Source organism: Synchiropus splendidus, chromosome 1 (genome assembly GCF_027744825.2).
Source record: "Synchiropus splendidus isolate RoL2022-P1 chromosome 1, RoL_Sspl_1.0, whole genome shotgun sequence".
NCBI lineage: Eukaryota > Metazoa > Chordata > Actinopteri > Syngnathiformes > Callionymidae > Synchiropus > Synchiropus splendidus.
In genome coordinates this window covers 44,937,663-45,171,182 of record NC_071334.1, presented here as the reverse complement: position 1 = coordinate 45,171,182, position 233,520 = coordinate 44,937,663, and the positions used below count along the sequence as shown (strand labels likewise).

General features: G+C 42.9%; 25 protein-coding genes across 33 annotated transcripts; 5 read left to right on the top strand and 20 right to left on the bottom strand.

Annotated features, from left to right (window-relative positions):
* Nucleotides 1-8,214: 8,214 nt before the first annotated feature.
* stard7 (StAR-related lipid transfer (START) domain containing 7) lies at nucleotides 8,215-30,404 on the bottom strand. Of its 3 annotated transcripts, XM_053854953.1 has the most exons (20): nucleotides 30,310-30,404; nucleotides 30,155-30,208; nucleotides 30,066-30,092; nucleotides 29,906-29,956; nucleotides 29,809-29,844; nucleotides 29,713-29,733; nucleotides 29,120-29,155; nucleotides 29,015-29,047; nucleotides 28,898-28,924; nucleotides 28,813-28,827; nucleotides 28,353-28,385; nucleotides 28,251-28,283; nucleotides 11,951-12,146; nucleotides 11,190-11,353; nucleotides 11,056-11,105; nucleotides 10,649-10,759; nucleotides 10,471-10,553; nucleotides 10,287-10,386; nucleotides 10,130-10,214; nucleotides 8,215-9,716 (listed from the first exon to the last, which is right to left on the bottom strand). In XM_053854953.1, the coding sequence occupies exons 1-20, from the start codon at nucleotides 30,362-30,364 to the stop codon at nucleotides 9,538-9,540; spliced, it is 1,389 nt and encodes a 462-aa protein (XP_053710928.1). In that variant the 5' UTR covers nucleotides 30,365-30,404; the 3' UTR covers nucleotides 8,215-9,537. The 3 variants fall into 3 exon arrangements, with proteins under 3 accessions (XP_053710928.1, XP_053710936.1, XP_053710944.1); XM_053854961.1 differs by lacking the exon at nucleotides 28,813-28,827; XM_053854969.1 differs by lacking the exons at nucleotides 28,813-28,827; nucleotides 28,898-28,924.
* On the top strand, nucleotides 15,221-25,273 carry slc20a1b (solute carrier family 20 member 1b). Its single transcript, XM_053854941.1, has 11 exons — nucleotides 15,221-15,492; nucleotides 16,554-17,272; nucleotides 17,393-17,533; nucleotides 18,262-18,347; nucleotides 18,523-18,619; nucleotides 21,266-21,385; nucleotides 21,934-22,209; nucleotides 22,518-23,136; nucleotides 23,211-23,396; nucleotides 23,471-23,555; nucleotides 23,918-25,273. The coding sequence occupies exons 2-11, from the start codon at nucleotides 16,912-16,914 to the stop codon at nucleotides 24,074-24,076; spliced, it is 2,130 nt and encodes a 709-aa protein (XP_053710916.1). The 5' UTR covers nucleotides 15,221-15,492; nucleotides 16,554-16,911; the 3' UTR covers nucleotides 24,077-25,273.
* Nucleotides 30,405-32,735: 2,331 nt separating the features above from the next.
* On the bottom strand, nucleotides 32,736-39,005 carry pcyox1 (prenylcysteine oxidase 1). Its single transcript, XM_053845014.1, has 7 exons — nucleotides 38,776-39,005; nucleotides 37,789-37,927; nucleotides 37,171-37,377; nucleotides 36,930-37,104; nucleotides 35,556-35,767; nucleotides 35,338-35,490; nucleotides 32,736-33,827 (listed from the first exon to the last, which is right to left on the bottom strand). Exons 2-7 carry the CDS (start codon nucleotides 37,886-37,888, stop codon nucleotides 33,157-33,159), a joined length of 1,518 nt encoding a protein of 505 aa, XP_053700989.1. The 5' UTR covers nucleotides 37,889-37,927; nucleotides 38,776-39,005; the 3' UTR covers nucleotides 32,736-33,156.
* On the top strand, nucleotides 38,796-40,123 carry fam136a (family with sequence similarity 136 member A). Its single transcript, XM_053845059.1, has 3 exons — nucleotides 38,796-39,035; nucleotides 39,445-39,585; nucleotides 39,665-40,123. Exons 1-3 carry the CDS (start codon nucleotides 38,949-38,951, stop codon nucleotides 39,851-39,853), a joined length of 417 nt encoding a protein of 138 aa, XP_053701034.1. The 5' UTR covers nucleotides 38,796-38,948; the 3' UTR covers nucleotides 39,854-40,123.
* Nucleotides 40,124-41,007: 884 nt separating this feature from the next.
* On the bottom strand, nucleotides 41,008-49,679 carry gmcl1 (germ cell-less, spermatogenesis associated). 3 transcript variants are annotated; one of them, XM_053845037.1, is made up of 16 exons: nucleotides 49,577-49,679; nucleotides 48,440-48,563; nucleotides 47,406-47,588; nucleotides 47,208-47,331; nucleotides 47,041-47,137; nucleotides 46,883-46,980; nucleotides 46,702-46,814; nucleotides 45,295-45,360; nucleotides 44,308-44,392; nucleotides 43,710-43,800; nucleotides 43,505-43,645; nucleotides 43,292-43,361; nucleotides 43,139-43,214; nucleotides 42,925-43,070; nucleotides 42,478-42,565; nucleotides 41,008-41,472 (listed from the first exon to the last, which is right to left on the bottom strand). In XM_053845037.1, exons 3-16 carry the CDS (start codon nucleotides 47,579-47,581, stop codon nucleotides 41,335-41,337), a joined length of 1,509 nt encoding a protein of 502 aa, XP_053701012.1. In that variant the 5' UTR covers nucleotides 47,582-47,588; nucleotides 48,440-48,563; nucleotides 49,577-49,679; the 3' UTR covers nucleotides 41,008-41,334. The 3 variants fall into 3 exon arrangements, with proteins under 3 accessions (XP_053701012.1, XP_053701003.1, XP_053701021.1); XM_053845028.1 differs by having other exon boundaries at nucleotides 49,599-49,673; XM_053845046.1 differs by lacking the exons at nucleotides 42,925-43,070; nucleotides 49,577-49,679 and having other exon boundaries at nucleotides 48,440-49,570.
* A 167-nt stretch (nucleotides 49,680-49,846) lies between these two features.
* Nucleotides 49,847-56,110, top strand: ggcx (gamma-glutamyl carboxylase). The gene is made up of 15 exons (XM_053848397.1): nucleotides 49,847-50,045; nucleotides 50,154-50,357; nucleotides 50,434-50,592; nucleotides 50,918-51,083; nucleotides 51,146-51,224; nucleotides 51,292-51,398; nucleotides 51,482-51,645; nucleotides 51,725-52,020; nucleotides 52,272-52,403; nucleotides 52,725-52,876; nucleotides 54,140-54,309; nucleotides 54,650-54,780; nucleotides 54,848-54,995; nucleotides 55,378-55,576; nucleotides 55,652-56,110. Exons 1-15 carry the CDS (start codon nucleotides 50,021-50,023, stop codon nucleotides 55,809-55,811), a joined length of 2,292 nt encoding a protein of 763 aa, XP_053704372.1. The 5' UTR covers nucleotides 49,847-50,020; the 3' UTR covers nucleotides 55,812-56,110.
* On the bottom strand, nucleotides 55,036-60,636 carry snx24 (sorting nexin 24). The gene is made up of 7 exons (XM_053848411.1): nucleotides 60,442-60,636; nucleotides 59,577-59,660; nucleotides 58,714-58,818; nucleotides 58,488-58,582; nucleotides 58,332-58,361; nucleotides 58,199-58,263; nucleotides 55,036-57,757 (listed from the first exon to the last, which is right to left on the bottom strand). Exons 1-7 carry the CDS (start codon nucleotides 60,508-60,510, stop codon nucleotides 57,687-57,689), a joined length of 519 nt encoding a protein of 172 aa, XP_053704386.1. The 5' UTR covers nucleotides 60,511-60,636; the 3' UTR covers nucleotides 55,036-57,686.
* Nucleotides 60,637-61,132: 496 nt separating this feature from the next.
* loxa (lysyl oxidase a) lies at nucleotides 61,133-68,600 on the bottom strand. The gene is made up of 7 exons (XM_053882408.1): nucleotides 67,945-68,600; nucleotides 65,817-65,925; nucleotides 65,386-65,523; nucleotides 63,862-64,018; nucleotides 61,895-61,990; nucleotides 61,709-61,824; nucleotides 61,133-61,634 (listed from the first exon to the last, which is right to left on the bottom strand). Exons 1-7 carry the CDS (start codon nucleotides 68,522-68,524, stop codon nucleotides 61,628-61,630), a joined length of 1,203 nt encoding a protein of 400 aa, XP_053738383.1. The 5' UTR covers nucleotides 68,525-68,600; the 3' UTR covers nucleotides 61,133-61,627.
* Nucleotides 68,601-74,595: 5,995 nt separating this feature from the next.
* On the bottom strand, nucleotides 74,596-81,496 carry LOC128762320 (eosinophil peroxidase-like). Its single transcript, XM_053870501.1, has 16 exons — nucleotides 81,407-81,496; nucleotides 81,264-81,326; nucleotides 80,918-81,002; nucleotides 80,683-80,858; nucleotides 80,487-80,619; nucleotides 80,013-80,142; nucleotides 79,742-79,948; nucleotides 79,263-79,626; nucleotides 78,923-79,083; nucleotides 77,275-77,533; nucleotides 76,951-77,121; nucleotides 76,541-76,778; nucleotides 75,565-75,773; nucleotides 75,457-75,485; nucleotides 75,283-75,342; nucleotides 74,596-75,179 (listed from the first exon to the last, which is right to left on the bottom strand). The coding sequence occupies exons 2-16, from the start codon at nucleotides 81,322-81,324 to the stop codon at nucleotides 75,171-75,173; spliced, it is 2,292 nt and encodes a 763-aa protein (XP_053726476.1). The 5' UTR covers nucleotides 81,325-81,326; nucleotides 81,407-81,496; the 3' UTR covers nucleotides 74,596-75,170.
* Nucleotides 81,497-86,255: 4,759 nt separating this feature from the next.
* Nucleotides 86,256-93,151, bottom strand: LOC128752631 (eosinophil peroxidase-like). Its single transcript, XM_053854040.1, has 16 exons — nucleotides 93,062-93,151; nucleotides 92,919-92,981; nucleotides 92,578-92,662; nucleotides 92,343-92,518; nucleotides 92,147-92,279; nucleotides 91,673-91,802; nucleotides 91,402-91,608; nucleotides 90,923-91,286; nucleotides 90,583-90,743; nucleotides 88,938-89,196; nucleotides 88,617-88,787; nucleotides 88,208-88,445; nucleotides 87,211-87,419; nucleotides 87,103-87,131; nucleotides 86,929-86,988; nucleotides 86,256-86,825 (listed from the first exon to the last, which is right to left on the bottom strand). Exons 2-16 carry the CDS (start codon nucleotides 92,977-92,979, stop codon nucleotides 86,817-86,819), a joined length of 2,292 nt encoding a protein of 763 aa, XP_053710015.1. The 5' UTR covers nucleotides 92,980-92,981; nucleotides 93,062-93,151; the 3' UTR covers nucleotides 86,256-86,816.
* Nucleotides 93,152-97,881: 4,730 nt separating this feature from the next.
* Nucleotides 97,882-104,680, bottom strand: LOC128752473 (eosinophil peroxidase-like). The gene is made up of 16 exons (XM_053853721.1): nucleotides 104,622-104,680; nucleotides 104,479-104,541; nucleotides 104,138-104,222; nucleotides 103,903-104,078; nucleotides 103,707-103,839; nucleotides 103,229-103,358; nucleotides 102,958-103,164; nucleotides 102,473-102,836; nucleotides 102,133-102,293; nucleotides 100,607-100,865; nucleotides 100,289-100,459; nucleotides 99,878-100,115; nucleotides 98,893-99,101; nucleotides 98,785-98,813; nucleotides 98,611-98,670; nucleotides 97,882-98,507 (listed from the first exon to the last, which is right to left on the bottom strand). The coding sequence occupies exons 2-16, from the start codon at nucleotides 104,537-104,539 to the stop codon at nucleotides 98,499-98,501; spliced, it is 2,292 nt and encodes a 763-aa protein (XP_053709696.1). The 5' UTR covers nucleotides 104,540-104,541; nucleotides 104,622-104,680; the 3' UTR covers nucleotides 97,882-98,498.
* Nucleotides 104,681-108,575: 3,895 nt separating this feature from the next.
* Nucleotides 108,576-113,586, top strand: LOC128769574 (prosaposin-like). Its single transcript, XM_053883402.1, has 9 exons — nucleotides 108,576-108,634; nucleotides 108,704-108,753; nucleotides 109,578-109,652; nucleotides 111,082-111,210; nucleotides 111,277-111,381; nucleotides 111,458-111,538; nucleotides 111,637-111,820; nucleotides 112,054-112,112; nucleotides 112,183-113,586. Exons 1-9 carry the CDS (start codon nucleotides 108,592-108,594, stop codon nucleotides 112,237-112,239), a joined length of 783 nt encoding a protein of 260 aa, XP_053739377.1. The 5' UTR covers nucleotides 108,576-108,591; the 3' UTR covers nucleotides 112,240-113,586.
* Nucleotides 112,795-119,955, bottom strand: mat2aa (methionine adenosyltransferase II, alpha a). Its single transcript, XM_053883389.1, has 8 exons — nucleotides 119,552-119,955; nucleotides 118,133-118,210; nucleotides 117,609-117,731; nucleotides 116,466-116,722; nucleotides 116,138-116,356; nucleotides 115,744-115,926; nucleotides 114,489-114,622; nucleotides 112,795-114,412 (listed from the first exon to the last, which is right to left on the bottom strand). The coding sequence occupies exons 1-8, from the start codon at nucleotides 119,643-119,645 to the stop codon at nucleotides 114,310-114,312; spliced, it is 1,191 nt and encodes a 396-aa protein (XP_053739364.1). The 5' UTR covers nucleotides 119,646-119,955; the 3' UTR covers nucleotides 112,795-114,309.
* A 1,259-nt stretch (nucleotides 119,956-121,214) lies between these two features.
* Nucleotides 121,215-127,792, bottom strand: LOC128752628 (phosphatidylinositol 4,5-bisphosphate 5-phosphatase A). Its single transcript, XM_053854033.1, has 12 exons — nucleotides 127,390-127,792; nucleotides 126,180-126,287; nucleotides 125,977-126,085; nucleotides 125,797-125,913; nucleotides 125,180-125,355; nucleotides 124,960-125,071; nucleotides 123,949-124,058; nucleotides 123,670-123,880; nucleotides 123,447-123,584; nucleotides 123,309-123,374; nucleotides 123,138-123,242; nucleotides 121,215-122,340 (listed from the first exon to the last, which is right to left on the bottom strand). The coding sequence occupies exons 1-12, from the start codon at nucleotides 127,767-127,769 to the stop codon at nucleotides 121,897-121,899; spliced, it is 2,076 nt and encodes a 691-aa protein (XP_053710008.1). The 5' UTR covers nucleotides 127,770-127,792; the 3' UTR covers nucleotides 121,215-121,896.
* On the bottom strand, nucleotides 127,792-136,388 carry smtna (smoothelin a). Its single transcript, XM_053854034.1, has 10 exons — nucleotides 136,262-136,388; nucleotides 135,513-135,622; nucleotides 135,219-135,294; nucleotides 135,023-135,148; nucleotides 134,922-134,952; nucleotides 134,144-134,258; nucleotides 133,910-134,061; nucleotides 131,930-132,000; nucleotides 129,579-129,872; nucleotides 127,792-127,965 (listed from the first exon to the last, which is right to left on the bottom strand). Exons 1-10 carry the CDS (start codon nucleotides 136,332-136,334, stop codon nucleotides 127,805-127,807), a joined length of 1,209 nt encoding a protein of 402 aa, XP_053710009.1. The 5' UTR covers nucleotides 136,335-136,388; the 3' UTR covers nucleotides 127,792-127,804.
* A 933-nt stretch (nucleotides 136,389-137,321) lies between these two features.
* Nucleotides 137,322-145,038, bottom strand: slc35e4 (solute carrier family 35 member E4). Of its 2 annotated transcripts, none has more exons than XM_053854444.1 (3): nucleotides 144,901-145,038; nucleotides 142,458-143,068; nucleotides 137,322-140,768 (listed from the first exon to the last, which is right to left on the bottom strand). In XM_053854444.1, the coding sequence occupies exons 2-3, from the start codon at nucleotides 143,047-143,049 to the stop codon at nucleotides 140,254-140,256; spliced, it is 1,107 nt and encodes a 368-aa protein (XP_053710419.1). In that variant the 5' UTR covers nucleotides 143,050-143,068; nucleotides 144,901-145,038; the 3' UTR covers nucleotides 137,322-140,253. The 2 variants fall into 2 exon arrangements, with proteins under 2 accessions (XP_053710419.1, XP_053710418.1); XM_053854443.1 differs by lacking the exon at nucleotides 144,901-145,038 and adding an exon at nucleotides 144,651-144,858.
* Nucleotides 145,039-145,623: 585 nt separating this feature from the next.
* LOC128752831 (oxysterol-binding protein 1) lies at nucleotides 145,624-154,347 on the bottom strand. 2 transcript variants are annotated; one of them, XM_053854491.1, is made up of 5 exons: nucleotides 154,295-154,347; nucleotides 153,738-153,904; nucleotides 152,904-153,109; nucleotides 147,188-147,438; nucleotides 145,624-147,118 (listed from the first exon to the last, which is right to left on the bottom strand). In XM_053854491.1, exons 2-5 carry the CDS (start codon nucleotides 153,896-153,898, stop codon nucleotides 146,873-146,875), a joined length of 864 nt encoding a protein of 287 aa, XP_053710466.1. In that variant the 5' UTR covers nucleotides 153,899-153,904; nucleotides 154,295-154,347; the 3' UTR covers nucleotides 145,624-146,872. The 2 variants fall into 2 exon arrangements, with proteins under 2 accessions (XP_053710466.1, XP_053710465.1); XM_053854490.1 differs by lacking the exon at nucleotides 154,295-154,347 and adding an exon at nucleotides 154,119-154,200.
* A 504-nt stretch (nucleotides 154,348-154,851) lies between these two features.
* Nucleotides 154,852-165,991, bottom strand: atp6v0a2a (ATPase H+ transporting V0 subunit a2a). 2 transcript variants are annotated; one of them, XM_053884824.1, is made up of 21 exons: nucleotides 165,765-165,991; nucleotides 165,422-165,569; nucleotides 164,291-164,369; nucleotides 163,968-164,065; nucleotides 162,836-162,973; nucleotides 162,359-162,456; nucleotides 162,150-162,276; nucleotides 161,120-161,202; nucleotides 160,956-161,049; nucleotides 160,677-160,889; nucleotides 159,528-159,678; nucleotides 159,321-159,460; nucleotides 159,089-159,246; nucleotides 158,925-159,015; nucleotides 158,733-158,851; nucleotides 157,865-158,075; nucleotides 157,687-157,806; nucleotides 157,491-157,607; nucleotides 156,307-156,424; nucleotides 155,986-156,157; nucleotides 154,852-155,702 (listed from the first exon to the last, which is right to left on the bottom strand). In XM_053884824.1, exons 2-21 carry the CDS (start codon nucleotides 165,530-165,532, stop codon nucleotides 155,600-155,602), a joined length of 2,541 nt encoding a protein of 846 aa, XP_053740799.1. In that variant the 5' UTR covers nucleotides 165,533-165,569; nucleotides 165,765-165,991; the 3' UTR covers nucleotides 154,852-155,599. The 2 variants fall into 2 exon arrangements, with proteins under 2 accessions (XP_053740799.1, XP_053740809.1); XM_053884834.1 differs by having other exon boundaries at nucleotides 162,359-162,435.
* Nucleotides 165,992-166,766: 775 nt separating this feature from the next.
* nfkbil1 (nuclear factor of kappa light polypeptide gene enhancer in B-cells inhibitor-like 1) lies at nucleotides 166,767-168,812 on the bottom strand. Its single transcript, XM_053884845.1, has 4 exons — nucleotides 168,457-168,812; nucleotides 168,260-168,372; nucleotides 167,528-167,639; nucleotides 166,767-167,467 (listed from the first exon to the last, which is right to left on the bottom strand). The coding sequence occupies exons 1-4, from the start codon at nucleotides 168,728-168,730 to the stop codon at nucleotides 166,878-166,880; spliced, it is 1,089 nt and encodes a 362-aa protein (XP_053740820.1). The 5' UTR covers nucleotides 168,731-168,812; the 3' UTR covers nucleotides 166,767-166,877.
* Nucleotides 168,813-174,123: 5,311 nt separating this feature from the next.
* On the bottom strand, nucleotides 174,124-175,630 carry aplnrb (apelin receptor b). The gene has a single exon (XM_053884135.1). It carries the CDS (start codon nucleotides 175,569-175,571, stop codon nucleotides 174,501-174,503), a length of 1,071 nt encoding a protein of 356 aa, XP_053740110.1. The 5' UTR covers nucleotides 175,572-175,630; the 3' UTR covers nucleotides 174,124-174,500.
* Nucleotides 175,631-188,498: 12,868 nt separating this feature from the next.
* LOC128762750 (TBC1 domain family member 10A-like) lies at nucleotides 188,499-196,711 on the bottom strand. Its single transcript, XM_053871221.1, has 9 exons — nucleotides 196,233-196,711; nucleotides 194,669-194,768; nucleotides 194,433-194,540; nucleotides 193,775-193,881; nucleotides 193,526-193,640; nucleotides 192,694-192,759; nucleotides 191,848-192,037; nucleotides 191,307-191,461; nucleotides 188,499-190,317 (listed from the first exon to the last, which is right to left on the bottom strand). The coding sequence occupies exons 1-9, from the start codon at nucleotides 196,400-196,402 to the stop codon at nucleotides 189,928-189,930; spliced, it is 1,401 nt and encodes a 466-aa protein (XP_053727196.1). The 5' UTR covers nucleotides 196,403-196,711; the 3' UTR covers nucleotides 188,499-189,927.
* A 605-nt stretch (nucleotides 196,712-197,316) lies between these two features.
* On the bottom strand, nucleotides 197,317-203,937 carry LOC128756984 (protein phosphatase PTC7 homolog). Its single transcript, XM_053861916.1, has 6 exons — nucleotides 203,448-203,937; nucleotides 202,239-202,418; nucleotides 200,810-201,008; nucleotides 200,289-200,412; nucleotides 200,082-200,211; nucleotides 197,317-199,326 (listed from the first exon to the last, which is right to left on the bottom strand). The coding sequence occupies exons 1-6, from the start codon at nucleotides 203,647-203,649 to the stop codon at nucleotides 199,268-199,270; spliced, it is 894 nt and encodes a 297-aa protein (XP_053717891.1). The 5' UTR covers nucleotides 203,650-203,937; the 3' UTR covers nucleotides 197,317-199,267.
* A 253-nt stretch (nucleotides 203,938-204,190) lies between these two features.
* prnpb (prion protein b) lies at nucleotides 204,191-208,116 on the top strand. The gene is made up of 3 exons (XM_053861904.1): nucleotides 204,191-204,260; nucleotides 204,678-204,825; nucleotides 205,179-208,116. Exons 1-3 carry the CDS (start codon nucleotides 204,206-204,208, stop codon nucleotides 206,545-206,547), a joined length of 1,572 nt encoding a protein of 523 aa, XP_053717879.1. The 5' UTR covers nucleotides 204,191-204,205; the 3' UTR covers nucleotides 206,548-208,116.
* A 338-nt stretch (nucleotides 208,117-208,454) lies between these two features.
* sprn2 (shadow of prion protein 2) lies at nucleotides 208,455-209,615 on the bottom strand. Its single transcript, XM_053861952.1, has 2 exons — nucleotides 209,459-209,615; nucleotides 208,455-208,942 (listed from the first exon to the last, which is right to left on the bottom strand). Exon 2 carries the CDS (start codon nucleotides 208,929-208,931, stop codon nucleotides 208,509-208,511), a length of 423 nt encoding a protein of 140 aa, XP_053717927.1. The 5' UTR covers nucleotides 208,932-208,942; nucleotides 209,459-209,615; the 3' UTR covers nucleotides 208,455-208,508.
* A 247-nt stretch (nucleotides 209,616-209,862) lies between these two features.
* On the bottom strand, nucleotides 209,863-233,197 carry LOC128756992 (calsenilin-like). Of its 2 annotated transcripts, XM_053861931.1 has the most exons (9): nucleotides 233,078-233,197; nucleotides 228,889-229,066; nucleotides 215,359-215,483; nucleotides 214,435-214,504; nucleotides 214,291-214,361; nucleotides 213,078-213,185; nucleotides 212,903-213,007; nucleotides 211,929-211,991; nucleotides 209,863-211,844 (listed from the first exon to the last, which is right to left on the bottom strand). In XM_053861931.1, exons 1-9 carry the CDS (start codon nucleotides 233,081-233,083, stop codon nucleotides 211,797-211,799), a joined length of 774 nt encoding a protein of 257 aa, XP_053717906.1. In that variant the 5' UTR covers nucleotides 233,084-233,197; the 3' UTR covers nucleotides 209,863-211,796. The 2 variants fall into 2 exon arrangements, with proteins under 2 accessions (XP_053717906.1, XP_053717915.1); XM_053861940.1 differs by lacking the exons at nucleotides 228,889-229,066; nucleotides 233,078-233,197 and adding an exon at nucleotides 218,765-222,065.
* Nucleotides 233,198-233,520: the final 323 nt, after the last annotated feature.

Here is a 233,520-nt window from a genome sequence, read left to right as displayed (position 1 = left end):
GCTTTAGTTATGTTTTCATATAAATCACAAAATGATCCTTAAAATTACAAAAAAATCATATTTTTGAAATTGCGAAATACAGAGAAAGAAAATTAGCAATTACCAATCAATAGATACATGAATGAGTGAAATGAAAAACATTTTAAATTTTGTTTATGATTGCATGTGTAAGAAGTTATGAAAAATCCATATGTACATATCGATAGTATGAAATATACAGAAAGGTATTTAAAACATAAATAGGCAACAAGTTAACAATTGTAATTTCTTAAAATCAAATGGTATTCTGTACATCTGGAAAAATGTAAGAAAAAAATGAAAAAGTTAAAAGGGAAGGGGGAAAAAAAGGGAAAAAGGTTCTAGCTATGAAAAATCTAAGAATATCAAAACGAATGGAAAACATTTCAAAATGCAAAATAGACAAAGCTCCAGTAAAAATGAGATAAACCTGCTGTCGTCATTGTGCAGCATAAACGCCTCTCAATGTCTTTCTGTGCAGTGTGTTTCATGTCTAACTGGGGTACGACGGACTGCTTCATTCAAATGTTACATTGAAGAGTCAATGCAAAACGCACACTTCTGTGATAGCTGTGTCTGAGGTGGCGCAGTGGCAGAACGCTTCCACGCCTTCCATCAATGCAGCATCACAGCAAGATGGTGGTCATGCTCTGCAACAGCAGGATCATTCCGGCTCATGGGCGCGGGGTGTGGGGAGGCGCTGAGGGTAAGAAAAAGCTGCGTCCCGCTAAGTGATTTATGTTGCATTGATGATGGCGGCAGTTATTCAGGCCGGTGGTTGCAGCCCCTCCCTCTGTGGCTGGGACGACCACTCAGGTTAATCAGTTCATTCACTCAGACACAGTTTGGGGACGTCGCACAACAGCTGTTCACAACTAACAAGACTCCAGTGGCTCTGGAAAAGCATTTCATCAGTGCGCAGAGCGCTGCCAAAATCTCTGTCGATATGCCGCTCGCAGGAGCCATTTTGTGAGCCAGCGGCCTGATCCTGCTGGGATTAGTCACGACGCCTGACCTACGCTCACGCGCTCAAACGTTTTGGAGTAAACTGACCTTTTTAGGGTGAAGGCACAAACAGCAAGGGTTCTACAGTGACTGCTTTGATTCTCACACAACCAGTGTCCCGCAAAAGCTACATAGAAGACACTCAACGTATTCCATCATCAAAACCACACAGCAAAACAGGCAAAAAATGAAATAACTCACCATAATCATTCCATATCTGCCCCTCTCTGCGTCACCAGTAAGATTCTGGTCGTGGACGGGGCACAGCTTTGTCAGGGTGTCCATCACAGACGACGTCGACAGAAGAAACAAAAATGTTCCTGTCAAAACAAGAAACAAGTCATGTAGGTCTATTTTTTTCATGTTATTACATGGTTACCAAACTGGACAGAGAGCCAGATCATCACGGCGCTAGTTTAAATAACTAAATAATGTCTGCCAACATCAGACTTGAAGATCCTTTTTTTTGTTTGAACCTGAAAGGCCAGGTCAGCGACTGAGGAACTGCATTATAGAGGACTTGAGCCACCAGTGGGAGAAGGTGGGATAGGTAACGATGGTAGAGAGGGGGCACGCGGGAGTGGCAACAGACAGGCTGATGCGGTGCACACACAGGGTTCTGAGGTTTTACACGTTTGGGATGGGAGCCCGGCCTAAGCAGTGAGAATACATGAATCAGCTGCTGCACTGTGGACACGCTGCAGAGCTTTGATGAAACAGAAAGGAGGGAGTCGTAGTAGCCGAGGAAGTAAAACAAGACGGAGCCGCCTTCTGGATAAGGACGTGTCCCCCAGATTTTTGGCAGAACTTGCTTTCCCTTTTTAATTCCTCATTCCAAACTGAAGGTGGCATCACCAACTTCTGCTTTTCTGAGCTCCTTTCACACAGTGGATTTCAAAGTCCGCCAAGAAAACAAGAGCGGATTGGATGACTTTCTCTGCTGTCTCTCTTTTCAGTCGCTTGTGACAACCTTATGGCTGCCACACCCACATACTGCAAACCACCTGATCCTCCCAGCCTTATGCCTTTGTATGTTAACTTTGACCCAGCAGCCACATGTAGGAACACTACCTGCACCGCCTTGCCGTGATACGACAACATTATGTCACATTATTAAATCAGAGAAAACAAGATGGCAGGAAAGGTTCAACAGCGGCTGTCAGACAAAAATGTACAAAAGCCAAATCAATCATTTGCAAATATCCACCCACGGAACCAGTCTGTAAAGGCAATAAAGTCTCTGACTTCTTATAGTAACACATCAATATTTGACACGCATTCATAAGAAGTAAAAAGAATAACAACGTGACCATTTTAGAAACATTCATCTTTCTCTCTTCTTGTTTTGAAATTCTTTTTTTTTTAAATATCATTTAGGTTCCTCCTAATTCAGACAGCACAGGGGAAATAAAGTACAGAGACAATACAGAACAAAGCTCAGGCCACAGACACAGAGTGGGTGGTGTATATTAACACGCTTGACTTTGTGTGTGTGTGTTGGCTGAACTGACTACAGCGGCACTGAAGTGGAATTTGTTTTCTTTTTGCTACCTTTATTTCTGCCTCCGCTATTATATTTCATCTTTTACCAGAATAAAATCCTTATATCTATGTAATGTCTTCCAGTTATTTAGATAAAATATGACATTTAGCGCTTTCTGCCTTTCATTCAGTCTGTTTTTCATCATGACACATGGGGTTTTCTCAGTCCTCTTCTCACTGCCTTGTTTTTCTCTCATCACCCCCACAACCACCTGGTACCATCCCATCATCAGTTGCGCGCCTTCATTGTCATATTTAGGATGGTATCAAATCGTTAGGACACCAACCTGATCTAACTTCCCACCTCACTAATACTGTGACGAAACATCTTTTTTTCTGAAAGTACCCACCCCTTGTTTTTTGCTTAAATATTTTTTTGACTATTAAAATTGGCGTCTGTCCTTCTACAGCTATATATTTGAGGGGACCTTTTGCTTTGTGGGGACATTTTTGCCGTGCCCCGCGAGGTTATGCCTCAATTTGAGGATGAAAACTTCAAAATATTGGGGTCATTATAATATGGTTTAAGTTTGGTTCAGAGTCATGGTTGAGGTGAGCCATTTAGTTTGGATGGTTAGGTTTAGGATGAGAGGCTGGAGTAAAGCATTACGGCAATGAGAGGTCCTCACGATGATAAGACAAGTGTGTGTGTGTGTGTGTGTGTGTGTGTGTGTGTGTGTGTGTGTGTGTGTGTGTGTGTGTGTGTGTGTGTGTGTGTCTTAATCGTTGGTGTTCAAGGTTAAAAATTGCTGTCTCTCAGTTTCCCTTTTTTAGTCTTCAATGAAGGTATTAAGGCCTCTTTAAATATGTGTTCTATTTTCCATTTGTTAGATGAGAGTTTGGTTTGAATCATCACCTACCTTTTATTTATCTTGCTCCCCAAAATGATCTGAGCTCCTAAGCAGTAGTTCCTCATGTAACCGCACTGTTCTTCCTAAAATGTAGAAACATTTTTTAGCTTCTTCAGTTAAAACAATTACTGAATTTTCATGTTTTTTTGCGATCAATTGTTGTATGATTGTTTTTTTTTACAGCCATGTCTTTTAAACATTATTGTTTTCCCATTTCCCAAACATATACTCATTTTGTTTGAGCTATCATGGCAGTTAGAAACCGAAAAAAAAGCATTTCCAGTGAAAGGATGCGCAACAGTCAAGAGTTAAAACTGCAGTCCTTTGAAAAACATGACTCTCTGATACAAAAGTAGAGATTTTAGGAAAAGCTGCAGTGGTTGAGGGTCTGGCCTGCCTGTCAAGCAGCAGGAGCCGATGTCCCCCACCCGCCCCGCCGCCTCAGACACCGCCTGATCCCCTCCCCCTTTTACCCTGTAAATTATAGCAGCACTTTAGCTAATGAAAGAGTTGAAGACTGGCCACTAATAAAAGCCATTAAGTGAATAAAGCACTTCCCCCTCTAACAAAATTAAAGAATCTACCCATTTAGAGAGGGAGGACTCTGTATTAATATTTATGAAATGCGGAATAGGACCCCCCAACCCAAAAAGGGAAAAAAAAGCCTCCGCCACTAGCGTCCAATCCCAGCCTGACCAAGTCCTGGTTGCCTGTGCACCTATCCCAGGAGAACATGGCCCACCCCTCTGAGCTGGAAGGAGGGGCAGGAGACGTGGACTTGAAGGGTGCTGAGGACGCAGTCAGGACAGTCTGTCTCCAGTAGAGCAGGCTGGAAGACCCTCAAGACTCAGCTCCAACTCTCTTCGTCGCCGAACCGTCGATGGAAAGGTGGGTTTTCGTAAGACCAGCGGTGTAGAAGTTGAGTAGTTAAATATAAGTTGTTGATGGTTCTGTGCAAGTTTAAACTCCTGACTGTTGTGCTTCAAGTCATTTCTGCGAAAAAAAAAAATGGACGCCAGAAAAAGGTAAGAGTCTATCACCGTGTGTCATAATCACCGTCTGTGCCTACAAGCCATTCTTCATACCTGTCCAACACGTTCATTTGCGCATCTATTCCACCAAACATCGCAACCCAAATCTTTGCCATTTTTCTCACCAGTCGGGGCAGTTTGGTCAAAGGCTCCCTTCAACTACCATTCTGGCATAATTTCATCACACAAAGTGGTTCAGTTGCCGTAGCCGTAAGTCGATTATGTCGCAGCGTGTCCTCTAAGTTTCAGTCATTCGTCCCAAGAGAGAAGCTAACAAGATTGTAAAGCCTTTACGAGAGTCGGTTGTCTTAGTCTGATGACATCATGACCGTTAACCATGTTAGCGTCAAAATGTCCAGAGTGGTTGAGTGGTAAGATAAAGTGAATGTCGTCCAATGGACTGCTGGAGTTACGGTCCGAGCGGTCAGAGTGGTCTGTGGTCACGTTTTCAGCGAAATGTTTGTCCATATAGAACTTCACAAATGTCAGTCTAGCTGAAGAAATTTTCATGTTTCATTTCTAGAAAAAGTAAAATTCAGAAAGTTAAAATGTTGAAAAGAATGGCTTAAATCATCATTTGCTAAGACAATACACTTGACCTTAGACCACGACCACAAGCGTCAAAGTTTTACTCACGTTTCTTTAACCCAGCTGCCCACACAGGATCGTTCAAATGTTTTTCTTGGATTTCATATTTAAATTTCAATGACTCAACATTTTGCGTCTCAACAAACTGACCGCATTCGCCAGGGTGGGGTTTGTCGCAGTTTGTCGCAGGGAGGGTGTAGCCCATTTTTTCCGCAGTGGCGGTGACCTGTGACTTTTTTTAAACTGTTCTTTTTTTCCCATCTCTAAAATTTTTCATTTACTATGATGAAACAAAAACAATTTATTGATAGAATTTCATTTTTTGGACTTCCAGAAGCAAATACTTGGTTTGTGTTAACACTTAAGTATTGTCTGTCCAAAACTTTTTTTTTAGCAAATATTTTATTCTATTCTATTCTATTCTATTTTTTTATTTAGACACATATTTTTGACACAAATAATAACAAATGGTTACATCATAATCACAGTAAATAGAATAGAACGTTGACTCAAGATTCTTTATAAAACAATTTAAAAAGCTACAAAAAAAGAAACAAATGGTAGAGAAAATACTGGTCACTTTTTCTTGGAACAATGTTGACATTTAAGGGAAAATATGTAAAAGATCATATAAAAGATGGTCATGATTCCACAACAAATGAGGACAAAACGAATGAATCCAAGAATTTTTTTTTTTATCTGTGGACTAATTTGGACTAACCAAATTGAAATGCGATGACAGAAAAGCAAAGGTATTACCTGAAAAAAAAACATTATACAATCTCTCCATTTAGAAATATTTTTCTCATCTCATTTCCTAATCTGTAAAAACACTCTCCTTTCTTATCTTATGGCGTATGAGAACTCCTTCCCTCTCACCATCTGGATCATATCTTCGACTCAAGACTTCTGAAAAAAAACAAAACCCAGGCATTGGTTCTTATTATTCCGATTTCAGTTTTAGCTATTTTGAAGCAGACAACTTAATGCTAGAAGCCGGTCAGTAGATGATGGAGTGGTCTCTGTTGCCTTTGTGTCATTGCCCAGGACCCCATTGTGCTTGATCTAACCATGCAGTGGATCTTCTGTCCATGGTTGTGCCAAGCACCTTGGAGGCCTGTGAGCACTAGCTGCCTTTTTTTTGTTGTAAAACTAACAAACTGGTGCTGTAAAACACGCAAACACATTCAAGTTTCTTTCTTTGAATCACTGCACATGTCTTGCGAAATAAAACACAATTAAACATGGTTTTAAAAATCTTGTGTCCCGTGATTGTACAACCCATAAGAATATGCCACAGTCATCTCCTACAAGACGGACAGTAAAGATTGCTGGACATAATCAATTACAGTAAGTGCCGGCGCCCTCTAACTGAGGCTAATAACTGCAGCTCCTGGCGGTCGTTTGTTAAAAGAAGGTGCACTCTCTTTCGACTGTAAATCAAATCAGGAGACATAACGTAATGTCACAGTCTCAGAGGATGATGTGTTTGTGGATGGGGGGGTGGTGGCACTTGTTCAGGTGGGTCTGTGTCTGAGAGGAGACTTTTATTAAAGGATGTCTTTTTGTGCCAATGTGTGCAATAGATGCATCACCAAGATCCAGAGTGTGGTGTCCTAATTGTTTCCTTGCATTTATTAAACCCTCACAAAGATATAAGTCAATCTGACATACTGACACGGTCACGAAATTCAATATGTAAACCTAAATATGTAAAGTAAAAACCCTCTTGGTGCAAAAACGCAATAAATGCTCATGAGGTTGCGAGGAAAAGCAGAAAACAGTGGTCATTTGCATAGTTAAAATAACACAGAGTCGGACACGAGAGGCATAAATAAGACAAGCAAGAGACTGTAACCTTCCCTTGTAGATCACCCACAGCAACCTTTCACCAATTATTGATCATATATCTATTAATGTTGACCAGCCCATCTTGCTATGAGGTCCCAGTACTGACTACCGTACTGTACCGTACATGCCGTACCATTTTAGATCTAAGCCATAAAGAAAATAAGAAATGTGTTCATTCAAAGTGATCAGAGAATTGATACTATGTAAAACTCCAAAGTTGTGCTTGAATTTTATTTATTTTTCTGTGTAGTCACGATCTTCACCGCTGCCCCTCTGGCATACTCCAGTTTTATAGAAGATCTAGAATCAAATACAATGTGACGTGTCAGTCATATTTGTACTGACAATTTTTACAACATCTGTACTATAACATCTCCTTTGTGCTTGTGTCTCAACAACAAAAACCTCTGTTCATGTCCTTGCTAATTAATGTAATGTTGGTTTTGTGTAATGTCAGCATTAAAAGTCCCATTTGTGTTTGTAGTCTTATTTAGCTTCGACTAAATTGCCTGCTACAACAAGGTGTCCAATTGAATATTCCTATTAGAAATAACTCCAATAATGTCGAATATAAATTATATTTGGCCATAAGAGCCTGCATCTTTTCGAACATCTTTAGAAAAACATGTATAACATGAGCTTCAAACTGGGGCTAATCTAGCCATAAGATAGTGTGTGGAAACCACATACAGATTTTTATTTTTTTTACCTCAGTCAGCATCGGAAGTGGAACTAAAACAGAAGTATGGCACTACCGAGTGCTCTTGCATGTACACACTGGATGCTAGCAAAATAAAAGCATGCGCGACTAGAGGCGATACAACTTCTGGAAAGCTGGTGCTGCAGCCCGTCACGAATGTTAAACGTTACAGAAAATATTAAAATATTTCTCTGTCCTCTATTCCATCTCATGTTAAATGTTCAAGAAAATGATTGATATTGATCGAGAAAAACGTGACAGGGACACATTTTAACAGTCGACATAACACAACCTATCATCTAATGATGAGCACTTTTATTTACATATAGAACAAATCAGATCTGAATTAAAATATATGATGATGTCTACAAATTGTGAAAGTGCTTTCATGACACATTTCTTAAATATTTGATCCGATCATTCCGGTCTCTCGTGAAATATCTTACACATTACACTATAATCAAATAAAAGGCCATAGCCATCGTTCCACTGTAGTAAACAGGACTAGACACCAAACCACTTCATTCAAGTTGTGTTGCTTTTTTCCATAGGGAAACATTATGGACACATTTAGTTTGACAAACCCCCTAGACTTCTAACATTTTCTGATTCAGATCGGACAGACCCAGACTTCATTCATGTGAAGATCACTTTATTCTTTCATTAGTTCACACAGCTACACGCGCATCATCTCATATCGTCACACCATGATCATCACCCCAAGGTTATTTCTGAAGGAGTGAACATCCTTGAGATACTGCGCACACAGAAACCCGAGCAGTACATTCGCAGGTGACACATAGGAAACATTAGCTATGTTTACACAGTATGAACATCTTCAGTCTCAGTTTCATCCAACAATGAGATGAAAGGATCGAATGTTTGTTCCTTCTCATGTTAGATCACTTGATGTGTCTTATGGTATCAAGCTGGTTTGCAATATTTTTAGGCTGTAAATGGTATCTTGTACATGTAGGCAAATGTATCCGAAACGCCATCTGAACACACTTGACAATGGAAGAACAGAAACAACGGGGGGGAGATTTGAGATCACACTGATGTGCAGCTTCATGTAGATGATCGATAAGCGTGCAGAGACAGTCCAGGCATGTGTTGAGACTGAGGCTAATTCAGAGCAAACCATATAAAAAAATGTACAGAAATTAATGTGAAATGTTATCGTTTCATTTTCTATTTCAAGTGCAAATAGGGAGGAGCAGATTATCATGAGCATTCTTTTGAGCCAGGATTAGAACGTGGAACCAACATAAACAGAAGTGCATTAGTATCTGAGGGTTTGTGTGGTTGTTTTTAAGACACTTTGCCCCTGATGTTGAAGGACTGGTTTATCTGCTGAAGGCTGTTTTGTCAACACTGAACAGACGATGAGACCTGCACTGTACTGGACAAAACATGTGTAACATTTCAAACATTAGCTTTCTTTTAATGATGAACATTTCAGTCCCATTCGGTATATTTCAGGCAGCAAAGAGGTGAGTCGCTTTGAAATTGAACCAGCGTTCTCATTTCGGCAAGTGCCAAAAAACTCCTCCTTTTGTTGAAACTTGTTGAAATCAGATTGATCCAACAGCGACCCTACAGAAAAATCATTTTAGTTGAGCCTTGGCAAAGAATGGAAGCCCTGTACACAGTGCTTTGGCAGAAACTTCTGTCGGGAATTCGGGCTTTAACACCTGTTGTATAACAAAGCTAACAGAAGACGTCAAAAAGTCATTGTATGGCATTAGCTGGCTACGTATAAAAGTGCTAACTGAGCAGTCAAAAAAAGACTCTGGTGGCAGCAGTGAACTGACTGAGAAAAAGACTGCTGCTTCTTGAGACAACTGATCGACGACACACTAAAAAAAAAATTGGGTTTGGAGGGTTCAATTCTGGATCAAGTGCAAATGAAAAATGCACCAACATGACTCAGACTATATAAACGCAATGTTCAAGCGTAGATCTGGCCAGGTCCACCTGTGTGGGTGTTCTCTCCAGGGTGACGCTCCTGGTTCACCTGCCGGTTCATGTCGCTTGACTTAATAACGCTAACATAGTCCTGGATGCCGACTTCCAGGTTTTTGGCTCTCAAGGCAGCTGTGTGCAGCTTTTCCAGAAAATCAGGCATTCCTGAAAGCATGCAGCAAAGAAAGCACATTAGAGTCAAGCAGCAGAAATGAAAGTACTGACTAGTATTGAATATACAACACTAGAGAGTCAAGTGATTCACTGGACACTGTGACTCCTTCATGCCTCTCCGTAGAAGGCAGACAATAGACAGCTCGAATAATGCGGCTCAGAAACACCAACAGAGACACTCAACACACTCAACCATAAAAATCTGCTAACTTGCACCACGAACTGTCAAAAACTGAGTGAGGAGTCTTTATTTTGATGTATTGTTCTGTGATGACATTTCATTTTTGAGAATCCATTTTAAATGTCTTTCACCGTTTGCAAATAAATATCTTTCACAGCATTTGTTCAAAGATCTAACTCACAAACTCTTACTTATCGAGCCTCAAACTGTCAGCTAAACTCACCACTAGACACCATCCAGCTCACACAGTACCGAGGAAAGACTGTCTGAGGGTCGTCGCTGTATGTCAGCAGGTAGTCGAATCCATTCTAGAAAAGAAAGCAAGTTTAAGTATTGACCTTGATGCTTCATCTGTGCAAAGGGAGCAAAGTTGAACAAACCTCGTCGAAGGACTTGTGGGGACGAATGACCATCTTTGACTGGTATGAATGAACTCGGACAAAATCCTGCGTCTCGGGAACTCGTGGATGCTGCACGGCTCTGAAGTGCAAAGATTGAAATTAGAGCTATTACATTCAGGGTCAGTGAGAAAAGGTATTTCAGGAATGCCTTATAAAATCCCACCTTGACACCAGGATCATCAGATTGTTATCAATATCAACATCATAGCGACGCACGTACACATAGTCCCTGGAGTACATGGGATACTGCGAGAGATAAAATGGAAAGATCAATCAATTCTAAAAACAAAATAATAATAATCTGGATTATCCATGTCCTCTCTTGGAGACACAGGTCTTACAGGAAAGTGGGTGGCCCAGTGCACCACCTCGGACCCTGTGTTCACATCTCTGTCCACCACATCCAGCTTGATGACCAGAGAATCCCACTTCTTCCTGTACTCGGTATCCAACTAGGGGAAAGGTAAAACCTGAGTGAAGGGCAAGCTTAATATAGCGCACAGGGTGTTTTAAATGCTTTTGTCCTGAGCTGTCGAAACACAAGGACACCAAGGGAACAAACATTGCACAAGAACTTGACCAAAATATGAACCTTGCATTCACTACATTTGTCCTCAAGATTAGCTTGGTTCTTTTGTTCCATTCACTTTTTTTGTTTGAAGCACAACGATGGCTTAATCCACCCTTGTAATCCATGTTCCTCTTATTATTGCTCTAATTTAAAGACTTCAGCCACATGTATGAGTACCTGCACGTTGAAGAACTGTCTCGGAGTAACATCATTGTAGGATCCCAAAACTGGAACGAAACAAACAAATTCAGGTAAACCTTTCAACTGAACAGCAAAAAAATGCAGGTTCTTCCACATGCACATTGTCATACCTCTGTATTCATAAAGGTGACTGTTAGCAATCGGGCGCTTCCAAACTTTAAAGTCCTTTTTCTCAATCACAACTTCCCAGTCAGAGTCTAGCTGCCCAGCTGCTGGACGAGACGGCGAATTTGTGTTTTTTGCAGCTTCCAAAGCCTCAAGCTCGAGTCCACATCTGCAGAGACAAAATAGGTTTGCAACAATTATTCACAGTTGTTTTTTTTTTTTAGATCATATTATCACATAGTTGGATTTTTACTTGAAAGGCTTTTGAAAGTCAGAGATGAAGCATGACTTCAGGACTGATGTGCGCACTTGACAGTAAAGAAATGATTGTCATTCCACATGATTCACCTTACAAAGTATTCATTACATAAAACTGCAGTTATCTGTAAGACGGTTCCTCTTATGGAGTTGAATGATTTGCCTCTTCATACATCATAGTTTATACTTGTGTTGGTGCACACGTCCCACAGTGATCAGTGTTCTGTCATTCTCTCACTATCCAGTGATCATGCAGAATTGAATTAAGAACTCAGTTGTTTCTGAACTTTTTCTCTCACTCTTGCTTTGACTTGTTCCCAACTTCTGCCACATACGACTTTAACATGAAGGACCGAGCCCGGAACTTGCACAAAACAGAGGTTTAACAAACTTGCCGTTGAGTATTGCGGTACGGCGTGCAAACCAAGACCCCCAGGCTGGTGTCTGGTAACAAGATGCAAAGCTCGATAGAAACAAAACACACTAGAGCTGACAGAAATGTGCAAACCTGTGTATTTCCTCGTCTTTGATCTTCTCGTTGTCCCACATGAAGACGCCGGCCAGGGCCGCGATCAGTCGGCCGGTCGGGGCGTGCTTGCTCTGCAATCGGCGCCATATGCTGCCCACCAGGGTCCACTTGGTCCGGTCCGAGTACAGGTTCGAGTATAGTTCCCCAATCTGACAGGCACGCCGTATGCGCTGGCCTGTTACAAAGCCACAGTGGTCCATGAAAATCGACAACAAATCTTTCTTCTTGCGTCCCGCTCCTTTAGCCTCGCTGGTGCAAAGATTAGCTCTCTGCAACCATGACAGCCAGAGGCCCGGACCCTTGCCCAGCTTCCATAGAAGCCCGCCGCCGTCCTCCACAGTCCGCCTGAACGACATGGACTGAATTCTCATGGCAGTAACACCGACCTCACAGATCGGACGTCGTGGGACGGAGTTGAACATGACCGTGTGTTCGAGCCTGCTGGACAGTTGACTGTCTAGAATAACATGTGCCCAAGGAGATATACCATCTGCCAACGGTCTGACAAGCTATCTACAAACGTCTTGACATCATAAACTGTGATGTAATAATATTCCACCTGAAAAGCGCAGCCCACGTTTTCAAACTGTAGCACAGCGCATATGACCTCGTCCTCTTCCTAGCTTCTCCCGCACGCCCACACGGAAGTCCCGCCCGACCAGGGTTCAGGTCTGACGTTCATTGGCCATACGTCATACTTTGGCGCTTTTGATAGGCAACTTCCCAAGTCATTCAGGATTGGATCAGCAGACAGCATGTGTGTCTGTACTGATGTCAAGTGGTGGTGAGCTCTTTCATTGAACACCTGTCTGCAGAATTTGCCTTTCATCTGTCCACGTCTTCGTCCAAAACACAAGAATCCCGTGTTTGGCCACAATCAACCCGGGTTATGACCCGGGACCAACTTCTCAAACAAGCAGTGAAAGAGATTAATGACTAAGATATGACATGGAAACACACATTTGCATCACAACACGAGTTTTTAATGACAACGCTTCTTCTTCATGTCCTTTTTACTTTGTTTTTTTCTACACCCACGATATTTCTTCAACGTAAACCGTAAGAGACAAGGACAAATGGCCTCAAGATCGTGTTGTGATGTAACACTACATCCAACCGATGGCGCTGTTTAGCTACGAAGCGGCCTGTCCGTATTTAACCTTGAAGAGACTCACTGTGCTTGTTCAAGCATTACACGTGGAACCGGTGGAAACTAGAACGTTAATATTACTGAGAAGTTTCTTCATAGATCATGACATTCTCATATTATCTTGTGACTGGGTTACAGTCAGTAAGGAGTAGCATATGATATAGCACATATATTTTGAGATGTAACGGATAGAGAAAACTTGTGGTCATATTAATAGAAACGTACTGCAATATACTGACAGTTCACAACTGTAAAGCAAGTTATCTCTGACATCACTGAAACCTGTTGTCATGTGATGGACTCACAAGGTCCAGGAATCTGTTGAAATCACAACACTCGCTTCTGTGTCGAAGGGAAGCAAATGTTTTCAAGCAGTATTTTACTGATTTCTCTGCATTGGCATTACATTCATACATAGAAATAAGATACAGCATATATACATCCTCCCAGGGGTTTAAATCACTTAGGATGTGCAGAACATTGGTTAAACAAAATATGCTTGTTAATATGTGAGATGAGGTATTTTGATTTTTATTTCTACATTTAGTTTAAGAAAAAGATGATGGATTTCCGTTAAGGAGGTTTCTCATATACAATTGTTACTACATGACACGATCGTAATTCAGACCCTAATTTAAGGGTCAAACATTTGCACTACTATTGGCGAAATTTAACACTGACCTATACGTCTGCAGTAAATTTAAACATTCCTTTCACCAAGCATGAGCTCCATGGCACCGTATCATATTACTTTGAAAATGTACACAGAGTATTGGTCGGTACTTGTGTAAACTGAATCCCTACACAAAGCTTCTGACAGGACGCCACCTAAAAAGTGTCCCAAAATGTGTCTCACTCCTAACTCACACTTACATAAGAACTCCAGTGGAATGCATTTCAATTGCTGCAGAACAAAAGAGCGAGTAGAAATGAAAACAGCTATTATGTTTGTTTGAGTGTGAGCGTTAAGTCTAATTATTGTTTAGGCTGTTTTGGGTTCAACAAGTTTTGAAGCATAATTTATATTTGACTGATTCCTTCACGTTGATCTTAACAGACAACAAGCCACATATTCTTTTTCACCATACTGTGCATGGACCACAGTTGAGCACAATTAATGGGGAAAAAGCTGGCTAAGCAATTTATTTTTTAACACTATCGGGCAAGTTAGATGTATATGTGCTATTTATTCAAAATATAATCCATATCTCAAAGACAAATCATGGTGAGCAGTTGCAGGCACAGTAGTTAGATGTCGTTTATGTCACAACTTTGATTTTTTTAAATATGAATATGTTTTCACCACCAATATTGAGTATAGTCTTTGTGAAGTCAAATCTTAAGAGAAAGCAGAGGAGGGTCTCAACAACACTCAAATGACAAAAAAACATCATCCCAGTCAACACAATTCAGGAGTGACCCAACTTTACTTTTTCTTGTCATTGCATGTCATAATAATTGGTACATTTGAAATACATACTAATGCAGCTCCTTGTTCACCTTCATCAACTTTCTATGAAGTAGTCACTTAGTGGTTCTTTCCCATTACATATACGAAGGATTAAGGACTGGGAAGCAACACTGTTGCAGCTCTTGCTCTTTCTTCTTCTTTGTCTTTCGATATTTCCCATCAGGTGTTGCCACAGCAAGTCAACTTCCTCCACCATAAACTCTTGCTCACCAGCCATTGTCACACCAATACTCTTCATGGCTCCATTTCCCACATTCACCAAACCCATTCATTTGATCCGTTTTCTTTAATGGTGATGTCTACTGCGGTAGGATAAATAAATGGTTGTGTTTGACCAGACATCTGTTTTATAAATATCCGGTATATATCTTAAACTGTAACCTTGTGGTATTGTGAAATGTTTCGCACAAGATATTGACCCACATTACGGAATTCAAATTCTAAATTCTACAAGGTGCTTCGCCAAGGGACATTATTTTAGTACGTCGCGTAGACCTCAGCAACGAATGAAGCGCAAACAGATCGAGTGCAGCGGGAGACAGAGTGTCGCGGGCGGAGGTGGGGCCTCGTAGAGGGCGTCGCTTGACAATAAAGAAAACGCTCCTCCCCCCCGCCGTCCATTCACCGCCGGCTCCAGTGGCTTCCACACGCGGGGCTGACACCCATTCATCCGGCCAGAGCTTTCTGGGGCTGTTTTACCTCATATCAGGAGCGATTGAGGCGAAGCTTAACCGGAGACTCTGTTTCTAACCAGAGTCGCGCTCTTTGACGGTAGAACTCGGTTCAGGATCTATTTTTCATTATCCCGCGCGCGCTCTCGTAACGGTGAGCGCGCCCGCGCTAATTAGCTTACTAGCTTGTAGATGCTATTCTTCACCGGACTGACAAGCTCAACGTGTGGTAAGTAAACCTTCAACTCTCACTTGGTTAACGAGTGTCATGCGCGTTTGTGTCTGAGCGCTGTGGTCGGCGGTGTGGGCTCCGTGATGTAAGGCTAGCGTTAGCAACGCAGGATGCAAATGCGTGCTCACATGAGCCGAGTGACTCGTCCTCACCGACGCCGGTGGAACCAGTAATGTGAAGTATGGAGTAACTGATGTCGACTGCTGGGCCCCATTTATAATCTGCTGCAAGTTCTCTTTGCTGAAATGTTTGATGTAGTGAGGATTGAGATGTTGCATTTTATGTTGTGCTCAACCTTGGCTTTCTTAATGTGTCGTGAACGTTTGTCATTGAGCCCACAGCAGCAGAGACGGCTCACACTGCCAGTTGCCGCATCCGCACATGAGCTCCCTACGTTTAGTCACATCCGGTTGCGTATGCTTTTACCGAAAAAAAACGACGTCAAGAGAACAGAATCCTGCGGTGAATACGAACAGAAAGGTTTATGGGTACTATGGCGACAACGTAGAGTTCTATTACAGACGAAAATATTCTAAAGCGTGTCGTTTGATCGCCTCGTGAGGAGAAGGCGCTTGGTGTGTTCCTTGAATGGATGACGACACGTGCCACGGAGAAAACTACCGTAATGCCTGAGCCAGACACGCATCGTTTAATAATCTTGTAATACGCCATTACATATTGCTACCAACATTTTCTTTCCAATAAGAAAGTAACCGTGCTGGTATTATTTTTAAAAGGCGGAAGTACCATTCAGCATTTATAGAAACTTCCTATTAAAAACTTTATAATGTTTCAAGGCATTGCTTGACAAACGGTATACAGTCAAGTACTACTAGAAATAACAAACCATATCATTATAATCTAACACATGGTGTATTTTTTTTTCTTCTGGTTTTCTGTTCAGCCATGTTGTCAATGTATGCCTCTCAAAAAACTGGAGAGATTAGAGTTTGTCACTAATAAGTCTTAATCCGTGGCATAATTTACAACAGTATAGTACTGTAATCTCGAATAATCTTTGTGCAACAGCAAATTAACCTATTTTCTCTCTTCCCCAGGATGTATACCTGCCCTTCTGCAGTTACATTGACACAATGGCCCGCTGCTCATTCTGTGTGATTGCTCAGCAACAGAGAAACATCAACAATTGCAGTACAATTACAGGATAGCAATAAGCCCCCTTGCTACCTCTCTTTACCTTGTACATCCTGTCTTGTACATCCCATATCTTTTTAATTTGCACTGTTAAATCCTGTTTTGAACAGGTGGATCACAAGACACATTATTTATTTTTTTAACTCATACCTCTATAGTTTTCTAACTTCTATTTAGATCAAAAACATAGTTTAGTCACCCCTTTGACAGGCATTCATACCCTTTAAGATTGTGAAAGAAGTTGCTTGATACTTGCAAAAAATGGTTTCTATCGCAACCGCACGTTCGGTGATACTAGCCACCACGCTGGCTACCACCACTGTAGCAGCCCCTTCTGCTCTGACAGACTACATGTGGCTATTGATTGTTGGCTTTATCATTGCCTTCATCTTGGCCTTTTCTGTTGGAGCCAATGATGTTGCCAACTCATTTGGCACAGCCGTTGGTTCCGGGGTGGTCACCTTACGGCAAGCTTGTGTACTGGCCACAATTTTTGAAACGCTGGGCTCTGTACTTCTTGGGGCCAAAGTGAGCGAAACCATCCGGAAGGGTATCATTGATGTAGGCATGTACAACGGCTCGGAGCATGTGTTGATGGCTGGATCCGTCAGTGCGATGGTTGGTGAGTATGATGAACACCTACAGATCCACTAGCATCAGGTTTCATCGTACAAAGACATTTAAAATGTTTTTTGTAACCTGGAGACTGCACTGCTGTTTGTAATGAAATGATTTACCATAGGCTCGGCTGTGTGGCAGCTGGCAGCCTCCTTCCTTAAGCTGCCCATCTCTGGAACACACTGTATTGTTGGTGCTACTATTGGCTTCTCTCTGGTTGCTAGAGGACAACAGGGAGTCAGGTGGTTGGAACTTCTCCGTATTGGTGAGTCCAGTGTTCCCAATGTTCTCATTGTTTGGCTTAATCTGCTCGTTCATTATGATGATGAAATTATTTGAAAGACTGCAGTCATTTGGAGCGCTACAACAGTCAGGTCTGCAATCTAGGTTAACTGACTCATTATACTTTATTGATGTCAGACAGTTTATGCTTTTGTCTAAATATATTGGTACATGGAGTCCTTTGATTTCAAGGTTAACGTTGCCTTTGTCTTTGCTTGTGGTCATCATGTGCATGAATGTTCAACTTAAACAACACTGTTTAAAAACAAACATATAAAGGAAACAGACAGTAAAGTAAGCAAACATCATATGACTCACCGATCCAGCTTAGCACCTGCCTTGTTTTTTGGCAGGCAGCACAACTGTCAGATATTTTTAAAGCGATTAAACTCATTGTGATTTTTTTTTTTTAAAGCAATTTTCTCTTTTCAGACTTTGATAAATGTTGATCAGAAGCTCACTTGCAACTTTCTTTTCTTCAATAGGGTTGGTTTATTGATAGTTGAAACCTGTCTAGCAAACAACGTCATGTTAAGTTATAATAACTGAGTGTCATGTTTTATGGTTCTCTCACGTCCTGCTATAACCACGAACGGGTATTGCCACCATAAAACTGAATCTGGTTTTTTTTTTGTGTCAGGCTTCTTTTTAGAATGTGTTTTTAATACCCTCAGTGTTATTAGTGAAGCACTTTCTCATTTTCTTTCACAGTTGCGTCCTGGTTCCTCAGTCCTCTTCTGTCTGGCATAATGTCTGCCATTGTGTTCTACTTTGTCCGCATGTTCATTTTGCATAAGGTAAGCCATTTTGAAGCCATTGCTGTTATTATTTAGGTTATTATAAATCATGTGACGTGTGTCAATGTTCTAAATATTATGGTGGAATATTTGTCGGAGCTTCTTTAGTACAGTTCTTTGTTCAATTCTTTGTTTACACAATTGGTTTCCTGATCATCACGCCTCTTTCCTGCAGAAAGATCCGGTACCAAATGGACTGAAGGCCTTGCCTGTCTTCTATGCCATAACCATGGGAATCAACCTGTTTTCCATCATGTTCACTGGGGCTTCAAGTGAGTGTCTTTGTTATAGTTCACTTGGATGTGCGAGCTTGGCCACAACCACAAGCCTAAAATAAACCGCTCCCTCAGACAGCCCACATTGCCCATTCCAGGCCTAAACAGACTGTTTACTCTCAGCAGATGTGTTTATTTTAACATGTTTTGGGGCACTTTTGCCTGTGGTTCGATGTGGGTCATGGCTGAAATGTAATTTGGTTTGGAGGAGCACAACAGTATGGAATGGAAATAGGATTGCACTTAACCCCTTGAATGTCTGTGGCCGACACAGGAGACAAACAAAAGAGAAGTAAAGTGTTTTTCCTCTCCTGCACAGTGGTTGTTATTTTAAGGCTTTAACAAGTTGCACTCAAATGTTTTGAATATTTGGTGTCGTTTAAAGTACAAGCAACACTTATTAAATGAGCAACCTTCGCTCCTTTTTGTTTTCTTCTCTCTACAGGGCCTAACTGTTCAAGATGTTAGCTGGCCTGGGCCGTAAAAAGGCGGCTACAGGCCAGAGTATACCCAGATATGGTGCAATGATGTGTGCAAGCACATCAACACACTCAAAGAGGAGATCGCTTGCTGTTCCAGCATAGTCCTGTTAAATCAGGCACATTCTGTACAGTGGTGTGAAGTCTCGCACAGCCAATCGTACTGTACATGGGGACCTGTACTTGGGTGCCTCATTATTTCCCAAGGTGCTGTTACATTTTAAACAAAATTTTAAACACTTTAGAGAACACTTTTAACACTTACACTTAACACTTACAAATGGATGCAGTAGGGAGATATAGTTTGCGCCCGGCATTTTAAACTGTCTTGACTTAAATGAGTTAACCTGAGTGAGCTAACCCGAGGGTTTTCAAAAGGCTTTCCTGCCACACGATTTCAATCTTTGCAGATGGCAGAGCTACTCTTGGATATAGGGAGGGCTGGACATTTTTCTTCCATTGTCTGTTAGAACTCAATCCCGAATGTGGAGACTGTGTTGCAGCAGTGCGACTGGACACCGGGTATACAACAGCACATTCTTGAACCCCGTAAATATATCTATGTGCCAAAGACCTCAGGGTCAGCAAGTGTAAAATGAATACAGTTCAAACCAAAGATACCGGGGATCAGCTGTTGGTCCTCTGAGGAGAAGGAGCTTGGTGTCACTTGGGTTATTCACACCTTGTAAATCTGTCCACTGCTGTTCCTTTACTGCTTGTGAATTAATCCTTGAGTAAATGTGGCAGTAAAATTAAATATCAGTTTACCTTAAGATATTTTTTTCATTTGTCACTGTCAAACAGGGATATTTTTAACGTAGGGATGCTTTAGAATTGTGTGTGTCTACATTTTTAAGAACATTTTAACTCTTCACTAGTGATACATTTTTTACCTCGGTGCTGAACTTGCATCTTGTTTCTGTCGTCATTTTTCATGGGTGTGGGTGGAGCAGCATTACAGCACATGTAATGTTGTAATACACGCACACACACCAGACTGGAATTTCAGGGAATGGGTGACACATGTACAGTGAAATTCCATTTCCTCTCCATTCATACTCATTACTCATTTGAACCCTCACTCCGCCCCCTTGTGTGGGAGTACTGTGGTTACCAGTAGACCACTGACTTGTTGGAACCACACCTGTTTCAGGATGTCTCACCAAGTTTGTGCTGGTATATTCCAGTGAAGGACACAAGCCTCAGCTGTTAGTGACCTTGTGGTTTTCCTCCTCTGCATTTCCTGTGCTGGAGAGACCATGTTTCTATTATGTAACTAAATAAACAGCAGTTAGGTGCGCCGCAGTCTCTTGCTACATCATGAATCTGTCTGGCTCGAGAGGGTAGACTGTGCCCTGCAACTGATCGTGCTGGCTGGGAAGGACTAAGGGCCTAACCTTGGCCCTTTTTTTTCTTTTATCTATCAAGCCATTCAAGGCCATAGCTGCTTGAGCAAAGATAGAGCTGGAATTTTGTTTTGTTTTCTACACTCCTCTGCTGACTTCTGGTCTCTCTCTCTCTCTCCCTCTGTGACAAAGATGACTGCTCTCTCAGGGGGAACATAAAGGGTTTGCCTTCTGCCAGCATGCGGCACACTGTGACTTTCTTTGCTGCAGAAGCTTTACTGCAGTCTTGGCGTACACTTCCCCTTACTGCTTCTGATAACTGCTTTGTTTCCTCCTCCTTGCTTCTCCCTTAAACTCACTTTTCCTTTTATGGGACTCATTGTTGGTGTGCAGTTGTTAGAGGTCATAGTAACACTTGTGTAACAACTTGCAGGGGTACGAACACCTTTTGAGTTTTATACCGGAAGAGGAATGACTTTAACCACTACATTTATGTGATACAATTTTTAATTGAAATACATAACATTCATTTACTTTAATGTAACTTAGGTGTTGGTGAATCATTGTTGACCCTTGGTGATATTTTATCACTGCTCAAAACATGCTAACTGAGGTAATGCCACAGAATTTCTTTAAAAAAGTCCCCTCATTAGACATTGGTGTGATCTAAATCTTTATATCTCCTGATGCCTTAATTCATTCATAACTGGTTTGTCAGTGTGCCAGCTGTTTTCTGGGTGGCACCCGCTGCCTTGTTTATTAAATCTGCCTCTCTATTTGCTTTTGTGTATCTGTCTGTGTGGCCCTGGTTCCATCAGTGCTGGGATTCGACAAGATCCCGTGGTGGGGAACCCTGCTCATCTCACTGGGTTGCTCTCTCGTCACTGCCATAATCGTCTGGTTTGTCGTCTGTCCTCGACTCAAGAAAAAGATAGAAAGTAAGTGTTCACCTTCTCTGATTCTTGCTTCAGGTGTTGAATGTGCGTATGCCTGACAGGATCTGACAAGCAACAGACATGCACACAGAATTGGGTCATGGTGATCCACTAATTGGTCCTTAACTCATGCTGCTAAATTAACCCTCAGCTGACTCGTAGCCTGACACAGCGCTTCACATGAGTGAGCCAGAGCAGGCACCAGGGTGACTGACTGCTGTATGTCTGGTCATGACCGGTTACGGTCATCTGGTGAGAAAACATTGGCGTTAGTTAAATAGATTGTGAAAGAGGCAGGCGTTGCTCTGAGTCGTCCAGGTTTGGTTTCATTGCTTCCTAACTTGAGCCATCAAGTTTAGTATCAATGTTTTGTTTGTAAGGGTAAAACTATTATCTGATCCTGAGAACATACTGTCTGTTTCTCTTTACACTGTGGTTGCATAATCTGTACGACTCCCGACTGCTTTAGATGAGACACATGTCATGTGCTGGTGTTTGTCTGGGTGGAACGAAGCAATTTCTCATTCTAATACCCCCCACCCCCTTAATAGGAGATATCAAGTCCTCCAGCCCTTCTGAGAGCCCCCTGATGGAGCAGAAGACGCTGAAAGAGGCTCACTGTCCAATCCTGAAGCAGACTGCTAAGGAGGTGTTGATGCCTGCGCCGGCTGCTGTTGGTCAGAACTCCTCGGGCCAGCCCCAGGAAGCCCCTGAGCAGCGCCGGGTGGCGTTTGACATCGGAGACTGTGATGATGCCGAGAATGTGAAAGAGCGAAAGGTGGCATTTGACATTGGAGATTCTGACGATGCAGATGACAGCGACACAAGTAGGTTTTTTGTTTTTTTTGGGGGGGGGGGGGCATGAACATGGCGTTCTTGTCAAAGTGAATCAGTGGAGTACATAGTGCCCAAGCTATAAACGTTTTGTTAGTGCCAGTTATCATGAAGGTTTTGGACTGAAAAGTTAATACCAGGGGTCACCAAACTGTTCCAGAAAGGGCCGCAGTGGGTGCAGGTGTGTGCTCGATTGGCTGGAACAATAGCCCGCACCCACTCTTCCTGGAACAGTGTGGTGACCCCTGGTTAATACGGTGGTCGGGAAGCTGTTCTAACAAGCTTCTGTCTCCCTCCACAGTACCCAAGTTACCACAGTTAAACACTCAAGTCCAGGAAAACAACCAGCACAGCAACGGCTCTGCCAACCAAGTCGCATCGAAACACCAGGATCAGTTCAACAACAGGCCCGCGCAAATGCCAAGTAACGGCTACAGCCAATACCACACAGTCCACAAGGACTCGGGTCTTTACAAGGACCTGCTGCACAAGCTCCACCTGGCTAAAGTCGGTGACTGCATGGGCGAGGCAGGAGACCGACCAATCAGAAGAAACAACAGTTACACCTCATACACCATGGCCATCATCGGCATGCATGCAGACTTCAAACAGAAGGATGGTGGGCTGCGTTCAAACGAGGATGGAGAGAAGGTCCCGGGACCTGGCCAGGACAGGAAGCGCGTGCGTATGGACAGTTACACCAGCTACTGCAACGCGCTGGCAGAGCAGACAACTCCCGATGCCTTGGGCGACTGCGACACGAGTCTGGACATGGGCGACGACAACCCTGGAAGCAGCCGAAGTTCACTGGATGAAGACGGACTCGAGGAGGACAAGCCGGAAGTGTCGACTCTCTTCCAGTTCCTCCAAATTCTCACCGCCTGTTTCGGATCGTTTGCCCACGGAGGAAATGACGTGAGGTATGTCACCGTCCTCCACTGCGACCGCCGCCTTTGTCGAGGTGAGGTATTGATGTATATGTTTCACTGTGCAGCAACGCCATTGGACCCCTGGTTGCCCTGTGGCTCATCTACACAACCAGCAGTGTAATGTCTAATGCAGACACGCCCATTTGGCTGCTGTTGTACGGTGGAGTGGGAATATGTGCTGGACTGTGGGTGTGGGGCCGCAGAGTCATCCAGACGATGGGCAAAGACCTCACTCCCATCACCCCCTCCAGGTAACTCTGCCAGACAAGTGACAACATGGTGAAATACCCACATCCGTGCTCACACTCTGACTCTCTCTCTGCAGTGGTTTCAGCATTGAACTGGCGTCTGCCCTCACTGTGGTGGTTGCTTCTAACATTGGTCTGCCTGTCTCCACCACCCACTGCAAGGTAAGCGCCTCACACACTGGTTTGGGGATTTGACGCAGACATGGGAGGGGACCTTGTCGTCTGGAGGTGTAAACAGGATGTCTGGAGGTTTGGGGCTGGCAAATCCTGAAAATAAAGAGCAGCTGACACTAATGCCCTTTTTTGTTTGGTTTGTTACCAACTTTGCATTTTGGCCATTTTTTTTTTTTTTAGTGAGAATAAAATTCTGTTGAGCTTGTTTGCATTCTTAATTTGATCTTGAAACTGGATGTTGGTTAAACGCCCTGGGGTCTCGTTGAAAACATGTAAACGTGAGTCAGTGAGTTGCCTTTCTCCGCTTCGTTTTGAGTTTGTGATGACTAAATATAAACAAATATTTGTAGGTTGGTTCCGTGGTGGCCGTCGGGTGGCTGCGCTCCAGGAAGGCGGTGGACTGGCGTCTGTTCAGGAACATCTTCGTGGCCTGGTTTGTGACTGTGCCCATTTCCGGGCTGATCAGTGCAGCCATCATGGCAATCTTCATCCATGGCATCTTTGGATGAACAAGAAAAAGGAGGTGTCCCCCAGGAGAGGTCAGGTGAGAGATGCTGCTTCGATGTGCACCACAAGAGGAGAAAAGACTGGGTCCAAAATCTTGTCTTGCATCGCGCCAACGCTGCGAGGAGTAGAAAACGATTGACGGAGCATGCGAGACTGGCTTGCTGTTCTTGACTGACTCGCTCACCAACCAGAATCTTCCGTTTCCTCTGTTTTGGGCCTCACAACTTTAAGAAGTTATATCTTTGCGCTGGATTGTTTTTCACATGACAACTGTTTAGTTTGTACACCACCGACTTTTTTTCTTTTACTCTTTTTTTTTTTTTTTTTTTTTTTTTTTTTTACTTTGCAACTATGTAATATTAATCATTACAGTTTTGATTTCGTGTAACAATAAAATGCAGTATTAGTCTTATGCTAATGTATCCTGCAGAAGGTGCAGATGCAGAGTTTTTTTTTTTTTTTTTTATAGGTGCCACACATTTCAACAGGAGTGTGTGTATTGTTCTATTAACATTTTTCTTTTAATATCATTTTTTTTTTTTTACCCAATCGTGATGGTTTGCTTTCATTGATGTCCGGGGATGTTTGAGAAAACGTTCCTGTCATAGTTAACATTTGATATCAACATTATCAAAGTTGTTGAACCATGCTATCAACACTACTTGTACAGACTGAATATTGAAGTGAAATACTGCATTGCAGAGAACCTGAGTTCACGTATCATCTCAGTCTCTGCATTTTAGAAGAGTGCAGAGCCGGAAATAAATGACTTGAATTTCAGTAGTCTAAAAGAATGTCCGTTCTGGTGGGAAAATACTTGTTCATGACCTTAAAGTTCCTGTTCAAACTTGATTGCATCATTTTGATGGTCAGATGCATTGGGATACTTCAGCCTTCGCTTTTTCAGTCACCTCCAATGATCCATGTTCCAAAATCTTGTGTCTGTCTTTTTTTAAATTGCTTTAAAAAAACTCTTTGGAGATTTGGTTTTGAGATGACCTATGTTGTGTTCCACCTGCGTGTGGTTATTTTTGGCTGCAGTCCTTAAATGCATTTCTGAACCGTAGATGCTGTAGTTGCCTTAATTGATTTGTTTTCCCTTTAGGTACCAAAGATTTTTTTTTTTATGCACAACAGAATTAGGATGATGGGGGCGACGGGTTAAAAAAAAACAAAATGAAAATAAAAATGGGAAAATATTTGTGTTGCTTTCTTGATTTGCATGTTGCTCTGTATTGTTCTATGCTTCTTTGGAGATGACCCACAGACATGAGCAAAAGTGTCAGTCACAATTTGAAAATAGTTCTGAGCATATTTAAGCTTTATTCATATTGTCAATTAAATTTCAGTATTTTCATATTTCCTCCTGTTGACAAAAAATGAGTGGTGTAAATATTTACAGCAGAGGTGAGCAATTCAATTTCCTAAGGGGCCAGATTATATATTGTGACGGTGGAGAGGGGCCGTCAAACCCAAAGAAAGGAGGGTAAGAGAAAATTGAAAAAGGAAAAAAAAGTGTTGACATCATGTGTGACTATGAAATTACACTTTAAAAATGCACAGAAATTGTTGGTTTGTTGTGTTTAATTTAAACCACATTCCATTTAAAGATTCTCAATGTGTCTCATACATTTCAAAATCTACCTTCAATTCTGATGTATTTTAAGGGACAAGAAATACTCCTAAAATAGTCAACGTGGTCGTATCAAATACTTGCTGCCGACAGCCTTAAGTCAGAGGACATTTAATAACTATTGTATATCTAGCTTTGCTGTTAGCTAGTTGCTAAATGGGTCAACCTTTGCTAGTTGGTGCTCTGCTACCATAATATCACAGTAATTCATACACTCCAAGGTCGTTCAGTTTAACCATTTACTTTACTTCATTATATTGCAACTATATATATATATTTTATATTTTAAAAGTCACTTGCATGTGATACTGTATTCATAAAAAGCAATGGTTTTAATGCCTCTGTACAAATTCACAAGAGGGTGTTCAACGATTTTGCACTTTGGCCCAAAGATGGCAAGAGATGACTTTTATACGCTGCGGTTTGTTACAAGATGGATCATTACAAAAATATTCACCCGCTCGTAGATGGTGAGCAGTTAACTGTGAGCTCATCCTGTGGAGGTCGCGCCGATGTGGAGTCTTAAAGCTGTTGAGAGTGTGGTCTCCATTTTGTCCCCCGTCTATCATCTCCACTGCAGTCCTGTTTTCTCCTCCAATGAAAATGTTTGGTGATAAATTCCACCGGCAGCTCACCACTAGTTATTTGGTCTTACTAGCATTGAGTAGCTGGCAAGTCACTCCACTGCTCCTGTGTCCCACCTCATCACCAGCGACACCCATAATGGCAGAGTTGTTTTTCACACAGCTGGTATGTTGGACAACCATCTTAGGAGCTACCAACTGCTCGGGCAACTTAAGGAGGGCGCATGACCCAGAGGAGCCCTATCATTCAGGATACGACAAGAACAAGTCAAAGATCTCAGACAGACAGACGTCAGGTTCCTTTATTATTAACAGGAAGTTATGACGCTGAGTGACGGTGGATCAGTGGGATCTGCAAACCGCTGACTGCTCTCACTCCAGCTCATCTGCGGTGGACAACGGACAGATGACAGATTCTTTTACGCTAGCTTTACAACACAAACACCTCAATTCAGTACTTTTCCAGAGCTCCATGAACCTACAGATGAATCACAACATGACTGCCGTGACACGTGTGACTCACTGTCATGCATGAACTTCCTCATATGACAAGAACCCACAATGGAACACAAAAGATGGATTGTCAGAATGTTCTGTCGGGTTTTTACAAGTCAAAATGCCAGGAAGTAAGCAGAGAACAATGCTCCAGGAAAAACAACCATCCCTTCAGTCTTCTGATTTTAAACATCTGTAAATAAACCTGACAAAGATATAGAGATCAACAACTGCTATACTCTATTAAATATTAAATAACAAATTATATTAAAAAAAGAAATGAAATACAATTAGAACAAAATCTTTGTAATTTATTTTTAATTTTACATGTAATCGTTTTTATGTTTTAGTCATTAATGTTTCAAATATATTTGGGTTGATGTGAGGATTTGACTTTCCACTTTCACATCCTTATTTAAAACAAATAATAGAAAATATTTTAGAATTGATTTGATGGTATTGTCATTTGAATAGTGATTTTTTTTTTCAGTCCTGTAGATATACAGATTATTCAATCAGGTTTCAGGTTTGCTGGAGGGGTTTGGGCAGAAATAAGAATCATTAAAGTGAGAATTTTGATTAATTATCACTGTGTCCGAAACCCAGTTTCATCTTCAAAGATGTTTTTAAAATGTGGAAATGCAACTAATGGAGGAAGGAATCAACCGGTGCCTGAGGGTTGTAGCTTTTTTTTTTTTTTTTTTTTTTTTTTGTGCAGGCCCTTACACCCTCAACTTACATCCACACATCCTGCCCAGCAACAATCCAACGATTGAGCTAGTTTGTCCAGTCAGAGGTGGCGCACCAAGCGATTGCAGCGTATCAATAATGGTTCAGAATTTGACTTTGGTGTCGTGTTTAAATAAGAGTCGGTCAAACAGGTTCTTCTTTGAAGCAGGGAGATTTGAGAGAGGAACAAGCAAAAGATTCAGTAAAAATGACTCGTCACTTCGTGGCCCCTTTATAATAACCATCCGTCTCAGCGTATTTTTAGATGAGAGCCATCTTAAAAATAACCAGAATCAGATGATAGGTGCAGGAAATCAATCTCAATAAGCACCAGGGGACAGACATTCCTACATGCCCTGGATTTTTGTCCTGGATTTGTCTGCACACACGAGGCAAACAGAGCTTCCGTTAACAAACCAGGCACTCTATTTCTGCCTAGTGAAGTGAGATTGTGTCGCGTCTGTGGTCGCCACCATCTTGTTTGGGCTGTATAAATAAATCCTCCATCCCCAGCCGTAAATGCGTAATTGCATTCGTGGTATTTAGATGTTGTGTTTGCGTTTTAAGCGTAAAGTCAGGCCGTCTCTGCGGGTGTTTGGCGGCCTGAGATTCAACTGTGCATTGTCAAGTGCTGACCTCCCAGGTCTCTGACGTCAGACCTCCCTGTTATGTATCACTGCAGTAGGAAAATGCTGCGGTTTTCCAGCAAGTGTCACGTGAACAGTTCTGGCTCACCTTCGACACTGACTGTGTCCTCGCGCACCTCCACTGTGGAGACAAAAACACTCAGAGGCGGAGTACTTAGAAAGTAAATGTTATGCAAGCCAGTGAGTTTACCCAAACTGATCACCGTGACATCCTCGTGGTGCTCTGTAAAAAAAAAAAAAAAAAAAGAGTCATGTGATTGAAGCACTCATTGAAAGTCAAGTCCAAGTCTGTCTGAACTAGAGGATAGTGCTCCATGTGTACCATACAACAGCCTCAAGTCTGGTTCTGTGGTTCAAAACAAAAGTTAATTCACGTCTAAAACAGACTTGAATAGAATATTTATTTAGAAATGAGAAGGTCGTCATTTTTGTGTTTATTAAAAAAGATGCTAAAAATGGTTTCTGACACCACAATGATGTCAGTTTGCTGCCTGTCTGTCTGAGTCACAGAGAGACGGGTCTGTTTTTTTTTTATGTCAGAAGAGGAAAAAAAACACAAGGACAAAATTAGCAAATGCCCTGATTCATGCTGTTGAACTGCTCTTCTGTTGTGTGGTTGCTCGAACACTTGTGTTGGTGAAGTCACTTACCACGTCTCTGTCTCCCTGAAAAAAACGGAAGTTTTCAAAACTTGTACTTTGTACACATTTGGGTGGGTAGTTAGTGAGAGCTCACCGTCTGCTTCTTCTGACGACTCTGACTCTGAGGACGAAGAGACGAGCTCGTGTCTTCGCTTGAGACTTGAAAACTGTCTCGCTACTGCCCCCTACAGGCTCAAACCGCCCCACTCACCATGTGACGTGACGTCAGCCGCCGCGCCTCCCACTGCAGGAGGAGACCACGTTATATAACGTCGCCAGAGGTCGCGGAAGGGTGACGCGCCTGTCTGTCACTCACCTGTGGTCGTCACCTCCACTGCAGCGCGCTCCTCCACTGCAGAGTTCAAGAAGAACCCCGAGTTAGTTTTTTGTTTCAAGCGGTTTTGCCTGCTTTCTCTGTGAATTTATCAAAATGGAATCTCAAGCAATAATAATTACAACGCTAATGAATGTTTAAACTTTGTAGTTCTAAATTTAAACTGTAAAGAAAGATTATATCATAACAGGTCGCGGCTAATCTGGATTAGCGTCAGAGGGCACTCAGCATAATCTCACAGCTGTAGGAAGCAATACAACTTTATTTATTAAACCCAAAAGGTACACAAAATAATCTAATAGAAAATAAAGCAAATCTGTTTTAGCGGAATCCCCAAAACAGCCATTTACAAAATAATACATGTAAAACTATTTACCAATAAATGTAAAACAAATAAATTTTATTTCAATGTAAAATCATCTGACTCACAAAAATGACTGTCATGACTTACCATAAAAAAGTTTTTGTCTACATTTACATACTGAGAATACTGCGTGATGAGGATGAAAGCAAAAAACTGCGCATGAGAATCTGTGTATCACAGTGGTGTGTGTGAGTCATATCAGATGACTGACCAGCGACGTCTCGATCCGCCTCTGTGAGATCCAGAGGAGAAAGTTTCATTAGAACCTTTGGTCACTTTCAGGGCGATGGACAGAACATCTTCTCACCCAGGTAGCGTCCGTCCTCCTGCTGCTCGCCGGTGACTGCAAAGACATGGAGTCATCACTGTCCAGTTTGTGATGGAAGACCTGGGCTGAAACTCACCATTCATCTGAGCAGCTTCAGCTCTCTGAGCTGCTTCAAACTCCATCTGATCTGTGGAGGAGGACATGAGAAGAAAACAGTAAAAGTTAACTATATATATATAAACAGTATATATATGAAGGAAAACTAATAACATGAGAAACAATAAAATGGACTTTACCTATTTTCAGCAGTTTAGTTAACCCATCTATGAAAAAGAAAGATGTCAGACCACTGTACTTCATGAGACACGTTTGCTCTTCTTCTCACCGTCTTTGTGGACTTTTTCCATCTTCTCATCTGATTCCAGAGATGCTGACAGAGCTGCAAGTCAATATTCAATGTCCACATGAAATTATTGATGTGAATTCACGTCAGATAGCCAAAATGTTGATCTCTTGACAGAGTAAACATGCTCCTCTTACCGCAGTGAACTGCTGCCAGAGCAAAGAGACCAAACATTGGGATGAGGTTTCTCATCTTGTCGCCAGTCTCCTTCCAGACTTGTTGTTGTTTTGAAGCCACTTCACGGCCTCTTATATCAGTTGGTGACATCACATGTTCCGGGTGCTCTGGTACCATTGTGTCTCACTACCTGAGAGAACAGCTGAACAGCACATCAGCACACAGACAAAGCTTTCTCTTCAATGCTTCAATGCTCGCCACTGTTCTATTGTCAACATAAGCTGTTGTTTGGGGCTGAATCTCTGGTTGTGTCCCATTAAAAATGCCTCTTTCTCCATTGAACATGTGGATGTCGTTAGCTGATCCTTACAACACTTTATTTTACAGTTAATTGATAATGAAAACAAAAAAGTACAATATTGTGCAGAGAAATTTTGCGCTATTTAATGTCAAAAATCACAAATATTAAACATTAAATTGAGAAAGGATTTTACAAGAATAAAAATATAAAAGAAAATAATACTGTGAAAAAGGGAATAGTAATGTGATTACTAGTAATCTAATGTTATTTTGGGGTACTTTAAAAAAATACAAGGAAGAAAAAGTAAATATGTGAAACAGATGGTTAAAATACTCAAAAAATTATGAACAAATGACCATCTACTAATAAAGAGGTAAACATTTATTTAAATTGTTACAAAGAGAACATTAAACAGAAACAAGTATCAGTAGATTGGCAACAATATAAAGCTGAAATCTCATATTATTTTTAAATTAAAACACTGACCCAATAGATAGGCAGTTGCCATTTTATTTTTTGCTCAGTGGACTCAGCAGCAAACATAGAGTTTATGCCTACAAAACTAAGATCAAATATTTGCATTCATAGTTTGTCATTCAATTTTTTGCAATTACCACACAGGCGTAATAATCATCCATTCATTTTCTTTGCATATTTTCAAGCCTGTCAAAAACAGAATAACATTCTAAATAATCCACAAACTTCTACCCATCCAAGTCACTGAGCAAACACAGTGTTGCACTTCTGTGGCGAGTGTCAGACTGCATCATTGTCCTCCTTCCCCAAAGACTTTCTCTCATTTCTCCATGAAGCACAAATAAACAGCTGCTCCACCACTGAATCCCCTTCCATCTGCATCAGCTTTACAGTGACGGGAAGTTTCCAGACTGTCACTTGTAATCTCTGCTTGAAAACAGTAGAACGGAACGCCGTCGACTTTGTGGTCTCACCATATCATGAACGACATGCAAGGTTTTGGTGCAATGAATTATGTACACAAAATTTTGAACCAAAAAATACCTGTCAAAAAGTTAAATTACGATGAAAATACTTGGAACTTCTCCCTGAGTTAGACAGGTCCCTGCTACTTATATAAACTGAAAATATAACAGGCTGCATGTTTAAGATTGATGGTGTTAATTTTTAAATGTAATTTGCAATAAAATAACTTTAATGTGATTGGAAACATTAACAAAAATTATTTAGACACAAATTAAAAACATCACTACCATGTTTTGTTCATTTTTATACAGGAGCATGATCTGTAAAAACGAGGGGAAAAATGTATTATCAAGAAAATTAAAATCGTCATTTGCAGGAGATGCTTCGGTTACATCACAATTTAACAAAACACAAAGCAAAAAGTCCAGTCATTTTCATGACATGGCAGGTGTTATTAATAAAAAAAAAATCAACATAGAAAACTGATAACTGATAACTTAACTGTTATTTTTCTTCTCCTGTTTTTTTGGGTCCGGGCCAACACTGACATCATTCTTTTGGGCTATTGTTCCAGAATTCTATTAGCAAATTTTTAATAACTTCTTGGCCTGTTTTGATGTTTACAGTGTTCATCAATGCCAGACAAGTTGTTTTTAAGCTATTTTTGGGGACATTTTTGGTAAGGGTGCGGCATCTATTTTCTCGTCGCCATTTTTACTAAATTCCCACCACAGTCTATGTTGCATTGCTCCACCTTAATATTTGACCCGGACATCTACGGGCCGACCCGACTGGCTAATGCTGAGTTTGCCGAGTATTTTACGCAACATTTAACACCTACATGCCTACAGTACTCTTAGGAATGGAATTCTTTAGGAATGTCTATAGACGATGAAAAAAATCACAACCTCTCTGAAAGTTGGCGAAAGCAAAAAAAGTGGTTTGTCCAGCCAAAATGATGTCCATTATTATGACAAAGGCGGAACAAAGAGGCACCTAAAACACCCGAGGCACCGGAAGATGGTCATTTTTTGATCTTGTCTGAAGGTACATGTAAATGTACATTGTGACCAGGCTTTTGGCTAGGAGGGCATCTGGGTGTCTGCAAAAACATGAAAAAATTGACCCCCGATTCTCAACCGTAGCTTGGCCGCCAGATTACGCCGTTATATGGCGGCATCTCGTGGCCAAGCTACGGTTGAGAATCGGGGGTCCATTTTTCATGTGTTGCAGGCGCCACCCTGGCGAAGCGCAGCACTGTCTGCCTTATTTATTCTGTGAAGGAATTTCATACTAGTGTCACAATAATGGAGGAGGGTGGGTGCGTTTCGGTTCCTCCCAGAGATGCGTCCTGGGTGTCTTTTGTAAATGGGGCCTGTGGACTCAATCACACCCAGAGTTTATCCGGACTTTGAGCATCAAGAGTTAATGTTTGCTTCATGTAATCTTATGTGAAACAGTAAATGTCAAGAATACTTTTCTAGATTTAGATTATACTTTCCGAACCTACTCCCACAGTGACTTCAGCTCAGCGCTCTCCCACGCTTCAGCCCTGACCTTGACAGGAGTTTCCACAGAATCCTCCTCCAAGTTGGAGCACAGAAGGCTGGAGTGAATGTCTCTCCTAGAGCTCCCCCCTGAGGCGGGTGTGGAGGTCTTCCTGGTCTATCTTGCCGACTTGCTGGTGCCACCTGTGATGTGCCAGCAGGGCAACGTTCCGGGCCGCGATGGCGCTCATCTCCATGGTGCTGGCTGCCCACTCCACCGCGTTGAGGTAGTACAGTCGATGGTGCAGAATGAAGGGAGGAGTTCTCCGGTGTGGCGGCCGATAAGCTGGGTAGGCCAGCCACTTTGTCTCCGACACTGAATCCCAGGAGAGGAACAGCTGTCGCAACCGTTCCTGAGTCAGCGGCTTCTGAGAGAGGACCTTCCAGACCTTGTTATGGCTGGCAGGAGGCCGATTGTAGTCAGAAGGAACATGCACGGGATCCAGAGAGACCAGACTGTGCAAGACGTCCTCCTTGGAATCGGTGGTCAGAACTTGAGAAACGGTGAAGTCCGAAGGTGGCGCCGTCACACCAAGAAAGGATGTGTTCAGTACACCGTGGACCAGAGTGGACACGGTGGGATGGTACCGTCCGGGGTAGTGGGAGGGGATTGAAGGAGAGACCCCTGGGAAGGTGATGTCAGACTTGCCTTGGTGTAGCGGCGTCGCTATGACGACGATGTCGTACAGGGAATGAGCGGAACCCAGTTCCCCGACGTAGCTGACCTCGTAGAAGCTTGTTGTGGTGCCTGAACAACACGGAGGAGAGTTGAATGATTAGAACGGCATTTGAGTTGAAGACTACGATGACAAAACTACTGCACTGAGAACATTTAACCCCTCACACACCTGTTTAACTACTCAACGTCCATGTTCTTTGCGAATCCCACTAGGCTTTACCCTCCAACCCAACTGTCTGCGGCTTCATGTTTGAGCAACAGCAGGATTTTCAGCGTTGTGCTCCATTATTATTGTTTATATAAATGGTTTGTGACCCGATTTACTTGACAATGGCAATTGTGTAGGGCCATGGTTGGGCCGCGAGCGCCCCCTAGAGGGCCGCTAAAAGTGTTTTGTTGTATACATTAGCCCAGTGTTTTTCAACCTTTTTACAAGCCATGACACCCTTGGTTCATTGAAAAAATCCCAACGCTCACCACCATAGGAACCTCGGTCAAAGAGCGCTGGTGCTTAAAGTCCTATAGAAAATCTGGGCAATATGTGGTGGGCAATATGTCAAAATATATCATGATTTATTTAGGTATTTACTTACTTTAAACACCTGTTTCGATTTTATCACTTCTCTTTTGCATGATTTTATTGTAGTTTTGAGTTTCCAGACAAACCCTTAGCATTCTTTGCCTGAACTTGCATCATAAAAACATTTTGCAGCACATTAATTTTGTTGTGCATTTAGTTTTTCGACAACTTTTAAACCACAAAGCAAACTTTGACAGTCCATGAGTATCAATAAAGTTTTGAAGTGAGACGTCACTCCCTCCATGGTTCTGTGGTGAAAGTGTGTGGTCAAGTTAGAGGAGCATCAGGTTTAAAAACAGCTGAAAGTTGCGCATGTGAGCGGCTTCTTGTCTGTGAGTGTGTGGGAAGAGGAGCGCCGCGCACCACAGCAGCGCTGCTTTGACTGACGGACAGATCAGCGCATCAACACACTGTAGCTCTACAGTAGAGCTATATATATATATATATATATTGACTTGACAGCTGCAAATTTGCGATAGTTACCAAGTATGGAGAAGTTTTGTAAAGAAAAAATGATAAAGAAAGTGATGCCACCCGAACAACAGTAAAAACTGCTCATGAAAGCAACTGAAAGCGTTTTTTTTTTTTTATGGTGATACTTTCATTTACACTTTACTTACATCTTCTTTTGAGTTCATTATGACGGTAAAATCTTATTTTGGGATTTTTCATATTGTTTTATCATAGAAATCTGATTCCGAAATTTATTGAAAACGTACAGTTTTGTAAATTAAAAATTTCTCAACAGTTTGCATCAAGTGTAAAAATCTCTAGTACATTTGATAAATATGACTGGTTGGACTTTTCCATGACAAATAAATATCTTTGATCACATGGTTTCATGTCATTTCATTTTGCTTTGTTTAGGTGTAAGTACATTAAATATGGTTATTGATCACAAATGAAATCAAGAGTCATGGATCAGTACTATTACTTGAATGGGCACATTGGTTCAGGGAAAGGTTAAGAAACCCTGAATTTGAAAGGAAGAGCATTCACCCGTCTTTGAGGGACGAACTTTGACAGAGACAGACGTCACTGTGGCAGTGATGAGGTCACTCTTGCTGTGGTAGAGAAGCCCCGAGCAGACCTTCTTGTTGCCTCCGTCCACAGCCCACATCCCAGACTCTTCCCCGGCCAGTGAAACCGCACCTTTGACAAAGAGACCTCGCTGTCAGGAAATGGAAACGCCTCACACGAGGCGAGGTGCCACGTACCCACTAAGCCGTGGATGCGCACACTTTGGCCGTAGTTGAGGCGACAGATGGGAACCACCACATCGTTTAAGAAGACTTGCGAGAAACCCTCAGCGATCATGGTCTCCTCCAGAGTCTGGTTCATCAGAGTGAGGAAGCTGTCGCCACCCATGGCATGGACCAGACGCTCCACGGTGGAGAAGGAGTAGCCGTACTGCTGGTATTGGTAGATCCTGTGGACTCACAGAGTGATTCTCACTCATTTCAGAGGATGGGAAATGGGAAATCTCGGCTCGCTGTTCTGAGTCAACCAGGAAGCATGCAGTAAAGTGAGGTCCATCATGGTTCCCACCACAACCACTGTTGTTGTGTTGTTGCTTCTCCTTACACACAAAGGATCCTTAACAGGAAAATAATGAACCAAGCAAGGAATTTTGGGGTGAGTTCTTTATTCTGCGGTGAGAGAATGACACTCTAGAACAGTGGTCCCCAACCTTTTTATCACCGCGGACCAGTCAATGCTTGACAATTGGAACGCGGCCCGGGGGTACAAAGTTGCCACTTTGACCCTTCATATAAGGCCTCTGCATGTTTGTGTGCACGCTAAGACTCACTAACTCTCCTCCTCTTGAACAGTGCCCTAACGCTCTCTGACTCTGGTTGCTATGGCAACGTTTAAACATGCCTTCAAAAGAGCACACAGTCACATCACAATACCGAACATGAAGTGCATGAAAATGTTAACTCATCATATTGTTTAATCAATGGTAGCCCTGAGCTTGTTTCTCTGCAACTAGACGGTCCCATCTGGGAGTGATGGTAGACGGCCGCGATAAATCTGTATTTCAAGTACGACTCCTGATATTGTTTGTAAAAAACCTTCTTCTTCTTGGAAGTCGTAGGCTCTACTTCTGTCTATTCACTGAGCCTTTTCCCCTTCACAAAGAAACGGCTGTTTCCTACTCATTTTGCGAGCTTGTGGGTTACATTTTAATCGAGAGAATCTGGTAATTTTTCAAAATAAAATCCTTCAGACTCAGATCATACACAAAACTGAAATAATTCATTATTTCTTGTGCGGCCCGGTACCAATTGATCCACGGACCGGTACCAGGGGTTGGGGACCACTGCTCTAGGGAACCCCCAAAACACCGGGAATGGATTTCATGATAACCTATTCAACTCTCCGGAGTGTATTTTGGGGATCTTTCTCCCAAACTATTTTACACAAACCCAACCAACCAAGACCATTGAACAGGTTTAACTCCTTGTTCCCCAAACCGAACCAAGATGTTGAAAGGTACATGTAAAAATATGGAAATATGGAAAAACATAACAACGGATGACGAAGCATGTCTCTTGACATTTTGAGGTTAATGAAAAAAAAAAAGTTACCTCATAAATTTGTCCAAGACGCTCTCCACCCACATCTGCATCCGAAGAAAGGTGAAGCCGTATCGCCACAGCCTCCTCAGGAAATTGATGATAAACCAGTCACTTTCTTCAAACGTGAGCTGCTTCCCATCAAAAACAGCCATTTTCTGTGCCACTTCTCGGCGTGTGGGAATTCCTGAGAGACACCTCACATTTACCGGTGCGGATCACAGCAACCAACTCCACCGTCGAGAGACTTTACCTATTTTGTCGACAAAGTGCTTCATGTGAAGGTTCAGGGGGTGAATCACAGACCCCCCAGTCTCATATTCATGATCCCCGATCTTCACTGTGGCCAGTCGTCCTCCGACTGCGCCTGGTTCAAACACGTCTATATTCACCGCAGGTCCAAACTCCTCTCTGAGGTAAAAAGCTGCAGCTGAGCCGCCGATGCCTGCACCTATCACAGCTGATGGAGAACAAGGAGACCAGTTCAGATGCATGTTCTCACAGACATGTTTTGATCAGAGACTTGTAAAGGGCTGCCAGTGATTGACTCATGTTTTGGGGGAGGTTTAACTTTTAAGAGAAGATCATTTCATTTTGAAATAGAAAAGCCATGACTTCTGAGCTACAGGACTGAAAAAACAAACAAACAAACGTTTCCCTTCTCCAGAACATACCACTGATGTGGTGATGAAATGCAGACAGAAGTTACAAATCTGGTGAGCTCAATGTGTTTGTGTTTTCTGTCGCTCCTTTGAACAAGGTCAGGATGATGAACACTGAGGTCTCACTTCTCAGAGGACTACCTAGCACTTGGCAGGTGAAATGTGCATCAGTATAATGGCCATGAGGACAGAGAGGTCGTCAGTCTCACCTATCTTTTTGGGCTGTTCTCGCAGCTCCGATGCCAGACTTCTTGTCCCGGTGTGACTCAGTCCCAGGAGCAGGAGAACTCTCAAGACTTTGATACTCATGGTGGACTTTGGAACTCTTCAGACTCGAACGCCTTCAACCTCAACGTGAGCGACAAACACACGACTTAAATCCGAATCCGATAAAAGACAAACATTTGCCGAAAAGTCATCGGTGCGAGGCTGTTGAACGAGCAACAGGGTGATTTCAAGTGACTCGATCAGCTGTAGCGTCAACAATGTCGCCAGCTTAATGAACAATGCTTCAGCATGGACTAACAACCCTATCACACACTTAAAACAAACTTCCCACAACGCTACAAACTTTGTGAATAACACTCAATTCGCGAAAACTTCCACCACTCGTTTGACAGTCGAATCACGTCCGAGTACGACGAGTCTGTGACATACTTCCTGGTGAGTGACGGTTAGATACTTCAAAATAAAAGCCTCTTATTGTTGTAATTGCTGCTTCCGTACATCCTAACAAGACATCGCGAAGACAGTAATTGATCCATAAAAAAAATAATTTTCCTTATTCTGTGTCCATTGTGAGCACTTCTACAGCCTGTAGATTTATATATATATATAATATAATATATAATATATATATATATAATATAATATATAATATAATTCCCCGACAGCTGCAACTGAATACCAAATGGTGATATATATAGATATATTTGTTTCTCAATGACGAAATATTTTTGGAGCGACCAGGGAGATGTAAGGACATAATTTGAATATCTACACAGAAAGTAGCTGTGCCCGAATTTAACAATAATAAAGAATGATATCATATATAATTATATAATTAATTCACAAGCGGAGTATTAAGTTTGATATAGTTTCTAATTATATTACTATTATTACTGTCATTATACATTGCATATTTATTCAATGTAAGTTTATTCTGCACATTAAGCTGAGACCGGAAGAACTCTTACTTTGCCAACACCGGTGAGGAAGTAATCCGGAAATGACGAGACGTCTCTCCTCTTGAAGCATGCTTGAATGGCGGTGACCTTAGTTCTCACACTGTAAGGCTGAAAAGTTTCAAACTGCGAACACCCTCGTCGGTCGGAGCCCTTTCTGAATCCCTCGGCCTGACGACGCGACCATGGCGGAGGCTCACCAGGCGAGAATCGGGGCTGCGGTGGAGGAAATGGTGCAGACCCTGGAGAGAGACCACATCAGAGTCATGCAGGTCTGTCATGCGCGTCATACCTGCTGGTCATGTCACAGATGCTTTTCATGGTCCGTCCTCATCCGTCAATAATAATTCATATTAAAATGAGTAACCTCCCACCAGTCAAAGTGCACCAAGATGCGTCTTTACAGTCCTGCAGCCGCTTTACTATGTAATGAAGGTCACGGAAGCAGAATGATGTTGAATTGAGGTTGTTTTGAATCCTCACGGCTTGAAAGTGGACACAAACATTCCGTGTTTTTTTTATTAAAAAAAAATGATAACTGTACTTGAATTAATGTAAACCTAACGATGGTCTAGCCTAGCCACTTCTGGTTGAACATTTCATCATTAAACGGCAAAGCCGTGTCACATCACACGGTTAAACTCGGCAGCATTCACACCTGCATGTGTCCACTTCCCGCAGGGTCGCATGTTCCGCTGCAGCGCCGACTGCTGCGACCGATCCTCAGACTCCATGTCTCAGGTGCACCAATGCATCGACAGGTGTCACACTCCTCTGGCCAAAGCCCAGGCGCTGGTTACCTCTGAGCTGGAGAAGTTTCAGGTGAGGAGTGGCTAATAACGTCACGGCTCTAAATCAACGTGACCCCTAACCTTCCCTCTCTCCTCTGCGGGCCTGTCAGGACCGTCTGACCAGATGCACCATGCACTGCAATGACAAAGCCAAGGACCTCTTTGACTCTGGCGCCAAGGAGCCGGCCGTCCGCTCCCTGATGGACCGCTGCGTGGGCACCTGTGTAGATGACCACATGAATCTGATCCCCAGCTTGACCCGGCGGATTAAAGACAACTTGGACTCTCTCCAGCAATGACAGCTTGAGCTTGTTACCACACAGGTGTAGGCTGCCAGACGAATGTGTGATTAAATGAAGGCTGACTTGCTGTTAATGTTGATAAATGTTTTTATGTTCACAGTATCATGACAAAAACAGTGAGTAGCTTTTATTTAATCACATGAAGTTTTCAGCTCTTAGGATTCTTTTTTTTTTTTTTTTTTTGGTGTTTGTAAGCGAATGTGTGTCCGAATTTAACTTACTGCAGTTTTTTTGTATGAATAAATGGTACATAAATATTCAAAGATTTCTTTCATCATTTGGTGTGAGACTTTTGCTGTGGGAAGACAAAATGTATGAGATCATTGAAAGGTCAAGGGAAAATGGCTCAACCAGATCAACGAAGCCACGACCATGTAGAAGAAAAACAAAGAAATTACAGCTGAAATAAGATTTCATTAGATGTAGGGTGAAGAGGAGGCGATAAGAAAAGACTGACGGGCAAAAGGAGATGAGTGATGACATGGAAAGATGAGATTTAAAAAAAAGGTGATAAGAATGAATGAAAAAGAAGAGTTGTGGAAGGATCGAGCCAATGACAGGAGGAGGTGTGCACGGATCGGCTGCCCCCGCGACCCAACCCCAGATGAAGCAGGAGAAAATGGATGGTAAAACTATAATCTAGATTAACACAAGAAAAAAAGTCGACAAAAATGACACTTCAAGGTTGTTGGATTAAGTGGTGAAAATGGAGAATGAAATGAGAATAAATGAAAGGAGACAAGGATAATGGCAGGAGAGACTGCTCAGAGTTCGAGATATAAAAAAAAAATGCAGAACGATATGTAATACTGAGGTAACGTGAGGTGAAAGAGACATGAGAGGAAGAGTAAGGACAAGAGCAGGGATGGGAAAATGATTAGAAAATAAATACATGCGAAAAAGATATGACAGATGCATAGAAAGAAAAGGATGATGGAACGGATGTTAAGATTGATGAAAAGACAGGAAAATAAATGGGGCAATGATCAGCTGAAGGCTTCAGGAGTAATAAACTAGGCTGGGAATTCTGGTTTGTAACAACAGAACACACATCTCTTACATAACCTGATTCTGTGTAGTGTTCAACCCAGCAACATCGTGTACCAGGTCCAGTGCTCCCTGACCCTCGACTGATAAAGAAGAGCGACAAATAAACGCAACTGTTTAATGATGCTGTAACGTCGAGATGAGAGCAACAGATTTCATTCTGAGTTGCTTTAAGAACCCAGACGCCGAAACCAAGTCCAGGCATGAGGTCTCAATGGAAAAACATCACGCAGATAACTTGTATTTACATTAAGTGAGAAGTTCTGAGGTTCAGAAGGTCCACGATAAAATAGCAGCTGCTCTGCGTAAACATGTTTACATCAACAAGAACAGAGATCAGGATGAGATCCACAAAGTTGATGATCAGTGATGTGAGGTCAGAGTGGAGACCAGCCGCCGTTGCCGTCCATCAACAGACGCCGCCGTCCCCATCACGACACGATGCGAGAGCTGCTCTCGTCTGGAGAGTCCGATCTTTGGTCCAAATGAGGGGACGTGTACAGGAAGTTGCAGCACACGTACAGCGGGAATGACAACAAACGGCTGTCCAGGTTCATCACCACGTATTCCTGACAGACAGACGGACGACAAAAGATAAATAAGCACATGTCCACCTTCGCTGCAAAGAGAACATCAGGGAGTGTTTATGCCAATAATTCCATCCCCATGGCCAATGCTACAAATGTTCCGGGGAGCCGACCACGCCACTTCCTCACTGTGGTGGCAAGAGTGAGAACTAAAGTGGAGTCCAGTCTTGAGCATTTTAGACTTAGTCTGAGTCATCCATAGCTAGTTCACTCTAGTTTTGGACAAACACAACTGTTGATTTTGTTTTTTTTAGGAATACATTTCTATTAACAACCCTGTATTATACTTGTAGGATACAAGTAAAACGTAAACATTTTAAATACATACTGCATATTACTGGTTACCAAAATAATAAATTTCAAGACACCAGGACAGATTGCGGTAGGGGGTGCATTTGATATGCTTGTACACACTAACAAGTGAGAATAAAATATAAAATACTTTCTAATTTTGTTTCATTATTCAACACGTTTTCGACAGTACGCATCATCAATGCGTACGTCTTGTGCTCAGAGTTTTAAAAGATAGACAGCTAAATATTCTGTGTCAAACCACACTTAAAGACCTTTAATAACAAAATAAATGGCAAGAAGACGCAAAGAAAGATGAACAACTGTCATTTGTCTGTTTAAGTGGTGGATCCTTGATGCATTTCCTGCGGAGCTATGCACCCCAGTGAAGGGACACCATACTCAGCAAGGACACATGGGCTATTGTCCCTTTCTCCATGTTGGGCAACAAAACTTTGGAGATTAAGACATTTCACCACAGGTTTTATTTTGGATATAATAATAATTTTAGTTGACAAAAGCAACACCAGCCTGTTGTTACTATTTTTGTCGGGAATGTGCCTTTCTACATCAGCAGTGTGGACAGAAATATGGAGATAAGACACAGCTCTAGTAACAAAATACTCCCAGAACTACAGAAAGCCAAGAGAGGCCCATAGCTGCTGTCATAGCAATGAGACAGTCACAGCAACTGACCTGGTCTTTTTCCAAGGTGAGGAGCTGGTAACCAGTGGAGCGACTGCAGACTAGTTTCCCTCGACTGTCGAATGAGGCCAGACGCAACCTGGACAGAAAGAAATACCACTTTCACTTCTTTTCTCAGAAAGTGTTTTCAGCATCCCAGATGTTCTAAATCTGGATCACCAGTGAGGCAACAAAACATTCCCCAATTTCTCCGGAGTTTGAATAGATCCAAACAGTTACAGAACTGCACACAGCCTGCATTTAACTCCAGACAGTTGAATTCTCTTTATTCAACATGAGATAAAATTAAAGTTGCCAAATCTGCTCACTGGAGTCGACAGAATAGTCTTCGTCTGCATCAGCACAGTTCGACCAAACATTTTGTCTGGAATGCTGAAGCTGAAAGTGTTTTTACTATTTTAGGGTAGGTATTTTGGTGAAGACCACTGTCCTACTGACCTGTATGCCAGATGCCTCCGAGGTTGCAGACTCACAGCGCCCCCGCATGGCTGACTGAGAGTGTTTCTTTTGAAGACTATAAAGCGGTTGGTGTAGGTCACCAGCAAGTCGAAACCAAAGTTAAAACCTGTCCACCTCCAGCAGTACTGCGAGGACACCAGCAATACTTCATGTTTAGTTTTCCAAAGATTGTTACGCTACAGTTCCTACTCACGTCTCCATCTTTGGTCAGTTTTCTGCCACATCTCATGCTGTTCAGCTCAAACTCATCCTTGTTTGCTTCCTGAGGACTGGAACATACAAGAAATACTGAGTGAAGTGAAGTGAGGTAGAAACATTTTCATCAAAAGTCTGCCCTTCTACGCACCCGTTATCGTTGTCAAATTCTGTCCGCAGCATTGCAAACCACTGACTTTTGTAGACCACAGTCAACCAGTCTGCAAGAAAGGAGCATCAACCACTGAAGCTACTGTAAGTTATGACTGGTCAACACAGCACGATCAGTGTTAATATAACTGAGATGAAGAAGCTGAATTCCAGCTGTGAGAACTAAAGCGTGTTGGCAAGGACTTGATCCTACCAGGCGGCAGAATGTTGTCTCTCTCCAGGATGCGTGCAGACGCCAGATCGTTGATGATGTACTGAAGGCGAACGTGTTTAAAGACTGAGCAGAAAGCTGCACCCTCCTCCGTGTTCAGGAACGGCTCTTTCTCACACTGGTCTGGAGAGGAATGAACAGGATGATGAAACAAATTTAAGTTTCACACAGAGCCTTTGTTCCGTACCAGATCTGCGCTTGCAGAACCAGGCATCAGCATCCACCAGAAGCTGCTTGATAGGTCCGTCCCACGTCGGATTGAGCTGCAGGAACATCCACTGCAAGAGAAATCAAATCCAGTTAAAAGCAATTTAAATGGGCGTGAGCCCATCTGGACCACATTTTAAACTTCCACCTCCACCAAAGACACACAGATTTGTCATTTTTGATCGATTATACAGGTCACAGGTCTAGTCAGAATGGCATAGTACTAGTGGAGAAAAAGAATCCATCTTACACAACATTGTAAATATCACTTCAACAGTTTTGCATAGTTCTGCACAGAAGTAAACAAGACATCACATATTTATGAATGTGCTATGTGAGAATGTGGGAGTACACCTACGGTACTAAATCGGATGAGGAGGAGAAGGATGAAGATGAGGATGACCATGTGATGTACCTTATATTCTGTCACGTGTACATATAAAATTCATTTAAAACTGTGTTGATATAAATATGGTACAGGTTCAATGAGTTCAAGAAAGCAGTGCTGTTTCAGGTGTCTTGGTTTGATCACAGGACACATGAGTCGATTCGGTCTAGTGATTGGTTGACGCTCTTACTTTTTTGAGCGCTGTGTAAACGTCCATTTCCACCTGCATGACAAACAGGTCTGATGAGTGGATAAGCTGTTCCATCAGTTCGGGCCTGCAGACAAACAGAAGATACTGCTGGTGCACAGAGAATCCAAACACCCAGAGCTGTGCTTACTCGCTGTCAAACATTATTAAATCGCAGAGGTTCACACAACACTTAAGTAATGTCACTGGAGTCACAGCCTTTAAAGGAAAACCACAGAGACTCTGCACTCATGCAAGGCGTCTTGTAAAAACAAACACATTGGTCACCGCAGTCACAAACACGGAGTGAGGCGTTTCAGTTTTCACTGTCACTCCTACAGAGTGGTTCCCAACACTTTCTCTGGATTGCACAGCAGTTTGACAATGGAACAAAAGCAGTTTGACTGTCCCCGCCCGAAATGAATTTGATCAACAAACAAGAGATCTGGCAATAATATGAGAAAAACAAAGCAGTCTCTCTGTGCTAAAGGCTGTTCCGTTCGACAGTGGACTAAAAAACTTTTAAAAGACACATTTAGATCCCTGTCCTTTCATTCCATGATGTTCCATCACTTGTCCCCGTGACAGTGGCTGGAGTCTTATCAGATTTAAAAATATGTCTACACTGTATGCATGCAAGAGTGTGAGCTCAAGTGTCCCTGACAGCAGTGTGTACGACAGTGACTGGGCGAGTGCAAGTGTCTTCATGAGAAGCATGTGATCGTGTCTCCACAAGAGTGCACTTGTCCAGAGATAACGTATCACACTATGTCTGCTACAGGAAGAGAAAGAGATAGTGTTTCAGTTTACATTTCCATAAGCTCTTTATGCAGTTCCACAACTTTGTTAGACGGCGGACCATTAATACTGTCAACAAAGGGTTTTATACAAAGCTGTTATCAGACAGCCGTTCACCTCGCTAACTAGCTATGGCAACCCAGAAGGGAAAAGAAGAGTGGGACACTGAATCATCATAAAGAGACCAAATACCCCAGTTCTTTCATCAAGTCAATGTTTTGGTGAGTCATCAAGTTGTTGAGAAGCCACTCGAGGCACCTGTAGATGGAGAGACAAGGACATTGACAGTCAGAATGTTTGACAGTAAACACACATCACTTTCATTCACCTTATTCTTAACAACCGCCACTGATCCCCAGTTGATTGACAGCCTTGTGCTGACACTGGATTGGTTAACCTACATGTGTTTGCAGGGTTGGAACACACCTGCTATTTCTGTTCAAATTCTCAAAACCGTTTAACCCATTTTAAGCAGCTAAATTCTTCGAATTGACTGAATTTGCAGGACCTTTCAGCAGAGCGGCAGTTGTTCACAAGAGTTGTAAACACTCCAACAACATTTTTAAGGCAGTATTTTGGATTTGGCGGTCATACGAGGGAGACAATCATTCCGCAAAGATAGGGATGTTCAGATCGATAGGTCACCGATCGTGACCGTCATTGTCGATCACAACAACATCCGCTCCTCCCTACTTGCTGCTCACTCAGCAGCAACCGTGAAGCAGCAGTCTGCCTTGAAGATTCTTTCAATCTGTCATGTAAAGTTTGCATCCTGCAGCACGGAGAAATGTTGAGCACGGAAGCGCTTCAAATTAAACACTCCATTTAAAGCTCCAGCACTTGACGGAGCACGGAGTTTTCCGAGCTCATGAAAGTGAGACCGCTGGTTCAACAGCAGCAGGCTGTGCGCGCGGGGGGCTGTTAGCGCAGCTGACGCAACAACCACCGGCCCGAGGGTGACATTCGGAACACTAGGCTAGTTGCTAATTTCACCAAGCTAGATGAGCAGCCATTCTCAGGAGTTGTTTATGCCTCGCCGTTTTGGAGTCAGGTGCAGCGTTCGTCAGTCATCTAAATCTGAAACGTTTTAAACCATCCGGAGTGGAAACTTTCATAAATGCAGTGCTCTCTGTCTCAAGAGTCCCGCCACAAGCGGCCAGTATGTCAATATTTCACGGACAAAGCAAAGTCTCAAGAGACCCACCAAACTGCGACGTCTCACATCAAATTAAATATTTTTCAGCTGTTCTTTTGACAGAATAGTTGCTGCATTCAGCAAGTTTTTTTTTTCTAATTTTTGCCTTCTTGAAGAGGTATATAAAACGTGTCTGAATTAACATGATTTCAAGTTTACGTTTTCATATCATGTACAGAGAAGGTATCATCATTTTGATTACAAACTCATTGTCAAATCCATTGGATCGGTATCGGTGATCAGCAGCAAAAACCCTGATCAGAGCATCCCTGCACAAAACCCTTGCCCAAGGAGTCAAAAGAGACTTCGCTACCCAGAAGAAGAAGGGAAATTGACCAAACAGACAAACGTACCCATCATGACGCATGCATGGAAAAAGTTTGACAGTACAAGCAGAAGCTTACTTTTTCAACACGGAGTCCAAGCCGTACATATAAGCGCAGGCGTAGTAGCCACAAACAGTTTTCACACCAATGTTCTCCTTCATGGTCTCGCCGCACTGCTGGATCAAGCCGTCCTGTCATGACACCAGCTTGGTGAGAAAAGAGCGACAGGGAAACATGCTGGAACCCTCACTATACTGACCAACTGTAGCATACAGGCTGCAGCCAGAATACTGACAACCCTGCTGGGCTTGATCAGAACATCGTCACGGTACAAGGATCCAAACACCACCTGCAAGGCTGCACAGATGAGCAGAATCAATGAAGAATTCACGTCGCTTTTCTTGGCAGACGCCGAACCTTCAGTGTCAATATTCTGGTCGGGGATTTCTAAGTTGATCTCCATCATGTTGGATTCCTTCCAGGATCCGCTGAACATGCTGGAGAAATATCCAGACTGCAAAAACAATAGCAATGGGTAGAATTAACTAAATGAAACTTAATCTAACATGCGTCTTCATGATTACCTGGCAGAGATAGACTTTATGAAGATTCCACTCTTGTCCCAGCGCACAGATACGAATGTCACTGTTTTCTCCGTTTAGGAATAAAGTTTGATAAATGTATTTTGAAGTGCTTTTTAACTTTTTCCTATTGAAGTCAAAAACACAGTTAGAATCTTAATAAGAAGTGTTTTCTTAAAGACCATTCTGGCGCCGACTTGCCTGCGTGGTGTGTCCAGAATTGCATCGTCTTCTTCTTGTTCGCTCTCGCAGTCACACTGTGCATTTCGTTTCCTCTTCCTACACTCACACGCATGTCTGCGGCTGGTACTTGTGCCTTCTTCTGCCTCTTCCAGTCCACGAGTGGACGACTGTAACCTGCTGCCAAGACTTCCCATCCTTTGCCTTAAACACACACAAAAAGTGACAAAAAGTCAAAAGTACATGGCAAATATTGCAAATTCCTTAAGTGTCACCATCAGCTGAAGGGTAAAAACATTGCATACTGTGAATAATTAAGCATTAAATAATAACAAAACCAACCCCATCTCAGGAATGTATTCATTCAAAGAACATGCAGTTGCAGGCTTTTCAACTCAGGGAGAGGCCCTTGGTTGAGAGGCAAACACAAATCATGAGCACGAGGGACCTTCAGCTTATTTGTTAAGACATTAAAAACATGGAATGGAAACTTGAGCTACCAAACGTTGAATCTTGCAGCCAGTTTAAACCGGAAATATGAAAATAATCTGGTTCGTTTCTGGATGCTCCATATTGACCAAGCTCCTTCAATTGGTTACATTATACCTGAATAGTGGAGGTCAAGTGCGACCAGCATCCACTAACTTCCGACTGCTTGGTTGAACAAAATGCAGAGATTTAGATTTAGAAGTTTGTTAAAACGTTATTTATGGAGCCGGTGACATGCCTACTGGAATTACAGCCTTGAAATGACTGTTTGACATGACGGAATGGCGTCTTTCTACAGACACAGTGTAAGGCATTGGTTCACGGTGAAACCGAGAAGCCCACATGCCCCCACCTCTCAGGAAGACTGGCCAAACGTGTGCACTAGCACTGGTAAGATCAGTGACTAAAGCGTCATCATTTTCTTCCCCAGTCAAGCCGAAAGAATCAATCAGTTCACGTATTTGCTTGTTTGGATCACGCTCACGAGCAAAATGGTTTGTTCGTGTAACTCGCACACCCGTCAACATACACAAGTGATTTAAACATGAATAAATAACCAAACTTACCTTCGAGTGAGAGCCTGGAATCGTGTACACCAAGTGTGGACAGGAAACAAGCGATGCTGATCTCAGGTCAGACAGTGTGTGGATGTTGAGCAGCCGAGTGCAGAGAAGCTGCAAACTAGCTTACCTACCAATACCACACAAACATACCACATTCAGACAAAAGCGACAACGGTGTATTAGACAAACACTTCCCCGCGCAGCTAACGGGACGTAAGCATCGCCGTTCCCTTTTTAAACATGATTTCTGCTTCACAGAAACGTCAACAGACAATCGGAGTGGAACTCCGCTGTCTTCTTTGTCGGTCTTCTTCGCTGGATAAAAGTTTGCTCAGCAGCGTCTCGACGTGGCAGATTAGAAAATGACATCTTCTGCTGAAAACGTGATTCAATCTGGCTTTTCTTTGAACGATCCCAGTTTTTGCCCATTGCATTCTTTCACATTATGCGTATAAGACTACGCCCGATCCTCTCCATAGCAGATCTTTATGACAAAAACATTGAGCGGTATGCTTTCTGATTGCATTTTTTGTTGCATGACGATTCGACTTTTCAGAATTTGCACAAGTATTCGGTCATTATTTTCAGTCTGTCTACTGTCTGTATGGTAATAGCACATAGGTGACGTTTAAAAAAAAAATTGAATAAAGTTCTAATAAATTATGCAGTGCATAAAACTGAGCCCACATTCATTCGTTTTATTTGTTAATGTTGTTATCAGTTATAAAAAAAAGTCGATATAAATATCACATTTGTGATAAATACGGGCCAGAACAATGTATGCCGATATACAGTACGTGCCTTTTACACACTGATATGTGTACAGATTACAAATTTAAGAATTTTTACACTTTTTTTGACATTTTGTTTGAATCGTGAATATAAAATTGTTTATAAAATATATTTTTTAATTTAAGTGACAATGTGAAGTAAATTAAAATGAGGTGACATGTTAATTTTACTGTTCTTAATTTGACGTGTTTAATATTGATTTATACTAAATAATTTTGACAGACGCAGTTAAGTGTGACTGTGAAGTTAATATTCAATATGGGCGATAATTTGGTGTGGTTCAAACGAATTATTGACGTTATGCATAATGCATAATGAAATAAGTGAAAAAATGTGGTTGGCCGATACCGATAAAAGATGGAACACATACACCTGCAGGGTTAACAAATTCCTCAGTGAGGACCCTATTAAGGGGAAAAATAAATGAAAAAGAAATTAAAGAAATAACGCTAGTTTGATTTTAATTTCCCTTCCTGTATGCTGTATATTAAATTGGGTTGTGAGTTAATAAAAGCCCATTTGTAAACATAATAAAGGAAAAAAAGTCTAACCGGAAATGACGCCAACTGGACTGCGGCGGTGACATTAGGCAGCCAATCAGAGACCAGCGCTCCTTCACAGCCTTCCTGTCCTCTCCACCTCTTCCCGTCGGACCCCTGCGCCCAGTGGACGTCTGTGGGCGCTGTGACACGTAACTCTTTTGACGGGAGCAGACGGGACACCTCCACCTGGGCTGAGGCAGCAGACGGCCCCGGTGCCTGGTTTTATCTTTGTCCATAAAAACAGGTCGGAATGGAGGCGAGAGACGCAACTGCAGGTGAAGGCGAAGTCGCACGAGTAGTTACGTTGTTGGCTTCAATAAGATAGTGCTAATTTGTTTTCTGAGGTTCCTGTAAACATAAAAATGGAATGTATATATTTCCAGGGGCTCACGTCGGCAGTGACAAGGGAAAAAAAGGTGCGAAGAAAGAAAATGCTGCCCCAAAGAAAAACAAACAAGAAACTAAAACCAAGATGGAGCAAATATTTGGGTTCAGAAAAGAAGACTTGACCTCTTGGCACAGCCTCGTGTGTCTTTTGAACCGCCCCACCGATCCAGCGTCCCTCGGCATCTTCCGCTGTCTGTTTGGTGAGTCTCTCTATGTGAAGCTTCCGTCATGAATGGGCTTTTTATGTTTCTTCTTTTACGCACACGTCACATGCAGGTTTGCTGATGGTCATTGACATCACACAGGAGCGAGGACTCAGTCATCTGGACTACAAGTACTTGGATGGTGCACCAATCTGCAGATTCCCACTCTTCAACTTCCTGGAGCCTCTCCCCTTGGATTGGATGTACTTGGTGTATGTGGTGATGTTCCTTGGTGAGTGAAGTGGTGTTGCAGCACTGTCTCTGCAGGGAGCCTGTCTGGGCCGAAGATGAAAGGGCCCAACCAGACCTGCAATTTCCCCTTTTTTCTCCCCTTAGGCAAAATAGCTTGTACAGGAGACCAAAGTAGGTTGGTACCGAGGCACATAAATACCAGATCATCTGTGTAATATAGTTAGTTGTAATATAGTTTCGTTATTGTCAAAATGCTCCTGTTCCCCAAAAACAGACAAAAATAAAGTTTATAAATAATAAAGTGTGACTTTACGGTGCAATGAGGAGGAGCTGGCTGGATGTGACCCTGCTAATTCTCCCCGCAGGAGCTTCAGGCATCATGTTGGGCTGCTTCTACCGGCTGTCCTGCCTCATGTTCATCTCCACGTACTGGTACATCTTCTTCCTGGACAAAACTGCCTGGAACAATCACTCGTATCTCTACGGCTTGATCGGCTTCCAGCTCACCCTCATGGATGGCAACAGATACTGGTCAGTCACAGTTTGTCCTGCATGTTCTTGTTTGTCGTTTTAACACGGTCATCTGTTTGAAGGTCGCTTGATGGCCTGCGGAGACCTTCAATTAGAAACGCTCACGTTCCTCTGTGGAACTACACTTTGTTGAGGACGCAGGTTTGTTTTAGCTCGGAGTGTTTTTGTCATGCGGGCCTGATTTAATAAGACGTATACATTCTGATAGATATTTATAGTTTACTTCATCGCTGGAATTAAGAAGCTGGATGCGGACTGGGTGGAGGGCTACTCCATGTCTTACCTGGCTCATCATTGGCTCTTTGATCCATTCAAGTGTGTATGCTTTTCATTTTTCATTTTCTGTTGGTTTCAACATCAACAGCGTGAAGCCTGAATCTCTCTGGGCATGTTTTCAGAGTGATTCTTCCAGTGGAGCTAGTGAGCTTGCTGGTGGTTCATGGAGGCGGCCTGATGCTGGATCTATCTGCTGGATACCTTCTGTTTTTTGACGTCACCCGTCCATATGCAATTTTCTTTGTCTCCTACTTCCACTGTATGAACTCGCAGCTCTTCAGCATTGGTGAGTTGGGTATCTATCGAGCAAATGTTTTGACAGACATTTTTAAAATTTGCTTTTTAACTTCAAAAACATTGGGCAGGGATGTTTCCGTACGCCATGCTCGCCACCACTCCCCTCTTTTGCTACTCCGACTGGCCTAGAAGGTTCTTCGCTGGATTCCCAGTGCTCCTCAAGTCTGTCCTGCCCCTCACCACATCAGATATCCAACCCAGCACCTCCTGTGTTTACCCGGAGACTCACAGCACTGGACGCCAAAACACCACAACAGCTCCCAAAACTTCCAAGATGGGATTGAAGCACAAGCTTGCCGCCATTTTTACTATTGTTTACATTGCTGAACAGCTCTTCCTTCCATACTCGCACTTCATTACTCAGGTAAGTGTCGTTGAATCAGGTTTGTTGTCAGCAGTTGCAACTATAGTCCATAATAATTCTGAGGAAGTGTTGAACTACACATTTCCTATCCGTGTTAGGCCTGTAGAAACTCTCAAGTTGAAGAAGTATGAACTTTGCTTTTGACTAAATTCTTGTCTTTCCTCTTGGGAAAGCAGATCCAGAACAATGACCTCAAATAAAGAATGAACAGTTTGAGTTTTACTCAAGTATGATGTGTACTTCTACTCCAGGGCTACAACAACTGGACCAATGGTCTGTACGGCTACTCCTGGGACATGATGGTTCACTCCAGAAGCCACCAACACGTTAAGATTACGTACAGAGATGGGAAAACAGGGGATGTTGGATATTTGAACCCAGGGGTAGGTTACAACACATTCCTATTGATCCATTTGGAAAGGTCTCAGCCACTTGGCTCACATGGGAGGTCACTCGGTTACTCGACTATGGAGTTTAGTCTGAATATGTGAATGTGCGATCAGACGGAGCAATGGTGAAAAACTATTCAAAAATATTTGTTGACTTGTTGCAGATAACTCACAACCTTACCTTCGATGGTTAAAAAATGGTGACCTACATTATCCCATACTTTAGTCAAATCCACCTTCTACTTCTCTTCTCTAAATGTAAGAGATATTGGCGTAGGAATTGTGGAATGAATATATTCTAAATGTCTCCTCAAGGTGTTCACGCACAGCCGTCGCTGGAAAGACCATGGTGATATGCTGAAGCAGTATGCCTCCTGCCTGAGTCACATGCTGCCCCGGTATAACATCACTGATCCTGAGATCTACTTTGACATCTGGGTGTCCATCAACGACCGCTTCCAGCAGAGGTACCTAACTCAGGAGCGTATTTATGCATAACAAGCAGTACACACATGTGATTCTCTGAAAGGAGGTGCCCTTGAGTATAACAGTCACATGTGAGTCTGTGTTGGGGCTTCCCATTGTGCCGATCAAAGAGGTGAACAGTCTATCATCCACCCTCAGTATCACATTTGTTTCTGGGACAAAACAAACACTAGTGGAACTACCCCACTCTCTGACCTGTGTTGCACAGCTCCTCACCTTCTGCACGAGGATCAACAAGTCACATGATAAAATGGGACAGCTCACGCAATGGTCCAAACAACGCTCAAGTAAAATCTTTTTTAACTTGATAGCTGTTCCAATGGTCTTATAGTATAGACTCAGAGATAGCTTTTTCCCGAAAGCTATCTCAGTATTGAACAAAAACGCCAAAACCAGATAAAACAGTCTACAAAATTCATTATTACTGACCACATTGATCACAGTGCAATAAAGAAATAAGTATGCAATAACAAATCACTCAAGTTTACATCCGGACAAGTGCCACTTTCTGTCATTACGCTCTTTTACTGCTGCTACTTGTGTACATATTATTTATTAGTACCTACTGGTTGTTCTCTGCATGCTTGATTGTTTTTGATATATTCTTTTTTTTACATTGTTTGCACCACGGGAGTAGCGCTCAAATTTCGTTGTACACTGTACAAGGACAATAAAGGCTATTCTATTCTATTCTATTCTATATGCAAAACATGGCTGGAAAAAAACGAAACCGAACTAATGTGAGGAACATTTGAAAGATCAGTGGGAGGAGCAACTGAGCATACTTGTCACTACACAAACTTCAGATCAAATGGAACTACATTTAGGTGAAAAGTGTCACTGAAAATGATATAACCATCAATTATAAATGAAGAAAAGTAAACTGTTCTTCACTGTGCTTGTGTCTTGTAAATACAAGTGTACACCTCAGTCATTTTGTGTATGAATGTGTTGGAAATGGAGTGGAATAAATCAGAAAAAGTTCCTTAAAGTTGAGCCAGGGAATTTTATGAAAGATGGGAAAGCAGATGACAGAAGAAAACCATGATGTTGTGAGGGGGTGGTCAAGGAGGACTACCTTTGTGTGTTTAGGCTACCGAGGATCCAGTTTAAACCACTGTTTATGATCAAACGATGCCATTTGCAAAAGTTTTGCTGCTGGCATGATCCGGTTAGACGCCCTTGGAGTGCTGGTTAGCTCCCAACTGTATGTACTAGCCGTGGATTCTGTGGTCTTCTTCTAGAATCTTTGACCCTCGCGTGGACATAGTGAAGGCCGACTGGTCGCCTTTCCGACCCAACCCCTGGCTGATGCCTCTGCTGGTCGACTTGTCGCCATGGAGGACCAAGTTTGCGGAGATAGAAGGAAGTTTGGACAACCAGACAGAGATCGTCTTCATAGCTGATTTCCCAGGTGAACCATTTGTTTCCTGTATTCTCTCAAGCGCATACTGACCCAATAGCAGATGATGGTCCGGTGTCACCAAGCATCTAAACCAGGCTCTAAACTGGTATTTTTGTTTGGTTAGTTGGTTAAAATCTATCATCTTTTGTGTCCCAAATGATTTAAGAGAACCTGTGGGAAGAAAGATATTATATATTGAACAAGAAAAATTAAGGAAGTGCACAACAGGTCAGATTTTTTGTGGCTAGCCTGGTTCTGCTTCCCCTCCACCAGACCACAGTTCTCATCTTTAGTTTTTGTCGTCTTTGTGCAGTATATCTGACTGTGACTGATGCGCTTGTTCTGGCAGGACTTCATTTAGAAAACTTTGTGAGTGAAGACCTGGGCAACACCAGCATCCACGTGCTGCAGGGCAAAGTGAATGTGGAGCTTGTGGAGGAGAAGAAGAACATCACCCTGCAGCCTGGCGAGCAGACAAGAGTACTGCAACACAACTTCACTAGACGTGAGACACTTAGACTTGCTGACCGTTGTTGTGCACTTGTAGGTTCCAGCTGGACAGTATCACAAAGTATACACGGTGTCGGAGGAGCCATCCAGCTACATGTACATCTACGTCAACACCACAGAGGCGGCACTGCTGCAGAACTTCACCAAGCTGGAGGAGCTGCAGGAGCGCATCCGCAACGGAACAGGTGAAAACACAGCCCAGTTAGCTGCAGCCTTCTGAGCGCCTACATTATTTTCCCCACACCCAGGACAGCTGTTTGTAAGGGTCAGTTTGCATTTGGTCAACTGTCAATAACAAGAGAGCTGAGACTTCAATAACCACTTGATAATGTGACTGTGGTTTAATAGAAAATAATAATAATAACTGACTCAGGGAATCATAACTTGGGTTTCACTGAGCGGTAACTCTGCATCTTAAATATATTTGCTGAATATTTAAATACAAAACTCAGAAAAGAAACCCTGATCATAGTTTAACCAAGATTGTTTTCTGGCCACTAGATGGTGCTGCAAAAGTACATACCCATTGCACTTTCCAAACACTCGCTTTCAATATTTATTCCACAGAAACCGAGCCGCTTCCTCCAGAGCTACTCCCCCTAGCGGAGGCAGAGGATGGAGCAGAGGTCAACGCAACTGACCCGGTTGTTCGTCTCTTCCTGAAGCGGCAGCGGCGCATGAATGAGGTGAAGAAGCGTCGGGAGGCCGGTCTGCTTGAGCGGCTCGAGCGCTTCACTGTGAAGAAGTACTACACAATACGACGAGCGTGAGTCGTCTGTGTGTTCACTTTAATGAAAGTGCCAAGGATATTCAGTTGACATAATGCGTCGCCGTGTTCCAGGTTTTTAATGACCGCTATTGCGATGCGGAACCTGGCGGTGGGACTTCCTCCGGTGGAGCAGCTCACACGCGAAGTTGCCTTTGCCAACATGAAAGGACCACAGGCAGAGCAAAACATGGACGACGGACTCAAAGATGAAGTCGGTCACGGAGAGCTTTAGATGTTTTTACGACTTGGACTGTTACTGAAACGGGGAATCCGAACAGAAATGTGTGTATATTTTTTTTAATTTGTTAAAGGCGTTTACTTTTAAACAACAGGTCAGTACTTCACTGCTGTGCAACATTTCCCATTTGATTCTTAAAAGAATTTTCAAATCGCATTTTTGAACAAATAATTTGAGAGGTTCATAAAGAATGATTTCAATGGTGTAATTCCACACGTGATGTCGAAAAGTTGAGCAAAATGGTTTTGTAATAATAAAGCCTTTTTATTTAATAAAAAACAACGTACCAGCAATTATTAATGCAAATTGATTTTATTGGTGTTAGCATCAATGCTAAGGTGCTGGGTGATCACTGGAGTTATGGCACTCTGCTACACATAAATAATTTCCATCATGATTATGAGGTGTAACTGCCCATTCGCACAATTAAAAACAGAGGTCAAAATCATCACATGCAACATTAGAACAGCACCCAAGAGTATGTGCAGGTGTTGAATCACAGATGGAGTAACCACCATTACTATTGCTCAACATGGTACTGCTTTTTTTTTTAGTAATGGTCAAGTCCCTTTGAAACCAAATCCAATATAACGCGGATCACTTCTGTCATTAGTGTTAGGAACTGGCCTGTTGGTGGACAGTCACCGCAGCTAGCTGTCCGAACCCTTCATGTGCAGGCTAAACTGAGGAGGCAGACCTTCACATTCCCCTTGAAGAAGTCAGTCAGTTTCATGATTGGTTAGGAAACACAAACATACAGCTGGTCTTCACTTGACTTTTGCATATACAGAGTGAACTGAGACTTTTCCAAGTTGTCACAGCACTGAATAAATTATTTAAAATATTATATCCCTTGTACTGTATATCACACACACACACACACACAATTCCAATTGATCCCCCAACATACGACAGTGTTTTTACATTCAAACAGTACAAATTGTTTCGACTGGTTGAGTGGAGGAGGCTGAACGAAGCAATTTAGAAAATCCTGAATGCTGCTCAGCCGTGCAGCATTCAGGGTCACTGGAAATCTCAAACAAATGGAACGCTTCCTGCTCAGCAGCGCTCAAATGGTGCCCAGGCTACTGGGTCGATTGAGACGATATGTTTTTCTGATGGATTGAACAACTGTTTCTCAATAATTTTTTGTATTTTGAAGCAATGATCAATGCAGCATGTTTCAGTATCACCTTGAAATGCAGTTAAATCCAGTATAAAGAAACGTGACAAATGCTGCACTGGTCGAGCATCAATTGAACCTGACTACAGCATTTTTTAATAAACTTTTTTTTTCTATACATTTCCTTTCAGTTGCTTGTTTATTCCTTCTATTTGCAAATTCTGTGTTTCATGTACATCATTTTTAAAGTCTTGTCAGTGCTCATAATAACAAACAATAATAATAATACAACACCTGCCCATTAACTTACTGACATCAAACTCTAAATTTAGCAGCATCATAGTGTCCCTTCTTCTTTTTTTTTTTTTTTTACAGATCATCAAAAAGTTCAATTATTACTTACGTCATAATACAAGTACAAAAACATCATACTACTTCGCTATAAAGGTAAATACATAGGTGTTTTAGTGAGTCGGGTGTCATCAATTGTAGCTGTTTTCTAAAATAAACACACTTGAAAGTGAGCTTCATGCCTCCGTCAGAGTTTCCACGTCGCTGAAGCCAAGAAAAGTCTCAAACACACACACACACACACACACACACACAAACAAACCGCTGATACTTCCTCTGACTAACACCAGAGTACCTGGAGGAGGAGGTTTCCTTCCACAGTACACAAGATGAGGTTGAGGGTTTTCTGAGTCTTGCATCGGCAGTAACAGTCTTTCTGGTTGGACGCTGTGTCTCTACCTGGGCTGCACGTCTGGGTAGAAGACGCCGTGAATGACCCCCTCAATCACCACGTTTGAAAATGAGTCTGCAAGGAAGACAGAGTGATGCTAGAGAGACAGTATTTGATGTTTGATCAGTGAACGATTGAGTCATAATCCGTAAATCCATACATCTCAGAGGAAAATTCACACGTCTGCAGAGCGGAGTCTGCACTTTAATCCCATGAAAACCTGCCAAAACGTAGCACCAACGGTAGCTCTTGTTTTCATTGACAATTATCGCTAGTGCTAAAATTGGTGCTCAATAATTTGAATAGCGGCCTGGATCTTCACACGCTGTGTCCAGAGGAGCGCTGGCGTCTTCACAGAGGGTAGCACAAACAACCTTCCTGGCCGAGGCCAGGATGGCTGAAGTCTAGTCCAAACATAACCCCAAACAGCCCTTGACCTCTCTCCTGTCTCTGCTGAGGGAGGACTGTTTGTCTTCTCTGAACACAGTGTCCACACAGACGTGGTCGGTGACTCACCGTGAGCCGAAGGCAGCAGGTAGGGGTCTCTCAGATAGAGCAGGACAGGCTGGTGTGAAAGTTTACTGACAAGGAAACACAAACAAACATGAATAAACAGTCGGCGAACATTACAAGAAGCAAAGGTCATCACCTGGACTCCAGCGACTCCGTATCAAAGGAGCTGAAAGATTTAGAGCAGAGGTTAGCCACGCCATCGCCCTGTGCACTGGGAACTCCCTCGACCACAAACAAACGGCTGCCAAAACAATTCACCACCGCTCTGTATTTTGCTGCAGTTTGAACTCACCCACAGCTTTCAGTCTTTGGCACTGAGGGAAAGTGTCGGATATTCAAGAAATCCAGGAATATCTTGGGAAGAGCCTCATTTTCCATAATTATAGTCTGAAGAAACACAAACAGAAGAGCAAATTGCACAGCTAGCATTTGAATTACAGCTTAACGTTTTCTCTGGTTTCAGCGAGCGCAGTGCGTAATAATGTCCAGCAGGGGGCGGCGGTGGCGCGATCGTGTACCTGCAGGTAGAGCTCCAAGCCCAGCCGCCTCTGCTCCAGGACCTTTGGTACCCAGTTTCTGACGTGTTTAGAAGGAATCTCAGGCGGCTTTATGCTCTTTTTCAGCTGAAAGAAATCCGAAATATTACTGGAGAGTCGTTGTTGGAAGCTGCGGCCACTATTTGTCAAAACTTCGACCACTTCCTCTTTTGTTGAGAAAATGATTCTCCACGTGCAAAAGCAAAAATGTCAGGAATAAATCGTTAAAATAAGTTGACATAAAAAAACCGATTGTGCAATTAATCATAATAATAATGATATCTTAAATGTCCTCTCTTTTAAATACAAGTAATAAGTATAAATTATATTTTTTCAACCGTTTTGAGCGCATTCATTTATTTTCAATATTTAAATGATTCCACAAATGGCTCCACGTCACTCCTATATCACATGAGCCGACTTCATCTCAATACATTTAAAAGATTCATACAATTACATTTTTCTTTTTTTTTTTAGACCATCCCCTTCTTATTATTTTCTAATGTTTCCTTTTATCCTAATAAATTCATTTTCCTCAAAATCTTGGATTTATTTAAATACAATTCACAAAAGACAAGGACTTTTTATAAAAAATAGTCTTGCAATGAGGTTGTGTTCCTTCAGTATGTATGTATTTAGGCTAATCTGAACAATGCTGACATAAACTTGGACTTTCGATCCATGCAGATAAACATCTCTATAAAACTTGGATGGCCACAAGTAACCTCCCAAAGCCATGTAAACGAAAGGTCAAGTTATAAGACAACAAGGGTTCAGGAAAGGAACCGGCGAACGTCATTTGAACGCAGCTCTCCCATCTATAATGCAGTGAAGGGGCTTCTCACCATCTTGTGCAAAGCGTGGAACTCACTGTAGCGTTTCTCGACAGAGTGCAGTCTTCCATTCATCAACACATCGATTCTAAAAACCTGAAACCAAATTGATGAGTCAATAAAAGGTCAAATGACTCCTCCATCCACAGTCTCCTTTCTGTCACTATTACTGCTGAAGTCAGCGATAATGACAGGAAACATCTGTCAGGCCAATGGAGCATGAAGAGGAAGTGGCGGGCAGAAGAAGGCGAAGGGAACAATCAAAATGACATATAATTTCTGTCACAATATTTGCGGTTTGCTGGAAGCAAATAAAGGCGAACCCATGCTGAGAAGGACTTGATGGTATTGGGATGTTAGCAAACCAGTTCAGACTGTCACTATCCCCAGGCCTGTTCGGAGCGAGCCTCATTTGAAGACAACCAATAGCTTTTGGAACTAATTCACTCACTTTCCTAACAGTATCGGTGCTTTGATTTTTATACTTCTAATACACACTGCAGACAGACTTTCTGGTCGTGAACCTTCCAAAACATGGACCTTCATCAGGCCGCCGCCACCAGCAGCATGTGCTGCCTTAAGTTTCTCATTGACAAGGTCCATAAGAAGAAAGTCCATCTCAGACAGGCGATCATCCGCCGTGTAAGGTGCGTGTAGTGACCTCGAGAGGTCCAGTGAAGTGACGTCAAAACATCACTCAAGATCGTCCTTGAGACTTGTATCACAGTACTTTCCCATAGAAAACACACTGGAAACTAAGCAGATCCGCTGAACCAATCATCCCAGACGTCACTCTTTATCTCTGACTGAACAAATGGTGCAGTTATTGAAGAAACGTCCACAGAGAAATGGGTGCGTGAGCGACGGGTCGACCTACCGTGTATCCTCTCTCCACCGCCGTGTTTTCCGAGCGGAACGAAGGGATCGACACGCTGACTTGATGCATCGTCTCTCAAACTGCGATTAGCAACGCTGTCAAAACATTTTAAATCATTCACACAAGCACGAAAACACGCACTCTCACTCGCACTGCTGGTAGTTTGCTCCGGTTTCTCCTGGAGCCAGCGACGCAAACAAGTCCAGGAGCAAAGCAAGTCTGTTGTCACACTGGCACCATCTGCCGGCCAGGAGGTCACACGCGTCTAGTCACTTAATCGATCTACGAATGACAACCACTGTGTATGTTTGATTTAATGTCACCAATAACGTGTCGCAATTCATCCCTTTACTATTCAAGGAAATTGTTAATACCAATTTTAAAAATTATCACGATTAATTAATTATTTATGTATTTCTTATTTTATTTATTTATTTATTTTTAAACAAAAACAACGATATGTTGACAAACATTACGGTCAAATATTAACAAACACACTAGTGGCAAAATGTTTTCCTTTGTTTTAACTTGCTTTTAACTTTTAGTTTTCAAAAGTTTTTTGAAATGTTAGTTCTGATGAAGTAGCCAAATGTTGCATCATAGGCCATCCACACCAACACTTCTTTACTCTTCAACATATTACAAAAAAGAACACTTTTATTCAAGTAAAACTGAATTGTCCATATGGAGTCATGTGGAGCGTCTTTGAGTTGAACAAAACAGATCCATTTCAGTCCACGAGTCATATTAAAAGAGCCAAGTCGTCCTCTCCATTACTGTGATTGGGAAAAAAAAAAAAAAAATTTCCGCCTCTGAAGTATGAAAAACAAAGGCGCAGGTTCAAATGTAAATACAAATAAGCACCTGTCGACTGAAAATACAAATGTATATCCTGCCTTAGAACACCTTAAAACCCCTCTTCTGTGACTAATTAGTGCACTGAATTTGAGAGGAAACAAAAAAAAACATGGACCGAAGACAAATGCAACATCCACATCCAAGAAAAATGATACAAAGACAATCCAATATTGAAGAAACATAGTGCACAATACATGCAATCACATAAAATCATTTCTGTTTTTATTGAAAGTATTTTAAATATTTTATGCCTTTTTATGTCCTTTTTATGTGCATTCCTTTCCACCACTCTTGCAATACTTGGATTTATGCAGATGTCTGCGGCGCTTTAGTACCTGCAGCAGAAGAGATGCATCAATTGATTTGAAAGTATCAGGGAAACACTCGCAGATAAGAAGCAGACACCTACGTTGACATGTGACACCCTGACACGTAAGCGTAGTTGCCAGTGTAGCGAACGTCACAACGCACATTGTTGTTGCTGTAGTCGGATTCTGGCACCTGATAGTAGGGGTTTACGCTGATCTGTAACGACAGCGTTCATGACCCTCCACTCTGACAAAGGGATAAATAAGACGAGAGGATTCGTTTAAACCTTGAGGATGTAGTTTCCAGGCTTCACGTCTGTGATGTCGATCCACTGGCAGTCAATGTCAGCGTTGTAGGTATCATAGCATCCTGGACTGAGACCCTGTCGATGGAGAGACAACGTCACTTCAGCTACTGAAAGACGTGATGCAGTGAACAAATCGCATTTGAGAGGCTTTTTCCTGAGGCGGTTGTAGTAATACTGAAAAAACAAATCAATAAACAAAGTGGAGCACAACATTCTCTTTTCTGGTATAAAAAAAACCCACCCTAGACCAGTGAGAAAATATTGCAAGAATGAAAGTGCTGCTTGAGAAGTGGCTTAGACTCTTTTTAAAGTCTGGTCCTGCAGGGAATTAAAAAAAAAAAGCCCAAAACATTTCCTGCTTCTCCACAGTCGCTCCAGACAGAACCTCATTCCAACTTCCACTTAATGATTTAGCCTGTAAATGCACAGACTCACAAATTATCACCTTGTAAACTGTTTGTCTTGTTCTCTGAAAACATTAGACTCTGAACAACTTCATTCTGACTTGATGTCTCATGAAAACTGCAGACAAAGGTGTCGAAAATGTAAACAAATCTTCTATTTACAAGATACATTTATTGTCCTGGTGAATGGTCAAACACTGCACTCACAGTCAAGTTTTTATACCTTCTCTTTTGCGTCTTCGCTAAAAAAAAACAAAAAAACAAGGACATCAGTCATTCACACTTTAAAACCTTTTCTGCATTTTATAAACACTACTCATCTGATTCACCTGACTGAATTTGTATGTAGTAAACTGAGCGTTGGAAAACTGTCAGGAAACGTTGCCCATTTATCGCGACAATTTAAGCTGATACTGACATACTTCATGTACTTGTATAAAGAGCGACACGTGCACGGTTTGGCCAGGAGACCATTTGCAGCCTTCGTCCAGCTGTGTGTCGCCAGCAGAGCTCTGTTATTGAACTCTATTATTTGTGGCTATGTAATGGATTATTGTAAAAAAAAAAAAAAAAAGAAAAAAGAATAAAATAAAAAAGTCATGTGTACATTCTGAAAAGTGAATGTTCACTTGCAAGAAAGAATTTATTTTTCCTTCTAGTGAAGTTTTCTAGTGGCCACAAAATGAACTTCATGTTTTGGACATTGTATCATGTGTTAGTGGATTTAATAACTTGTGTTGTATAAATAGCAGAGAGCTTGACACTAAATGACCCTGCTATGTCAAAGGCAGAGACACTTCCACAAATACTCAATGTAATTGCGCAGTAGTAGTTCATAGTTGAAGTACATTGTGATTTTAAAAAAGAATCAGAATCAGCTTTATTGCCATGGGCAGAAGGAATCCCACCAACTAAGACAGAGCTTTGGAATAACGTGCAGTCCATAAAATAAAATAAAATAAAATAAAATAAAATAAAATAAAATAAAATAAAATAAAATAAAATAAAATAAAATAATCAGATGTAATTTTTTTATCGTTATTGTTGCCCTAAAATTATTTCATTTTGATAATTCAACATCATTTGAAGTATCATTGGGACAGCAGGTGGCAGTAGGAGTGAAGAAGAATGTGCTGCAGCGCCATCTGCACCACAGAGAGCGAGAGATGACTGCTCAAATGACTCGTGTGTCCTGCCGGTGTTTTGGAACACGACCAAACTAAATTAGCTGTCCATGATCACATACCCTGCTTGATGGAGGCTAAACTGAAGCATGTGTTTCTCTGCCTGCATGCTTTGAGCACCAAATCTTACCAAGCTTGTTAAGCTTAACTTCAGTCACAATATCTCATCCCAAAGCCATACAATCTGAAATATGTTGGGTTTTTTTTACTTGTTCTATTGGCTTCTTTTATCTTTTTCAACGTACCTTGACCATGAGACATTTTTTTTTACTGAAAATAAGACTTGACAAACTGTACATGACAGAACGTGAGAGCATATGTAAATGAGTTGGACCATGATGTAAATATCGTGAGAGACCTGTGTGTGTGAGGTGCAGGCGTAGCGTCGACGGTAGCCGTAGTCACACGACGTGTCCTCCAGGCAGAAACTGGCTTTGTGGCCTTCAGCCACAGAGTGGTGGGTGGATGCGTCCAGCAGGTCATAGTGGCTGAACTCGTCCATGCTGTGGAAGTGCCTGTGGATCAGAAGCAGATCATCAGAATTCCTCCCAGGACTTGGGTTTATTTAAGAGCTCGAAGCCTTCACATGCTCGCCAAGAATCACAGGTCCCGCTGATGTTGCTGTGATTACCATTTGTAAAGTATTACCCAGAGGAATGTGGCTGCAACAACACACTCACGTTTGCTTTTCTTATCGCGCTCACACACTCCGACTCTGCTTGGCCCGTATTTAAACTGCTCTTAAATGAAAGAGCACCAGACCGAGGGCTGACATCATTAGCCTGTGAAAACACCATGAAAAAAATCTACACTTTCGGGGTCTCGGCCAGCTCCATTTTGGGTAAGCAGCAGCACAGTGGTCTGATTGTTGGAGGACATAACTGAAGACTGAGGTCGCCCCTGATTCATCACAGTCTCTTTCCAACACACTTATTTCGGGGGAAATCAAATACTGACAGTTTTCCTTTTTGGCTGGTTAACCTCCGCACACCAACATTTTTATGATGTCTGGAGTAGCAGGCACAAAACTTAAGGTCAAGCCAGGTCCAGTCATTCCATTCAAATGTACAATTTCCAAAAGATGGCAACAATTACTTGATCAGATAAACAATCCCACTGGATAAAAAAACTGAAAATGACTTTTCCAAACACTTCAGTGAATCACATCTGTCAATGCCCACATGGTTTTATGTGGAGGAGGAACAGCTTGTATTGACTCAACGCATGGCGCAGACTAATATCATAAGATAGACAAACCATCTGGATGAGGTCGATGAATTACTTCATCTGAAAGGAACACACTTCGCTTCAGATAATAGATGGGGTTCATTCATTTATTTCCTGTCGTGGCCTGGATGGCGCACATCCAGGCTACAACAGGTGACGGGCTCATCCTCCCCTGGACTGGGATTACTTCAAGTTCATATGTATATATATATATATATATATATATATATATATATATATATATATATATATATAGGAAATAAATGAATGAACCCCATCTATGTTAGATTTTGTTGTTATTGGATTGTACACTGCATTTTATAAAGTCAGCTTTTCCACTGAGAGTGAATGACAGTTCCTTCCAAACCATCTTATTAACTCCAGGTCACCAACAAAAGCTGTCTGAGTAATTTTGCCAACTGTCAGATGGATAACTGATGACAAAGACATTCTTAACAGATGGTCGGAGCTTTTCGAGAGATGTGTCCGATGGCGGAGCCCGCAACACCTCTCTGTCCTCCTAACCTCATGTCATATCTGAGGTTCAGTATAACCTCATGCCAAACAGGAAACAGGAGCAGGTCATCTAGGTGAGCCCACATCACAGCAGCACAGAAGCTAAGCCAGGCGCTGACTGCGGCCTGGGTCTACTCACTGGTGACAGCTGTGCCACTCCCAGGAGTAGCGAGGTCTGCTGGGCAGGAAGTCAGCAGTGCCCTGGTTCTTGACCCTCTGTGGGAAGCGCAGCAGCATTCGGGTGTCGTAGTCTCTGACAGAAGCTCGATGAGCTGAACTGAAAAAAAGAAAAAACGTGAGCAAAGTGGTTGAAACTATTTCTGTAACTGCCAGTTTGAAGGGAAAACACTAAATGTTGGGTGGAAAAAAAGGCTGGTTCCCGATAATGTGTTTACCAGTCTTGCTCTTTGCAGCAAACTATGATTAGACTCTCCCGACATCGAGGACTCCACCCCGCATCCACTAGGATTGGTGAATTTCGCTTCATCTCCTGGTTCCATGGTGCCCTCCCCCTCCCCCTCCACAGACACTACTTGGCACGTTTTTCCTCTCAGGAGTGTGTCCCGCTACCTCGATAGACAGTTTTCCTCCGCAGCACATCTCAGGTTGTACATGGGAACTCTCTGGGCGTAGGCAGAGGCTTGGATGTAATACGGGTCGGGCACAAGATCAGGCAGACCTGGACAGAACAAAGAACTGGTCAAGGATGTGCAAGCAGAGATAAAAAGGATTCCACCATTTCAATTCAGTGGTTTCAGACAGCAAGGCACTGCTACCGTTATCACCAACATCTTTCTCAACAAAGAAGACTGCTATTTTCTGTGCGTCGCATACTTGACTATAAGATATTCCTGTCCAGAGAGAACATTCCGGATCAGGAACTGAAGTTCAAGGGGCTTGTAAATTCCATGGAGCAGAGCGATTCACCTTATGTTTGACACATCCATCTACTGGGGTTGCGGCGGCAGCAGCTAAAAGAAAGATGCCCAGGCTTCCTTCTCCCTAAAATCCACAGCCCTTCATCTGGGATTCCTGAAGCATTCCCAGACAACCATGAAACATAATGCCCAGTGAAAAAAAATGAACAGCTGAATTGTTTGTTTATGAAGTGGTAGGGATACAACCACTGCCACAAGTGCAAATCCAGAGTTGACTGCAGAGGGTTGAGCATAAACCGAGCGACGCTCTTCAGCTTGTGAGGAACAGAGGAAGCAGGGAATCAGCTGTTCCGAGTGCTGGATCACTTAATTGCACCCCGACAACTCGACTGCTACGGATCTTATGTGTGATTTGATCATGGTGTGGTGACTGTGATGAGAAGACCTGTTCATCATCAAGTCAAGCGATTTTCACAACATGGAAGTCAGTGAGAAGAAGATGTTATTTTGTTCTCCAACTGACAATCTTATAGGGAGCTACATTCCTGTCAAAAGTTCACTCAGAAAGTGAAAATAAAAAAATCCCCAACAGTGGGTCATACTGTGGGAGAAACAAAATATTGTCAGGGGCAAACAGAGAAAGTAAATTTGCCTACAACTTGGGGGTTCAAGCCATCTGTGCAACAGTCACAGGGTTTCACTTTAAAAAGTGGTTTGGTTTATTATAGACTGAGTGTGTCTGTAAATAGATGTAAATAAAGACATTTACGTAAATGACAGCCATACAATACATTTGTTTCAAGCATTATATTTCATCAGTTCCATACATTTGCAGAAGCACAGACTAAATTTCAAGTTGAAATAGCACTTTAAATAGCATTTTATTGCAACAAGATTTAAAAATAAAAAATAAAAAGGCACTCACTGACAAGTGATTACACTGTGACGTAAATAGAAACAGTAATCAGTTACTGTGAGGCATCCTTTTTTTCACATCTCAAAATAGCTCAGTCAAACAGCAGGGGGCAGCAACATGCTGGAACACGCACAGTAGGACATGAAGAAGAAAGTGTCCACGCTGGAAATATTTCTTTGCAGAGCTACTGATCCACTATAAGGTTTGTTTATCCACATTGTAGTCCGGATCAAAACACGTTTTGAAATATCATCATCTCTTACTTGTCCCACCATCAACACTGCCTGAAAAATTCATCTGATCTTCTGTTTGTGAGTTATTTGGCAGACAGACATCGACTCGCTACCTGCTACACCAGCAAGAATGAAAGCAGCCAGAAATTTCACATGATGACACAAGCTAATTTCTGAATTTCTTTTAAATGAAAAAAGTCCCTGGAAGAAACATACTAACAAAAGTCAAGGGACATATGAGGGAATAGACAGGCAGAGGACGGCAACTGACTGGAGAGAGACTCTGAACTCAAAAACTCCTTGGTAAAGGAGGAGAAATATTACTACCATACGTGTGACCTTAAGTGCACAGTATTTTTGGAGTTTGGAATGACGGCAGCACTTCTGTAAAAGCTTTTGCAAAATCAAACTCAATACCTTCTCCATGTCAGTTGAGATGGAGTAACAAATGGTACAGTATTAACATGTATGTCCAGTGTGACATGATAGATCAACTCCGGTTTCTTGGCGGCCACCATGGGGCAACACTGCCCTGGTCCCCAGCTGACAGAAGTGCAGCCCTGCACAGCCCACTTGTTGCTCCAAATTCGTGCATTAATGCATCTGAGCAAACGTGCCGACAAACCGGACCACAGTAATATACACCGTGGCTTTCCGTGACTCGCGCTTACCGTACTGGTGGTAACTTGTGCCATATCCAGCTCTGGGTCTGGACCTCGAGCGGGGTCTTTCATAGGCGTCATAATAGTTGTAATATGGATTGTCGTGGTCGATGGACTTGTACGGGTCGTAAGGATCGTCGCCCACCATCATGTCCTCGATTCGACGTCGAGGTGGACTGACGCTGAGCCGTCCCTGAGTTTCGTTGACTTTGGGGTCCCGCTGGGTCTCAGTGCGCTCCACAGGGGGACGGTGGTGATGCTGCCGGTGCTCGGGACCCCTGACCAGTCTCTGGACGGGCTGCTGCTGCTGCTGCTGGCTCGGCGCGTCCGGCTGTCCAGCGTCTCCATCACGGATGATGGTGACCGGCTTCGGCTGCACTTGCTCCTGCGCGGCGCCCCTGCGTCTGGCCGGCTGATACTCCGAGCCCTGACTCAAAATGCTAAAGACCTTTCCATTGTGCGACCACTGCAGGGTCTGCCGGAGAGCCGCTCTGTTTGGGGGACTCCTCTGAGGCTGCGCGACCGCCAGGGCCAAGACAAATAAATAGAGAAGCGCACAAAGGTGCGGTGCAAATGCGCGCAATGCCATGGTGAGTTGTTTTTCCTTCACAGCTCAAATATAGTCCATCTCTCCGTGAGGTTTAAAAGTAAGAGCGGATGAGCTCAGTGAAGATGAAGAGGAGGAGGAGGAGGAGTATGTGGAGATTCTGTTCAAGTAGTCAGCTCATATAACCGCCGCATGTCTGCTGAGCTTCAGCCAGGAAGTTTTGATAACTTCTCTGTCTGGCACTTTTCAAATGCGCTGACAGAGATTTCGATTATTTCTTTCCTCGGAACAGCTGCGTGGGAGTGAATCGAGAACGAATTTGGTGTCAACCCATTGGCTTGAATCCCAGATCTTCTACCTCATTTAAGCTATGCACAATTCCCAGGTATCAGGGATCCTCTTCTCAGAGAAGTTAAATATAATCTGCGGCTTCTTCACGTCCACTGTCACAGCCCTGTTTAAACAGAGGATCATGAGATGTTCCCCAGCACTGAGTGGAGATGACGTATCTTCACTGCATCCCTGGTGTTCATACACACTAAAGCCTTTGGACCTTTGAAGCCAATTCCTGTGTGTGGGATTCTACTTTACGTTAACCCTGTCGTGCCTGATGAATTAAAAAAAGATGACATTTCATTGGAACTGGAGCCGTTGTTGGTCCTTCTGAACAAATATGAATGAATGAAATGAGCAGTGTATTTCCAGAAGTGGATCACCGACATGGCTGTGCAACTCTACATCATATATCGACGACAAAGCTGGTTCTGTTGAATGCTACGTGTAAAACTGAACTCAAATTCAGCTCAATGCTGCATGAAGCGAGAACCAAAAACGTGCCTCGATGACATCGCAGGAGTAAGATACTGTCCACACATCCACTATGTTAGACCTGGACAAAGTGCAGCCCCGGGGCTGCATTTCTGGGGCACTTTAGATGTCATACTAAAACTGCCGTAATATAGTGTAATGCTATTCTTTCTTTCTCTTTTAGTCACCACCACCACTTCAGCAGTCAATATAGCATGCTCTTGTTTGAAGATGATAATTCTCTTCTTTTCATTGGCCATTTTTGTGTGTTTTTATTGTCCCTCAAAATACATTGAAGGAATATTGAGAATATATTTTGAAATAAATTGCCTTTTCATCTTGAATGTCTGCTCCATTGTTATGTTGATTTATATTCAAATTAAGTGCATATAAAATGAAATATTTCATTGGTTTCATGTTATATTTATACTTCTTAATATCCTTAATTGCATTTCATCTTCTTTGGTTCATTTTGTTCTTCTTACTTAAGTATACATTTTGCATATTTTTCCGTCATGTTTTTTAGTCATCTGTGTCTTTCTTTTGATGGTGGCCCTCACAACTGTTACAGTTTCTAATGTGGCCCTTTAGGAAATTTCATTGCCCAAAAAGATGTGGAGCATCTTAAGAGATGTTGCAGTTAGCTTAAAGAATGAGGGAGTGGAAACCACTGTCGTCGTCAGTACACAGCAGCGATGGTTTCACTGAATGACACGCAGCTCATCTTTATTTTATATGTGACCATTCACTGTTCTGGAGCCAACCAATGTCCGACTCAAACTAAGTCCTTCATCCTCTCACAAGTGCGGACCATCTAAACCCAAAATTGTGTGGAATTTGTTTAAGTATACACTGTATGAAAACACCGTACTTCCTCTTTCTAAGTATGTCTTGGCTACTTGATGGTATGGTATAGTTCCTTTATCAAACTACAGGGAAATGCAACATTGCAAATGTATCTAACATGTAATTTTGTTGTTATTCAGTTGAAGTTGACTGAAAAAATCCCTTGGATATACTCGTGTGAATGCACATGTCAATTCCTGTTGGTGTCCGAATATTAACAGCCGTGTAATAGACAATTAATTAACTTTATTAATATTGAATTCTATCATGTCCAGGGTATGGCTGCAGGCCTCATGTTTGTCATGTCGGCCCATTGAATCTGGGCTTAATCGTATTAATTTTATTCATTAAACATGTTTTATCGCTTGAAAGATAGATGCATAAAATTACTAAAATTGCCAGAGAAGTTGTATCTTTACCATCTAAGAAGTCAGAAGTCTTCAAGTTGGAGGGCGGAAAACAACTCTGTTTTCTCTTTTCTCATTGACAGAGAAAAGAGAAAACAAACAGCATCATTGAATGGGGGGGCACTGCCTTCTCTGACCAGCATCAGAAACTCCCCTGCCCAGGCTGAAGACTCTGGTGGAGAAGAGTTTGGTGAGTCTTATCAGAAGCTTCATACTAAAGACTTTGCTGTCAAGAAGAGGCTCATGATAGATGTGCTTTTCCTTGACTCTTGGATGAACTCCCAGCTAAATTGCTCTACACCCCGCCTGAGGTCTGTTCGCTCGCTCACGTCCTCATCGGCCTCTCTCTCTCTCTCTCTCTCACTCCTTCTCTCTCTGTCGCTCCCAAACCTAGACAGGCCCTGCAACGCTTCTGCCCACTTCCACATCCCTTCACCCTCACTGGCGCCTCACTCTGTCCTTTTGAAAACGTGAGAGGTTCATCACATGCTGTTATCCCACACTGGGTCACAATCACACTACTCTGAGTAACAAACACAAAGGAAAGTGTCCAACCGCACTGACCAGTGTGTATAATAATGTCTGTAGTGACAAAAATACATTTGATTCACTCAACAACAGCCAAGAATGAGACAGATATTCTGTCTTGTGTCAAAGCGTGAGGTCTAATTCTCAATAACAGTGTACAATGCACTTTGAAACGTCCACATTTCAGCTCAGTTGAAATCATAGAAAAATCACAACTCATAACCCCAACAGACCTCTTCCTGGCTGCTCTGCTCTGATCTCACGTGCACCAAAAAAGTAGCTGCTTATATCTTCACCTATCCAACTGGGGGCAAGCCTCAGGGACGACACGCTGCAGAGATCATATCCCTCCGTAGACGCGGGAATGTCAAGAGAAGAAAGAAACAGCACCTCTTCATTTCAACTGCTTCACCCATGACCGGGGAACTTGACGGCTCTGCATTGCTGCATCATTTAGTTTGCAAAATAGAAATATAAAATGCATCTACCAACATGAAACTTTGGTGACAATAGAAACACATGTAGTTGATCTCTCTCTCTCCTTTTGTAAATTGTATTTTTGTTATATTAAATGAGTCCCCCATCTTGTTTTATCTACATTTCTTCACTTCAGAGAGAGGTTTTGGGTGTTGGACGGTAGCTTGTTGTTCTGGACTGAACCTGGACTCACGTCATCTTCATCATCATCATCATCATCATCAGCCTGGTCACGTGAGCTCCAGCTTGTGTAAGCTGCAGAACTGACTTGAGGCCAGTGAGATTTACATGCCAGACTCTCTGGACCTCACGACTGGTTGGACGCTTCCAACTTATAAATCACTTTCACATCTGTCACTTGAGTTGCAGAGAACCTGGAGAAGTCAGGACTCGCTATGTTCCCTTTCTCCCTGGATCACCAGACAAACAGTCAGACCCAGCTGTTGGTCACTGCTGTTTTTCTGCTCCAAATCCATTCAACCGTTGGTTCTCGCTCCAGAGCAGCAGAGCGTTCCCTCACATCTGTGTGGAATTAACCAAATTCTTTTCGCCACATTCTTGGGATTGAACTCACTTTCTGATTTCTCTGGAAGCCGAATAGAGAATCGAGATCAATCTTTTACGGTGATGAAACATTCTGGAGAAAAAGCTTCACCAGCAGAAGTACCAGCGACACCAGACAGACACCAAAAGAAAACACTTTATAAACTGTTGAAGAAGTTATTTCAGTGGTTCAAACAGCTGAGGAAAGGTTGCATGATGAATGAATGGGGGGAGGGATGGATGGATGGTGAGTGACTAATAAACGGGCACGGAACATGATGGATGGATGAATAGAGAGATGCTACATATTACTGCATGGATGATGGTTGGATGAATAGATTAGGTTGGAGGATGGATGGATGGATGGATGGATGGATGGACGGATGGATGGATGGATGGATGGACGGATGGATGGATGGGAGGATGGATGGAAGAATGGATGGTGACAAGATTAATAGATGGGGATGGACCATGATGGATGGATGAATAGAGAGATGCTACATATTACTGCATGGATGATGGTTGGATGAATAGATTAGGTTGGAGGATGGATGGATGGATGGATGGATGGACGGATGGATGGATGGATGGATGGACGGATGGATGGATGGGAGGATGGATGGAAGGATGGATGGTGACAAGATTAATAGATGGGATGGAGCATGATGGATGGATGAATAGAGAGATGCTACATATTACTGCATGGATGATGGTTGGATGAGTAGATTAGGTTGGTGGATGGATGGATGGATGAGAGGATGGCTGGATGGATGGCGGGATGGATGGCAGGATGGATGGTGACAAGATCAATAGATGGGGATGGAGCATGATGGATGGATGAATAGAGAGATGCTACATATTACTGCATAGATGATGGTTGGATGAATAGATTAGGTTGGTGGATGGATGGATGGATGGATGATGGATGATGGATGATGGATGGATGGATGGACGAATGGATGGTTGGATGGGTGAATGGAGGGACAGATGGATGAATGCTGAGAGATTAATAGATGAGGTGGAGCACAATGGATGGATGAATAGAGAGATGCTACATATTACTGCACGAATGATGGTTGGATGAATAGATTGGATGGATGGATGGGAGGATGGATGGTGACAAGATTAATAGATGGGAATGGAGCATGATGGATGGATGGAATATTTAATAATAATTTGGGTTGATACCTGAATGATGACAAAATGGTTTCTGTCCTTGTTTGGACTATGCCATGATGCGTCCCCCTGCCTCCCACACTAAACGAACCATTCAAAACACATGGCTAAACGAAACCAGGACTCTGAAACTGAATCATTATGACCAAGTTATTTTGGAGTTTGGAGTCACTATATTTAGGCTTAGACTTGTTAGAACTAGGGCAAATGTCCTCACAGGCAGGAGTGTTTCCAAGAATTGGTTCCTACAGGCATAACTATACCAGGACAAATACACACATAAGTAACTTAAGATCAAGCCTGTGAAAGTAAAAAAAAAACGCCTGCGCAAACAATAATCAGAATCGCCTGTGCTCACAGTCAAATCCACTACTGGAGCTGACAATCTAAACCATTCTCTTTCATAAATACCAGGTTTCCATGACTTCTGCAGCGCCAGGCCTGAGGGGACCCACACACACACACAGACCCAAACACGCACACACAGACGCGGTGGACTACGTGGCACTCTTCACATACACTGGACACATTGCTACCAGAAGGAGGAGTTCTCCCAAAACTCGTGGAGCTTTTCTCTCCGCCTACACTCTTAAAAGAAGACATGCGTCTCTTCCCCATCTCTCAGTCTCGCGTCCCATCCCCATGAATGTGGGGAAGTTCTTCCGTTTAATCTGGCTTTTAATCTGCTGCCTATCATTCAGGAGTCTGCTCCCCATCAAAAGTGTAGAAGCCTCAGCTGTCGCAGTGAAAATGAAATCAGGTGACCTGTGTAGTTCAGGGGAAAGTAAAAACCCAGGCGGGGTATTAGAGGGAGCTTTAGCAAAGCAGCCATTAGACGTAGAAAATGAGCGAGCGCCAGGATCCGTCTGTAATTCTTGTTTTAGTTTACCAGAGCGGTTCATCCTGTCATGTTTACCGTCTACGGCCCTTCACTCCACTGACAGCACCACAGGCACGTGCACGTCTCTCGGTTTAGGTGGCCACTGCAGGTGTGGCTGTGGATTTGGGAGGCATGTGCTCAGCGCACGGGGAATTTCTACATTTCCTGTTGGCTCAAAGTGAGGTTTTTGTTTCAGTAGTTGTGCTGAGTCCATTAACATTCCTGAATTGAGATGAGGACTTTTAAATGAACTCTTTCAAGATTTACTTGAAATTTAAAAAGGAATTTGAAACAAATGAAATGTCATCAATGCAGGGTTTTTTTTTAATTCTATTATAAGATCCAAGTACACTTGTTTTGGTTAAACAGAAGAATTTCCTGTTCCTTTAAAAAGAGAACACCAAACAATACTTTGCAGCTCATAATGTTTTATTTGAAAGCTAAACAATGAGCGAGGCAGAATTAAGCAGGTAAACAGTCAAAGTCAAAACATGACAGAAACAGGCTGCAAACTGTAGCAGTGATAAATCACTTGAACAAGCAGGTTAGGCACGAGGCACTGGCCACAACCTATTGCTTATCTGGCAGTCTGAGTCGCGTAAAAAAATACCACATTCATTTAACAAAGCACATAAAAATCTTCATGAGATCGGATGTAACAGGGTAAAGATGTTTTTAAATTCAAATGAACAAAGAGCGTTGAGAGAAGCTTGAATTATAGATTCGAAACTCTGTAAACTGAAGCAAAATAAATAGCTGTGCATAGAGTGAGTGGCAGCTGACTGGTCTCTCCGATGTTCCCTGAGCTGTCGAGACTGGCATTCGTGACTGTGAAAGTCTCATGAGGTCTTGTGATTTTACAGAAAAGTGATGTGCTTCCTGCAGCTGGAGTCACTGAAATGTAGGTACTTCCTCAGCCCCACCAGGCGGGGCTGCAGGCTCAGTGTTCTTCCTGTTGCTTCATGAGTTTGATAATGCTGGTAGAGAATTGGTTGTGGAGAGCATTGAACAAGAGCGTGGGGCTCTACGCCACCTGCGGGACAAAGAACACCACGTGTGTGTAAATCTCATGATGGTCAAATTGTGATGTTAAATCTTAATGATCCATCATGTCAAAAGTCCTGACAGTCACCAACCTTGTTGTGTGGAAGGCTGTTGGGTTCTGGTGTCAACAGGTTCTCCTCAGCTGTCACAATCTGCACGTGACAATAGATGACTCAATTTCCACATGCGGTTCAATCACTTTTATTATTTTTCATTTTTGTAGATTCAATTTTAATCCAGAAGAGCTAGTTAGAGTGAGAACTCACCTCGTCGATACTGTTCGGGCAGAGTCCACCTGAGGGATCAAAGGTCATAAATGAAGTCACCCGAGGGACTGAGCTCAGGGAGGGAGAGAAGATCTCCACCAGACTCACCTGAGCAGGACGTGTCTCTCCAGGGGTTCAGGTTCAGGCGGGGGATGTTACGACATTGCACCCGCGGGTTCCTCCTCGACACCGCGTTGAAAACATCTCGGGGGACAGACGTGATGCCAGTGTTGTCGCAGATGATCCTGGCGAGGTTGGCAGTCTTGAGAGCGTTTTGCTGACTCGGCGTGAAGACGCCCCGCCGATCATACCACAACCTGCGAGGCATGGATCAAACAGGACAGGTGTCAACAGACGCACTCTCCCAAGCACAATCCCAGCCAACAACAGCAGCTGTATCTTCTAACTCAATCCCACTTTTGACAGATTTTGTCACTCCTCACTAATGTCAACGGTATTTTTCAAAACTAGCAGAATTCGGCCTCTTGAATTATGTCGGCTGCAGAGGGCGAAAAGGGCGTGTATTGTGTACTTTGGCGCCCTCTAGTGTGAGAAGACGTCACATCATAATATTTTATTCTTTGATTTAGAATCAGAATCAACTTTATGGCCACGGTCAGCGAGGATCCCACCAACTAGGAAAGTGCTTTGGTACAATAATAATAATAATAATAATTTAATAATAATAAATATATAAAATGATAAATGAATACAAATGAATCAATAATAATAGACGAAACTCATCAATACATAAACCACAAAGAACAAAGTCTGTTCACGAATCGAGGGGAAAAAGCTGTGTCTGTGACGGGAGGTTCTGGTCTGGACTGACCGTAGCCTCCTGCCGGGGGGAAGAGGGACAAGCAGTCCATGAACAGGCTGAGGGGAAGTTCTATTCCATCGTGGTTCGAGTGAGCTCATCATTGCATTTAGAGTCGGAGTAAAGGTTTGTTGCCTGCACTCTAGTTCCGAGATTGAACTTCACAATCACATACTGTCAAGCAGCTGTCCGACCGAACATTTATTGATCCAGCAGCTCCGGACCTCTAACGTGGCCATCTGCTCACAACTCAGACGCACTCACCTGTCTCCTTGGCGTATTTTCTTGAACTGGTTTGCGATGAGGCAGGCGAACAGGGGCCCGACACGTCCTCCATCCACAAAGGGCTCGGCCACACCTCCGAGCCAGACGTCGATGTTGTCGGGGGTCCCATACAGGTCAAGAAGCCTGCGAGCCAAGTCGGAGTTGTTCAGGACCTGACCGAGATCCTCCTGATTCTTCGGCTGCGACAAGCCGCAGAACTTGCGCCAGGCATTGTAGCCTAAGAAACACATGCAGTTCAGTGTGACTATTGACAGATGACGTCAGTTTGGTTCAGAATATGCACATTCTTTCTTTGCATTGCTAATAGATGTTCCAGACTGCGACCTCTGTGCAAGAATGAATGTAAAACCGATTGAGATGGTGCGATGACGGACTGCAGGAGGACGCACCAGGCAAGCCGTGGTCTCTGCCTCTCTGCATGTTCAGGGACCCCAGATCCAGAGTGATGTGCTGCACGAACTGGAAGAGCCTGTTCCTGAGCGCTTCCACCAGCATGTGATCCTGAGTGTTGAGTTTAGCAGGACTGCCGATCAAACCTCTGAGCACCGGGTCCACACCACCTGGAAAAGAAGATCAACATGAGGATTGATTCAACTTTAGCAAACGAATCAGGGTCAGTCAGGATCCCACCAACTCGGAAAGTGCTTTGGAACAACGTGCAATAACGGTCGAAAATAACAACAACAACAACAACGATGATGCTCGTCTCTCACCTTCAAAGACGATGCGCCAGGGAGTGAAGAAGGCCATGAACAAGGGCACGTTGGAGAACTGGGGATGTTCATTGAAGTCTTGGTCCAAGCGAGACAGCATCGGTTGGATGGCCAAGTGGGCGAAGCGGTAAGCCGCGGTCGCGAACACGTTGGAAATGCTCGGGTTGACTGTCGGGTCATAGCCAGGATAACGACCAAGATGCCTCCTCATCGCAACGTTGCCCACGATGTGGGGCAGGTAGTCGCGGAACACAAACACCTGCGAAGGAGACGGGAGACTCGTCAAAATGGAGACGACGCGCAGGTCCAAAAATTCGTCTTCGACTCTTTGGCTGGCGTTGATGTTTCAGAGTTTAACACGCAGTCGTTAACATCCATTGTTTTACCTGATGTCACTGTATATAACTCACGCTAGTAGTATTCAAAGTGCAGTGAGCGCAAACGGACAGGAGGGGGCAGCAGCGGACAGAGGTCCGGAAACAGAAAGTTGCGAAGAAGAGGGCAGTTGGCAGAAACAAGATGGGAAAACCTTCAAAACATTGGGAAATATGTTTTTACTATAGTCATGTGACAGTTGATGTATTACAGCAGTTCAAAATGTTGCTGCCTTTTACAAAGTGACAAACGCAAAGGTTGAAGCTCTTGCAACTAAATGAACCTACAGAATCAGAAAAAAACTCAATTAATCCTGAGGAAAAATTCGGTCGTCGCTCAACATGCTCTGTAAACAACAGAAGTATAAATCTAAAATACAAAGTTCTCTTTTTAACAAACAGTGTAGGAAAGAGGAAAAGAAGGCTATGCACACAGTGCACATAAAGGGGGACATAGACGCTGGATATGTGAAAAAATAAAAACAGATAAAAAATATATATATGATAACAAAGTCTTTCACGGTTATTTTTACAGGGATGAATTGTACAGTTTTCTTGCCACTGGAAGAAAGGACCTCCTGTGGTGCTCAGTCTTTGAGATGGGTAGTCTCCATCTATTAGCCAACCAAAATCACATAAAGTTATTTCCAACTAACCCTGAACACTTTTTTGTACAATGTCCACCTCTCTTTTTTAGTCAAATACCAAAAACTTGTGCGATCAAACACCCACTAAAAGCAGGAGGACATAGAAGCAGGGACTACTCTTCAGAAAAAACAGACAAATCCATAACATCCAGTCATTTCCATCTAATAAATTGTGAATTTGTAGTATTTCTGAGTGGTTCCTGGCAAATCTTGAAGCTGTGTGAGCAGGACAAAAGTTGAGTGTGTCGGTGTTTACATGCACTTCCTCAAATGCTCAATTCTTTGTCATATATGACAATTCTTTACTAAGAGTGAATGTGCATTTAGATGACAGCGTGATTCATTTTCTTTAGCTCATGGAGATATTGATGCAAATATTTTGTACGGAAATAGCGGTCATCATTTGTTGAGGACTATCAGCATTAGAGTCAAATGTGTGGAGTATTTCATGACAGTCCTTTCCAAATAATTTTGCTTCTGTTGCCTATTGAAACATCATCCCACTCCCTTTGCCGTCATCCACCCGGGTTGTTGTAGGAACAGCTCGGTGCAAACAGACTGTAGTTTCTCAGATGATTGATCATAAAGGCGAGCAACGACTTAGGTGCACGTAGAAAAGCGTCCCACCTGTGTGTAAGCTCCCATGATCTTCCGGGTCTCCTGGTAGAGCGTCTCACTTTTCCAGTCTGGGTTCAACCTCTTGAGTTGACGTGCCAAGCGGTTATGCTCCCGCAAGAAGAGAGTGTGAATGGAGGTCAGAGCAAAGTTCTCGTCCACTCGTGAGTCACCTGTGAGAGAGGATGTTCATTCATTCATTGGTTCAGTTGTGATTCGTGATGGTTTTCATGTAAATATAAATGAATCTGGGAGTTTTTAATCCTTTTTCTGTGTGCCTAATTGAAATATGCTGAAAAGCAGCCTGTATGAAAGTACACTTGTCAGTGGAACATTGTCTGAGGAAACTGACCGGCGATGAAACAGGGGACCTCCCTGGCGTCGGTGTCTTTGGTGATTCTCCCTCGAGTGGCGCACATGTTGACCTGAAGTGGGTGGAAGGGCAGCAGCTCTCGTCCGTTGTCCCTGAACTCAGAGTTGACCAGCATCAGGCCGTCATCGCTAGAAAGGTTTCGGAGACTGAGGGCCAGCTTCTCCTCGGAGCCGTACACTTGGCTGAGATCCAGGAAGGAGGTCAGGGCGTTTATCTGCTCCCTCACTGCGGGTTCCCCGCCAAAGTTGTAGGCTGAGAATCCAGTCCCACACACTGGTGCGGATCTGAAGGCGGGGATGCAGTTGTCGGGGCCGGGAGGTCCGCGGGGGTCACCAGGTGGGATCTGTACACAGAGGACGAGCATTTTGTGACACCTGAGTGAGAACTGAACAGCAAACCTCACACTCAAATAGATGTTTGATTAAAAAAAAAAAAAACATCAAGTGTTGTTTATGGACCTCGATGGGGATGCAGGGCTCAGTGCGCTCGCAGCTCTCGTCGCAGTTCACCCCGTTGCTGAAGGAGCGGATGCTCGGTGAGAAGGGGGTGAAGGACAGGTCATGGTCATTCCACTGGCCAAAGAAAGTGACCATGTGACTGAATTCTTTGTCGCTTTCCACGCCCTGATCTGTTGTGCTCAGGATGTTGTTGGACACTTGGCGCACCTGAGAATGGATGTTGTTCAGCAAAATAGTTGCTTTGTTTGAATACTGTGACTGTCATAGGTACCAGGGGCAGCAGGAAGTTGTTGATCGGTTTGATTCTGGTGAACCCTTTGGGGATGGAGATGTTGTCGTCATACTCAGCAGGAAGCCAGCGGGCGAAGGGTGTGTTGGAGGCGCCGAGGCGAGGGTTCTGCCTGTTCACGGCGTTGAGAAACAATGTTGAGAAATGTCAGGGGTGAGCTAATCTCCGGTTTCTAAAGTGTTCTCTCTGAAACCTGACAGATTTGCAAGTGGTAAAAAAACACTTCAGTTTAAGAAAAAAAAACATATCGAACTGAACTGAATGACTGAATGCAACAATAACATGAGGAAAGCTTCAAGATGCAGAGATTTGTATCCCATTTTATCCAAAATACTTCATTGGTGAACAGTAATAATTGAAATCAAACTGCTTTTTTAATGTCATGTTCATTTCACCAGCACTTTAACGGCAACGCAAAATCCTCTCTGATCAAGATTCGATCACGTTGTCACTCACAGATTGTTGCAGACGCTGGTGATGGTGCGATACTTGTCGATGTTCTGTGTGGTGCGACACGGAGGATCTCTGATTCGAGCAGCACACCCGGTCAATTCGGCCAGCTTCAAGAGGTCTTCTGGGGTCATCAAGTCTGGAACATGAAATATGAAGAATTGAACTTTTGTTCGGCCACAGCTGAAGTGAATCATCTCACCTGTGGCATTGAGAGAGCGTTTGTTAATGCGGTGCAGTCTCTGCTGCAGCAGTCGCAGGGTGTGTTCCATGTAGTCTGCAGCTCTCACCGCCGAGCGAGTGTCTCCACGTGGCTGCTTCATGAATCGGAGGACGTCATGAGGTGCCACGACATTTTTGCGGACTCGTCTGAGACTCCTGCGCCGAAAAGTAAGGTTTGATTTTGTGATTTCTATCTGGATGTTGTTAAGACTCACTCAGCCCTGGAATATGTGTAAGCGTCATCCACCAGTTTCTTGGCCTCTTCGAAACAGCGTTGGACCAGAGACCTGCCATGATGCTCTGGAAAACAGTTGACATGATTTTTTTTTTTTTACGTCAATTGTCATCTATTCAAATAAATAATAAATAATCAAAAAATAGCTGTTTGAAATGAATGATTTTTGTTTTTTTTTCATCCTTCCAACCTCAAAAATTATTTTCATTTTGGGACATCTAAGACCTTCGCAATGAGATTTCAAGAACGTCTCAAAAACTAAATTTACAAGCAGCTCATGACAGTCACATTCATGTGGTGAACAGATAATAATAGTAGCACCGTACCTGTCGGACTGGCGTGAGCAGCAACCAGGCAAATGCCCAGTATCAGAACAGAAAGATGCATCTCTGAAACACATTAAAAGACAGTCAATCAAAAAAAACTCTTTCAGAGAAGGAATCATTAGAGGAAGAGCGATGGTTCGTACCCGTGTGTGAAGGCAGCCCAAGCAGATGAAGTGTGGAGGGATGAGGTTGTGTTGTTATATACGTGCAGCAGGAGGAAGCAGGAGCCTCGCCTTCACGCTGACCAGGTGATGCTGCTGTCAGGAAAGTTCAGTTCCTTGTTCCTCCTTCTGGCGACCTTTTCCTCCAATAAACTGACTTCAGGTATTTGTGTCATTTGATGATGCCACGTCTGCCCACCCCGAGTTCGGCTTCTCAAAGTGTCTTCTTCTTGGGCTTTATTGCACAAAAAGAACAGAAAAGAAACATATAAACCACACCACTATAATGTATGGTTAATGACAACGCAAACACAAATGTGAAATTATTGGCTGCAGGAAGGTCTATGCTCTGCAGTAACAGAGAATGTTCTTAAACCAGCGCACGTTTCCAGACAAACTTAGTATTATTAGCTTGTTTTTTGTTTCATTTTAGGTATGACTTGAGCTGTTTTTACTTTTCTATATTCTCGACTTCACTTGCTTCACACTTCACTGTTGCACACAGTTGGGAAGAAAAGAGGCTTTGATGATTTATCCACTTTCCTTCTATAAAACTGTGTGGTGATCCAAGCCTGAAAAAAGTGCTTGGGCTTGAGCCAAGAAGCAGAAGGTTAAAAGCATGGCTGTCATTTGCTTTTATATCATTAACTTCCGAGCAAACCAAAGTCGACAACAAGTCATGTTGAGCAATGAGGAAGGAAGTGAGAAAAGTCAAAGCGCAATTCTTATGTAAATTCATTCCTGGCATTTTGGGAAGGCCCAGTAGCGACAACAGAGCTGTCGCAGTAAGTGATGATGCGTAAAGGCGCTGCAAAGTGATCCATCGAGCGGTTGTTTCCAAACATACCTGCTCATTCCGTCAAAAGGGCCGAACATGAAAAGTAAATATTTTCCTTCTAGCACATTTCACAACTGCTCCTGAAAAAGGTAACAGGAAACAGTTTCCTCTCGCTACTGCAAAGTATATGGCAGGTGGACCTTGGACTAATGTACTTAAAGTTTTGTGGTCTTTTACCAAGTTACCAAGTTACCAAGCGGACGAGAACAGAATAATATTGTCAGTTCATGACGGTGAGCAGCCACCGGCCACTTTAACATTCACTAAACATTCTAAAACTTTAAACCCTACAAAGGGAGCAGAATATAGTCACGTCTTTTGAGAGTTCACTGTTAGTCAGAAAAACGTATTTTCACCATTAACTAACCTGACGGCAGTAAACCATTATATCACATCCAGCCTCATCTGACTGGTGTCAGTTAAGGACACACAGACAGACTCTGTTTCTGAGCATAAAGAAAACAATATGTGTATATTTTACAAATGTTTTTAATTGTCCTAAAATACTTGAAAGTGTTGATGGGATGGGAGTGAAAACAAAGTCTAACTAATCTGACACAAAGACGGAAAAACAAATAGAAATTGAATTTAAATAGTTTTTTGATTGAGGTGTGCCAGGTTTTTTTCTTCTTTGTAACTGTTCTGGTGCATAATGGTTACTGTTTGGCCTCTTCTCACTCATCATTTAATTTCCGTAAACACTTGCAAGTGAGGAGGGAGCAAGACTTAACATCATATCTGGTAGTAGAGCAGATTAAGGTCTTTAATAATAATATTAATTCTGCCCCTATTTCTACTGTTCCTGTTATTCCAAAGGAGCGAAGCGTTTGAAAACCAATTGATGAGCTGGGTCAGCGGCTGTGTGGCAGCACTTCCAAAGAGGCGGACGTGATGGATGTGGGCCTTCAAGATTTTCATTCAAGTGGATTGTGCCATGATTCTGCTTTTATTTTGGTCACGTGAGTCCTGTTTTCTTTCTCCCTCCTGTCTTCCTGTTCCAAACAACCTCTAATCTCCCCAGCTTAAGAACACCTGGACTCCAGCAACGTGTGCCAGATCGTTTGCTTCATTGGCTCCAACTGGTTATTTGCTCCGTTTGTTCCTCTCTACTCACGTACATTTATCCGTCATTTAAATTATCTTCTGTTTAGCTATTTCTATATCCTGGTGTTTCTATTTCACATGTGCTCCGCCCTCTAACGGCCTTCACGATTGGTTAATCCACATCGAAGCACTGGCCTCGGCCTGAGACTTCGATAGATTGGCTCTCCGCCCAGGAAGGCACCACCCACCACGTATAACTCTCCCCTGCTCCCGCTGCTCTGCTCCTTTCGGAACTCAGCCTGCTACTATAACCATCGGGTTTACATGGAGCGTTCCTGTTCGTCCTGTGCTGATTCTATAGGTGAGTCGGAGAAGCATGATGCCTGCTTTGTCTCCTTGGGCCCGGAGCACCTGAGACTGCTGGACACGTGTCCTGCCTGTGTGGCTCTTCCGCAGGCGGGCGGGCCTAGCACGCTGGAAGGGAGTTGACCAGGAGTCGGCCTCCCTTCCAGCGACTCAGCCTCCTCAACCCGCTACCAAACCAGCTCCAGCAAAGTTGGTTTGGGGGGACGTCACGGAGGAGGATGAGCGTCATTTCTACGAGGAGGAGGTCCACCTGAAAATTTTCCCGGACGACGACGACCTGGGAGCGGTGGACGAGGTCGAGAGTACTCCAGCGGGGTCTAACTCGAACTCCGGAGGGTCCAGGTGTCGACAGCGGCCCTCCAGAAGACGGCGCGCGCATGTGCGCTCTCGCCCAAATGGCGGCTCGCAACCTGCGGCTCGCCAAGATGAGACTGAAGGAGCGGGAGAAGCAGAACATCATCGGAGTTGGACAAAGGCCGAGCGGTGTCCACACGCAATGTCTTCGCGGCCGCCATCTCGGCGGGACACCAGGGCTGACCCGAATGATCGGGTCGGGTCTCTGATCGAGTCACCCGATCAGAGACCCGACCCGATCATTCTTGGTGCTCGGCGCATTAGGCCTCCGGCGAGGAGCCTAATTCCGCCCTGGAGTTTGCGGGTGGTTCTAGAAGGGCTCTGTAAGGCTCCGTTCGTACCGGTGGCGGCCGCTTCATTGGATATACTGTCCTTGAAGACGGCTCTTCTTCTGGCCTTAGCTTCGACTAAGAGAGTGAGCGATCTGACAGCCGTGTCGGTGAGCTCACGGTGCATGTCGTATGGTGAAAGTCAGACTTCTGTGACTCTTCCTCCAAACACGGCTTTCAGACCAAAGGTCATTACGACTTCTTATCGGTCTCAAGTCCTGATGTTGAGGGCTTTTTATTCCCCACCTCCGGTTGTGCCCGGTGCGGGCCCTTGCTTGCTATGTTGACAGGACAAAAGACTTTCGTCTCACTGATAGTCTGTTGGTCTGCTATGGAGGAAACCTGAAGGGCAAAGTTGTCACTTCGCAGCGCCTTGCCCACTGGGTTTGTATGGCCATTTCTGCTGCATACAAGGCTGAAGGCTCAGTGGCCCCGGAGGGCCTCAGGGCTCATTCAACTAGGGCCATTTCCTCATCTGCTTGGCTTTTTGGAGGTACTTCCATGGAAGACATCTGTCAAGCTGCTTCTTGGTCATCTGCTTCGACCTTTGCTCAGAATTATCTCAGAGACATGACGGACACTTTATTGGCTCACACTGTTTTGTCTGTTCAGGGATCTTTGACCATGGCTGGACCCTCTGGTCGTTGAAGTTTGTTCTTTCTTTGTTCTGTCAGGTCTTCTGTAAGGCCATGCTGGGAGTGAACTAATCCCTACGGCCTTCGCCGTGGTTTTCAACCAATAGCGAAGGCCGTTAGAGGGCGGAGCACATATGAAATAGAAATGATGGTTACTCTCGTAACCCAGGTTCTATGAATATGTGCGTCGCACTCTGACTGGCTGCCCAGCAGGCCTGTTTCCGCTGAGTTCCAAAAGGAGCAGAGCAGCGGGAGCAGGGGAGAGTTATACGTGGTGGGTGGTGCCTTCCTGGGCGGAGAGCCAATCAATCGAAGTCTCAGGCCGAGGCCAGTGCCTCGATGTGGATTAACCAATAGTCAAGGCCGTTAGAGGGCGGAGCACATATTCATACAACCTCATATTCTGACTGCCTTTGTTCTCCCTGCTCCACGTGGCTTCTTGGTTTTCTCTCTGTTCTCTATTACTCTCTACTCGTGCGTTGACGACCTCGATAGTTTACTTTGTTTTATTGCTCATTGTGTGTTTGCTCTCCTGTTACAGACTCTTCTTGGATTCTTTCTCCCGGTTCAGTGACGCTTTTTGTTTGGACTCATTCCCTTGTAGACTCTTCCCGCTTTTGGTGACGCTCCGGATTTGTTTTCTGTTTTCTACTCCCAGTGACGCCTTCTGTTATCAGTTTTGTATTTTGTCATTAAATTATTGTATTGACTCGCTCCTGCCTCCTGTGACTCTTTCAACAAAGCACTTGGGTCCGGCCCTGTGTCGAGAACCTTCACAAATTCAAGTTCATCCTGCCAGGCACAGATCATCGTGGAGAAAGTGACCGGTCCATCTGTCCTATCTGTACCTGCCATGTTTACCGTCTACGGCCCTTCACTCCACTGACAGCACCAGAGGCACGTGCACCTCTCTCAGTTTAGGTGGCCACTGCAGGTGTGTCTGTGGATTTGGGAGGCATGTGCTCAGCGCACGGGGAATTTCTACATTTCCTGTTTGCTCAAAGTGAGGTTTTTGTTTCGGTAGTTGTACTAACATTCCTGAATTGAGATGAGGACTTTTAACTGAACTCTTTCAAGATTTATTTGAAATTTAAAAAGGATGAAATGTCATCAATGCAGGGTTTTTTTTAAATTCTATTATAAGATCCAAGTACACTTGTTTTGGTTAAACAGAAGAATTTCCTGTTCCTTTAAAAAGAGAACACCAGACAATACTTTGCAGCTCATAATGTTTTATTTGAAAGCTAAACAATGAGCGAGACAGAATTAAGCAGGTAAACAGTCAAAGTCAAAACATGACAGAAACAGGCTGCAAACTGTAGCAGTGATAAATCACTTGAACAAGCAGGTTAGGCACGAGGCACTGGCCACAACCTATTGCTTATCCGGCAGTCTGAGTCGCGTAAAAAAATACCACATTCATTTAACAAAGCACATAAAAATCTTCATGAGATCGGATGTAACAGGGTAAAGATGTTTTTAAATTCAAATGAACAAAGAGCGTTGAGAGAAGCTTGAATTATAGATTCGAAACTCTGTAAACTGAAGCAAAATAAATAGCTGTGCAGATAGAGTGGCAGCTGACTGGTCTCTCCGATGTTCCCTGAGCTGTCGGGACTGGCATTCGTGACTGTGAAAGTCTCATGAGGTCTTGTGATTTTACAGAAAAATGATGTGCTTCCTGCAGCTGGAGTCACTGAAATGTAGGTACTTCCTCAGCCCCACCAGGCGGGGCTGCAGGCTCAGTGTTCTTCCTGCTGCTTCATGAGTTTGATAACGCTGGTAGAGAATTGGTTGTGGAGAGCATTGAACAAGAGCGTGGGGCTCTACGCCACCTGCGGGACAAAGAACACCACGTGTGTGTAAATCTCATGATGGTCAAATTGTGATGTTAAATCTTAATGATCCATCATGTCAAAAGTCCTGACAGTCACCAACCTTGTTGTGTGGAAGGCTGTTGGGTTCTGGTGTCAACAGGTTCTCCTCAGCTGTCACAATCTGCACGTGACAATAGATGACTCAATTTCCACATGCGGTTCAATCACTTTTATTATTTTTCATTTTTGTAGATTCAATTTTAATCCAGAAGAGCTAGTTAGAGTGAGAACTCACCTCGTCGATACTGTTCGGGCAGAGTCCACCTGCGAGATCAAAGGTCATAAATGAAGTCATCCGAGGGACTGAGCTCAGGGAGGGAGAGAAGATCTCCACCAGACTCACCTGAGCAGGACGTGTCTCTCCAGGGGTTCAGGTTCAGGCGGGGGATGTTACGACATTGCACCCGCGGGTTCCTCCTCGACACCGCGTTGAAAACATCTCGGGGGACAGACGTGATGCCAGTGTTGTCGCAGATGATCCTGGCGAGGTTGGCAGTCTTGAGAGCGTTTTGCTGACTCGGCGTGAAGACGCCCCGCCGATCATACCACAACCTGCGTGGCATGGATCAAACAGGACAGGTGTCAACAGACGCACTCTCCCAAGCACAATCCCGGCCAACAACAGCAGCTGTATCTTCTAACTCAATCCCACTTTTGACAGATTTTGTCACTCCTCACTAATGTCAACGGTATTTTTCAAAACTAGCAGAATTCGGCCTCTTGAATTATGTCGGCTGCAGATGGCGACAAGGGCGTGTATTGTGTATTTTGGCGCCCTCTAGTGTGAGAAGACGTCACATCATAATATTTTATTCTTTGATCTAGAATCAGAATCAACTTTATGGCCACGGTCAGCGAGGATCCCACCAACTAGGAAAGTGCTTTGGTACAATAAAAAAAAAAAAATAATAATAATAATAATAATAATTTAATAATAATAAATATATAAAATGATAAATGAATACAAATGAATCAATAATAATAGAAGAAACTCATCAATACATAAACCACAAAGAACAAAGTCTGTTCACGAATCGAGGGGAAAAAGCTGTGTCTGTGACGGGAGGTTCTGGTCTGGACTGACCGTAGCCTCCTGCCGGGGGGAAGAGGGACAAGCAGTCCATGAACAGGCTGAGGGGAAGTTCTATTCCATCGTGGTTCGAGTGAGCTCATCATTGCATTTAGAGTCGGAGTAAAGGTTTGTTGCCTGCACTCTAGTTCCGAGATTTCACAAACTTCACAATCACATACTGTCAAGCAGCTGTCCGACCGAACATTTATTGATCCAGCAGCTCCGGACCTCTAACGTGGCCATCTGCTCACCACTCAGACGCACTCACCTGTCTCCTTGACGTATTTTCTTGAACTGGTTTGCGATGAGGCAGGCGAACAGGGGCCCGACACGTCCTCCATCCACAAAGGGCTCGGCCACACCTCCGAGCCAGACGTCGATGTTGTCGGGGGTCCCATACAGGTCAAGAAGCCTGCGAGCCAAGTCGGAGTTGTTCAGGACCTGACCGAGCTCACGCTGATTCTTCGGCTGCGACAAGCCGCAGAACTTGCGCCAGGCATTGTAGCCTAAGAAACACATGAAGTTCAGTGTGACTATTGACAGATGACGGTCAGTTTGGTTCAGAATATGCACATTCTTTCTTTGCATTGCTAATAGATGTTCCAGACTGTTCTCTGTGCGAGAATGAATGTAAAACCGATTGAGATGGTGCAATGACGGACTGCAGGAGGACGCACCAGGCAAGCCGTGGTCTCTGCCTCTCTGCATGTTCAGGGACCCCAGATCCAGAGTGATGTGCTGCACGAACTGGAAGAGCCTGTTCCTGAGCGCTTCCACCAGCATGTGATCCTGAGTGTTGAGTTTAGCAGGACTGCCGATCAAACCTCTGAGCACCGGGTCCACACCACCTGGAAAAGAAGATCAACATGAGGATTGATTCAACTTTAGCAAACGAATCAGGGTCAGTCAGGATCCCACCAACTCGGAAAGTGCTTTGGAACAACGTGCAATAACGGTCGAAAATAACAACAACAACAACGATGATGCTCGTCTCTCACCTTCAAAGACGATGCGCCAGGGAGTGAAGAAGGCCATGAACAAGGGCACGTTGGAGAACTGGGGATGTTCATTGAAGTCTTGGTCCAAGCGAGACAGCATCGGTTGGATGGCCAAGTGGGCGAAGCGGTAAGCCGCGGTCGCGAACACGTTGGAAATGCTCGGGTTGACTGTCGGGTCATAGCCAGGATAACGACCAAGATGCCTCCTCATCGCAACGTTGCCCACGATGTGGGGCAGGTAGTCGCGGAACACAAACACCTGCGAAGGAGACGGGAGACTCGTCAAAATGGAGACGACGCGCAGGTCCAAAAATTCGTCTTCGACTCTTTGGCTGGCGTTGATGTTTCAGAGTTTAACACGCAGTCGTTAACATCCATTGTTTTACCTGATGTCACTGTATATAACTCACGCTAGTAGTATTCAAAGTGCAGTGAGCGCAAACGGACAGGAGGGGGCAGCAGCGGACAGAGGTCCGGAAACAGAAAGTTGCGAAGAAGAGGGCAGTTGGCAGAAACAAGATGGGAAAACCTTCAAAACATTGGGAAATATGTTTTTACTATAGTCATGTGACAGTTGATGTATTACAGCAGTTCAAAATGTTGCTGCCTTTTACAAAGTGACAAACGCAAAGGTTGAAGCTCTTGCAACTGAATGAACCTAAGAATCAGAAAAAAAGTCAATTAATCCTGAGGAAAAATTCGGTCGTCGCTCAACATGCTCTGTAAACAACAGAAGTATAAATCTAAAATACAAAATTCTCTTTTTAACAAACAGTGTAGGAAAGAGGAAAAGAAGGCTATGCACACAGTGCACATAAAGGGGGACATAGACGCTGGATATGTGAAAAAATAAAAACAGATAAAAAATATATATATGATAACAACGTCTTTCACGATTAATTTTACAGGGATGAATTGTACAGTTTTCATGCCACTGGAAGAAAGGACCTCCTGTGGTGCTCAGTCTTTGAGATGGGTAGTCTCCATCTATTAGCCAACCAAAATCACATAAAGTTATTTCCAACTAACCCTGAACACTTTTTTTGTACAATGTTCACCTCTCTTTTTTAGTCAAACACCAAAAACTGGCGCGATCAAACACCCACTAAAAGCAGTAGGACATAGAAGCAGGGACTACTCTTCAGAAAAAGACAAATCCATAACATCCAGTCATTTCCATCTAATAAATTGTGAATTTGTAGTATTTCTGAGTGGTTCCTGGCAAATCTTGAAGCTGTGTGAGCAGGACAAAAGTTGAGTGTGTCGGTGTTTACATGCACTTCCTCAAATGCTCAATTCTTTGTCATATATGACAATTCTTTACTAAGAGTGAATGTGCATTTAGATGACAGCGTGATTCATTTTCTTTAGCTCATGGAGATATTGATGCAAATATTTTGTATGGAAATAGCGGTCATCATTTGTTGAGGACTATCAGCATTAGAGTCAAATGTGTGGAGTATTTCATGACAGTCCTTTCCAAATAATTTTGCTTCAGTTGCCTATTGAAACATCATCCCACTCCCTTTGCCGTCATCCACCCGGGTTGTTGTAGGAACAGCTCGGTGCAAACAGACTGTAGTTTCTCAGATGATTGATCATAAAGGCGAGCAACGACTTAGGTGCACGTAGAAAAGCGTCCCACCTGTGTGTAAGCTCCCATGATCTTCCGGGTCTCCTGGTAGAGCGTCTCACTTTTCCAGTCTGGGTTCAACCTCTTGAGTTGACGTGCCAAGCGGTTATGCTCCCGCAAGAAGAGAGTGTGAATGGAGGTCAGAGCAAAGTTCTCGTCCACTCGTGAGTCACCTGTGAGAGAGGATGTTCATTCATTCATTGGTTCAGTTGTGATTCGTGATGGTTTTCATGTAAATATACATGAATCTGGGAGTTTTTAATCCTTTCTCTGTGTGCCTAATTGAAATATGCTGAAAAGCAGCCTGTATGAAAGTACACTTGTCAGTGGAACATTGTCTGAGGAAACTGACCGGCGATGAAACAGGGGACCTCCCTGGCGTCGGTGTCTTTGGTGATTCTCCCTCGAGTGGCGCACATGTTGACCTGAAGTGGGTGGAAGGGCAGCAGCTCTCGTCCGTTGTCCCTGAACTCAGAGTTGACCAGCATCAGGCCGTCATCGCTAGAAAGGTTTCGGAGACTGAGGGCCAGCTTCTCCTCGGAGCCGTACACTTGGCTGAGATCCAGGAAGGAGGTCAGGGCGTTTATCTGCTCCCTCACTGCGGGTTCCCCGCCAAAGTTGTAGGCTGAGAATCCAGTCCCACACACTGGTGCGGATCTGAAGGCGGGGATGCAGTTGTCGGGGCCGGGAGGTCCGCGGGGGTCACCAGGTGGGATCTGTACACAGAGGACGAGCATTTTGTGACACCTGAGTGAGAACTGAACAGCAAACCTCACACTCAAATAGATGTTTGATTAAAAAAAAAAAAAACATCAAGTGTTGTTTATGGACCTCGATGGGGATGCAGGGCTCAGTGCGCTCGCAGCTCTCGTCGCAGTTCACCCCGTTGCTGAAGGAGCGGATGCTCGGTGAGAAGGGGGTGAAGGACAGGTCATGGTCATTCCACTGGCCAAAGAAAGTGACCATGTGACTGAATTCTTTGTCGCTTTCCACGCCCTGATCTGTTGTGCTCAGGATGTTGTTGGACACTTGGCGCACCTGAGAATGGATGTTGTTCAGCAAAATAGTTGCTTTGTTTGAATACTGTGACTGTCATAGGTACCAGGGGCAGCAGGAAGTTGTTGATCGGTTTGATTCTGGTGAACCCTTTGGGGATGGAGATGTTGTCGTCATACTCAGCAGGAAGCCAGCGGGCGAAGGGTGTGTTGGAGGCGCCGAGGCGAGGGTTCTGCCTGTTCACGGCGTTGAGAAACAATGTTGAGAAATGTCAGGGGTGAGCTAATCTCCGGTTTCTAAAGTGTTCTCTCTGAAACCTGACAGATTTGCAAGTGGTAAAAAAACACTTCAGTTTAAGAAAAAAAAACATATCGAACTGAACTGAATGACTGAATGCAACAATAACATGAGGAAAGCTTCAAGATGCAGAGATTTGTATCCCATTTTTTCCAAAATACTTCATTGGTGAACAGTAATAATTGAAATCAAACTGCTTTTTTAATGTCATGTTCATTTCACCAGCACTTTAACGGCAACGCAAAATCCTCTCTGATCAAGATTCGATCACGTTGTCACTCACAGATTGTTGCAGACGCTGGTGATGGTGCGATACTTGTCGATGTTCTGTGTGGTGCGACACGGAGGATCTCTGATTCGAGCAGCACACCCGGTCAATTCGGCCAGCTTCAAGAGGTCTTCTGGGGTCATCAAGTCTGGAACATGAAATATGAAGAATTGAACTTTTGTTCGGCCACAGCTGAAGTGAATCATCTCACCTGTGGCATTGAGAGAGCGTTTGTTAATGCGGTGCAGTCTCTGCTGCAGCAGTCGCAGGGTGTGTTCCATGTAGTCTGCAGCTCTCACCGCCGAGCGAGTGTCTCCACGTGGCTGCTTCATGAATCGGAGGACGTCATGAGGTGCCACGACATTTTTGCGGACTCGTCTGAGACTCCTGCGCCGAAAAGTAAGGTTTGATTTTGTGATTTCTATCTGGATGTTGTTAAGACTCACTCAGCCCTGGAATATGTGTAAGCGTCATCCACCAGTTTCTTGGCCTCTTCGAAACAGCGTTGGACCAGAGACCTGCCATGATGCTCTGGAAAACAGTTGACATGATTTTTTTTAACGTCAATTGTCATCTATTCAAATAAATAATAAATAATCCAAAAATAGCTGTTTGAAATGAATGATTTTTGTTTTTTTTCATCCTTCCAACCTCAAAAATTATTTTCATTTTGGGACATCTAAGACCTTCGCAATGAGATTTCAAGAACGTCTCAAAAACTACATTTACAAGCAGCTCATGACAGTCACGTTCATGTGGTGAACAGATAATAATAGTAGCACCGTACCTGTCGGACTGGCGTGAGCAGCAACCAGGCAAATGCCCAGTATCAGAACAGAAAGATGCATCTCTGAAACACATTAAAAGACAGTCAATCAAAAAAAACTCTTTCAGAGAAGGAATCATTAGAGGAAGAGCGATGGTTCGTACCCGTGTGTGAAGGCAGCCCAAGCAGATGAAGTGTGGAGGGATGAGGTTGTGTTGTTATATACGTGCAGCAGGAGGAAGCAGGAGCCTCGCCTTCACGCTGACCAGGTGATGCTGCTGTCAGGAAAGTTCAGTTCCTTGTTCCTCCTTCTGGTGACCTTTTCCTCCAATAAACTGACTTCAGGTATTTGTGTCATTTGATGATGCCACGTCTGCCCGCCCCGAGTTCGGCTTCTCAAAGTGTCTTCTTCTTGGGCTTTATTGCACAAAAAGAACAGAAAAGAAACATATAAACCACACCACTATAATGTATGGTTAATGACAACGCAAACACAAATGTGAAATTATTGGCTGCAGGAAGGTCTATGCTCTGCAGTAACAGAGAATGTTCTTAAACCAGCGCACGTTTCCAGACAAACTTAGTATTATTAGCTTGTTTTTTGTTTCATTTTAGGTATGACTTGAGCTGTTTTTACTTTTCTATATTCTCGACTTCACTTGCTTCACACTTCACTGTTGCACACAGTTGGGAAGAAAAGAGGCTTTGATGATTTATCCACTTTCCTTCTATAAAACTGTGTGGTGATCCAAGCCTGAAAAAAGTGCTTGGGCTTGAGCCAAGAAGCAGAAGGTTAAAAGCATGGCTGTCATTTGCTTTTATATCATTAACTTCCGAGCAAACCAAAGTCGACAACAAGTCATGTTGAGCAATGAGGAAGGAAGTGAGAAAAGTCAAAGCGCAATTCTTATGTAAATTCATTGCTGGCGTTTTGGGAAGGCCCAGTAGCGACAACAGAGCTGTCGCAGTAAGTGATGATGCGTAAAGGCGCTGCAAAGTGATCCATCGAGCAGTTGTTTCCAAACATACCTGCTCATTCCGTCAAAAGGGACGAACATGAAAAGTAAATATTTTCCTTCTAGCACATTTCACAACTGCTTCAGACAAAGGTAACAGGAAACAGTTTCCTCTCGCTACTGCAAAGTATATGGCAGGTGGACCTTGGACTAATGTACTTAAAGTTTTGTGGTCTTTTACCAAGTTACCAAGTTACCAAGTTACCAAGCGGACGAGAACAGAATCATATTGTCAGTTCATGACGGTGAGCAGCCACCGGCCACTTTAACATTCACTAAACATTCTAAAACTTTAAACCCTACAAAGGGAGCAGAATATAGTCACGTCTTTTTCAAAGCTTGTGCAGCAGTGAATGAGTTCACTGTTAGTCAGAAAAACTTATTTTCACCATTAACTAACCTGACGGCAGAAACCATTATATCACATCCAGCCTCATCTGACTGGTGTCAGTTAAGGACACACAGACAGACTCTGTTTCTGAGCATAAAGAAAACAATATGTGTATATTTTACAAATGTTTTTAATTGTCCTAAAATACTTGAAAGTGTTGATGGGATGGGAGTGAAAACAAAGTCTAACTAATCTGACACAAAGACGGAAAAACAAATAGAAATAGAATTTAAATATTTTTTTGATTGAGGTGTGCCAGGTGTTTTTCTTCTTTGTAACTGTTCTGGTGCATAATGGTTACTGTTTGACCTCTTCTCACTCATCATTTAATTTCCGTAAACACTTACAAGTGAGGAGGGAGCAAGACTTAACATCATATCTGGTAGTAGAGCAAATTAAGGTCTTTAATAATAATATTAATTCTGCCCCTATTTCTACTGTTCCTGTTATTCCAAAGGAGCGAAGCGTTTGAAAACCAATTGATGAGCTGGGTCAGCGGCTGTGTGGCAGCACTTCCAAAGAGGCGGACGTGATGGATGTGGGCCTTCAAGATTTTCATTCAAGTGGATTGTGCCATGATTCTGCTTTTATTTTGGTCACGTGAGTCCTGTTTTCTTTCTCCCTCCTGTCTTCCTGTTCCAAACAACCTCTAATCTCCCCAGCTTAAGAACACCTGGACTCCATCAACGTGTGCCAGATCGTTTGCTTCATTGGCTCCAACTGGTTATTTGCTCCGTTTGTTCCTCTCTACTCACGTACATTTATCCGTCATTTAAATTATCTTCTGTTTAGCTATTTCTATATCCTGGTGTTTCTATTTCACATGTGCTCCGCCCTCTAACGGCCTTCACGATTGGTTAATCCACATCGAAGCACTGGCCTCGGCCTGAGACTTCGATAGATTGGCTCTCCGCCCAGGAAGGCACCACCCACCACGTATAACTCTCCCCTGCTCCCGCTGCTCTGCTCCTTTCAGAACTCAGCCTATAACCATCGGGTTTACATGGAGCGTTCCTGTTCGTCCTGTGCTGATTCTATAGGTGAGTCGGAGAAGCATGATGCCTGCTTTGTCTCCTTGGGCCCGGAGCACCTGAGACTGCTGGACACGTGTCCTGCCTGTGTGGCTCTTCCGCAGGCGGGCGGGCCTAGCACGCTGGAAGGGAGTTGACCAGGAGTCGGCCTCCCTTCCAGCGACTCAGCCTCCTCAACCCGCTACCAAACCAGCTCCAGCAAAGTTGGTTTGGGGGGACGTCACGGAGGAGGATGAGCGTCATTTCTACGAGGAGGAGGTCCACCTGAAAATGTTCCCGGACGACGACGACCTGGGAGCTGTGGACGAGGTCGAGAGTACTCCAGCGGGGTCTAACTCGAACTCCGGAGGGTCCAGGTGTCGACAGCGGCCCTCCAGAAGACGGCGCGCGCATGTGCGCTCTCGCCCAAATGGCGGCTCGCAACCTGCGGCTCGCCAAGATGAGACTGAAGGAGCGGGAGAAGCGGAACATCATCGGAGTTGGACAAAGGCCGAGCGGTGTCCACACGCAATGTCTTCGCGGCCGCCATCTTGGCGGGGCACCAGGGCTTTGGTCGGGTCTCTGTGAGGAGTCACCCGATCATTAAGAGGTTTCTTCTTGGTGCTCGGCGCATTAGGCCTCCGGCGAGGAGCCTAATTCCGCCCTGGAGTTTGCGGGTGATTCTAGAGGGGCTCTGTAAGGCTCCGTTCGAACCGGTGGCGGCCGCTTCATTGGATATACTGTCCTTGAAGACGGCTCTTCTTCTGGCCTTAGCTTCGACTAAGAGAGTGAGCGATTTGACAGCCGTGTCGGTGAGCTCACGGTGCATGTCGTATGGTGAAAGTCAGACTTCTGTGACTCTTCCTCCAAACACGGCTTTCAGACCAAAGGTCATTACGACTTCTTATCGGTCTCAAGTCCTGATGTTGAGGGCTTTTTATTCCCCACCTCCGGTTGTGCCCGGTGCGGGCCCTTGCTTGCTATGTTGACAGGACAAAAGACTTTCGTCTGACTGATAGTCTGTTGGTCTGCTATGGAGGAAACCTGAAGGGCCAAGTTGTCACTTCGCAGCGCCTTGCCCACTGGGTTTGTATGGCCATTTCTGCTGCATACAAGGCTGAAGGCTCAGTGGCCCCGGAGGGCCTCAGGGCTCATTCAACTAGGGCCATTTCCTCATCTGCTTGGCTTTTTGGAGGTACTTCCATGGAAGACATCTGTCAAGCTGCTTCTTGGTCATCTGCTTCGACCTTTGCTCAGAATTATCTCAGAGACATGACGGACACTTTATTGGCTCACACTGTTTTGTCTGTTCAGGGATCTTTGACCATGGCTGGACCCTCTGGTCGTTGAAGTTTGTTCTTTCTTTGTTCTGTCAGGTCTTCTGTAAGGCCATGCTGGGAGTGAACTAATCCCTACGGCCTTCGCCGTGGTTTTCAACCAATAGCGAAGGCCGTTAGTGGGCGGAGCACATATGAAATAGAAATGATGGTTACTCTCGTAACCCAGGTTCTATGAATATGTGCGTAGCCCTCTAACTGGCTGCCCAGCAGGCCTGTTTCCGCTGAGTTCCAAAAGGAGCAGAGCAGCGGGAGCAGGGGAGAGTTATACGTGGTGGGTGGTGCCTTCCTGGGCGGAGAGCCAATCAATCGAAGCCTCAGGCCGAGGCCAGTGCCTCGATGTGGATTAACCAATAGTCAAGGCCGTTAGAGGGCGGAGCACATATTCATACAACCTCATATTCTGACTGCCTTTGTTCTCCCTGCTCCGCGTGGCTTCTTGGTTTTCTCTCTGTTCTCTATTACTCTCTACTCGTGCGTTCGTGTTGACGACCTCGATAGTTTACTTTGTTTTATTGCTCATTGTGTGTTTGCTCTCCTGTTACAGACTCTTCTTGGATTCTTTCTCCCGGTTCAGTGACGCTTTTTGTTTGGACTCATTCCCTTGTAGACTCTTCCCGCTTTTGGTGACGCTCCGGATTTGTTTTCTGTTTTCTACTCCCGGTGACGCCTTCTGTTATCAGTTTTGTATTTTGTCATTAAATTATTGTATTGACTCGCTCCTGCCTCCTGTGACTCTTTCAACAAAGCACTTGGGTCCGGCCCTGCGTCTAGAACCTTCACAAATTCAAGTTCATCCTGCCAGGCACAGATCATCGTGGAGAAAGTGACCGGTCCATCTGTCCTATCTGTACCTGCCATGTTTACCGTCTACGGCCCTTCACTCCACTGACAGCACCAGAGGCACGTGCACGTCTCTCGGTTTAGGTGGCCACTGCAGGTGTGTCTGTGGATTTGGGAGGCATGTGCTCAGCGCACGGGGAATTTCTACATTTCCTGTTTGCTCAAAGTGAGGTTTTTGTTTCGGTAGTTGTACTAACATTCCTGAATTGAGATGAGGACTTTTAACTGAACTCTTTCAAGATTTACTTGAAATTTAAAAAGGAATTTAAAACAAATGAAATGTCATCAATGCAGGGTTTTTTTTAAATTCTATTATAAGATCCAAGTACACTTGTTTTGGTTAAACAGAAGAATTTCCTGTTCCTTTAAAAAGAGAACACCAAACAATACTTTGCAGCTCATAATGTTTTATTTGAAAGCTAAACAATGAGCGAGACAGAATTAAGCAGGTAAACAGTCAAAGTCAAAACATGACAGAAACAGGCTGCAAACTGTAGCAGTGATAAATCACTTGAACAAGCAGGTTAGGCATGAGGCACTGGCCACAACCTATTGCTTATCTGGCAGTCTGAGTCGCGTAAAAAAATACCACATTCATTTAACAAAGCACATAAAAATCTTCATGAGATCGGATGTAACAGGGTAAAGATGTTTTTAAATTCAAATGAACAAAGAGCGTGTGAGAGAAGCTTGAATTATAGATTCGAAACTCTGTAAACTGAAGCAAAATAAATAGCTGTGCATAGAGTGAGCGGCAGCTGACTGGTCTCTCCGATGTTCCCTGAGCTGTCGGGACTGGCATTCGTGACTGTGAAAGTCTCATGAGGTCTTGTGATTTTACAGAAAAGTGATGTGCTTCCTGCAGCTGGAGTCACTGAAATGTAGGTACTTCCTCAGCCCCACCAGACGGGGCTGCAGGCTCAGTGTTCTTCCTGCTGCTTCATGAGTTTGATAACGCTGGTAGAGAATTGGTTGTGGAGAGCATTGAACAAGAGCGTGGGGCTCTACGCCACCTGCGGGACAAAGAACACCACGTGTGTGTAAATCTCATGATGGTCAAATTGTGATGTTAAATCTTAATGATCCATCATGTCAAAGGTCCTGACAGTCACCAACCTTGTTGTGTGGAAGGCTGTTGGGTTCTGGTGTCAACAGGTTCTCCTCAGCTGTCACAATCTGCACGTGACAATAGATGACTCAATTTCCACATGCGGTTCAATCACTTTTATTATTTTTCATTTTTGTAGATTCAATTTTAATCCAGAAGAGCTAGTTAGAGTGAGAACCCACCTCGTCGATACTGTTCGGGCAGAGTCCACCTGCGAGATCAAAGGTCATAAATGAAGTCATCCGAGGGACTGAGTTCAGGGAGGGAGAGAAGATCTCCACCAGACTCACCTGAGCAGGACGTGTCTCTCCAGGGGTTCAGGTTCAGGCGGGGGATGTTACGACATTGCACCCGCGGGTTCCTCCTCGACACCGCGTTGAAAACATCTCGGGGGACAGACGTGATGCCAGTGTTGTCGCAGATGATCCTGGCGAGGTTGGCAGTCTTGAGAGCGTTTTGCTGACTCGGCGTGAAGACGCCCCGCCGATCGTACCACAACCTGCGAGGCATGGATCAAACAGGACAGGTGTCAACAGACGCACTCTCCCAAGCACAATCCCGGCCAACAACAGCAGCTGTATCTTCTAACTCAATCCCACTTTTGACAGATTTTGTCACTCCTCACTAATGTCAACGGTATTTTTCAAAACTAGCAGAATTCGGCCTCTTGAATTATGTCGGCTGCAGAGGGCGACGAGGGCGTGTATTGTGTACTTTGGCGCCCTCTAGTGTGAGAAGACGTCACATCATAATATTTTATTCTTTAATCTAGAATCAGAATCAACTTTATGGCCACGGTCAGCGAGGATCCCACCAACTAGGAAAGTGCTTTGGTACAATAATAATAATAATAATAATAATAATAATTTAATAATAATAAATATATAAAATGATAAATGAATACAAATGAATCAATAATAATAGAAGAAACTCATCAATACATAAACCACAAAGAACAAAGTCTGTTCACGAATCGAGGGGAAAAAGCTGTGTCTGTGACGGGAGGTTCTGGTCTGGACTGACCGTAGCCTCCTGCCGGGGGGAAGAGGGACAAGCAGTCCATGAACAGGCTGAGGGGAAGTTCTATTCCATCGTGGTTCGAGTGAGCTCATCATTGCATTTAGAGTCGGAGTAAAAGTTTGTTGCCTGCACTCTAGTTCCGAGATTTAACTTCACAATCACATACTGTCAAGCAGCTGTCCGACCGAACATTTATTGATCCAGCAGCTCCGGACCTCTAACGTGGCCATCTGCTCACCACTCAGACGCACTCACCTGTCTCCTTGACGTATTTTCTTGAACTGGTTTGCGATGAGGCAGGCGAACAGGGGCCCGACACGTCCTCCATCCACAAAGGGCTCGGCCACACCTCCGAGCCAGACGTCGATGTTGTCGGGGGTCCCATACAGGTCAAGAAGCCTGCGAGCCAAGTCGGAGTTGTTCAGGACCTGACCGAGCTGCTCCTGATTCTTCGGCTGCGACAAGCCGCAGAACTTGCGCCAGGCATTGTAGCCTAAGAAACACATGCAGTTCAGAGTGACTATTGACAGATGACGGTCAGTTTGGTTCAGAATATGCACATTCTTTCTTTGCATTGCTAATAGATGTTCCAGACTGCGACCTCTGTGCGAGAATGAATGTAAAACCGATTGAGATGGTGCAATGACGGACTGCAGGAGGACGCACCAGGCAAGCCGTGGTCTCTGCCTCTCTGCATGTTCAGGGACCCCAGATCCAGAGTGATGTGCTGCACGAACTGGAAGAGCCTGTTCCTGAGCGCTTCCACCAGCATGTGATCCTGAGTGTTGAGTTTAGCAGGACTGCCGATCAAACCTCTGAGCACCGGGTCCACACCACCTGGAAAAGAAGATCAACATGGGGATTGATTCAACTTTAGCAAACGAATTACAGTCAGTCAGGATCCCACCAACTCGGAAAGTGCTTTGGAACAACGTGCAATAACGGTCGAAAATAACAACAACAACGATGATGCTCGTCTCTCACCTTCAAAGACGATGCGCCAGGGAGTGAAGAAGGCCATGAACAAGGGCACGTTGGAGAACTGGGGATGTTCTTTGAAGTCTTGGTCCAAGCGAGACAGCATCGGTTGGATGGCCAAGTGGGCGAAGCGGTAAGCCGCGGTCGCGAACACGTTGGAAATGCTCGGGTTGACTGTCGGGTCATAGCCAGGATAACGACCAAGATGCCTCCTCATCGCAACGTTGCCCACGATGTGGGGCAGGTAGTCGCGGAACACAAACACCTGCGAAGGAGACGGGAGACTCGTCAAAATGGAGACGACGCGCAGGTCCAAAAATTCGTCTTCGACTCTTTGGCTGGCGTTGATGTTTCAGAGTTTAACACGCAGTCGTTAACATCCATTGTTTTACCTGATGTCACTGTATATAACTCACGCTAGTAGTATTCAAAGTGCAGTGAGCGCAAACGGACAGGAGGGGGCAGCAGCGGACAGAGGTCCGGAAACAGAAAGTTGCGAAGAAGAGGGCAGTTGGCAGAAACAAGATGGGAAAACCTTCAAAACACACAAAGTGACAAACGCAAAGGTTGAAGCTCTTGCAACTAAATGAACCTACAGAATCAGAAAAAAACTCAATTAATCCTGAGGAAAATTTCGTTCGTCGCTCAACATGCTCTGTAAACAACTTCTCTTTTTAACAAACAGAGTAGGAAAGAGGAAAAGAAGGCTATGCACACAGTGCACATAAAGGGGGACATAGACGCGGGATATGTGAAATAAAAACAGTTAAAAAATATATATATGATAAAAAAGTCTTTCACGGTTAATTTTACAGGGATGAATTGTACAGTTTTCTTGCCACTGGAAGAAAGGACCTCTTGTGGCGCTCAGTCTTTGAGATGGGTAGTCTCCATCTATTAGCCAACCAAAATCACATAAAGTTATTTCCAACTAACCCTGAACACTTTTTTTGTACAATGTTCACCTCTCTTTTTTAGTCAAACACCAAGAACTTGCGCGATCAAACACCCACTAAAAGCAGTAGGACATAGAAGCAGGGACTACACTTCAGAAAAAACAGACAAATCCATAACATCCAGTCATTTCCATCTAATAAATTGTGAATTTGTAGTATTTCTGAGTGGTTCCTGGCAAATCTTGAAGCTGTGTGAGCAGGACAAAAGTTGAGTGTGTCGGTGTTTACATGCACTTCCTCAAATGCTCAATTCTTCACTAAGAGTGAATGTGCATTTAGATGACATGATTCATTTTCTTTAGCTCATGGAGATATTGATGCAAATATTTTGTATGGAAATAGCGGTCATCATTTGTTGAGGACTATCAGCATTAGAGTCAAATGTGTGGAGTATTTCATGACAGTCCTTTCCAAATAATTTTGCTTCAGTTGCCTATTGAAACATCATCCCACTCCCTTTGCCGTCATCCACCCGGGTTGTTGTAGGAACAGATTGGTGCAAACAGACTGTAGTTTCTCAGATGATTGATCATAAAGGCGAGCAATGACTTAGGTGCGCGGTGAAAAGCGTCCCACCTGTGTGTAAGCTCCCATGATCTTCCGGGTCTCCTGGTAGAGCGTCTCACTTTCCCAGTCTGGGTTCAACCTCTTGAGTTGACGTGCCAAGCGGTTATGCTCCCGCAAGAAGAGAGTGTGAATGGAGGTCAGAGCAAAGTTCTCGTCCACTCGTGAGTCACCTGTGAGAGAGGATGTTCATTCATTCATTGCTTCAGTTGTGATTCATGATGGTTTTCATGTAAATATAAATGAATCTGGGACTTTTTAATCCTTTCTCTGTGTGCCTAATTGAAATATGCTGAAAAGCAGCCTGTATGAAAGTACACTTGTCAGTGGAACATTGTCTGAGGAAACTGACCGGCGATGAAACAGGGGACCTCCCTGGCGTCGGTGTCTTTGGTGATTCTCCCTCGAGTGGCGCACATGTTGACCTGAAGTGGGTGGAAGGGCAGCAGCTCTCGTCCGTTGTCCCTGAACTCAGAGTTGACCAGCATCAGGCCGCCATCGCTAGAAAGGTTTCGGAGACTGAGGGCCAGCTTCTCCTCGGAGCCGTACACTTGGCTGAGATCCAGGAAGGAGGTCAGGGCGTTTATCTGCTCCCTCACTGCGGGTTCCCCGCCAAAGTTGTAGGCTGAGAATCCAGTCCCACACACTGGTGCGGATCTGAAGGCGGGGATGCAGTTGTCGGGGCCGGGAGGTCCGCGGGGGTCACCAGGTGGGATCTGTGCACAGAGGACGAGCATTTTGTGACACCTCAGTGAGAAGTGAACAGCAAACCTCACACTCAAATAGATATTTGATAAAAAAAAAAAAAAAACATCAACACAAGTGTTGTTTATGGACCTCGATGGGGATGCAGGGCTCAGTGCGCTCGCAGCTCTCGTCGCAGTTCACCCCGTTGCTGAAGGAGCGGATGCTCGGTGAGAAGGGGGTGAAGGACAGGTCATGGTCATTCCACTGGCCAAAGAAAGTGACCATGTGACTGAATTCATTGTCGCTTTCCACGCCCTGATCTGTTGTGCTCAGGATGTTGTTGGACACTTGGCGCACCTGAGAATGGATGTTGTTCAGCAAAATAGTTGCTTTGTTTGAATACAGTGACTGTCATAGGTACCAGGGGCAGCAGGAAGTTGTTGATCGGTTTGATTCTGGTGAACCCTTTGGGGATGGAGATGTTGTCGTCATACTCAGCAGGAAGCCAGCGGGCGAAGGGTGTGTTGGAGGCGCCGAGGCGAGGGTTCTGCCTGTTCACGGCGTTGAGAAACAATGTTGAGAAATGTCAGGGGTGAGCTAATCTCCGGTTTCTAAAGTGTTCTCTCTGAAACCTGACAGATTTGCAAGTGGTAAAAAAACACTTTTACAGTTTAAGAAAAAAAAAACATATCGAATTGAACTGAATGACTGAATGCAACAATAACATGAGGAAAGCTTCAAGATGCAGAGATTTGTATCCCATTTTTTCCAAAATACTTCATTGGTGAACAGTAATAATTGAAATCAAACTGCTTTTTTAATGTCATGTTCATTTCACCAGCACTTTAACGGCAACGCAAAATCCTCTCTGATCAAGATTCGATCACGTTGTCACTCACAGATTGTTGCAGACGCTGGTGATGGTGCGATACTTGTCGATGTTCTGTGTGGCGCGACACGGAGGATCTCTGATTCGAGCAGCACACCCGGTCAATTTGGCCAGCCTCAAGAGGTCTTCTGGGGTCATCAAGTCTGGAACATGAAATATGAAGAATTGAACTTTTGTTCGCCCACAGCTGAAGTGAATCATCTCACCTGTGGTATTGAGAGAGCGTTTGTTAATGCGGTGCAGTCTCTGCTGCAGCAGTCGCAGGGTGTGTTCCATGTAGTCTGCAGCTCTCACCGCCGAGCGAGTGTCTCCACGTGGCTGCTTCATGAATCGGAGGACGTCATGAGGTGCCACGACATTTTTGCGGACTCGTCTGAGACTCCTGCGCCGAAAAGTAAGGTTTGATTTTGTGATTTCTATCTGGATGTTGTTAAGACTCACTCAGCCCTGGAATATGTGTAAGCGTCATCCACCAGTTTCTTGGCCTCTTCGAAACAGCGTTGGACCAGAGACCTGCCATGATGCTCTGGAAAACAGTTGACATGATTTTTTTTAACGTCAATTGTCATCTATTCAAATAAATAATAAATAATCAAAAAATAGCTGTTTGAAATGAATGATTTTTGTTTTTTTTCATCCTTCCAACCCCAAAAATTATTTTCATTTTGGGACATCTAAGACCTTCGCAATGAGATTTCAAGAACGTCTCAAAAACTACATTTACAAGCAGCTCATGACAGTCACGTTCATGTGGTGAACAGATAATAATAGTAGCACCGTACCTGTCGGACTGGCGTGAGCAGCAACCAGGCAAATGCCCAGTATCAGAACAGAAAGATGCATCTCTGAAACACATTAAAAGACAGTCAATCAAAAAAAACTCTTTCAGAGAAGGAATCATTAGAGGAAGAGCGATGGTTCGTACCCGTGTGTGAAGGCAGCCCAAGCAGATGAAGTGTGGAGGGATGAGGTTGTGTTGTTATATACGTGCAGGAGGAGGAAGCAGGAGCCTCGCCTTCACGCTGACCAGGTGATGCTGCTGTCAGGAAAGTTCAGTTCCTTGTTCCTCCTTCTGGTGACCTTTTCCTCCAATAAACTGACTTCAGGTATTTGTGTCATTTGATCCTTAAAATCAAGAGGATATATTAGTAAGCACATTTGTCACAGTCCAAAAATCCTTATCGAGAGCAGTAGCAAGGACAGTTTTCATTAAAAGAAGATAACACTCACATGAATTGCATAAAGTAACCAAAAAAAGGATGAAAATGGCAGCAGTCTAAAATGTCACAGTTAGTAACAGTTGATACACATTTGTCTTCTTAGATTTTATTATTATTAGAACTAAAAACAGGCAAATACATTTTCAGAATTTGGAATGGAATTTTACTATTCAAATTGAAACTGGAACACAGCTGCCCATACAACAACCACTCCAGTCACAGCTTTGATGACGGCTTCTTCGATATTTCCATTTATGAGATTTTAGCATAAATGGATGCAAATTGCATTTTAAAATCTCCTCACTTTTGCATGTTTTTTTCACGCCAATATTTGATTAAATTCTTATCTATTTGCTTGCACAGCACAGGTAGTACTCCAAGCCGGACTGCTTGATGCCACGTCTGCCCACCCCGAGTTCGGCTTCTCAAAGTGTCTTCTTCTTGGGCTTTATTGCACAAAAAGAACAGAAAAGAAACATATAAACCACACCACTATAATGTGTGGTTAATGACAACGCAAACACAAATGTGAAATTATTGGCTGCAGGAAGGTCTATGCTCTGCAGTAACAGAGAATGTTCTTAAACCAGCGCACGTTTCCAGACAAACTTAGTATTATTAGCTTGTTTTTTGTTTCATTTTAGGTATGAGAGATCCCTTTTCAGCTGCGGTGTTTTTGCTCACAATTGTTGGATTATTTTGGGCTTCAAACGTAAGGCTGGATCACTTCCTGTTGACAAGAGAGAGACGCTACTTTGGACTGAACATGAGTCACATAAACAAACAGTCACTGTTCGACTATTTGCTATTTAGTGTTCCAGGAAGATCGCTCCCATTTCTATTCAGTGATCCATTCCAATGAAAGTTTAAAGGCACAGCTCAGGGCTGGGCTGAATGGGTCCGACATGTGACCTGAACAGCCATTGTGGGTGTTGGAGGGAGCAGACTTCAGGTTGTTCCACATTCTTATCTGTGTTGGTCGCAAATTTACAAGAGCAGGTAGTTAATGTGTTGACATCAAAAGCCATCAGCCATTACCAAATGCCGTTCATGACGACAGTGGTGGTTTTATGTCACTTTTATGTGACTTTGTGATTCAACAGTCGTTTCATTTTTATTAATTGTCGTCCGCCAGAGACTCGGGGTAGGGCAGATGTTTTAGAGCCTTTTCTCAAACGTAGTAAAAGACTGGGATTGTTACAGGAACGGGAGCTTTTACTGTCACATGCATGGATTTTGTGTGCACCTGAGATAAGGCGGAAATGGTTGCTCAGGGGTCAGTGGGACCAGTTCTTATCTGTGTCTTTAAGGAGAAACCAAACATGATGGGAACAGATAAGAAAAATGATAACAGTGTCTCTGGGGAGAAATGTTGTTCAGATAGACAGAAAATTCAAGAGAAAATAAATACTTTGGCCTGATGATCACATTCTTCAGCATGTGTCTATCCACAGTCCACACATTTAGCTTGGATCTTTGTCAGTTGAAGCTCAAGCTCAAATTGTTATTGAAGATTGACTCCCGAGAAGTTGCTCCTTTTTTTGTTTTGATAGTGAAAATGAGCACCTGTTATTTGAGGTAAAATTATAGTGACATGAAATCAGGGTGCCAGTGTCAAATGAAGACAGACATTTATAAAACCTTCACTTGAGATTAACTGCAAAGAAACTGTTGAAGACTTTGATCCTTTTTTTTTATTTGCAATTAACTGCTAGTTAACTGCTTTAATGAGATAAAATGTAGCTTATTGACTGCCCCAATAAAAACACAAATACCATCACTTCAGAAATCATGTATTGTACGAACCAACACATTGGTACAATGTCAGTCCGTGATGTGATTCTCAACATGTAGCAAACTCAGCGTTTTTCAACCGAGGTGCCGTGTCGCGCACCAGTGTGCCGTGAGAGAGTGTCATGTGTGCCGTGAGAATATGATCCAGTTTCACCTGATGTGTCCGGAGATAGAGGTGGAGGATATGATGACATTAGATCATGACGATAAGAAGGTGTTGAGGAGCAACCAAGGTGAGGAGATCACATGGATTCACTGACATTCTTTCTCTCCGCTCTACTGTAGAGCTACAGTGTGTTGATGCGCTGATCTGTCCGTCAGTCAAAGCAGCGCTGCTGTGGTGCGCGGCGCTCCTCTTCCCACACACTCACAGCCAAGAAGCCGCTCACATGCGCAACTTCCTGCTGTTTTTAAACCTGATGCGCCTCTAACTTGACCACACACTTTCACCACAGAACCATGGAGGGAGGGATCCTTGTCGCACTCGCGACGCCAAAGACTGTCTGCACCACAGAGCTAACAGAGCTAATGTGACGTCTCACAAAGTTTGCTTTGTGGTTTTAAAGATCGCGAAAAACTAAATGCACAACAAAATAAATGCGCTCCAAAATGTAAAGAGAGAAAGAACAATTGTTTTTATGAAGCAAGTTCGGACAAAGAATGAAAGGGTTTGTCTGGAAACTCAAGTCTTCAATAAAATCAAGCAAAAGTAAAGAAACTAGAATAGAAGTGATAAATTCGAAACAGTTATTTAAAGTAAGTAAATAAATGAATAAATCATGATATAATTTGCCATATTGCCCACCCCTTTCTGGACACATTTGAAACAAATACATTTTCTGCTATTTGTTTCTGCAAATAGCCTGGCAAAATAACAACTGAGTGTCAGTAGCTACAGTTTTCCACAAATGAATAGGGATTTTCTATAGGACTGTAAGCACAAGTGTGCTTTGGCCGAGGTTCCTTTGGTGGTGTGACCCGGGATTTTTTTCAATGAACCAAGTGTGGTGTGGCTAGACAAAGGTTGAAAAACACTGGTTTAGCTTGTATTGTGTTGTGTCAAGACATGCAGGGAGATCAAAGGAGAGTGGACTGTTAGGCCTCTTATGTCAGGGTTGCCGAGAGCTGGATCAGCTTTAAATATAAAAGTGAAACATAATAAAATTAGCTGGAAATGGATACAGATCAAAAGAGGTGAGTGCAGTGTGTGAGATCTGTGGCAGAGTGAAAGTGAAGTGCTGCAGGACACTGGTGCAAGCTGCCATGATGTATTGATCAGAGTCAGTAGCTCTGAGGGAGAGGAGATGAGGGAGACAACCAACAGATATAATAGAAGAGAGCATGAGGAAGAGAGAAGTGACTAGGGAGGATGGTCGAAATGGGTTACAGTGAAGAAGACAGACTCAGGTCAAAAGAAGAAAATGGAGTTCATTTAAAAATAACCCAAAAGCAGGTGAAAATACTGACTGAAATGGTGCACCAAATGACCCTTAATTCATTTACATATTGCTTTAATGTTTGCTCCAATACATTTTCCATTTTCAAGCATACCTCATGACTCCGATAAAATAGTTGAGCGCTGAGTCTGGTGATGAAGCAGGATGAAAATGCAATCACTCGTGCTAAATCATGAAGGAATTGTACCTGGCGTCAGGTCAGTGTGAAATATCAGTCAACACCGCCGCAGCCACAAACGTGCAAATAAGGTACCAGAACGGAACAGAAAGTACACGTGACAGATACCACAGCTGAACAAAAAAATAGCTTATCGAAGGGGTCTGTTCTTTTTTTTTTGGGGGGGGGGGCAGCAGATGTCGGACAAATTCCTTCAGACGGAAAACACATTTGCTCCTGACTGAGGCTCGAGTGAGGACTGGGGACATGGCCGCTCTTAAATACGCATTTCTGGTTTTCATCAGCTCAGGTGCGAAATGAGAATCACTGAGATGTCCACTATGACTTGGATGTTAACCTGCTTTGATTTCACTGGCAGCTCTGGCTTTCAACACTGATGGCTTAAAAGAAGTTCCAGGTGAAGCGGCAGTAAGTGACTTCATTCATCACCTCAATAACTTAATCATATTCAGTTAATTTATTATCATTAATTAACTTTATTTGATATGAAAACTTGCACACGGAGACCAAGGGAGTAGCACACGAGCAGAGTAATTTAATACAGCATGAAATTTCTGTCTTTAATTGGAACGTTAAGCAACATGACTTTGGAGCAGTGCTTCTCAATTACTTTCTGTTGCGCCCCACCTCAAGAACGTTTTGTGCCCCCCAACTCTCCGTCTTATAGTATCATTTGTCTATAAAATTATCATAAGGACACATCTGCGTAACACTGTATTCTTGTTAAAATTAAAGAAAAGAAAAAAAGAAAGCAATATAGATCAACTTACAAAAAAGCATAACTTTAGTAAAGACAAAAAAAAAAAATCATGAGCAGATGTGCAGTAACACTTTATTCTAGTACACCAAGAAATGATGTTCCCCTAGGTCAAACTATTTGAGAAGGACTGTTTTCTAGTAACTTATGTTTAGTTTTTGTTGTCCTACAGTCAGTCATGGTACAGTAACATTTCTGCCTTCAAACTATCAAAATTAGAAGTACATTGTTGTGAATTTTTTTATTAGTAACCAACAAGTCAACTGTCAGAGGTGCTCTGCTCTACCAACAATGTTCCTGTTCTGAAAATCTGTTCAACGCGCTCAAATTAAAAATGTCTGCAGAGCTTTAGCTGAAAGATATGAACCATAATTCCCTTGTGACACAGCAGCTGCAGAGATCGACCTGACTCTTGCTAGGTTATCAGTTTTTTTAAAAACAAGCTTCACTCCGTGAACTCTGTTTTGGTCAACAGGCTGGAGATAACTGCCGTGACTGTGCCAAAATATTTGGCCTCCTTGTCGACATGCTTTCAAATGCAGAATTCCAGGTGGGTGGAACTGGATTTGTTCAATGATAACACTTTCTGGTTGCTGGCAAGGTGGCGTGTTGAATACAAAGGCAGGAATTTTGTTTGGTGCCTGCTTACCTTTGATTAAAATACTTGACAAGCCTTGACATTAAACCTGACCGTCCACGTCTGATTTTCAAAAAGAGGTCATCACTGTGAGTTGCCATCATGACACACATGGACGTCAGAATGGACATTTTACTTTTGCTTTTCTTTCCATCTGTTATCATTTGACTTGGTTCAAAGCGATAAAGGACTCTTCAGTCATTCGTAGCTGAGATTGTCTTCAGCTCCTGATGACCATAGACCAGGGGTGGGCAATTAAATTTCCTAAAGGGCCACATTACAAAATGTAACTGTTGTGAGGGGCCACCATCAAAAGAAAAACGTTGATGACTACAAAACATGAAGTAAAAATATCCAACATACATACTTAAGTGACAAGGACAAAATGAACCTAGGAAGATGAAATGTTATGAAGCATATTAAGAAGTGTAAATATGCAGTGAAACCTGTTGAAATATTCTTTTTATATGCTCTTAATTTGAATATAAATCAAATATGGACTAGACATTCGCAATTTATTTCAAAATGTATTTTCAGTGTTCCTTCAATGTGTTTTGAGGAACAACAAAAACACACAAAATGGCCAATAAAACGAAGAAAAATTTAGTCTTAAACAAACAAACAAGAACATGCTATATTTTCTGCTGAAGTGGTAGAGGTGACTAAAACTGCAAGAACAAAAAAAAAGCCTGAAAAATTACAACATATTTGTTTTTAGTTTTAATCTGACGTCAAACGGGCCACAAAAATACAGGCATCGGGCTGCATATGGCCCCTGGGCCGCACTTTGCCCAGGTCTGCCATAGCACAGCATCCGGAAGTAGTGGAATTTGGGTTCCACTCGTGAAGATGTGACTTCAACAGGCAGAATGCAAAACTATGAATCACATTCCAAGTGAGAAATTTGAACTGTTTCGTGACGCTACACTGCCACTAACTTTATATTTTGATGGAACGAAAGTGGAAATAACTATTGCCCCCATTAAGGAAGAATTGTTAGCCAACTATATATGTATACGGTGGTTGATAAAGACTTGTCTCCTGAGGCCTGTATGATATGCAACAAAGCTATTGGCAGTGAAATCGAGCTACCCATACAGGGTGTGTTACTCAAACACCTGCAACTATTCTTGCTCTAAGGCACAAAGGACAGTTTCCCTTTAATGCGTTGCAGCTTTAACACTTCCTTTTTTCTAGTCTAATATTGCCTGCAGTTGCAGTCTCTGGAATCAACTTGATGTGAGCCGGATATGGACGTATACGCTACAATAGTTTAAAAATAAAACACAAATTGTGTGTCAGCTTCCAAAACAGCAAAATAAAAACGTGTTTTTCTTTACAGAAGAAGCTGATAAACGGTGTGGAGGACCTGTGTGTGTACCTGCCTGGCCCTGACAGTGCACAGAAAGTCTGTAAGGAAGAGCTGGAGAAGATCCTGCCAGTGGCCATTCACATCATTGCTGCCGTCGTCGTACGCTGATTTGATTATTTCACCGCGCTGTGGTGGTGTTTCTTACTGTCTTTTCTCACACTTCAGAGACCCGAGGACGTCTGCAAGGTCATCGGTATTTGTGGCCCCGGTGACAGGCAGAAGGTGCTCGACAACTTTGTCAGCGCAGAGGTTTCCATGACTAATGAAAAGGTCTGCGGAGAGAGCAACAGCCGGCGTGTGTAAAGTGTAATGGAAAGTCATTGTGTAACGCTGCTGTTTGTGACAGGTTTCAGCCACACCGCTGTGCTCCTTCTGCATTTTTCTCATAAAGACCATCGAGAGCTTGCTGCCGAAAGAGAGGACTGAGGTGAGTCACTCGTCTACAATCTAGGTCATTTCTTGCTTGTCTTTCTAAACCCTCAAAACTCCAAATGTCACCTGTGCTATTGCTGGACCCACGGACAGGCTGCCGTGATCAAGGTGCTGGACGAGATCTGTTTCATTCTGCCCGCCTCCCTTCGTGATCAGTGTGAAGATGTCATCGGCAAATTTGGCAAGCCAGTGATGGACGCGCTCCTCAGCTATGCCACGCCTCAGTACATCTGCACCCTCATCCACCTCTGCAAGGGAGAGGAGGCAGCACATGTCGGTCAGTCTGAACCACACCGACGTGTTTTTCTTGTTTGGTTTTTAAACCCTTACTTGAGCATCTCCTTTTCCATTTAGCTTGGATTAAAAATGTATCAAATGTTTGAGATGGAGGCAAAAAGTAACCGCACAAAAGAATCCATTCCTCAAGTGCTTAATCTAACACGTCCTCTAAAATTCAGATATTTATTTTTTCCCTTCTGTAAACATGAAACGTGTTCTTGTTTCTCTCAGAGCCGTGCTCTCTGGACACATACAGGTGCAGAGACGTGCCAACCGCCCTCAAGTGTGGTGTAAGTCTCCAATGATGTTGCAATGCTTTTGCTTTACCTTTTCAATTGTACTTGTTTTCCTCCAAAACAGACCCTCTTCTACTGTCAGAGATTTTCCTGGAAGCCACTCCAGTATGGCACCCTCTGAAATGTTGAGGTCGATTAAAGAATCTGTCTCTATCGCGGCACATTTAATCAAATTGAGAGAACAAGGGTGATGTGTTCATCCACTGCTGCGCCTCTTCAACCGCATACAAGGACCTTATATTTTTTGCCTTTCAGCACAGTAATTTTTTTTTTGCTTTGAGCTACAACTGGCACCATCTTGTAGTATTACAGTATGTCAGCTACTAAACAAAATGTAAAATATCCATCCCCAATTTTGAGAAAAAAGCCTACGTATGAACAATAAGAAGGTCATTTCATAAAGCATCAAACACATTTCCGTCAGTAGCAATGACGATAATCCTTTTGTTTTTCTTTATTTTGTAGAAGGCTCTGTGGTTTTTTTTGTCAGTAAATTACTCTAATTACTCTAAATTAAACACACTCACATGCATGACAGTGTAAGTGGTCATTAGCCAGGTGTTAGGCTGAAATAATCTACCATCAGGTAGAACAGGTAGAACACAGGTGTTTATGGGTGTGACAAGGCGCTTCACACATTTAAAAAAATTAAGTCAAACAATTGTAGGAGCACCAGCAAAAGTGCAGTTTATTTTTGATGCTTTCCAAGAGACACTCAACATCAAATCAGTTTTCCAAAGAAGAAAGCATTTGAAAATGGCTGGAGTGTTTGGTAAGAAGGAAGCGTAAAGAAGAAGGCACTTTGGACACATTCCGCAACCACAAGGACAGTGGACGGGCTTCTAAATCTTAAAGGATAAAACAAAAAACACTGCGCTATCTTGACATCAACATCTGCACACGAGATTCTGTAAACAGGCTGGTTTCTCTGTACAACACCAACCAAAAAGCTGTCTCCTATGCAAATAGAAGATGCAAAGACGGCCGGATAAAGTCTTCGGAACGTGTTGTCTGCCTACAGTTTCTCCCACGTCATCGCGCCTCACCTGCGGTCACGCTGAGGGTCTCTGTAATTCACTCAATGAACCGCTAGAGGACGGCAGAGAACAAATAAAGACGAACTTCAGTCACCTCACGAGAGCTTCGTGCAACCTGGATACCACCTCGGCACGTTTTAAACTGTCTGGCTCAGACTGGAGCGCCTGCTGGAACACATTTGTGAAGCCTTGTTCAGCTTTCACCACATGGCAACCGCAGTTTAAAATGTGCCACGCATTTCCAGATGCCTTTATCATTCACGCTGACCTTTGTTCAATGTTGCCTCCGCTTGACATTTAAAATCACGCTAGTTACTCAGAGTTCCTGGATATTAAAAAGACATTCCAGTTCAAATAAAAACGAATCGTTTTTTTTGTGTGTGTGCAAATCTATGCATCTATTGGGAAAGAGCCGATGCAGACACACAGAAGTACGGAACTGAACTGGAACTGAACCTGAATCCATGAAATCATTTCAAGTAGGATTTTGCTGTGGAAGAAACTCCTCCACAAACAGGCTTCTCTGTAGGGACACAAAATGTCTTGTTACGACCTCATGCCGAGTGGAACCTCTGTCTGTCACTAGCATGTTGGCGTCATTTGGTACATTCACATTTGAACTCATATAAACTGAGTAAATCACTGTGCAGCCCAACAGAAGGTCACTAGCAGCTTCTGACTTCTCTGTAAAACGTCAGAGTTGAATGTGGCCTGAAGGGTCAGTCAAACATCGGTGCTCGTATTGCTCAATGGCACGTTGATAACTGCCCCACCATCGCTTTCAGCACTGGAATCATAAATGAACCCAGGATGAACACATCCCATCTCATTTCATCATGCACAAATCGAGGGAGCCCAGGGGAAGGATATAACGGTTGATCATGGACTATCCTAAAATGAAGTGGTCATTAAACATCTCCTCTTGATAACACAGCTGGCAGTGGATTGGTCCAAACCCAGAGATGCACTTGTGTGACTACGATCTTAAGCTACACTGACTCCAATAACTCTATGACAATAAATATAATAAATATAAGGCGCGCAATGTGGATCGAAACCTACAGGAATTGAAATGGTATTGCTGAGGAAGTAGGCGAGCGGAAGTGTAAAGAGAGAAGAAGAAAGAAAGAAAGAAAGAAAAAGCAAACAGGGCATTAAAATTTCAGCTTCTTGGGCACCTCCCATGGGAATATGTCACGACCGAAGTGGCCATACGCTGCCGTGGCCTGGTAGATGGCTTTCTTCAGACCGAGCTCCCTGCGATCAGCAAGAAAATATTTCCATCAACCACCAGTGGTGAACGGAAAAATGTCGGAAGATGACGTGCACACACCTCACGATGACTCCTGGACGGAGGTCGAAGTTCTTCCTCACGATGTCCAGCAGCTCCGCCTCGTTCTTCTGGGAGGTGCCGTAGTGGAAGATGGAGACAGAGAGTGGATGGGCCACGCCGATGGCATAGGCAACCTTAAACATGGACGTCACTTATTACACAAGTTACAAGACTTTGGATGCAAAGTGTGAGTCCAAGTGACTAGTTCAAAGCTATTTGCTATAAATAGTTCGCCAAATCTAAATTCTTTCACGACTTTACAAAACTATTGTGACGAGAAAAGATGACACACTCGCAACTGCAGCACTTTCTTTTTGCTCACAGTTGCATCTGCTAAAGGCAGACACAAACCAAAATTGCCACCATTTGTTCCAGGGAGGCAAAGAGCAAACACAAACACTTTTCTTATTCTTTCTTCAGCTGCGTTTACCTGTCACATGTTAAATGAACTGAAGGACTCAGTGTTGAGACTAATGCGTTATAGGACCTACATTATCTTTAGTAATAACGAGTGCCATAATGCATTCCTTTGCCAAAACGGGTTAATCATGACTGTGATTTAAACATGCACGTTACTTGTTACTTCACATTCACGGCTCTTTAATACGTTTAAAAAGCAGTGCCCATAATAAGCATTAAAAGCATCCGTGGTGGACGTGAAGCCCACATTAGTCACATGGCTCAGCCCCGCGCATGTGAAAAAAAAATGGCTGCAATCTATAGTGGTCCAACATTCTCATTATTTTTTTTTTTAGCTTTAAAAGGCCAGAGAAATATTGTAGTGGTGTGCACGCTGTGTGGAGGCTCGAAAACACCGCAATTCCAAGCTGGCAAAACATCTTCAGAAAGTGTACGTGTCGTCCAAGCTCGTGGAAAAAGAGCCCGAAGCAGACACTGCTAAGGTTCGCTGGTGTGACGCCACAGGAGAAGCCGCTATCTCAGAAGCAGTAGAACATACTAGTAGCAGCGAGGTGTGTTGTGGAAGACATGCTGCCTATCGCAGCTGTGGCGTTGTCAATGCAGTCCATGTTTCCAGTTGGTATAGTGACCAATGACCGTGACTGTTCTAATATGATTATGCTTGAGCTCTGCTGTGATGTGATTCCACAACAGTTTTAAAGTTACATTGGCTAGTAACTAGTTACTTTGAAAGTAACAAGTAACTTGAAGTAACAAAGTTAGTTTTGAACAGTAAGTAAGTTATTAACTTACAGTAACTTGCTCAACCCTGCTGAAGGTTCGCTGCCTCACTCACCTGCACCAGCACACGCCTGCACAGTCCAGCTTTCACCAGGGATTTGGCGACCCAGCGGGCAGCATAGGCGGCGGAGCGGTCTACCTTTGTGTAGTCCTTTCCAGAGAAAGCTCCACCACCGTGGGCGCCCCAACCTCCATAAGTGTCCACAATGATCTTACGGCCGGTGAGACCAGCATCACCCTGTCGAAGCATCACAGCGTGACTCATTGTGATGCAGATAAAACCTTCTTTTTTCTTTAACTGTTTGATTGTTACTCATGTGATGCATATAGTGAATGTGTGTATTTATTTTGTTGCTGATAACCAGAGAAAACTCATGACTGGATAATGTGAAACAGAATGATAAACAATGGTCTTGATAAAGTGGCATCTGTGAAGATTCTGGTCTCACCTGCGGTCCCCCGATGACAAACCGACCACTCGGCTGCAGGTGATAGACGGTCTCCTTATCCAGATATCCTTTAGGAACCACCGCTTTCACCACCTGCTCCTTCAGACACTGACGCATCTCGTCCAGACTGATGCCCTCGTCGTGCTGCACGGACACCACGATGGTATGGACGCGCAGCGGCACCATGGCGCCCCGATCCTGGCGGTACTGAACTGTGACCTGGAGAGAGAGAAAAAAAACACTTTAAGGTATTTTGTCTGTGATTTGTTATTCACTGACTGGTCAAACTCAAAATCAAAGAGAAGGCAAGGCTGGTTTATTTTCTTACCTGAGTTTTGGAATCAGGCCGGAGCCACGGCAGGGTCCCGTTTCTGCGCAGTTCAGCCATCTTGGCGTTGAGCTTGTGTGCCAGGACGATGGTGAGCGGCATACATTCCTCCGTTTCATCCGTGGCATATCCAAACATCAGCCCCTGGTCACCAGCTCCAATATCTTCTTCTTTGCGATCCAAGTGGACTCCCTGAGCGATATCTGGGGACTGCTGCTCCAAAGCTACCAGCACGTTGCAGGTTTTATAATCAAATCCTGTGGAAAAGAATGAACGTGGAAGTTGAGTTTTCACTAACTTGTGTTGTTGTTTGAATGTAAAGCAGAATTGTTGTTCACAGAGAGATTTTAGCTTCAGCTTGCACTGCGCTTGAAAGTTCAACAGCGCGATATAAAGATCTGAAGTCTAGGGAAAGGGGAGAGGTGGTACAAGATAGATTTTAAAAACCCATTATGAGGACTTCCATTTAGCCTCTTTCAAGTCAAGTATTTAAAATATTGCTGTTTTCATTTCAACATGAATCCCCAACCTTTTCATTAAAACTGTGACACAATTATCTCATAGTTAATTCATTATCATATGTCAAAACGTCTGCTGTTTGAATAAATACATTAAGGCTGTGTCCCATGCCTCCCCCTAACACTGGCACTGAACACTAGCACTTGGTTCTGAGTGCCCTCCACTATGAAGTGCCCACAGATGACCAAGTGAAGTGATTGACGTCCCTAAGAATTGGGACAACACTTCATGACGTCACGCGTAAAGACGGCGTGTCATTGGTATCCTGGAACTCTATCCACACTTCATATTCCCACATGGAGCTCCCTCTGTTTGAAGGGATCATTTCAAGTGGTGAACGGCGAGTGCCCTCGGTCTGAGGAGGATTGGGACACACTACACTGACACGTGAACGCACAAAACCCAGTGTTAGGGTCAAAAAGGAGTGTTAGGGTGACACAGCCTAACACTTGAAATGCATTCAGTGAAGTTGCATTGGTAGAGAATTAAAACTAAATAAATAAGTCATGATCACCATGGATGTGTAAATCCTACTACAGATTGTATTAAGTTAGCACAAAGTACAAGGTATTGTGATTTCATGGGATGAGGGATCACAAATCCTGTGTAATGGCATCACTGTACCTTTAGAAGAATCATCATATCCGATATGTTGAATGGCATCTCTGACAATCTTCTGGTAGTCCACATTGGCCCTGGAGGTGATCTCCCCCGCAAGCAGGATCATGCCAGTCTTAGCAGCAGTCTCTGAAAAACAGAAAGCGAGTTAGAGCTGGACCAAGTGAGATTAGACTTGCAGAAGAGGAGTGGAAATGCCATGTGTTTCTTGCTTTCTTTTTTTTCCAGGTGGAAAAGACTAGAAAAAGTCAGAAACAGGCAACTTGTGTTTCTGGGAAACAATGCAACTGGTACAGTCTAGCGACAGGATACGTATATAAACAGCAGGAAACATGATAAAATTGAATGTCATTAATAAATACAACCAAAGCAGCTGCTGTCACCTGAAAGCATAAATATGCGACCATTAAGAGTCTTCATTTTAGTTTGCTTGTAATTGTAATTGCAACATTGATCCACTACTCGTAATGAAAGGGGAATCATTCCATTAAATAAACGCAAATCTCCACTGTCGATCAGTGTTCACTCACCACATGCTACTTTGGCGTCCGGGTCTTCCCTGAGATGTGCGTCCAACACAGCATCACTGATCTGGTCGCAAATCTTGTCTGAAAAACACAAAGAGGTTGAGCTTCACTTATAAAATAGCTCATGTTTTACTTTATTACAGCCTCTTCAGTTCATGCTTGGGAATCTCACCCACATTTACCTTCAATAACTGCTATCATTACCAGTTTTTTTAAAATTTTATTTATGTCCTTAGGTACTTAGTAACTTTTCATTATAAGAACCTATTTACTGCCTCACTTCCCAGTGTGTATGGTTGTGTTGTCTGATGTTTACCCTGCAGTGATGTCTCTCCACGTGAAACGGACACTGATACTTTAACTGGTGCTGGCAACATCACCCAGCAGTTCTCACTTAATTTTTCCACTATTAAATCTGTTGAACTTCCACTTGACCTGGGGGCAATAGCGGCCTAATTTAGGTTTATTACTTATTCCATTGCTGCATTATGAGGTTAGATACATGGCAGTTCTACGCTTCTCCAGCAGGCCTGGGCGTAATAACCTCTCAGTGGACAACCGCTGCACAACTGACCCCACATTGGCTATATTTAGGTGGCTGCTGAGCCTATGATCTGAAGCAGGGGATGTATGCAGCAAAGTGACTCACATTACAATGAATCACTGTTTTCTTTTCTACTGAGGAAATATGAGATCAGAAGTGACAGTTGCACAAGGTTGTTGTGTACACCAGATTATACATGATAGAACAGCTACAAGTGTATAATGAGAGAGCGACCTGATAATGTACTGTATACACATACTGTATCTATCATTATTACCACGCAAAACAATTAGGATTAAAGAGCTTTTATAAACTCTTCCACAGTTATAAACCAAACAATAAAATAAAGACCCACAATCTAAATAAAAGTTATGTCTAAGCCATTGTGGATGAAAAATTGTAAAATAGGAAAATAGATATGTTTGATTACGTTTAATGCAAAACTACAACCGGTGAAACAATCAAAGACTACAGCAATAAGTAAATGAAATTAAAATAATAGTATTGTTGTGTTGTACTTAGGAAGGATTCGCAAAAATGAAAAATGGTTTCATTTTTTTGTGTCTAGATATTACGATTAATACTAAAGTAAAGTGTCTGAATGTTTGGTATCTTAAAACTCTCCACAATGCTTTCGACTGACAGGATGCGCGTTTAACAATCAAGACTGTGGTAAATGATCGTGTATGAAACCACATCTATGAATGGTCAGAGATCTGAAGTCAGAGAGTTCATAACAGGATCAAAGCGTATTTAGACTAAGAAAGTGCGCCGGCAGAGATGAACGGTCAAATGACGTCAACAAGATGCGCTATCGACAAGAGGCTGGGTGGTGGTCGCAAGTCAGTGGCTTCCTACTGCGCGGAGTGAGAACTCACCGGGATGCCCTTCTCCCACGGATTCCGACGTGAAGAGGAAGCAGTCCTCGTCGTTGATGGAGTTGTTATGGAAACCGTTTTGCTGACCGTTCATTTTGGCACGCTGTTAGCTGACGGGCTAGCTGAGCAGCTTGAAGGTGGCAGGTGGCAGTAGTAAAGCGGACTGTGATGGCTGCGCCGATGAGTCGAACTCAGACACCGCTGGAGAGTTGAGCTCAGCTCGTGGACTCTGGAGCGGCCGGTCAGCTGTTAATATAGGGCGGCACGGCTCACCTGGACCGGTCTGACTTGTCCTCCGCAGCCTATGGTGGTGGGAGGCAGGGACCATGTGATGCACTCGGGCCGCCTCTGGTAAACATAAGTCAATTAAACAAAATGACATCAACATTCAATTCATAAAGGATTTTAGCTCGCAGTGGAGCGCGAGAGGAAGAGAAATGTTACTGTACTGTTATCAACTATGAGTGACGTGATATTCTGTTGTGATATTTCTTCTTTTCCTGTGTCACTAGCGTTTGCATTTAGCGTCACATCGGTCCACATGATGTAAACAGGAAGCAAAATAAACATTATAATAAAGCTAAAGTGCAAAGAACTGGATTTAATATGCTGATACAGCAGGATCCTGTTGTCTTTGCATGTCATATTTACTTGTTTGACGCTTAAGTCTAAAGCCACAATCTAAAAGCCTTTAGAACCGGTGTGTATTGAGACCCATTAGCCATGGGCACCATGTAAATTAACCTTCAATTTTGAGTATTAGCGAGAGATTTGCAAAGATTTTATAGAGTCAAGAGAGTCACGATCCAAATTTATAACATGTCCAAAATAAATACTATGTTTTTCAATCAGTATCTTGCATTTAAATTGGTGAATTTGTAAGCTAAAATATGGCAAAAAAATATTACTGCTTACTGCTCAATATCTTTCCACTAGCATTATTATTTTTGTCACTGAGACACTGAATGACACAATCATGGCCAAAGGATGGAAACACTCTTCAGAAACAGCTACCAACCAATTGCAAAAGTAAATGAGAACAGGGAAAGTTCTCATTTAGGAAGGAAAATGGGTATCAAGGAAAATGATACCCACAAGTAGTATAACCTCATCCCACTCAAAACTTGATAGTTTCCATATATTTGTTGCAACAAAAACTCTTCCCTGCTATGTCACTGAAAGAGTCATGAAGCTTATCTCTAAATGGTAAATGACACCTTGCAAGCGGAAGATGATGGGTATTATTTACATGACGACACGTGTCGAGCTGAGAATGAATTCTTCGCTCAAGTATATTGTAACTCAGATCACCTCCAAATCATGCCAGTACTGTCTTATAGTGCTACACCCACTGGACAGGTTTTTCATGTGTGAATTTAAAATGGAAACAAGTGGAAAGCTTGCAGAAGGAAGGGAGTTGGATGTCAGACTGCTTCAAGATGCAGGTTGCCCCTTGGGTTGCGAGGTGAACAGCAGAGAAGGAAGTCTGACATAACATACTGTTTTGACTCTTGTTGAAGAGAATCAATGCAAACCCATGCAATTCCATTCATACATGAATGGATGATAAGTCTTCTCCATCCGTAGATTTTCTCATCCTCCCACAGGCTACATGTCAATGTACGGTGTCAGAGCTTGAACAAATTGAAACTCAAACCACACTTGAAACTTTATTTTGCACTTTCTTCCAATAGATCCCTCCACAAGACAGTTCTTGGAAACTTCTGACAGCAGATTAGGCAAAAACAAACAACGTAAGCCTAAGACAAAACAGGGATTCACTGAGCCGTAAAAGACTACTTACTTTAGGACACATCGCACACAGACTGTTGATCCAGGGTCTTAATGTATTGACAGAGATGATAAGTGTCCAGTCTTCATCACTCTTTTCAATGACAATATATAACAGCAGACTTCATTAAAACCACATCAATTTATGAGTAGAATTTAATACAATCCAGTGTGCCAACACATTATTTCAGATGGCCTGTTCAAGTCACTCGTTGAATTTGGTTTCACATTCCGTAAAAGGGTTCATGTCACATGAGAGAACGCGGTCCATTTACGTGATATAACCTGCGACACTGTGCTCTGGCTCTGGGTACAGCGGCGTGGTATTGCTTTGAAGTCCCATGGTTGACTTTGGTTTCACATTCAATACGCTTCTTCATTGATATCGCAGCTCACAGAAGCACTTGATCCAAGAAGTCTGTTTGCATCCGACTTCAAGACACACACAAGTTATTTAGAAGGTGATGTAGAATGTTTGCATTCTCCGTTATGAGTCAAGCGGTGTGCTTCTCCTTACAAGCACAGTGCAAGGTCAGACTCACTGCTGGCTTTTGCTATTTGATGAAATCAGCTTCTCCTCCTTTGGCTATCTGCTTGGCCCCTTTTGGGCTCACCTGAGGTGGTCTGTGGTCACCCAAAATGGCTGCCACCAGAGCTTCCGGTGCTGTGATGCCACTTCCCGGAGACACAGGGCTTCTGGGACTAAGTGGGCTGATGGAGGGAGATGAAGGTATGTCAGGTGAAACCAAGCGTTCTTTCTTGGCAGGTGAGCGGCTGTGTGACTGGGCTGGCGGGCAGAGACTGAGGCCCTGCAGGGCGGGGAGTGGGTTTGAGGACACAACTGGGCTGCGACTGCCACGGTGACGCCGGTGCTTGGTGGTTTTTGGGCTCGGGCTACGAGAGTTTGGAGCCAGCAGAACCAGGGTGCTGTCATCTTCTGAGCTGATATCTGAGCTGTCGGACCGATGTGCTGTTGGACTGTGGACAGGAATCTTGATCTGTGGAATATTAAAAAGAATGGGCCTGAATTATTGAAATATTACTTCTCCCCTTCACACAGAACTGTTACAGCCATCCCCACAGTGTTCACTTTGCCTTTCTAAATTCTCAAACAGAAACAGAACAACAAGAATGTGCCTTCATTTCAGCCCTTTCTGGAACAGACTCGTGAAATAAGTATGCAGATCATTGTTTTCCTGGCAAAAATGACTTTCACATACTTCTTTAAACAGGCAATGCTGGGCAAGGTATGCAAGTATCTAAATACAAAACTTGAGCGCCCATTAAAGTTGCACTTTTGAGGGTTTCTAGTTGACACATTGATTCTATATTGTCAACATGCTCTTTGCTGTGTGGGTGGTGAATTAACTTGGAGGAGATCATGAAGCTTTACAGCGTGCAAATATCAACCAGGTGTTTGAGAAAGAGCTAAAGATTCTGATGGTAAATGCACCAGCTTGAACTCTCATTGTACATCGCGGTTTTAAGAATGGCCTTATTCAAAGCCACCTTGTTTACTTCCTGGCATTAGTTAAGAGCTTTGAACATGTTAGTTCATATTATGTAATGTCACATCCACACCTTCATCCTCCTCATTTAATTTCCTTTTATCAGCAAACAGTGAGATGTAGAGTCAAATAAGGCATTGTGGAACTGTGATATTCTAAATCATATTTAGAAAATGTTTTATTGAAACTGAATGTTTTTAAGTTTACATATCTTAATATGTATAAAATTGTCTACATTTCAAAGAAATAAATGTATGAATGAAATTCTCTCTTTGGCAGACAGTCACCTGAAAAGGGGCAGACAATCCAACTATGCTGTTCAAATTGTTGCTGTAGTAACCAAGGATGTAGTCACAGTCATCTCTCGGCAGATCCTCCTCTGAGAACGTCACCTATAGTAGGAAGAGTGAGAGTGAATCCCCTGCAGAATCACACACTGGTAAATCCTGTCATCGCACATGTGTTGAGGTCTCGCCCTTGGCCCACACGTAAGCCTGGTAGTCCTTGTGATGTCTGAATCCGATCTGCAAACAGGCATTTTCTCCTTACATTTGGCATCAACCTTTGCAAACCCTTCCCAGGAGATGGCGCAATACCTTGTATATCGCTATCCAGTCCCAGGAACTCCGTTGGTAGTTTGTAGCAAAGGTGAACCTGGCTGTACTATCTGAAAGGTTCTGCCACTCTTTGTCAACATGCAGCTCCACCAGCGGTAAATCCACCTTAAATGGAAACTGGGAGTATAAAAGCAGAGAGTCAACCACACAGATGTCCAGAGACCAAGCATGTGAAGAGAGAATGTTGCTTGAGAAACCTCACATGCAGGGAGAACAGAGCGGAGACAGGTTTGTGATCACTGATGGTGAAGCTCATGTGACTCTGATAAACATGCTGGGTCACTTTGGTGGCACCCCCCAACCATGAGGTCAGGCCTCGCTGCAGCGCTGCATTGTGGGTAGGAACCGGGGAGCCAGTACGACGAAGACGCCAAAGGATGCGATCCGTCCATGCAGGCTTCCTCTTCTTAGCACTGAAAGAAGGAGGACACGTGAAGACGCTGAAAATCAGTGGGGCTCCGTGAAGGGGAGGATGACTAACCTTGTGTCATAAGTATGGCTGCCCACATCAAACTTATATGTGGGTGGGAATGTCAAGGGTCCCTCCAGGAAGCCCTCCAGGATGGACTCGGTGTTTTTAGCCATGTTGAGCTGAGAGATTAAAATAAAAGCAAATGAAATGACATGTTCAATTGCGCCCTCTGCTGGACGCTTTGCTGGAACCCACTCACCCATTCTGACGGTAAATTTACGCATTTACGCGATTCATCCCAGTCCGGGACAATGTCGATAGATAGTAAAATGTCGCAGATTTTACACATAAATTAATAATAAGGAAAATTTTGATCACTATGTCATTTAACACGGTTATTATTGGTGACTACATAATCATACATCACCATGCCTTCATTTCCCTCAATATTTAAATACATCAGGTGTCAAGGAGATAATCTAAATGGCTGTTTAATATTTTTAATAAGTTAACAGTGAAAATAAATGAACTAAACTGTTTCTCTGTAGAGACATCTTTGCAAAAACCGATGAAAATAATAAGCTTACACTCACAACAATGAACAAAACAATGAATAATATGATGATTTGTCTTGCAAGATTGGTCATTCCTGCATGGAGATAATAGCTCAAATAAATAGGTCTATGCAACTTTATTTGTGTTTTATCACAGCTTTATCCATGTCCTTACAATAATTAAGATGTTGAAATGTCATCTTTTGTATACAAGTAATTGAACATTGTCACAACTTCCAAAAGGTTACCAGCTTGTAATTATAATTTACAACGGTACTTATAATTGTACATAATAATTCAGTGGTATCACAAATCACAATGATAAATATTACCATAACCTATCATAATACTGGAATTATTGGATTTAAAAAGCACTTTAATTCATATACAAATGTATTTACTTGACGATTTGCGATGTCGACATTTTTTAGAGTTGCTTAATCCTCAGCATGAATGTTGTTTCTCCCTTGAAAATAACACTGTTTGCCACAACACAGTACTAACCTTCAGTCAGAAGACATTGTACCTGATCTCGCTCCCACAGCAGCGGCAGTTTATTACTGTCTATCGCACACTTCACCACATGGATGTCGTAGTCTTCAATACGGAAGTTTAAATCCCCAAACCAAAAGACAACGCTGAGGATGAAGACAATACAGCGTTACAATGAACTCCAATCAATGCAAAATCACTTTCCACCAGAACGGAGAGTGAAATGTTGACACACGAGGTTCACCGTCACCTACTCATGATCCAGCACTCCGGTGGCAGCTCCTCCCTCGAACTGTTGCTGCTGCAGGATGCTCTCGAAGTCCTCCATTCTCTGCTCCAGGTTCCTCATGTGAGCCGGCAGGTGACAGTTCAAGAAGCACACTGGGTGGCCGAACACCGTCATCCTGGCACTTACACCACCTTTATTACCCTTCAAACAAAAAGGATTGTTTTCATTCATAAAACGAATCATTCGTAACATATAGTGATAGTTCCCTCTGCAGTTGGTCACCAATTGAACTGTCTTTACATACAGTATATCCATAAACTTGTATCCTAGCAACACTTTTAGGAACCGATGTATATATTACTGGTTTCATACCTTAATTTCAATTTTGTTTTCTGGACATATACACATAGTGATGAGATGATTTTGTAGCGTGGGGCTCTGAGACAAGGTCAGGATAAGAGGACCAGTACTGAGGAGCCAGCTGCTGCACCGTCCTCACAGAGGTGACTGCGCCACCAGCAGAGGTGCTGCTGACGTCATCACACTCAGGAAGGTCACACACGTGCCCCATGATCAAAGGTCAAAGGCCTGAAATATCACACCGGTCCACCCACAAAACCGGTCACACCATAAACAACATACCCAGTATCCGCCAAGCCCCGTCCTCGTCCTCTCCGTCTGCACACCTCTGAGAAACGGAAGGTGGCAGAATTTAGAGAAAACCAGCAGCAGGACTCCCTGCATGCGCTGGGACGCCACCTACAGGGAGCAGAGCACACTTTAATAGCAGTTCCCTACGAAGTGAATGCAGGCCTAACGGACCAAAACATAGCCGAACGGACTGAGCGTGTCCATGCAGAGATCGCTCCACTGGTCGGAGAAAAGAGCATCTTTCAGCCGCTTGTTGATCATGGAGTTGACCTCCTGCAGGCTGGAGTGGGAGGAGAATGGAAGAGTGGTGTTAACAGATGACCAAGTGGGCACTCGCCGACTCGCTGCTGAGTCTGAGAGAAATAGTCGCTCACCCGATGATAAACATGTCCACGCTTCCATCTGAAACATTTGGGCCAAACAGAGCTGAGATATCATCTGGTGGGACGGCTGTTCCCACGTTCCATGTGACGATGTGAACCCTGCAGGCAGCAGAAAGAGTGAAAATCCTGCATCAAAACAAGAGCAACGTTGGCGAGATTTTCCATCGCATTTTTTCATGTTGTGCTCCGGGAAGGGTCCAGTTTCATAAAGTGCTACGGTCTCTCTGTTCCTACCCTCCAATTCTTTCAGCCTCTACCTGCTGAAGCTTTTGTCATGTCCATAAGTGTTGCAAAACATATGAACCTTAAACATCACTCAAACACAACATGAAACCACCTAAGACCAAGGTCAGACAAGTTTCAACCCTCTGACACGCTTGTATGAGAACATTACATTCTTCCCTTTCTGTGGCGCACTTTCTTTTTTAAACCAAAATATGAAGTGACATAATATCGCTCCCATTTCAATGAAAACAAGACGTCAACCATAGTCATCGATAGCAGCTACCAAACCGTATTTTAAAAAATCCATCTTTTTTTTATTATATTGATATGTTCATGTCACTGCGCTTGTTGCTTTTCCTTTTTTTTAATGCACAAGTCGAATTTTGGCGTTTTTTTTAAATTGGTCCTGAGACACAAGGCCTTTATTCAAAATGGCAAAAATGATTTTTATTTCAAAACTAAAAATAATACTCAGAAAAAAATGGTCTGGCAACCTTGGACAATGTCAACAGCAAAGAAAGTGAAGAAATTGATTAAAAATGCAGAAGTAGAATTTCGGTGATTAAAAAAAAAGGTCCTAAGACACAAGGACCTTATTGAAAATGGCAAAAAAATGTCTTATTTTTCAAAACTAAAAAAATACTTGTCTGACAACCTTGGACCATGTGAACGTCAAAGACAGCGAAGAAATTGAATTGAATTGAAAAAAATGCCTTTGTTCAAGTTGACTTAAGAGGTTGAGTGGTCAATTTGTCACACAACAGTCTGCTCATGCGCAGAGTAAACAACGCAAGTGTTTTCCATGGAGTTCTGCCAACTCACAGTGACAGTCATGGTCAGACTGGTACATAAAGCTTTTAGCGAAATGAGCAGCTGTGATTGATGTGCAGACTGCCTGAGGTGGGGCTGTATATTTGCAGCACTCATGTGGTGTGGCAGGGAACCACAGAAAGTCCATGGTGCATATGATCCTCACCTGAAGTCAGTGTTGTCTCCACTGCTCTGGCCTTGAGTCGGAGACGTCTTTCCAGGAGAAGGGATGACCTGTGGCTGAGGACTGAGGCTAGAGGGTGAGTTGTGTTGCTGTGAGGGCTGAGGTGAGGTGGGACTCAGGGAGGGCAGGGGGCTGTGGGGACTCTGAAGTCGGTGTGTCGCGTCAGTTGGAGAGTGTGTCGTGACGTTGGCAGCGTCCGGCCTTGGAATGGGAAGCGGCATCAAGTCTGGTTTCTTCAGAGAATCTCCTGATATTCTGGCCACCTTTGGAGCAGCTTTAGTCCCGAGCGCAGTCGGTCTTGGTCTGCTTATACTAGTCAGCGGTCCTGGAGGCGGCCCAGACTTTTGGGGTTCTCCAGTCATGAAGTTCGTTTCTACTCCAACACGAGTTGCTGGGTTCATTCCTGGCTGACTGATGCTTGTCTGCGATGAGAGAGTTGGGTCCTGGGTAACGGAAGGTGGCTCAGAAACTGGGCCGCGTCCACTGAGCAAGCATGACCTGGCTTGCAGTTGGAGACGTGGATGGTTGCTGGGTTTGCTCTGCATGTGATCCATTTACCTGTCCAGAAGAATCAAAACAGATCGTCTCAAATATGCACAAGAAAGTCATCACAGAATCCTTCTTCCTTTCTCTCTTCTCTCAGATCAAATGAGCTTTTGATCAGGTTTTGTCAGAGAACAATGATGCTAGATTCAAAGTTGGTGATCAACTGTCGTATCACAGTGAGATGACTGAAGCAACTTTAGGTTCAACAGAAATTCAAAATAGGTCCAAACAAAGGTAATCGTGATTAGTCGACTCACCGAAAATAGTCCTTAGTTGCAGCCCTAGTTGAAGTACACGTGCATTTTAAAGCCCTTGAAACATTTGGAGCCCTCCTCCTGAAGAAGCTGGTGAGTCATCCTCGCTGAACACGACTTCAGGTGCTTCTGCTGAGGAACTCTCTGTGGATCACTTCCTTGTGGCTGGAACAACACTAATTAGCCTCTGACACTGTGGCAGAGGAAAAATCCAATAATGGTTGGTTGCCGGGGAGTTTAATTGTGCTTAAACTGCTTCGCTTCTCGGCATCACTCTCAACTCATCGAATCTTTGATCGCTCAACACTTAACCCGACAAAGACGGCGTCAACTGAGTCCCTCCCTACACATGCTCCTGACTGCTGCTTTGGAGAAGCCAACACAACTGTTTTATATATTCACAACCATACTACATTTATACTTTAGGTCCTCATACTTCATTCCGTTTATCGACAAAATAAACCACATTAGCGGCATCACAGATGGCTTCATGTTGGATAACATGTTAAACCCTCACTTTAGCTGGGCTGTAAGATGTGTAAGTGACAAATTCTACATGTGTAATCCCGATCGTGCCACAGTTTTCACGCTAGTATACAGAATGACAAGGCATTCTGAAGGCATGACAGCAGGGGAGGGGCTACATTAGTGAAAGTGTGGGAGTCTCCAGATCTTCTCAGTCAAGTTGTGACTTCATTGGAAAGATTTTAGAAAAGTCCTTCCTGAGTGGCAGTTTGTCTCTGATCATGTGCCACCTCTACAGCCTCAGAGGTCATTTTAGAGGCAAATCTAGTTTTGACTAGTTTTAGCGCGAGTGACTTTATCAATATTGTTCCTGAGTCCAGCTTGTTTGGCGTCTTCTTTCTCGCCGCTGACCTCCCACCGGCTGACGGTTTTCTGGCGTCTTGTTATTAAATGAGAGGACAACAAAAATGAAGTAGAAAACTGCTTGTTACAGGGCAGCAAATTTGACTCACTTAGAAGAACGTGTGCTTGAGAGTCAGTGGAAAGCAGAATTAAAAATAAAACGTTTAATGAAGGCGAGGATAACAATAACATTAGAGGTCACTGAGCAAACTTCACCACAGGAGGGGACAGTGTGGCTTGTTATCACACAGTACCAGTTGAGCCCAACACAGACAGACAATATCACTGGACGAAGGAGAAAGCAGGTCACTAGGTAGAAGAAGAAAGAGACTCCCACCATTTTGTTGACCTGTCCTCCTGCATTATGCATGACTTGTAAATGAGGTCTGGGTTTTGGGTGACAGCTTGAGGGCGTCACACAGGTTACAGTGGACACAAATAATAATAAAAAAAAACAAATACAAATGAACATTCAGTGACGCATGTCAAACACATCGGTCCTACCTTTCACGCGGTTGCCATCATCAAGGTGAACTCTGAAGGTGATCCCGCTGACGAGGATCAAAACAAAGGCAGGACCGGAGTCAGACGCTAGAGAAGCACCAACCCATGAGCGGCAGCAGGAGCCAACTGGCGGCGAGGACAGCAGGTCAGGACAGAGGGAGGACGCGCCAGTTGACGCATGTCGCCGTATACGCTCCTCTCCGTCATGGTTCCGAACATCTAATGCGCAGAGCAGATGTGCGCTGGCACCACCGCACACTCCTCCTCCGTGGGTTTGGACCTCATGAGCGGCACCTGGGGGCGGTGCCGCAGAAGCCCACTCAGTGACATCAGCACCCACGACCCAGTCAGACAGAAATAATTGGACCACCAATGACACATCGATCTGTTATCTGGGTGTCAAGGCTGTTGAACTTAAACCCAGCGGCACGCACGCAAAATCTGACACGTGTTTCGGTTACACCTTTTTTTTTTAGTATCATTGGGGACTAGAAAATCCTCCCTCCGTTTACACAGGATCAAAGATACTTCTTGAATTTTAAAGGTGAGATCTCACTGCATGGTGCATTATACAAGCCAAACTGAACTTTGATTCCATGCGGAGGAACAATTAATTTATCTTTTGTCAGTAGATTTATTTCCATATAAATATATAACTCTGTTTATGTGGTTGTTTGATTTGTTTTGTGCTTAAATAAAGTGTTTGTCATGCAAAAAGCATCATTTGAATGATATATTTCTTTACTGAGTCAAATATGATTCAGAATAATAATAAAAAACAACATTGTCTTGTTGTATGTTTTTTTTCTGATGTCATGTCACATGCAAAAAAAAAATTACTAATAATCCCCCCCAAAAAGAAGCTTTTAGCTATGTATAATAAAAATATGGATCTGCTCTGCTTCCTTAAGACATGAATCACTCTCTCTCTGAAACTCTTTCACGCTGCAGTTTCATCATACTGTGATACTCGTGCTCAGTGGGTGTTTCACGCCGAAGGAATAAACAAGAGTAAACGTATTGCCACCATTGACCCTGATCACTGATGACTAGTTAATACATGAAAGAGAGGGCGAAATTCACAATGACCCCTGTACCCACTGATCTGGGGGCAGATCCAAGGGGTATCTGAAACTCTCCTTACTGCCAATCCAACCTTCACAACTGTGGCATGAATGACTAAATCATTCAAAACAGAAAAGGATCATCTAATACAAAGTCAAAATTCACTGACACTAGTAAACAGCTGATAACATTGAGTGGAACTTTGCTAAAATTGAGTGGATTCATGATTCGTAATTCTACTTTCTGACAAAACTAAGCAACAATTGATACTAACTACAGGTAATGTCTGATACTCAAGGCGCTATGTAGTTAAAGAGGAAGAAGAAGAACCAGGAGTGGTTGTAGTAACACTTCCTACAGCACAATTATGAGTTCCCTGACCGCAGGCGGCACTTAATACCAAGGAGGTCATGGTCACATTAAGGGTGACGTCACTTCCATTGACATTCATTTCAGTTCACTGTTGGATGGAAAGTTACAAGATAGTGGAACCACTTGTCTTTGAACACAAGACAGCTGTATTAATTGCGGGTGAATGAAAACGTTGCTGCACGACCACAATAACATCATCCTAGACTTCTATAGCTCCACATTTGTCTCCAAAGCTCTTTTCTTTGTTCTTCTGGGATCGCAGTGGTCAGTACCCTACATACAGCTGAGGAATCAAGGTCTCCAGCGCTAAAATCACCAGGTTATCCAAAATGTAGCCAGTGGGCCTAGAGCAACCCATAATTCAGCTGTTTTTGCGCGACATCAGCCATGAGAAGCTACAGACCAGCTTCAAAAGGAACAGAAGTGGATCAGAGATTTGGAGGTGCGAGGCCAACTAGTAGTTTTAGACGCAACACTGGTTTATAATCCGAAAATGTCTGTGAATGTTTTCCATTTTATCAACTCAATACAATCACAAAGTGGAGTCCCATGGTTTGTTTTGCACACTGAGCATTAATGTTATGACACAGGCTGCTTCCATGGCTCTGAGTGGGGTCACCACAGATGTGTAATCTGCGTGGAATGCTCTGATCCTAATCTCCAGCTGTTCGCTGACAGCGCCACTCTTGCAGATTTACAATCAAATGACAAATCGTTCGGCCTCATGGATGACTTAATCTCCTGCTGATAAATCCCCATACAGAAAATGTATAAATGTTTTGGAAATGTTAAGATATTGAAACAACAACCGAGGCGAGTCGCTGGTGTGTAAACTGTCTACGGTCGCTTTTTGGTTTTCACCAGGCCCTTTTCCACCAGGCAGCGGTAGAACTCCTGTATGTACGTGTACACACACTTCCAGTCTGGCTCCTTCATCCGGACCAAGTCATCAGCGTCCAGCAGTGGGGGACAGCCAGCCAACCTCCTGCAGACAGAGTTGTAGGCTTTACATGAGAGAAAACAGTATTTTACTGTAATTATGACACTTGAGTTTACACTGCATTGTATGTATTGACTTACACTTAGTATCTTGGGAGTACTTATGTACTTAGTGCTGCCTAGCAACTGTGTGTAACCAAGAGTTAATACTCCAGATGTTGATGCTTTTTTTGTTTACCTGGCTACGGATATTTGATTTACAGTGACAGTGACATTTTACTTGAGTACAGAAGTTACATTTGGATTTAAGAAAGTCTGATGTAATCCCCACTTCTTTGCATGGCTTCTATCTGCGGTAGCTCCAGCGCCCAGGTGCGTGATTACCAACAGAACAAAAACAAACATGGCAGTATACAGTAGAACACAGCATATGGTCACATCACAAAAAATGAACAACATTCACTTGACTGAAGTGACAAACGGGATCAGATTTCCGGGTACAGCACTGTTGTGTGTGTGTGTTTTCTTGTACTTCTATCTTTGTGAGAACCTGTATGAGTTTGAATCAATAAAGTGAGGACATTTTTGGCTGGTCCTCACATGTCTCATTGTCTCAAGTCTCATTCTGAGGGTTAAAACTACAAAAAAAACCTGGGTTATTATAATTGGCTTTTAGTTTGGTTCAGAGTAAAGGTGAAGTTTAGCCATTTGTTTTAGATGGTTAGGTTTAGGGGGAGAAGCTGGGGAAGCATTATATCAATGTATGTCAATGACGAGAAGATAGGAAGACAAACATGCATGTGTGTGTGTATAGCCATATGTGGGGCCAACTCTTGGAAACACAAGTGCTTGTCAGGACCTTATGCATTTTTGAGAACCTTTTGCTGGTCCCCCAATTTGAGCATTAAAAAAAATAAAAAGATTTTTTAAAATTACACAAAACATAAAAACATAGATTGTGTGTGTGTTTAAGAATAATGTATCCTAGTGAGGTCCAATTTGGGGGCAAACATCTCCTTGAGGGGCCCTTTTGCTGGACTGGAAATTGCTGCATTGTTTGGTGTATATATTATAAAGTCCTGTGAAATCAGCTTCCTGACAGAGGTTTGCAGAGTAGAGTGCTTCTCTCTCAAGCTCCATGAATGAAGTTTATAATCAGAAGCTGGCCTAGATCAGACCTTCCTCTCGCTGTTTCCCAGGGTCCATCCACTTTTCTGCCTTTTGTGCTCTCGTGTCTGTGTTTCTTATGACCCACACTAGCTCTTCCCTGAGAAACCTGGCTTGCTACAAAGTGTGCCCGGCTGAATCTGGGAGCACTGTGTGGATGAGCTTCATCTGCAGAAGACATAAAGCACATGAAAAGATACCTTTGCTAAGCTTATCAGTCAAGCCGCCATCCAACTCCATGTTTTTCAACTTGACTTTTCAAATATCTTTTGAAACAAAGAAATATTTTTGCCTCATATACTTCCACTGTGGCAGTGCATTGTGGGACTTGCCGGTGGTCATTTATTTGCTGGACATATATGGCAACACGGAGGGCCAGTGGTGGCCCCGTGACCATCAGTTTGACACCTCTCTGACTCATCAATTATTGTTTAATCATCAATGATATGATTGTTTTAAACAATGTGTCCTTGATTCATACTCCTGGTGTGAGTTAGTAAGCTAGTACAGCACTGACGGTTTACTAGTTTACCATAGTAACTACTGTAATGTGGCATAGTTACAGTTAGAGGCAATAACTTACTCACTGGTGTAGTTGAATTATAAGTCATTGTGACTGTTTTGCGTGGTATTTTGTGTCATGTTTAACTCATGTCTTGCTGTAAGTCCACCCCTTGATGTCGCACAGCAGCTTGAATCACTCAAACTAGGTCCTTATCTGCAGAGCCTGGTGAGACGTTCACCAGACAAAACACGGCATCATCTTCATATAAGGAGTCGGAGCTCACTCTGCGGTGCTGAACGCCAGCTGGAAGTTGTCCCTGGGCTTGTTGGGGTTCAGAGTGGAATACTCAAAGGCGTCTGGGAAGAAGCGGTGCACCAAGGCACAAAAGGCGATGCCATCCTTCCAGCTGGAGGAGAAATTCTGGATGTCTACTCCCTGAGAGAACAGCGGTGGCCGCAGAGTTATGTGCAGCTAAACAGAGTGTAAATCTACAGACAGGATGTCGGGACTGACTTACCTCATAAGGCTCTGTTTTGGCCCGGCACCAATCAAGAAGCATTTGTTTGACATTTTTAACATTGGCTGCTGCAGAGGGAGGACATTTCTGGGCCGGGGCTGCAGCTGTATTGACCCTTCGAAGGAGGGAGAGGCATGAAGAGCTTCATTAAAACCTTATTATTGGTTCTATCATGTATCAACAAGTTAGTAGTTTAGTGAGGAATCCCCTGAAAAAGTTCTCATCATCCTTCATATATTCATGAGGTTCAGTCTGCCTGTGATGGGAGGACCCCACAAATTCAGCATTAAAATCTGAAAACTAAATCCCTCTACATCCAAGTGAAGAGTAAAAGAAGTGTTTTTTAAATTGAGTGGCAAATGAATAAGTCCGTAGATGGTCTGTGGACAACATCTTTTTTATCACTGTCTTTTATAGGATGTTGTCACATTTAATACTACAAGAGCAATATACGAATGGAAAGAATGTTACATTTTTCTACCCTAAAGTAAAACAAAACATAATAACAAAATGAACCCCCTCCCAAAAAAAAAAAAAAAAAATAAAAAACAAGACAAAAGGAGACACATAAGAAAACTTAAACTACTAATAAACAAAAATATACCAGACCATAGTAATAACAAAATAAGGATAACTGGATATCTGTATCTGTTAACACTGCAGCAACTTTCATTTTAACTTTCATTCCAAAAACGAATGAAGAGAACTGCTTTTAATTCTTCCACTGCCTCACTTCTATCACACACTCTCTATCTCACTGTAGTGCGAATGTACTCACCCACCGACCGTGCGGCTGACGGGAGCGGCGGCTGCCCAAAGTGGAATAAAATCAATTATTAATAAATGAAACAAACAGGAATCTGGATGAATGTCACTCACAGCTTGCTTGCTGCTGCGGGCTGGCGTTGGCTCTCCCAACGATGACGCCGCCTGCTGGTCCGCCTCTGCTCAGAGCCTGCTGCTTCAAGTCCTGCTGCCTGGACCCTCGATCCTGCTCCCGTTTGTCTGAGGACAAATCTGGTGTAAACATTCATGTTGTTTGATTTCACAAATCATGACAGTAGATTGCCTCCACCTCTCTTTCGCTTCAGCAGGTCCCTCAGAGCTGCTCTGATCATTCTCCTCTGCTCAAAATCTTCTGCAGTGTCCAGCTGGCGAGACAATACAGAGGAAAGGCGGATATTTTGCAACCCAATAGATGGATTTTTGAAACTGGTAAATTACAAAGGTTCAGGTAGAAGCATAAAGCTTTTGGCCCTCACACTTTTTGGTATTTGTAACTTCATAAGGCTGACTGGTCACACAAATCCACCTTAGGTTGTTGTGGATGCAAGAACACTGCAACATGGTGTGTTCCAACATTTCTCACCATCTTGTTCAGAACTTCTTCGTCCTCGATGACAGCCAGTTCTGCAGCGGTCAGAGCTGGGTGACCGTCAGGCTTTCGGTCCATAACTGATGTAAAGTGGTCTGATAATCCTTGAAAACATGTTCAAACATTATTTCACTATTATTGAAATCACTATAAAGGAAGTCACATTCAGTTAGCTGGTTACCTCTGCTAACTCGGGTGGAGGATGACAAGGTCTGTGTCCAAAATAACTTGAATGAAACTTGGATGAAAATGTGATATGGGACAAGGGATACATTCAGTTTTGGGAGTCTGTTTTTTTTTTAATGGATTCTTTAACATTGGGAGTTTGTGATGGGGTGAAGCGAGCAGAGGTTTGAGCATTTTGAAAAGAGAAAACTGAAAAAAATATGAAAACAAGATAAAGTACTAAAAAAAATCATACTAAGTCGTAATAGAAAAAGCTGAGAATCAGACACTTAAGAGTGTAAAATAGAACTGGAAGTTAAGTAAAGTAGAAAGTCTATTGATGTCTCTCTCTTTCCATAAATTACACGCGCAGCTGTGGAAATAAAGTGTTTATTCCAGTTAAACTGACTTCCTGTATCATAGCAACCGAGCCTGAGCAGCACGGCGCAACACGAACAAATATAGTCATGTTGTGAAAGGCAGCGTGATGATCAGTGGGAAACTATGTACTCCATCAAGATCGGTGAAAACATGGTGGTTTTAATAAAAAGAAAAAGGAAGCTGCATGTGTGACTCACCTTTGTTGAGATTCAGAGCGGCTGGTGCAGTTCTGGTCGTCTTGTGAGTGTCCAGATGATTTGGTTGCCTCATAAGAAAGTCCTGATGTCCCACCCTGAAGCACCGGGAGGAGGGGGGTGGGACCCTACTGCTCCATCTGTCTCTGTCCTCTCGGCCTCAACATCTTTCAGAAAGAATTATAATTTTAACTAAACCATCAATATTCGGGAACATAATGGCGCAGTGGAACCACACGACTGTTTCCTTATTCAGGCAGAAACAGAGGAGCAGCCTGTTTACATGAGTGACTCAACTGAATCTTCAACAATAATGTCACATTTTTGGAAATCACTCTAAATCTGAGCCAATGGTTTTCATTCTGTAAAGGTGGAGCACTTTTGCAGAATGAAAACCATTGGCTCAGTATCTTGGGGTCACAAGTGTGAGAATGAATGGCAGATCACTGCAGCGTTCACAGGGTAGAAATAGAGCGATGAGGTTTTACCGCCGGAGGAAAACGGATGGATAAAGAAGACATTTTAACTCCAGTTGAGTCATATACGTGAACTTTTCTTTGTGGTTTGAGATGAAATTGCAGCATCTAGTGGTCAGTGATTGGAAATTCTTCAGACGAGTGACAAACGGCTGATGACAAATCTCAACAGTTATTCACTTATTTTCCATGAAACATTTTATGGTAATTGACAGCATTAAGTATTGAAAGTCAAACATGATATCTGGTACAGCAGCGCCACCGTCAGGGACAAGAGCAGACTGCAGCGCATTGTGCACTCTGCAGAGAAGGTGGTCGGTTGCAGCTCTTCATGACCTGCATGTCCGACCCTTCTCACCCTGGTCATGGACTGTTTGTCCCTCTTCCCTCTGGCAGGAGGCTGCGGTCCGTCCAGACCAGAAACCACACCAGACCACAGGAACAGCTTCTTCCCCTCGCTCATCAGATGGATGAATTTGTGATCAGTCCTTGTTGTTTGTGGGTTATTTATTTTATTTTATTTTGTTCATGACAGCACTTTATTCGACTTTCCTAGTTGGTGGGATGCCCACTGACCATGGCAATAAAGTTGATTCTGATATCATTAATGGCCCACCAAATTTATAAAAATATTGATTTACTTGAGGTTATAAACATAATATAAAAAAATAAACACAAAACCTTGCTTTTTGCCAATTTATTGACTTTTGTGTAAGTAAACAGTGTTCTTATGAATGATCTTTTTTCCACAGCAGCAGACGTCGGTATTTCAAACATATGATGTCATCAGGAGGAAGCCTCTCTTCTTCTATTGAACATCTCAGTAAGGCATCAGGCAAACATTGCATTCGTTATACCAGCCGTAAATGTCTTTGAATATATTAAAATAACTATTTACATCTGACTTCAGCCTTAAAATTAAACAGAATCTTGGATAACACCCGTCCTCATACAGTAGCAACACAAACATAAAACCAGGTAACAAGCAGAACTGATGGGCAAAAAAAGGAGTTGAAATGAGTAAGATGTCAGAGTTCCAATGCTAACTTTCAGATTGGTTTCAACAGCAGAACGTTATAGCAAGTTGTGCAGCTGTCATCAAGTCCTCAAATGAGAGTAACATTTTCACACCCGATGACAAAAAAGCAATGTAGCTTAGATTCAACTCTACAAGAATTGTCATCTGTCATTCAGAATTCAGAAAACGACTGTTATGTTTTGAGCAGTGATTCATATTTTTTTAATCTTGAATCAAGTCCTGTGATCCTCCAAACTAAGAGAATCATTAGGACACTTGAAGAAAAGTCAGCTTGGTGTCATACTAGTATGCCTGCAACTACAAAATAAATCGGGTCTGACACCCCAATAATGATCCAAATGCTATTAACACGCAGAACCTGATTTTACATTTACTGATGGCAAAAAATGTCATAAATATATGAGCTTCCTCTTTGCTCACCAAGGATTCACACTCCAAGGATGTAAACCTCATCAGTTGCTGTCTTTCATGGGTCAGATAATGTCGATGTAGAACATAAAACGAATGCTTTCTTCGGATCATGAGTCAAACACTTCCCCTAGAGATATTTGAAATGTATTCCTTCCTATTACATATCATTGTTACTCCTGTACTTGCAGCACACTACCATGTTTCATATATACTTTATTTTTTGTATATACTGCCTGCAGATCAAGCTGCTGATATTAAGAGTTAGGAATCTGGTGGTAGTATTCTAACAAGAATATGACTAAGGCCAAAAGGCTAGAAACCACTCATCTCTTCCAGGTGGAATGTGAAAGAGAGATCATCATGGCTGAGAATGAGATTACACTTGCTTTAGAATGTACAGGAATTCTCCAGTTAAAGAGTGACCCAAGGAGCTTTGATCTAATTGAAAGAGCTTTTTTTTTTCAGCACTAGCGATTTTTTTCCGTGTGACGCACACATTTTTGGAATTTTAAACAACAACTTTGTTCTGCTGCATTCCTATGTAAGAAGAGAGAGGTAGCACTAGTGTGTTGGTGCGCTGGAGCAGTGACGCAAGCTCCATGTCAAGTTAAGAATATGAGTGTTGTGATGGAAATCCACTCGTACAGGCAATAGCAAAATATGATATTGACGGATAGGTCAGAGGACTATCGCAATAGTCATCTGAATTTCTGTTTCAGACAGTGATCACCTGTCGGTGGTGGTGTTTATGGCAACAACAAGTGGAGATGGCGAAAACAGAAGTTATGGCTTTGTCAGTAGGCAAAGTGATGGAGGTCTGTCACAAAAAAAAAAAGTGCGCAAACAAGTAAACAAATACAAAATCAAACATCTTAGCATCTCGGCAGGAGCCAACTGAAGTCAACCAACTCAAAAATAAATTAACACATGAATATTAAATATGTAGCTGAAACATAAATAAGTCGCGTTACAACACCAACCAGCAGGCGTCCCTAGCTTTAAACTCGCTCCGAGGAAAAGGAAAGGCAACGACAGTCCGTTGAGGATGTGTGAACTCATTACTGCGCTCAGTTGTAGAACCTGGCTATAATTGGAGTAAATCCACAGAGACTCGTGTACAATCTAGTTTCTTGGCTGCAGGCCACGTTCACAACCACAGTACGAGTGGAGCAAGGAGAGAAGAAGCTCAAAAAAGGAGTGGATGGAACAACAACATCCTCAGTGCGAAATAAACCAGGAATAAAAGCTGCCATAGAAGCAGGCGCCCAGCTTCAGAGGCGCCAGTTTTAGCTCCGCCACGCCGTCCTCCAGGACCAGACCTGCAGGTGGAAGCCCCATGATTTGTTGTAAGAAAGCAATGCAGCTCCACCAAAACACACGGCCATGAACTCATACCTCTCTGTGAGATAACACGAAACACTTGTTCGGCCGAGAGTTTTGTCCCTAAACGTACAGAAAAATGCATCACTTGCTAGAGGGCCATTTCAAGCTAAATGCTACTGGCACCAAAAACAGGAGATTGTCCAAATAAAAGGCCCTTCTGACTGTCACCCTTGAAGTGATGTGGGACTGTTTCTACTTCAATAAATTCAGCAAGTTGAGTGAGCTTGAAAGGTAAGGTATGAGTTTCTTACTCCCTCCCCATCTGTCTGACCTCCAATTGAAATTAAAAGCCCAAATCAATCCACACACCAGTCCTGGACCCGGATTAATGGATTAAGTCCCACAGTGCGCTAGTTGAAGCTCCTGCAACAGTAAAAAGGGCAAAATGTTTACCTATATGACTACACTGCCAACTTTAAGCACATTTTAGGCTATAGGTTTCATTTCCAGAAAGTGAAGACCCAAAATGGCTCAGAAGGAGCTGGTGATGGACTGCAATGTAAAACCTGACAATCACATCGACTGCACTTGTACCAGCAGCGGTGTAAGGACCTCATGAGGTATTGACCTGTAGGCGAGGACTAAACCCTGAGAGCAGTGGGTTTGCTCTCTCGGGTAGCGAGCGATGACGTGGACGGCTTCGTGGCACATGCTATGAAGTGGTTCACCCTTCGACTTCAGTCGCGTCAGTCTGCCTTGTCATGATCTCTGTCGTCTGTCCTCTGGCAACATGCCGCTGAAGCTTTGTCCGAACCCTCAACTGGGGCAACGTGGTAGCGTTCTGCTGCTTTAGCGTTGGCCTTGCGTGCGTCCATGTAGCTGACGATGAACTCAGAGTTCTGATAGATGAGCATGCCGGACAGCGTCAGCACGGCGCCGACGCAGCTCAGGGTGGACAGCTCGGTGCCGAAGAGCAGCTGAGACAACAGCAGGTTTCCCACCACGTTCAGGTTGCCCAGGATGTGCAGGGTGACGGCCGAGGTGAGCGTGATGACGCAGCAGCTGGCCAGGTTGTACATGACCGAGCCCAGGCAGCTGAGCAGGATGAAGATCCACAGGTGGTGGTCGTAATGGAGCGGAGACTCCAGCAGGGCCCAGTTCTCCAGGGCCAGAGCGGCCACCGCCAGTATACAGAAGCTGGGAATGGACATCATGTAGAGCAGGAACACAGAGTTGATCTTCTCCTCCTGAAGTAGAATACCTGAGAACAGAAAGAAAAAGCTGTGGTCACCCATGACCTGATCATGTCAAACAACCGGTTCATTCATTTATTTTATGACTGTATATAATGTGGTGCCTTTAGATTTCACTTCCTGGCGTGTGGTAGCGGGAAATCAACTGCAGAACTGTACCAGACAACATTGTATTAAGCATTAAATATACCAATTTTAAACTATGAAGCTGCTCGCATACACAACAGGTTTCTTACTTTCAGCCTATATGTACACTTGTGTTGATTTTGAAGTCTTCTATTTCAGCTTTATTTGGACTTTTTATTGACTTTAATTCTCATATATTGCAGACGTAAAACTTTAATGGACCTGCAACACTGTTCACGAACACGTTATATCTACAGTGTCAGAGAAGGGTCATGTCCGACGGGAAGCATCCCATGTGGCAACTCCTACTGAGTGGTGAATATGCACCGCATATAGAACATTAAAAATAATAAGAGTGATGGACTTTGGCTACCATGTGACAGCGCTCTACTCATGACGACACTTTTCTATATTTCACAAAGCAGCTTTCCAAACACTGGTGGCCCCTAAGCACCTATATTTAGCAGCCATACGTGTTTGGGGATTGAACCGACGACCTTGTGGTCACAATCCTTTCTGTTATTTTCCCACGTGGCATGGAGAGTTGAAGAACTCAGGAAAAAAAATGCGATTAATGTTACGTAACAGAGAAAAGCCATCAGAAGAGTAAATATAGAAATAGTTTTTTGATGTCCGTGTTAATGTGGATAATGATATAACAGAGCTAATACACAGCTGGGGCCTTGTAGTCGAAAACGGGTCTCTACAGCTCTCTCTCTCTCTCTCTCGCTCTCCACAGCTTCCCACAGAACATTAGGCAATATTGGATAACCAAAGATCATGCGATCTACATCTGAGCATATGCTCCACCAGGTCTTTTTTCCCAGGACTCAAACCAAACAGCCAGGTTGACAGAACAACTTAGTAAACATGAGGACACACCCTACTGTACCTCTTTGTTTTGGTGTTTCATGGGCGCTGGTTTAGACAAGACACGAGTGAACAAATATAAAAATAACATGGAAAACTGTGCAAATATAACCAGCACGCATGAGGGACGTAGTTACCGAGCATGACCGCAGATGTTTACAGCAAAGTTTGCTTAGAAACCGTGGAAGTTGTGTCTGTAAAATTCCACTTAAAATGAGTCATTCAGACAGTTCACAGAACACACAGTGAATGTGCGACTCAGTCAAACAAGTCCAACTCCTCCTTATGAAATTGTTTGTCTGTCATATTATGACTGGATAACTTTTTAAAAGTGTAATTAAAATGGGATAAATTACAGTTCATGTCACCGCATGAGCTGAAATGTTGCCAAACAATACAGTTATTCACACTTCCTTTGTTGGTTCACGATGTAACAAAAAGCACCTCAAAGTCCTCCCTAGTCACGCCTCTATTATAATAACATTGTAACATGGTAATAGTTGGAAGTCCTTTTACTCAATTCCAGCAGTGTGTACAGTCAATAGTCTGGTAGCAGTCTTGGTGCAGTTCTTCACAGTACAATTCAAGGTTAGGTTAGGAAACACAACTGGCTGTTTGATAGGCCACAGGCTCTGTTCTTTGTCTAGCAACCCACTGAGAACTTTGCACACAACGAGAGAGCGCATGCAAATGTAACCTACTTTGTTGAATGGACTTGACCCCTCTCAGCATGGTGGCTGCGAAAACGAACAAGCAGCCGGTCTGGTCGTACTGGACCTCCCCCATGATGCTGAAGGACGCCCCTAGGCAGATGGGCATCATGGCTGTGTACTTCAGGACATGATGCTGCTTGCCCAGGATCAGCGTGGAGATGGCCAGCGTGAAGAGCGGCGTCGTCGTGTAAATCATTTGGGCGAACGACAGCTGCACATAGTTCAGTCCCATGTTCCCAAACGCAATGCTGGCGCAAAATGTCAAACTCAGCAAAAAGACTTTACATTTTGCGCCCACCGTCAAGTCCTGCTCTCCAGGGCCCCTGTGCCGCACCACCCGCAGTTTGATCAGGCCGTAGTCCACCACGATGGCCGTCAGCATGTGCAGTGCCGAGAGAAGGAGGGGATACCTGAAGTTGTAGACGGCAAAGATCCATTTGTTGAGGCTTGAGATGGTCGTGCCGGTCACCAGCCACACAATGACCGCCGACAGCAGGTGCAACATCTCAGCAGGGGGCCTCCTCCTGCCTCCGTGTTGCAGAGTCGCCTCGTACTTTGAGAAGCCATCTGGCTTGATCATGTTCTTGTCATTGTTCTCTCTGTAGGGAAGACACATGTTAAATAGTGTTTGTCGGACCCCGGTAGCAAGAACTATGAGCAAGTCGTGCCTTCCTCTACTCGAGTCTGAGACTGCTTATCCACTGAGCCAACTTTTCTTCCAGCCCCACCAAAGGTCACATGACTCTGTTTGGTATGACAGAACAATTATGTAACCCAGCCAGGAAACTACAAGCCCGGCATGCCTGAAAACTCCAGACAGACGACACGCCAGGGTGAGAGAAATGTTCCTCAGCAGGCTGTTCTAGAACACTTCAAGAACAAACCTGGAGTGACCGGACTCAACTTTCAAATGAGTGCGGAAAATCATGTCAAAAACGGTCACAGCGCTAAACAACATTATTCAATTTATGTAGCCTGAACTGCGTCAGGGAAGATGAGCGACAGTGAGCAAATGGTGTGAGCAAAAATGAAAACAAAACCCACCTGTTTACCCAAGTCAGACTGAGCAATCCTAGTCACTTGATGATTTAATATTGTGCACTCACTTACAACCATAAGCAGAGACAGAATGCAAACAAGCTCTTATACGAGCCAGAAGCATCAGGAACACTGTCATAAGATCTCTAACCTAGTTTCCCCAAATGTAGATAAGCAAATTATATTAAAATAGAAAAAACAGAGTGGAGTAATCCCTCACCAGATCATGGATTTTTTTTTTTTTTAGTTAACGTTTCAGATAGCATAACTGATAACATTTCACTGGGTCCCAGGATTCATTTACTATTAGATTTTAAATTATTTTTGTCAGATTTTTTTCACCAAAAATGATTAATACTAATAAAAGGAGGTTTTAGAGTGAAGACATTCAGAAGAGCAGTGCATACACTACTTACTACTCACTGTTCATTCATCATCATCTTAGTCAAATTTGAAATTAGGATGCCCATTTTCAGGTGTTGGTGAGTAAAGTGCAGAATGTTTTTGTTGGTTGGAATGTTTAAAGGAATGTACCTTGGATGTGTTTAAAAATGTGTGCAAGGTAAAAATCCATCCCAGTCTCCTGTTGTAACATGTATTATGTATGTTTTTCTTGTAAAACATGCTAGGATATGATTAAAAAGGTGTTAAACAATGTTTACAGAAGACTTGGAATATGTCTGACACGCATTCAACAGTGAGCACATGCTTTACTATGGGTGACGTCCATGATCCGTATCGGCCAAAAAAACTTCTGTTTTCAACAGAGCATCTTGTTGTACCACTACATTCATGTTGATATTTAGTTTGAAGCTTCTACATAGATGGTTAAATTGTTGCTTTAGTAATGCATTAACAGCATAACTGTAAACATAAATAACTGTAAATGTAACCAGTTATCGTTCTTGTTTCCTCCAAAACCCGTACGAAAAATGCTGTCGTCGAAAACACCATGCACTGAACGTGACCGTTATTCAATATTATACATATCGCTCGTGTTATCTCCCGTCTTTAAATAGCGCCTATTGCTTGAACAGTCGCGCACTTGGGAGGCACAGAAATCAGACACGTTCCGTGGAACATTGTTGTTGTACGCCACTGTATTCTGGTGATGACATGAGGATTACAACGCCAAGGACTTACGTGTTAAGGTCATACGTATGAGGACAGCATCGATGATAAATACACATCCAAAAGTCTTAGTTTATCGCTGAAACAGTGCAGACTTTAAAACCGTGTGTTGACGTCGCTCGGCAGGCTGACGTCACTCTGCGCTCCGCTGGTGTTGTCAAGCTAGCATGTAGCGCTGCTAACTAAATAGCACACAGGCTAACAACATGCGCCGTGTCCTGTGTTTCTATCGCCTCGACAAGCGGGCGTTTGGCTGCTTTACCTTGTTCGTCGCTGGGTTCATTGACAGCCCCGGAGTCCGGAGGCAGCATCCCCGCGTCTGTGGCTGCCGACGACACTGGGCTGCCAGGCGAGCCGAGGCGGACGCAGCGCGGAGCTGGTGGAGGATGTTTAAAGGGCGATGACAACATTTTATTGCGACACGGTGCGCAACTAAAATTACCGTTAAAAATAGAAACCACCCAACTAGTATAGATATATCAGATGACAATTCGTGTTTACTTGGTACTCGTTGTCAGTATTTTGATATTTTATAGTAAAATCCAGAAGTTGAAGGTTAAACAAATAAATAAATAATGAAAAAATTCTCCGTTTTTACCTTTCAATAAATTGTTGAATGTCATCCTGTTTGACTGATACTCACATAATTCTTCTCAAGCAGCTCGTTATTTCCCCCGGAGCCTCTATAATTCGCTTCAAATAGGGAGATATTGCTCCCCAAAAATCCAGCAGAAGGACAATCTCTCCACAGAGGGACATGAGTGATGAGGAAGAGCGAGTCAAGATAGTCAATGAAGAATTTGTTCAGGCACACGATGGCTCCGGTATTGGGAGATATTCGGCAAAGCTTCCAGGTACAAATGAAAGAAGATGAAGATGAATGTGTATTTGAATCATGCATGTCCTTCATAATTTACTCACTTTAATAACATACTAACTCCAGTTTAACCAAGTGAGAAAAAAAAATAGTGCAACAGTGGTTTCTGGGTTTTATTAAAAAACAGAAGATGTAAAATCTTTAAGGTCTTTGGGCACAAATGGTGAGTTGACACATCATGTTTCAGAGTCCGCACACTAGTAGCTACGTGAAGAGGATTCCTACTACATCATGCATAGCTATATGTTGCCAGAGACACCTTTTTAGTCATCACATGGAGTATAACCTGCAGTGTAACTTTGTGCTTCGTTTGGAATCATTGTTAATATAATACATTTATATTATTTTACATTTATCACCCTCAATTAATGATGACAATCACACTTATTTTCACAATTACAGGTTGAATAATATTCAAGTAATTCGCGTTTCTCCTCAGAGATAAAAAGGAGGTCATGGATCTATATCTACAATACTTAGCTTTATACAGGTTTCAAATGTGCCTAAAGCAATTTCAACTACAGTGAAATACAAAGTGGAAACGGCACAAGAGCATTAAAAGCCTTATTAATACTGTGGATAATGAGTGCCCAATTGTTTCTTTTTTATGTGGTCTTTCAAGCACGACTGTGAGGAAGAGTTGCCAATACAGTAATGTTTTTAGAGGTTAACATGTGAACACAGGGCAATCTAAGTCATTCATATTGAATGACTGTACCATGACAAGACGGCTGTAATTGAATCCGGTTTGTGAAAGCAGAGTGTCATGTATTAGCCAAGTCCCATAACACAGCGTGCTCTGTCTCATATTCAGCTAATCTTTTGATCAAAACTCATGTGTTGTTGTATGAAGTCCACGTGTGTAATCCAGTGTTGTGTTGTGATAAATCTAAATGAAATTGTCCTGGTCGATGCCAACCTATTTTTTTTTTCAAACTGGAACATGACCAGGCTTGGAACCAAACAGTCAGTGCAAATCAGTCTTCTGACGAAAGTTGCATGTATTTCCTGCCTCGTATATTGTCATGGTTTCATTGGGATGATGCTAGATGGAATACTTCAGCTCAACTATACGTTCTGCACTCTTCTTAAGTATGACACTACACTTCCAGCAAACTATGCACATATCTGCTAAAACACAGTGATGAGAACATGAATGTCTCTATTTGTTTTTACAATATGACGTATTAGCTTCCAGCCTACCGTGTTTATATACAGATTCCAGAGAACAGAGAGAAGTCAGTTTTCCTGATGTGATTCTTGTAAAAGTGTGTGCATCCATGACAAGCACAGATTCGGTAAATGTGCTGTTTCACTGGTAGTCCATACCATTCTGTTTTAGTTTGCATGCTGGTGTTCATCGATCAGCAGAGGTGGTTATTATCCATCTTTTATATTTCTGAATTGATCCGACTGAAGAGCAGAGTTCCAGCTGTGGGGAGACGTTCTCCCCATCTGTTGTTACATATTGAGGAGGTCTGACATTCTGTGCTAGACTGTGTGATCGTTCCTCTCTCTTCTGGCGCTGCTCTCGCTCATACTGCAAAGTCTTCTGCCACTTTCGGCTGTGAGATTCTGCTACATCCAGGAAGTCACGACAGGCCTGAGACGTGGAAAGAGTGGAAGGAATGGAATACTCGCTGAAGAAGTCAAACCTGTGACGTCAACTCACCTTGATCATAGCATTGGAGGTGATCCGGAAGAGAGTGGCTCGCTCATTAACCGCTTTCACTCGGTCCGTGCCGTCGGCGGATCCTCGGAATTCCTCGAGCTCGCTGAGGGAGCGCTGGAGGGCAGCGCCGTGTTTCCCTATCAGCTCATTACAGGTGCTCAGGTCATCCAACCTGCTGGCCAGAGTCTTCAGCACACCAGGGGTTAAAACCTGATCCTCCTGCTGCCCAGGGCCTTCATCTCCAGAGTCATCTTCTCCCACACACAAGAAAGAAGAAGTTGGGTTAGTATTTCCTTCTTATTCCACAACTTACTGTATATGTGCAGTTTATTAACTGGTAAGACAAAAGTATGAAACCACACGCACAAGGAAACAGCAAAGACAGAGTTAGTGGTGAGGGGAAATCATTCACACCCTCAGCCTCCACACAAACCCTCTCCAAGAATCAAAAGCTGTGAATGAACACTGTTGCCCTGGAAACGTGAGTCGGTGCAGTCGGGGCGGGGGGCTTGTCTATTTTTAGAAGAAGAGGGGAAAAAAACATGACGCATTACCCTTCTCTTGTCTTTCTTCCTCCATCTACCTTCATGTTGGGATGAGCAGCACCAGTCTCATCAGTCATGCTGATCCAAATTCAGTCTGAGACAACCATCGCTCAGGCTGAAGTTTAAATGGGTTCCCTGTTTTACAATAGCTCAGTGCTTAGCTGGGATTCTTAAAAATAAATCAATAAATAAAATAGTTTAATTAACATTTAGTACTTTAATATAAGGCTGCACATAAAAGCCCTGACATGGTTTTACCAATGAGTTCTTCTTCCTCTGTTCCTTCCAGCTTCTCCCTTCAGCGGATCATCTTCCTCTATCTCACCCTGTCCTCTGCTTCCTCTTCTCTCAAACCTACAAACCTCATGTCCTCCTTCACCACCTCCATCAATCTCCTCTTTGGCCTTCCTCTCCACCTTCTGCCTGGCAGTTCCAACCTCAACATCTAACCCCAACCTACCAATGTACTGGCTCTCTCTCCTCTGTACATGTCCAAACCATCTCCATCTAGCCTCTGACTTTGTCTCCTAAACACCTGAGCACATGTGCTGTCCCTCTGATCTACTGCTTCCTGATCCTATCCATCCTGCTCACTCCCAGAGAGAAGCTCAGCATCTTCATCTCTGCTACCTCCAGCTCTGCCTCCTGTCTTTTCCTCAGTGCCACTGTTTCCAAACCATACAACATTGCTGGCCTCACCACCCTTTTGGACACTTTCCCTTTCAACTTTGCCGACAGCCTTTTGTCACACATCACACCTGACACTTTTCTCCAATGAGTCCATCCTGCCTGCACCCGCTTCTTCACCTCTTTCTCACACTCTCCATGGCCCTGGACAGTTGAGCTTCAGTAGTTCAAATCCACCACCTTCTCTATCTCTGCATCCTGTAACTTCAGCTGTCCACTTGGCTCCCTCTCATTCACACACATGTATTCCGTCTTACTGTGGCTAACCTCCATTCTTGTCCTTTCTAAGGCAAACCTCCACCTCTCTCGCTTATCTTCAATGTCATCTGCAAACATCATTGAGGTTTTACCCATAAGTTAATATTTTTTAATAAGTAGTCATTATCTTTGGGGATTCTATCAAGTTATGTACTTATGGGTCAACACCATGCTAACGTTAAGCACGTCACAACTACCACTAATGGCAACATTGGGTTAGCAACATAATCTATGGGCTGTTTTGCATTATCTTCACAACTCAGCTTCATATTCCCATATTATACTGCAACAATTTAAGGTCCCAGATAATAAAATTGCATGTTTTAACCTCTCGTAGACCAAACTGGGTTGGAAGATAAAATAAACAAAATATTACTGTCTATATGTCATTGTATCAATAAACACAGAGATGAGAGAGAGAGAAAAATGCAGAGAAAAGGTGAGTGAATATAGGCCATGCCTGTGTCGCCTCAGACAATAGCAGGGACAACTCCCAGCGAGGGGGCAAAATACATTAAAATAATCAGGGCAAACCAGATTAACAAAGTCTCAGGAGAGCAGAAGATTAAAATAAAAGGCTGGAAAAAAGTGCTTAAGGCTTCTTCAACAGTTATATAACCTATATTAAAATGGAAGACAAATTCGCAGGAGTTTGGCTCACATCACATTTGGGTCATTCATGTCTGTTCGGATGCTAAAGGAGAGATTATGCTCATGGCAGAGAAGTGGGCCGACCCGATCCTGCGGGTTATTTTTAAGCAAGAGAGGAGACGTCACGTCGGAATCATGAAGGTAAACCACAGGTGATGGATGGAACTCCAGTCTAGACTGAGGTGGGATGTTAAGCCCCTCCACACATGGGATCCCATTCACTCTTCACTTCCAGCTTCAGTTCATTGCAATAGATGGAATTGTTTAATTGCATCTGTAATGAGAGCTATTATACCAAATATAATAAAGTGTTTGCTATTTAATTTTCACGGGCATGATTAAAAAAACAGATGTAATTACACGAAACAAACAAGGCCAGCGCGTAAGTCATGCACAAACCTGCACAAGGACACACATTGATCTTGATGACGGCCCTATCTGCAGCGACGTTAATAAAAGTGTAAAAAATAGGCTTCATTTGCATCATCTAAAGGTCCAGTCATTTCAGGCCATGATTCCTGCTGTGCTTAATGTTCACTACACCTGACCTTGGGTTGACATTTCAGCACAGCTGCTGATGTGCTCATTCCAATACACGTGATTTGTTTGCCAGAAGCTTGATGTGTTTACTCCTAATGTGGCTGTTTTTTCCTCTCTCCATTGAGGTGTTCATGTTATAGTTGATTCAGAACTCCGATTGCTGCTATACATGTCGTAACTTAACGCTAAACATGTCATGGGGGAGGGATGTGCAGAATGTGCACCCAGAATATGCTGATGAAAACCTTCTTTTGAACGAAGGTTTTCATCAGCATATGAATGATTTTGCAGACTTTTTTTTATTGAATGTTGCAGCCAAAAAATGGTTAATTTTGCTGCAGGTTGTGATGTGATCATTTGTGGTCATGGAACAACCAGACGGAGAATAAGGCAAATCAGCTTGTAAAAAAAAAAACTAGTGTCACTTTGAGCCCAAAACAAGGTCCAGGCTGCAAAGATTTTAACCAAATATGCTTTATTTCCACAAAGCATTGAGTATTTCAAGTACAAAGAAAACACATAAAACAAATGAATAAAACTACATGCTGAATAAAAAATATATATTCTAAGTTAATAATATTTTTTTATTATGATATTCCGTGAGTAATTTCAGGGCTGACAGCCCACTGTTTCAGAACACCTCAATAGAGCGGAGATTAACAGATGTATGGATGAGCGGTGGTAAAGGTGAGGAATGTTTATGGGTGGGTGACCGGTGTAGCTAAATCATTTTTGTCGGCTACTCAGATTTTCTTGAGGCAGAGCGACCAGGTATTTCCGTTTCCATCCAATCCATTTCCAATTCATTTCATTTTTTCCATTTACTGTCAAAAATGTGTGTGTGTATGTGAGAGACTTACAGCACACCGACTACACAGTTCTGAAGTTACGACTGACCATAACAAAAAAAACAAAACAAAGACATTTGTGCAGTTAACGAAGGTAGTTGCTTTGTCTGCCTGTAATTGAAAACATTTCCTCAGGCCTTTTAGAGCCTAAACTAAACTAAACAAACAATTACCTGCACATTCAGCAGCGCCACACAGTGGCAACGAGTGGGTCGACTTGGGATATGACAGTGCTGTACAGAGACTCATAAATGCAGCGTAAAAGGTAAAAGATAACTTGCTTATTTCTGGCAAATCATTGTTTATATGGCATATCATTATTTTTTTCCTTGCACAGTTTCCGGTTGGTGCAATTGTAGGAGTATTAGTGAGCTAAACTTTCATCTCTACTTCTTTTAAAAGCAACAAAATCCTAAGGGCATGACGGTGTTAAATGAGGAGAGGGAGTAAGTTGTGAGGTTGGCAGGTAAAAAAATTGAACTTAAAGGGTTCAAATTATTTAAAAAAAAAATCTTCGATAGTATTATTGAGGAAGCTCAAATATCTTCTTTTGAACAAAGGGGAAAATTGACCAGCAGAACGACTGTTAATGCAGAATTTAAAAGCAGCAGCTCCAGCAGAGTTTTCAGCACATTTGAATCAAGTGACACCCAGTAAGTAAAGTAAAGCCTTATAAAATCTTCTTAAAAGGCTCTGCTATTTAAATCCTGTTAATTATTTGGAGCTTTAATCGCTTCCCTTGCATGTGGACACTAAGTGCCTTTCCTGGGGCCAGTGGAAAGACGACAGCCACGTTTCCCAGAGACGGCAGTGTGTACTGTACTGAGATTTACAGTTAGAAATCGCAGTTTTACATATGGCTCAAGCAGCTCCTCTAAAACATGCAAGATAAAATATTTGACCGAGAATTGCTAAACGTACAGCAGGGATATTAATAGTCGCGTAAATGTGAGGAATAAACAACGACAGGCGTCTTCAACATAAACACATACGGATGATCCTTGTCACCACACTACCACACCAGAATACAAACAACACACGGCAATTCACAAACAGACATGCTGACAGCGTCTATTGGATAAATAAAAGAGAAGAGTATTTTTATGAATGAGATCAGATCAGCTACTTACAAAGCGAGGCTGTTGGAAATTGCTGTTATTGTCCACATGGAGAGAAATATTTTGAATGTAGAAGCATCACACTCTCCTGCCACCAGAACAGGAGGAGGAGTCCCAACGAAGGTCAATTCATTCAGCTCTTGCTGTCGTCATAGTCAGGGAGAAGTGGAGGGAGGGGGAGCCAGCGAGGGCGGGTGGAGGATGCTGTTTGTGTCTGTGAGCGAGTCAGTGCGTCTGAAAATGTTTGTGTAACAGAGACAAACGGAGCCACACAGACAGCCCCCTCAAAAACCAACCCTTGTGATGCTACCATACTTTTGTATCTATGCCCTTTAAAACATAGTTTAGCCCTTGGGACGAAACCAGCGATTTTCATTACGCCATCGATACAATACCGCCATCTAGAGGGCATTTTTTAAAAGTCGGTTATGAGGAATCTTTGCGGGAACGTGAGAGACAATACTACTTGTTATAAATAAACTAGTCTCGGATCATTGCTCCTCAGGCTTGACTTGCAGTTTGAATTTCAATTCCAACAATCCTTGTGCCTCTTTTCAGTTCTGCTTTCAAATTGTCTTACCAAGGGCAGATGACATTGATATAAACCAACGACAGGGTAAAGGCCAGAGAGCAGGACAGAGTTAAAAAAACAACTAAAGACAACCTCAAAATAACACAAAAACAATTGGTTGAGTAATGTTCAAAGAGAATAAATGAAGTGTGTTGCTATTTTGTGAAATCTATTCATGTTTAGAAATAAAATTTGTCACTCAACAGGCTGCGAGATTCTGAACTAGAATGGCTGAACATGTAAACTTCACAAATATGTTAACCATTCGTATTGCCACTTTAGATTGACAACAAGAGTAATCGTTTCAAAGTTGCTGGGTAATCAGGGCCCAGGGAATCTAAAATAGCCAGGGAAAAAAAAGACCACACGCTCGCATCTGTCCATCTTGGTGTGGGCAGACCATCTGTCGCAGCTTGTTGCCGTACACTTCCTGGCTCAATCAGCCCCAGCTTCAAAATCAACCCTCGCATGTTATCCTGTCAAAAGTGTCTTTCTTACCGGAGTGATGCATCAGCGGCGCAGCGTTGGCCCTCGCCTGCTGCAAGGCTGAAACCCAACGCTGACATTCCCCATCGGACGTGGCCTTCAGGTGGTAACTTCGGCCGCCGCTGGTCAGCACCAAGTGGCAAGAGTCGCCCACCTCGATATGAGCCGTCGCCAAGGGAATGGTGCCCCGGCAAGTGTGCGCCATCTCTGCCTGAGTCCTGAGAGAAACACCGTGAAGTAAAGCCCAGCAGGATTGGTCAACACTCTACTTTGACAACATTGGATTATATAAGTCAATCCATGTATTTATGAATGCAATATGTTCAAGTTGTGGACATCTTAAAGATTATTCAAATAATTACTCTGGATGCAAACAGGTTACAAGTTCTTTGATTTACTGTGGACTTTTCCCACTGTGGATATTTCTGGGGACTGGGAGGCACATACTTACAGAGGCCTATATGTTGCTATGTGCAGAGGGGTTCCAAATTGAGAATTCTATAAAGACCACTTTCAATTCATAAATGGTTTAGAAACAGACCCCCAAAACATGTATATATGAGCACAACCCCAGAAATGCGTCTAATCACTGCCTTTTTAAGTATAACTGAGAAAACGTTCCATGTTCGTATATATTTCACAGTGTACAGAAGACGACACTGTTACAGCTTGGTGCGACTAACTTTGGCAATGACTGAGCATCTTTAACAGAGTGAAATCTACCTGGTTCACATGAGGAGCAGTACTTTTTAGGACATGCACCAAACACAGAGGTGTTGTTCAGGCTACGCACGAGCATCAACAGTACTCCAGCGGTGGGGATGACAGCGGGTCGCGCGCGGTTACCTGTAGTAGGACAGCAGGCCGTTGCTGAGCACAAACCAGCGCCGCTGGTAGCCCTTCAGGTAATTGGTCCATTTAAAGAGCCAGCCCCTGTGGGTGTCCGACCCCGGCAGACGGACCCCCGGGAGGCTCGGCGAGGGCAGACTCTTCACCAGCTCGTCCATCTGCTCCTGCGGGCGGATGCGGAGGCTCAGACTGATGTGATGCTAACAGCTGCAATCTCCTCCGCTAATGCTACTGTTAGCATGCGGCTGACCCGGGACTGTGCCCCCTCGTTTTCCCCGGAGACACGCACCGACCCCGCGATGCAAAGGCGTGAAAGCCACGTTAAAACGTCATGTAACAGAAAACACGCCCAGTGAACAATATGAAAAACCAGCTCACTTTGACTGCATGTGACATTTAAGCGTGAAGATGACTCGGGTGATGACGTCATGATAAAAAGGTTTCCAAACCGAAGTCAAATTTCACACACATACACGCACGCGTTTCCCTCAAAAGTGAAATGCAGCATTAAAAACCGTGTGATATTAAACGATTTGTTTTGCTTAGAAGCTTACATGAGGAGGTGACGTGTTTGCCCTTCAGCATCATGGTACAAGCGCATCCAGACTCACAGCACTGCAACATTATGAAAACAGAAAAGGATCGAAAATTCTCTTCAGATTTGGTTGAATAACTCCAGTCTTCATACAATATGTACAATAAAGTCTCACGGCTCCATATGTCATAGGAATCTGACATATTTGTGTAATAGTAGCGTTAGCATAAATAACATTGTGAATAATAACTGTCCGTAAACAAGGATGTACCTTTCATTATAAGTTCAGTTACTCCTTCCTCTCGGTAATTCCTATCCCAAATAGCAAAACTTAAAAAACGCCCAGGTCTGAAGAGGTTTTCAAAAATGAACTCTTTTGCGAGCAGCAGAGGAAATTGAACAGGAATTGAACCTTTGAAAGAATTTCAGTTTTCCTGTGTTCGCATCCCACTTTAAATAATGAACACTCCTTGTGTATATCAAATACATCAATATATTTCTTTTTATAAACTCAGTGACACCTGTTTTTAATTCAACTTGATTCGTAAAGTTTCCATGATGAAAACTCACACTGGGTCAATGCTTCAACCTTTTAATCAACACATTAAAATGGTAAAATATTCAACAGTCATATAAACATGATAAGCACATCAACAAAGCAGAGAGAAAAAACAAACTACCGGGCGCTTGATATCATTAAGTCAGGAGTACAATTCCTTAAATGCAATAACGAATAAATAGGCAAACAGCTAAACAGTTGAAGATTATTTTCATTTGGCATTATCAAGACCCTTAGTGGAAAAACGTTTGTACAATCATGTTTCGCAAAGTGCTTTCTCATGTAGCGTTGGATGAATCTGTAAGGATTTAAATGAGGACGGCTTTTCCTGGACAGAGCGAGGTACAGACGGAATCCAAAGACGAATTTGAACAGCACCACCAATGGCATCTCCCCACATAGTAATCAGAAGCAAATCTCTATGGCACTACATCAGAATGCTTGTGGGGGTTAAATATCATTTGAACATATTCTTACAGTGCACTGTACTGTAAATGTTCTTTAGGAATACCTTGTAAATAACACAAAACAGTACAGTGCATTTGGTGTCCAATGTTGATTAAATTCAAATAATATATTGGCTCCAAAATGCAAATAAAATGAAGAATTTCAACCTCAGTATACTGGGAGGTTTGCTGGGTAAGTGTAGTAAGGCAGTCAGCACAGGTGTAAAACATTGAAAAATGTTGCTACAAGAGGGATTTTCTTTCTTCAGTTGTCAGTATCACAGTGATTTTCCACCTTCCAGCCAGCATCCCTCTGCTCTTAAAGTAAGCCGTCTTGCTCAAAAACAGAGGGCAGAAGTGCAAAGTCAAAGGGCACAAACTTGACCCCAGTCCCGTGGTAGAACTTGTTCTGAAATTCCACCCTGAAACCAAACATTTGAGGATGAAAGTGTGTTGAAATGAAGCTGCAGTTACAGAGAGAAATGCAGTTTTTTAAGGGCATTGAGGATATAATATGAAAAGTCATTCAACAGAGAAAAAAAGGTTTAATGTATCATATAATCCTCTCTTTGTTTGTGTTAAAATTGCTTGTATTAAAATAACTATAACTTACCAATAACATAAGATAAACCTTAAAAAGATAAGAGTAAATGAAAAGCTAAAGACTCTGTACATCTAACTACAGCTTTGACCACAGTGACTCACCAGTGGAGGCGGAGAGCGTGGAGGAAAGCAGACAATCCTTCCATGACCAGAAGAATAGACACAGTGAGCGTGGCAAACAGGCCAAAGACAGGGACCAGAAGAGCAACCCCGACTTTGGTGGTGATCTTAAATCCCACTCGCATGACCATGGCCCACAACACTTCTGACAATTCTGGTTTCAGGAGTGAGAGAAAAGTTCATTAAAACAGTTATGGCTTTTAGATTGCACACAAAATGTGAAGTCGCTTTCGATCATTAAAAAAAAATGAGATGCTTTTCTTCAAATCAGTCATCTATGCTCTTGTGGTGGTGATGACATACGTGCATGAGCCAAACTGAGGGCCCAGAGTCGCAGGTAGGACGCCGTGTTGGAGATGCAGCCCAGGCAGTACTCGATGGTGTGGATGGCCTGGTGCAAGAACACATCTGCAAAATCAAACTGAAACACACACACACACACACACACATAAGTTTTACAGTTAATTTAAATTGTGAAGTCCAAGGTCGTACTTATGTCAATATTCTGGCATATTTCATGTAAATCATGAAAAATTTTCATGTAAATCAACAAAACATTTTACACTGCAAATGAAAAATTTTATTTTGAAAAAAAATTTGAAACTCAAAAAAAAAGTATATATATATATATATATATATATATATATATATATATAGAGAGAGAGAGAGAGAACTCATTACTTTCAATGAAAAGTGTACAGTAAGTATCAAATACATTATAGATGGTGAGTTAAATGTTTCAGTAACTACATGCTAGTAACACCATATATAATGTATCTGATACTTACGCTTGGAATACAATGGAGGATTCATTCTCAGTGGGACAAGGGCACTGAGCTGTCACCCAAAATCTAGTTAGCCAATGAGGACGCATTTCTCAGCAGGCCCACCCACGCGAGACGTTTGGTTCAAAACTCAGCCAGTGCAAATGAGAAAGCTGACATAGAGAGGAAAAGTCTGAGCAGCGAGAAGGAAATTGAGAACTGTAAACAAAAAATGATCAGCACAAAAGGAGATTTTCATTAAAAGTAATACCTTACTTAAAAAATATATATACATGCATATTTTTTGTTTGAGTTCCATTTTTTCCAAGATCAAATTTTTCGTTTGCAATATAAAAAGTTTTGTTTAATTATTATTGACCCAAATCGGATGACATAACCGCATAATTCTCAACCTTTATTTCATTTTTTTTTGTATACGAGAAAATGGCGTCCTCTAGTGGACAAATATGGCATCTCAGCGACAATATAGAAAAAAATCGCTGCTTGCTTTAACCACTGAAATTAATCCCATTCCATTCTGACTTTTTCTTTGAAAGGTGGTCATGGACCACAAACATCACATTCATTTACCGTTGAAAGAGCCCAAATGACGCTGACACGCAGCGTTTTTTAGCCTTCAAAACTCATCCATGTAATCACACGATCGACATGATATTCAAGTTTTTTAAATTCTTCTTCTTCTTGGTAACAATAAACATTCACCTGTTTAGGGAGGATTTCTCTGCCATTCATTTCCTCCACTCCGTCTTCTTCATCTTCTTCATACGAGGGAACTGCAGAACTGTCTTCCTCACTTGCTCGCCTCACCCTCTCATACCCCTGAGGGATTACACACGCAAGTGGTTTAGCAAAAGCACAACAGGCTAGTGAGTAAACCGTATTGATGATTCATTCTCACCCTGCGCCTTCTAAGACCTTTGCCTCCACGATAAAGCCAATAGAAGAAAAGCGGTTTCCCCAACAGCAGCACAGGAACTGACAACATGGCGATCAAAACCAGGAAAACTTGAAGTCCCATCTGCAAAAAAGGAAACACTGATTCCAGAATTGAATGCAAAAGCACACACCACACTGACCTGTCCGGGGTAGAGCGGGGTGATGTCCTTCCCCTGCATCACAAACATGTTGATGAAGTGGATGAGGATGCTCGGGGCCTGGTTCGAGTCCCGTGCTGAGAAGGCTAGCCACTTGTAAATGATCATGAAGATCAGGTATCCGAAGAGACAGAGCAGGAAGAGCAACTCGGGTAGAAACATCAGGTAGACGTTAAACTTCTGCCGGAAATGCCTGAAGGATAAGAGCGTGCGAGAAGAGCCTGCCGTCAGGTGTGAGCATCACAGATGAAGGAGAATACACAGAGTACAATTTCAGACAAGTAGCTTGTCTTTAAGTCACTTTGCAAAATCAATATTACGTAAACCAAACCTGGCAATGACTTCCTGACTAAACCAAAAGGACCAAAATGAAATGAATGAAGACACTTTATAGGGACATTAAAAACACAAGTGCCATGAGGAGTCATTGTTTGTAACAAACGTGTCTAAGTGTGGATCCTGCTGGGTATATACTGCATGCCCTTTCTTGCCTCTATTGCTGACGGAAATGAAAATTTCCTGGAGGGAGTAATCAAAAAGGGATCAATAAAGTCCAAGTCCAAGTCCAAGTCCAAGTCCAAGTCTAAGTCTCTACTTTGAAGTCAAGGCAGATACATTTTCAGGGAACTAATGTAAATGTTATGTTTGTAGGAGCTGAGTGTATGCGGTTTCCTCCAGTGTCTGAAAGTCTGAGGTTTTTTTTCTCTCGTGTACAAGGGAGAGAAGCAGAAGACTAATGGGTATGGTCACATGACTCTTTACCTCCAGCCTGTGGTAAGCTGAAGCTTTTTTTTTCATATTATTTCAATCTGATCCCTGTAAATGTACAAAAAAAATGTCGGCCACTCACAAGTGATTGAAGACGCTAAGCACCACCCCGAAGCTCATGTGGATGACACCGATGATGACTGACATCTTCATCTTGTATGAGTTCAGGAAGGACAGCCGGTTCTCTGCCATGTTCCAAATCTGTAGGCCAAAGGAGAGTCTGGTGAGGAAGACAACCACGATGACCTCACCATCATGTCGGCGGAGAACTCACTGGATCGATGCCAAATGGATACGGTCCGGTAAAAACGCCACTGACGTTTGGGTCTAAGGTGAGGAAAATGTTGCTCTGAAGTGTTTTGTTTCTGAAATGCAATGAAATGACAATCAGCAAGGATGGCTCAAGTCCGACAAGAGGTGTGGAGTGCCAAAACATACGTCCACTGCTGACTGGCGAACATGGCCTTGATGCTCCAGCTGGAACCAAATATATTCAGAGACTTGGAGAAACATTCATTATAGATGAGTCCGGTGTAAACAGAGAACAGGCCCATCATCAGGATGATGTAGCGACCACTGAAGAACATCACCCAGATCTACACACACAGACAGAATCCGTCAGCTGAGCCCATAAAACACCGCCACTAACAGGAGCTAATCGAATTCTCACTTCATTACTGGAGCGTTTTCTCTTCTGCTTTTTCTCTGTCAACACCATCCACAGAGCAAACAAGCTCATGATGATCCCGTGACCAAAGTCGCCGAACATCACGGCAAACAGGAAGGGGAACGTAATGATGGTGTACGGTGCTGTACAGGAGAAAAATATGTCCGTTACTGTTGCTGAAGGGACCATGACTGTGATGGGTTTCCTCACCTGGGCTGACTTCACGATAGTCTCCAACACCGTACGCCTCTACAATACTCTGAAATCCACATGTGAACTTGTTGGTTCTTAAGAGCGTCGGTGGAGTGTCTGCACTTGGGATGCGGTTGACAAACGACGGCACCGTGGCGTCACCTTTTCTCTAAGGAAGGAAGTGAGGGTCACTTTAAACAGAAGTTTCTCCACTCAACGTAATGGTGAAAATATTAAGTACAGAAGGAATAATAGTTAACTCCACAACATCCCCAGTGTGGGACAAATATCTTATGATGTAGATGCTGTTAACTACGTAAAAAGGCAAAGTATGGAGTCAAAACAGTTTCCTCTTGATCATTGATGCCTTAATTTTATCTGTTTTTCATCACACAGTTCTGACTGAGGCTGAATTTTTTATTTCATCAATCCTTTTAACCTCTTATACTAAATTACATGACAGGCTCAAACAGCATTTTTTTCATTCACACTTAAGTAACTGAGTAGTTTATTTAACATCAGTTTGGGTCATGGCTTGACATTTAGGGGTGATGGTGGTCCCAAAGCCAGACCAGTTGAGAATCACACATTACAATAATAATAATAATAATAATAATACATATGAGTATTAGTAGTAGTAGTAGTCTTTTAAACCACTCTGTGAAGAACACATGTCATTATTTAAAATGTATCTCAAAAATCACATTAATTTAATGAAATGTTATTATACTACAAACAAAGTACAGTTGATATTATTTAATGGCCAAGTTCTTCAAAGAGTTAAAATCTTTTCTTGGAGCTAAAATTAACCCTTGTCCAAAAAAAAAAAAACCTCTGTATCATTCTTCAACTTCTATATATAACTGGCACATTTTGTCGCACTTCAAGTTTCTATTTTTGATTTGCGTTTCAACGAGATTTTTTTTATGATAACAAGTATACTACTAATCGTCCAAAGCAAGTGATGTATGAAGAAATCTTTTATGATTTGAAGGACATCTAATCAAATCTAAAGACGACGATATCTTTGACTTTGTTTTTGGTTTAATATTGAAACCACACAGAGAAAAGTTTCCGCAAAACACGCTCAAGAATCTGACGGCCCAATTCATAGTGACAGTTCTCAGTTTAAGGCTAATGCTCAATGGCCTTTCTGTTTCTGCTCACCGATCCTTCCTCTAGCGCCCCCCGCAGGTTGGCGAGGTCACTGACTGGACACCAGACTTCCGCAATCAAGCACTTGTTGGTGACGTCGAAGCTGCAGAGGTTGAGGATGTGGTAGATGGCCTTCATCTTCTTCACCTGCACCACCCAGCTGTACGCCGACTCCGCCGCCTTCTGCAGGACCTGTCTCAGGTAATCCTCAGTCCGATGCAGCACCTGCAGCCAACAAACCAAGAGCGTGTTGGCGCCGCTCCTTTGTCATCAGATTCTGGACAGGCCCACATTGTTCAGGTCCTGGATGCGTGTCCTCAAGCTGTCCATCACGTCAGCCCTCTCCTCGTCGTTCTCAGGGTGGGGGTAAAGATGGCAGTGGTAGCTGAGCGGAGACGGAAACATGCTCAAATGAACATGTTTGCATGACTCGCGTTTGAGTGTGAGAATCTTACCAGTCACATATCTTCTGAACCTTCTGTCCGATCTGGTCTCCCCAGAAGGAGATAAGGAACACCACGCTTTTGCTGATCTCACCCTGAAATAAATGAGTCACCATAATCAGAACACAGTGAAGCACTTATTCATTCAATATTATTCAATAACTTATTCATTCAATATGTATTTCAATCCATAATTAGATGTATTTTATACTCAACAACGGTATTAGTGTTGTCCAATTTGAGTTTGGACCCCAGACTTGTCTTCTGAGTTTTCATGACTTGTTATAGAATATATATTGTAAACAACTGCTAGAAATCTGTTTATTTGATTTCGTTTCATTTGGCTAAGACAGTGTTTTTTCACCTTTTTCAAGCCACCCTTGGGTCAGTGAAAAAATCCGGGGTCACACCACCAAAGGAACCTCGGCCAAAGCACACTTGTGCTTAAAGTCCTACAGAAAATCCCTCTTCATTTGTGGAAAACTGTAGCTACTGACACTCGGTTGTTATTTTGCCAGGCTATTTGCAGAAACAAATAGCAGAAAATGTATTTGTTTCAAATGTGTCCACAAAGGGGCGGGCAATATGGCAAAATATATCATGATTTATCTATATATTTACTGACTTTAAATAACTGTTTCGATTTTATCATTTTGTGTTTGCATGATTTTATTGTAGTTTTGAGTTTCCAGACAAATCCTTAGCATTCTTTGCCTGAACTTGCTTCATAAAAACAATTCTTCTTTCTCTCCTCACCTTTTGACTGCTGCTTTGACTGACGGACAGATCAGCGCATCAACACACTGTAGCTCTACAGTAGAGTGTAGAGAAAGAATGTCAGTGAATCCATGTGATCTCCTCACCTTGGTTGCTCCTCAACACCTTCTAATTGTCATGATTTCATGTCATCATATTGCCCACCTCTATCTCCGGACACATGAGGGGAAATTGGATCATTTTGCCAAGGCACACCTGACATTCTCTCACCCCGGTTGAAAAACTAAGGGACAGACCAAACAAGACGACATCAAAGCATGCTCACCGTGTCCAGGTCGGCGAGCTTCTCATCCACCTCTGCGTAGCTCAGGATGGTGTAACCCTTACAGACTCTCCACAGCATGCGTTCGAAAGCCTCCACCTTCACACGCTGGATCAGTCCGGACACAAACCTGCAGGTTAGAAGAACAGGCCGCGTAGATTGTAAATGTGAATGGGTTGGATGGTGCAAAAGCTCAATGAGCTGCTGCTCACCCCAGTTTGGCTCCGAGCCTCTGCATCCCAGTACTTCCCGTCACAGACTCCGTCTCCATGGTGGGGAACTCTTCATACTGGGGACCAAGAGCCTCATGCTAGTTAGGAGAGAGGACATGTCACTTTCCTCACCTGACTTGTTTATATGAGGGTTGGAGATGATTCATTACAACATCTACATTGTGCCTTGACATCAAATACTAAGAAATGAAACAGAGAATTTAGTGATGGCGATCACCTCGGGCTACAGGCTTGTCTCAATGCTCTTGCCATAATAGAGGAGGTGATGACGCGTGTTTGAGGAGATACGTGTCAGTCAGAAACTAACACCACACAACCTCAGTGTTGTCAACTGAGCTTTAATAATTGGTGCTGTGGGTCATGAAATTTAGCAAAGGGTAGTTGCTGGTTTGTTTTGTTTCTTCTGTCTTTTCCCAAGTAAAGTGGCTTCCAGAACAAAAGACAATATATACTGACCCTGGATCTGCTGTGGATGAAGGTGCGTGTGATCTTCAGCATGTGTGTGTACTCGGTGAGCTCCAGCAGGTTTCTCTGCAGCTTCTCTTTGTTTCTCGCCACCTCGCTGAGCTCCATCTCCAGCCTCTGGAGCTGCTCCTGCACGTCACAGTGTCATCAGTACAGCAACAGCACACGTGAACGTGAGCAATACTGAGTTGTGAGCTGGTGTGAGAGGCTACTGGTTGTCATCTGAGCTACTAGCTGGGCTGCTGTATTTTGCCCTAAGGCAACAAGGAAGATAAAACTCCATTGCCTAGTCTATATGCTATTTTTTTCAGCTGTATGTTTCAACATTTTAACATAGTGATAAGCAAGGCTGTTAAGAGAAATTATAACATTATTGAAATGATGTGATTTACAGGCAACTACACAATAATAGCAATGCAGCACAACAAATAAAAGAATAATAAATAGAATGAATGCATGAAATATTTCTCTATTTCTGCTAAATTAAATAAATGAATAAGAAAAACCTGCATGAGGAAAGATTAAAATGTAAAATAGGATGATTCATATTTGGCTAAGATTTTAATCACTAACAAAAGACTTAACAGAAATCCAATACTGACCACTTAAATGTCATGATTTATCATTAAAACCAGAGACTGATTCAAAAGAAGAAATAATTTTGTCACAAAGAAAGTCACAATTCATAGAGAAAACACAATATATTACTATGCTGTGCATGAATACTTTGTATAAACGTTAAAAAATGATAAAAATGATCATGTAAATATCACCGGGAAAGCAAAGTTGATCCATCACCAATTTCCTGTGAATCTTATTGACCCTTGTATTCAATAATGTCTCAGAAAACCAAATCTCTGTTGGGATTTAGCACAAAACAAACCGAGCACTCCTCATAAACATGAAGGTGTGCTCCTCTGTGACTTGCAGGCTTCAGTCGGAGTGTATATGAGTTGTCCGTGGACTGATCACCTGTCCACATGCTAGCTGGCAGGAGAGTGGGTGCTGAAGCATGTTTTGTGTATGATTGACTGTCTGAGTAAGTCAGTGACTAAACATGGTGGGAATCTCACGCCTCTAGTGACTTTCACGTTATGGAAATTTAGTCAAACGTCTCACTCACCATGATCTCCAGAACTTGTCTGGGTGGGGGTGCGAGTGGACTCTCGTCGTCCTCTGGAACGGCTATGTGGGCCTTCTGGATCTCCCTGAGAAGGTAACCTGTCCACAAACATGAAGGAAAGAGAAAACGGCTCTTGTATCAAAGAAATTTTCATACTAACTCTTACTCCACTGTAACTGAGGTTAACTACTGCTGTCAAGTTCAGTTCACTATATACTGTGGATAGTGTTCCTTCTTATTGTGTTTATTTGGTTATTTTTTAATCTAAGATGGAGATGAGCATTCTCCACATTTCCATGAGCCATCCCAGGTGCTCCGCTTACCCAGAATCCTCTCCATTTCCTCACATCTCTTGATTTCGCTGACAAAGCGCCTCTGGAAGGTGCTGACACTTGGGTTGAGCTGAAACCAGAGCAACATTGTAGGTCACACTGGATTTAGTCAATATCTGTGCTGTAGTGTATGCTGTAGTGTGCAGCCGCCTGGGGCCAATGTCAGATGTTTACATATAACAATGTTACGACGGTCAATCACTTTAATGTTGTTGATGTCAGGAGGATGGATGATGCAAGCTGCCACTCCCAAAAATGGAAATCAAAAGGGAAGGGTGTGTAAAAGGTAGGGACTTTAAAGATATTGAAGGATATGTATACATTTGTATTTATGTTTAATAACGCGTTAAATAAACTCAATGAATCTAAAATCACAGTAATAAATGAAGATATATAGGAGCGTATCCCAGCTAGTTAGGGCAAGACGCACCGTGAACAGGTCACTATATAGACAGATTTGTGAGAATAAAACACGGCAGGATTCCAGTAGAAATTGAACCTATGACCATCTTGCAGCACTAACCACAAGTCACCGTGCTGCTTAGGACAAATATGACAAAGATAATGAAGAGCATACACTGAAGATTGAGGGAAACCGTGTTTCCAAAACATTCTCCTCAAAGTTGTACATTTTTTGCAAAGACTGCTTGATCATATCTGGTCATCAAAACTGTTCTTATTATACTGTTGATTTACCTGCTGCTCACTAGTTGACGTGGCCTAGTGTTTGCAGCAGTTACGCCATATAGAAGGAGACTTAAGAAACAGGAGAGGGAGGTACTCCGAACATATTTTTATGAATGAAGTTAACAATGAAGTAGATAAATGGCTTACGAAAACTGTTACTAGATCATCATTCGAGGAAAAAAAAACATTTGTCATTATTAAACGCCTATTTTTTCCCACATGTACGCCACAATACGTTCATTTATTCAACTGAATTACAAATAAAACTGCTGTATCCATAAATGACCATTAAAATTGTGATAATGATGTTATGTCGGTAGACTAACTCATGTACGCAGCGAACTGAGACGTTTGGAAATACCGTGTATTTGACTGTCGGCGTGCTCGCATAAAATGTTTGTCTCATGTGGTGACACGAACAGCTACACTACTTACGTCTCTGAATTCCACTAGTCCCAGTTCCCCGAGCTCACTGATGCAGTCGTATTCGGAACCGGACTGCAGGAACAACTGGGCCAGACACATCTCCTCACTCCTGAACTCCATCTTTATCGTCACACACACACACTCCACCTACGGCAGGCTGAGAAGACACGAGCGATACAAGGTTGTTGTTGTGGCTGCACTCCATCGAACCAATTAACACTGCGCCGAGGATTCATTGAAGCCGACTCATGATGACGACTTTAGAGCCACTTCAGTGTCTTTTCCTCTCAACAGAACCTCAATTCTCGTTGAACAGAACAGTGAAAGTGGAAGCTAGATCATTACGGAGCACCTTATGGATCGATGATGTGCCGGAGACAGAGGCGTCATCCCGTCTGTTCGGAACCTTCAACACCTGACATAACGGCGTCAAAGCGCGCACAGCAAAATGGCGGGACGAAATCAAATTAAAACGCAAAACAATAGAATTATATCAGGAGCAAGGTCGTCAGCAAGCGCAAATGTGCGGCAACAGAACACGCCGGTGTCAGAAATAGACTCCGGCCTTTATTCGCTCCCCGTCGCCCGGCAATTGACACAGATTGCGTCTTCGAGTTGCCAGATTGGTGACATCCCCCATTCTGTACGACCACCCTTAGGATCGCAACGTTTAAATGTGAAAAGGTGTGACAAAGGGGAATGACAGAAAATATTGAAGTGCATCCTAATCGTGAGAATCAAATACAAATCCGTAATGTTGTAGATCTTTGTTTCCTATTATTTACAAACACAACTACTTTGTATTGTTTTTTAAGCCATGTAGGCAGTATTATGCACGGTTGAATTCGTTGTGTAAATGTTAATCTAAGCATATGCTTGTAAAACATTTGTTGCCCGACCCCCTCTGCTGTTGAGAATGTCGAGGTCAGTCGTTTGCAAATAAATGGGGTTTTCTTCGTGAATGAAGTCACAAACCTAGTTAACGTTGTCTCGCTCTTTTTCATACTTTCCTCGGCGGTTATTTCGAAATCCAATCTGAAAGTGTCCAAGTGAAAAGAGGGATGTTTCTGCAAACCTGGCAACCGGCGCGTCTAATGATTCCGTCCACCACAGATAGCGGACCGGCCATCTGCTCCTCTTTGTGCACAAATCCTTTATTTTGAAGGTTTAGAAGTAGAAATCATTAGCTCCGCCGAGCCATTTTCCCAATTAAAACAATGCGGAGGTGAGGAGGAAAGTGAAGCATACAAATCTCAATTTTGGACAATATTATTATTATTATAATACCTATTCAATGTTAATATTATTCTGGTAATATTATTGCAGTAACTTAAACATAAAACGACTCCACAGTTTAACATTTTTATTGAGACTTTTATGAATTCAATTGCAAGCATGGGTACCACAGAAATTCAATGACAAATAATAAATAACATTTTCAAAAAAGTTCTCCCACATGAAGGAATCAAGTCCTGAGAGTCTGAGCCAGTCTGTTGAGTTCCTGAGACAGAGCCGTGACCGTGTCGAGGATCTTCTGCTTATCCTTCTCCTCCAGCCGAGCTTCACACCTCTGAGCAAACTTATCCGGGTGCCACAGCGTCTGCTGCTTGCGCAGCATCTTACGGAACACAGGCACGTCCTTGCGGTCCACACCATGCAGCATCACATCCACCATCTCCTGAACTGTACCAAGCGGTGCCGGCCATGGGATGTCACTGTAGCTCAGCTTTGTGGCGCCAGCGGAGGACGCTCCCTGGAAGGTGGCTGCACACTGTTCATCATACCTGCGCTTCTTTCCCATACGAGTCTCTTCCTCCTTACGTGCAGCTCGCGCCAGATATTCTTCATGTTCTTTACGGAGACGTTCATGCAGCTCCTTGTTGCTCTGCTGCGCCTGCTCTCGCTCCTGTTTGGTCTTCCCCTTCCTCCACCCTGAAAATGAGGCTGCCAGTCTTTGAGCTTCTGCATTCTTCTTAGCAAAATACTCCTGTCTGATCCGATCGGCCCAATCGCCAAAATCCTCCTCGTCGTCATCCAGTGGTAGGAAGTCATCATCTGACAATGCAAAGAGCATTACAAAGAAGCCACTCACAAATGTATTAGAATCAAAGGTACCATCATAAACTCCAAATGTTTCACAGAATTCATCCTCGCATTCACCAAACAGCTTTTCCATCCATTCTTTCTCTGGGTCAACCTCAGGAGAACGACTGGTGTTTGCTCGACTCTGTCAAGACAAAAGTGCACATCCTTTGTTATTGTTGTTATTTTTCAACCTCACAGATTCAACAGTAACTTGTCATCAAGTATAATGCACCACCTAAGAAGAGATTCTGAAGCCTTCACGGCTGCAGCAGCTGGGGAACGGGATGTTCATGAACGCAACCCAACAAACTGCATGGTCACTGAACTGGCTGATCATTACCCTGCCATCCAACCCCGCTTTTTAAAGAATACCCAAATGTTCATGCAAAATGGAAAGCAGCAATCCCTCACACATTTCTTCTTAACCATTAACTCTTTCCTGGTGTTCAATCTCAAAACCCATGGTCCCACCTTGAGCGCAAAATTAGACAGAACAGCTCATGAATTGACGACAACCACAGGCAAAAAAGCCCTTTTAAACGATCAAACTGGAAATACAATTCAGCAAGGCCATGAATATGTAAAAAAAGTCAATCGCGATCTCTGACACCAACTGCTGTGTATGCACTTTATTCTATATTGTTTTCATCTTTTCTTGCACACTAGTACGCTGCAACTGCGGTGACACAAATATAATTTTAACCCCAATCCAATACCATCATCCATTGTACACTGTAAATAAGATTTTCTAGTAGAAAGTACCCCAGATTGTTTCATCCATTTAAGAAGGTCCTCAGGAGAGACACCAGCTGAGTTTGCCGTGTACATGGCTTCTGGACAGTTCTTCCACAGAGGCACAACCAAGTCGTGATAGGCTGAAGAAGAAACAAAAGAATGGACGGGTTTGAATCCAGTGGGGAACAGGAACACGTATTGGTGACAGTCCACTACTTGCTTACCAGAGACGCCGTGTTTCAGTGCCCTATTAGCAGCTATGTGCAGCGCCGTATCTCCTTTTCGGTCTTTGTAAAGAACATCGGCACCTCGCTCGAGCAACAATCGCAATGAAGCGTCGTCTCCCAGGCGGCAGGCCAGCTGCAACGGGCTCCTGTCTCTCTTTCCTCGGGAGAAATTTACATCCAAGTCCAGGTTCTTCTGGAGGTACGACTTAAGTTTTAACAAGCGACCCTCCTCGACATACTTCCACACGCGTTTCTGTCTGTGAGACACCATGACAATGATATAATCATTGTTTATACACGCCAATCTACTTTAAAATTAACAGGCCTAAACATGTTAGCATCGAATGCTAACCAAGTCCTACGTCTAAATCACTCCGGGTATTGCAGCACGGAATAGTTCCGCTTTCACGTTCAAGTGTTTTTCAATTAAAGTAAAGAAATAAAAATTTCACCACGCTGGAAGAGTTGCGTTCTCCTATAATTTGCTCTTTTCCCTCTCTCAAAAATATCGACTCGTTTGAATTGTCTAAAAAATAACTCTTCTATTTATTTGAAAAACATGTAACATACCTCTGATGTGTATCTCCATTATTGAATAATGTTAATTAGTTCAACTGATCTTGTCGAACTAATGAATTATTAATTAAAGGACTTAAATCAAATTATTAAATATCAACGAATGACGCAGAAACAAAAGTTTTTGTTTGTTTTTAATACGGTATACAGTTGTATACCAACCACACTACTACTATACGTTTTTTGTGAGCTCCGATTATTGTCCTCATTGGATGGAAGTTTAAAGGACACTTGTTTTATTTTATTTTATTTTATTTTAAATCTTTTTGTCGTCACAAGGGGTCAGTATTGTTTCTAAATCAGCCGCCACGTTACGTCATACTTGACTCAGCAGCTGCGGCTCATGCGGATGCTTTCATTCCTGCCATTGGCCATTTAAATTAAACAACACCTCGGTTAAAGAAAACAAAAATCTGAATACATTTTATTATTCAAAGCTTTTCTTTTCTTTTAATTATCAGTCGTCTTGTTCTTATGAGCTCACCCTGGTCCCTGAAGGCCTTCACCGTCTTCAACACACCACCTGTCAGGAAGCCGTCATGTCAAGAGGTCATGTGTGGGCTTTTGTGTGTCAGCACAACTGTCAGTTGTACTTTTGAGATCATAATTATCTTCACATCCAAAACTGTTGCGTGTCTGTAAAATGACCTGCATGTTCATTGTGTTTAACTTTGCCAGCGCATGATTTGCACGTTTGGCTTCTTCTCTCTGCAAACCTCACAGAGTCCGGTTGAGTATATATATAAATATATATATACTGGACAGAAAAGAGCACATATAAACATGAACAGATTGTGCTCATCCTTATAAAACTATACATGGTGATAACCACTATCATCATCCTGCATGGATGTGCTTCACAGAGACATAAAGTGACAGAGTTATCGAGAGATTTGTCAGCACTTCAAGTTGTTTTGCTTTCTATTCGTGCCAGCTTCCGATTGAAGTGTAATTTTTGTACTGAAGGGTTATGGCAGTCTACAGTACTGACCCCAATGATGCTTTGCCACCGACACTTTCCGCACCAGATCCAAATCAAACCATTTTACGATCATTCATCTGTTTTCAATAAAATAAAAATAAAAATTCAAATATATTTTGTCACTGCAAACCACGAAAATGTTAATCCAACCTGCTTTTCTCTTATTCCTCAGCTTTGATGGTCAAATAAATACATTACCATGTACATGCTTTTATAGGGACAATGGATATGTGTTCCTTTATTTACAAAAAAAAAAGCCCCACAATATCTGGTCTCCGCCCAGTGACCCGCTTGCTCCGTTGTTGATTCTTCCCCCTGGTTCCGTGTGCTGCGCTGGTGAACAATCCTTGACTTCATCTTCTTACCTGTGATGTGTCACTAAGTGAGCGCAGCTGACTGTCCTCACTGACTCAGTCCTGCTGCTGCTCACAGGCCTTCCATTTAGGCTGCGGCCGAGGGATGAAGGGACACTTTGTGCTCCGAGATGATCTTCCTCCAGACTCACGCAACATAAGATCCGGAGTCTCCCCAAGCTTGGGCGCTTCCACTCGGAAACGACGTGTCTTCACTAACGATGGGTGTCTTGTGTGAAAGCCTTTGAAATGCCTGTCCTCACAGGAGAGAGGGGGGGGCAGATAGAGAGAGAGAGGGACATCAGTTTTGTCACTTCAGCAGTTTCTGACCCGATAACTAATTTGCTCTGACAACTTGAGTTTCGTCTGCTTGTTGTGTTGAGTTGACAGAAGAAGGTCTTATCTGGAGCAATATGTGGATCAAACGTGTCAATCATACTGACACGAGAACAGCATGATATTTTATGACAACATCATAGCTGTCCTTATCTGGTTTGGCAAGTCCAGGGCCCTGAAATAAGTGTGCTGCATCTTACGGGCAGGATATCCCTGGTCAGGAACCCTTGCCTGCCCGCTGGCTCTTCGTCTTTCCTGCTTGGCCTGCAGACTTTTATCCTGTCCATGAGGTCCCCCATCCTCTGGAGACCTTGCAGGGAGAGTTGGTGGCAGGAAATTCCAGGTCCTCCAAGACGCTGCAGAGGTCATCTGCTCATCACACCACCACAGTCAAGGTCCAGTTGGCTGGCCCTGGTTCTTCTCCCCTATTGTTTGGCTCCACAAGCAACGCGTGCACACTTCCTCTGCCTATTTTCTCCCTGACCTGCTTTATTCGTTTCTGATTTATGGCACGTGGAGCAGTGCCTGAGTTATACATTAAGTTCAAACAATAGCAGGGGTTCTTTACCTTCCATTGATATGACAATGACCTCTGACTGTTGAAACCCCCCACAGAAACTGGCAGTGTGAGTTTTACCACTCCGTCTCATCACATTTAAATTTGTGCATGGAAGAGTTTTAGCCACAAGGAAAAACTATTGTTCATGGTTCGTGTAATGATTTCAAATTGACTGGCAAAAAAGTAACCAAGCTCAGCAAGTGTCGAATCTTTTCTAATAAAGGTGGGGCTTTTCTTGAAAAGAGGCACTTATCACTTCCTCCATCAATAAAATCCCCTATTTTATTGATGGAGGAAGTGAGAAGTGCCTTTTTTCAAGAAAAGCCCCACCGTTATTAGAAAAGGAGCCATGGAAATATATGAAACATGACCATACCACTAGTGTCAGTTTATAGTTTTAGACCAATTTATTTGGATGGTCCATGAGCAAATGGCAGAACAAGGCAAGAACTAGATGCAAATTCTGAAACAATTATGTATTAATGCGTCTTCAAAAATGATTCTCTGAAATATTCATGGTTCAACTGCGGTGTCATGTGAATTTTCCTGTGTGTCTGGTTATGACGCAGGGATTCCTTCAGGCAAAGTGTTCAGAAACGCACTGTTATTATCTTGGAATGAAAACATTTGTGCAATGGTTTCGGAGAGACAAACAGAGGCCGTGATCTGACTTCTGGGTTAGTTGTTCTCGTGATTGCGTCGCCGATGGCATGAAACCTTTGAAACCTGACCGCATCAGCTTCATAAAGACAAAAGCCTCGAGAATTATTCCCTCCACAGAGCTTGACCTTGATGGTGACAGGTGGAGTATATTGCAACAAGTTGGCTTGTAAAACCAGTCCTCAGTTAGAACGCGTATTTCACCATGTGCTGTTTCTCTAATTAAATTTTGCAGTTATGTTTTACTCACGCAATGCGGTTTGGGAAGTATTTAAACATGAGGGATGTTCAGTGGAGTTAAAGTGTCAACTCCTTGCATTGAGAACCTTGCAATGTTGTTTTCAGATAATGAAATAAATGGATAAACACTAAAAAGTCCAGCTGAAAGGTTCTTCTCATAAGCCATCACTCATTCATCGTCTGTTCTGGGACAAAATGAAAGTTTAAAGAAAGCTGTTATGAACGTTTGAAATTCCAAACCCATATAAAACTACTGGCTATAGTGGTAGATACAACCCACACAGAAATATTAAAACTGTTACCAAAAAAAATATATGTGTACATTTATTTATTAGCACCAGAGGTTTCATTATTTTTGCTGCTTAGCTATTAGTTATTATGCTAAAAGGTTCTTTGCGACAACACTCAGTTCTTTTTTCACCACAAAGCAAGTTTGCTGTCAAATGAGTATGAATAGTTTGAATCCGGTTAGAACTTGCAACTTACTTTTCGCATTAAAACTAAATTATGACAAACAGAAATCAAGCAATAAAAATCAATAATTATAATATTACAGCTAACCTAATATTACCACTATAGCTAAGTTAGTTTGTATTAGATGTCAGAATGTTCAATAGCAGTCATTTTAATATGTTTTATTACAAATTAAATATTGTTTGTTGCCTATGTCAGTTCCAAGTGCCTCAATATCTTTCACACTGTGATGACACACATCCACAGTAGCAGCCCGGCAAGGTCTTATCTTTGCTGTGCATGTGAGCGTTCTGCGTGCAGACTCGGCACATATGAAAGAGCTGAGGCGGCGATGAAAGACGCAGAGTGAATGTCACGGCAGCTGCAGGAGCTCTTTCTCTCGAAGTAGCAAGAGAGTTTTGGGGTTTCACCTGTCTAAGGCTGGAGACAGGAGTAATTCCATTCTTTCACTTGTGCTGTGTGCAGTGTTTTGGGCTGTGTTTCTCGCAGCTTTGCACCGGGAGGCGAAAGGGAATTGACTTCAGTTGTAGTTAGCTTAGAACTGCAACAAGTAGAGTGGCCTTTTATTGAGGAGTGTGGATTTGTGTGGATTCATGAATTTACTAGAAACAATTGGAAACATTAGTGCAACAGCGGCAAAACAGGAGCCATTTTACTGGTAAAAACTGTTATATTTGGTTATAAAAAATTGCTATATTTGGTTTATTTTATTTAAAAACACTTCAAGTTGACATCCCTTCTAAGTAAGTTTTCTAAAATATTGAAGTCTCTGTATTTAACTTGAAGCAAATTCCTTGTAGATTCTGATGTTGAATAGCGCTGTTTTGTTCAGAACAGGGAGCGTCGCCCACACAACAGTATTACTGGAAGAATCAGTCTTGGATTAGCTCAATCCCTGTCTCCCTGCTGTTGCTACTGAGATCCTGTATAAGAGCTTATTAGAAGATAAATTGATTATTTGTTGAATTAACCTGCTGCCGACAAAGAAGGCAAACGTTCTCATGACAAGAGAAGAAACCAACGTGAGGGAAGAGGGAAACAGAAGTCCAACGTGCATTTCCTGCAGACACACTTTGACTTTGAGCAGGCTGAAACACAATGGGAGGCTGACTACCTCCCTCAGAACGCCGAGCAACAGGAAGAAGCACATTCACTGGACAGGAGAAAATACATTCCACCAACAAACCATCACAAGAAGAGCTGCTTTTTTTGTGTCAGACAATCTTTTTTATTAAAAAAAAAAAAGACATGATAATCAATGCATGTTCACAAACTGTTTCACATATTTGTCAGGAACAAACTCCATTCAGACACAAATCCATTGGTTCACACACAATCACACAGACTGTCAAATCAGTCACCTTATAATTGGGCCCCGCAGCAGCAGCCTGAAAACATTTGTCAGCTGCCATCTGTCCGTCTGTCTGAAACTCAGACCCCCCCCAACCCCTCCTCCCACACAACCTCCACCCCACCATGTCTCTCCTTACAGCTCTCTTATCAGACGCCGACACATCTTGACACCAGGCTGCGGAGGAGCCGGCGCTGGAGGTCCCTGTGGTCTGGTTGATATCACACCTCAAGTGCTTACGAATGAAAACAAGAACGGCGTGAGCACACAAGAGTTCTAGTCCAAACACATCAAGTTCTTTCCACAGTCCACTCGCTGGTGGACATTTGGTCCCTTGTTTTGCTCTGGACCGCACTTGTGAGGGAAGTCTGGTCGCAGCCAGATACCAGCAGCCTGAAGTGAAACCCCCCCCTCACTGGTCCACAGAGGGAGAAGGAAACCCTGAAACTGTCCGCAGCACGTTTCCCTGCATTGTCCGCCCAGTGTTCTTCTGGGCCATCAGGGCAGTTCCTACACTTTGGTGGCCAGAGACTGAGCTTCTGTCTTCTGCGAGGACAGCGAGCTGGCCGGGCTGGCGTGTAAGGACTTCTTCAGGTTAAGGAGGCACAGGCATTGTGATCTGAAGCGCAGGTCGAAGAAGGCATAGAGGAACGGGTTGAGGCAGGAGTTGACGTAGGCCAGGCAGGTGGCGTACGGGTGAGCCAGCAACAGGAAGCGCAGGAAGTCACAGGTAGCGGGAAACAAGTCCAGGTACGACAGGGCGTCCGCGCTTTTCACCACATGGAAGGGAATCCAGCAGGCGGCAAACACCACCACCAAGGTGGTGATGATCTTGAGGAGCCTTCTCTTACGCTGGTCCTCCTTCCGCAGGGTGTTGAAGTGGCGGGTGACGGTGCAGCCGATGAAACCGTAGCACACCATCATGGCCAGGAAGGGCAGCAGGAAGCCGAGGGCCGATGAGGAGATGCTGAGACCGGCAATCCAGAGACTCTCCTGCTCCTTGTTGGTCACCACCAGGCTGAAGTCCATCGCACAGGATGTGCGGTTGCTGTTCTCATCATGCTTGGTTGTGCGGAAGACCAGAGTCGGAGCAGCGAGGAGGACGGACAGCAACCAGATGGCTGCCAGAGAGGCTCGGATGTGGCCCCTCGTCCTGATCTGAGTGCTCGACAGAGAGTGGACGATGGCCAGGTAGCGGTCGAAGCTCATGCAGGTCAGGCAGAAGACGCTGGCGTACATGTTGAGCAACACTACGTAGCTGCTGATCTTGCACAGGGCGACCCCGAACGGCCAGTGGTAGCCCATGGCGGTGTAGACGGCCCACAGCGGCAGCGTGACCACGAAGGTCAGGTCGGCGAAGGCCAGGTTCCCGATGTAGACGTCGGCCGCTCGCCGCTTCCCCTGCGCTCGCCACACGGTGAAGATGACGACACCGTTTCCAGAGAGGCCGAGGATGAAGATCAGCATGTAGAGCACCGGGATGACAGAGTAGGAAGGCGTCCACTCTGAATAGTCGCACATGGTGGAGTTCTCAGTCTCCTCGTAGTCGTAGTAATCATAAGGGCCCGCGGTCGGATCCATTTTTTACCGCTTGTCCTTTTCAGTTGATCCTTCAAAAAAGTTCTTCGCTTGGTGACAGCTCTGTGATGTCTGTTGCTGCATGCCAGACTTGGCAGGCCTTTTATACCCCCTCCAGACTTGAGCCCTCCCACCCACCCCCTCCTCTCACCCCACCCCTGCTCTGACACACGCCCATTCATTGCAACTGGTCTTCCCTGTGTGCTTCGCATTAACACGGCCATGCAATATTGTAAGAAGGTAACGTAATGTAAGAAATGTAATGTAAGGTAATGTAAGAAAGAACTACTGAGTTTTGGCATATAAAATAAATATACATAAAGTTAGTTTAATATAAAGTTAAACAATAATAACAAAATATGATTTCTATAATGCACAGTCATTTAATGTAAATAGGAATAGGAAAATGCCCACTTTATAAATGTGCTTTGATTATTTCTACTTTTACATGACTTTCGTCCAAGAATAAAAAAGAAAAAGGCCAAACATAAATGATAAAAAACTAAACAAACCAAGACACATATTTTAAGATTCACCACTATAGTGATTTTGAAACTAAACAACTGAGTATTTAATGCCTAAAAATAGACATAAATATCAACTGCAGTGAGTTCATTCAACTTTTTTTTTTTAAACCAGGTCAGTGGTAGGAGAAGGAACACGTCTGGGCAGGACAGTTTCACCTAGTGGCCAATTTCAATTCCAAGTGAGAGTCGTTCAGGCTCCATTCAGCTCTTACGAATTTGAAATGGCCTCTTCCCATTTCCAGGCCTGACCTGTTGTCGTCCGGCTGTTCATGCTCCAACATGTAGCAGGTCCAAATACAGACCAGATGAAAAAAACAGATGTTCACAACTCAAGGAATCATGCGATCAGTGATTTGTTATTACTAGTCTTGGAGGAATCTGACTTGCTCCTGCAAACCCTGATGGCAAATGCCAGAGGACAAAGGAGAAGTTATCTTGGGCAAAAAAAGTGTTTTATAGATAAAAGCATTTCTAAATAAATATGTAAATAAATAGTATAATAATGTTAGTGATTTGTTTTATTTTACTTTTATTTTTACTTTTATTTATAAATAGTAAATAAAGAAAATGTGCTCTAAAACTACAGTATTTGGCAAACTTAAATGTATTCAATTCAGATTAATTATGCTCAAGAATACAATTCTGAGAAGAGTCAAAATCAGTATTTAGGATCCTGTCTTTCAACTATAAATCACCATTATTTCTCTTTTTGTATTCATTCTACAGGGCCGAAGCTGACAATCAAACAAAAAATAGATCCCATGTTTAATATAAAGATGCAGGGTACGATAACTTAAGATCGCTATTGACTGCTAATGTTAGCTCATATTTCCTAAGTTTTATATGTCAGGTTTTGTTTTTATTTTTATGATCAGTCCGTAAAACAAATGTGCAGCCAGCCATAGCCTGTAAATCAAGTTCTTCAAAATAAGCTCAACATTTTTCAACCAGAGGAAAATGGCGGCTGCGTACATGATGGGTTTCACCACATTCATTCAAGTCCAAAAGCTCAAATGTTGCCCAAGACGACAAAAATGTCAGCATTATTCAATTACTCTCTGGAAGCCCACTTCCTCCCTGTTGTTATTTTTTGTTATTGGGTCCAGGTGGGTTGCCTCAGTCAGCTGGCTGCTCCATCTCTCAGCAAAGAGCCAACAGTGGCGCCGAAGCAGCGACCTTTAGACACAACTACTGTATCACTCAACGATCTCCTCCTCCTCCGTGAGCGTATCTGACTCCCTCCAATGCTCACTCAGACTGAAGACAAGAATTTGACAGGATGCTTCTGGAATTCAATGAAAGCAGTAATATTTTGAGTAAACGCCTCTGTCCTCTCAGATTGACGGAGGTAATTTTGCTTCCAATAAAGCGTATTTGGAGCTCTGGAAAGTCACATGACTGCGCGATAAATCAATGGCCGAGCGCTTTGCTTGAACTGTGTTTAACATTTTGACCTCTTGTGTATTGTATTGAGTTTGAGTATTGAGTAGTTATCAATAGTACATGACATCCCTTTCGTCAAAACCACTCGCCAGCCACAGTTTGGTTTATTTTTTATTTTAAATTAATAAATAAAACAGTCTCAGCTGCGTGTGAGCTCATTGAAACCAAAGTTTGTTTCGGGGTTGTTTTGCTTAAATACAAGTGGTGGGACTCAATGACGACATTTTATAATGAGTTCATTGTGATTATCTTGACACCAGAATTATCAACTCTTCGCTGCGTGAAAATTACAAAGCCACATTATCTGCGCTTTTCCTGTCATTGCGCCTTCATGTTGAAGGCTGAGTCACTATAGAGGGTTTCGCTCCTCCATTAGGCCTTTAACCTTCACTGTGACCCCTGTCTCTCATATTTAACTCTCCTTTTTGTTTGAGTAATAATTTACTCTGCATTTGTTGCACTGGAAATATTTTAATGCAACCTTTTTGATCTGGGGGCCCACCTTTCCCAGAACAAATGGGCCCAGGGTCCATTCAAGTAATAGAACTGATTCATGACTCTTGATTTCATTTGGGATCAATAACCATATTTAATCTACTGACACGTAAACAAACCAAAACATTGTGAAATGGCATGAAACCATGTGATCACTGCAACGATATTTATTTGTCATCGAAAAGTCCAACCAGAAGCAGAACCAGGTGCAAGTCATGTTCATCAAAAAAAAGATAATTTTTTAAACAAAAAAAATTCACTTTCTTTATCATTATTTCTTTTGAAGAACTCCTCCATAGTTGTCAACTATCACAGATGTGCAGCTGTCAAGTCAATGCACTGAAACACTACTGCCACCATACGCTGCTACTGTATTAAAACGTAAACGTAAAGCGTCTCACGGCCCAGCGGTGTAAAACAAAAAAAATGTTAGCGGCCCTCTAGTGTGCGCTCGAGTTTTCTTTTGTTCCTTCTTTTCAAATCACCGCCTGTCAGTCTCAAGTGGACACCGAATTCTGACCAAAATGACAGAATTTGAAACATTCTTGAATGCAGCACAACATTTGCGGAGTCACTGGTGTCATGTTGAACACACTAACTGCTCCTAGCGTGTACAAACTTGTGCTTGGCCTTGTGCCGCTGCTCGATTCCCTTTCCAGCGCTGCAATGCTTCATTATCTTTGTTCTGGAATTCCTCCAACAGATATTTCAGCCTGACTCCCATTTGTTCTCATTTTTGTCTCCAGCTTGTGACAGGTTCCAATTCTGGACCACATTCAGTCGTCATTCCACCTGTGTCCCCATTGATTGTTGTTGTTTTGTGTGTGGCCTTGTAAACCACACACCGTGACTGCTGTCGGATGCTTCCTGGTGTTTCCCAGTTGTTTATTCTCCATGCAGGGATGCCGCTTCGCAGTCATGCATGGGCACAGTCAGCAGCAGAGGAGCGTTGGATCGGCGACGCCAACAAACCTCCAGAGCTCCTCTCCTTCAGATCATGAACTTGGGCTGTGTGAGGTGACGCTTGCAGCACCAAAAGGGCAGAAGGTGTGTGTTCTTGTTTAGGTGTGTGTGTGGGGGGGCTGACACGTGTTTGATGTGTGTATTAAGCTGCCACACACCACATGCCGCCCCCCCTCCACCTCCTCTGGTGGAGACAGCTGGGAAGTTGCAGCGATCAGATCTGAGTCAGACGGTGATGTCACACTTGTGGAGAAGATAATCTGACCTGCAGGCGATGCTGCTGATCCACTTACTTTCGCAATCACATCAACGCTTGGTTAATTAGCTACATGCTGCCAAAGCAAACACCGAGTGTGGAGCCCTCCACATTTGGGCCAGTAACCCCACGTGCCTGCTCCACAGACGGCCCAGTGCTTGACACCCGCTTGTCAGACGCCAAAGGCTTGAGGACGGAGGTGGTCACACCAGTTCTCACCGGCTTCAGAAGAACAGAGGTTTTACAAGAGCGGACGGAAGTGTCACTCTTACTGTGACCCGCCGGAAGCGACCGCACTGCAACAGTCTTCAGGCGATGGACTGACACGACGCGGGGAAAAGAGAAGAAGAATTTAGTGGGAAATTACATCTGACGGGAAGCTTGTTATTTCTCGTCTGATACGCTCAACGGAAATGGATTTTCTGAAACTAGAAATGTATAACTCATATCTTTTGGAACAAATTAACAAACAAAAAAGCATGGCAAGTAAAACGAATTTGAAGTCTATTTTAACTGAAAAAAGCAGAAACTATAAAAGCATAATCTCCCAATGCCACTCTCTCTCAAAACTGAATCATTGGCTGAATCATTGTCCAGTTTGAAGTATTTCCTGAAAATTTCATCCAAATCCTTCCAGAACTTGTCAAGTTACTTTGGACATATTGAAATATTTTGAGAGATATATAATGTAATAAGCACAATGATGTTTTACTGTAAAATAATGATTTTTTTTCAGAATGAACAGAAATGTTATAAAAGGTCTGAAGATAAATCATGCGTTATAGGACGTTATAGGACCTTGGAAGGATTTTTTTTGTTTTTGTTTTTCCACCAATAATGCCTTTTTCTGGTTTATCAATTCCTGCTTCAGATAGCCAGTTTGCCTGGATCAATGTGGAGCCAGTTACGTGGGGGACCGGGTGCCTCCACCTCTAGTCACTGACTACAGATGCTCTTGGTGTGCAGGAGGAAACAGAAGTGCCCAGAGGAAACCCAGATAAACAAGAAACAAACTCCACATAGACCTGTGGAGACAAGTTTGCGATGACCATTACACACCATACCAATGATCCTGAGCACAACACATTTCTTTTCACGAAAAGTCGTACCCGGCGACACATGATGTGTGTGTGTGTCTGTGGGTCAGCTAACCGGGAGACTCTGTTGACACGACTCTTCCTGCGTCCAGGTTGTTGATGAAACAAGTGCTGTTTGTCAAACCGAGGCGGGGAATCCCATCAACAATAGTTAGATCTGCACTCGAGGTCGGGGTGAAAATGTGAAGACGGTGGGGGGGCAGGGAGCGGTCCACTCGTCATCATAGAATCAGGGAGGTAACAATGCAACATGTCACCACTGAGTGTTAGGAAAGAGACGCAACAGAGAGTTATTTGTTCACAGAGAAAAAGCTTCAACTGTCATTGCTTTTGTTTGTAACAGACCACGCTCTTAACCAAAGTGGTAAATTAAGTTCCGAAATAATTCAAATAATTTCTGATGCACTGATACCGATACTGGGTCTGAGTACTCGTACCCATCAAATGGCCAACAATACCACGAAACTGATACCACTTTACGGCAGCACGCAGTTTTTTAATGTCAGTTTATGACAATTTTGTAAAATTTGTGTTTCTACTGCAGTGAAACTTGCGACTGTCATCAATGTACAATAATATCATACTGGGAATGTTGTTCAAATAATGATATATATGGGGAAAAAACAAACTCAAAGTAAGTATGTTTTTTTCTTCTTTGGTTTTTCTCGTTTCATTTTTTTTACATTTGTTATTATTATTATTATTATTTGGACAATATTTTTACGTAATATTTCTCTGACAAAGCCAGACTCGACTTCATAACGTCTACAAAAGCTCCATATTGTGGTGATCATGCATAGTTTTTAGGAATGGGTGGGTAATGGGTTGGTTTGTTTATGGTATTTTACTTTTCATTTTTATTTTTTTTGGGAGGGGTAATTTCTTTTTTTGTTGTTGTTTTGTTGCTGTTGTTGTTCTTTTACAATTACTTATTACTTAATATTATTTTCAAGTTGTAATGTACATTCAATATTGCTTTTTGTGACCTTTTATAACCTTTTGTATTGGAAAACCAATAAACACATTTTGATTAAAAAAAAAAACCCTCTGTATCGGGTGTGTATTCAAATGCAAAAGTACTTGTACACTACTTATTTTTGAAAAAATGGTATTGGTACCGCTCTCATAATAATAAAATCATATAAAATAACTGGACATTCTCATTCTCAATACTCACCTTTTCTCAATTTGAGATGTTAATTATTTCAAACTGGCATGTCATGCTTTGTCCACGAGCTGCACTCGACGGCTGAAGTTGGTACCTGAAGGCATCACATCAAGACATCATGATAAAGCCAAAACTATGGGCTGATCAAAGTTTTGTGCACAGAAATGATCGAGCTAAACATGTTTTTCTTTGTTCTTGAACAAAACAAAAGTAGCATATGATGGCTTTGAAGTTACAATGTTGATAGTAAATTCTGAGGATTTCTTCATGCCCCTTGGGAGTCACAAAGGTCGGGGGTCATGCGGACACGGTGTGAATTATTCCAGGGGTGGATTTAAACGGTTTTAAGTTTTATCCATCAAATGTAACACAAACTCTTTTATAGACCTACACATCGCTCTGAACCTCACAGATGGAGGGAAACTTAAGTCCCTTTATTTCTGAGGCTCTCACACACAACATGCACACAACACGCTCTTCAATCTGACGTGCTGCGATCGCACACTCAACTCAGGCCGACACACAATAAGCTATTGTAACCTCAGAACGTCGGTCGTCACGCCCAGATGCTTTAGCCATTAGGTCGTATTGTAACCCAATATAAAGTCACCACGCTCACACACCTGCGCATTTAAACACACCGAGAGCATGTTCAGATTTGCAATTTTTAAATAAAGTCAAAGTTAGTAAACTTCTTTTAAACATGATGAAAGTTAACTTCTTCCAAACGTTTTGCAGCTGGAGGTGAGACAATATTTCAAGTGACAGTTGTGTAATGATTCAAGAAAGAATGAAGTCATGTTAAATTGAAAATATTTTAATAAAAAAAAACATTCATTCACAATATACAATGGGAATTGTGTTTTTTAGTTTTAACATTTCGCAATAGTCTGCTTTTTTATCCTAAGTCACAGCAGTATTGTCTTATTTTACATTTACGAATTTACCATTCATAAAATGGTTGTCATTTTAACCTTATCTGTGACACAACAGCGTATTTATTTTTATTCCAGAGTATAATAAATTCATCATAATTGCGCTCCGGCTCACCAACAACTTAGCTAATGTTCCTGTCTTCCAAAGAAGCAGTGAGAGAAGACCGTGACCTCATTTAAGCACTGGAGAGTCACGTGACCGCTGAACATCTCCAAACTAAATATTGATGTTTTCCCATCCAGCAGAACCAAAATGTCAATTTCTTGAAACTTTGTTGATGTTTTGGTGTGGCTGACCTTTTACTGGCTGATATCTGGGCTGCTCTATCAGAGCCTCAGTGGCTGCGCGCCCCAAACATACACACACTCGCAGCCCCCCACCTCCCTCTGTGTATCCTCTGAGTCTCTGACTTCCTTGCCGGGGAAAAGATGGACGGAAGAGAGGAGACAGTGGGGAAGTGACCCAACAATGGCAGGAAGTGGCTTCAGATCAATACTGATAGGTGCAAAACACAACAACACACACGCCGCTAACAAACAGAGATAAACACACGCACATAAACAGGGCGCCAAATGAGTCACGAACCCTCGGTGACCTTCAATGAGCCTTGCACTCGCCAGTGCTTGAGTTGCAAATATAACTTTCATATCATGTTGATGTATGATTCACTACTTCATTAGAGCATGATGCGTCAGAGTTTACTACCACATTCGGTCTTTCAACAATTGCCCTGGTCAAAAAAATAAATTAATTATTGTGCGTAAAAGTCAAGGTATATTTAATTCATGACAACGTGAATCCCACGCATCTGTGTGAGCCCACGTGATTCGAGTGGAGTCCAGTTCTCCATTGTTAATATAGTAAGTCAAAAGCTGTGAGAGTCCAGGGCAGAATGTTTCAGTCCTGGTCTTGGCTGTGCTGAATGGTTGGAGGGGGCGAGCACATTCTGGACCGGTCAGCTGTATTACCAACACCCTGCCACCGTGCTGCTGTATTATAGATCTTATAAACAAACCCCTCTGCCCAGGAAGACGCGCCTGTCATGACAAAAACACCTAAAAGAAGAACAATGACTGTAGCCTCCGCATGATTCATGCGCAGAGATGAGGGGTCACTGTCTGTCTCTGACCAATTATAACCAGAGGATCCAAACACATGATGGTGGTTTACACGACCGGCTACTGTTTATCCTGAGGAAAACCATTAAAGCACCCACACACTTCCTGCCTGGTGTCCATTGACAGAGCATCTGTACGACCTTTGACCCCTCCACTGCAGCCCTGCATCCTGACACACGCATCCACCAAACACTTGTTTGTAAGGCTCTGGTCATTAGAACTCATGAAGTAATGGAGGCAGGGAGTGGCAGACGAAGCTGATGGTGGATATTCCCCCACCTCCTTTTCCCTTGTTGACAAGACTTAAACTAGCAATAAGATTTCCCCAAGATAAATCAGGTTTGAACAATGAAGAACATGAAGTTACTATTAACAAAAAAAATCACATTTAAGAAAGACAAAGTCAAATAAAGGGCATTTTTACAGAACATAAGGTCAGTGGGAGTGTGTCGTGTGTATATTTTCATATACTTACTCTTTACAGTTAACATTAACATATCAGCTTGTTGCTGTCGCACATTCGTCAGATGAAAAGATGGACATACTACAAGCCTGGGCAAAGTGCAGCACGGGAGCCACATGCCTGCGTTTTTGCGGCCCTCATGGGGTCAGACTAAAGCTATACAACTGATAAGTCATTTTTTTTATCCTGTTTTCATTTTAGCCAGCACTAGTTCAACAGTAAATACAACACATTCATGTCATTATAGTATTACCCCCCAAATTTGTTGAAAGAAAATTATATTTAGAAATAAATTGCCTTCTTATCTTGGTCCATAGTTTTATTATGATCTATATTTATTTAAGATGAAAGCAAAATGATTGTTTATAGGTTTCATGTCATATTTACACTTCTTAATATCTATCCTTGCTTCCATGTGATTTGGTTCATTTTGTCCATGTTACTTAAGATTTTTGTCATCTTTCGTAGTCATCGCCACCTTTCTTTTGGCATGATGGCCCCTCACAACAGTCACAGTTTATAATGTGGCCCTTTAGGAAATTTAACTGCTCGCCTCTGACATACTAGATACACTCTTCTTCTTCTTCTCTCTCTGGGCTTCTCCCTTCAGGGGTGGCCACAGCGGATCACCTTCCTCCATGTCACCCTGTCCTCTGCTTCCTCTTCTCTCAAACCTACAAACCTCATGTCCTCCTTCACCACCTCCATCAATCTCCTCTTTGGCCTTCCTCTCCACCTTCTTCCAACCTCAACATCTTCCTACCAGTGTAGTAGATACAAAATTAGAAAATCTGCAAATTAATCATTATCAAAAGTTATCAAAAAGTAATTGTACACAGAAGTGAAAATAGCTGAAATTCTGGTTTCACGTGACTTCCTGATTCACCAGAAATAAACATTTTGCTGTGCCGTAACAGTGAATCAACACAAGCTAATTTCACATGCTAATCTCATTCTGCATCTTTGCTCTTTTATTATGGAGGCGATTATCATCAAGTCTCAACCTTTTTTTTTTTCTTCCTGGTTTTGACCTCTGGCCTTTCTAATCCTCCTTCGGGCTGATTGGGGGTGACAGGCAGACCCTCAGTCCTTGTTACCCAAAAGCTTTAGTGGAGCTCAACAATAATCTTCCAGACGCTTCACACATATGGCTCTGTGAGATCATCCACCCCATGAATTCCCCCCGTAAACAAGTCCCGCATATGAAAACACATCACATGTGGGGTTTTGACTTACACACACACACACACACACACCTGTGGACGATTTAAAATAGAAGCCCACCCGAGGCACTTCTCCTGCCAAGTTATTAGATATCAAGGCTTATCAGTCCTCTTGGACTTCCGATTTAATGTGCAGATGCAAAGATGCCTTCACGATCTGACTTGTAACGTGATGCATCTGAGGGCTCGCTGAGTCAGCAGGTTTGAAATTGGCAGCTCTACAACAGAGTTCAGAATTCTCTCACTCATTTTAGAGGTCAAACTTGAGCGGGAATAGTGAGATACTGCCGTGCCTGGCCAACAAGGGGCGCTGCGTCACTGCCCCATAACTTTCTTTCATTGTTAAATGGATATTTAGAAAATAATTTTTTACTACTTCTTGATGAGAAAGTGCTCAGAGTGACAACAACATGGCACATGTTAAAGTGAATGTAAATCAAAACTGCTTCATTTGTCCTGCTTGTGGGGGGCACTGGAACAAGTGCCCCTTCAGCACAACAGCTCAGCCAGTCACACACAGCCACAAAAGGGCACATCAAGAGTTCAAACAGGAAACGCTTAGCTTCATGAAGTGAGATTACCGTTTAAAATGTAAGTAAAAATCAGTTTAATGACAGAAAATAATGTTCTGTCCTCATGACGTGTCACTTGTGATACAGCAAAAAAAAGAAAAGAAAAGAAAAGTAGAATATCACAAGGTTGGGTCCTGAAAACCCCCTGAAAAAAGGAAAATAACTGTTAACAAAACATAAAGAAAAATAGGGAGAAGTTTGAATAAGTGCATAGGGTTATAAAAACTGTTCTTGAATCTGCTCCTTCTAAATCTATATAATAAATAAATAATAAATAATGAAAGAAGAAATATTGTTGGAATGTGCAATGTCAGAATGTAAGAATGATGAAGACAGAAGAATAGTAATAGTAATACAGTTATACATACATTGTCATATAACTCATGTAACACAATGCAGTAGAGATACAGAGCCGGACATTCAAACATTCATGAGGAGTATCAGCAATATTAAAAAGAAACAGAATTATGAGAGCAAAATTAGGGAAATGAACAGAAGGACAACACAAAATGCTGTTTAGACCGAGATATATAAAAAAAAACCCATTATATGACGATGAGAAATGAAAATCTACACAATGTATGAATTTGAGATACTACATGAAATACACAAGTATTAGATATTGAAACTGCTTTTAAATATGACCACTCGAGGACAAGTCAATGAAGAGGAGGTTGAATAAGCCATTGACCTCTTTTGCTGTAAACATTGTCAATAGAGAAATGATGAGTCGGCGTTTATGATGCTCAGAGCCTCGTGCCTGACAAGAGCAGCAGATGGGTGGCAGAGAGGGGGAAATTCTACCTGCTTCCCTGGAGGCACACAGATCGCAGAGAGGTGAGAGATGAATCAGACAGTCACTTTCTTGGCAATAAAGATAATCCTGCCTACCTTCTGTTACTCCTGCAGCAGCGGACCAGACAGTGATGGAGAACCTCACTGAAGTGTCTGATGCCACGTGTGGTCCAGAAATGACTTGAGTCCCAACAACTTCCTCAAGGTCTTTTTATACATGTGGAATCAAAATGATCTTGCATCATATTTCACCGCCTGAACAATAACTATTATATACTATTTATAATGTGAAACTTCTTGTCTACAAAAACTATAAAAATAATCATGTTCAAATGTGAGTTTGGTGCCGAGATTTCCACTTGACACTTAAGTCAGTGACTGAATAACAATCACGCAGGTGATATAAACACAAACATGAAGGGAATAATTAATGGGTCTTTCAGAAACAGCTTGGCGCTGACTTCAGTCCATACGGTGTTGATCACTTTTTAAAGGCTGCCGTTTGGGGGGGCAAGTCTGGGTCATGTCTCCTTTGCTGCAGATTAGCCTTAAAGCAGTCTCCCATTACACCCGCTTTAATCTCGAGGAGGGAGCAGCAGCTCACAGGCAGACAGGTGGGGGCTTCGCTTCGTAGTGGGCAGAGGATGGTGAAACACAGTTACCATCAACGTTCCCTCAAATTTAGCTAGGATCATATTTCCATTGTTTGTCATACAGAGTTGGCTCTGAGATTTAGTTGGTGGTGGTGTCCTGATGTTCCTTTCCACTGGCACCTTCTGACTGCAGGGTCAGACATGTTTTTTCTAAACCGTCCTTCCTTCCACACATGATCCCAGTAAGACAGGATGCAGGGGCTCTGCTCAGAGTCTCTTACGGTGGCCCAGGTCTTAAATGGAGGCAGGAACCAGGTGGTCTGGTGACTGAGGGGTCATCAATATTTGGTCACCCCCACGCTGTTGCCAGAGTAGTTGGATCATCTCTGCCATAACTCCTGGCCTTGGTGCTCTGGCAGCTGAAGTCGGTGCAGGAAGAAGCGCTTCTGTGAAAAGCAGGAGATTCTATTCATCAGGAGCCCGCGTCAGGATCTTTGGATGCCGTTGTGGGAATTTGCTCCATTTGACATGCAAATTCCTGAAAGAGCTGAAAGACCCGGAGAAACAGGTGTCTGAGGAAGTGCTGCTGAGGGTGGGGGGGCGGCGGGCGCTGAGTGATAACACAGGGAGTATTATTGGAGTTTTCTCTTGGTCGCTCTGTGTGGCATTTCTGTTTATTACTTTGTTCAGCAGTAAATGTTCAGGAGGAGACAGCGTAAATATGCACAACGACAGAAATGGACTTTTATTTATATATTTCTATTTTTATTGAATTTGCTGGAGAAAAATCTGTGATAGAATAAGATAACTGAACACACACAGGCGCTCACATGGCTAAGATGCAGAGTGAAACACAGGAAGTTTTTTTTTGTTTGTTTTTTACAATGTATATAAATGAATAAACTATTTAGCAGTTTTTCTGAATGAACATGTTACAACTAAAATTTTGAATTTCATTTTGCATTAATCAACACAACGATTTCATTGGAGAGAGTGAATCTACTTTCTGTCACCCACAACTTTGATTGAATGTGAAAATGTTTCATGAAAATATACTTTATTTAAGGCAGTCAATTTTTGCGATTCATCTTCTACGAATTATTATTTCTGAAACATAAAACATCTCAAATATTTCTTAATAAGTGATTCCAGTCTTTCAAATATTCAATCACAAAAAATAGTTTTATTTCAACAAATTCTGTTTGTATTGATTCATATTATATGTAATGAAGGTCACATTAGCCAAAATTAAAACATATCTTGGCAAATAAATAAACAAAATAACGCCATGTTCAACAGCAGTCAGATTCAACAGGTTTATTAAAAAACTTCAACAGCTTTACAAAGATTGAACTAAATAACTAGCGCACTTCCAGAGCTCCCTCAAAAACCTGAAGAAGCTCAGTGGCGCCATCTCGTGTGCGAACAACTAAATCAAATGCAAAACTGTTTTTTTTTTTGGTTATAGAACATGAACAGGATACAGTATTATAAACGTATAAAACATCACTATAGTGTTAAAAAACGTGGAACTTCAGTAATCTCAAATACAACGTCTTAATCACAAAAATAGTTTCTATAATTACAGATTGATTTCCCTTATATATTTAAATATAGATAAATATGAGCTGAGCTACATACGAAACACAAGACATAAGTTTCCCTTCAGCATTTTATCACTTCATTTCCAGTTCAAAGATTTATAAAGACATTTTTATTATTATTATTATCTGAATGCGAAAAGAAGAAGAAGAAACAATGGCGTGATGACGTTAACAAGGAAAGGCATTGAGCATAAATATCAGCTCACCTGTTCCCGGTTGAGGCAGAAACCTGTGCTGGACAAAGAGAGGCCTGCGCCAAACTCTGGTGCAGCTCGGACGCTCAACAAGCAGAAACACTAGCCATATAATTCTCCCCAGAGTTGAAGCAGTGACTGACAGTGACAGATTCCCATGAGCAGCACTGACTTCCAGCTGATATTCAAACCTCAACGACAGCTCGACATTGGATGTGCAGCCCTCAACAGACCGGAAATAACCATTGTCGGGTCGACTGAAGTTTTAGAACAGATTGAAAAAAATAATGATAATAAAAGACCCATGAGAAACGCAATCAAACATTGCAATAAAATAAACTCTCCACAAACAGTAGTTCTAAAACATTACCAAACAGAAAAATCGTATCAACAGAATCTTTGGCTTGGAGACGGTTTCATCCTTCATTGAGAAGACTTCTCTGCAGCTTATCTCAGGCTCCCATCATACACCCACAGCATGGGCCGGCGAATACGTGAGGAAAAACACTTTTTTGGCTGGTGATTTTCAGTTGCTTATGAAAAAGCAAGACAGTAGTTTGGACGTAAAGTGAACATTAGGATATTGAGAGTCCGTCTGACTCAGTAGAAGCCAGATGAGTGATACATAGGTAGTGTTTCACACTAGGCGACAGTATTGACACGCCTTTTCTCTTATAGTTTTTCCAGCACTCAAAACACTCTGTAGTTGTAATCTGCTGACTATTATCTTTCTTCCCTTTTCAGTCGAATTGATGTTTCACACGAGTTTTGCCTTCAGTTCCCGTTCCCATGGCACAGTTCTTACCTACTCAGCAGCACAAGTGTGGCCGTGTCTTTACACTGTTGTGCAAGAAAGTAACAAGCCGTAGACTGGAGACTGGAATGAAGAGGAAGCATGTGACACTTACCCTCCTACAGGTAGGTGTCATGCTCAGCACTGCTCAGACTTTCTTTAGATCCCTGAACGGCTGTGTGTTGGAGAAGAGGTGAGGGGTCAGCGGTGGAAGGGTGAAGACCATCTGTCGCCTGTGGCGGCAGGATAGTCTGTTTCTGAAGCTTCGCTTTGTCCTTCCTTGTGCTTTTGGATTCCTCGGCTAGGATTCCGAGGGGGGGCTCCACAATGATGTTGGGTCGCTCCCTGAGATCCTGCCTGCTGTGTGGCTCAGAGGCAATGACCGCTTTAGCCCCATGCATCCTGGGAGGGGACTTGCAGCGAAGCTCCCCGTGAGTGTCTTTCCAGCGCCGCAGCTGGGCGTGGTGTTCCTTCTCGATGTCCCGCTCAGACACGGTCAACTCTATCACCTGAGGACAAAGCGTAGATGCAAGAGAAGGCCGATAACTTATGGTACACGATAAACCGCCAACCACAATCTCCACGATGACAATTCGGCATCTCACAATAAATTCAATAAACGCACGGCTCACTCGCTGAATTGGACCTGCACCCGTGAACATGACGAGATCATGGCGGTGCACTGCGCTCTCCAGCTCCGCGGCGTTTGACAGCCGACGCCGGCGTGTGACAGTTGTGGAGAGTGTGGTGGACTTTGGTTCACGATCGTAGTTTTAAACTTATTTTTAATCCAGGGAACCTTTGATAATGACACTGGTCGACTCTGAGTCTCTGGATCCCTGTTTATTTTATTAGATGGAGTGGTCCTCATAGGTTCTCTGAGGGTTCACTGATCGCGGACACACTCTCACAGGCAGCGCTAATGCTACGACCCAGCATGAGTTAGGGACCATCAACAAATTCTAAAGCGGTCAAAGTATTAGTGACATTTTCAATAAGGCAATGGAAAACAACCATTTTAGGAGAGAGAATTGTGAAAAGGTTTTTCATCACACAGGACAAAGGACTGTATAATGATTTGGAGAATAGAATATGACTAAATGATCATTTAGTCACATGATTTCTAATATTTCTTCAATAGCATCTAGGAAATATGTCCAGACTGGTCCATAGTTCAAGTCAACTGTTCAGAGACATGAGACACAGCAGACAGACGGCTCAATTTAACCCCTAAATAAAGCTGGCAGAGCAGTCTGTCAGACACCAGTGGAAACATTGAATTTCTCATCTCTGCACTGAGTTAATTATTATATTTAAGCATAAACAAATAATGATGTTGGAGACAAACTCCACTAATAAGTTTCATCGTAAAACAGTTTCAAGAGAGACTGTAGTGACCAACACATTAAACATTTATAGCAACTTCTTTTGTCCATATCGCTCATCCCTGGCAGATGCGGAGCAACTACTTCAACTGTGGCTGCGCTGGAGACCTCACCTCATGCACCAGGAAGCTCTCCTGCATGTACTGCGGTGGTATCGCTCGGAGACACTCCATCGTTTCGTAGAGACCTGGGAGGGACTTCACTTTCTCCTGGGAACCTAGCATGCACTTCAGGAGAACCAGGCCCACTCTGAAGAGGATTTTAACTCCTGAGATGAACAATAGATGATGTTACATTTGGTGCCATTGAATACTTCACACTTCTAATGGGTTATTTAGTAAGGAGCAAACTTCATCTGATTTTCGTGTTTTATTTATAGGTTCATTTGGATTATTTAATGCTGTTTCCTCGTCAACTTTGTTAAGGGGACGGGCTGGTGCTGCCTGTCATGTGACCAGCCCCAAAACCAAGCAGAGACTGCACAATTTGTCAGCAATAAATTAACTTTACGGTGACTAAATGTGGGGTGTATGTTTGCTGATTTACCACCACCTGATTTAAGATAAGATAAGATGAGATATTTGCACAAGTGTCAAGAATAGTTTATGCATTACTGACAGTTAAAATGCTTCAGGCAGTAAGGCGCCCTTTTACCTTCACAGAGGAACATGTCCCAGACTCGCAGCACTGACGTCCACGGCAGGGTGCGGGAGAAAGCGCACATGAACCACTCTGTCATGTACAAAATGGGTTCCAGCTTGTGCTGCTTGAGGTGACGGTGAGCGACGGGAGAAACGCGTTTTAGGAGAGCGTACAGGATCTCACCGTCCAGCTGGATCGCCTCCTGCAGCAAGCACACAGTGGAAGCAGATGTAGAGTTTAAGGAAACAATTCTACTTTCTATTGCTTTGTCCTATTACAGCTACAGTTAGTGCTGTAACTGGGAAACTGAGGAACTTGGTCAGCTGGTCACTACAGCCACACCAGGAGGCTTTGTGTGCACAAAGAATAGTGTATATGAACAGAAGTAATACATTCCCAAACCACAAAGAGACTCCATGCATTTCTTTCTTAGTTCAGCTGAGCACAACTGAAAGTGACAGTCAGGTATAAAACCAAGATGAACTGAGAGTCTTAAAGAGTGATGTGACAGGAATAATTGCCATTAAAACGTACTAAGGGCAGGAAGTGAAAATAAGGAACACAAGGGTTTAGAAAGAGGTCCCACGTCAAGAACGTCTGCAGCATTAATACACTCAGTAAATAGTCGGCAGAGGCATCGATCAGATATGTTTATTTGGCTCTGAAGCACTGTTGTAACGTCACAACACAGCAGTCAGCTGAGGTGGGTGCATTCTTTTGCTTAGCAAACCTTCACGGACGCTATATAGACGATGACTGATCAGCCGACTACAGTCAATAGGTGATCTTTTACCTCCCGTGCTCATGTTAATGTTTTCTAGCTCCGCCCATCTGTTGTGTTTCACTGATAACTCTTACCAGTCCGGTGCTGTAGTATCCAGGTAAGTACTTCTCACAGATCTGGACAAGGACCCAAAATGCATCCTGGAGAGAACAAGGGAGGAAAATATGTTAGAGAACATACACACACACACATCCAAAACATGGCTGACCTTAAGCAGGACTCTGAACCAAACTTAAAACAAATTATAATGAGCTATTTAGAAGTCATCATCATTAAATTGGGGTTTGGAGCTGTGGGGACTAGCAAAAGGTCCCCAGGAAGACATAAGGTCTCCACAAGGATAGTGCTTTGTCGAGAATCGGTCACCACAAAGTAGTATAAACAAGCACATGCACACACACACACGTTTGTCTTCCTATCTTAGTGAGGACTGTCATTGACATGCACTGACACAACCCTATCCCCAGCATGTCCCCCTACACCTAACCATCTCAAACAAATGGTTAAACTTAATCTTTACTCTAAACCAAACTAAAACCCAATTATAATTACCCAGGTATTTTGTAGTTTTAACCCTCAAAGTGAGGACTTTGCAAATAACGTCCTCACTCTGTTGATTAAAAACTCAGACAGGTTCTCACAAAGATACAAGTACACAAACACACACACATATGTATATGAATAAATAAATAAACGAATGAAAATGAAAGCATGAACAACTATTGTGTCGCACATCAGTGGAAGAACGATTATTTGGTTAATAACATTAGTTTGGTGGGAGGTGTGGCAAACAAGTGATGAGTCATGCTGTGTGAGTTAGGGTAAACTTATCTGAGCTGATTGTACGGTCATCAACATAGTGATAGGAATCTGAGTCAAGTCACGTGCCTGGACGGCCTTTATTACCTCAGCTGGCATGTGCATGAGAAGAACGGCTGCGATTGGCGCCTGAGCTTGACAGTAGCCCTCTTCAGGACGATGGAGAGTGTAAGCCTTGAGGACACGGAACAAGTCTTGCTGCCTAAATGACAATTTGTGAAAAATAAATACAACACATGCAACAACAAAAGAGGCGCAAATATTGACAAAAGAGCGGATGATCACATGACTGCAAACAAATGTTGACAAAACTACAAATAAGAGATGGGCACGTACCCATGACCTCCTCTTGCGGCAAACATTTCATGGAAAGGAAATTGTCTATGCAGGTCCCTCTCAATGATATCCACCCATTTTGGATCACCAGGGTGGTTGTCCAGTTCCTGAAACAGACAAAAGCAGGGTTGATGGATAGATGGGATTGAGCTGCATTCATAAAACATATGAGCAGATTCTTTTCAAAGGTCTCTAAAGCAGAAATGAAAGAGGACTTCAAGGAAAAACTCATTTTTAGTTCTGCTAGATGTTTAAGAACTGCTCAGACTGTCAAACAAGTCACACATACTCAAGTTGAGGGGTGGGAAATTCAAATACACACATTATGAGCCTTCAATTTATTTACTTTTTTACATAATCATTACATCATGAGGGATAAGAAACACTCTCAAAATTAGCATTCTTCATTGAAAGACTTTAACATTTCAATATGTACTTATTATTTGCAATGAAAGCAACAACCATAAATGTTCTATTTACTAAATAATATCAGAATGCCATATGATGGGATTGTGTTTTAAAATGCTTCATCGACAAGCTACTTAAAACAACAGAGCTTATTCATCTAGGACAATGGAAATGATTCTTCCTCAGGCAAACTGAGCCAAATAGCTGCGCTGATATTGACAGTTACAAGCTAGACAGACAAACATCTGACCTGGAACTTGCCCCGGTTTTGTTCCCGTTTCACTTTGCCCCCGGTGAGGTAGAGCCATGCCCGACCACGCAGAGATGGAGGGATCCCCTTCTGGCAGCGATCTTTCACCTGATCATCCATCAACACAAGAGAGGTTGTCTCAATAAAACAAATATTCCGGCGTAACTACTGAGACGGATTAATCCACATTAATAACGGGAAGTTGGTAAATAAAGCAATACGGTGGTACATGCTACCTTCTTGTGCTTTTTGGCCATCCACTTGTCCCAGCTGTTGAGCATGTCCAGCCACTTGGCCTCCCGATGTCTAAGCACTTCTATGGGAACCTCCTCTGCCCTGCAGAGTTTGAGAAAACAGCCATCACTTGTACTGGGTTCATTTAAACATGGCAACAAGGTATTTTGGCCCTTCAATATGACAGAAGAATCCCATCATCAGAAAAGGTTCATCGCTTCCTGGTTCCCACAGGAAACAAACCCTCAGTCGAAACAGTAAACCCCTTGTCATCCGCCGCCAAGTACAGAAAAACAGGAAGCTGTAGAGAACCTGGTCCTAGTTTTGTTCCCTCCAACTTTATAGCAAAAACATATGGTCTTGTTTCATCCAAAGACTAGGGCTGTTTAAATGTGCTGACAAAATCTCAAAGATTTCCCAAAGTGCCGCTAGGAAATGTATGAAACAAAAGTAAACTGATGAAGAAAACAAGTCACTGTGGTGGACAATGTACATACAGTACAGCACCACACATTGGTTTGCAGAGATGTCAAAACAAAACCCCACAGTTCGGCTTGCTTATGTCCATTTAGGGAACTGCGAGGTCATGTGCACAACAACTTTCATCTCTGAGGACCCAACGGCCTGAAAATGTAACTGTTGCAGATGCAAAGAAAAATCCCTGAAATCAACTTCCTTTTTTGCCGCCTCAGCAGCACGTGCTTGGGTGATGATTTATAAATAGCACTCTGCTTTGGCAACTCACTTGGACAAAGAGATGTGAATGAAGCAAAAGTGTAACACAATATTCACTGTTGTAGCATCTGGTATAATTGGAAAAAACGAAGACTATGTGACTATGATTGAATTAAACAAATTCTCTGTTCAATACGGATTAAAATGCGGCGTTCGCAGTTACAACAGCAGTGATTTCCGCTTGATGGAGATGTTCCAAAATGCTGATTCGGAAGTGGATAAGTGCGTATGAACAATCGCTCACGCTCAACTTGATACAGCTGCGATAAAACCAAGTGCTCCTGGTCATTCACATTCATGCAGCGAGTTCCACGATCAAAGAATTGAACTCCTATATAATGATCTCACAAACAAAAAAGCTAGGGATGTGACATCACAGCTTACAACATCAGAACCACAGAAATATCTTTGCATTCCAACCACAAGAGAGAGAGCGGGAGAGGCTTTTCAGCAGCACTGGTGGAAATATTGTGTCCAGTCCTCACTGCTCTCTGAATCCAGACCATACAGACTGGTGTTTCGAGATAGAAACCTTCAAAAGTCACATGATGAAGATTAGATATAATTTAATATAATATAATATAATACTGTTAAATGTATATCTATATGTTACGATCAAAAACAATCCTAACAACTGGGGCCAAGCCAAGCTGTTCCGAAACAAATAATAAATATGATCGTTTCATTAACAAACCATACCCTTGGTTTGTATTTCCACAAAACAAATCATTCGTTGAAGCAAATACGCCAATAAATAAGTCATTGACATGTCATGGAAGTGCAAGGTTGAAGTTGTAAAAAATAAACACCGGACCTCACGGGTGAACTTACGAGTCTTGCTGCTGAGCTCCACCGGTGAATCCGTATTTGTCCACCTGTATCTCTCCGACTGTTCCATTGCCGTTCACCTCGACGTTGGAGACAACCGAACTTCCATTGCCTGTCAGCTTCTCAGAGCTGCCCCGGAACTCCAGTCCATTTTTCTGCTCGGTTTTCGCCATTTAACTGACATTTATGTCTACAGGAGCGGCCGGTCTCTCGTCGGGTCACGTCACTTTTTCCAGCGGTCACGGTAGCAAGGAACTCGCGGTTAACTTGCTACTGCGAACGACCTGATTTTCGGCGCCTCTTCGGTAACATAATGGAAGCCAAACGAGGCTACAAATGAAGTTTGGTGCACCAGAATGTTACTCTCACAGCACACCAGGGCGGCTGTCAGCTGACTTGGTCCGAATATGTGCAGTCAGCAGGAATGTAGGTTAGCTGGTAGCTACAAGGAAGCAGAAGAGAAACAAAACATCCGTGGCATCCTGTCCTGCTACACTGCCATCTGCTGTTCGAGAATAGAACTACCAGAGGTGGACACCCGCGTTACCATCAGGTTAAACTAATTCGATTAGTTTAGGTCTTATTTTTCTTAAAATATTGTTGAGATTATAAAGTTATTTAATCACAAATAGTATTTTTTTTTTTAGAATCACACCCAAGCACTTGGCCCCGCTGAGGGTCTTCAGTGAGCGTTTTAGATGTCCTTCATTTTTGTCCCACAGAGAGGAAATTCAACTTCTTTGATGGCACACTGAGTAAGAAGCCAACATGGGGTTTTGCCTCTGAATTTTCAGTATATTCGAAAGGTTGTATCTGTGGTTCAGATGCATCAATTGATTTGACAAAAACTTGACAGCCAAGTTAAAGCTGTTGTATTTTAACCCGGTACCCATGACAAGTTTTTGGTCAGGTTAATACTGTATTCGAAAATATTCAGTAGGAACACCTTTTCAGACCCTTTGTTGTGACCGGGACATACACAGGGTGGTGAAGCTGCAGTTCCAGGTTTGACTGAGCAACATATTAGAGGGCGTCATTTGTAACATCATGGATCAAGGACAAGTTTGATTTATTATAAATACTAGATTCTTTATTTAAATATTGTACACATTTGAAAACATATTTACATAAATTAGACCTGCTTTGTTACACAGAAGACAGATGTCTTTCACACACACACACTCACAAACATCTCAGCTGCAACTCAGACAACCATTCCAGACAGGAGGCAGAAGCACCATTGAGAACTGCTTTACGGGAGAGGAAACAGGGTGGCAGACATCATTGACAACACACACTGGACAACGCGTACAACAAGCTTGCAATGACAGGAAAGGCCTCTTGATTACAGGTCTGGCGTTTAGTTAAGGCTGAAACTGTGATCACCCTCGCTTTGCAAGTTCACAGCACCATTTTTTGTTCTTGCACACCCTCCTTCTGCATTAAGTCACATCCCTATCCAAAACAAAACAACTTCAAAACCTCTATACAAACCGTTGTGGACACAAGAATACATGGAAAAATGACAATCTTTTGAACAGGTTGACATATCATGCAAGTAGCACTGACAGGGAATATCAAAAGAGCCATCAGTGTGAAGTGAGCAACACAAATGCGTGTTTCCTCTGTGTAGTACTTGATGATCACTTCTAGAATCCTGTGGAACCAGTTTGACCATGTCAGAGACAATAATGGTGTCACACTTAGCAGCACGGCTAACACCACTTACGCACGAATATATGGCTTCCCTTCTTTGGTTCTAAGTTTGACTACAGCAGATGAGAAAGTATGTCTGGTATTGCTGTATGATGCATGAAAGGATCAAGGCCCAAGGACGTACACGCAAATAATTTTTGGTGTATCTGTTGCTGTTCTGGATGGCAGACATTTACATGACATGTAAAACAGTATGTCCCACACCTCTGTCGTACTTTCACTGAATCCAGTACAATATTTGCATGTGATCTGTACAATCATGGTGAAAACATTGAAATTAAGAACAAAAAGTCAGACATAAAACGACTGAAGCAGCATAGAATTGCAAAACAAACCAACAAAAAAAGCAAACAAACCACTCCCTCACGCACGCACAACCCTGACTTGTGGCACGATGGCTCGATTGTTGTCAGCCATCACACAAACCTCAGGCAGACAATACAAACCTCGTCCTAGTAACTACGCAACATTAAAAATATATATATTTATCTGGCTTTAAATTCACACCTGACCTATCATCGCAGCTAGAAGCACCGTCAGACACTAGCGTGCGCTTGTGTGACGCAAAAAAAAAAAAAAAAAAAAAAAAAAAACATGAAATACCACACACACACACACGTTCAAATTACACACCCGCACACACATTTTAACCTGCCAAACTGCCTTTGCTGAGTAGACTTGTTCATTTGAACAACTGGAAGCGAAGGATTAGCAAGTGTCACTTCAACATAGTCTTTTATACAAAAATTTATATTCATGAACACGTGTACACCTTCAACATTAGATAGAACTTTGCTTTAACAATTAAAGCAAATACAAACGAAAGGCCAGAGTGTAGCCCTCAAAACATAGATGTATTTACAGGATGTGTCCATATCATAACCACAGATCCGTTATGCGAACGAGAACCTGGTCATCACTCACACACTGGCTCAACTATTAAGCTAGGGTTCCTTTAACTTTCCCAATAACAATGACGGTATGACATCATTCCTCAACCTTCTCAGTTTGTCCCTAAATGGCATTAACTAGACCTTCTTCCACTTTCTCACAGTGAAACACCATTACTGAGGAATCCAAGCATGCAGTCCCTTTTCAGCTTTTGCATCATCATCACTGTGTTAATTTCCTAGCTGCCTGCTCCCCCTCAATTTCTCCAAGATAAACCCAAATGAGGAAGAAATCAAAATGTATATGGGAGGACGATGAGCCACAGCGAGGAGTATGTGTCATGACAAAGGGCGTCTCCCATCGGCCCACAGTGCATTAAAGATGGCGGCACCCAGGGTGGCTGAAGTGAAGAGTCTTTCACATAAACATGTTTAGTCTGTGTATTCAGCCACAATGGACAGCAGCACCGTGATGTCATCAGGCTTCCCACCTGCACAACAGAAAATTGACATTGTCAGCATTTTGTGGACTAGTATCTATGCTCAAATGAAATTCAAGGATTCACTTTTTGAAGATAATCGTACTTACAAATCGCAAGGTTTTTCAGATTACAGTAAGGCTTTCTCAGACTGCATTCAATGTGACGATTAGAGCAATGATTCTTCACGATAGGGCTGGGGCCCATGGTTGGGCCATGACGGCCTCCTAGAGGGCCACTTAAAGTTTTTTTTGTTTTACACCTCTTGGCCCTGAGACGCTCAGTTTTAATATGTCAGCAATGTATGTACAGTACGTACAGTTGCAAATCTGTGATAGCTAACAACTATGGAGAAGTTCTTGAAAAGAAAAAAAAGATTTTTATTTTATGATATTTTATATTATATTTATTATATTCAGAATTTTATTTAGTTTTTCCAGTTTTCTCAACGGTTTGCATCAAGTGTATTTTTTTCTTCAGTAAATTTCATGAACATGACTTGCACCTGGTTCTGCTGCTGGTTGGACTTTTCCATGACAAATAAATATCTTTGCAATGATCACATGGTCTCATGTCATTTCACAAGATTTTGGTCTGTTTACAACTAAGTAGATTAAATATGGCTATTGATAACAAATGCAATCAAGAGTAATGAATCCGTTCTATTGAATGGGCCCCGGGCCCATTTGTTCTGGGAAAGGTGGGCCCCGAGGTCAAAAAGGTTAAGAGCCCCTGCATTAGAGCGCATCTAATCGAATTACACTCACCTCTTACATTCAAGCCATTGTCACATGCAAACTGTGCAAAAGGGGACATGTAGTTAGGATCATACGCCAGGTCATGCGCTTGCTTAGCAATACTCTGAGCCGTCTGGAGGACGCTGTCATAGTTCGTAGCCTAAAGAGAACATAACATAGATCATCAAGTGAAAGGCTTGTATATGGGGAAGAGGAACTGGAAGTGTAAAACAATACCTTGAGTTTTTTTAGCTCCTGAAGAATCATGTAGTCTGGCATGTTGTCAAATAGGCCGTCAGTTGCGGTCAGGATGATGTCACCCAGTTGGACATCAAAGGAGGAGCTGTCAGCTGCTTCGGGGCTACACCAGAGTGTGACAGTAAAATAAGTCACAAGAAGGGGTTGGAATGCATTCGACACTTTCCAAATGGTCAGACGTCACTTGGTCAAATCCTAAGCTGGCGCATGTGTGGCCATTTGCTCGCTCCATCTGTCCAGGGCTGCTGGCTGGTGTATTTCTAAGGGACCACTATCTTATTCCGTCTTCAAAAGGTTATTTCAAGTGAAACGTATACCCGTCATCAAAAAAGCTCATAAAGTTTTGGTAGCTACTCTGTCTCACACCACCCTGCAGTAGTACACATTAAACTGTGATACATTTTTCAAATTCTAAACAGACATTTCTCAAACTTGAATTTATCATGTCCATGCAAGGCACCCATTTTAAGCAAACATGAAAGATTTTGCCATTCACTTACCTGTCACTGAGCACAACACCCTCTGCTCCAGGAGGAGCAATTGATAGCTGGAAGGGCGTGTTGAAATAGTGCTGCTGCTCATCTGAGCGGTGAACCACTTCACCGCCTCGGACCACAAGGAAGCCAGAGTCTCCCAGATTGCAAGTGTGCAATCGGTGACTCCGTCGATCCAAAACCACAATGCAGGCAGTACTGCTCCCTAGAAGACGCAAGCAAAATGTACATAAATCAGCATGTAAACTAGTACCAGAGGCCATACCTTTTTCAAATGACAAAAAAAAAACTATTTAACCATAATTCCTGTATTTAAGAAACTAATTTAGCAGTGAATGGTGAGCAAGCTAATTTAGTTTAAGGAGCATTAAAAGGTTGAAGCTTTGTTGTTACAGCCACATTTAGATAGGTGCAGTCACATGTGTGGCCCTGGTGGTGTACACAACACTTACTGAGTGCAAAATGCACTGGCCCAGTGTTCATATAGAAGGTGAATGGAAATAAAAAAATATATATGTTTTTGCAATTTCCTTGAAACATTCTACCAGGTTTCTCAATCATGTGCATGCTTTGACAGTATTGACAAAGATCATATAAATTCCTTTAATTCCTTTGGGAAATAAAATTGTATTTGTATCCCAGTTTGAACATTAAAAAAATGACCATGTGGTTTAACGTTTGTTTGCATTGACTTTGGAGGTGAACTATAGTCTCAAACTGTGACCTTGGTCACATGCTTAACACCCACTTGCGTTAAAAAAAAACGTTAGACCGTGTCACTTACAGAGCATTCCTGACCTTTAGGAGTTCTGTTATGAAGCTAAATATTTACAATGCATGACAGAAAGGTCACACGCATCCCAAAAAAGCCAAGCATGAAACTGTCATTCATTGGGTATTAACATTCTGTCAACATACACAAGAACACCACCGAAGTACTGTTGCATAGAGAATGAGAATCTCTTGTATCTCATCTCTGTCACCAATTACACATGTATTTAGGTGAAAAAAAATAAACAAAACTTAAGTGGTGCAGGAACAATTAATTTAAAAATGCAAAATTTCCGAAACTGAAAAAGGGCGTTCAAAAGAACATATCATCTTCACCCTTAATGATTTGCTTCGCCAGTGAAGTAGTGTTGATTTACAAAGAGTAAGTAACTGAAAAACAACAGAGCATAAAGAATGATTGTTTATCCAAGTCAATTTGTTGATTTAACATTTTGACTTTTTAACTCAGGGTTTTTAATTCAATATGTAAACATCATTCTTCTCCTCAGATGTAATTATTGGTAATATCTTAGATTCATACCTTCCTGCAAGATCATCTGTTTTTCTAATAAATGTAGCAGCCACACCTCTAGTTTGAAGATGACAGGCATTACTTTTTGACATTTGCGTAACAAGAGGCTATGTCTGCTGTTTCCGTACTCACCTAAAAGTGGAACCTTGTTTTGTAAAAGTTCATAGTAGCCTGACGTCAGGATGCCAACTGGGTTACTGGGTGTAAAGCGTCCCTCCTTTACCAATCGCTCACACGTTCTCATTAATGTCGCAGAAAACTGTGAGGGGTCCACACCATAGTCACGCCAACCACCGACACCATCTGCTACACCTGATAAGAAAAAAAGTAATAATAATGTGAAAAAGTGTTTTGATTCACGATCATCATTTTTGCACAACATACAGTATATTTCAGTTGCAATGAAGAGTTGAATTGATGATGAATAAAACAGATTTCATCCACTGCGTCAATAAGAACGGATCTATTCTTCTTTTATTTATTTATTTATTTTTTAATCCTATGAGAGCCCCAACCTAAACCACAATCCGAATGTGGAGGTCTTCAGTGTACAGGACACCAGTCGGAAAAGAAAATTGTGAAATTGCGTCTGTTTTGTTCCACAATGTGCCACTTCAATCATAAGTGAATTGTGATGCAACCGGTCCAAACGCTGTAGAACCTGCCTGCTAGTGGAGGTTCGTTGAGTTCGCTCCTTTGTATACCTCACGTTTACATCACGTTGTTGCACGTGCAGCAAGGGGCTTGTTTTGTTTACGCCAGAAATGATTATCTAAAATCTACACATACATCTGCATGCCACTAGTTTACCCGCCACTCGCATCAGTGCTAAGAATCGAACCAATGTTAACTGTTTTTCTTTGTTCACTTCTCGACTAGATGCCGAAGACAAAGCAATTACGTGGGCTAAGCTGTTAGCCATTAGCATCATGGCTGCCTCCATGCTCAACCATTCTGACCTTTATAAGACATTGCAGTTGCCACTCTACTGTGCTCCAAATCAAATGCTTTACGACTTGATATACGCGCTAATATTCCTTTATCAACAGAAAGTTGACTGGCTTTCGTTAATGCCATAATTGCTCCTATATAGGTGAAAGGTCACAGTGTGTTTTGCATTTGAAAGGAACACTGAAAGTCCAGCCGAGGCGAAAGTGTTTGCGTGAAACCATCTGATTTACATTTGAGTCGAACTCGCATCACTGTCTGCACCGGTGTTTTGGTTTGATTATAGCGATGGCATTTATCGTTAAGGGGACATAGGGCACGGGTTCAGCATAGGTGACTGAAGGTCACGCGGAGGCTTCTAGCATTTCTCAATAAGTTTCCGAGCCACATTACCGAGGACATCAGCGTTCTTGTGCTTCGCTATGAAGCAGGCGTCATCCCCGTAGCACATTCCCTTCTTCAGGATCCCCTTACGAAAGTCCTTGCCGAAGCCATAACTGGCGCTGACCAGGCTGTAATCCCGACCGTCCGTCTGAGAGAGGCCACCCAGGACAGCCCTGGCTACCAGTCGCCCATACGACAGTACGGATAACATCCCCGAACTGGAGGCAGTCCTGACGTCTGCTTCTTAGCCCGCACGCGCTGCTGTCTTCGGCACACCGACTCCACTCGACTTCTTCCGACCAAGTCCCTTTAAATACTGGCTTTATCCGCCCATTCGAGAAAGAGTTATCCACAAGTGAGTCTCCGCCGTTTGAGGTGAGTCTAGGTCTGAAAGGTGTGTGTGGAGGTCCCCGTCCCGCCGCTCGGCTCTCTGGTTGCCGACATCTTTCCACACAGAGCCGGATAGAGGTGCGTGAGTACATACGGGGGTTTGGCAGTTTACAGTCGTGACGTCACGGACCAAGTGAGCGAGCCCATACAACGAATCCGCGCATGCGTCATTCCTCGCGTTTGTTTTGTTACACGAGAGAGCGCAGATCACAGTTGGGTGGGGTAGATACGCTTATATTAGTGTACAAAGCTTCGTCAAAGCCGTGTCAAAGCTTTGCAATTAAAAACCAGGTTTAACAAAGAATAAACGCATTTTTCAGATATTATATGAAACAACACACACATTTGTTTTTTTGTACCGGCACTCCTCCAAACTTATGTCTGATGAAAAAACAAATCCTCACATTCAACCAAGAAGACCGAATCCCCGAGGTAATCCTAACTCTCAGTGAACCCCTTTGTTCTTCCTTTGCCTCACACGTGTCTCATACACAACCCTCATACACCCGTCCGTCCGGCTCCATCATGCAGTACCACACTTGCCCTCTAGGACTCGCTCGCCAGTACGTTACCTTCTCATCTCTTCAGTGATCATCAAACAGCTGATCTGTGCTACTCTGCCGCGCGCATCTGAACATGTGTCTTGGTGTATAGTTACATCTTATACGCTCTCTTACTTCCAGGATGCAAATCAAACACATATGCAGTAATTATCCAGTATTTCTCTCTGAAATAACTCTCACTGTATTTTTATGATAGGGGATTTAATCTGCCATACTTCTTTCTTGGTTTAATGATCTCATTTCAGCGAAGTTTTGATTTCAAAAATACTACGCTTCTACTCTGTAGCGGCAGTAGTGACGTCACAATTCCTGAGTTGGAGGGAGGCGCTGTGTTATAAAACGAACTCATCCCAGCGAGCTCCGGCCCAGTCTATAACTGTGCGAGGAGAAGAGGCAAATAACACCGACGCACGCAGTGGAAGCTCGGATTTAAGGTAGGATTGAAATACGCAGTGTCATTTAAACAGTGTTTTTCATTTGGTGTTCATAAACGCATCATAGATCCCTAATGGCTCGTACAGAATTACTGTTAAAAAGGACGAAGAACAGGTGGCCCTCCTATGCGACCGTGAATTCTGCTTCGGTCAAAACGGCATAAATCATCGATATATAGAGGATGTGGAGGAAACGAGAGAGCAGTCATTTATTTTTCTGGTCTTTTACCCTATTAATGATGAGGCCGAAAGATAGTCGTTGTATTAATTCCCCGCCCGCCCGCATGCTGTTACTCATTTTATGGATTGTGAATTGCTAAATGTCTCATGCCGTTTTGTTTATATTTTTTTAGGACAATGATGGTTCGGTTTTGTGAGGCGGCTGTTGTCGGCCTCCTGCTTCTGTCCTTCCTGAACATTGAAACCTCACTGGCTAAACGAAGTGGGTCCAGCACTCGGCGAACATCTAACACCGGCAGCAGAGGTGGGACTCAGTCTAAACCGTCCAGCTCCAGCCCGGGTGGCACCTCCAATCGAAACCCAAATCCCTACCCTGCCGGTGGAAGTTACCCGCATCCGGGAACAGGCAACACACAACCAGGTGGATACCCAAGACAAAATCCCAGTTATCCCAGTGGAGGGAACACCAACCCCGGAGGATATCCCAGACAACCCGCCGGCAACCCAGGAGGATATAACCCAAATCAATACCCTGGTCGTACCCAACCTGGAGGCTATCCAAACCAGAACCCTGCTGGTGGCGTCCCTGCTCCTGGAGGATATCCCAATCAATATCCAGGAAGAGCGAGTTATCCAGCTGGAGGAGGCAATCCAGCCGGAGGTTATCCAGCTGGGGGTGGTTATTCACCTGGTGGCTCTTACCCGGGCAGGGGTGGCGTAAACCCAGGTGGCTTCCCTAACCAGTATCCAGCTGGAGGAGGGTACCCTGTTCGAGGTGGCAATACAGGCCCAGGATGGGGCTCACCTGGTGGATACCCAGGTGGCTACCCGGCGGCTAATCCGGGCGGCTATCCCGGGGGATACCCCGGCCGAGGAGCTGGCGGTCAGTTTAACTGGAACCCGAATAATCAAATCCTGAGCCCCCGTTTTGGCGGAGGAGGTTATGGATATGGAGGCTATGGAAGGGGAGGATCACCTTTCGCTCAATCAGTGCAAAATATGGGTTACAAGCCCAAGTCCACTGGCTTTGCCAAGAAAGCCCTGATGGCAGCAGGTGTCGGTGCTGTCGCCGGAATGGCAGTTGGTTATGGAATCGGCCGTTTCCCAAGACCACATTTCAGTTTCAGAAACCCAGAAGAAGAGTACTACTACAACAACTACATGTACCGTCGCTACGGCTCCAGATCAACGGATGAGAAAGATTTCGGCCGCGACTACGTTTACCAGCCTCCACCCCGCGCAGAATCGTATGACAAGTTCATGGATCGCTGCATGCTCAGGACGGATCTTCTCAAAGACCAGGACGAGCAAAAGGATGACGACACAGTCAGCATCGAAGAGATCGGATACCCTGCACTCATAGAGCAGCTGAAAGCCCGAAAATGTGTGGAAGAATACATGAAGTACTCTGAGAGCTTCCTGAAGCAGCGCAGCGCCCAGCAACAGTCCATGCCCTCCCGCAGCACTCCCCTGAGCTTTGGTGGGATCCAGCTTCTCAGCTCCATACTCATGCTTCTGTCCAGCACACTCCTGCTCCAGTAACATCTCTCTGTGATGTGCATGTTTTCACAGATGGCCGCATGTCTATGACTGCTCCCTGACTCCTGCTTAGTCAAGATGTGTAAGCACACTACATTGGATAAATCAGAGTAACTGCAAACTGACATATACTTGTTAAAACTATTTCTTAATTAGACTAATGTGAGCTTCAAATGTCCAGCTGGTACATGATCAGCACTTTTCATTATATATACACATATATCCATCTCCTTTATTTGCACTTTTTTGTTCTTACTAACATGATTCTGCTCTGAAAACCTCATGAGGGAATCTGGGTATTTTCTTTATGTTGCAATAGATTAAACTGGATTTCACAATGTTGCTGCACAGAATTACCATCAGGTACCTGCTGGTGACTTCAAGTATCTTATACCTGCGAATATGTGAGAGGCATTTCACCTTCATTACATTTTTGTCTTCAAACTCAGATTGGATTCTTGAAATCTTTCGGATGAGAAACGCACTGGTCAAGTTATTACAACCACCCTCAAGTCAAGTCAACTCTGTTCATTGTTTTAAAAATCCACTTAACACCGTCTGCAAAGATTTGAGTGAAAGCATCAAATCAATTTTTAAATTCAAGGGTTTTTATATAAGATTCCTGACTTGTCTGTACCAATTATGTTGAATGAAACCTTGCGAGAGTCGTAAGAGTTGATGAAGAATGATGCAGCTACTTGGTTAAATGAAAAGATGTGTTTTGTTAAAGAGTTAAAAGATGTCTTATGTTAGCTGACACCCTGAGGCGCTGTCCATGCTACAGCTAAAACATCAGAATTATGAAATACAATTTGACTGAAACAAAAAAGACCAAAACCACTGAGAGAAGGGTTGCTGACGTGGATAAAAAAAGTTGAGGTGAAAATGAAGTGACCCAAACCATGAAATAAGATCAACTGATGTGCACGTAGTTTACAGGATCTTCTGACTAATGTTTGTTGCTGAATTGCCGCTGGATGTAGATTTCGACATTAATGGGCTGCAAAGTACATTGTGGTGATATTGTGGCTGGAACAGTCCACTCACTGTAGCTGTGAACAACTTCAATTAGTCGTAAAAGCTTACGTTTTATACCAAACTACTTACAGTCAGCAGAACACTAACTGCTCATTTAGGATTCTCAGTTCATCAGGCTTTGTAAATAAAAGTTTTGTGGCCACTTCCTGGTCTGCTGTTTCAGCCTCATCCCTCCTGGCTCGGTGTGATTTATGTGATTTTTTTTGTGTGTGTAGCTTTGTGCACATGCTGTATTGTGTTTTCGTTTGTTTGGAGTATTTTATTGTTCCCGGTGACTCCATCTGATTTGAAACGGTAACTACTACGGCATTTCATTTCGGTACAATTCAGTGTCACTATATTCAGGTGGATATTACACTTGGTGGCACAAAAAACTTTTTGTACTTTCTCCTAAATACTTTGTGTCGCTTTTCCTCTCATGTAGAAGTTGTTTAATAAACAGAGTCACTGTTGATCATTGATGTTTGTGGTATGTAAACGCAAGTGCACTTATCTCTTTCCATTGATTGTGTCATTAAAATCTTTCCTCCGCAACTCAAATGTTGTAATCCACATTGTTTCTGTGCGATCAATAAAGTTTCATAGAACTTCTTTCGGTGTCATTTAAAATTCACTCGTGAGTCTAACCTGAATAAAACCTGCTGTAAAATACTTGTCTTTAGTGCAGCCTGGACAGTGTAACCAAGTTCACTCGTATTGTTAAACCTTATAAATAGATGCGATTGGAATTCATATGAAAATGTCACTACTAAACAAACTTTTTGGTTCACCTCACCTAGAAGATAGCTGCCTGACAAGCCATTTTGTGGGAGGGAACCATCCTTGAATGTCATTATTGTCGGTTGTAAAATTAAAGACTCAATCTGTTTGTTTGCTCTTTTATTCTGTTTCCGCGTTCACACAAAGCCTGGTCCTTCTTGCCGGGATTAAATTTCCCTCATCCAGACGAGGATGAGAAAAGGAAGGACGCGAGTGAAGATGTTGCTGAGGACAGGAGGAGGGGCCGAGCTGAAGATGGCTCTCCAGCGAGACCGGTTGTTGGACCCTTGATGTTCATCATAATATGGTGGGGGTTGCCTCTCGTTCTTGTGACCCCTGGATCCATGTCTGTGTCTGCCAAAGAAGCCTAGGCTTAGCCCGGTGCCGGTGCCTCCCAGCATTCCCGCAGCACTCGCCCCAGTCACCTTCAGGCCCGGCTTAGAAAAGCCCAGAATGCTGGAGTTTTTTTTGCTGTCACCTTTCTTGCCACCTTTCGAGCCACCACTGGGCTTGCCCTCTGTGAACCAGGCACCCGGGCAGAGGGTGATGACAAGCAGCAGGCAAATCCACACTGACAGCAGCTTCCTCATAATTGAGCGTCCTGGAAAACACAGAATATTACACTCTTCCTTTCACTTTGTCGACATCAGTGGGTCGTGTGTGGTGGATGGCATCCAGTGGCGGTTTCACAAAAGCATTAGAGGACGGTCAGTGAACATCAGGGGTCACATGATCGCCGCCACAGTCACAGCAGACGTCCAGAATCATCTACAGTGTGGGACCAGACAAAACTCATGTGCAACTGCTTATGCAAGTATTTCCCAAAGTGATTTGTTCAATATTTAGGACATGAGTGAAACAATAATATATTAGCTGTGATTTGTTAGACAAGAACAAAACAGCCTTTTGAAAAGAAATGCATGCTCCATCAGGATTTTTAAATGAGTAACTTGATTTTATTTTTTTTCTGCGGCAAATTGCATACATTTGTTATCATTTTGGCACTGACTTCCATATCCCTATTGAGAAGTCAGACCTACTCAGACTTCAGCAACTATTTCTACCCGAGTGAAACAACAAGCCTGTGTGGTGTCTCAGTCCAAGCAGCTTCTCTCACCCAGTGATGCTGTGGTCGTCCTTCTCCACGTCCAGAGCAGCGACCCAGAACTTCGCTGGCATTCATGTTTATTTCACAACACACATGTGGCCGAGCTCCTCCCACAAACAAGCCTGACGAAGCCATTGGTCCCACATCAATAATGTAGCACAGGTTGAATGATTTCTGCTGACGGCTGCTTGTTCGACAGGCCTGCTGGGCATCTCCTATTATTCAGCAACTGTATTCTGTGCAGTAGAAATTACGAAAAACACCAGGAATTGTGTCTTGTTTTTTTGAATATACTGTAAATCATCTTCTTTCGTGAAACATTTTATAAAAGGTACTCACTTGTATTCTACACACGTGTGTGTGTGTGTGTATATATATATATATATATATATATATTAGTGGTGGGACGTTAACAAGCTAATTATGATTAATTAATTACAACAAAAATATTTTAATTTAATTTAATTTAATTGAACAGTTTGCTCTCCAGACAACAGGAAACCTTTGTAAGTGCAGGAGTTCCTGGTCCACTGATCACACTGATGCACAAGACACGTGGCAGCTAGGATGATAATAACAACAACAAACATGGAGGAATCAGATTATTATAATGAAATCCATTGCTCTACTCTGAGGATGGGGCCATCTTGATTGGCTTCTGCCATAGAAGTTTGAACTTCTCACCTCCATCTAGAATTGACACTCAAACTACCCTGACAATAAAAAAACTAAACTGCAGCTGCTTGCATCCTTGAACTGATAATTGTTGTGCACCACAGACGGACACAGAATCGTCAAGACGGTACACTTCTGGTGACTGCAAGACAGATCCTCCACCACGGGAAGGTGATAGTCTCCAACCTTTTACTGACTCATGTCAACTCAAATTTCCAAGACCTGGTCACATTTCCAACAGTAAACCCAACTCAAGTTCAGTTATTAGTAGGAAGCAAGCAAGCGCTGTCTGAAAACATGATCGAATTATTGTATTATTAATAAGTAATATTCACAGAAACATTGCAGCTTATTAGAAAAGGGAACAAAAAGAAAATAATTAAAATGAAGTCTGTAAAAAGTGTGTATCATATGTCAGAGCTTCCCACAGAAGCCTTCATGTGAAGAGAAAAAAGAGTTTAGTTCAGATCTATGTGTCTGAACTCATTCATGACAGGCGGATGTGAGGGTCACAGTGTAGTTCATGAGAAATTTCAAGAGTTCGGGACCAGCCGCTGAAAAGGAACAAAAGAAACTCATGTTGTTCACCAGGCTTCGTCTGAATTCTGGGAAGTCCACCCTGTTTTACTGCTCAGCCACACGCATCCATTTGATGCAGTCTTTCTTCTTCCAACATTTTTTGCCTTTCTCTCATCTCGCTCTGTTCCTATCATCTCTCCACTAATTCTTCCTTCCCACGCCACTTTCTGTGAGTTGAGAATACCAAGTGGACCAGATAAAGTTTGATCAGTTCTCTTCTAGTCTCATGACACTGAACAGCTGGCTGAGGCTACTGTCTGGAATCTCTGTTGTTACCATGACAGCAGAGAAGCCCATAGCATTAGATCTTTGGTCAGACGAACCATTAGAATAAAAAAAGGATGTGATGTTGTTGACTGATACCATCTTCATAATTTATCATTGAGATTCCAAAATGATGTCAGCTGTTCCGAATGTTGTCCAGAACAAAAGAATGATTGTACGTGAATGGAAAATCCAAATCTTTTGAGCATGGACAGACTTTTCTGCTGCGTGTCATGGGTTTATGGAACTTCCCCGAAGGCACGCTTGGGACAATTCCTGCTCTGTGTTTATTAAGTTTGATAAAAAAAAAAACAAAAGAAAAAAAAAACACCCCTCTACTGTCTGCCACGCAAGTCAACAACGTGTTGTGTAATTCTTGGTTGTGTCAAACGTAAAAAAAAAAAAAAACAGTCATGTGAGCGCATACAGGTTTTGTCAAGAAATAAAATTCCATTCTGTGCCGATGTCTGACAATGCAAGGTCACAGGGAGTGACCGGGACAGTGTGGCGCTCAACAGCGCTTCCACATACCTATCGCCTAACAGCTTAAGATCATGATGCCCAGTAGGTACAATAAAGACCAGTCTGCTTTGTACCAAATGCTTTCATTGTTCACACAACGTCCATGCTCATCAGGCAACTTTGGATTTAACGTGCAAAAACAATAAAAACCTCATGCAAAGACACAGATGTTTCTATGAGTGGTGTTTCTCCGCATAAGTCCTCTTTGCAGGGATGCTCCGGGTGAAATGTCACACACAAATAAAGGCTAATCTGGGAATCCTGGAAGCGCTGCTTGATGGTAACAATCCTCATCCTCCCACAGATACTAGATGACATTTTCAAAAAGCTGCATGGACGACATGATGTTTTCATCCTGACCAGCAACACAGAGAAAGAGAGAGTCCATGATGAGTTTTATTTTATTTTTTTTTTAAAAGCAGCTTTGACAATCTGTTACCTTTTGGCACGTTTCTATGAACTCATCAATAGTTACCACGCCATCTCTGTTGCGGTCCATTTTCTGAAAAAAAACAAACAAAAAAAAAACATTTTGATGGCATCAGAAGCTGGAATTTAGATTTTGGTCATGTATATGGGTGGGAGTGAACAGAACAGAGTTTGAGAGAGAAAACTGAGGAATATCATAAACAATAGACCACAGCGCTTTGAATAATAAACAGGTGGAATAAACTGCTATTATGGTGTATTGTGCAGAAATACCAATCGAAATAAAAACAAAGTCAAAAGGAGGGGATTGTATATTTAATTTCATTTCATTTTGTCTTTGCACATTATTGTTACTTTGCTTTCCTTAAGAAAAAAGAAAAGCAATGCCATTAAATAGAGATAAAATGCTTATCAATGAAAAAACACTTGTTACTCTTTAGCCTCTTTAATTTAAAAGAGGCTAAAAGATAATAATTATAAACAATATTTAGAGATATCCTTAAATATATACAAATATACTCATACTTTTAAGTACATGATAATATATGATGTGAAAATGATTAGTAAACTACACTGAAACCAAAAAAAATGTAAAATTAAAAATAGAAAAAAAATCCCCCTATTACCATTAGAAAAAAGAAATAACACAATTTTCAAAAAGAATCAACATATTTAACAATTAAGGTATTATGAGGTAAAAGCAGTAATAAAAACACATTTAGCATACAAATAAAGTAAAAAAAAAAAACCCAACAAACTGGATTACTGGATTTCTAAAAGAAAAATCAGAGTGGTAATAGCATAATACAACAAATACAAATTTGAACAGAGAAAATAGTTAATTAAAAGAAAAGTAATTAAAAGAAAAAGAAAAATAATATGAACTCAGGTTCCATGCTGATGATTAAAAGCCATGTAAAAAACAAAGGTACATTCTTCTCCAATACATTCACCTGATTTGCAAAAATAGAGAAATGCAAATACCTGGAAGAATTTCTCTACGTGATCGAATGGAGAATCATCTCGGACGCTGGGTAAGGTGTATCTACCCATCATGTCATAAATTGACGTCATAATTGCCAACATTTCCTGCGGAGAAACAAAGAGTTGCTTCACACGACCGAAACACACGGTGACATACGTCAACAAGAGTTCTAACCTCTTTGGTGATGTAGCCATCCTTGTTAATGTCGTAAAGATTGAATGCCCATCGAAGTTTTTCAGTGACAGAGCCTCGGAGCAACACGGACAGTCCCAATACGAAATCCTGGTCAGGCAGAACAGAATGTTCATGGTTATGGTTAGAGCAAAACTACACTGAGACAATGATCATATTTTGTCTACACAGTTGGTTCTATTGAATTATGATGCTAAATGAGAGTAAAAGTGCTTAACCAAATTAAAGCAGTGTTGGACTACCAGAACCAGAAACCTGCCTCTGTGACGTCACAGGTGCGAGAGTCTGTCGGTGCATCCGTTACAGGTGAAAAACCTTCGTCAGCTTCAGTATCAGAGAAGGCCTATTGTATGACCACTGCATGTGCTATGGTGCCAGTGAGACTGTAAACCTGTTCTTCTAACCAAAAACTGAAGAGCGTCATAAGAAATGGATGAAGCAAGTTAAACGAAGGAGGGACAAGTGTCGACACGTTCTGAAGCCAACAGCAAATGTCAGCGTTTTTCGAATATAAGCAAATGTCAAGCGATGATGCCAACCAATAAAAACAGCGGAGAGATGTTGCCCAGAAAAGACCCCATGTACCCATTACATGTTTGGCCCTTCTTAAGAGCGGAAACATCCACATGTGTTTGAGCTAGATTCAGTGTTGTGGTGCTGCACACTTCTGATTCTTCACCGTCATCGGTTTCACAATGACGGGGTCTGAATATATTGTAGCGTCTGCTGGAAGTCACACAAAAAAAACAGCCGTTCTGTAGTTGACAATCCTCTTTAATTCCGTCAAACTCTGTGGATTGGTCTCCAACAACAGCAGCTCATGGCTCTCCCTCCCCACCCGAAACAAAACTCCCTCTCCCCTTCAGCGCAGCCCCTCGCTCCACCCCCACTCACCCGTCACCACTGAACCCTTAAAGGAACAGCATAACATAAACCCAGATCGTTACAATATTATTACATTATGAATATAACATATCATTTCTAATCATGTATTGAATGAATTGATGTTGGTGACCCTTTAAATAATGAGTCAAAATATGAATATGCACATCATTCCACCCTGATGATGAAATGCATGTGTACAGATTCAACTAAAATTTGGACATTCAATATGTGTAATATGTGTCAATGATGATTGATAGCTATAGATGGTCACGTCAAAAGTGCACACAATACACAATACACACAGACTCACTTCAAAGCGGATGGAGCCATTTCTGTCCATGTCAAAAGCGTTGAATAGGAAGTGTGCATAAGTATTTGCATCTGAAAGCAAATGGATTATGAAAACAAATTAATAAATCACATGTGTGATAAGAGGCATTGGTAGTTGACTGACCTCCTTGAGGGAAGAACTGTGAGTAAATGGTCTTGAATGTTTCTTCATCCACCAGCCCACTGGGACATTCCTAGTTGGGGAAAAAAACATAATTTAAAAAAAAAAAGAGGAGACAATAAAGGTAGACTGATATCCAAGCAGTACACAAAGTTCAGTCTTGTCCTATGAAAAGACAACATAAAATATTTTCAGAAAAGTGGGGATGTGTACTCAGTGTTGTGAGGTGCTGTACGTATTGAACATCAGCCCTTTGGAAACGCATATTTAAGGCACCATTTTTCCTGCTTGAAGCTTGTTTGAATCTACAACTGAGACAATAAACTGCTGCGGGTTTGTGACCTCAGGCTTGATACCTATAAAACGTGTTTACCAGCCCATTATGATTACAATGGAGCCGGCCTCCAGTGTTCAGTGAAGCTTCGGGCTTATTATATATAGCGAATGCAGGTGTCCGGCCGTGCTGTCACTGACAGTAGTGACGCGAAGATGGCTGATGCTTGACAGACTTTTCTTCAACATGAAACCAATGAGGGGACAGCGATAAAAGAGTGCATCAGATCTTAAACTGGAATTGAGCACCAAGACTTCTGATCTCACCACGTCTGTCCCTGATTCTTTGATGCTAGTGCAGCTTCCATCGCAAACAAAACAAAAACCTTTCGACGTGTAGTGTAGCTCTTTAACCACTAGGTGGGTATAAAGCACCGGAGTGTGGATGGTCATTTTGTGTAGTATCGTTCCTTTTTTTTTTATTTAAAAACAGTCAGAAAGCAGTACATATACTGCGATGACTGCAGTACTGCGATGCAAGGTAACTGAATGAGTTCTCTTTCAAATTAGCAGCAACACTGAGCTCCGAACCGCCGACATGCTCACGACAGCAGAAACTGCTCACTGTGATGTACGCAGTGTGGTTCCTTTTACATTTTTAAAACCTCTGTAAAGTGACTGCAGCTCCTTCCTGGTGAACTGGGTCTGGGCTTGGAGCTGGTCGAGGCCCACAGGCTGGTGTCGCACCATGGAAAGTTCCAGATCGCCATCACAGCTGTCTGTAGGAGGAAGGACAAGCAGCCAGACAAGGGAGATGGGAAGCAAGACGGGAGAAAGGAAACAGGGAGGGAAAACCAGAAAGACAAGAGGCGGGGGAAAAGGGATTTTAGGAAAAAGTAGGAAATAATTTAAAAAAAAAAAAAAAAAGAAAGAAAAGAAATAAGATTGGAGAAGATGGGAGTTTTCAAAAATTCTGGAGTCATTGGCGTCAATGTTACTATTATTATTATTATAAATAATAATAATGACAATAATAATAATAATAATGCAGACCAGGGCAATGGACCGCCCTAGTCTTTAACTGGCCATTACTGTATGAAACCAGCAATGTTTTTTTTTTAATTGGAGTGCCTTTAAATTATAATTAGAGGCATTGCCAAGATATTCACTATTTGTATATGAAATCTGTTTTTTTTTTTCTTTCAATGATTTATTTTATTTCACTATTTGTCTTTTGAATTAGATATATTCTTCTCACAGCATTCTTTATATATTTTTTTTACTTTTGGACAGGTTAAATTAATTGAATCATACTGGGAATTTTCTGAATAAAAATGACCATAAAATGAAAAGAAAAATATCTTCAACCAGCATCTTGCTGACTTCTCAACGCCTTGGCCAAACTGCACTTACTTCCCATATATTTAGTCCCAAGTTTTTATTTTTCCAATCACATGACGTTTTTCTTTGTTACATTTGTGGCCCCCAAGCAGATCTGAGGACTCCGCTGCACTTGGCCATTGGAATAAACAACAACTGAACTTTAATGGTGACATGTTATCATTTGCGAAATATGTCACCTCTGGCTTTGGTTATCTCAATTCCAAGTGTTTGTGACATAGAAAATGGGCTGAAATAGATCTTGGGATGGAAAAATATAATCTAGCTAGAGTCTTGTATCTATTGGAGCCAAGTGCTGTCTGCTAAAATTGCTTCATGCCAATGTTTGATATCTGCGTTTGTTGTCAAAGCTGACCTGTTGTTAAGCATGTGGTGTTTTACATTAACTTAAATTAGATGTGTTCCACACATGAAGGTCAAGAGAGGAAAAGAAACCGCCACATAAAATGCGGAAAAAAATCTAATCTGATCCACGTCTTCTTCATTGAGATATAGTTTAAGAGGAGTATTTTAAGTGAAATATTACATGAACTCTAGACATTTTTTTGCCTTGCTCACCATCTTTTGTTAACCAAATCAAATTGGGACAAAGTAGAGGTTTAGAATGGAAAGACAAGGAGTCGGGCAGGTCAGAGGGGATGAGAAGCACGAACAGCATAACAAAAACTGTAGCACAACAAAACGGTCTTCATTCGAGAGGAATCAATAGGTCTGAAAATGCAGAGGGTGAAGACGCTGAAGAGTTTCATTTTGGACTGTTTAGACCAGACCTGTGTTTGTAAATTAATTTGGAGGCCTCACACCTTCATGGCCAAATGTCCATCATGAGAACGGGATCATTATGTAGGTTTGAGTTAAAACAAACCAACCAATAAACAAACAAAAACAGCAAAAGTTTGAAGCTTAGGGAAAGAAAATCTTACAAAAACAAACCAAAAAACATTGCGCATACTTACCCTCTTTGGGAAGAAAACAGAAATAAAGACAATGAGAGCAGATGCCCAAATTCACAGGACAGTCAAAACAGAACATTATTCAACAGTTCCTTGACGATAACAAATGTTTAAAGTTCTTTTTATTTATACCTAGATAATGTACTACCTACTACATTTGTACATCATAATATACATTCATTATATTATTTCAAATGACCTAAAGCTGTTCTTCAATAACCTTGAATCAAAGATCTATCCCAACGACTGAAACTACTGAGGGAAGTGGAACAGTTGAGGATGCCAACGGTGTACTTGTGTTCTAGAGAGTGAGCACTGTTTCAGTATGATAAAACCTATTTAAAAGATACATTGTGAGAGAGGTGATTTCTTAACTAGTTTGAAGTCAAACACTATATTTCCCTGGCACATCCAGCAAAATAAAGTCTGCTGACCCTCAAACCGCTGTTCACATGGGCATAGAGATTCACTCTGTTTGATAATGGCTATGAAAAGTCAGTCTACAGGAATAAGTTGAGTCCAATAAGTTAGAAAGAAATAACTGGAGAAAAAAAAATACAAAACATTCAGAAACAAGAGTGAACGGTTTTGCTCGTGATTGACCAACAAATGCTGTAAGTTGAATGGGAGAGAAGAAAAATACAAAATAAAAGAAAAGCAGTCTTTTGTATATTGACTGCTGGAGAGGTAGCTCATTCTTTGGGTATGATGAAACTGTTTTGAAGGCACGACAACATGCAGTAGCTTCATGGAATGTCTCCTAGCCCAGTGATTCTTAACCGTAGGGCCGAGGCTCATTGGTTGAGCCGCAAGTAGAAGTTTTTTGTTTTCCATCCCCGGGCCCTGAGGCGCTCAGTTTTAATACATTAGCCACGTATGGTGGCAGTAGTGAGTCAATTAATTGACTTGACAGCTGCAAATCTGTGATAGTTAACAACTATGGAAGAGATCTTGAAAAGAAAAAACGATAAAGAAAGTGATAGAGGCCCCAACAGTAAAAACTGTTGACCCGTTTTTAAAATAAATCTGAAGATTGCATGGTGATACTTTCATTTCCACATTGCTTATCCTCTTTAGAGTTTGTTTATGAAAAATATATTTTATGCTATTTCGACATCTTTTATGATATTAATTTTATTCAGTATTTTATTTATGACATACAGTTTTTCTCAACCGTTTGCATCAAGTGTATCTTTTCTTCTTATTTTTTTCTTCAGCAAATTTGATGAACATGACTTGCACCTGCTTCTGCTGCTGGTTGGACTTTTCCATGACAAATATCTTGGCACTGATCACATGGTTTCACATCATTTCACAAGGTTTTCCTTTTCTATGGTTATTCTACAGTCATGAATCAGTTCTATTCCTTGAATGGGCCCCAGACCCATTTGTTCTGGAAAAGGTGGGCCCCGAGATCAGAAAGGTAAAGAAGCCCTGTCCTAGCCGGTGGTACTGAAGTCACCAAGGGTGTCGAGGTTTGGGTTTTGAGGTTTTGAACGTATCGTCTCAACAAAAACAAGCAGAGAGTGAAGAATCAAAAACCATACTGACATTTATTATAGGCTCGTCACAACTAAGTAGAAGAATCTGTGGCAAAAATGGAACCAACTGCAAAGATGTAAATTAGCGACTGTAGCACATTTCTCTCAAATAGATATGAACTCATTGTACTTTTGCTAGCTTTTCTTTTGAAATACATTTCTTACCTTCCAATGATAGAGGCTCCCATATTCCAAACTGCTTGAGCACCACAAAAAAGAGTGCAATAACAACTAAAATGGCAATAACTTCCATCCCATCCAACCCCATTGTTTTTGGATTCAGTCCCCACAGGAGCCCTTTTCACATGAAGATAGCCTCTCTGATGAGCAGCTACAACGGACGAAGCCTCTCACGGTCAATCATCTCCTGACTCGAGTCTTTAATGTTCCGGCATCAGCATTTAGATTCACTTAAATCACGTCGCCCAGTTAAAGCGCCGACTAGTTAAAAATGCAAATGGATCGGCCACAAAGTGTCCTCTTCTAAAAAGAACTCCCTCATCTCCCTCGGTGTGGAAGTTGGAGTCAGCACCCCGAAAATGATGCAAAATGCGATCAGAATGCAGCTCATCCATTGCTGTCATCTGATTTTCGAGACGGTGGAGTTTAGGATCGCTTCCACAACTCCATCAACTCAGTGGCTCCACCCACCCCCACCTCACCACTTCCTCCATCTCCTCACACAGAGCTGAGTGTAAGTGTTTTTTATAAGTGTACGTATAAGCCTTTGTTGGTGTGTTTGTTTAGGGGGCCGGGACTAAAGATATTGCTCCACTTATAGATTGACAATCTTCCCAATCTTTATTTGCTCAGTCATTTCAAGGATGCAGAGCTGTAAAACCAGGCATTGATCCGAAGCCGCTGATGGTCGGGATATGAACAGCACTTAGAGTGGTGGGGGCTGCCCTGCCCTGTGTGGCGCTGCTTGTGTCTACCAGGTCATTCAGCTGGATACTAACAATAAAACACTCACAGAGCATGGAAAAATACTGCGTGGAAAATGCTTAAAAAAACACATCATTTATTCGTCATGTAAAGTCATTTCGCAATACACTTTCACATCAGCGCGTCCTGAGTTAATGGAGTTTCACACCAGGGTGGTGGTTCCCCTCTTGACCGGAAAGGTGCTGTTTGCAGTGGCATCCCACTCCTCCAAGTGCTCAAGAGAAGCGGTTGTTGAACCTCAGACCATAAGCATTAAACCACAACCAGTGCCAGGGGGACTGGTCGCATGACTATTCAGAGCATATGTGTTATGGAATGGGTTCTAAGGGAGAAGTTGTGGGAGCATTTGGTGAAAAGCTCAAGGGCAATTACAGACCTTTCACCCTAAGTATGAGTTGTGTTTCTTGTATTAAGGGTTCGATGCTGCTGGACTGATCTCTGGTGTCATCCTAAAGAAGGCGTTTGCAGTCCAATGGTTATTTGTAGCAGATGAGCAGATGAGTTGGCTTGGGAATGTTTTGGACATCTTCAGTCAAATATAACCGTTAATATAATGGTGGTAAATTGGGAGGTCTTTGACCAACTGACAAAAGTGCTAACCTGCTAACTAGGCAGCATACAAGCTAAAGATATGATCCGGACATAAAAGGCAATTTGCTTGATCATGTAATTCTGAATACATTTCATTCGTCATTCTCATTATATACCTCCAGCAACATTATGTTTTTTCTTTTGTCTGTCTGTCTTCAAAGTAACTTGAAAAGTCATGGAAGGATTTGGATATAAAGGAAATATGTGAACTGGGACAACAAACAAATGATTCTATTTTGGGCCTGATTCAGGAATTATATAAAGGATTCTTGAACAGTGGGAGACATTTGTGACAATGCGACAATTGGATCCAGGATTTTTTTTTGAAGGACACTTGTCATTGGAGATTATGTTAGGGGTGAACTGAAGCTGCTTGGTGGAGGTTTGCTCTCACTGTGTGCTCTAGTTTTATTTCTTAATATTCTGTTTTGATATAACAAAGTACAAGTAACATCCGACGTACGAGCAGGATCGGTTCCGACCAACCGGTCGTAAGTCGGATTGAATGTAAGTCGAATGCCATTCAAAATAGCCAATGCAAGGTTTATAGATACTACTGTAGTGGTAGATGGCTGTGTGAGAGTGAGATGCTGGGATACTGTGCTGCCATAACTGTCGAACGCGATGCCGGGCTGCTACGTGCTGCGGTGCCAAACATTGAATAAAAAAAAAAGCATCTGTACGGGTGGATGTATGTTGAGCAGGTCGTAAGTTAAATGTTACTTGTGATCTCACTAGACCATTATACAAGTACAGTACTGCAATTTAGTTTTATTTCCATCCAAGGACATTTATTTTACATTTATTACGTAGATTGCTTCATTTATAATACTGTTACTCTGATGTTTAAAAATCTACACTAACAACCCAACGGGGCACTTACAACTAAACATGGAATATTTTCTTGTGGCATTTGACTGATAAATAATTCCCCCTCCAAGCTTTACAGTCAAGTTTAGCAATAAATATGACGATAATAACTCTAATCTTAATCTCTACATGCACACTCAGCCTAAAGGCAATCAGACTCAAAAAGAACAGAGTATATGGTTCACAACTGATGACTCTGCAGGGCATAATGGACTCAGGAAGGAGGAGGCGAGGGCGCAGATCAATCGACAAAGAGGAGAAATATTGGTCTCAGATCACAGCAGGCGAGTGACCCTGAAGTGCATTCAGATGGTCAGAAAACAGGTGTTGACCTAAACAAGGACGACTGTTTCCCAAATCTATCTTGACTTTAATACAAACCTATGTGAAAGTATTTTTCATAGCATTTTCATACTACAAAAGCACAGATAGAGCACTTACCAACACCAAATAGCTCATTTCACATTTCTGTACAAAACAGAATATAACCAAATTTATAAAAAAAAAATGAATGACACTGGCTGGGAATCAAAGCCAGGACAGCACAGAAGTCTTTCCACAAGACTGCCAGCAGCTTTGTGGTGTCTCCCAATGCAGCGCTGCAGCTGACACAGCCAACATCCCACAGCAGACAGTTTCAAAGAAATGACCAGCAGCATGAAACAACTTATGCTCAGTCAAAGATGCTTTTCAAAAATTTGTCTACGTTGATCCGTCTTTGTCAGAGCTGCTGGCCTCACATACACCGCGTACTACACACCTTTTGAATACCGCCTTTTAAAACAGCTCTCTGTGAATATGTGTTTAAAGAATGGCATTTTGAAAGTTATATGTCTGAGTTCATGAAGAGCCAGTGTTAGCAATGATGTCACTGCTGAACAGCACGATTCCGGAACGGTGCCGAGACGTTCTGCGGTCCTGACTCGTTCACATATTCCAAATGTTGAAGTCCTCTTCTCCGTCTTGCATCATGATGATGCTCCATCTTTTTTTCAAACTTTATTTTCATTTTTAGAGACAACAACAACAGATAAACAGCACAATACAATCATTCACAGACGAAAACAATAACTCCTCCCCGCCTCCCACCGCATCCCTCCCCCGTCCATTCTCCCACCCACCTCCGGACCAAAACAAAAATAAAAACAAAAACCATACTAAAAAAAAAATAAATAAAAATCATAAATACATTTAATTACATAAAAATAACAAATAATTTAATTTATAATTATACTAATGATAATAAAATACAAAAATAAAGATTTATCACTTATTTTATATACAAGGCAACATTGTGTTGGTGCTCAGGAGTCACTGTTTTGCCAATTGAAAGACTTGACTTTATCAATAAATGGAGACCAAGCATTATAGAATTTTTGAGGAGTTCCCTGAAGTGTGTTTCTCATTTTTTCTAATTGGAAAAGAGACAGCACTTTGTCCATCCATCTATTAAAAGGAGGTTGTTTGTCAGATTTCCAATTCATTAAGATGAGACGACGTGCAAGAAGACTCCTGATTGCTACGGCTCTTCTTTTCCCTCTTGATAGTATTAGGATTGTACATCCCATCACTCACAACTCCAAATACAGCTGTTATAGGGTTCGGTTTGAGAGAAGTAAGTGACAAGGTAGAGAAGCAGTTGGACACAGCGGACCAGAAGTTGGTCAGGATAGGGCCGGACCAGAACATGTGGCTTAGAGATACCAAGTTTTTACAACAATGACATTGGTGGATGACGGTTATATCTTTGATAAGCAATCATTGGAGTTGTGGGCCCTATGCAACACCTTAAACTGCATTAGGCCGTGTCTGATGATGGATGGAGAGTGAATGGCTGAAGAGTGAATGGCTGAGACACATTTTTCCCAGGTGATGTCTGATATCTTGAGGTGCAAATCGAGGTCCCAAGTTACTTAATGCGTTTTTTGTTGGGGGAATCTGTATTTTAATTGATATTATACGTTTTAAAAATCAAGCCTTTTGGGAGGGGTTTAAATTCAACAGTTCATAAATTGTGATTTTATCTGGCGGCTTTGGATATGAAGGAAAATATTTAGAAGCGAAACTGCATGTCTCACAACCCTGCAGCTGACCCAAGGCGCCGTAGGAGGCGTATATCTTCTTGGGAACATCCTGTACGAACAATGCAAGGCCAGATTCGGAAGTCTCACCAAAAAGCAGCACAACCCACCCCCAAGGATGGGAAGGAGGGCGGCTGAGATCGATGCCCTGGTGCAAAATCGGCGCCAGCTCTGTAGGAGAAGCATCGGAGGAGGAGAGACAAAGCCTGAAGGTGCTGTGGGACGAGGTGAAGCAAAAGCTGGCCTGCATACGAAGAGCAGAGCGTATTCGCAGACACAGGAAGAGAAAGGAGAAAGAAAGAGCTAGCTTCATGAGGAATCCCTTCAAGCACGCCCGTCAGCTGCTAGAAGAGAAGCGGAGTGGGAGGTTGGAAGCCACCAAGGAGGAAATTGAGCAGCACATCAGAGACCAATACAGCGACCCAAAGAGGAACGTTCCTCAAGGTTCGCCTAGATACGTCCCCCCTCCACCGCCTCCAACCACACAGTTCGACAGTTCCCCTCCCCGGCTCACTGAGGTGAGAGCAGTCGTCAAGAAGGCGAGGTCAGCATCAGCTCCTGGGCCGGACGGAATCCCCTACAAGCTCTACAAGAACTGGCCCCAAGTGCTGAAATTCCTATGGAAGCTCATGAGTACAGCATGGAAGAAACAACTCATACCATCAGAGTGGCCAAGAGCTGTGGCGGTGTTTATTCCAAAAGAACAGGAGTCCCGCAATGTCAGTCAGTTCAGGAGCATTGCACTGCTGAACGTCAAGGGTAAGGTGTTCTTTGCAGTTTGGGGGCAGATCCAGAGGGCCAAGGAGGAAAAGAGCCACCTTCATGTGGTTTGGCTTGATCTTGCCAATGCATATGGATCTGTCCCTCACAAGCTCATCCAGTTTGCATTGGAGTTCTTCCACATCCCTGATTCCATCAACAACCTGGTAACCAGCTACTTCACGGACTTCCAGATGTGCTTTAGTCTTACGACAGGATGGCAGCGTCTAGAAGTAGGCATCGGCAGGGGTGTTCCACCTCCCCAGTCCTGTTCGTCGCAGCCTTTGAGGTTATCCTCCGTGGAGCTCGGTAGACCGTAGGAGGAATTAGGCTGCAGACAGGGCAGAGGCTCCCACCACTTCGAAGCTACATGGACGATGTCACTGTGGTGCTGCAGACAGCCTCATGCACAAGAAGGTGTCTGAAGCGACTGGGCGAACTGATGGCATGGGCAAGGATGAAGATAAAACCATCCAAATCACGTAGCCTCTCGTTGCTGAAAGGTACCATGAACACCAGCACCATCTTTGTCGCAGGAGGCGAGCCAATCCCTCTACTGGCCAACCAGTCCATCCAAACCCTAGAGAGGGAGTACAGCGCAGAACTGTCGGACAAGCATGCATACAAGGCAGTACGGAAACAGCTCTCAGAAGGCCTGGCTAGGATGAATAACAACCAGCTCCCTGGAAAGTACAAGTTGTGGTGCTACAACTTCACTGTGTACCAGAGGGTTATGTGGCCACTGAAGATGTGCGAGGTTCCGTCCTCAACAACCAACTGGTTGGACAAACTCGCCAACTCCTACATTCGGAAGTGCCTGGGCCTACTGCGTGGCTTCTCCGACACAGGGGCAAATTCGCTGCAACTGCCTATCCAGACGATCACCCTGGGCTGTATTTTAATTGATATTATACGTTTTAAAAATCAAGCCTTTTGGGAGGGGTTTAAATTCAACAGTTCATAAATTGTGATTTTATCTGGCGGCTTTGGATATGAAGGAAAATATTTAGAAGCGAAACTGCATGTCTCACAACCCTGCAGCTGACCCAAGGCGCCGTAGGAGGCGTATATCTTCTTGGGAACATCCTGTACGAACAATGCAAGGCCAGATTCGGAAGTCTCACCAAAAAGCAGCACAACCCACCCCCAAGGATGGGAAGGAGGGCGGCTGAGATCGATGCCCTGGTGCAAAATCGGCGCCAGCTCTGTAGGAGAAGCATCGGAGGAGGAGAGACAAAGCCTGAAGGTGCTGTGGGACGAGGTGAAGCAAAAGCTGGCCTGCATACGAAGAGCAGAGCGTATTCGCAGACACAGGAAGAGAAAGGAGAAAGAAAGAGCTAGCTTCATGAGGAATCCCTTCAAGCACGCCCGTCAGCTGCTAGAAGAGAAGCGGAGTGGGAGGTTGGAAGCCACCAAGGAGGAAATTGAGCAGCACATCAGAGACCAATACAGCGACCCAAAGAGGAACGTTCTTCAAGGTTCGCCTAGATACGTCCCCCCTCCACCGCCTCCAACCACACAGTTCGACAGTTCCCCTCCCCGGCTCACTGAGGTGAGAGCAGTCGTCAAGAAGGCGAGGTCAGCATCAGCTCCTGGGCCGGACGGAATCCCCTACAAGCTCTACAAGAACTGGCCCCAAGTGCTGAAATTCCTATGGAAGCTCATGAGTACAGCATGGAAGAAACAACTCATACCATCAGAGTGGCCAAGAGCTGTGGCGGTGTTTATTCCAAAAGAACAGGAGTCCCGCAATGTCAGTCAGTTCAGGAGCATTGCACTGCTGAACGTCAAGGGTAAGGTGTTCTTTGCAGTTTGGGGGCAGATCCAGAGGGCCAAGGAGGAAAAGAGCCACCTTCATGTGGTTTGGCTTGATCTTGCCAATGCATATGGATCTGTCCCTCACAAGCTCATCCAGTTTGCATTGGAGTTCTTCCACATCCCTGATTCCATCAACAACCTGGTAACCAGCTACTTCACGGACTTCCAGATGTGCTTTAGTCTTACGACAGGATGGCAGCGTCTAGAAGTAGGCATCGGCAGGGGTGTTCCACCTCCCCAGTCCTGTTCGTCGCAGCCTTTGAGGTTATCCTCCGTGGAGCTCGGTAGACCGTAGGAGGAATTAGGCTGCAGACAGGGCAGAGGCTCCCACCACTTCGAAGCTACATGGACGATGTCACTGTGGTGCTGCAGACAGCCTCATGCACAAGAAGGTGTCTGAAGCGACTGGGCGAACTGATGGCATGGGCAAGGATGAAGATAAAACCATCCAAATCACGTAGCCTCTCGTTGCTGAAAGGTACCATGAACACCAGCACCATCTTTGTCGCAGGAGGCGAGCCAATCCCTCTACTGGCCAACCAGTCCATCCAAACCCTAGAGAGGGAGTACAGCGCAGAACTGTCGGACAAGCATGCATACAAGGCAGTACGGAAACAGCTCTCAGAAGGCCTGGCTAGGATGAATAACAACCAGCTCCCTGGAAAGTACAAGTTGTGGTGCTACAACTTCACTGTGTACCAGAGGGTTATGTGGCCACTGAAGATGTGCGAGGTTCCGTCCTCAACAACCAACTGGTTGGACAAACTCGCCAACTCCTACATTCGGAAGTGCCTGGGCCTACTGCGTGGCTTCTCCGACACAGGGGCAAATTCGCTGCAACTGCCTATCCAGACGATCACCCTGGGCTACAAGCAGGAGAAAGCTAGATTGGTTCTCGAGCTGAAGGAATCCTCGGATCCCACTGTGAGGAATGCACACGTCCCCACCCGAACATGCCGAAAGTGGCAAGCAAGCCCAGAGCTTGCCAAGGCTATTGGCAGGCTCCAACATCAGGAAATAGTGGACAGGACACAAGTAGGGAGATCGGGGCTTGGCTGGGGAGATTCCCCACGCCTCTGGTCCAACGCCACAAAGAGGGAACGGAAAGCCATGGTTGTGGAATAGGTGTCAAGGGCAAATCAGGAGCTGTACACCATCAAGGCCGTGTCACAATGTCACCAAGGAAGATGGACCACTTGAGAAGGCACCATCAGGAGCTGTGGAAGATCCCTCAAGCCAGTCTCAGCTTTCTGATCAGGGCAACCTACAACACCTTTCCATGTCCCTGAAACCTCCACCAGTGGTTTGGCAAGGAGGAGAGCTGCCCCTCTGAAGGGCCCCCAACGCCAGCCTACAGCACTCGCTGTCAGGCTGCAAAATTGCACTGACACAGGGGCGCTACAGATGGCGACACGACCAACTCCTGACAAAGCTGGCTGAAGTCCAAGAAAACTGTAGGCAAGATGCCAACAACCAGCCCATAGCCAAAAAGCTCCCAGTCACATTCGTGAGGCCAGGGGAAGGCAGAGGAGACACCAGCCGACGAGGCCCCCGGAGTGTCCTGTCTCAGGCAAGGAGTATGAGGGCCGACATGAGCAAGCAACTGCAGTTCCCCCGTGAGATCACCATCACTTCACTCCGGCCAGACCAAAGGATGCTTCTGGCTGTGGCTGAGGAGGAGGGATAAGAACTGGGGGTCAAAAGGCAATGAAATGGGTCAGCTGCAGGGGGTGGCAGGGAGACGTCCCGGGGTTAAAGAGAGCGACACTCCAATGAGCGCTGGTCCCCGGCTGATGACCCTGTAGCCGACCCAAGGCGCCGTAGGACGCGCGTCAGGCATATTTGCCCAGCAGAAACAACACCACATCTGTACAATTATTGTGGATGCATTTGAAAAAGATGATCCTCCATTTTAAGTTATTTGCTTTGCAAAGCTTTTGCTTTCCCCTCACAAGAGTGGAGCCTGCCGGCTACCTCCTGACCAATCACAGCAGAGTGGGTGTGACATGGATACGAGATTTCAACTCCAGGTAATTTTTGATGGGTGGGGCATATTAACATTTTGTAATGTAAACATTTCAGTTACACACTGATGTGTTCAATAGGGGTCAATTACATTCTTAAAAGACTCATATTAGTTCACCTTTCACAAGAAGTAATTTCGAAAATACTTGACGTCCATTTTGATGTATAACTATCAGTATGTGGGAACCAATTACTGAAGAAAAAAAAAAACACAAGAGGAGGCCCTTTAATAAAAGCACTCGATGACCTGTGATTAGAATTATCGTTGTTATGATATTACATAGTGACAGTTCATGCTTCAGGAATCAATCATCTTAAAACCCCCGGTTACTACACGTAGACCACGTTTATCATTTTGAATTGTGGAGCTTGATGTATAGATGCAGTACCTCTGATAGGCCACAGGATGTCAATCTAATCTCTACTAAATAGGATATGAATCTGGCACAGTAAGCACAGGGTTCACGTTATACTCTCGAGACACAACACGACACCGTCATGTTTTAATGAACGCAGCATATTGCATACCTTAGCTTAATGTGTTGAGCAGCTATTGCAATGCACACGGGCTTCTAGTATTTCATTTCAAGCAGACAAACGACTCCTAATGTCATAGTCAGTGACAATGTTGGCATTTAAAAATGCTGACCCAGGTGTGCAGGACCGAAGACGAGAGAATGCTCACATATGAGTTTATCTGCCTGCACAGAAGGACAACGTCAATAATTCAGAGATGCAAGAAAACCGGGGCAACAGCACAGGAAGTCACTGAGCTCTCCATCTCAAGACCTCACCTCAGCAGGACTCAGTCCGTGTGAATCATACATTGTTACTGAAATATTAAAAATTCAATGAATACCCATTCAATTATTAAATCCAACTTTTTCTTATCTGCCACAGGAGAGTTCCCGTTTGAGTCAGTGGTTTGTAGATAAAGGGATTAAAAGAGCCAGCTCAACCTCGAGTATTAGAATTAGATGTGAGAGTAAAAGAGGAAATGGTGCGTTCAATGATGAATCACTCTGCGTGCATGCAGTATAGACAGAACATGTATACAGTAGAATGTTAAATGCTTAGAGGGTCTTTCAAAATTAATGCAATGGTGAACAGAAGTCGGTCTCTACCTCCTGCCTCCAGCTCTACACAATGCTAGTTTCCTCAGTGTGTAAGCTCGTAGCGTGTGTTTAAGGGTGTCTCTACCTGGACCCTGTTGAGTCGTGCTGGCGATGATCCACTTGACCAGACAACATTTCATCAGAGATTTTCGAGAGAAGCGTGGTTTCTGCCACTTGGAGCCCTCAGGCTCTGCACCCTGGTTCGGATCTTTGCCGTTGGCATCAGGGATTAAGTCACCATCCACCTCCTTCTTCTTATCCGCCTGAGAGAGACATATGAAAACATAATTCGCTATATTTCTAGCTATACATAGGAAGAGAGGTAAACAGATCAAAGTGATCTTGAATGTGGTGTGTTTGAGGTGGGTTGTGTATTGAAGCATGGCATGACAAAAGCCTCTATAGTGGTCCAGCACCAAGCTGGTGCCTGCTTCCACTCCTGACCTGATTGTCTGTGACAAGATGCCCGAGCCTCCTCGATTGGCGCTTTTCCAATACGGGGAAGCTGCTGCTCTATTTCGAACCGTTCCCTATCTGTGCAAGAGGGTCCAGAAAAGTCATTTTGGCCAGCAGTATCCCCTACCAGGTCCTGTCAGTCACCACCCCAGGCCCAGGGAGACAGTGGAAATAGAAAGGCAGATTGATTCAAAGTTTTGCCTCATTTTTCCTCACAAAAACAACAGAAAAGGTGATGGTGCAGAGGGGCTTTCAAATGACGAACAGAAAAAGTGCACATAGAAACCATCAAGTTCAAAGATCGCACACATTGAAGTTCTAAGATTGAAAACAGAACCAGGAGTAAGTGACAGACTCCACACAAGATCAGATCCCAGGATCTTATCACGGGGTGTTGTTCCAGATCCACCTCCATCCATACAAGGTGATGTCATGAGCAAAACATCAAAGATAATGGTGAATACTGCATGAGATGGTGATGGACAAAATTTGAAGTTTTAAAAAACAGGAAGCAAAAAACAGAAAAAAATATTGGCAGTTTAAACAGCAAAGAGTTAGTTCCAACAGGAGTGAACAGAGTCAACTTGTTGTATTTTCCGGACTGTAAGCGACTACTTTTGTCTCGCGGTCTGAACCCTACGGATTGTACAACGAAATATATAGATTTTTACTAGGGATGCGCCAATCGATCAGCCACCGTTATAAAGGCTGATCTTGGCGTGATCGGCGAATGCAGATCGCTGCCTGTCCTTGCCGATCAAAAAATCTGATCACCTGACAGCCAGCACTCTGATGAAGCACCACCCGTTGTTTTGTGATGTGTCCACTAGTCCCTCCCTCCCTGCCGACTCACCGCTCGCTTGGCAACGGCATGTCTACTGTGAAGGTTTTATTCAGTCAGTCATGTAAAGTTTGCATCCTGCAGCACATGCACGTAAAAAGGCGTCAATGCCACAAATTAAACACAATGTTTAAAACACCAGCACTTGACAGAGCACAGAGAGTCTTTCGTTCCTCTGGGGGAAGCAGCAGTCACTCGCCGGTCTGAGCGTGACATTCAGAACGCTAAGCATATTGCCCGAGAAATAATCATTCATTCCACCGAGCCAGTTGACCAGCTTTTCTCAGGTGTCATTTTATGACGGAATCGAGTGAATCCGGTGCCGTTGTGTGTATGTCACATGCAGCGTTCTTTGGCCACCTGAATCGGAAAATTTCGCAAGCGACCAGAGTGGGAACTTTCATGGAAGAGGTTGAAGACAGCTGCTTCCGCTGAGTGCTCTCCCTGTCTTTTGGAGCATCCCTCAGTTCTACAGTCTAAAGAGCGTCATGCTGGCAACAATGTTGAGCCTGGTCACATCAAACGGATGACATCACAGGCGTTTTATTTACATTTAAAGGGCTCAAATTGCGCTGTTTTCGCCCGTGTGTCCGCAGCTCTGCCAACACAGACGTTCTACAGGAGGGTGAAAACAGCGCTTTTTGTACACTTTAAATGTAAATAAGTTATGAGGAGTTTATGATTCAAGTTCAGAACATTGCCGAGATTGAGTCAGTCTCGATTCAAAACTAGAACTTGAGGGTGATCCTCATACATTTTTTGCGGCACAGACCAGTGCACCTGCGGTTTATGGACCGGTGTGGCTTATGTCCGAAAAATATCTATTTTCCTTATTTACTTCTAATATTCCGGTGCGCTCCATGGTACAGGAAATGATCATTTTGGTGTCAGAATGTTGTTAAAATGATCTATTATCTTGAGTCAAGCAAGTTTTGTTTTTTCAGATCAGATTGTGATGTGACAGTGGAAGCACAGATGAATGAATGAATTTCAAGAAGAAAAGACGGACACAGGCAGCAGATAGAAAAGTAATCACGGCTGGACTCAACCTGGGAGGCAGAGCTTGGCCATCCAGAATAGAGTCTGTCTCTTAGTTCTAACTAGACAGAAGGGAAGTATGGACATCTTTGCTCAGACTGCAGCCCCCCACAACCACACAGATGGATAGATCTTTGAGGAAATATCATGACCCACCAACCTACTAACAGTGACGTCTGGTTTTTGATCAAGCTATTTAAAGACGTGTGCAGGAGTCCTTTTTTTTTTTTTTTTTACAAAATGTTCACATTCGTGAACTATACATACCTCATTAAACAAATGCACGCCGAAGCACTAAGTGCAAATATAAAGGTTGTCACTCTGCCACTGGGAAGCAGAATGATATGATACTGCGGCGTTTCTGAGTGCCTGAATGGAGAGGCCGTGTTGAGGAAGATGTGAGGCGGACAAAATTTGGGGACCTAACATCCCAAGCTCTGCATTATTAAACAGAAAGCATCCATGTGTGCAAAGTGTTGTGGTGCAGCATTTGATCTGCAGCAGCATGGTTCAGGATGTCGCCCGCCTGGTTTGGGCTTGATCTACCGCTTTAGGATTCAGAGTTCGGAAGAGAGCGGAATCGTCCAGATTAAAGAAAAGCTCCCAGAGCAAGAGCTGAGGAGAAGAATACAAATGACACGACAAAAACAAATTATGCAGAAACTAATGTCTGCAACGATAACATTGAACTTTAGCGAATGAGGGTGAGATCACAACAAAAGGAAATAGTCACAGTTGGATTTGGATTCAACAGTTCACACTTCTTGTGTAAACACAAAACCAAACAGTTACTGTGAGCAGTATCTTTGAAAAACAACACTGTTTTGGTGACAAAATGGCATTTGTAGAAGCTGAATATGAATACATTAATTTTTAAGATTAAAGAAATACAGCAAGGCACATAACAGTGGAGTAAATTTATGACCACAATGAGTTATAAGCAGTAACAACCAATTAGGGCTGCAACCAACAACTGAAAAGTCACATTAGTCGCCATATGACGTGCACGGACACCTGTGATTGTACTAAATAGTAAATATAGTAAATTGTTTCATGCGTAGTTTAGAAAATTTATAATTCATTTTTGATGAAAGTGTGGTTTGAATGGCACATTTGGCGAATGTAACATCTCACTTTGGTCTCGTAACAATGTTCCCTCAGCAGATTGTGCCAAGCCGCCGCGGACACATGCGGACAAGGGAGGGATGACATCATGACTAATCCACTACTCATTCAACAGTCGACTATAGTCCAATATAACAACTATTTGTTGTAGCCCTAGTACCAATGTGAGGCTTTGGGGTTTTTTATTTCTTTGAAAAGCAAAGAAACACCAAATGTAATTTAAAGTTGTATTTATTGCTGCCATGCTCTTTTGTGAATTTATATTCATATAATGAAACTCCATCCCATCCCCTCAGACTCGCCATTAACCTTGAGCCATGAAAAAAAATATAAGTTGAAGAGAAGAGAAAGAGAAAAAAATAAAAACAAGATGAGACAGGAAGCACTTGACTTAATGTGCATTTATTTCTTCCTTTTATTTAAGTCAAGCTCTTCCCATAGGAAGTCTGTGAGATACAAACAAAAAATATATATATTTAGACAAGCATATCTGTCTTAGAGCTTCTTGTTCAGCACAATTAAATAACAATCACATTTCAAGTAACAGTCACCTCAAAGCTCAAAACTGGCCAGATAAAATGTCACATTTGTATATATAAGTATTGCATGCAAGCCTGAGAGGTGATCCCATAAAACAGATGAACATTCAGTCAAGCAAAGTCCAGTGTCTCTGTTGATAATCCATCTCATCTACATCCTGTCAAACAATTTTTATGAAATGCTCCATCAACATGAGCCATCAACAAAGACAAGGGCTTCAAATTTGTCAAATAATAGAACGTGCAAAGTAAGGAGGGATGAAAGTTGGCTGTACCTGCATGTTGAATGGTAACCGGTCTGACAGAGAGAAGCAGCAACCCTCCTCCAGTCCTCTGCCGACTCTCAGTGAGCCGCAGCGGCAGACGGAACAAATCTGTGAAGGAGGAGGAGCAGAGCTGCCAACAGTCAAAGAGCAGGAGCCAGGGAAGAGGAGGGACTGTGGTCTTCACATCTACGTGTTGCACATAATTACATCTCCAACCAGGAGCGTGTCGTGATCTCAGACGCAGCAAGGTTCACTTCTGTCTCAGCAGGTGAAGAGGAGGCAGGGCCAGGGCTGGATTCTGCACTTACATCGTGACCGACTGTTATTAGAAGATCCAGACATATTAAGAACTGCAGGGCTGATGTGCCAGTCCCAACTCAGACATCTCTCTCCAAGGAAATTAAAGAAATATTACAGTTTTATAGCTCGGTGCATTTCAGTATATTTGTGCC

Excerpts from the sequence above, each read along its gene's own strand:
- slc20a1b (XM_053854941.1), top strand. The coding sequence starts at position 16,912 with ATGGTTTCTATCGCAACCGCACGTTCGGTGATACTAGCCACCACGCTG. Across the intron at positions 18,348-18,522 it reads GCATGTTCATTTTGCATAAG|AAAGATCCGGTACCAAATGG; the intron begins GTAAGCCATTTT and ends TCTTTCCTGCAG. Across the intron at positions 21,386-21,933 it reads ACTCAAGAAAAAGATAGAAA|GAGATATCAAGTCCTCCAGC; the intron begins GTAAGTGTTCAC and ends CCCCCTTAATAG.
- stard7 (XM_053854953.1), bottom strand. The coding sequence starts at position 30,364 with ATGAGAAACCTCATCCCAATGTTTGGTCTCTTTGCTCTGGCAGCAGTT. Across the intron at positions 29,845-29,905 it reads TGAAGCTGCTCAGATGAATG|TCACCGGCGAGCAGCAGGAG; the intron begins GTGAGTTTCAGC and ends ATGTCTTTGCAG. Across the intron at positions 29,734-29,808 it reads GGAGGACGGACGCTACCTGG|AGGCGGATCGAGACGTCGCT; the intron begins GTGAGAAGATGT and ends TGGATCTCACAG.
- pcyox1 (XM_053845014.1), bottom strand. The coding sequence starts at position 37,888 with ATGAGTATCAAAGTCTTGAGAGTTCTCCTGCTCCTGGGACTGAGTCAC. Across the intron at positions 35,768-36,929 it reads GTCTTGGACAAATTTATGAG|GATCTACCAATACCAGCAGT; the intron begins GTAACTTTTTTT and ends GTGAGTCCACAG. Across the intron at positions 33,828-35,337 it reads AGTTCGTCCCTCAAAGACGG|GCACCACAACAAGCTTCTAC; the intron begins GTGAATGCTCTT and ends CGTGTTGTTCAG.
- fam136a (XM_053845059.1), top strand. The coding sequence starts at position 38,949 with ATGGCGGAGGCTCACCAGGCGAGAATCGGGGCTGCGGTGGAGGAAATG. Across the intron at positions 39,036-39,444 it reads ACCACATCAGAGTCATGCAG|GGTCGCATGTTCCGCTGCAG; the intron begins GTCTGTCATGCG and ends CACTTCCCGCAG. Across the intron at positions 39,586-39,664 it reads CTGAGCTGGAGAAGTTTCAG|GACCGTCTGACCAGATGCAC; the intron begins GTGAGGAGTGGC and ends CGGGCCTGTCAG.
- gmcl1 (XM_053845037.1), bottom strand. The coding sequence starts at position 47,581 with ATGGGAAGTCTTGGCAGCAGGTTACAGTCGTCCACTCGTGGACTGGAA. Across the intron at positions 45,361-46,701 it reads TTGGACTCCGTGTTGAAAAA|GTGCCTCGAGTGGCTTCTCA; the intron begins GTAAGCTTCTGC and ends CTCCATCTACAG. Across the intron at positions 41,473-42,477 it reads TCACCTTGGAAAAAGACCAG|GAATACGTGGTGATGAACCT; the intron begins GTCAGTTGCTGT and ends TCTGTCTGTCAG.
- ggcx (XM_053848397.1), top strand. The coding sequence starts at position 50,021 with ATGGAGGCGAGAGACGCAACTGCAG. Across the intron at positions 54,310-54,649 it reads CTTCATAGCTGATTTCCCAG|GACTTCATTTAGAAAACTTT; the intron begins GTGAACCATTTG and ends TTGTTCTGGCAG. Across the intron at positions 54,781-54,847 it reads AGCCTGGCGAGCAGACAAGA|GTTCCAGCTGGACAGTATCA; the intron begins GTACTGCAACAC and ends GTGCACTTGTAG.
- snx24 (XM_053848411.1), bottom strand. The coding sequence starts at position 60,510 with ATGCATCAAGTCAGCGTGTCGATCCCTTCGTTCCGCTCGGAAAACACG. Across the intron at positions 58,819-59,576 it reads TCCACGCTTTGCACAAGATG|CTGAAAAAGAGCATAAAGCC; the intron begins GTGAGAAGCCCC and ends GATTTCTTTCAG. Across the intron at positions 58,362-58,487 it reads CCAAAGACTGAAAGCTGTGG|CTCCTTTGATACGGAGTCGC; the intron begins GTGAGTTCAAAC and ends TAAATCTTTCAG.
- loxa (XM_053882408.1), bottom strand. The coding sequence starts at position 68,524 with ATGGCATTGCGCGCATTTGCACCGCACCTTTGTGCGCTTCTCTATTTA. Across the intron at positions 65,926-67,944 it reads CACAAGTTACCACCAGTACG|GTCTGCCTGATCTTGTGCCC; the intron begins GTAAGCGCGAGT and ends TGTTCTGTCCAG. Across the intron at positions 61,825-61,894 it reads CTGGAAACTACATCCTCAAG|ATCAGCGTAAACCCCTACTA; the intron begins GTTTAAACGAAT and ends CTGTCGTTACAG.
- LOC128762320 (XM_053870501.1), bottom strand. The coding sequence starts at position 81,324 with ATGCATCTTTCTGTTCTGATACTGGGCATTTGCCTGGTTGCTGCTCAC. Across the intron at positions 79,949-80,012 it reads ACAACTTCCTGCTGCCCCTG|GTGCGCCAAGTGTCCAACAA; the intron begins GTACCTATGACA and ends ATCCATTCTCAG. Across the intron at positions 75,774-76,540 it reads AAAATACGCCAAGGAGACAG|GTTGTGGTATGATCGGCGGG; the intron begins GTGAGTGCGTCT and ends CATGCCTCGCAG.
- LOC128752631 (XM_053854040.1), bottom strand. The coding sequence starts at position 92,979 with ATGCATCTTTCTGTTCTGATACTGGGCATTTGCCTGGTTGCTGCTCAC. Across the intron at positions 89,197-90,582 it reads TCATGGGAGCTTACACACAG|GTGTTTGTGTTCCGCGACTA; the intron begins GTGGGACGCTTT and ends TCTCCTTCGCAG. Across the intron at positions 87,132-87,210 it reads GAGAGACACGTCCTGCTCAG|GTGGACTCTGCCCGAACAGT; the intron begins GTGAGTCTGGTG and ends TTGATCTCGCAG.
- LOC128752473 (XM_053853721.1), bottom strand. The coding sequence starts at position 104,539 with ATGCATCTTTCTGTTCTGATACTGGGCATTTGCCTGGTTGCTGCTCAC. Across the intron at positions 102,837-102,957 it reads AGCCCTGCATCCCCATCGAG|ATCCCACCTGGTGACCCCCG; the intron begins GTCCATAAACAA and ends CTCTGTGCACAG. Across the intron at positions 100,460-100,606 it reads CTGGCGCATCGTCTTTGAAG|GTGGTGTGGACCCGGTGCTC; the intron begins GTGAGAGACGAG and ends CTTCTTTTCCAG.
- LOC128769574 (XM_053883402.1), top strand. The coding sequence starts at position 108,592 with ATGGCCGCTCTTAAATACGCATTTCTGGTTTTCATCAGCTCAG. Across the intron at positions 108,754-109,577 it reads AAGTTCCAGGTGAAGCGGCA|GCTGGAGATAACTGCCGTGA; the intron begins GTAAGTGACTTC and ends TTTGGTCAACAG. Across the intron at positions 111,211-111,276 it reads ACATCATTGCTGCCGTCGTC|AGACCCGAGGACGTCTGCAA; the intron begins GTACGCTGATTT and ends CTCACACTTCAG.
- mat2aa (XM_053883389.1), bottom strand. The coding sequence starts at position 119,645 with ATGAACGGTCAGCAAAACGGTTTCCATAACAACTCCATCAACGACGAG. Across the intron at positions 116,723-117,608 it reads ATATGATGATTCTTCTAAAG|GATTTGATTATAAAACCTGC; the intron begins GTACAGTGATGC and ends TCTTTTCCACAG. Across the intron at positions 114,623-115,743 it reads GCAGGCGTGTGCTGGTGCAG|GTTGCCTATGCCATCGGCGT; the intron begins GTGAGTGAGGCA and ends TCCATGTTTAAG.
- LOC128752628 (XM_053854033.1), bottom strand. The coding sequence starts at position 127,769 with ATGACTGGAGAACCCCAAAAGTCTGGGCCGCCTCCAGGACCGCTGACT. Across the intron at positions 125,914-125,976 it reads GTCCGTTCGGCTATGTTTTG|GTGGCGTCCCAGCGCATGCA; the intron begins GTCCGTTAGGCC and ends TGCTCCCTGTAG. Across the intron at positions 122,341-123,137 it reads GATTGTCTGCCCCTTTTCAG|ATCAAGATTCCTGTCCACAG; the intron begins GTGACTGTCTGC and ends AATATTCCACAG.
- smtna (XM_053854034.1), bottom strand. The coding sequence starts at position 136,334 with ATGAGGCAACCAAATCATCTGGACACTCACAAGACGACCAGAACTGCA. Across the intron at positions 129,873-131,929 it reads GAAGGAGCCAGACTGGAAGT|GTGCCGCTCATGAGGTCCAA; the intron begins GTGTGTACACGT and ends CACCGCCCCCAG. Across the intron at positions 127,966-129,578 it reads TGATGGCAACCGCGTGAAAG|GTAAATGGATCACATGCAGA; the intron begins GTAGGACCGATG and ends TCTTCTGGACAG.
- slc35e4 (XM_053854443.1), bottom strand. The coding sequence starts at position 144,697 with ATGTGTATTTATCATCGATGCTGTCCTCATACGTATGACCTTAACAC. Across the intron at positions 143,069-144,650 it reads CATACGTATGACCTTAACAC|AGAGAACAATGACAAGAACA; the intron begins GTAAGTCCTTGG and ends TCTTCCCTACAG. Across the intron at positions 140,769-142,457 it reads GGTCAAGTCCATTCAACAAA|GTATTCTACTTCAGGAGGAG; the intron begins GTAGGTTACATT and ends TTCTGTTCTCAG.
- LOC128752831 (XM_053854490.1), bottom strand. Across the intron at positions 153,110-153,737 it reads GGCCTGCTGTCCTACTACAG|GACTCAGGCAGAGATGGCGC; the intron begins GTAACCGCGCGC and ends TGTTTCTCTCAG. Across the intron at positions 147,119-147,187 it reads CCTCCAATGCTATGATCAAG|GCCTGTCGTGACTTCCTGGA; the intron begins GTGAGTTGACGT and ends TCCACGTCTCAG.
- atp6v0a2a (XM_053884824.1), bottom strand. The coding sequence starts at position 165,532 with ATGGAGTTCAGGAGTGAGGAGATGTGTCTGGCCCAGTTGTTCCTGCAG. Across the intron at positions 159,679-160,676 it reads GGGCGCTAGAGGAAGGATCG|AGAAAAGGTGACGCCACGGT; the intron begins GTGAGCAGAAAC and ends TTCCTTCCTTAG. Across the intron at positions 159,016-159,088 it reads TTCGCCAGTCAGCAGTGGAC|AAACAAAACACTTCAGAGCA; the intron begins GTATGTTTTGGC and ends ATTGCATTTCAG.
- nfkbil1 (XM_053884845.1), bottom strand. The coding sequence starts at position 168,730 with ATGGTGTCTCACAGACAGAAACGCGTGTGGAAGTATGTCGAGGAGGGT. Across the intron at positions 168,373-168,456 it reads ACTGAAACACGGCGTCTCTG|CCTATCACGACTTGGTTGTG; the intron begins GTAAGCAAGTAG and ends TTTCTTCTTCAG. Across the intron at positions 167,468-167,527 it reads AACATTTGGAGTTTATGATG|ATGATGACTTCCTACCACTG; the intron begins GTACCTTTGATT and ends TTGCATTGTCAG.
- aplnrb (XM_053884135.1), bottom strand. The coding sequence starts at position 175,571 with ATGGATCCGACCGCGGGCCCTTATGATTACTACGACTACGAGGAGACT.
- LOC128762750 (XM_053871221.1), bottom strand. The coding sequence starts at position 196,402 with ATGGCGAAAACCGAGCAGAAAAATGGACTGGAGTTCCGGGGCAGCTCT. Across the intron at positions 194,769-196,232 it reads GGAGCTCAGCAGCAAGACTC|GGCAGAGGAGGTTCCCATAG; the intron begins GTAAGTTCACCC and ends CAAACTCTGCAG. Across the intron at positions 191,462-191,847 it reads GGACATGTTCCTCTGTGAAG|GAGTTAAAATCCTCTTCAGA; the intron begins GTAAAAGGGCGC and ends TGTTCATCTCAG.
- LOC128756984 (XM_053861916.1), bottom strand. The coding sequence starts at position 203,649 with ATGTTATCCGTACTGTCGTATGGGCGACTGGTAGCCAGGGCTGTCCTG. Across the intron at positions 200,212-200,288 it reads AGGAGCTAAAAAAACTCAAG|GCTACGAACTATGACAGCGT; the intron begins GTATTGTTTTAC and ends TGTTCTCTTTAG. Across the intron at positions 199,327-200,081 it reads CAATGGCTTGAATGTAAGAG|GTGGGAAGCCTGATGACATC; the intron begins GTGAGTGTAATT and ends TCTGTTGTGCAG.
- prnpb (XM_053861904.1), top strand. The coding sequence starts at position 204,206 with ATGTCTGATGAAAAAACAAATCCTCACATTCAACCAAGAAGACCGAAT. Across the intron at positions 204,261-204,677 it reads AAGAAGACCGAATCCCCGAG|CGGCAGTAGTGACGTCACAA; the intron begins GTAATCCTAACT and ends TCTACTCTGTAG. Across the intron at positions 204,826-205,178 it reads AGTGGAAGCTCGGATTTAAG|GACAATGATGGTTCGGTTTT; the intron begins GTAGGATTGAAA and ends ATATTTTTTTAG.
- sprn2 (XM_053861952.1), bottom strand. The coding sequence starts at position 208,931 with ATGAGGAAGCTGCTGTCAGTGTGGATTTGCCTGCTGCTTGTCATCACC.
- LOC128756992 (XM_053861931.1), bottom strand. Across the intron at positions 215,484-228,888 it reads CACGACTCAACAGGGTCCAG|ACAGCTGTGATGGCGATCTG; the intron begins GTAGAGACACCC and ends TTCCTCCTACAG. Across the intron at positions 213,008-213,077 it reads ATGGCTACATCACCAAAGAG|GAAATGTTGGCAATTATGAC; the intron begins GTTAGAACTCTT and ends GTTTCTCCGCAG.